The sequence below is a fragment of the Dipodomys spectabilis genome, unplaced genomic scaffold (assembly GCF_019054845.1).
Source record: "Dipodomys spectabilis isolate Male_0828 unplaced genomic scaffold, ASM1905484v1 ptg000051l, whole genome shotgun sequence".
In the NCBI taxonomy this organism is placed as follows: Eukaryota; Metazoa; Chordata; class Mammalia; order Rodentia; family Heteromyidae; genus Dipodomys; species Dipodomys spectabilis.
The window spans coordinates 16,657,413-16,945,770 of record NW_024870728.1 but is presented as its reverse complement, the minus strand read 5'-3'; the positions used below and the strand labels follow the sequence as shown (position 1 = coordinate 16,945,770).

At 35.7% G+C, this 288,358-nt stretch overlaps 1 protein-coding gene and 1 pseudogene across 3 annotated transcripts; one reads left to right on the top strand and one right to left on the bottom strand.

Annotated features, from left to right (window-relative positions):
* The first annotated feature begins 75,385 nt into the window (after window positions 1-75,385).
* On the top strand, window positions 75,386-76,152 carry LOC122107557 (annotated as a pseudogene).
* A 7,743-nt stretch (window positions 76,153-83,895) lies between these two features.
* On the bottom strand, window positions 83,896-240,071 carry Ikzf2 (IKAROS family zinc finger 2). 3 transcript variants are annotated; one of them, XR_006147354.1, is made up of 9 exons: window positions 240,052-240,071; window positions 238,924-238,972; window positions 238,004-238,108; window positions 144,161-144,427; window positions 137,129-137,296; window positions 107,473-107,610; window positions 100,594-100,737; window positions 90,396-95,406; window positions 83,896-83,909 (listed from the first exon to the last, which is right to left on the bottom strand). XR_006147354.1 is itself a non-coding variant. In XM_042679197.1 (8 exons), the coding sequence occupies exons 2-8, from the start codon at window positions 238,955-238,957 to the stop codon at window positions 94,682-94,684; spliced, it is 1,581 nt and encodes a 526-aa protein (XP_042535131.1). In that variant the 5' UTR covers window positions 238,958-238,972; window positions 240,052-240,071; the 3' UTR covers window positions 87,103-94,681. The 3 variants fall into 3 exon arrangements, 2 of the variants coding, with proteins under 2 accessions (XP_042535131.1, XP_042535132.1); XM_042679197.1 differs by lacking the exon at window positions 83,896-83,909 and having other exon boundaries at window positions 87,103-95,406; XM_042679198.1 differs by lacking the exon at window positions 83,896-83,909 and having other exon boundaries at window positions 87,103-95,406; window positions 144,239-144,427.
* Between the last annotated feature and the right edge of the window lie 48,287 nt (window positions 240,072-288,358).

Sequence of the window (288,358 nt, the reverse complement as noted above, 5' to 3'; positions counted from 1 at the left end):
TAAGTTTAGTCTCAAAAATCATCTTTGGTATATAAACTTCGTGATCAGGAATTGCTTATTCACTCTTTGTCTTGATATTCATTCATCTGGGACTGAGTATTTTTTTTATTTTTATTTTTTATTGGTCGTGGGGCCTGAACTCTGGGCCTGGGCGCTGTCCCTCAGCTCTTCAGCTCAAGGTTAGCACTCTACTGCTTGGGCCACAATGCCACTTCTGGCTTTTTCTGCTTATGTGGTGCTATGGAATTGAACCCAGGACCTCATGCATGCAAGAAAAGCACTCTACCACTGAGCCACCTTCCCAGCCTGACTGAGTATGTTTAAAATGGGTAGAATTACAAGTTCTCAGTCATTGCCATGTGCATAGGAAGTTAATACCAAGAGGATCACAGTGAGAGGTCAGCAAGGGTAGAAAAGTTCATGAAACTTCAACTCTACCCCTCACAGAGTGTGGTGGCACATACTTGTCCCCTAAGCTTCTAAAAGACTGAGATTGGAATGCTCATACTTTCATGCCATCCCAAGCAGAAAAGCCCTTGAGACTCCATTTGCAGTGACAGAAGCCAGTCATCATGGTGCCTGTTTGTCAACTCAGCTACAACAGATAGACTAAATCAGATGGATTAAGGTCCAGGCATATGCCTGGAGACCTTTCCTGAAGGAAAGGAGACCTTATTTCAGAAATAACAGCACCCTTAAAACATTACAGGAAGGAATTGGAGAAACTCTAGGGCTCCTTGGCTCAGGCTGCAACTTTCTTATTGGAGACCAAGAAACACAACAAATCAAAGAAAGGCTACACAAATGGGATTGCATGAAACTGCAGAGCTTCTGCATGGCAAAGGACATAACTAACAAGGTCAATAGAAAGCCCACGGATTAGGGGATGAGCTTCACTAGCCACACAACAGACAAGGGTCTCATATCTAAAATATACTTAGAATTCAAAAAATTAAATCCCCCAAAAACAAATTCTGAAAGAAACAACCATCCTATTAATAAGTGGGATAAAGATTTAAAGAGAGACTTATCTCAAGAGGAAATAAGAATTGTCAGTAGACACATGAAGAAATGCTCAACTTCTCTGGCCATAAAAGAAATGCAAATCAAAACAACATTGAAATTCCACTTCACTCCAGTTAGAATGGCTATAATCAAGAAATCTAACAACAGATGCTGGAGGGGATGTGGCCAAAAGGGAACCCTACTGCATTGTTGGTGGGAGTGTTCCATTCTGGAAAGCAGTATGGAGGTTCCTCAAAAGACTATACAACACGTAGAGCTCTCCTATGACCCAGCAATCCCACTTCTGGGCATTTACCCAAATGATCACAAACAAGGCCATATTAAAGCTACCAGCATAACTATGTGTATTGCAGCATTATTCTCCATAGCTAAGATATGAAACCAATGCAAATGCCCCTCAGTAAATGAATGGATCAAGAAAATGTGGGGTGTGTGTGTGTGTGTGTGTGTGTGTGTATATGTATGTGTGTACATATATATATATATATATATATATATATATATATATATATATTCCTAGCAAATGTAAGGCCCTGAATTCAAACTCCAATATTTCCTAAAGAAATAAATACCCTTAGGGGAAAAACAAAGGAGGGAAATGGACTCATTACCTTACTCATATGACCGTAACCCCTCTGTACAGTATCTTTACAATAAAATATGTGTATATTAAAAAAAGAAATACCACACAAGGTAAATATTCTTACTGTGTTTACTCTGTAAATAAGGAAACAGAAGACAGAAAAAGTAGCTCATCCAAGGTTAAAAAATTGTATCTCAGCAAATGTTCAAAGCAATATGGTCAGGTTCTAGAGTCTGAAATTGTAGAGGAAGAAGGGCCTGACCAATCAGAGCTCAGCATGCTCGCGCTCCAAGCTGCTAGGCCTCCATGCTTCCTATGGCTATTGTGTTCAGAACAACAGCCCTGGTTGGGTAGAATGAGAGCAAGCTTCTCGGATAGAATTTTGGAGACAATAGACAGTTGTCTCTACACAAGGCCTATGGAAATGCTTTGTACTGGGGACATCCATTTACTAAAAATATTCAGAAAAAGTATGGTATTTAACCGTGTTAATATAGAACTGGGAATTCTGGGAAACCAAGGACAAAAAGTCTGGGCTTTCCCTGACAGTTCTATTCAACTCAGAACCACAGTCTTTCAATTTAAGTGTTCACAATTGGGGATTCCCTAAGGACTGAACTACCTCTTGTTCCCAGCAGAAAGAAAACGTGCCAAAATTTTGACGGTCCTCTCCAGGTAGCAGAAACCAGTTGGTTTAAGTTTCTACCAAGAGATTTCATCCACAACACTGGATTTTAGGAATTACACTTCATGTCTCATTTCCCATGTTCCCTTTTGTGGGGCAATTAGAAAAGAATTTACGACGACTGTGAGCTCTTTTGATATCCTCCCCCCCATCCACTTTGGTGATATTTCCTGGGTGAATATAAGACAGACATTTTTCCTTAAAGTTGTTTGCATCTTCCCAGATCAATAATTCTTGATTTTAAAAAAAATCATTGATTGTCACTTGTTTTTCTTTCAGGAAAAAAAATCACAAAAGTAAGTAGGAGAGGGAGTTATTATAAGAGCATATACCATATTTGGGATTGCATGATGGTTGTTTTTAAGTAAAAACAAAAAATAACAAAAACAAAGAAGGAAAGAAAGAGATTTTCATTTTCTCAGACTCAGAGTCCCACCTGAGTCAGGGAGTATCAGGTTAGAGTAGTTCTGAAAGGATTACCTGGCCCTCAGCCCTTGGGAATTCTCAGCTCTCTGTTTATTTTTGTCTCCCAACAGAGGTGTGGTATGAAGGGGTCACAGAGAAGGTGAGCTAGAAGTTAAATGCACCACTTCCTTACTATGAAGCAACTCTCTGCAGTCAAACCAGGTGAGCTGAAATAACTGGATATGCTTCTCCATGAAGAGAATATATTTTTTTCAACACTTCCTCAACAAGTGTTATTTCTGAGCTACCCTAATGTGAAATATAGGAAGATAGGATTTTGCAAACAACTCCAAATAAAAGAAAATGGCAAATGTCTTAACATTGCCTCTCAAAGAGACAATTCATGCTACACTATACAGTACTCTGTGCTTTGGGGTCAACTCTTACTATTCCCATTAATTAGACTCTTGCAGTGTAGTTAAATAAAGGAATAATATAGAGGAGTTTTTTTTTTTTTCTAATTCGATTGGATCACTAAGTAATGGCAATAGACAGCCAACTACAATATAGGAATCCAGAGATGGTATTATATTAAATGTCTGAAAGCCAAAGTGAACTTCAATCTCTTAGCTACAAACAGAAGATGGTCCCAAAGAGTCATTCTTTCTCAAAACTTTTTGATTACCTGGACATACCTTATTTCATAAGCAGACCACAAACTTAATCCATGTGAACAAAAACACTTGAATGGAGGTGAAATAGTCAATTAAAAGCAGTCATGAGTATTTCTCCTTACAGAGACAGTAAACGAATCCGTAATTTCCAGCACCAATTGTATAAAGCTGAACCACAGCAATGAAAGTCATCTAAACTTTTGGTGATATTCTCCAACATTCCCTATCTGCTTTTTCTGTCTCTCTTAAATTAATTAATGATTATCTTTCAGGGAATCACACAATCGTTTCCCAACAGTTAAATACTATTTAAGCAAGATAAGCAAGGAACTGATATAAGGAATGAGTATCACTTGAGGTACAAACATCATCCAACTCTCCTTTGTAAAAGAAAACCTGTACATTCTGAAAGGATTTTTATATTATTTGATTGACATATATTCTAGCCAAAGAATCCACTTAGACCTAAAATAGAGTAGAATCTGCTGCTAAAAGTAATCAATTTGCTTACCCACCAACCAATCTTCCTAGCTAAGACATCTGAGCAACTATATACCACACATACATTCTTTTAGTTAGAAGAGATGCAGTGTCTTATCCTTCATCCACTAGACCTCCAAATTCAGTGTCTCAAGAACAATACATTCATTTCTCTTTGTGGAAAAAAAAAAAAAAAACAGGGTCAAGGATCCATAGCAGTACCAGCTCATCTCTCTGCTGCCACTCAATGGGAGAAGATGACAATGTCTCTACTGTCCTTTCGAGGTGGCTGTGGTCCAATACATCTCGGGAAGCATCAAGAGGAAGGGTAGGCAGGAGCACACCAGTGAAATAAGTCTAGCACCTGGACATACTAAACTGTGAAGAAGACTGGGAAATACAGCCTCGCTTCAGGAATGAAGGGCTCCTGATGAATACTTTGGAATGTTGGACAATGCATATAAATATATGCTACTTCTATCTCCACAAAATCAATGATGACTATGTAAGCATCAGTCACAGAACCCTTGGGTACGCAGAAATATTAAAAACTATTAACAATAAGGATTTATTCTGCCTAGACAATTATTTATGTTTAATCTTCAGTCAGGAAGAAAAATATAAATGATTTGTAATTATCCTATACACTAGCCTATACCATATTTCTCAAATGATAATCAAAGGGTTAACTTTTTATGTACAATGTATCATTATATATTATACAGCAAGTAGTTTTTCTGTCTTTATTTCTTAAATCAACTGAAGGAAGAAACAGGCAAAAGAAGTTACATTTCCTTTCTCATGGGCCTACTGTTGGCCCAGGCTGGGTTCCAAATGCTGCAAGAAGGAAAGAGAACTGCTGGGGTTTTCCTTTTGCTGAATGGAAAACAAAAGAAGAATTCCAAGTTTGTTTCCCAGACACAGGAAAGGCCAGAAAGCAAGGAAATCTCCAATTTTCAAGTCCACTGAGCAGAATACAAGAACAGAGTCCAAAACAGAGTCCTCCATTGAGAATCGACAAGATGTATCAAGCAAATCCTGCAGGCAGGATTTGAGCCTGGAACGATGCCCAGAGGTCACTGCACTCTTGAGGGGAAGTTTTCCTGGACCCTTAAGAAGCTGAAAGTTGAACATTCCATCCTTACTTTTAGCTTGAGGTATCTTCACCCACCCACCCCCATTTAGATAAGAAATGTTTGAAGCTAAATCATTTCTATTACAAGACTGACAATCTGTGACTTAGTTGTAAGGGGGAAATAGGACAAAACTTCACAAATGAAAAGAGCAGAATGATCTACAGGACTTAAGTTTGAAATTAGCTTTTATTTAGAGGAGGTGTAATAGAAGATAAGCAGACTGAGTTTGGATTTAATAGTAATTTATTCAGTTCTTGTTCCTACCACTTATGGTCTGTTTAGTGACAGAAAATGTTAAAACTTAGTTTACTTTGTGAAATGGAAGATTAAAATAAGATCTAACATAGTTTTAAAATATTTAAATAGAGATTACATATATTTAACATGGTATTAAATAGGCACATATGTACAAGTTCAAGTTTTTTTCTATATACTGAAGGCAAGTATTTTACCTCGTCAGCCATTTTGTTGCCCTAATTTTTTTAAAATAGTTTTTTCCCCTTCTTTTTAGCATAGCAACTGCCCTTATGCCTTAAAATGAATGAATGGATCAGTCAATCGAATCTTCCTCCTATGATACTTTAGATTCTGTTTAATATACAGAAGGAATTAAATCTTGACCACTAGGCTATATAGCAAAGTGAAATGTGACACTAAGAACTTATTTTTTTCAGATATTTACATTCCCTTACAAACTCATGCTTATTTATAAGGTCTTAAAGAAACGAATGCCATGAAAAGAGTTGTAGTTCAAATAATTTGAAAAATAATTCACAAAGATATCTTGATGTTTTCCTTTATTAAGAGGTATCAAATGATAAGAATCTAGGATTCTCTGCAATGTATGTATTATTTCCCAACCTGTCCATTTTTCCTATCATTCCTCTGTCCAGATATGTATGAATTTCATTTTTAAGGACTCTCAGTTCTTTCTATGGAATTCTTCATCATTGGGCAAGCCAGCACATTATCTGGCAAACTGTAAGAATGTGTTCATTGGCAGTTGTGAGAACAAAAGGCGTGTTTTCTAAGGTGATGAGGCAGAAAAGGAAAACAGATGCCTCTGAGGAACAGGGAGAAAAGTCAATGGAATTGATCCATCTTCTTGGCACCCAATCGCCCAACTATGAGTGGACTGTGCCAGTCTATTGCCTTATGCAAAGCTGAGTGGGAGGGATCCAGTCGATTGCGTACAAAAAACAACTTGGAAAAGGATCTCAATCATCTCAGGGAATAAGAATTGCAACACAAACTGGGAAGCAGATAGTATTTACTGACATGATAAAATGAAGGAGACTTTCAAAATCGGCAGAGAAATTAGTGAGCTATTTAAAAATCATGTCATATACGTTATATTTACTGTTTATTCTGCTTGTAGTAGGTGTCTAGTTCTAACGTGTTTGAGATGCATAAATATAATTATTTACTCACAAAGATATGGAGGGGGAAACACTAATAGTGTCCCATTATTCAGACTGAGAAACTGAAACTAGTAGAAGTTAAATCCTTAGTCTTATATAGCTTTATGAAATGTCAAGATTAGAGTAAAAAGCACCTACTTATAACCTAACCAGGAAGAGAAATCAGTCATAAATATACTCATCAGTGATAGGTAAATTCTAAGAAAACTTTCCTCCTATCTTCTTGGGTTAATTAATATGTCATTTGGTGTCTGGAAAATCATATTTCTCTGAGGTCACACTGTAGCATTTTTTAAAAGGGTTTCTCCAGAGATATTTTATCTATGAGTATCAGCAAATAGGTCTCACAGGATGACTAATTGTTAGTAATTGTGACTGGCAAGCCTTTGTTGAGTCATTCCCTTCAGAAAAAAAAAAACAGCCTAATTCATCAGGTCTACTTTTAACATTAATTGCATTTAACATCTGACATCTTTATGCTTTCTCTCCATCACTGAGTCCTAGGGAGAATATAAGACAAGCCAAACCCAGATTATGGTTAAAATGATAATTGAGCATTAGCGACTTAAAATGAAAATTGAACACTGAGTTCAACATCCCATAAAATGAAAAAAAAAAATAAGATCCAAAGATAACCATCCTTGTGATGGTTAAAACAACTCACAGCTTTTTAAAAATTTGGATGATATTTTCACCAGCAGGTTCTATAATATAAGTTATGTATTGCTGAGTATGAAATTGGGCACTAAGAGGATGATTGTAAAAATTATCAGGAAGACAGCATCTATTTAAAATTAGTTGTTTTTCTCAATTATTGTAAACTTTCAAAACTGTTTACAAAGAACAACTAATACTTCAAAACTTGTTAATAATATGTACATCATCAAGTGTTCTCTGGGCTGAAAAAGTTCCTGAAGAGGTTTTGAATTCCTGTTATACTTATTCAGAAAAATGCTAGCAACACTGGATCAGATAGACTAATTTGGAGATGTAATTTTATTTTCCACTTGGTTAAACAAAATTGTCCATCGTGAGCATCTTCTGATTTTGCTAGTGTGGTATTTCATGCCTTGCTTTGTGAACATCTGTCTGACTTTCTGGGTCAACACTTTCCACTATCATAAGCCATCTTGGTGGGAAGGTCAAATTATCTACTCAAATGCGAAGGGGAGAAATTGGCACTTTCTCTCCATCCCTGCTCTCACTTGTCAAGACCAATCAGATTTTAGTTCCTGGAATTTGGCCCAAGGACAGACATGGTTGGAGATGTCTTGATTTCTGTCTTTCTAAAGAGATTTTTCCTACTTTTCTATCCAGATCCCTGTTACTACTCTGCTTCTATTTCTCTAGAGGTCTGTTTTTTCTTCATTTTTTTTAATATTGAGAATTGCTCCTCATTCTTAGATTAATTTATCTTTCCTCTTAAGTTAATCTAATTTGGCTATTTGCAAACAAAAGCTTTTGTCAATGTTCCCTCCTTTTTTAAAAAATTAAAATCTTTTTCTGTATATGATGCATCCTTCTTAACTAATAAATTGGTGATCAGAATCTAAACTCTGTGTCATAAGAGATATAAGTAACTATATAATGAAAAAAAAGTTTTGTTTCACCATTCAATCATTTTCTTCTAAGTCCTTATTATTGAGTAGCAGCAGTAAAGCCAGAGTCACTAGTTGAAGAAGGCATAAAACTCAGGTGGAAAAAGAACTCTAGTAGTTTGAGTTGTTAGAAATTTGTCAGGGGTTGTTAATCTAGATTCTATAGAACCTGAAAGACTCCATGGATAGAATAACTAAAGAAATGAAAGACCTAACTTAAGTCAAAATGAAATAGCTTTATTTTACACATGAAGCCAACTCTTAAGTTGATATCTTGGCCTCTAATTGTGCTGCTCAGGTTGCTTGGTTAGAAGTTATACTTTGATAGAATGTCCACAGGCAATAATTGCAGTATTGCAAAGAAAACATGAAACAAAACTATTAAGAGCCAAATTTTTAACAAAAAAAATCATTTAAAACTAAGTATTTTCCATTCCTAGAGAACTTCAATAGACCCAAAGAGAACCAAGAAGATTTAAGTCAATTAAATAAACCCATAACAAGTACTGAAATTGAAATGGCAATAACCCCCTCCCCCCCAAGAAAAGCTCAGGACCAAATAGATTTACAGATTTACAGACAAATTCTATAAGGTTTTCAAAGGAGAACTGACCCCATATTCCTAAAATAGAAAGGGAAAGATCACTAGCAAATTTATACTATGAAGCCAGTATTATACTCATCTCAAAGCCAGATAAAGATCCATCAAAGTAAGAGAACCACAGATCCACCTCTTTTATAGAGATGCAAAACTTCTCAAAAAATTCTGGCTAATTGAACTTAACAACTAACCAAAAAAATCATAAAGATGTAAAGCTGGTTCAATATATGTAAATCAATAAACATAATATAACACATCAATAGAAGCAAAGACAAGAACCACATGAACAATACAATAGATGCAGAAAAAAAAACTTTTGACACGATCCAACAGACCTTTATGATAAAAGCTCAGCAGAAGCCAGGAATCCATGGTGAAAAATCTCAAACCATTTCCTCTAAAATCAGGAAGCAGACAAGGATATCCAGTCTCTCCATTCCTCCAATATAATACTGGAATACCTAGCAAAAGAAAAATATTAAGGTTATCCAAATAGGGAAAGAAGTTAAACTATAACTTTTTGCAGATGACATGATCCTTCATTTAAAGGACCCCATGTACATATGACCATATAAGATAATGATAAACGAAATGAACCCCAAGATATGGACACAAGAGGTTTTATCTTTGTTGGTGTTGTTTTTAATGTACTATGTGATTTTTGTTTCTTGTGTATGTTCTTCTCTGTGGTGTAACCCGTGTTGTCACTCTATTTGATGTCAGTACTCTGCATCTTGTATATACATTTTTCTAATTTGGGGCAGGGAAGGGCAATAACAAAATGCTGAAATAAGGATACAGGTTGACCCATTGTAACAATGAGACATACAAGACACTATGTTGAAAATGGAACTTTACAACTTTGGGGCAAGAGATGGGGGAGGGAGGAGTTGGGGAGGTGGGGTGGGAAAGGATGGTAAGGGAAAAACAAAGTAAGGAGCAACAATGCTTGATAGGAAATGTACTCATTACCTTATTCATGTAACTGTAACCCCTCTGTACAGTATCTTTATGATAAAAAGTTTTAATTTTAAAAAACCCTATGGACTCCTCTGCTAAGCTACTAGAGCTGATCCTAACCTTTGGCAAAGTAGCAGAGTATAAAATCAGCCCACAGAAAAGAGTAGTTTTTCTGTAAGTCAACAATGAGAAGAATGAGACTGAAATCAAGAAAGTAATCTCATTTGTTATAGCCTCAAAATTAAAAAAAAAAATGAAACCTAGGAATTAACCAAAGAGTGAAGAGTCTCTATTGGGAAAATTTCAAAAATTTGTAAAGGAAACTGAAGAAGTTTTAAGGAAATGGAAAAACTTTCCATGCTTCTGGATTGGAAGAATTAACATCATGAAATAGTAATATTGCCCAAAGCAATTTACAAATTTAATTCAAAACTCATCAAAATCCCAACAACATTCTTTAATAATGTATAGAAAACAACCCAAAATATCATATGGAATAACAAAACACCCCAAATAGCAAAAACAATCCTTAGCAGGAAGAGCAGTACAGAGGAAGAACGATACTAAACTTCAAACTTTATTACAAAGCCACAGTAATTTTTTGTTGTTGTTGTTTTTTGTCGGTTGTGGGGCTTGAACTCTGGGTTTGGGCGCTATCCCTCAGCTCTTCAGCTCAAGGCAAGCAATCTACTGCTTGAGCCACAATGCCACTTTCAGCTTTCTAGAGGTTTTTGGAGATAAGAGTCTCACAGACTTTCCTGCCTGGGCTGGCTTTGAACGGTGATCCTCAGATCTCAGCCTCCTGAGTAGCTAGGATTACAGGCGTGAGCCACAGGTGCCCGGCAAAACCACAGTAATTAAAACACCTTGATGCTGGCACAAGTATAGTCTGAGAACCAATAGAACAAAATAGAAGACCCAGAAATGCATCTAAAGATCTACAGACATCTAATATTTGATAAGGGAGCCCCAAAGAAAGCTTTTTCAACAAATGGTGCTGGCAAAATTGACTATGCACATGAAGGAACATCTCTGGCTATTAAGGAAATACAAATAAAAAACACTGAAATTCCATTTACTCGAGTTAGAATGGCCAAACACTGAAATTCCATTGACCCCAGTTAGAATGGCCAATAGTACGAAAATTAACAATAAGAAATGCCTGCACAGATATGGCAAAAAGGGAACTCTATTTCACTGTTGGTGGGAATGAAACCACAGTGGAAAGTAGTTTGGAGGTTCCTCAAAAAAACTAAATATAGAGTTACCTTATGATTCAGCAATTCCACTCTCGGGCATTTCTCCAATAGTGCACAGGCAAGGCCACACTAAAGCTACCAGCACAACTATGTTCATTGCAAAAGCTACCAGGACAACCATGTTCATTGCAGTATTTTTTTTTCCATAGCGAAGATATGATATCAGCTCAGATGTCCCTTAATGAATGAATGGATCAAGAAAATGGGGACTGAGTAGAAATGTGGGTGAGTAGAAATTCTACTCATCTAACAGAGAATGATACTGTACCATTTATAAGGAAATGTGAAGACTTGAGAAAAAAATATTAAGCAAAATAAGCCAGATCTAAAGAAACATAGATTGCATCATTTCTCTCATAGCTAAAATGTGCCTATAAATCTACTAGTAAACACAGTGAGTGGTGAGCAAGGAGTTACAAATGAATTAACTGAAGTGTAATACGTTCTATAAAAGATTAAGTCAATGCCCCATGAAACAAGTACTAGGAAATAGATGCTTGCAAGAGGGGAGGATGAGAACAAGTGGAAAGTGGTAGAAGAATTAGTGAAGCGGGGAGAATGCAGGCAAGAATTTCTTATATATACACCAGGAAACTGAGAAATATAAAGAAAAGAGTGGTTCAAAGGGGAGGGGATAAGATGTTGAAGTGATGACACCAGTCAAAATGCATTGTACACACAGATTGCTTTGTTAAAAGGCAAAAAGAGTCAATACATAACCTAAAATTAAAGTAAATAAGGGAAAGGATGGGTTGGGAGTGTGGGTGAGAATGTTGAAAGGGGCAACATTGATCAAGATTCGCTGTATTTGTTAACTGCTTTGGTACTTGGCAACTCCTTTGTTCAATTATGCAAAGATAATAAATAAGTATTCAAAAACATAAAAACCAAAACAAACCTAAGTTTGCTAGAGTCACTTTCCCTTAACTTAATTTAAAAGTTTAATACTCAGAAGAAAGACTAAAACTTCAAGTATAGAAGACTTAGAATAACCTTGGGATTTTGAAGAAAGTTTAGCAATTGACAAAACAGTAGTTATTTCCATTAAGTATAGACTATTAGATAATAATTGTGATTGCCAGAATTATATCAGCACTATCAAGCTCCCTGTATTATCTTCTAAATAATACCTTTAACTTTTTATTTCAACATAAAGAATGAACTCTTGAATGCTTGCAATTTACCTAAGCCTGACTGAGATAAGCATTATGAATAAATGGCTTTATAGAAGAGGGGAAGAAAAGGAGAGAAAAAGAAATAAAGGCAACTGCTCCTTTTCATTAACTCTATATATGCAATCCATGAATAATCATCTCAAAGAAGTTTACATATTTACATGTGTACACGTGAGCACACACTCGTTCGTGCTTGTGTACGTGCACACACAGTTTGAAATTACATATGTCAAGAACATTAAGAGCTCAAAAGATGAGCTAAAATAGTTTTGTTTTGCTTTGTTTTTGTTTTGGGGCTAATCCTAGAGAGAGTCCAGGCCCAGGTTCTGTCCCTGAGCCTCTTTGTGCTCACAGCTAGCACTCTACCACTTGTGCCATAGTGCCATATACAGGGTTTTTTTTTTTTTTTCTGAGTCATTTATTGGCAATAAGAATCTTACAGATTTTCCAGCCTGGCTGGCTTGAACTGTGATCCTCAGATTACAGCCTCCTGAGTAGCTAGGATTATAGGTGTGAATCACCAGCGCCCAGCTTAAAAGTGCCTTCCCCCAGCCCTGCCTTTTTTTTTTTTTTTTAAATGAAGTGGCCACAGATATGTTGATCAGAATTCTTTCTAGGGGACAAGATAGAGTTAGTACTTTATATTCTTAAACAAATTTTATATACTTTATACACCCTGATTTCTTTGCACATTGTCCATTCCTTCTAACGCCAAGTGAGAATTCAGATTTCCCTGTCAGACAAATACCAGAAACTCAAATTAGCTTAAATTAACTCAAATGGCTCAAACCTTCCAAGAACATGATATAGGAAGGCCAAGCAAGGCCTGAGGTACACCCATGAAGAGGACCTACCAAGGGTGAGACTTCAGAGTCTAAGAATTCCAAATATTAACAGCTCACTGAATGATTGTTAAAGTAAAACAACAACAACAACAAAACCACAGCCAATCCTGGCCCAAAAATTTAATGAGAAGTACCACAAAATAAATGTGATTGCTGCAGCTGCATACTTTCCTTGTTTGTTCCCTTTGTCCATGGGAGGAAGCCACTGGTGACTGCTGATGTCTTAGAGTAGAGATCTAATCCTGACTAAAGCCAGGATTCCAGTGTCAGGTCTGGGCACTCATCTCAATCACCAAATAAGGAGATGGGATGTGGTGAAGAGGAGGTAAGGGATGGTTAAGCATCTCTGCGACATAGAAGAAGAGGGAGAGTTAGCATTTCAGTCCATCTTCCAGTACTGACATGAGCATTAGGTTTAATTAGAGGAAGAATGTGGATAAGAAATCCATTTCACCTCATGGATACAAAAAAACCACACATGTTTCCATCAGAAGTTTGAGGGGCTTCCACATGCAGAAGTATTGAAGGGGTGGATATTAGAGAATGGCTAGAGTAGAAACTTTGTTTTGGCTTTATGGTCTATCCCTGGATTTATTATTTAAAAAAAACATGAATGCTTAGATATACTGGACCTGATCATTTCCTCAACTTTTAATAGAGTAGGTCCAATTATGGGACGATATTCTTATAAACCTCAATAAACCAGGGCACCCAATTCTCCAGTGTTTATTGTAGCTAAGTAATGTTAAAGAAAAAATATTCACTTTGGGATCAAATTGTTTCTAGCTGTGTGGTATACAACCTATGTGTCAATACTGAGGCGTGAAAGACTGGCTTCTCATCTTCAGCAGGGAGATGAAGAGGGCGCATAATTAAGGGATGCTTGAAATGCATCCCTTCAGCGGTTAATTCCATGTGTACCTCCTTATGGGAGAATGGTCCTTACCTTGAGTGGTGACCTTGGAGACGTCCCTTCTGTTGTGCCTCCAAGAAGAGGCCGTTCTGCCAAGGGCCTCACCCTGTGATCTAGTTTTCTTATATTTTGGGGTGGCGGGCGTGTTGGCTCTCCGTTTTGTGGCACACATTGTTTTCTGCCCAGCTGGATGCAAGCACTGCAACAGGGCCAACTTAGATATCCATTCCTTCCAGAAATCCCTTTAAACTTAACAATAATGGCTTACGGTATCGGTAGAGGGAGCCAGAACTTTCCATCTTGGAGATCTCACTTTCTAGAAGGAACTTCTAGACCTTCTTCTAATTGGAATTCAGTCCAGGTGGACCTGAAATTCATGATTTTCCCATGGATTCCCTTAGATTCTATTTGTGACAAGAGAGGAGATGACCAAAGAAGTAGAGAAATCGGGAGAATTTTGGTTGCGTGGGGTCCCAGGCCATAGTGGAAAAGGGGTCATCAGTTCACGAGGTTAGGCAAAAATGCAGCATGGAAAATGTCAACATGTGGAGCAGGGATGGTAGGTGAGGTCCAGACATTCCAGAAAGCTAAGAGATTTTCAGCATGGGGCTGCCACAGAAGCTAGGCAGGGATGGGGAAGTAACGTAATCAGAAGATAGTTCTGTAGCTCCCACAGGGGTCAAGAACAGAGCACGCCCCTTCAGCGAATCCAAGTCACCACACCAAAATATTACCAGAGGAGGGGTGTTCCTCCCCTCTTTATGTGAAACATAAAAAGCTGCCCACGTTGCAGCAGAAGAACCACAAAGAGTAAGAAAATAGCAAGGCATGATTTATTGACAGAGAAAAATCACACATTGAGATGTAAGGTGAGCAGTTCAAATAAGAGCAAACCCTCTGGAAGCTATTGGGGATGGGATTTTTAGTATTCCATAGAGAGGGGCTACTAGGTGGAATGAAATTCTCACCCTCCTCTTGTGTTCTTCCCAAACATTCTGGGAACTATACAGTGACTACACCAGTGTAGGATGTCCTACACCTATCCTTTTATAAAGTGCTACCAGTGGAAGGTCATATAGGGGTCATGATGCTCCTCCTGGCTGGTACTCCACCTTGTTATAGGGAGTGTGCTAATAAGGAATATATGGGCCATAATCTTCATTGCAGTTCCAGGAGGGTGAAGTCACCTGAGGTTTTATGATTCTATATCTACCAAAATGAAATTGAATCTCGTAGCTTAGGGCATTTCCTTATTCCCGCTAATGTCTGTCTAGATGCCTACAGAACAACTTAGGATCCCTTTCTAATATAAATCAAATAAAAACAAAAAGATGGAATACATACATACATACATACATACATACATACATACATACATGCACACATACATACACACACATACATAGATACATACATACACACATACATACATACATACATAGGTAGATAGATGAGAGATCACAAGCCTTTTTGTTTAGATGGCCATCTTATTTATTAGAACCTCATGTTCATCATACAATTCCTTGAATACTATTCGCTGCTTTTGTTACAATGAGCTGAGTAATTTAAATAATGTGACCCTACATTGGATTTTTGCCTCATTTTTTATTTATTCATGTATAACTTGTGCTTTGTATCTTTTAATTAATTTATCTCTGCAAATGATACTGGCAAATGACAAATTGATAACTATTTTTATTTCCAAGATAAATTTCCTATTTGTATGTATGTATATGTATATGTAATATGTATATATGCTTTCCTATCTAGTAGATTGCTTTGTACTACAAATCTTCCCTTTAGAAAGTTGCCACTTGAGTATCTCCAGCCATGCTGCTTTGCTTCTCTGAGAAAAGCAGGTTACAAGGTTCCAGTAAATTACCTAAATTCCATGATCCCTTCTTACTGGGCTTTTCTCTAGGCTGACTAAACTAATATGGTCATTTTTAAAATAATTACCTCAAACACATCTTAGAGGTAATTCAAAATGCCATCTCTTAGTATTAGCCAAAATGGCTGTATCATTTATTCTGACAAGCTCATACAAATGCCATAATCTGGATGAATACTGATTTTCTTCTAATTTTTGCAAATTCTTGATAAGCCATTCCCAAATACAATAATTTCAAGGTGATGGGTACCACAGACAGACAGACAGATAGACTAGACAGACAGACAGATTTATTAGAGTTACATATAACTATAACTTTTCTATACAGTACCTATATAGTTATACATAACTATAACTATACGTACATATATAGATATACATATGTATATCTATATACGTATATTCCCAGTATATATTCTCTTTTCCCCAAACCAGGCTTCAGTAGTTAGATCTTCAGGAGCAATCTGATTGCAACACATTCATTAGACCAGAGATGTTTATATCAACTGGGGATACAGGTAGAAGGTTTTACCCTGGGCATTCTAACTTGTAATCAATATTTTAAGTGTGTAATATGTACTATAGACACTATGTATTATCTATCCTCAGGGGATAGTTATCTAGCTAAATGATTAATAGTAAGCACCAGTCAAATTCAGGAGCAGAACGGACTAGAGAGTGACAGAAGCAGGCAGGTATGCTAAGTGTATCATTGGTGTGCATATGTCTCCTTCATCCTCTATATATCAAAGCAGCTCTATTTTTATTTTCCCATAACACATCCTTCCTAGTTTGGTCAGGATGAACTAGGAATTTTTCTACAATGTCTGTGTGTCTTTACTAATCCTATTTGTCAGAGTTCTCTATGAATATATCCAAAGATATATGGAAAAAATGTATTATAAAAATTGTCCCATGGAATTATAGAGGCAGGCAATTCTCAGGCTATGCAGGGTGCACTGGCAAATAGAGATATCCGAGTACTGACTGTCAAACTCTGAGACCCAGAAAATTAAGATACAACTTAGTATCAAGGCTGATAGATTCAAGACTCAGGAAGAGCTTTTGTTTCAATTTGAACCCCCAAACAGGAGGCTGATAACCAAGTTCCAAGGCCATCCAACAGGAAGGATACTTTCCTACTTAGGGAAGGGTCTGTCTACTGGGCCTGTTTGGGCTCTGACTGGATTGGGCAGGGCCCATCAGCAGTCCTGAGGGCAGTCACCTTACTCAGTGTGTTCATAAAAATGTTCATCTCTTCCAAAACTACTCTGACTGACACACTTAGAACAACCCCTGATTAAATATCTGGCCATTCAATAGTCCACTCATGCTGACAGGTTAAAATGGATGATAACGTTTCAAACTTTTGTGAACTTCTGCCTGTACCAATCATCTATCAAGAGCTATATTTTTCAATTATAGCTCCCTTTAAGGATTTCTTTGATGTCTCAACTGTCTACAGCATTCATAGACCCAGATGCCCCTCAAAAGATGAATGGATTAAAAAATGGTGTATATATATGTATGTATATATATATATATATATATATATGAATTTTATTTTTCCATCAGAAAGAATGATACCACTCCATTTGTTAGGAAATGGAAAGACTTCGAAAAAAAATCATATTAAATGAAGTAAACCAGACCCAAAGAAATATAGGTCCCCTGGTTTACTTTATTTGCAATAGTTAGTATACATCTAAGACAACCTTATAGATGAGCAGAAAACTCATGCACATATGGCCATATAAGATGATGCTAAGCAAAATGAACCTCAAGATAATGGACACAAGATTTTTTCTTTGTTGTCGTTTTTAATGTACTATGTGATTTTTTTGTTGTTGTTTCTCTTGTATGTTCTTCCCCCCATGGTATAACCCCTGTTGTCACTTTATTTGATTTTGGTACCCTGCATGTTGTATTTATCTAATTTGGGGAGGGGAAGGGGAATAACAAAATGTGAAACAAGGACACAGAATGACTCATTGCAACAAGGATACCCACAAGACTGTACACTGGAAATGAATTTCTTCAGCTCTGGGTGGAAGTGGGGGTGGGGGAGGTGGGGGAGGGAAGGGATAGTAGGAGAAAAACAAAGGAGGGGTAACAACGCTCAACAAGAAGTGTACTCATTACCTTCCTCATGTAACTGTCACCCCTCTGTATAGCACCTTTGCAATAAAATAAAATTTTGAACAAAAAAAAACAAAAAGCAAGCAAGCAAACAAACAAAAAACCATGTTCTGATCCAGGGTAATTCATTGTGTTTGTTATTGGTGTGTTTCTGGTAGTTCCCATTCAAAGGTATTATTCTTGTAATATTTGCACTTCAAACCTCATAAAACTCAGTAGCTTTCTAACTGCTAGCCAGTCAGTAATTTTATTGATTTTCTCAAAATTCAACTTAGAAAAATATTCATCTTAATATTTTTAATAGTTAAATAATATTAGGATATCTGTCTTGCATGAAGCTATTCTATGGAAAACTTGATTTTCTTTACTGAATGCATGAAAACTGAGACCTTCTTGGATTGGTGTTGAATTTTTACAACATGCTATGGTGAAGTTTGTAAAATGATATCCATCTACAGTTTGTCTTAACCTGGATTTCAATACAGATACAGAGTTTGCTGGGAAAGCCTCAGGGAATAGTTTGGTGGGAAAGTCTCATGAAGGTATTCAATACAATATTGAGTAGAAAACCATTCTATTATAGTGTTCTAGAGCCACTTCAGTTTGTAGTTGAGAGAAGTAAGTTAATGACAAGAAAAAGAAAAAAAAAGTGGTGATGCCAATGAGGTTGTTTTAAGCCCAAATCGAAAGGTTGGAGTTGGAGATGTGGCTCAAGTAGTACAGCACCAGCTTTGAATGGAAAAAACCAAGTTCAAGCCCCAGTACAGCACAAAAGGGAGAGAGAGAGAGAGAGAGAGAGAGAGAGAGAGAGAGAGAGAGAGAGAGAGAGAAGGAAGGAAGGAAGGAAGGAAGGAAGGAAGAAAGGAAGGAAGGAAGGAAGGAAGAGAGGGAGGGAGGGAGGGAAAGAGGGAAAGAAGGAAGGAAGGAAGGAAGGGAAGGAAGGAAGGAAAGAAAGAAAAAAAGTAACTATTGGTAAATGACTTTCTGACTATGGTAGAAAAGATGGAACTGAGTTGATACAGCAATTGCAGGAGAGGAGACTCCAGCATTCTGGCTCAGGACAGTTCTTGGTTCTCTTGATAAGAGTAATGCTGTGTTGAGGAGAGAAGGACGAAGAAGGACTCTGATCAGGGCAGTTTAATTCCCATCCATGAAAACATAGGATATCCTTTGACAGTCCTGCTTCTGGTCTGATGATCAAGGAATTTCCTCATAGCAACTGCTACAATAATAAGGCTGACTGTATTCTCGGTGGTAGAAACAATGATTCTTCTGCTCTCTATCCTTTGATAAACTTGTTCCTATGCCTCTTCTGAAATTTTCCAAATCTTCCACTTTATTTATCTTATATGCTTAAAGGAAATGAACAAGAATATTTCTTTTAACATGTGGTTTGTGAGGCTTCACATTTTAGGGTTTGAAGCAAGAATACAAAGTCAGTATGTTTTATATATATATACATATGCATTATTTATAAACATCTTTGCATACACACACATACACATATATACATGTAAATACATATACATATATAAGTACATATGCATGTATATATAATTTAGAAGTTTAAATTATATGTATACATGCATATATATAATTTAGAAGTTTAAATTAAGTTATCAAACTATTGCATTTAGAATGCTCTATCTTATTTTCTTCACTTAATATAATTTTTTTCCAAGTCTTTCCATCCTAACAAATGGGGAACAGTCATTCTTTCTGATGGAAGCATAGAATTCCCTTGTGTATGTATACCACATTTTCTTGATCCGTTCATCTACTGAGGGGCATCTGGGTTGGTTCCATATCTTAGCTATGGTAAATAATGCTGCAATAAATATAGTTGTGCTGGTAGCTTTAGTATGGTCTTATTTGTGATCATTTGGGTAAATGCTCAAAAGTGAGATTGCTGGGTCATAGGGGAGCTCTTTGTGGAGTCTTTTGAGGAACCTCCATACTACTTTCCAAAGTGGTTGAACAAGTTTACACTCCCACCAACAATGCAGTAAGGTTCCCTTCTGTCCACATCCCCTCCAGCATCTGTTGTTATTAGAGTTCTTGATTATAGCCATTCTAACTGGGGTGAGGTAGTATCTCAGTGTTGTTTTGATTTGCAGTGCTTTTATGGCTAGAGAGGTTGAGCATTTCTTCATGTGCTTTACTAAAAAGTCAGGTTTAGGTTTGACATAAGCATTGCCTTCAGAGGTTCACACTGGGAGATGGCCTAGCCCTTAATCTTAGACCTTCTATTTCTATTGAGTGCCTTAATATTCATTCTCCACATTGCTCTGTACAAGTGTTCACACTCATAGCTATCTATGGTAGCTGTATGTAAAGTTTGATACCCATCCTCTAGATTAATCCTCACAAAACACGAGCTCCTTTCCTTTCATCACAATCTTGGGGGAATAACAGTCCACTCAGAGTCCTCAGTCATAGTTAAGAGCAAACGGTTCAGGGAAATTCCAAACAAATAGGTTTGTTGGTTTTTTTCATCTGACAAGTGAAAGAATTCAAGTCCATCAGAGAGAATAATTTGATGCTGTTATAATTTGTGGAGGGGAAGGGAAAAAACAAATCGTTTAAATAGGGATACAGATGGACCCATTGCAACAATGAGACGTACAAGTCGCTATGTCGAAAATGAACTTTACAACTTTGGTGGGGGGCGGGGAGGAGGGTTGGGTGGGGGGTGGGGGAGGATGGGATAAGAAGGAGAAACAAAGGAGGAGGCTACAATGCTTGATAAGAAATGTACTCATTATCTTGCCCATGTAATTGTAACCCCTCTGTACAGTATTTTCACAAAAAAAAAAAAAAGCTTCCCTCTACTTGGTGTCAAATGTTTAAATGAGATTTTATATCTTCCTGTGATTTTTGTTTTTATTTGTTTGTCATGGGGCTTGAACTCTGGGTTTGGGTGCTATCCCTGCGTTCTTTAGCTCAAGGCTAGCATGCTACCACTTGAGCCACAGAACCACTCCCAGTTTTCTGGTGGTTAATTGGAGATAAGAGTCTCTCAGACTTTCCTTCCCTGGGCTGGCTTTGAACCATGATCCTCAAATCTCAGCCTCCTGAGTAGCTAGGATTACAGGTATGAGTCACTGACACCTAGCTTCCTGTGATTTTTTTTTAACTAAAACTTCAAAACAAAATGTTTAATCTCAACACTAGGAATTCACAAAGAGAAGAATTACCAGAATGCCAGAAAGAGATTCTAGACCAACTGAGATCAGATGAGTAGATGTTAGAGATTGGATGGTCAGCTATGTCTTATTTCATAAATAAATCTGCCCCAATTATTTTAGATTTTGTTTTCAAGGGTCATAAACCAAAATGTCAATATTTTAAAACTGTGAGTGCTATCCATTCCAATGTATTTTAAATGAATGATTGGTTGCTTTTCAGAAAGAAAAAAAAGTAGTGCTATATTTAGCAAAAAAGGGAATAACATTCTTTTACACCTAGCCAGAAAGTGCCACAAGCAGTTGAGAATAATTTTGAATGACACAAAGATGTTCTCTCATGTTGATGGTTTTACTCTGGGGTTTGTGTTTTGAAACTGCCTAGAGCACCACATTTAAAAAATAAAAACAAAATAAAAAAATCAAGCAAACCAGGTGTGTGTGCACTTCCTATGGGAATCTGTCATCCCTTTAGTTCCTCTATAAGAAATAGAAAAAAAATCAAATTTCCTTCTTGAAGTCATGCTTCGACACGCCAAGAGCAGACACCACACACCTGCTCCTCAGTCGGCACATGTCAGTTGTCATCAATGGAAAGAAGGCATTGAGAACAGCAGCAAAAGGGCCACCTACGACCCAGCATGGCCTCGGGTGCTTTCTACAACTGATGGCATAGAGTTACAAAATTTGAGAAACTCAGAGCTGTAGTTATGCAAACTAGCTGTGAAACTCCTTTCCTGGGAATAAGGATGGAAAACAATTTTTATGGTTTGTCAGCCTTCAGCACAGTTTGGAGAATACTAAACACATATGCTGTTTCTCTATTCTCCTCCTGATTTATTTGAACCATCTGTGGAGAAACCCATGAACTTGAAAGAAATTACCTTGACAACTTCTTTTACCCAAGGAGTTCTAGTCTAGGCTTGTTCCAAAAAACACATTTGTAGAGTTGAATTGGAAAGTTTCTCATTAGACTTTCCTTGAAGAGTTATGACATGGCTGGGTTATTCATTTAATGCAAAGTAAATATTTTGATTTCTAATAAAAATGTAAAGAATAACTACCTTCTTTACAGGACATATTATAATGTAGATACTCATTCACTCATTCATTGTGGTAAGCTTAAGAAATTTCTCCATCTTCGCCCACAACAGTCACCTCATCTCCAGAACCCATGATTACCCATTGCCAATGGGATTTTGTTAAGATTCTAGAGATGCGAAGTATAGTCTGGACGCAATGGAATCATATGAGAGAAGCAGAAGGTCAGAGGAAGAGAAGCAGAGAGATTGGAAAATGGTACTGTGTTGTATTGGAAGATGGAGCGATAGGTCTAAAGCCAAGGCACACAGATGGCCTCTGAAAGTGAGAAAAGGCAAAGAAATGGATTTGCCCCTGGAGCCCCGAGGGGAACACAGCCCTGCCAGCACCCTGATGGTAGCCTGGTGAGAAGCCATTGCAGACTTCTGACCTCCAGAAATATAAGCAAAAAAAAAAATCGTGTTGTTTAAAGCCCAAAACATGTTAGGACAACACTAAAAACTGGTATATTTACAAAGCAAGGCTTACAAATGTATTCAAATTTTTATGGGAGAAACTGTATCTGAGGCCTGCCAAATCAGAGATAATAGGATTATCTTTCACCACTACAAGTGGTCACTATTGGATGCAAATCACCATTCATGACTCCATACCCCTGACGCTGTTTCAACAATGGTGTTTTTGTTGAATGCTAAAAGAAAAAATTTAAACTAGGAAAACATATGATACCATCAGTAGATAAGGCATATTTAAAATAGTGACACAGATTTAGCACCCCTGAAACTGATAGTTTGTCAGTTCATTCTGATCATTTGACTTGTTGACAAGTAAAATCTCACATTCTGTGGGAATACAGTTTGTGTACTTGTGTGCTGTTCACTGGAAGAACTGCATAAGAAGCTAACAAACCTGCATTAAGAATGTTTTCTAGCTGGGCACAGGTGACTCATGCTTGTAAATCCAGCTACTCAGGAGGCTGAAAGTGGAAGGATAGTAGTTTGAGGCTCACCCAGCCAGCAAAATTTACTTGCCTCCATTTCTAAAATAAGCAGATATATTTCAGGTGGTAGAGCTTGTGGCTCTGAGTTCAAACCCCAGTAGGACCTATCCCATAAAGAATGTTTATAGGCCGGTTGCCAGTGGCTCCTGCCTGTAATCCTAGCTTCTCAGAAGGCTGAGATCTGAAGATCATAGTTTAAAGCCAGTGCCTTCAGGAAAGTCTGTGAAACTTTCATCTCTAATAAACCACCAGAAAACCAGAAGTGGCGCTGTGGCTCAAGGACAGTGCTAGCCTTGAGCTGCAAAGCTGAGGGACAGTGCCCAGGCCCAGAGTTCAGGTCCCACGACTGACAAAATTTAAAAAAGAATGTTTGCTAAGCTATCAAGGTCAATCAAAGTTGGACACCCCCCTTCTCCTTCCCACCCCTGTCTCTACAATACACACCTACAAACCAAAAGTAGGATTGGTGACAGGTGAGGAACCAAGACATGCAGGGAAGAGGCATAATACCATAGTCATTTTCCTATCAACTTCTGAGTGAGGTCGGAAGACAGTGGTGGGACACATTTCCTTAGGAGAAGTAGGTACATGAAACACAACGCTTCAAAGTAACCACAAGGCAAAAGTACGAGCTTTTAGCCAACTAGTTTCTGAACTTACAAGAAGCTGGACCCCACTAGGGTAAGTATAAGGTGGCAGAATCTTAGAACACAGGGGGTCATTTCAGAAGTCTGTACCACTCCTGCCTCACCTCACTTTCCCTTTATTTATCCAACAGAAGGAAGAAAGGGAGGCTTTGACTATCTCAATCCTGGGCAATGAACCCAGTGCAAAGGCAGCTGAACCATAGTCACCTAACACGGAAAAGAGTGAATGGGACCCTAAGGAAAGCAGGGTTTGCTGTTATTTTGTAAAGCGATCAACAGCGAGGACCTGTTGCCTGCATGAATAAGGTAAAGGATTCACCCTCCTTCCATGTTTGCCCACTCCATGCTCAGGCCTTGACAAAAATGATTAAGTCTGTCTTGGTGCCTCACACCTGCAATCCTAGCTACTCAGAGGCAGCTGAGATGAGTTCAAAACCAGCCCAGACAGGAAAGGCTGGGAGACTCTAATTTTCAGTTAACCACCAAAAAAGCCAAACGTGGAGCTGTGGCCCAAGTGGTAGAGCATTGACCTCAAACAACAACAAAAAAATTTCAGGAACAGTACCAAGGTACTAAGTTCAAACCCCAGGACCAGCACACACACAACACACACACTCACATACACACTCACACACAACACAAATTCTGAATGAGAGGGACACGTATCATGCCAGTATCTTCTTTCTTCCTTTACAGGGGCTTTTGTTTGTTTGTGTGTGTGTTTGGTTGGTTAGTTGAGACTTGGTCCCTCTTTTCTGGGATAGCCTCGAACTCCTTATTCTTCTGCCTTATCTCATGAGTGGACACACATTATTGTGTGCTCAGACATGCTAGAATTATTAAAGCAGATGAATTTAAACCCACAAGTGCTCTAGTTCTTTGGAAACTATTGCTTCACAGATTTTGTGGCAATAGAATAAAAGTTGTATACACATCCTTCTGTCCCAATCAGGAGATGGTATGTGTGTACGTAATTATAATGATACACTAAATACAACAATGGATTGCAAGAGTTCATGAACCCATTCCCTTTAAAACCTCCTTAAGGAAACCTGATTTTTTTTTTTATAGCTCTTACCTTACAGAATTGTTTTACCCTGTTTAGGGGTTGCCAAGAGTTTTAACCAGAGAGGAATTCAATGATGCATATGCTTTTCTTTCTTGTCTTCTTTCTTTCTTTTTTTTTTTTTTTGTCAAAGATGACTTGAATCTCCCCACAAAGCTGATGAAGAGTTGAAAAGCAAATAATAAACGTCAACAGTTCTGAATCCCAACATTGTTTAATGACAGCCTTCCCATGTTTGCCAACTTGCAGCTTAACAACAATCCTGTTGACACTGTGTGAAAAGCTTTCCAGGTCCTCCTAGGTAAATAACCCATTTCTCCTGATCACCTGGCTGCTCTGCTGAACTGAATACACCCAGAATCTAGGAAGATGAGTCATTCTTCTGGCCAAATGTACTTTGCTATATTGCAGATTTCACTTCTTCATGCTGTCTTTTCTTCTAGTACACTCAGCAAAGACATTTATACTAAAACATCAAGGTTAAGTGAAAATCTATGATTAAAAGGACATCATTCAATTTCTATATTTATAAAAATGATAAATGCCTAACTTTTAGAAATCATTCCAGTTTGTTTTTCTCCAATGCAGTTAGCATGTGTACATTATTTTGTATTTTTATTTTTACTTTTAGATAGATCAGAGATCTTGTTGGGCAGTTAGTTCACACCTGGAATTCTAGCTGTTCAAGAAGCTGAGATCTTTGAATCAATGCTCAAAGCCTGCCTAGGCTTATCTCCAATTGACCAGAAAAATAAGTGAAAGTATGGCTCAAGTGTTAGAGGGTTAGTTAGCTTGGAACATAAAGCTAAGGGATAGCTTAGGTCAGCTAAGAGACAACTCAGTCCCTGAGTTCTAGTCCCAGCACAAGAGACAGAGAGAGAGAGAGAGAGAGAGAGAGAGAGAGAGAGAGAGAGAGAGAGAGAGAGAGAGAGAGAGAGAGAGAGAGAAAAGAAAGAAAGAAAGGAAGAAAGGAAGGAAGGAAGAAAGAAAGAAAGAAAGAAAGAAAGAAAGAAAGAAAGAAAGAAAGGAAGGAAGGAAGGAAGGAAGGAAGAAAGAAAGAAAGAAAGAAAGAAAGAAAGAAAGAAAGAAAGAAAGAAAGAAAGAAAGAAAGAAAGAAAGAAAGAAAGAAAGAAAGAAAGAAAGAAAGGGACAGAGCAAGAGATAGAGACAGAAATAGAGACAAAGAGAGATGGGTACAGAGACAGAGAAAGACAGAGAGAGACAGAGAAAGATTTTTTGCTTCTGGAGATGAGAGGATGGAGAACATTTATTTTCATTTGCTTCTGAAATTAAATCTCACACATCAGGTGAAATGCAGTAATGTCTTACGGGAAGGAGGTCCATTGTTTAATTTCATTAGAAAATATAACAAGATCATGGATTTGTCTCAATCAAATGGGACAAGTGATAAGTATTCTTAGGAAGAAAAAGAATGACTAGGTGTTAAATGGAGCAGAACTTTTGATGAGGAGAGACAATTGAAGGGTGGAAGTAAACAGCATTGTGCTATGGTTGGCTTGGCTGTAAAGGTAATTTGATCATTCTCAGGGCAAGCTGGCAAGGAGCAGAGAACTAAGGTATGGAAGCAAGGGGTGTGGAGTAGAATTTGTTGGATTGACTAATTAGGCCCTTCCCTAACAGCCAAGAAGGAAATGGATTACCTGTGCCTGTGACTGAGACCAATGACTAAGAAGTCAAGCTGCCTGCACAAAATTCTACCAAGTTAGCAGGAAAACAATTCAAATTTTCTTGGTGGTTTTACTCAGGTTTGAAATGAGGTGGGACTACCTGGAAAAAAGTCAAGAGTGAGTTCTAATTTGAAGAGCAAATGAAAATAAGAACAACAACAAAAAAAGATATCCTAATGTCAGAAGTGATTTTAAATAGCTGTAACAAAGTTTAAACCAGAATCTGGAACTGGAGGTTGGTGAATCAAGTAAGATCGTGTTTGACATGAAGAGAAATGGGATGGGAATTGTTGCATAATGAGATTTCAGAGGAAAGAGTCATCTTCCTTTGTTTATGTGCTTTACGTATGAGGAAACTCAGGCTGACATAGATACCATTATATAAATTACCTAAAATCCTATAGTGAATGGAAAACCTGATAGATTTCCAAGTCTCTAGTTTGTGAAAATAAGAAAGATGGACACCTGAGACATTGCAATGAAAAAACTATAGATCAATGAAAAGGAGACCAAGGAGTAGTCTGATATTGATATTGAAAATAAATTTAGAACTTGCACTTCCCCTGATCCATGGTTCTTTTTAGCACTCACCTGGCGAGAATTCTTATTTTTAAAAAGTAAATCCTAATTACTCCGTAGTCACACCTACTAAAAACCCAAAGCACAAATAGGAAAAGAGTTTTACCACTACAAATACCAAGACAATACCACTTATGTTGTTAACTGAAGTAAAAAGTTCTTAGAAATGTTACCTAACTTAATATATAGTAATATATACACATGCATATGCATCTTGAATGATTTAAAATAGATACTTCTAATTACCTCTAACTATAAATGGAAAACAAGCTTTAAACTAGATAGTGTTATTAAAATATAATGTCCTCACAAAGTTTATCTAAGGAGCTAAAGGCCTAAAAACCTGTAGCTAAAAGAAAAGATATTTTGATTGTATTGTACATATAATAATATAAAAATTCATTGCAAATATAGTTGTTGCAAATGTTGTATTTATTGCAAATCTACTTATTAAATATATTTATTATATACATATTTACCACTCATATATATGCATATGTGTGTATATGTGTGTATATGTGTGTATACATATACATATACATATATATGAGTGGTAAATATATATACAATGTGTGTATATGTATATACACATATACATATAGATGATTAAACCTTTCTCAAAGTTTTAACATATTACACAAATGTGGCAAAATATCTCCTGAGATGTTTGCTGCTTGTTTAATAATAAATTTCATCTATTGAACTTGGTGATCAGTTACTACTGAATTAACAATAATTGACCATTCAGGGTAGCTAAAAAGTCTCTGTTCTGTATATTTAAAATTCTTGTAAGCCAGGTGTCAGTGGCTTATGCCTGTAATCCAAGCTACTCAGGAGGATGAGATCTTAGAACCAAGGTATGAAGCCAACTCAGCAGGAAAGTCCATAAGTCTCACCTCCAATTAATCACCAAAAAGCGTGAAATGAACCTGAGTCTGTGTCTCAAGTGGTAAAGTGACAGCCTTGAACAAAAATGCTAAAGGATATGGGCCAGGAACTGAGTTTGAGCTTGAGTACCAGCATCAAAATCAAACAAACCAGAAAACACAAGATATAAAACATGTTAGCTCATTATCAGATGCCACTCACTCAAAATTTGTGTTAATAAGTTACTCCTCAGCTATTATTATTAATGTTTAGTCTTTATAAACACAGAATGATTAAGATGTACTTTTTAAAAGCAACTACAAACTGAAAGGAAGTACAAAACTAGTTCTAAATCATACTAAGATGTGTTTATAATTGTGTGAGGATTTTTCCTATGAACTTTTTAGTTCATTTGTTGTGCAATAGTATTTTTTTCAATAGCTTTAAATTAAAACAAAAATTCCATTTATACATGTGATGTGATGATAAAAAGCCATGATAAACTTCAGTGGAGCCCCAAATTGAAGCACTGTGCCAAATGAGTACAACCAGGAGATCAGAAGTGAACCTAATCCCTTGTGTTTCTCTTTAAAAGAGAAATGACTTTACTTTTATAAGTAAAATTTTACTTAATTTTATATAAATGTACTGTTATTTCAATAAGAAAATAAACAAGTGGGAAATGAACTAGCAGCACCCCAAAGCATCTGGACAGAAAGGAAGAAAAAAAAATATGGATGTATTTTAGACACTGAAGAGAGAAGTTGTTTTGATGTTAATCAACAGTCTATAGGGTGATACCTAATCTAAACATTAACTTTGAAACAGATGGAAAATTTCAACTATTATGAACTATCAATTCAAACAAAGAGTCTAACTGGAACAAAAGCATGGCAGACCTTATGTCACTCATCTTTTGGAAGCATCCCCTTTGAGTGTTCTGTAGAGTTTTAAGTAGGATGCCTTGAAGAAGAAGAAGGAACATGGTGGTGATAACAACAACAGTGTGTGTATTGAATAGACTGGATGAGGCCTTACTTCCTGAACGGCCAGGGATGACACGATGATATTCCAAGCAGACAGTGTCAGTGTATCACTTCCAAGAAACAGCCTCAACAATGTTTCTCAGCTATTTTTCCAGCTGAATTACCAGAAAGCAAGTGTTACTCAGAGCACCAACTGTCCCTTCAGAGAACTTCCACATTACTCATGGTACTTCGGCAATTCTAATCCCAAAAATGCAAAGAAGCCAGGAAAGTCAGTTCACTTCAGCCGCTGACACTTGCTGCTGACTTGTGCCAACCTGCAAGTATCTAAACCTTTGCTTTTTGTTCTTTTTAAACTTTATGTTAATATGCACTCATCATTGGGTCATAAACAGATTGAATCTTAAAGTTATATGACAATATTTACAATTCTTATTTAAATTGATTTAAAAGATCCATATCCAGCCTCATGCTGTCACCGATTTTGGGCTTTTTGTATGTCATCTGCTCATGGGCCCAGCTGCATTTCTGCATGCCTCCACTGTTACATACCTGTCCTACACGACTACAAATGGTCTAATTGCAAACATTGTTCCAGCGGTGAAAGAAAAAGATAAATCCATGTTGCAACAGGAGTATAAACCTCAAAAAGAAAAACCAAACACCTTAGTAATCCCTTGGTATTAATTACCTTAACCTTTTATTCAGATATTACAGTGAAAATTACCCATTATAATTCCAGTCATTCTGTACATGGTATCTTTTTAATCATTAAACAAAAGATATCACAAATTCCCAGTGAATTGTATATTTAGATATAGTGCTGGGATTATTTAATCACAAACTGAGACCCATGAAGAAAGTCTGTTCAAAGAGAGGAAGGAAAAAGTGAGAGTCTCCATTTGATCTTGAATTAAGTTGTACACATGTGATGTTTGCTATCACTTTTGTGGAAAGCAACATCATTAAACACATTTCATATAAAATCCAAGATGTCTGTCTTATATCATTTGTAAAAACTCTTTGGGAAGGATAAGGAAACTCACATAAGAGTTAATAGCTTGCACTGAACATCAGAACTCACTGGAACAAGAGGTGAGTTCTAGAGACAGAGCTCCTTTTAGCTTCTCTTTCTCCCGACTGACCTTCAAAATTCTAAGTTAACCACTTCCTTAGCCCAACATTTATAGAAACACACAGGTGTAAGTGTGTGGGCCGTGGTTGGAGAGATTATTGGCAGGGAAGTCATACAAAAAGTCGACAAGCAGTGGCACTATTACTGTTATATCCCAAGAGCAGGTGGCCAATTCCTCGGAACATTGGCCAGCTCCAATTCGTTCTTTCACTCATTGGTTTATCTCATTTTTATTCCTCTTGAAGTATTTTCTCAAGAACCTGCACTATTCCAAGCATTCCCTGCCACACAGCTATTCTCTTGACAGTTAACTAGAAATCCGAAAGTGAATTACTGTAATTCTACAGAGGAAATAACTTGAACACACCTGAGTTTGTTTCACTAACATCAAAATGGTTGTGATTTTTAAGGGTATTCATCTTTGGGTCTATTTGTTTGAATCAAACTTGTAGGTAGGGTTTAAAAGAGCAAATTGAACAATGAATAAGGGTACTTACATTTATAGTTAAACTTTCTCTAAAAGCAAGCCTGTCTCCTTACATACCTTCAATGATGTCAAGAAATAAGACCATATAGACACTATGTTGAAAACGAACTTTACAATTTCTGGGGTTGAGGGAGAGGGAGGAGTTGGGGAGGTGGGGAAGGAAGGGATGGATGGTAGGTGAAAAACAATGGAGGAGGTAACAATACTCAATAGGAAATGTACTCATTAGCCTACTCATACAATAAAAAAAAATGTATAAAAAAAAGGAAATAAGACCAATCCTTTAATGAAGTGATGGATCTCTAGTCCTATCTAAACTGAAGCTTGAATATAAGCTACACATCTCAAAAGCTGACATATATGGAAAGAAATTTTTTAAGAATTTTTTTTTCTGGTATAGCAAGCTCCCATTAAGAAAATTGTTTGTTGAACTTCACAATTTAGGCAGGGGCGGGGGCGGAGGTGGGGGGCTGGAGTGGGGAGTGTATTTGTAGAGATGGGAGGGAAGGGATGGTAGGGGGAAACAAAGGAGGAGGCAACAATGCTTGATAAGAAATGTACTCATTACCTTGCTCATGTAATTGTAACCCCTCTCTACAGTATTTTCACAATAAAAAACTTATCTTTTAAAAAAGAAACTAATTGGTTTTACATGTAAGTATTCTCTCTCTCTCTCTCTCTCTCTCTCTCCAGAGATGGCCCGATTCTTCCTTTACAGGAAGTACACTGCACCATAGACTCCTGTTTTGCCTCCCCTGAGATTTTTGGGATTTTTCCTCACATTGGTCATGGGGCTTGAACTCTGGGGCCTGGGCACTGTCCCTCAGCTCTTCAGCTCAAGGTGAGCCCTCCCTCTGCCACTTGAGCCACAGAGCCACTTCCAGTTTTCTGGTGGTTAATTGGAGACAAGAGTCTCACTGGACTTTTCTGCCTAGGCTGGCTTTGAACCAAGATCCTCAGATCTCAGCCTCCTGAGTAGGTAGGGTTACAGGCATAAGCCACCAGTGCCCAGGTCCCCTGAGTAAAACTCAGGGGAACAGGATAGTGTCTGAGCTTGTGTGGCAGTCCATCCTACTTTTCTGCCCACTACCAGTGTATACCAAACGTCATCCTTTTCCCCTCCAACGGAATCGACTTGAAATTTATTGTACATACACTAGGAACCCTGAATTTTCCAGTCTTTCTAAAATTCTAGCCAAGGAAGGAAAGACAATGCTGGTGCATGTCTTTTCTTTGGTTCTCAATGATTTCTTCTAAGTCTGTGTATGGATTGTGCTGCTAACTCACAAAAGCTGACAAAGAATAGAGAAGCTCCCCTTCCATTTTGCCCCCTAAGAATTACTTACAGCAGTTATCTGAGAATGTCTCACTTTTCATTAAGGACTTGGGGAGTTAACAAGGAACTCCATGTATAAACTCTACCAGATATATAGAAATAGATATAGATATAGATATATAGATATGTAGATATATGTGCATAGTGCTTGTTCAAAGCTTTCCTCAAATATTTACTCTTTTCCATTTGTTCTGGAGGGCAATTATGCCATCTGTCTTCACAAAGACTCATGAATTTGGTAGCCCAAACAGTCAGCAGGCTTTACTCCTGCTTTACACCTAAATTAATAATACCAAAAGATCCGTCAAAATCCTAGCCATTGCTTAAATCACTCTCTCTCTTCTGTCTCTCTCAGTAGACTCTTTGGAGAAGGGAAGAATATTGATTAATGAGTTCTATTGATATGAGTTTGTCACTCCTCATATAAGGAAAAGTAGCAATAGTTCACTGGGTTTTAAATATCTGAATTTTCCTTATTATAGTAGGTGGTCCTCAGTGGAACTGATTTTACTTTTCTTAGTACGGAATTACAGGCAAAGCTCCATACAGAGAGGCCTGGAGATTAGTTATGGGTTCCCACACTTAAGTATCTTAAAATCCAAATTCCTTTTGGTCATGCTAGATATTTCTGGGAAATGAAGGAAGATCTACTTTGTGCCAATTGGTCAGTTGCATAGTTCAGGTAAACTTAAAAGTGAATTTGTGGATTGGTAACAGGTTTGGAGGAATTGGGAATTATTCGAAGATAAGCATGAAGACAGTAGATGTGTGCACACACACTTCCATCTAATAAGTGCATACAGGTCCTCCTGCTTTTGCTTCCTTGCCTTTAGAAAGCCATTTAAGAATAGGGAGCTGTAGCACTGTGGCTAGAGTTTGTGTTTGTTTATTGTGGTAAAATATAAGTAACATAAAATTAACCAATTACTGGTATCCAGTATTCACACTGTCATACAAGAATTGCATCCGTATGATGTGGTCAATTCTGGTGATATACACATTGCTAAAATGTTTCATCATTGCAAACACATCTATCTACCATCCCTCTAGACCCTAGTAGTCTACCATCATAGTCTACCATCTCTATTAATTTTTCCATTCTATACACGAAATCCTGCCATAGTTGTACTTTTCAAGGTTTCCCTTACTGTGTGTGATTAAGTGTTTACCTCTTTGTGGCTTAATTATCTTAATTATCACTTGGTAATCGTAACCATTTGTCTACAGTGGCACATTCAGTGAGGTCAAAGCCAGATATATCTGAGATGGAGAAATTTGAACAATATGCAGATTAACAAGTGAGGATAAAATGTTTCTTTTTACAGTAAATATTGACTCGAGCATAAAATACACTTTCAGCAAAAATTCAAGGTGACAAAAGGTGAGCTTTTCACATAACTTCTGCATATGTCTATGGTACAGTTTGATGCTAGCAATGGCTATTTGAAATGATTTTATTTAGTAAAGACTTGCAAAGCCCCTACTATATTAAAACTACCAAAAGAATAAGACGCTAGCTTTAATAAAGATGTGAAAAATATATTCATCTTATTCTCTATTTTTCACCTTTCTACTTTTCTCTCTACCCTTTTTCTTCTTTTCTCCTTCCTTCCTTCCTTCCATCAGTGAGGCTGGATTATTTTGCTTGCAAGTACAGTTTTCTAACGTGTTCAGTTATCAGTGAGTTTAGCAGACCAAATAAAAACTTCTATGGAGGGAAATTTATATATTATATACATATGTATAATTTGGGGCCACTCAAAATCTGAACCAAGCTAAAAATGGAAAGGCAGGGTCTGGAAAACTATTCTAAGAAGCCCTTCAACACAGGTTTGGTGGGCTGAGAGCGGGAGAAAGCAGAAAGTGTGTTTGGTACACCATGCCGGAGCAAGAAGTCATGGCTAGATGGACCAGCTCTGGCTCTGACAGTACATGCAGAAGTGATAGTGCACTTGGAACTGCACTTGTGAGTGACACCAGCATGGGCATGGGGGTGAAGGACAGACAGGGCATGGAGCAGTCCTGCATCCTATTCAGAGAGATGTCTGAGCAAGATACTCTTTCAACACAGGGCTTCTTGAAGGTGTGCTCAGAAGGATGGTCTCGAAGATCCTGCTGGAGTCTTGATAATGGCTCTTCAGGAATCTCCTGGGCAGAAAATTCCCTCAGACCTCGAATGGCCAGTTTGTTCACACAGGGTGCCTTTTGTAGTCAGTGGGTTTCCCGAAGGTCAGAGCCAGCAGACTCTACCTCTTCAGGTTGGTTTCATGATGTCGTTGGCCCCTGAGCTGGTGAGGCTCCAGCACTCCATGCTCTGGCTTGAGCCCTTACCATAGCGTGCAACTTCAGCCACTGCACATCTGAAACCATGTTTCGTAGTAGTGGGCTGTGTCCGGGCCAGGGACATATTCCTGGGTAAAAGCATTGTGCCCAGAGTTGGCCTTGCCATTTTCAATGTTGATGGAGTTTTTATCCAGAAGCCCATAGACTTTGAGCCAGGGGCTGGCTGCTGAGGGGTGATCAGTCTACACTTTGATCTTGATCGTGACAAACAGTTCTTTGCTTCCTACCTGCTAGCCACTCTTGTCCTTGAGGAGTTGCTGGTAAGTTTTCCACCCTTGGGGAAGTTCATCTGTGTCTGGAGCCATCAGCTCCTTGTACTTTTTGCCATCCTCACCTGTCAGGAAGTTGATTTGTGGATTGAACTTGAGAGCTTCTACAATGTTAAGAGTTGTGACAATCTCTGAAGACATGATAAAGTCATGGTGTGGGGATTACTAATGTCACTGGGGACTGTGAAGTTCCTTCTTTAAGAGGTAACAATTGTGTTCTCCCTCTTTATAGCCATTCTTTTCCCCTGACCAATCCAAGGCCCACAGGCATTGGCCAGGACCATGCCACCCACATCCTTCAGGGTTTATACACATCCCTCCTGCTTCGTGGTGGCATCCATCTGTTCAAAGCCTAGCTTGATGGGACCTGGGGCCTTGGACTCGAGTTCAAGGACCCATGCTTACTTGGTCATAGCAGCTTGGTGTTCCACATCTTTATAGTTCCAACTGGTGCAGCTGTTAATCTGATGCAATGAGGTGTCCTTTGTCCATCTTTTCTTTTCCAACACAACATCCACTTCTTCCAAACGATGAGCCAGGTCAGGAGTAAACAGCCACTGAGACACTGGTGTGGAGCTGAAGCTTGTTTAAGTTCCTTTTGATCAATAGGTCATATTGGCAGCCATGGTCAGATAGCAAGTGATGCTTGTATATTCTGTATTCCCTGATTGGCAATGCCTGCCTGTTTGCTCAGGTATTTCTCCTGTGGTTGTGAGCATACCATGAAGTAGTGGCCTTTATTTCTTTGCCCATATTTCAGGATTTTGCCATGCCACTGAAGGATATGGAGTCTATACCAGGCCCAGGGCATTCCACAATAAAACGGGAGCCATCTTATACTGCCAATACATCAGATATGGGAGGCTCAATAAGAGTAGGGGCCCATCAGCTTTGTAAGACCTGGGGGAATGGATATAAATTGCTTGTCGTTTTCCATAATGATGTAGTGAATGGTTTCAGATCTAGTCCTCCCAAAGCCTATGCCATACTTGGTCCCCACAGTTGCCAAGAAATGATAGTTTTGTCCTTGGCCTGGCACAGGTCTTTCTCACTCCCAAGCTAGGCTTCCATGCACAGATGGCTAGACCACTGCTGATGAGCTGCAGCATGGGCATCTGGGCTGTGGAACCATCCTGCTTGGCTATGCAACTTTGCCATGGATGGAAGTACATCCTACTCCTCTCAGTCTCCTGGATGGCCAGTTCATCGTGCCGGTGTCTGAACTGGATATTCTGTGTCTGAGAGGATCAGAGAGAGGCTGATGCTTCTCTAGCATATCATAGTAGAGAAGAACTTAGGTTATTGGGTTCAAAAGGACTCATGGTCCCCTGGGTCTGTTGGCACTACACACATAACCAGGTCTTTCTGCAGCAGATAACCAGCAGGCTATAAGGCTCCATTTGGGTCACCAGCAAAGATGAGGTCATGTTATCTGTGTTTTTTCTGCTTCTCCTCAGACCTCATTATGAACATTACTCTAAACTGCTGTGTACAAGGATGGTAATACAAGGGTTAAAAAGAAAGGTGCTCACAATGAATGTTATTCCTAGAAAAGAAGGTCATGCTTATTATAGATGAGCCATTGTGGTCTCTATATAATGGAAAGTATATTAAGAACAATGCATTCCTGGTGAATTAATGCTTAGAATCCAGTCAACAGAAACAAACCTGGCTTGTTTAAAATTGTATTTCATCAATTCTGAGACACGTGTTTTTCCTGAAAAAATACTTTTTGAAAAGCATCTTACAGTCCATAGATAAAGTTAGAAAGATAGAATAACATGATGTGTACCTTTGCTTCTTACCTTTCCTTTAAGGAAAAATGTGTATGTTTTTTGCATTTTGCTTTTAACAATTGTTTGTGAACCTTTTCTTCTGTTAATGATTGCAAAAACCTAGAATTTAAATGGCACAAAAAAAACTCTGACCTTTATTCCTTTTCTTTATTAAAATTTTTTAATTTTTTTTTATTTATTGTGAAAATAACGTACAGAGGAGTTACAAATCCATGGGCAAGGTAATGAGTACATTTCTTACCAAGCATGGTTGCCTCCTCCTTTGTTTCCCCTTCCCATCTCACATCCCCTCCTCCCCTCCCCCATCCTCACTCCACCCCCACCCACCACACCAAAGTTGTAAAGTTCATTTTCGACATAAAATCTTATGCATCTCACTTTTTCTTTTAACCTAACCATTGTTGTAGAATATGTAGGCAATGGAACAGAAAGGTCTGACAGTAACAGTGCAGAGCCTGGACCTTCCCTGTAGAAGACTCAAAGACTCAATACTTGCCAGTCTGGGTGTGATCTTGCCTCTTTCACTTTTTACAGTGTTTCAATCACAGATTGCTTGAACTTTCCTGTGCCTTAATTTGCCCAAATGCTAGATAACAAAATCTACCCTACAGTGTTGCCATTAAGCTTGAGTTAATACAATTCGTGCATCTAAACTAATGCCTGGTCTATACTAAAAAGTTCTCCACTGTGAGCTGGTTCATGTTCATGATGATCCCTCTAGGTCTGTATATTTAGGTCTTCCTGCCCCCCATCATTTGGGACAAATCCCCAATCTATATCACTCTCTGACCTTTCCCACCAACTCCAGACTTTGTATCCAATTGTCTACCCTGCTTGGTTATCTAAAGCTGAACTGTTTTATTTTTCTGGCTTCATCTAATGGTCTCATCTCTGATTTTTACCAACTCTATCAATGCCTCTATTTCATGTGTAAACCACCCATAGTCTTTCAGATCTGAGTAATCAGTAGAGCCTGGAAGATATCCTTTCAAAATACATCCAGATCTCATGACTTCTCAGGATAAGCAATTTTCTTTGGCTCCAACCATCAACTTTTGCGGAACAACCAGTGTAGCTTCCTAATGGTTTTTCAGTTTCTACCCTTGTTATTTTATTCATGGTAGTCCCTTTAAGCTGTGAACTGTCATCCTGTTACTCCTTCGCTCAAGATGACTCCCATCATATCACTTTCCTCTGCCCTCACATTAAAAGCCTGAAGCCCGCAAAGTGGTACCGAGCCCAGCCCCAGAGCCTGCAGGGGTACCTCATGGGACCGCATAGCCTGCAATGGCAGGAACCAGCTCAGCCCCCTTCTCTAATACAGCAAGGATTGGCCCTACCCAGGCTTTCCTTTGCTTACCTCTTCCCTATCTTCACTCTACTCTAGCCACCTGATTGGTTTTCTGGCTCATACACCATTTTTCTCTTGCTGTTCTCTTTTTCGCAAATATCTACCGGTTTCCTCTGATATTTCCTCAGCTCTCTTGTCAGATAGGCTTTCCTTCACTGACTACAGTATGCAATATTTGTCTTTCTTCTCTTTGTGAGATCAGGGACTTTTCATTCAGGCTGTATATTAAAGGATCAGTACATATTGAACAAATGAATGAGTAACTGGTGTTTTACTAAGGATGACTTTGTTGGAACCCTCATCTGAGTGCCTGATTCCACACCACAAATGCATTTGCATTGTTTTTTTATAGATATGTACATTTTTAAAATATTGGAAATAGAGGTAGTTGCTGTATGTGTGTATATATCAGCAGAATGCTTTTGTTCCTATCATATTTTCCCCCAGAGATTCAGATACTGATTCAGTTGCTCACTTACTCAAAGCCAATCAATGTCACCCTATTGTCTGCCAAAGTGGTTGCTGAATGATGAAGCTTTTCATCCCTCCGGGAACTTAAAGTGCTGCCTGCATAGCATATATGGTTGCTGCTGGCTACAAGCAAAAATCTGGGATAAATCAAGCCAGAATCCCATACTAGAAAGCACAGGCGGGAACATTCTGACTCTGGGTCAGCTTTGCGGGCCTTTCAATTCTTCTCTTCAATACTCAGATGGGTCTTTGGTACACTTGAAGTGAAGTACCAAAGGGAAACAGCCCAATCTACTGAAGGATTCCCATGGAGCTCCAATCACTACTCTGCAGCGGTCCAGATTTCTCTACTGATGGAGCTGTTCTTATACTTTTATGGTTTAATTCTAATAGAATATTATCTGAGCCCCAAATCCCCTGTGGATTTTAGCAGTACAGCTCCAAGCATAAAGAGCTCAACTTTCCCCTATGTAAGTGACAGCTATTCATACTTTCAAATCAATAAAATCACTTCCTCAAAGTGGTACAAGCTTAAAGTTAAGTGATGTGGATCCAAATCTTGGTTGAGAAGAATCCTACCTCAGTGAATGTAGGCAAGTTACTTTATTAACTTTATTTTTTCAATATGTAAGTTAGCTACCTCAGTGAAATACTGTTGATGTTTTTAATTGTTTACCTGGCTCAGGTAGTAGCTGGCATTTCACCTTTTAAATGCCTTGCTTTATCTTATACAATCACCACAAAATATTCAGTAGTCTCCTTCTAAAGAAACATCATCTTTTTTTTTAATTCCTGACTGATAATGTATTAGAATGTAAAATGCATTATGATCCATTGAAAAATAGCTGAGTAGGTTCCTGAATGATCTTACTTTGAGATGCCATGATCCACGTTACTTAGATGTATCAGTTATTATTTTATAAACATACCAGGACATAATTTTATCTCATATTTGCAAATTTTATCTCATATTTGAACATAATGATAAAGCTTATTTTTAAAATCACCTTGTGCGCATGCTCAAGCACAAAAACAATTCTAAAGATTGCCTGGAGAATTGAAGTTCCTCAGGAGATAGAATGGCCAGAATGAGGATCTTTTCTGTGCCCCAGTGATTGATTAGGAGTTGTCTGGTGGGGAGTCTGACCTTCTCTGAATGCTACGGTGGATCTCAGAGATGCTTGCATGGCTGAAAGCTTTCACCTAATTGCCCCTCCGTGTATCTGACCCGCAGGCCTTTGTTAAAGGGACATTTGAACGGCACCTTTCCTTGGCATAGCTGAGTGGCACCCTTCTCACTGATTGAGTTCTTTCACACAAACTAACATTTTTTAACCAAAGACAATTTTTCTAGTGTTCGCTTAAATGATAGCAACGGAAGTATTGTCTGAGAGGAAATGCTATTATCAAATCTAGAACCTCAATTCCTACAGTGAGAGATAAAAATTAATATAAAGTAAATCCAATTTTGAAATAGTCAATGGAATTGAATATATATTTCTCCAAAGAAGATATACAAATGGCCAGTAGGTATATGAAAGGTGCCCAACCAACATCATTAACAATTAGGGAACTGCAAACCTGTAAGGATGGCAAACACCTGTTGGCAAAATTTGGAGAAATCAGAAGACTTGTATACAATTAGGATAGTATAGGATTGTATACAATTAGGATTGTATACAATTAGGAATGTCAAATGGTCTTGCTTAAGAAAAACGATGGAGATTCCTCTCTCACACAAACAAATGGAACATGGTTTAACCTTTAAAAAAAGAAATGTTGCCATATATAAGAATACAGATGAACACTGAAGACATTACATAAGGGAACTAAACCAATAACAAAAAGGCAAAGGTTGTACAGCTCTACTCAGATGAAGAAACTAATAGACCAAAGCCCATAGAAGCAGAGTGTGATGGTAGTTGCCAGGGGCTAGGGTGAAGAACAAATGGGAAATCACTCAGTAGGGGTAAAGAGTGGTAGGCAAGTTGAACAAGCCCTAGCCATGTGCTTCATGACATGGCACCTACAGTTAACAGTGCAGTGCTGCACTCCCTAAAGGTTAAAAGGGCAAAACTCATGTTAAATGTTATTTTACATAAAGGGTGAAAGACAAAATCTGGACACCCAAATCTTAACAAAGTAAAGGTTCTTAAATCAAGATTTCTCGGCGTGTGGCTGTTTGAATGCACATAGCACCAAATAATCTTAACAAGCAATTCTTTTTTCTTAATTAGATTTTTTTATTATGAAACTACTGTACAGAGGGGTTACAATTACATGGGCAAGATAATGAGTACATTTCTTATCAAGCATTGTAGCCTCCTCCTTTGTTTACCCTTCCCATCCCTTCCCATCTCCCCTCACCACCCCCCACAGGTAGACCCATTGCAACAATGAGATGTATAAGTCCTTATGTCGAAAACGAACTTTACAACTTTAGTGGGGGGATGGGGAGGAGGATTGGGTTAACAAGCACTTCTGAGGTAGAGTACACCTACCAACTTGATTACAGCTCAAAAGTTTGGCCAACTTATATAATTTAACACCAATTAAAAATGCTTCCTGGGGGATATTTAATTTTATCTGTTGAACTCTAAACACTTGGTAAATAAGTAAATGTCATTAAAGCTATATTTTTTTCTTACTGTTTCCCCTGAGATGATGATATAAGTAAAATAACTGCAAAGATTGAGTGATAAGGCACACTTCCAAATTATGTAAGATTAAAGAGCTGAATTATTATTTTATAATATGGAAATCCTTTTGGTACTGAAATGACATTGACATAATTAATAAAAATAAGTAAAAATATAGAGACAATACTATATAAAACATTGGGCTTATAAATACCATGCTTATTACCTTCTTAATTGGATACAAGATCAATTATATCGCTTTCATAATAGTTTCAGGATCCATGTGTTTGTTTCACTTGGGTTAGGTTAAAAGTCTAACTGCCCTGCATTGATTGTTTTCCAAGAAAACAGAAATAGTCATATTACAAAAGAGCACAGAGATAATTATCTATACTATACTACATGTCTATATATGTATATGCTATATACATGTGTGTATAGACACACACACACACACATACACACACGTATTTCATTCATCTGTTTGGGGTGAGTAACAAGAAGCCCAGAAATGGAGAGACAACGGGAGAACAAATGCAGCAATGGTACTCAGTAGGCACTTCATAGAAAATGAACCATACAACCTGTGGGTGGGGAAAGGAGGAAAAACAAAAACTGTGGGAGAACACGGGAAGGAGGACATTGTCCAAAATGAAACGTTCTCATGACCTGACTTGCATAACTGCAACTCCTCTATACAACACGTTTCTGATAGAAAATAAAGTTGGATCTCTTTCTCTCAAATATATATAAAAGATATATATATATATGTACACATGTACACACAATATCTATAAAACAATAGAGTCTTCTCCAGAATTAATGATTGAACTAATTCCTGAGATGTCAACTGCTTGAGGGATTCTTTGTGAAAATGACTCCAGTAATCTGAGGCATCATTAAGACAATAATATTGAGGCATACAAAAATATTCACAGCTACTCTCTGTTCCCTGGGAATTTGGCCAGGTAATCCCACATGATTAACAGCACTTGTTATGTAGGGTAGAGAATGATTCCAAAACAAGAGAAACCACCAAGGGATAGTTGGAGAGAGATAAAAATGAAGGGAGTTTTGCTCTTCAGATGAAAATACAGCTGCTAGGAAAAGTTTGATCAGTGGTTACCGTTCTAAGTCCTCTTAAAAATGAATTCAGATGTGAACTGGGTTCCAAAAACCTGACTATGAAAGAATTTCATTATTCAGCTACTTGCTTCATAAAAACATGATAATGATCTCAGTATTGATGACTTTGCTACCAAGTTAGGCTATTTGAAGGTTAAATACATGGCAATGAAGAGTAGTTTAGTGGGAAAAGAGACTTTGAAAGACATTTGAGTGTCATGGATGCTGACACAAAATTCGTGCCTAGTGTCTATTGAAGATGAGGAGTGGGGACACTGGACACCCTGGGAAAAGCCACCAGCATCTCTTACTACATTGTATTTGCAAGATTTCCTTCCCGTTACAGTGCTGGGGATGTTGTGCCATGGGATAATGATGCCACAGGCACTTCGTTTTTCATGAAGTCCCAGGAAATGCGATAATACAGTTCTTATTAACTTGGAACAGTAGTTCTGCGGAGCCGAACTGATTTCACCCACTCAGGCAATGGGATTAAGTTAATGCCACAGGCTCTTTACTTGTGAAAGGTAAATTTCTCCTGGCTTCGGAATAACAATAATTATTCAAAATTCCTGAAGTAGACTAACCATTTGTCCAGAGGGCAAAGAAATCCTGCTTGACTGGCTTCCACTTGATACCAGTGTCAAGCTCCTGACCTCATGAACTCTCCAGAACAATATTCAATGGAAAAGAAGGGGCTCTTTGCTTTAGCTTTTCTTTTCTTTCTTTTTTAAAATTAAGAACAGGTGATGTGGTTATGTTTGTTTTGGCATTCAATATGACTTTGGAGCTAGAAATGCTATATTTGATAATGGATTTCCATTCTTTATGAGTTGGGTATTATTCCTCTTAGCTTCCTTTTTCTTAAAAAGACAGTGCTCATTAAGGAACTCTTCTTCCCTTAATATATATAGCATATACTATCACAAGCCAACTATTTTATGCATGCACTCTAATAATTTCCTTTTTTTTTGTATAGGTACTGAGGCATGAACTTAGGGCCTCATGCTTTTCTTTAGCTGTTTTGCTCAAGGCTGGCACTCTACGATTGGAGACACACTTCCACTTCCAGACTTTTCCTGATTAATTTGAGATAAGAGGCTCATGGATTTCCCTGCTTGTTTGAACTGCAATCTTCAGATCTCAGCCTCCAGGAGAACAGGCATGAGCCACTGGTACATAGCAATAACTTACTTTAATGAGTCTTCATGCTACACATTAAGTATGGTATACAAATACATTGTTTAAAAAAACGCCTCAAATTCAAAAATAAAAATTAATTCAGTAGATAAGAAGACAGCACACACAAGGAAAGAGTTGAACTCTTGAAAGTAACGAATCAACTTAAATGTTATTAATTTATGGATCTTCACTTCTGGTTTCTGAGTGGGACTGGTGGCATTGTTCCAGACCTGAAGAAGAGTGAAGAAAGGAATTGACTTCCTAACATAGAATCTATCAGAGTATGGGGTGCAACAGAGATGTCCTTTGAAAATTAGATAAACACTAGGAAAGTACACACTTAGGAGGGAAAAAAGTATTCATAAGCTCAGAACAAAATGTGTGTCGAATTTCAGAATCCCTCTGAAGTGGATCAACTTATTTCCCACTGCAAATATCAGATAAGTTCTGTATAGGAAAAGGGTTGGATTTTGGGTTGTATTTCACTAGGGTATGAAAGATTGTGGATGCATCACTATGACCCACTTACACTGGAGTCTTTAGCTCCTCTTAGTCTAGAAATATACGTGGGTCAGCATTAATAAGACGAGCACTTCATAAACAAGTGCTAGTTACAAAGCAAATGTTCTATCTTCAGCTAGAGGCTGAGTTTTTCAAATTTCAATCATACATAGTGCCTTGCAAAACTTAACGTGAAACTGTGGAGTTCGCTTAAGAATACACATGATTTCAAAACTGGCACTAGCTGGGTAGTTTGGAAGTTGCCTGTATGAAATGATCTGTCAACGGGAGCTTTGATCTGAAAGGAAACCTAGCCCACCTTGATAAAGTCTTCATAATTAGCATGGATAGTACCTCCTTATTCCCAAATTCAGTGATTAAAAGTAGTTGGAAAAAGTACTAACGTCTCTCTTCTTGAGACTTTCCCTTCAGGGCAGGCTGAAGGTATACTTGGAAAAACTAGGAGGGAATGCTTATCAGTTTTCTACCCATAGTTTCCCAGGCTGTCAACTCAGCAGCTTTCACAAGAACGAAACCCACTTTAAAAAAAGAAGAGCTTGAAAGGGTTGTACCATTAGGTATTCTGATTCTAGTCAAGGCCAGGAAGTAAAGGTCCTTATTATACCTTGTCCTATTTTTGATCTCCTCTGTATCAACAGCCTGAAGTCTCAGCATAGTAATGGAGGGGGAAATGCTTTGATGATAATTGGAAGCTGTACGGTTTTGCCCCTACCTGATACAATCTGACTGTCACTAAGAGTGACATTTGGACTGTAAAGAACCATGGGCAAGAAAAGTGGGCATCTGAAGTCTATCTGGAGGGTGCAGAAGCAAGCCAGAGCCCTTTTGTGAAGGTTCTTGTGGTCAGAGTGAGATACAGAGGGATAGATAGCTGTCCCTTTCCTGCTAGTCTCAAGTCTCAAGACACGCAGTATACCATTATGAGAAGAACAGTCATACTTTTTTGAAAGTCACCAGGCATTAGAAACCTGGTAACTTCTTGTCATGACAAAAGACTATAGCCAGAACAGGAAACGGCACAGCACAAATCTGTTTTTCATGATAATGATCTCATGAATGTAAAGGGCATAAGAAATAAAACAGATCTAACTAACCCCCTACCTTCAGACCATAATACACCTCCTCTCCCCACCCCCGCCCCACCACACCCCATCCTGAGCACATGCCCTACTTATGGTCCTGGTTAAAGGAAAGTACAAGGCCAACTGAGATACTGGGGTTATAAAGCTGCCCCCATTTCTCTGTGCACACCTGTAAATGCATATTTCTCCCCCTTTGGGCTCCACAACACTGGAGAATTCCTTACAGTTGATTCCGTAACTTTGGCCTGAATAAAGCAGGTCAGACTTGGGAGGAACAAAGAAAATGAAAAACCCAAGAGTCATCTGGGAATAGGTTCTATCTTCACCACCCTTTATCAGGATGAGGAGACTAAATAGAAGCAATGAAGAAAGAGGAAACGCTGAAGTTTCCCCCCGCCCCCCCTCCTGTGTAACCCTCAGAGCTCCTTGGTTTATTGGGGAAAACGGAGCTTCCATCTCATGTTCTGTCTCTCTGCTATCTAAAGAGGTTGCAACTTGATTCAGGCTCCTCTGAAGGTACAAAGGAAGAACTCAAGAACACAAGGATGCCAGAAATGATTGAGGTCAATCGGGCCCGGCCTGAGTTGGAACTGCCACACTAAATTCCGTTTTGACCTGGACATGTTTTCCAGGAGGTCTGTTTCATTTGGAAAGCTCTTTAAGTAACATTATGTGAAACGTATAATAAATCATCTCACCCCTAAGATGACTGCTTCAGTTATAAGGGGGAGTAGTGAGGAACGATGCCTGAGTTTGCCAACTACTAGGGAAGATGAAAGCCAGATTGCCTGGAGTACTGTGCCCACACCCTGCCTCAACCAAATGTCACTCGCTCTGCCCAGCTGGCTAATAGCTCCTTACATGGCATCTGAGTAGCTGCACTATACGTTTTTCTTCTCTTGGGGATTTGTCCAGACAAGCAAGCCTGAGTGTACTTTATATTTCAGGCATCTTGGATATCTATTCCTTCCAGATGATACCCTGGATACCAAATGACCCTGATTGGTTAATAAGGAATGCAATTGTGTTCCTTGTCCTGGTTATTTGTCACTTGCTAAGTGATGTTTGGAGACTCCCAGGTGATTTCACATCTTGAGATTGCAACTGGTGTCCTCCTTCTCAGATGTCATGCAACAACACTTTCTGTAGGGAACACCAGTCTCCTCAGCATCTCTTGTCTTGATCCTTGATACAAATTACACTGGATATATCTGTTTGGAAAGAGGAAGGAGCTCTATCAGACAGCTTCAAATCAAAACAGGGTATAAGACAGGAAAGTAAACATATGGAGACATTCCTACAAGGGGAAAAGAAGAACACTCATGAAAGCTGGCTTAGTCATTTCTCATTTTTAATGTCTTTTAGAGTGTGATGGATCAGAACAACAGGTTTTAGTTTATTTCAAAACATCCTATAATACTCTTTAAAGATTTCTTATTGGGATAACTAGAATCTGGGTCCAATTGTTATACACATCATCAACTTTTTTCTTTTTACTCTTTTCTCTTTTAGTTTCCAAATGACTGCTTTACATGTATGCATACCAATACTATATAATAGTTTCTTTTCATTCTTTTAGTATTCTAGGGGAGATACTGTTGCAGATTAGAAAGGGACCTAATTGAGAGCAGAAAGGAAGCAGAGCTCACTATCTGTGTAGCCTGGGATAGTCCTTGGGTGTTGTGACCCTGTATTTTCCTATTTGTAAAAGAATACCTTTGTTAACTTGATTATTGAAAGCCCCTTCCAGCTCTATCTAAAACCATGGATTTTTATGAACTATAAATTTGTAGCACAGACATCACCACATTTGTTGTTGTAGGTATCTGTTGAGTTTTAATGAACATCACATTTTTTTAAAAAAGGGAATTATTTATCTCTGGGAATAATAAAGCATTGTTTTTTTCTATTTCTTGCCTGTTGTTTTCAAATTTTACAAGCCAGGGAGTGACACTATTTTGCTTCAATGTTTGCTTAGTGCATAACTTTAAGAAATAGAGTCACTAGAATAGAGAAGTTATAGGGTGAACTATTTTGTACAAAATGAACCTATGGTAGAAACAAAGATAAAATTATTCCTACTTAGACACTGCCTACAAAATCTCCTATCTAAGGGAAGGACTAACTAAAATAAGAAATAGAAGTCTGTACAAACAAAGTTATGCATTAGACTTGATGAGGAGACTTGAACTCCTAAAGCCTTAAGAGTCCATTCCTTAGATAAATAAGCCATTCCTTAGATAAATAATTAGAAGAAAGAGTATTAGAAATAGGAGCCAGACCACAAGTCCTACCCTGGAGTAATACTATCTACACACAGTCCTGAAACACCCCAAGGAGGGTTGGTAGCTGTGGTGGCACAGGTGCCCCGTCCCTTGTGCTATCTCTCTGCTCAGCGCTCTTGGGTAATCCCAGTCTGTTTCAAAAGCTTCACACGGTGGGACCACAGATAAGAATTGTCTCACGCTTATGTAGACAGTGAACACTGACCACAGTTCGTGTCATTTCCCACCCCAGAAATGGTACAAACTGAAAAAGGGACTTTTTGTGATCTTATCCAGAGACTTCATGTTATTTTCAATTATTCTACTTTGACTTCCTGTTTCCCAATTCCATAGTCCTCTCGGTGTTTCATTTCAACACTTAAGACTGAAATTATTTCCCACCCAGAAAAGCTAAACCAGGACTCAAAGCACTCATTGTATCATGTGTGAAGGTTAGACATTGCATTCAAAGACAAATGAGTGACGACAATGCTGCTGTACTTATTAGGAACTGTGACTCTCATTCTTCTCCATAAATGATATCTTCTAATAATAAGACTTCAGTCACCATGTGGTTTTTTTCCAAGCTGGTCTCTGATGCCAAGATGCCTTTGGCTAAACTTATGAGTTGCTGATCGTGCTGTTGTAACTTTCTTACCAAAGATTAGGAAGACAATGGGAAAAATAAACCAAATACAAGATACAAAAAGTTGCAACAAAAACAGTTGCATATTTTTACAGTATTAGATGCCTACACACCTAGTAATTTGTACCATTTCTTTACACAATTACAGAGCTCATATGAGTTGTGGTGGTAAATTAGAAATTAGGATAAAGTAGGAGAAGCTTACTGTTTGCCATCTCAACTATCAATCCATATACTTGGTTATAGATCAAAATGGTATATGATAATTCACTTTAAATGTGTTTAAATGGGTACAGGTCACTTCTATGCATGTGTGAGCTGTTAAGGAAGAATATGTATTGCTGGGTAAACTCAACATTTGAGGTAATCTGATAAAACAAAAGCCAAGTAAATATACATGATCATATTCACATGCCTGTTAATAATAATTTAATCCATTTCCAGTAGGGAAAAGGGAACACTGGTTAAGTCAGATGCAAGTATGCAATGCCATCTCTGAAAAGACTCAAGGGTCTTCATTTATCTTCTCTGGGATGGAATGGTCTTTATAGCAAAGCTGGATTTATAGCTGACTACTGGGGGAAGTCAGGAAATGAATGTAGATGATAGTGTGACTCCTAGTCAGTTACAAGGCAGCAGGGAGAAATAGAGAAAGATCTAGAGATACAAGGGAATGTTAACACAGGACACAAAACCCAATTCAGGCACTTCTAGAATTTTCAGAAAAAAATTATATGATCTCAGCAATAGATACTAGTTTTAGATACTAGAATTTAGGTGAACTTATCTTTAAGGCAGAGTCTTAAATTGAATAATAAATAAAAAATTAATTAGTGGTAAATATTAATCTATAAGTAAACAAGTTAGGATGTATACAAGTGGCTACAAATGAATTAACTGAAGTGTAATAGGCTCTATGGAGAACTTAAATAGTATAATTTTTTTTAGAAAGACCTATGTCAAAGTACAACAAAATAAGCACCATGAAATATGCACGGGAGGAGGGAGTAAACTGAGGGGAAAGGAAAGGTGGGGAGAGAACATAGTCAGGAATCCACTGTATATATCACAAAATCAAGAAAAGTGAGGAAAACCTGGCACTGGTGACTCACATCTGTAATCCTAGCTACTCAGGAGGCTGAGATCTGAAGATATCGGTTCAAAGCCAGTCCTGTCAGGAAAGGCCATGAATCTCTTTATCTCCACTTAATCACCAGAAAACAGGAAGAGTAGCTGTGGCTCAAAGTGGTAGATTGCTAGCTTTGAGCAAAAGAGCTCAGGGACAGCACCCAGGCCCTAAGTTCAAGCCCCACGACTGACAGAAAAAAAGGAAAAGTAAGAAAGGGGTAGGTTAAATGGGGCTGAAAATGTTGAAGGGGCTGACATTGATCAAGATGCATTGTATTCATAAACTGCTTTGTTAAATAGCATCTACTTTGTACAACTACTTAAATATATAGATAAATAAATAAGTAGTGAAAACCAAAGAAGACAATGAGACTTAAATAAAGACTATAACAGAAATGAAGTACTTAACAATAACTCTGGTATTATTTGAGAATAAAATTTTCTGGGATCTGACTACCTTTAATTTCCTGAGAGACTGAAGATCTGTTGCTATGGTAGTAAAAGTTTAGCTCTTGCCCAATGTAAACTCAACGATGTGTTCTATCCCACTTTTCTCTTTCTACCTGTAGAAATGGATTTTTAGCATGATTTAAAAGTAATACGTACAATGAAATGATATAGTGTATAATCCCATTTTATGCAGACTAAAATGAATTTCAACTTCTTATTCTTTGAATTTACTATTAAAATCCTTGATAGAGTATAGTCAATAAGATTTAGCAATTACTGGCATCCTCTCTGATGCAACTATGCTAGGGGATTTACTTATGCATAAAGGTATTGTCATTCTCTATATTTATAAATAACCCAGTGTTCATCAGGTGGATTAAAAGAATGTGTTAGGATGACAGCCATATAAGAATGGAAGTGTTAAGAAAAATTAAAATTTTTAGAGAAGTTTTGACAAATTTAACCACAAGAAAAAACAATATATAACTAGAGTAATTTATTTATGAAAATAAAGAAAAATTAGTGAAGCCTCATATTATTAACACTAGGAAGTTCTATAGGTCTACTTGGTTGGATATTAGCAGATGTATACTAAGACAAGAAAACGAATATTAATGTCATTTCCTGCAGTTCTAAAGCATAGTAACGACTTTAATATTCTCCTTTTTCTATGTGGGAGAAGGGAAAATTTTGTAGAAGATTAAACATTTTGAGTAATATTATCATAGGGACAAGCTAATCTTGGGTAAGACTGATACTGCTGAATATGACTAATAAATATTTCTATTAAGACTGTCTTTTGGTAAATATGCTAGTTATAGCAGAATTTAACTTTGATTGGACAATTACTATTTACAGTGTGTAGATCACTATGTATATTCATAGAGGGGCATAAAATTAAAATCGATGAATATATATTCCTGAATGCTTTACTTAAAGTTTGAAGATAGATTTATAGAAGATAAATAGCAATGTACTGATTATATGTGTATGCTAACCCTTTTATATGTCTTTCTATGTAATGCATAGTATTAGATAAGAGTAATTTTAAGACAGGCTAAGGAATGTTTATCATCCTTCAAATTAAATAATTGGACTACAGCTGCCAATGATGATCAAGTAATATAGATGAAGAAAACATAAACTATCTCAATGCTTGTTCAATGTTATATTTAATTGTATCTGAAGTAATGGCTCAAACTGATCAGAATTTTAACAATTGATAGACATTTTTAAAGCCAGCTCTAGGTGCATGATATTTTGATATTTTTCTGCTATGTGATAATCCAGTTTTATATATTTTCCATTTTCCACAACAGAATAAGAAGATGAAATTTTATAAGTAGAAAAAAATTTAAGAGAAGACATTAAATGTTCTTCATTGGGTATTTGGGTCCAATGGTACCAAAGTACAAGGAAGTTTTGTAGCTTTTTATTTGAACCTGAAATGGTATGTTGTATATGATTTTATTTGCACTGTCTCCTATGTTCTGTTTAGGGACATGCAATGTGAGTTTACACCATTCTTCTTGAACCTCTTTCTACAACTATTTAAAGACAATTAAAAATAAATAAAACAAATGGAGGCATGACTCTGGTGGTAGAGCACCAGCAAATAAGCGAAAGTGTCAGATACCAAGTTTGAGTCTCAGTCAAAAGAATAAAGAAAAAGAAAATAAGCAAAATGGAGCTTTTTATTTGAATATGACCAGTTAAAGACTAGTAGGAACTTTTGAAAAAGTCCATGTCAATTTCTGTTTCTCTAGGGAGAAAAAAATGACCGGCATTTAAGAATTCTTTTAAATAATGAGGGAGTGGTTTATCTTAGCAATATTTTAGCTATGTGTTGCATCTTTTGATCTCAGTAAATAACTTTGTCTAGTAACTACCTATAATGTCAACTTGTAACATCACTTTCTCAACTCAGTGTTTGAAATTCTAGCAGTTACTGTTCCTTATACACTGGAGGAAAGAAATAACACTTTTCTTCACTGCTTACAGATTTACTAAAGTTTACCCACATTTGAAAATAATGCCATGGTAAACTCTATCCTAAATCAAAAATTAGCTTCATAGTTTGTTTGGGTTTTAAACTTCTTTTCAAAATTGCTTAACACACCAAGTTTGTAACTACTATAATGATCAGAGGTGGTTGGTTGCTTGTATTTCTGTCACCCTTCCAACATAATCTATGACAATTCCAGACAAATAGTAGATGTTCTACAAATGTCCATCTTTTTAACAAAAACTGCTTGTATCCTTGACCTCTCCTTTTAGGTCTTAATGATTTATTTTTGCCAAAACACACTGATGGGAAGTTATGTGAATGTCTGTCAATGAAAACATTTAACAATGAAATGTTGAGTTTAACAGGGAAGGAAGCAGCTAGTGGTGGCCAATAGGAACAAGTGATTAATTCTGAAATCAAGAAAAGGAGCAGCAGCAATAGCAGCAGCAACAGTCAGTTTCATGTTTGTAAGGAAATGATGAGTGAGAAATTTGTGACACTTGACTTAAAATCAATGCACTCAGAAGGTGATATAATAGCTCTTAGCTGGAAGAAAAAATAAGTACAGAGGAGAATCAAAGCTGACACAGTGAAACTGCACAGAAAGAAGTGGGTAGAGTAATGACAATGTCAAGCAACTAATGGAGCTAATGAGGTGTAGCAAGATGGCACAAAGATCCCTCCTGTCTTTTGGAGCAACCAGCTAATTTAGCTGAGTAATTTGCTTCTTCACCTTTCTTTAATGTCTTAGGGAGCCCCTGGTGGTCCCTTTATATTATAATTTCTATTACATCTGAGAAATCAAATTAATAATAGAAGGGTTCTCTTAGAAAAAAAGCAAATGTTAAAAATAATACCTTTAACTTATTTAATAAAAAAGAAATATCTAAGTCCAAACCATGACCCACTTATGTTTCTCAGTGAGAATAATATGGAACAAAAAAGGGGGGGGGGAGTTGGAGAAAATAAAATATATACCACATTTTTTTCTGGCTGAAATAGAAAAAAAAACCTAGTTTATACTTTGTTAAGATAAGCAAGCTTGTGCTTTGAGATCTAAAAAGTTTGTACTCATGCTGTATTTTCTTTATGTTAAATTATTCCTGAATTCTTATTTTGGTTGTAAGGAGACTTCTCACTGGTTTCCTTCATATTCTTCTAACCTAAAAAATAGTAGGACATGAGCTCTAAGTAGCTAAATGAGAACAGGAATTTTCAAAGGGCCCCCAAAGATGATAGGACCATCCCAAACTCCTTAAAGTTACAGCTGTGTGTTTCCAAGGTAAAAGCTAGCAACCTTCTCTGAAGTTGTTCTTATCATGGCTAGATGATAGATATCTCTTTCAGTGAGTTAAAAGTGGTCTAAAAGAAGTGATGTTTTTATCAGGAAAAAAGAAGAGAACACTCCCAAATCAACAAACTCAGAGATGAGAATGGAAACATCACCACAGAAACAACCAACATTCAAAACATAATAAGGGGATACTTCTCAAACCTTTATGCTAATAAGTTTGAGAAGCTGGAAGACATGGAGGGATTTCTAGCAAATATTGACAGTCCCAAACTAAATCAAGTGATTTAAATCAACTTAACAGACCCATATTAAGCATGAAATAGAAGCATCAATAAGAGCCCTCCCACCCAAGAAAAGCCCAGGACCGGATGGATTTACAGCTGAATTCTACAAGGCCTTCAAGGCAGAACTCACATGAAATTGAAAGTGAAAGTTCACTACCGAACTCTTTCTATGAAGCTATCATAATAACCTCATCCCAAAACCAGACAGGGACTCATCAAAGAAAAAGAACTATAGACCTACTTCTTTGATGAACATCAATGCAAAACTTCTCAACAGCTGATTGCTGGTGGCTCATGCCTGTAATCCTAGCTACTCAGGAGGCTAAGATCTGAGGATCAAGGTTCAAAGCCAGCCCAGACAGGAAAGTCTGAGAGACTCTTATCTCCAATAAACCACTCAGAAAACCAGAAGTGGCACTGTGGCTCTCCTTTTGTAATAGGCCCACAAAAAATAAAATACCTAGGAGTTAACTACAGAAGTGAAGGTAGCTCAGTGGTAGAGCGCTTGCCTTGCATGCATGAGGCCCTGAGTTCCATTCCTCAGCACCACATAAGCAAAAAGAAAAAAGCCGGAAGTGGCGCTGTGGCTCAAGTGGTAGAGTGCTAGCCTTGAACTGAAGAGCTGAGGGACAGTGCCCAGACCCAGAGTTCAGGCACCATGACTGGACCCAAAAAAAAAAAAAAAAGAAGTGAAGGACCTCTGACGAAAACTTCAAAAACTTGAAAAAAGGAAAGTAAAGCAGAACTAAACAAGTGGAAAAACCTCCTATAATCCTGGATTGGGAGGATTAACATTGTGAAAATGGCAATATTGCCAAAGGCTATCTACAAATTCAATGCCTATCAATATCCCAACCTCATTCTTGAATGAAATAGAGCAATCCAAAAATTTATATGGAACAATAAAAGACCCTGAACAGCAAAAACAATCCTTAGCAGAAAGAACAGTGCTGGAAGGATGTCAATACCAAATTTCAAACTCTACTACAAAGCCATAGTAATTAAAACAGCTTGGGCCTGGCACAAAAACAGACTTGAGAACCAATGGAATAGAACTGAAGACCCAGAAATGAACCCACAGACCTATAGACACCTAATCTTTGATAAGGGAGCCAATAAAATAGAATGGAAGAAAGACAGCCTCATCAGTAAATGGTGCTGGCAAAATTGGTTAATCACCTGTAGAAACCTAAAGCTAGACCCTTAGCTATCACCCTGCACAAGAAATCAACTCCAAATGGATCAAAGACCTCAAAGTAAAAGCAGACACCCTGAAAACATTACAAGAAGGAATAGGAGAAATTCTAGGGCTCCTTGGCACAGGCTGAAACTTTCTTAATAGAGATCCAGAACCACAACAAATCAAAGAAAGGATGGACAAATGGGATTGCATGAAACTGCAAAGCTTCTGCATGGTAAAGGACATAGCTAGCAAGATCAATAGAAAGCCCACAGATTATGAGAAGATCTTCACTAGTCATACAACAGACAAAGGCCTCATATCTAAAATATACTTAGAACTCAAAAAATTAACTCTCCTAATAACTAATCCTCAAAGAAACAACCACCCGATTATTAAATGGGCTAAAGACGTAAAGAAAAACTTCTCTGAAGAGGAAATAAGAATGGCCAATAGATATATTAAGAAATGCTCACCTTCTCTAGCCATAAAAGAAATGCAAATCAAAACAACCGTGAGATTCCACCTCACTCCAATTAGAATGAATATAATCAAGAAATCTAATAACAACAGATGCTGGAGGGGATGTGGCCAAAAGGGAACGCTACTGCACAGTTGGTAGGAATGTAAACTTGTTCAACCACTCTGGAAAGCAGTATGGAGTTTCCTCAAAAGACTCCACATAGAGCTCCCTTATGACCCAGGAATCGCACTTTTGGGTATTTATCCAAAGGATCACAAACAAGGCCATACTAAAGCTATAAGCACATCTACGTTTACCGCAGCATTATGCTCCATAGCTAAGATATGGAACCAAGCCAGATGCCCCTCAGAAAATGAATGGATCAAGAAAATTCTATGCCTCCATCAGGAAGAATGACACCGTCCCATTTGTTAGGAAATGGAAAGACTTGGAAAACATTATATTAAGTGAAGTAAGCCAGACCCAAAGAAACATAGGTCCCATGGTTTCCCTTATTTGCTATAAGTAGTATACATCTAGGATAACCTTATCACACAAGTAGAAAAAAGGTCAACAGCTATGCACATATGACCATATAACACGGTGCTAAATGAAATGAACCCTAAGATAGAGACACAAGAAGTTTTACCTTTGTTGCTTTTGTTTTAAATGTACTTATAATATACTATGTGATTTCTTTTGTTTCTTTTGAATGTTGTTGCCCCACAGTATAACCTCTGTTTTCTTCTATTTGATTCTGGTGCCCTGCATCTTGTATATACATTTTTCTAATTTGAGGAGAGGAAGGGAAAGAACAAAACATTAAAACAAGGATAAAGGTTGACCCATTGTAACAATGAAATGTACGAGACAGTATGTTGAAAACGAACTTGACAACTTGGCTGGGGGGAGGATAGAGTTGGGAGGTGAGGAGGGAAGAGATGGTAGAGAAAAACAAAGGAAGGGGTAACAATGCTCAAGAGGAAATGTACTCATTACCTTACTCAAGTAACTGCAACCTCTCTGTATAGTATCTTTACAAACAAACAAACAAACAAACCCAAACTGCCATCAGAGGAGGGGGACCATTCCTTGACAACAAATTCTGACCCCAAGCGGGGCTCCTTCTTAAAAAAAAGCAAAAGGGATGTTTTATCTTGGTTGACCTAATAATTAGTACTACATAAGCAAATAATGCAAACTTCCTTGCAAAGGTCATTAGCACATAATTAAGGCAATAACATCATAGAACCATAAAAACAAGTGTAGAGAGTAGAGAGTGTGCAGCACTGTGATCAAATTCTGATACCATGTGTCATTATTATAAATTCAGAAACCAGGAGGAAGGAGAAACAAAGGGGTATAAACATATGTTAACAGTCCAAATGAAAATGGAAACATTTTAAATGTTCCCTAATGTGAAGAATATTTATAGCTCTAAAAGATGTTTATGGGCTGGGCGCTGATGGCTCACGCCTGTAATCCTAGCTGCTTAAGAGGCTGAGATCTGAGGATCACAGTTCAAAGCCAACCCAGGCAGGTAAGACTGTGAGACTCTCATCTCCAATAAACCACTCAGAAAACTGGAAGTGGTGTTCTGGCTCAAGTGGTAGAACACTAGATTTGAGCTGAAGAGCTGAGGGACAGCACCCAGACCCAGAGTTCAAGCCCCAGGACCTCCCCAAAGTTTATAACATTGTTAGTCTTTATGATATATTATCATATAGACTTTTTATATGTGAACATGTGAGTCAGTACCTCCTATACTGCTGGGGGAAGTGGGAGCCTAGAAGTAATGGGCAATTACTTAGAATTCATACGTCAAAATATTCTGTCAAGAAGAGCCAGAGGAGAGCCATATAAAGGATAAAGCTTGCAGTCATTGCACTCTTGGCATGAATTATGGTGTGGTCAGGTACCTTGAGCTATTTTAGAGACTTGCCAGAGAACTTCAAGCTAAGGAGGAAACAAATAATTCTACTTTCTTTTTCTTTTGACACAAAATTAATTCCACCAAGTGTCCTTGTTTTCCTTTAAATACACCTTTCAATATGCTTGCAAATGGTTTACAATGGATTCACAGTAACATAGCAGTCTAAACTTATATCATAACAAGAAAACTCTGTTTCCTCTGTTTTCATCTATACTTTTCTACCAGTGTCAAATCATGTCTGCTACTTTCTTCAGTGGGATTTCTGCTTTAACCCCTGGATCAAATTTTAGAATGTAGGCTTTGTTACTGTGTTTATCTATGAGACAAATTATAAAGAGAAACACTCCTTTAAAGATGAAGGATGTGGTAGTGGAAGGTGATTGAGCAATCCTCCCTTCTTCTGATCTTTTGTGCAAGAAGTAGTGCAAGAGACAGCCCAGATGGCAGCTGATGTACTCTACTGTCCAGGAGACAGAGCCAATAACAAAGCATGGAGCTTATTTAAAGTTCTATGTATCAAAGTTTTGAGACACAGAGGTCAAAGTAAATAAGCAGGATTTAAATCCACCTCTAAATTAGGTCTCATCTCTCTTCTTTCCTTTTCATGGTCCCTTCTTCTCTTAAGTACTAAAACAGCTGGGAAAACCTCAAATATAATGTTGGTGATGTAAAGGTCATGACCTTGTGAAAGGTGAAGCACTTTTCTTTTTCATGTAAACTAATTTGGGAAAATAAAATCACTTACAGGCCACAATTTTTTAAAAAAACTTTCAACAAAGGAATAACTTCACTGGTCTTTTGGGAGTAGGTATAATCATTCAAAGTAGACTCATTAATGTCAGTGGGAAAAATTAGATCCACTTTTTAGTCACTAATGTGTTAAAGATTGTCACAATATAGGATGATTTTGTAATTGCACTCTGAAAACAGGTTCTGTATTTCATGGAACATTTAGAAAGATTGTAAATCTGAGACAGGAGTTGCTCATCGTTGACCTGGAATTTTATCCTCGTTAAGTTATTCAAAACCCAGAGCCTTTGGTGTCAGTTTCTGTGACAGGAGCATTCCTAAGGGAATTAGAATAGAGATCTTCATATTGGACTCCTGTAAAAGTAGGAATTGAGGAAGTGACTTCCACACCAAATTTTTACATGAGGGAAAATGTCAAGGTATATATGTGAAGGAGACCAGCTTCAGTGATTATTCAGGTCAATGTCTCAGATTTTACAGAACTGTCTTATAAATTCTCAAGACTTCCAGTAGCAAAAGCTTAGTCATTAGATTATTTCACATCAATCACCAGTCCTGCATTTACCATCCACAGGATGTAAGTATGTTACTTCCTCTTTCTTTACCAGCTTCAAGTCCTATGAAGTCAGGTGACTCTGTAGTCTTCCTTCATAGGGTCATTACAAAACATAAATTAATCTACTCATATATATATATATATATATATATATATATACATATATATATATATATACATAAATCCAATTAGCATTTGCAATTCAGATGCACTCAGTAAGTAAACTTAATGTCTACTATGGACATTTAATGTTTTCCTTATGACTTTTAGAATAATTTACAGAGCATATATCTTTCTATTTATATAGTTATTCCTGGAAGAGATGACAACCTTATGAATTCTGGAATTAAGCATATTCACTTTTAGTTCTTATCTGATATTTAATAAGCGTTCAGTGGAAGCTTAAAGCCAAACTTGCAAGAAATGCAGTACTTCAACATGTCCCACAAGCATTTCAGGTCTTACTGAGCCTTGAGGAATGGGAAAAAAGGAAGTGGAATGGCCTTTCTTGGCCTGAGATAACACCACCCCACCCAGCTTTGACTCAAATAGCTCTGCCCTGGAAAGAAAGTTGAGAGGAGCTTGCAAGGCAAGGCTATAAAACAAGATTCCTTACTCTTTTTAGATCAGTAGCCATTAAAGGTCATCAGGAATATTTCCCAAGGTCCCCAGCCTATAGCCACCTTTTAGACTCATGCACTTCTAGTACTTGCTATCTCTCTTGTTCATTTGGATATTAATCCGACGCAATATTCTAACTCTTTAGCTGCTTTAGTCTTCTGCTATTATTTTTCTGCATATATATGGTTTCCCAATTAGGTTGCAAGTAATTTCAAAGTTCCTGGAAGATATCTTTTTTATCCCTTTAATTGTTTGTCAAAGTATGCATCAAAAGAAAGTAAACACTGTAAATCAGAAGAATTACCCAGAACAGCCCAAATGCCAGGTTTACTCAAAGCCCCACCCTAAAACTAAGCAGGACTGAAATAGCCAAAGCAATGCCAGAACAAAGCCCAGTAAATATTGAGTTTGTCTTGGACTATTGTAATAGATTCCTAACTAAACTCTTTGCTTCTAGCCTCTTGTCCAATCCGTTCTCCACACAACCATCCAATGATCTTTCCATTTGGGCACTGAATAGTCCTATTTGTAAAAGAATTCATTAAACATGTGGGTTTTTTTTTTTTGCAAGGAAAAACAGTTACCTTGATGAATCAAATAATATATCAGACTATGCTATGAGTGAAAAGTCAAAATGTTGCTGATTTACAGAATTAGAAACTGAGAAAATGGTTGTACAGTGCAAGCAAGTGGCTTGTAAATTCATAAGGATGACTAAAAATTAGAGCATGTTCTGGAGCTCATTTCTTTATCAGCAATCACAACATAATAATCCCTGATCTATTATGTACACCATTTATGAGGTGGGTATCTTTTTGTCTCACTGGAATTCTACTGCTCTTACAAGCTGTAATCCTGGAAATAATGACTCTGAAAATAATGGAAATAATAGAAATCATATAGATTCATTAATTCAACAAGTCAATATTCAGTACCTACTGTCTTTTACAAAGACAGATAAAATACAACACAAGAAAAACAACAAAGGCTTGTAAGTAAAATCATATTTTTAGAATTCATCAGCATCCAAGCAGAGAAGAGCTGGTATATTCAAATTTGGAAATTATGACAAGAGTTGAATGTCCCTTTCAGGAAACTGGAGGCCAATATAATAATGCATTAGTGTGAGTCAGAGCTCCGCATGGTCCCCAGGTCTGGAGGAGCAATGGGAGAGGGTAGTTACTAGAACCTGGAGACAGAAAAGGGACTAGGACCTGGATTAAAGCTTTAAAAGCAGAGGGGTTTGATCTCCAAAGACATTTCCCATCCGTCTCCCTCTGCACCCTCTTCTCTGACTACCTGGACATCAAAGAAGGAAGAAACTCACCTATGGTATCCACACAGTTCTGCATCCTGGGGTGGATGGCCTATGGGAAAGAGCAGGGCAGAAATTTAGCCTTCTTAGTGATTTTATTCTGAATTCCTTTAAAACTTTGTGTTAAGTATTGATGAAGTCAACATGGGTTGGTTAAACAGCACAAGCCCATAGTTATGGTTATGATTGCAAGTATATTTAAAATCAGTTCTTAATTGACAACAGAAAATTTGTACACACATGCCAGGTAACTTGTGATATTTACTTCATGTATACATCATTTAATATTCAAATAAGGTTAAGTGCTCCTCTCCTCCAACATCAAATATATTTTAAGCATGGCAGGATAATTTTCTACTGGGTTTCCTTTAGAGAAAGGTGTCAGAAAAGTTGTCAACATTGAAGCTGTTTATAAGAAAATGGAAAATTAATGAAGCAAGAAGAAAAAGATCAATTCAAATTGGTTTTGCCTGTGTAAAAGTTCTAATTTCAGCCATATATATTAATTGCTTGCCATTTCTGCCTAATTACCATGTAGCACAATAATGTGTGTCATTAAACATGTGCCAAGTTAACTTTGAAGTACTAACTTTGCAGTGTTCACTTCACCTTAGTTCAGGGCAAGTTTGCACAGTTTTTCTAAGTTTTGACTCAGAGCACACTCTTCATTCATAACTTGGAAGGAAAGATTTACTTCCATGATACTCTGGATATGAGTGTGTGTGTGTGTGTGTGTGTTGTTCTAACAGAAATAATGCATAATTTAAGTTTTTAAGTTTTTGGTGCTTAGAGCCAAACCAAAGCCCAGGTTGGGGTATTAGGAAGAAGTTCACTCCACACCCATTGTAGATCCTAAGTCAAAGGACTCAGTAGATGAGCTAACACCAAAAGGATCAGATGGGTCAGAGGTATGTATCTTTAACAAATGTATTCTGGTCAGTGAGAGCACATTCCATTTGTTACTTGAGGTAGTTACTTCTAAATCCTTTAAAATTATCTTTAAGTAGCTGTACAAAGGGGTTGACATTCAAAACCACAGGTGATGAATACAGTGTAATCAATGTCATCCCTTTCTTCCTCCAGCATCCCTCCCAACCCATCCCTATCCTCAATTTTCTTATTTTTGTAAGCTATACATTGCATTTCATTACTGCATTCTCCCCTATTTCTTCTCTTCATTCATTTATCCTCCACCCCTTGATTCTACTCCCCCCTTTCAGTGTTTATTTTTCCTGGTGTTTATTTTGTTGGATTGTGAGATAGTCTTTCTAAGGAATTACACCATTTGTGTTTTCCCCTGAATCTACCATTTGGAGTGTTTATTTATATATTTATCAAGTAATTCTATGTTCCACATATGGGTATGAAAAACTTAGATCCTTTGTCTCTATGAGCTTAACTTTCACGTCACTTAATATAATCCTTCCATTCTTTTTAATATACAAGTAAAATTTCATTGTGTATATATTCTAAATGTTCTTGATTCATCTGTCCATTGAGGGGCATCTGGGCTGATTCTATAACTTGGCTATGATGAATAGTTGCTACAATGATCTGCTGGTGGCTTTACTGTATCCTAGTTTGTAATCCTGGATAAATACTGAGAGCTGAGTTGCTAGATTATAGGATTATAGGAGAGCTCTGTTTAGCTTTTTGAGGAACCTCCATACTGCTTTCCAGAGTGGCTGAACAACTTTATGTTTCCACTAACAGTGTACTAGGTTTCTTTTTTGTTCACATCCATGCCATTATCTGATATTGCTTGTTATTCTTGACTATAGTTGTAAAACTCAAAACAAACTTACCTTGCATCAAATCACCAATGGTTATCAGAATGTGTTCATGCTACACACTGGAATTTCCAGTCATGATTAAGAAATCTTATTTTTTATTGGGTTTGTGTGTTCAATTTGAGAACTTATCCCAAATATTTTTCTTTTACCTTACAAAATAGATGCAACCCAAATTTTAAATCCTATAAATTTCTTACACAGAGAATACCTAAAATGTATAATAAATTGTTTTTATAAAGCTCAGTTAGCCAGGTACTTGCATCTCTAATACTAGCTTTTCAGCAGGCTGAGATCTGAGGATCACAGTTCAAATGTCTTATCAAAGCTCTTATCTCTGGAGTTACGGCTCAAAGTGTAGAGCACAAAAGCTTAGTAAGAGTGGGAGGTCCTGAATTCAAGCATTAGTACCAGTGCATGTGTATGCATACACTAAGAAACAAAGCTTAGTTTAATTTTTATAAAAAAAAAAACATAATGTATCATGATGGGCCAATGTTATAAAAGTAAGATGAAGATCCTTTATGCATGGGAAGAAGTATTTTAAAAATACGTTTCCTTTAATACTGGAAACTGGTAAGGTTTTTTTTTTTTTTCTTGGAAATTTAAAGTATAAGCATATGCCAGAACATGGATTGTATTTTTATGGTCTTACCAAATAGCCAGCACAGCAGAGATTCCACTGAGAATTACACCATAGGGATTTATCTGCTTGGATCAGAGGGCTCTTCTCTGTTTCTGCAGAACTTCACGGTGACAAGAACAGAGCACGGTGGTATTAAGTTAGGAAGGAATTTTGGGGTACTTAATTATTTTGTACTTTTATTTCATCCTTTCATGATGATGCGTTATCTGACATTTTTGCCAGTTTGTCAGTGTCTGTAAGAAGAAAAAGCTGGATATGAGACCAAGTTTAATTCTAAGGCCATTATTGTTTACATTGTTCTAAAAGCCTTGCAATGCCTCCAAGCCTTCTACTTACAGCCTTTTGGGGCTTTGTTTGTTTGTTTGTTTGTTTGTTTTCTCCATGGAGATTTCTCCTGCCCTTTGTGCACACAAACTCACCGCTTATCCCTGAATCTTTTCCTGCCCTCTTTTTTTTTCGTTCTAAAACATCTGACTCAGGGTAATCTTCCTGAAGCAGTACCTAACTGACAGCAACGAAACGGAAGTACTGTTGTGTATTGGAGCTTGGGACAAAGACCTATGGGCTGTGGTCAGTAGATTACAGCTGGGAAGAGTCACATTTTGGAGGGTTAGAGATGATGATTAATGTGTCTTCTTTTATCAGAGATCAGTTTCTTTCCCAAAAGTTTCCACATGTTTACTACTGAGTTAATCTACTACTAGAATGCAGAGAAACCAGAAGAAAAATCAAATTCGAAATAAAATGCATCTCCCTGTCCAGATAGCGCTGACATCTTCTGTCTAAGAAGCATGAGTGTATCCCAGCTGTAATTCTTTATGTGCCTAACTTGGTCCTTCCAAGACATCTCCTCTTGGACAGATCTTATTAATTAAGTTTGTGTGATTAGCCTGAAAATTTATCATCAACATATTTTTTGCCTCACTAGATAGATGCAATCCACAAATTCTAGATCCTATAAATTGCTACACAGCGAATGTCTAAAATATATAACACATTGTTCATAAATTTATTTCTAAGTTTCATCTGATCCACTGGGAGACAGAACAATTTTTGCTATTGTTTCCTGGTCAGGAATCAGTTGGTCCTGGCAGACTGGTGAGATGATGCATTGAGAAACTGAGTCACGAGCATACACTGACAGTGGGGTTGGGGGAGGGAAAAGGACAGTTTTAAGAAATGTCAGTTTCTGTTTTTTTCAACAGTTCTGCTGGCAAGAGAATAGTGTGTTCATTTTGGTTTTCCTTAGAGTTTAAAAAAATCCACATAGGTGCTCTAGAACCCATCCTTTCAGGAAGAGGGCCAGGAATTAACAATTCAGGATTTCTCCTATCCAGTACCTTAAATCCTATTCCTTACAAATGCCTTACCATCAGTCTCTTTCCTCCACACTCGACTCTCATCTCTAGAATCTTTGGATTTTTCTTCATTTCTCTTAAAAGTTATTTTTCTGAGTTTGAAACAAATACACCAACCCACCAACCAGCCAACCAAACATAAACCTTCTCATTCTTTCACTATGCCCTCTAGCCATTCACAGTTTTTTTTAAAGCAAGTGGTTCACACTTTCTGCATCAACTCTCCTGCATGCATCTTCCCTTTAGCCTCTGACTTTCTGGCCTCCACCTCCGTACACTCTCCAGGTAGCTTAGCAGATTTCCTCTTGCCAAATCCATTGAAGGTCTCTAACTCCTTCTTCTGATAAGTCTGTATAATGGATTTTTAACTGCCCATTGTTTCCCTTTGTATATCTTCATTTTATGGCTTACGTGGGAGTAATGAATGGATGAGATTATTAAGATTTTCCTTAACTTTGTTGAGATCAGATTGGCATACAATAAACTAAACATATTTAAAGTATGCAGTTTAAGGTTTTGATATGCACCCTAAACTATAATTGTGAACATATCTCTCACCCTCAAAATTTCATGACCCTTTGTAATGACAATCTCTTCCCTCTCTCCATCTCCATAGAGTTCATCCTGAAGCAATCACTAAAGTTGTTTTTATCATTATTGTGCTGGTTTTTTGTAACAGTGACAAGTACCTGAGAGGGAAGCCATTTTGACTCATGGTCTGAGAGCTTTCAGTCACTAAGTCCTTGTCCCCATTGCTGTGGGCTGATGTTGCGGAAGAGAATCATGGCTGAGAGGACACGATAAAGCAGAGATAAACTCACTTAATGGCAGCTGATGTTGAAAGAGAAGGACACAGGTATACAACACCATTCAGAGACATGCTTAGGCAACCACTGCTTCTAAACAGGTCCCTTATTTACCACCTCCCAATAGTGCCACTAAGTTTAAGTCCATCAATGCATTATGAAGGTATAGCCATTATAATCCAAATAACTTCCTATGATTGGTTCTACCATCTAGTGGCCAACTTATATCAAAGTTATAAATACTGATTAGTTCTCATTTTCTAGAATTTCATAAGTGGAATAACATGACATTTATTATTTTTTGGTAAAGATCGTCTTCACGCAGCATAATGATGTTAAGATTTATGGTATTGTTTTCTGTTTAAGCAGTTCATCCTTTTATTAGTGATTATAAATTTGTTACAATTCAGCTAGATTTTCAATTTTATTTATTCTTAAGATATCTGAGCTATTTTCCATGTTTTTTGTTATACATAGAAAAGGCCTATAAATATGTAGGTGGAGATTTTCCTATGAATATATTTTATACATCTGTTGAATAGAATACATTGACAATAAAAAATCTATCTCTTTACAAAAATAGGAAAATTGATTTTCCAAGTAGTGTAAATTTTATATTCTCAACAGTGAACATATTTATTCTAAATCATTGTTAGCACTTGATAAATTCAGAATGTTAATTTTTACCATTTAATATATATAGTGGTATCTCCCTGTGGTACAATTTTGTATGCCTGTATAGGTTATTTTGAATATCATCTCTTGTACCAATTTGCCATCTATATTTTCTTTGGCAAAGTGTCCTCAAATTGTTTACTAATTTCATTTATTTACTTTTGCTTATATTTGCTTGAACATTCTTTATTCTAGATACAAACCCATTGTCAAAACATGATTTTAAGATATTTTCTCCCAATCTGCAGTTTCCTTCTCAATAGTATTCTAAAAGCAAGTTTTAATTTTGATGAAATCTAGTTCATTAAAAATTTCTCCTTTGGATCACAGTATTAGTTCTATGTCTAAGAAATCTTTATTTAAGTCAAGATTAAAAATGTTTCTTTTTAAAATTTTTAGTTTGATGCCTCACTTTTAGGTATCGGATTTAGCTTTAGTTAATTTTTATAATTTTTATATTTTAATTGTTATATGTCTTTATATTTTTTAATGACTCATTGAAAAGATGGTCATTTCTCTATAAATTGTTCTATACTTATGTCAAAACATAACATCTCTGTATGGACTTCTGTTTGATCAATTTACTTGTCTACCATCACAATAATATCACCCTGTCTTCATGGCTTAGCCTTGCAAATCTTGAAATCAGATACTATCAGCCCCCCAACTTTGTTCTTTTCTGCCTCTTCCTTTATTAATGTTTGTTCTGTGGTTATTTCTGTAGATAGTGCTACTGACTTGAGATTTTCTTGTCTAAGCATGACTGGTCTTAATGAACTCTGGAAACTTTCTCACCATTTCCATGAACATTTTCATATTAAAGCTCTAAAAAAAAAGCAGAACTTCTAGCCTCAGCTCTTCCTTGAGTATCAGGCCAGTAGTTTATCTCTTTAAGCTCTGAACAGTGCTGCATACTGTATCCCTTAGAAGATTCCCTATCAGCTTTTCCTCTCAGCTTCAGGATGCCTGTGCTTCTGGTGTTCTTTGCTGCTGTCCACCCTTGAAACAACTTTTTTTGATTTAACTATGTCCCTCTCTAAATCTAATCAATAGTCATATGCTAGCCATTTTCTTTTTTATGCACAGCATCTCTTATACATGATTTCTCCTAAAAGTGAGACAAAAACTAATTTTTTAAAAGAAACATTTTTAATCTTGACTTAAATAAAGATTTCTTAGATATCGTACTAACAGTGTGATCCAAGGAGAAATTTTTAATGAATTAGATTTCATCAAAATTAAAACTTGCTTTTAGAAGATACTATTGAGAAGAAAATTACAGATTGGGATTGAATTCTCACAATTACTAAATTCATATGATTATTTTCTCAAACCTGAAAAGCTGATTGAAATCCCAACTGACTACCTCACTTTCCAAGTTTTTTATCCATTCCAAGCCATTTCTCAAGTTTATCATACTAGAGTAAATTTATGCTTACATCAAACTCTGGCTCCAAAGTTAGCAATGTTTTCTATCAAAGTTTTCACCTCTCTCCATCCATTATAATTCACTTTAGTCAAGCTGGTTTATTTCTCTCTCATTTGTAGCTTCTTGAGCTATAGGCAAATGCTCTATCACTGAGCTATAACACCATCATAGTCTATTATTTAAAGTATTTTCATAGTACAGGGAGATTTTAAGAAACATTGATATAAAAATTTTATATGTGATATTTACAGACCATCACATAATTTGATTCCAAACTTAACTACTGTACTTAAATCATACTATCAGAGTTTCCAGGGGACTTTTAAAACATTCAGTCATTTGCCAGTGGATAATTTTATTTATTTAAATCTGTTTAAAAACAAATAAACCCAATGTCTAATGAACACTCTCCATGCTTCTTAAAAGAAAGGAAAATGTTGGACCACTGTCTTATAAAAAATACAGACAAACTCTCATGAGCACAAGCCATTGAAGGATAATATTCAGAAGTAACAAGTTACTAAAGATCTTCCTCACTTGACTAAAAGTACAAAAAGCTCAAAGACCCTATAGAATTACCAGACTTAGCTAAAAGTCATGGAAAAGTCATACTTATAAACCAAACAAGCTTTAAAGCTTAATTACAGACTGAGGGTACAGCTCAGTAGCACAGCACTTACTTGGTATGCTGGAGGCTTTCTGTTCCATCTTAAATTAGCAGAGGAAGGAGGAGGGAAGAAAAGTTACTTGCTTGTGAAACTTTGCAGCAGAGATTAGAAATAAAGTTTAAAAAATTGGCTAAGAAGGATGAGTCTCCTCTAAGGAAAATAATATTTGAAAATCAATTGTCTTTATAATAAAAAAAAATCTATGGGTATAGGGAAAAATGGATTGTTTTGTGGTTTTCAAGAATGTGGTATCCTGAACATGGAATAATTAGTACTATGAAAATGCCACAGTAAGAGAAAAATATACTTTACATATATTATAATCCTGGAATAAAATTATTTCTTTAAAGGAAGGTATTTATCTTTTTATCTCTATTAGTACCAAAGAAAGTACTTTCTATATGGCAAGATAAAATATGTATTTATGAACTCAATTCAGTATTACCATTTCCCCAATGGTGATAATACTTGCACAGTTTAACAACTGGTTGCCAATGGCCAATTAGATTCTTCATTCTTCATTTCTTAAAAATGAAAAGCAATCGTGTAATTTTAAGATTCAATCTTTTTTAAGCTAAGAAAATGAAATGGATTACCTAAGGCATATCGGGAAATCTATAATTTTCTTTGTGTTAAGTACAAATTTCAAATGCCAAAGCGTAAAAATTAAAAATCAAACAAACATTTTGTTTTATTAGAATGCTTTTCTTCTAAGGAGCTCCAGTTAGTTTGGAAAGACTCCCACGTTATCAGGGACAATCAGGTTCAGGTAGATATGTTTGTGTGGGGTAAAGGTGTCATAAACCAGAACACAGTGTTTACAACATTAGGTCATGTGTAATCTCACACAGTGTTCAAATTTAATCGTTGTTTCAAAATTTAGAATTGCACTCTCAAGATTCTTGAGAACAAAAGGAGAGTAATTTACTTTCTGCTTTCTACTTCATGCATAGAGGGCAAAGGTCAAAGGATTGTGAAGCTCATACAGCAAGCTAGGTCCAACCTACCAGTTATATTACCTGACTGCCTAAGATGTATTGAGCATTAACTTTCAACTGCTCAGGAGAAAAGTCTCAAGTGTGGTGCTTTGTTTGCCTGTGAGAACACAATATTTCAGGCAAGCCAAACCAAAAGGCTAATGAGAAAATGATTTACCTTATTAGGCTCAAGATAGACAAATGGCTGGGATGACGAGAATAATATTAGGAAACCTACATATTTTTTTTTCCCTCAGAAAACCTAACATACTGTCTCTGGGGGGGGCGGTAATCAACATGAAAAGTTGAAAATATTTATGAAAAGCTATACAGAGTTATATGGAGAGGAAAAAATGGAAAAGAATTCAAAATGTGTCAATTATCTGTCGTGCATACAATGAAATTTCTGATCATTTTAGAAACATTTTTGTGTGTATGAACGTGAAGAGGATTGATCGGACTTTAAAAGGAACATAGAGGAACATGAGAGTGAACTTGTCCATTTGACAGTCTTTTTTCCTCCAGTCCTTTCTGCTCATTGAAAACAAGAAGTAGAGCAGGTCAGGAAAGAGGTTATGGTTAACACTGCAAGATGAAAGATAAGCAGGCTGGCAGTTAGAAGCCCAGAGCATTTTATCTAGACGAGCAGGTCTGGCCTTGCTTCCATCTTGATAAGAATTAGATTGGAGAGCTTGTTTGTCTATAGACTAGGATAGAGAGGAGGGGTGACAGGCTGAAGAAAGAGGGCAGGGAAGCCAGGGTCTTAGTTATGGAGTTGTGGCAAACCACTAATGTAGCTATAATTCCTTCTTTTGTGCTCTTGAACTTTGAAAATGGCTAGACTTGTCTATTTAGACAACACAACTGTGTTTTTATCCTCTGAGGAGAGTTAAAAAAAATCTAGAAAGTTTTGGTGACCTTAGCAGGCTCATTATTTCAGTCTAAAATTTTAAGGAACTAGCTTGATTTATATGTGTATATACATACATATAATTATATATGTGCATAATTATATATGTCTATAGTGATATATAGACATATATAATTATAATATATAATTTATAAATATGTGAAAAGGAAAAAAATGATATAAGTGCATAATCCAACCAGTTAGGTTTTGGAAAATACCTTTCTAAATACTGTCATGCATATTCAGTATTTATAGGCACATTGTTTTACTTACTATGTTTATTATGGTTTGTACTTTTTTTTCTAATTTAAACTATTAATACTTTTCCATCTCACTAAATAGTGAACTATATAATATTTCCTAGTTGTGTGGCAACATAATACATCAATAAGTTCTTTTGTTTCCCAGTCCTGGGTCTTGAACTCTGGGCCTGGGCACTATTCCTGAGCTGCTTTTGCTCAAGACTAGCACTCTGCTGCTCAAAGTATTTACTTGGAGGTAAGAATTTCATGGACTTCTCTGCCTGGGCTGGCTTCCAACCACAATGCTCATATTTCAGCCTCCTGAGTAGCTAGGGTTATAGGTGTGAGCCATCAGTTCCTGGCAATACGTTCCTTTAAAACAATTGTATCACCGCTTATTTTGATGATCTTCATCTGTATTAATTTAGCCAACACTCAGTTTACTTCAGTATCTGATGGACATAAAGTATTATAAACATTTTATAGTACTTACCCATGTAATTTTTGTAAAAACTAACCCCATCAACTTTATTAATAATGTAATATTTTACTGATTCAAATAAAAAAATGTAGTAGAAGAAATGTTAAGCAACTTGCTCAGATTTACAGAGGTAGAAAGCAACAGAGTCAAGATTTCTATTCAGACTGTGAGGCTCTAGGGTGAGTGCTTTTAATTAATTCTGTCATTAACAATGCTGTCATGAAAGTCCAGAGTTATTGCTTTCTTAGAAAATGACACAGAAAGCAGGTATTGGTGGCTCACACCTGTAATCCTAGCTACTTAGGATGCTGTGATTCGAAGATCTTGGTTCAAAACCAGCCTGAACAGAAGAGGCCATGAGGCTCTTATCTCTACCAACAAAAAGCTAGAAGAAGAGTGATGGTTCAAGTGGTAGAGCATTAGCTCCAAAAAAGTGCCCAGACACTGAGTTTAAGCCCCAAGACCAGAACAAAAAGAATGACCTAGAATGAAATGGCTGGTCATATAAATGCAAAAGCAATTGCTCTATCAAAGGACTTCTTTTGTTCTTATTACTCAAGCTGATTCAAAACTTTGGCAAAGTAGCAGGGTATAAAATTAACCCTCAAAAATCAATGGCTTTTTTGTATGCCAACAATGAGAAAAACGTGGCTGAAATCAGGAAAGCAACTCCATTTGAATTAGCCCCACAAAAAATAAAATACCTAGGAATTAACCAAAGAAGTGAAGGACCTCTATGATGAAAACATTAAAAACCTGAAAAAAGAAATCAAAACAGAACTTAGAAAGTGGGAAAACCTCCCATGCTCCTGGATTGGAAAGATCAACATCGTGAAAATGGCAATTCCTTCCCAGGCTATCCACAAATTCAATGCAATACCTATGAATAGTCCAAGATCATTCTTCAAGGAAATAGAAGATGCAATCCAAAACTTCATATGGAACAATAAAAGACCCCAAGTAGCAAAAATGATCCTTAACAGAAAGAACAGTGCTGGAGGAATATCAATACCAAATTTCAAACTCTACTACAAATCCATAGTAATCAAAACAGCTTGGTACTGGCACAAGAACAGACCCCAGGACCAATGGAATAGAATTGAAAATCCAGAAATGAACCACAGACCTATAGCTATCTAATCTTCGATAAGGGAGCTAAAAAAATAGAATGGAAGAAAGACAGCCTCTTCAGTAAATGGTGCTGGCAAGATTGGTTAATCACTTGTAGAAAACTAAAGCTAGATCCTTATATATCACCCTGCACCAAAATCAACTCCAAATGGATCAAAGACCTCAGAGTCAAAGCAGACGCTCTGAAAACATCACAGGATGGAATAGGAGAAACCCTAGGTCTCCTTGGCACAGGCTGAAATTTTCTTAATAGAGATCCAGAAACACAACAAATCAAAGAAAGGTTGGACAAATAGGATTACATGAAATTGCTGAGCTTCTGCATGGCAATGTATACTGTATATTCTTAGACTGTGGACAATTGTTGGTATTAGAATTTGAAATATTTCATTCACAATGAATTGATGAGATATTTTTCAGTTCTCATCCTTCTTGGCCACTCTATTGTTGCTGATGATACTTCTCTTGGAATGCCTGTCTACTGTATCTGGTGTGAGATCACCTCTGCTACTTCCCTCTAATTTAGGTGAACACTTTTTCCCATTTATCTCACTTCTCTCTGGCTTCCTTCTAAATTTTAGTGTTTCTTGGCTCTCTGTTTGATTCTCTTCTCATGTTAAAGTTATCCCTGGGAAATCTCATCTATCTACATGACTTGTAAAATCTCTATCTCCTCCTAGATATTTCTCCTAAATTCTAGACTTACAGGTGTAACTGTCTACAGATATCTTCACCAGAGACATTCTCTAGACTATAAAAACACAATCTATTGAAACTTGAATCTTCATCTCCTATTTACAATCTGAATTTGATGTGATTATCATCCAAGCAAGTGCGAGAGGCTCATTCTCAACTTGAGTAATTAGTAACATTAACTTTTAACCTTAGCTATGCCATTGAAATCTGGATGAACACAGAAATAAATGCTTGAGTCTTGAAAATCTAGTTTTATGGTATTGAAAATGGAGATAAAGTATATACACTGTAAGGCATTTAAAAAAAGAAATAGTTTGATGTTTGTTTACTTTGCAATGCTAGATATATCAAAAGCATCCAATAAAAGGTTTTAATACATTATAGATGATACCACACATCTTACCTTTAATCAGTTCTTGAATACGGTTTTTCTAAACATGAATATCACATCAACAGTCCTTTCTCTGATGAGATTCCTGTCATTACCGTTTCAATGGCTGGCATGTTCTCTGCCACAATGGTTGTTCATCTTCTATCCTGATGACAACATAAAAAAATCAAGGATGATCATGGGCATGGATCTCTTCCACAGGTATATTTGGTGGTAAGTACAATGGCAGAAGTTTAGGCCATAAGTCTATTTCTTTGTTTCTCCTTCCATTGGACAATAAGCAAAAAAAGTAAAAGGAAAAGAAAGAATAAATTTGAATTTCCTTGAGCTTTCTAAGTCTTGTGTAAGTTTGGATACGGAGTTTTTGGTAGTAAATCACTGGCAGGTATATGCCATCACATTGCAGTTGAGCAGCTTTGTTTTCAGTAATTTTCTTTGCTGATTCTCTCATCATTACTAACTCCTTATACTCTACTAGAATTACAGTAAGCTATACTTTACCATTTAACAATGTATATATTATATATGATTAATAGTATAAATGATGCACTATAAACTCTATATTTATATACTGTATTATATATTAATATATTGTATACCTTATATTTTGTATAGGACAATATTAAGATCCCTAATATTAAATCCATGGCATCCCAGTCCCATTTTCTTTCAGCTGTTTCTCTTTCTATATCCACTTTGTATATGCCTCTTGAAATGGGAAAAATAGTGTCATTTTTCCCTCACCCCTCCTTCATGCTTGATCCCATTGTAGTCTGTAGTATCTAGTTTAGGCATTCTCTGAATTGTGACCCAAGTCCTGGACACATATGACCTAAAAACCCACTGGGCATATTTTAATTAAGCAGCAACAAAAATTTTTATCTATTTCCCTTTTGCTTAATTTAATGGATTCTGATTTATTAATTTCACTTTTGCTTGGTTCATTTCTAGGAATGCACCAATACTCTAACCACAGAACACTTTCTAAACTAGTTATCTTTTCTTCTCTTTGTTCTACTTACTTTCTTCAGAAGATCTGTTGTACTCTTTATGGTTCAATTGCTGTACATATTTTGAGACCAAACAGTCTTCTATTTCAGTACCTACTTTCCCGAATCTACTTTCCTGTGTGCAATTGCTCACAGGATTATTTTTCTATTTAGTTGATCTTGTGACACAGCACAGTGCTCTCAGATAGGAATTCATTATCCCTATGCTATCCAACCAATTTCTTTTGCATTAAAGTACAAATGGCATTGCCCTCTACTTCATCTTTCCCTCCTTCCCTTTCCTTCCCTTCCCTTTCTTTCCTTCCCTTCCCATCTCTGCCTCTCTCTCTCTCTCTCTCTCTCTTTTCTTTACTTTCTGTTCTCTTTCCTTCTTTTTGATAATGGTGACTAAAGTCAGGGCCACATGCTTCTTGGGTAAGCACGCTACCATTTGATTCATGCCTCCAGTCATTTTAAATTTAGTTTGCTTTTCAGATGGAGTCTTATTTGCTTGGGCTAGCCTCTCAGATTATGATCCTCCTACCCAAGAGTTACTACAGTACCAAGGGTTACATATCACCAGAAACAAATTACTACTTATAGATACTTTGAACTAGAAACTATTATAAATGACCTCACCTACTACTTTTGACTCCCTAGATTTCAACTATAGGAATATCATGTGTGTTCTTGTCACAGAAGTCATTGTGACTATCTCTAATGCCTATTAAATGTCTTCAATTCTATTGCTGCCACCTTAATCAAGTCTACCAACATCTCTTTCCCAAATTTGTTTTCCCAAATCTGTTTTCAAATTTGCTCCCAATTCTGTAGCCACTTACCTTACTTCAAACCTTATATTATGACCTATTAACTAAAAATCTTTCAAGATAAAACCTGAAAATCATGGATCATCGGTATTTGTAAGATCAGAATTGGGCCTCAACATCCCAATGACTTGTCCTGTGTACCCTTATACTCTATAACTCAGCTGAATAGAATTTCCCTTAGTCTCTTGTATCTCTTTTAGTTCTCATTTCCTCTGTATTTGTATTTCAACTGTTGTTGAAAATACTTGTTTTCAGTGGATTTTTTGTTCTTTATATATATATATATATATATTTGTTGTTTTTATTGTAAAGATACTGTACAGAGGGCTTATTGTTACATCCTATCAAGCATTGTTATATCCTCCTTTATTTTTCCCCACCATCCCTTTCCTCCCCACCTCCCTCAGTGGTTTTCTTTGCTGATTCTCTCACCATGGCTAACTCCATGCACCCTACTAGAATTAAAGTAAGCTAATAATTCTATACTCTTTTTAAATATTTTTTTCTCTTTCTTTATCCACTGGCAATGCAAAAATGGTGGTATTCTTATCGTCGTTGTCGTCGTCATCATTATCATCATCATCATCATCATCATCATCATCATCATCATCATCTCTGCAACCCCCGTCACACCTGTTCCCATTGTAGTCTGACTGCTTCCTTCCTCTGCTTGGCTCATTCTCATTTCACAGAAATGACCATGCCTCCCCTCTCTGGATTTCTCAGATCCTAATTACCTTCTGTGTCTTAACAGAATACATTTCTTGGATTCAAATCAGAGAACCACAAAATGTCTCCATTTTTAAAACATTTACTTTGATCTAATACATTTAAGCACAGAGTCACTCAACAATTTTTTGATGTAGGACAATGGGCCTTAACTTGGACATAAACCCACTGATGACCCATGTTGCCTTTCTGAAGCATAGTATAGATACAATCTGTAACTTCTAGTTTTATCTTCTTTAAAGTGTATTGTAAACTTAAGGCATTTGGAAACCAATCTGAATGGAGAAATGTTCTGAGTCTTTTCCCTATGTGCCCTCTACCTATTTTATTGAGCCTTTCCAAAATAGTTAACTTTCAAAGAAACAATTCTTGCATTTTATATTCTATTTCACAGCAATGTTTAATCATGTTACATGGTTACAATAATAAGTCAACTGGCATAAATAGTTTGAAAATAAACACAAGTATTTCTTGGCAGGCATGCAGCTGAATCAATGAGAGAAGTCTGTAGGCTTACTGGAGTGTAGCCTACTGGTTATGAGCTTTCACTGAGTCCTGAATATTAATCAGGTTGTTGCAAAACAAATTGACAGCATTGGCTACTATATCAAGTCAGTTAAATGGAGTTCTGTTAAGAGCATTTCTGCAAACATAGTTTCCTCTCTTCCACATTGACTGTAGGTACTGTGAAGACAAGGAAATATGCATATCTTAGGAATGAAAATATTAACAAATATCTAGGGTAACTCTCATCCTTTGTCCTTGCTTAAGTATTATTAAGCTCTTAGAAGAACTTGATTTTTCTGGATAATTTTCTCATGCTACAAATAATTCTGCTTTTCTACCTTTAGTGTGTTCTGTACTTTCTCCTACCATTAAAATGTTCTTAATATTAACACTTGATTTTGCTTATTTTCCTTTAGGTTAATATGTATCACTTGAAGAAAAGAAACATTTTACTTTATATATTATATTTAATATATAAATGGCATTCTTTTTGCTTCTCAAATTAATTGATAAAAATGAATACTGCCACATTGTGCTTAGGAATAAAGTATAACTATGTATGCTAAAATAAGTGCTGATTAAAAGTTTAAAATAAAACAAATATATACAACGACTCTGCCAGAGGTGGGGAGGGGCTGGGTGGAGCAACAATGGAGGGTCAGCACTGGCTGCCGCTGGAGGCCAATCCTGACGTCACTAACCAGCTTCTCAAATATTAGGTCTACATCCTAACTGGCAATTTGTCAATGTTTATGGGATGGATCTTGAACTTCTTAGCATGGTACCAAGACCAGTGTGTGCAGTGTTACTTCTCCTCCCTCCTACAGAAAAGTATGGGGTATTCAGAACAGGTGAGAAAGAAAGAGTAAAATCTCAGGGACAGGATGTTACCTCATCAGTGTATTTCATGAAGCAAACTATCAGCAATGACTGTGGAACAATTTCGAACAACAAAGACAAGATGAACTTTGAATCTTTATCAATGTTGAAAGAGTTCCTGGAGGAGTCTGTGTCTATGAGCCCTGAAGAACAAGCCAGGTACCTGGAGAACTATGATGCTATTCTAGTTACTCATGAGACTGGTGCCCATGAGGCCAAAGGCACCAAGCCTAGATGAGAAAGTAGACTTCTTTTTATTGCATTAGTTCATGTAGACAGACATCTCTATGAATTAGATGGGCAGAACCCATTTCCAATTGACCATGGGAAAATTAGTGATGAAATGTTATTAGAGGATGACGTAGAAGTTTGCAAGAAGTTTATGGAGCATGACTCTGATGAACTACAGTTTAATGTAATTGCTCTTTTTGCAGCACAGCTGGACAATAATGGAAACACCAAATACTGTATTATTTGCAACAGAAGTTACATTCTCACTTTCATAGACTCAAAATGTTTGATATTTTCAGTACTTTGATTAAACTTTATGTGAATTGAAAAACAAACAACTCTGCCTTAAAAATAACATTACTTTGGATGATGAGGAAACAGAGGTGAAAAGGTTAAATACTATAACTTCATAAACAGTATCTCCTTCAATCAGCTAATTAGGGAAGACCTCTTCTAGGAATGGAAATAAAGTACTTCCTTGGGCCCTATCAATTGTTTTACTTGCCAGCTGCTTGAAGTTTTATTTTCAGACTCACAAGTAAAGAGTAACACAAGAGAAACAATGGGGGAATGCTTAAGAGAAAAGATGCAAACTTGAGTAATATGGAAGCTGTTTTGTGGAGTTTCAGGTGGAAAAGAGGCTGGAAAATTAACCAGACCCAAGTTATAGACTTACCTATGCATTACTTAATCCATGGAATGAAAACATTTGTATAAGTTATCCATGTCATTTTCCTTCTCCACAGAAGATACTATGCTTCCTATATTGTTTTGGGAAACTTCTGGGATTTGATTAGAGCTATATAAAATTGTGAATGAGAAAAAAAATTCCCACTTGGTGTTTAGAAAAAGAGATCTAAGCTGCAGGCTGCAAAGATGATGAGATTAGCAAATGGAGGCAAATAAAAACTCGGCAAATATTGGTGTGTGAGGGAAGGAAAGAAGGAAATTGTAGAGGTAGAATGCTCAGTACAGAATTCCACTGAATCACTAGAAGTATATCATGTCTTTATTGGTGAATTTCCTAAACTTCCAATCCTCTTTTATTGTATCCAAGTCAGAGATTCAACATTTTGTGTTTCATAGCAAGTTATTCTCTTTCATATCACTTCATTAAAAGACATTTAAGGTATACTGTTCTTCCTATCACTACTCAATTTTGGTTTTTGTGTTTTTCAGTTTTATTTGGTAAAGATATAAAGTGTGAGGCTACTTTCAATATAATTAAATTGTAATATATTTTAATTTTCCTTCCTTCTTTCTTCCTTCCTCCTTTCTTTTCTTCCTTTTTTACTTTTTCTTCCCTCATCCTTCCCAATCTTTCTTTACTTGCTTTTTAGCTTGCTTGTGTGCTTGCTTCCTTCCTCCCTTCCTCTCTCTCCCTCATCTTCCTTCTTTTTCTTCTTTCTCTTTCTTTCTCTTTTTTCTACAAATTCTCTTATTATACCCAAGTAAGAAGAGTTTCAATTTTCCAACTTTCAAATCATGTCAATCACTTTCCTAAAAATGTGGTTTCCCCTACAGTGAAATTGGTTACCTTTACTGAAAATTATAAATGCAAAGTCATACAAAATCAAAGAAATAATTGCTAACCCCATTTCAATATAATTGTGTAGCTTTCTGTTTCCATTTCTGGTCTATTATTTGTTAAGACTGTAGCTTTAGGCAAGCCACAAAATCCCTTCAAGTCTCTTGCTACTCCATGTAGAATGTAGGATTGACAATGGCATCTAGGGTTGATTTGAAACTGAAATAAGAAAAACATGGAAATCAGCATAGGGATTGCCACATAGATAAAGATTTGGTAGGTGTAGCTTTGACTGCTATAACACAGAAGTATTTTTATATTTGAGACCTATTATTAGGGTAGATTATAGATATGCTATGAAACTGTTGAAATATTGCCCCAAATGAGTTACACTATCAATATAAAATACAGGATATATTTCTAAGACCCTCCATCACATGAAAAAGGAAGATGGCAAACTATCTCACCAGTAAATTTTTCTATACTTACATGTTGAAATGATAATTCATACTATTTTAACTTGCTTTTGACATTTTTAATCTAACTTCTAAAAATTTGTGGAGCACATTACATATCTATAGATAATGATTATTACCAACCAATGAGTAAGTTTTATTTAGAAGCCTCATTCTAATATTTAACATAAGAAATGTTCCCCATAATGAATTTTTGTTATATGAATTAATGTCTTCTATAAATATTTTAAATATTTTGAAATTTTTTATTACAGGTGATAGAGGATATGCTCTCTTTGAAGATTATATAGGATTTGTTTGGAGATACTGGGAAATATCATTTACTTTTAAATGATTTGTCAATATACTTAGATAATAAAAGATTATATTGTATTTACAAGTTGTACATTTTGTGTAGGATGTAAAAATGATAGTGAAGATTTACTTAAAAATTATACACTTATGTGCCCAGTTAATTAAATATATATGGTTAACTGAAAACCGAGTAAGTAGGAGGACTTAATTTTTTCTTAATAAAGCATTCAAGTTATTAAAAGATCATTCTTTGATTGTAGTTAAAAAGTTGTTACAGTATTGGGAATGTGGCTTAGTGGTAGAGTGCTTGCCTAGCATGCATGAAACCCTGGGTTCAATTCCTCAGTAACACATACACAGAAAAAGATGGAAGTGGTGCTGTGGCTCAAGTGGTAGAGTGCCAGCCTTGAGCACAGTGAGGCTCAGGGATAGCCCAGACCCTGCGTTCAAGCCCCAGGACTGGCCAAAAAACAAAAGTAGTCACAGAGAAGCCTATGCAAGGAAAATACTGTCTAAAAAGTTGTTGGAAATATAACATCCTCTATAGTGGTAATTATCCTTTTTAGAGTGACTTTAACCTTTAGTACCATTTGACTCTGATGAAGCTTCAAGTCACTAGGCATGTAAAAAAGGGGGAGGGGCTTGTAAATTCACCAGAAGCCTCATGATAAAGGCCTTGGTTTCCATCATTGTACTGAGATGATCTCTAATACCAGCTTAGAGGATGATCATGTCTGGCAAATTCAAATAAGCAAGTACACACATACACCTTCTTAAGTATGCTGCACTCCCAAAGAGAACAGTGCTAAGTACTCACCGACTATTATAACAAAGAAAAACAACATACTGCTGAAATAATCTGAAGAAAAGGAATGCATATTGCTAGACTTTCCCCTGGGGAGGATTGTTTGTCTGAATCAAGCTGTGCTCCGTAGTTGTGGAGCTTTGGGCTCTATGGTTCTACTCTGTGTTTGGCTTCAAGGAACAGAAAATCAAGCAACATGATTTTGATTTAACTTTTTTCAACACCCTCCTCTCCATGGGGCCCTTTCCCACTAGGATCCCTCACGTAACTTGTGCCTCTGATTGGTCCCTTGGCTATCTCTGCTCCACATTTTCCTTTCAATTGTCATACATTTTTTTGATAGAACTCTCCTCCTACTTTAAGAGCCATGTGTTCATTCTTTACTGCATTCTCTCCCTAGCTTCATCAAATCTGTGACTTTAATTACTTTAATCTGTATCACGCATAAAATGATACAGAAACACCATTCCAGTGCTGATCTCTGCTGATAATAACCCAGTATCTCCTGCTACCTATCTCTTATTTGGATGTCAAACCAGCATTTCACACTCAACATGTTCAACGAGTTCATTGCTTTTGTTCCCTTTAGGTCAGTTTCTCCCTTGTGTTAGCACTACAATATCTCTACACTTACCAGTCAGAAATTAGAGTGTTATCCTCAACTAACCCCATTCTCTCAACTTTCTACATTCAACCCAGCACAAACCAGTCTGGCACATTCTCCCTTGTAAATATCTTCACAATCTAACCATGACTCTCCATTTCCATACCACTCCCATAGAAGAAATCATCATTATCTTTCCCAGGACTTATTGCGGCAGCTTTGACTTCCAATCTGGCAACCCCTTCCAATCTGATCTCATCTGGAAGCTCAAGCAATTTTGGAAATCGAATTATGTCACTCCCAAATGAAGTCTTTCTTGCCCCTTGTTTTCCCTGTTATAAACTCAAGTTCTTAAATCCCTAATATCATACTCCATGTTTTTATTGTCCCTCTGTTTCTGTGTTTGTCTCTGATCCTCCTTTGCCATGTCCCTATGTCTTTCTTTCCTTCAGAAATTTGCAATTATTTTTCTGTTTTCCATTTTTGTCTTTCAACTTTCTCTTCCTTGTCTCACAAACTCTAATTTATCTTTGGGATTCAACCTAGATGTCACATTTATCAAGATGTATTTTTTTATTCCAAGGAAAAATGAGGTTACACATTCATTAGCTTTTGTAGTATAATATTTCCGCATTTATAGTAATGGCTACCTTGTTTTATTATTATTTATTTGTGAGCCTCCTCAATGTAAGATTCAATTTCTTTAAAAACAACAATTACACTGTATTCGATATTATGTCTGTAGCACCTAGAGTGATATATGGATATACTGAAGGAACAGCACGCAGTACTTAGCCAAATGGCTGGCACACAGTAGCCACTGTAATCCTTTAAATTTTAGATTTTCTCAGTGGATACTAGAAAGGAAGAGATTCTACAGAAAAGAGAGTGTATGATCTTTTCAACTTTCCAAATGGAGTCAAACTTTATTGTTAAGAATATTCTGTTCCTTCCTCCCAACCCCAGTAGTGGGGTTTGAATCCTAGGTAAGTACTCTACTACTGGAGCTTAGCCCCATATCATCTGTTTGTACTTTGTTTTTGAGTCCCAAGCTGGCCTCAATCTCCTTCCCGCCTCTGCCTCCCTAGTAGCTGTGAATTACTGGCATTTACTAACATATCTGGTACATTCTATTTTCTTAAATTCTCATCCTACATGCTAATTCTTTGGCCATTTATTTCAATTTTTCTAAGGACACACAGAGATCTTATTCTAAATTTCGGGTTAAACAAACAGGGTCAAGCCAAGTGTCAGTGGCTCATGCCTGTAATCCTAGCTACTCAAGGCTAAGATTTGAGGACCGTGGTTGAAAGTCAGCCAGGGCAGGAAAGTCTCTGAGACACTTATTTCCAATTAACCACCAGAAAACTGGAAGTGGTGCTGTAGCTCAAGTGGCAGAGTACTGGCCTTGACCTGAAGAGCTGAGGAACTGTGCCCAGGTCCAGAGGTCAAGACCCATGACCAACAAAAAAATATTTGTTTAAAAAAAACAGGATCAGAATCCTAGAATGAAAATTTAAAGTGTTGTTGCCTCCTCATTGTTAGTCCATTATAATAATTTACCAAATATATTGCTCAGGGTTCTCAAAAGACCAAAAGCAAAAATCTCACATTAAAAACAAAACAAAACAAAATCAAAACATTTTATTCCCTTACCTTTAATTCAGTATAAATTTGAGTTTATAACTTCAAGATACTCCATATTTAATATCAATCAATCAAATGATCAAGGATGTTTTTCACACTTAGACCCATGATGGCATTGCATTAAGCATAGGAAAATATCAAAAGACCTTGCTGTGTCATGAGTTAGGTGCTGCTACATATAACCCAAGCCTGCTTTGTACATACGATAAATGAGGTGGGATGTATCATTCATTCTTACTGTCATACAGACAGCCAATAATGTAGCTGTCCTTGTTTCTACAAATTAGTTTTATTATGGAGTTCTGCCATAATACTCTGGCCAAATGGGATGAATTCAGATCTCCTAGACTGGAACAATTTTAGATGAGCAAAAAAAGTACTGAATCAATCCTCTGAAACTATTCCATTTGTAATTTATATGTGTCTGAAAGAATTAAAATAAATCTTAATTAAAAATAAGAAAAAAAATCTAAAGGCTTTTGCTTCTGAGAAATACAAGGGCTATTTATAATTCATATTTCCAGCTTTCAGGACTAAAGAACACATAGCATATAAAAAGAAATCAGTCTACATATTTAGAATGTAATAAGAAGTAAATAAATTATAGTAGCTGTGCCTCCACCCTGTGTTAGTGCATCAAAAGGTTGGTAGTGACTGTTCAGTAACAAACTGATGGACTGCCATTGCTGATGCATGATGCTGAAGGTACTAAGATATTATGGGATATGAGGATTGCCTGAAGCTTCTTATACACTTCTATGTACTGACTAATAACTTTATTTTGGCATACATACCTTGGAACTAGGGCTAGAAAGCCATAGTGATGTTGATATGAACCACATGATCTCAGAAAGGAAGACCTGAATTCATCATTATCTTATTCATTTATGGGAGTTCTGAAATGCTTAAAAAACACCTGGGATAATGTGTCATTTTTTTAAATGAGTAATATATAGGAATATAACTAACCCAAGCTTAGAGTACCTAACAAATCTATAACAGACTGGACATTTTCAAAGGGTAAAATAAATCATCTTAAAATAATCCATATTATTAAGAAGATATATCGGTGATTTTCTACTAGCCCCCAAAGTCCTTTTTTCTTTTTTCTTTTTTTTGGGTCCGGTCATGGGGCCTGAACTCTGGGCCTGGGCGCTGTCCCTCAGCTCTTTAGCTCAAGGCTAGCGCTCTATCACTTGAGCCACACAGCGCCACTTCCGGCTTTTTTCTTAAGTGGTGCTGAGGAATCGAACCCAGGGCCTCGAGCATGCAAGGCAAATGCTCTACCACTGAGCCACCTTCCCAGCCCCAAAGTCCTTTTTTCTATCAGTCTCTTTATTGATAGGTTTTGTATACATTTGAAATTACAAACCAGGGTAAATTTCTCTAAGAGAAATTTGTCATCACGACTAAGCATTTATCAATGCTGAGAGATATTATACAGAATATGATGGTTGTTTGATACGTTTTTAAAAGTCAAAAATACATTTTTATAATTAAGGGAGACATTATTTTCCAGAATACTAAAGTTTAAATTGATGATATGGTGTGCATATTTTAGAGTTTCAGCTAAACTAATAGAAAACACAATGAAGAATTGGGCAATAACCCACTTTCTATCATAGAGATGTATGAAAGATGACTTGTATTTGAAGAACAGAAAATATTTTCTTATTTTTCTATGAAGTAGATTTTTTTCTTGTTTTTTTATAGGATCAAGAGATCACATTTGTAGTTATAATCAAAATCTTCAAAATATGAATCAAGGAAATAGGAGAGAATATGAGCTTATACTTGTAGTTTGGAAAAGATATCCATGTTATGATATAGCCAAACTAACATTGGTTAGGATAATGCAAAAGGAATTTGGCTTAGAATATGGAAAACCATGAGTCATTTGCTGTCCCAGTTTTTTCCTCTTCCCATTGAGTGTTATCAAATGATAGTAATACATATGTTACAATCTGATATAAATAAATAAGTAAACAAATACAAACAGTGAAGGTAGGTGAGGTAGGGTGGAGACAAAAAGAAGAAACTAGTTGAAGGCCAAAAATTAGGTTACTTACATATATTGTAGAGCTAATGGCTAGAAGAACATGACTATAGGCCTAAGTATAGAAATCACCCCTGAAGACTTGGGAAAATTCACATCAGAACCAAGAAATTCCAGGTAGTTGTAGGTTTCTCATTCCTAAGGGTAGGCAAAATGAGACTAAAATTTACCATAAATATATTACTTACTTCACAATGGATAAAGCTGGGATTGTGAGTGAATCACGATATTGCTTTATACTGTAACATTACGTTTACAGAGATAAATTTGCCCACAGATTTTGAGGAATAAGCACAATAACTAGGCTGCTCACTCATTAACTTTGAAGAGTATAACAAAATGCCAACCATGAGAGAACTATTGGCTACCATGGCTAGAGCCATGTGCCACTTTTACAATGGAACCAGATCAGAATTTAGAAAATGAAGAGGATTAAGGGAGTCAGATACAAATACTGAAAATTAATTTTTACAGTTAAAGTAGAAAATGAGTTAAGGAGATGAATATAGTGTGATATAGGAAAGAATAAAGAATTCCAACACGGAATAAAATTTAGTAAACAGTGACCCCCCTCCCCCCGCTCCCACCCACCCATCCTCCAACCCCCGGAAACTAATTTCAGTTAAATATAAAGGCCTACTTAGGATATTATTTCTTGTCCATTAAAACTTTTTCTGCAGCAAAATTTTAATTTCAGGTTATTTATGTTACTTAATACTATGCTTCTCAACACCTCTGACCATATCAATGGTTTTGTTTGGAATCATTGTTGAAAAATTAGAATCAGCAAAACATTAAAAGCTATCTTCTGAATTATACCTTGATATTCAGTATTTTGTCCTAATTGCTCTCTCACCTTATTGGTGGGTTTTTATCAATCAGCTACTGAATAAACTGGGTAGAAAATAAAATACTAGACCAAGTATATATGAAATTAGAGCCCAACTTTAGTCTTTTCACCTCAAATGTTTATGAACAAAATTATGACCAATCTGAGCCAGTTTCCTTGCTACTAAAAGTATCTAATAATCACTGGTTTCTGTGATATTGTAGGAATTAGGCAAAGCTAGTAACAATTGCTGATATTTGGCAAATGCTCATAAGGAGTTAAAACTCATAATGATTTTTCTGGCTACATCAAATTGTTCAGAATAAAAGTTTGTTTAAAGTATGTAAGTAGAATTGAGAGGATGTGAAGTGGCAGCAAAGAGTGAAATAGAACAGGTTATCTAGGGAAAGACTAATGAAGAGAAATAAGGATGAGGAGGACAGGGAAAAGAACTGAAAGGAAATAAAGAGGAATTACAAGACATGAAGAAAACTCATGGAAGAAGGAAAAATAGGAAAAAGAAGACAATCACTCATTCTCTTCCCTGAGATGGTGTGCCCCAGTATTACTACACTAGCCAAATCCTCTGAGTTATTTTAGCCTTGCTTTTTAATGAGAATATAAGAGACTCCTTTATCACTTACAAAACCTTATTGATCTGATTCCTTTAATCTTCAATGTCTCTAAAGCAGACTCAATACTTGGGTTACTATACATTCTGTGGCCATTCCTTCCTAGTTAATTCTACTTCCAAACTGAGAGATTTCACAAAGCATTCCAGGTCGACATAGCTGATTCTGATCCCAACTCCATTTGTTAAGTTAAAGTAAACACAAAGTGACTCCTCCCTTTTAGTCATAGGCTTACCTAAGTAGAGCCCAACCCAAAGACCTTACCTTATTTCCTTTTACCTTTGCTTCTTCCTGGAGTTCTCAAAAAAAAAAATCCAACTTCTTTACAAGACATTCCAGTTGGTTTGAAGGTCATGTCCATACAGCTCTGATAAGGGTTTTCAGGATAAACAAGTCAGCACCTGTATTGAGGCAGTATCTGTTTTTGCTATTTGAGGGACTTGCCTTTTGTCTGAGATAATCAAATTAGAAGTAGGTGTGAACTGAGACAGTCTAGAATTATAGAGCAAGAAAGGATAAATAGTAAGAAAAAGGCCAACATATTTTTCTCAGATTGAGATCTTTGGATTTCTCCCTACTTTTATCATTTGTCCAATCTTCCATGGGATTGTGGATATATAATTACTTTCAACTATATTTGGTCAGTTTCTCTCATTTTTCCCCCTTGGTAGTTCATGAAAGCACCTACCTTATGCACTGTTTAAAATAGGAAAAACAAAACCAAATCACCACCACCACCAAAACATAGTCCCTAAACAGGACCAATTCAAACTCCCAGTTGTTATTATTGTTGGTTCAATGGAGAAAGGGAAGAGGAGATAAGAGGAAAAGGAAGGAAGGAAGGTAAGAAGGAAGAAAAGGAAGGAAGGAACGAAGGAAGGAAGGAAGGAAGGAAAGTAGGAAGGAAGGAAAGAAGGAAGGAAGGAAGGAAGGAAGGAAAGAAGGAAGGAAGGAAAGAAGGGAAGAAGGGAGGGAGGAAGGGAAGGAGAGAGAAAGGAGTAAGGAAAAAACTAGGTATTTTGTTGGAATTAGGACCCCTTAATAAAAAGGGTTTTTCTTTCTTATTTTTTTGTTGTTGTTGGTCATCGGGCTTGAACTCTGCTTCAGCTCAAGGCGAGCCCTCTACCACTTGAGCCAAGCGCCACTTCCAGTTTTCTGGTGGTTAACTGGAGATAAGGGTCTCATGAACTTTCCTTCCCGGGATGGCTTTGAACCGTGATCCTCAGATCTTGCCTCTTGAGTAGATAGGATTACAAGCATGAGCCACCGGCACCCCACTAATAACAAGGGTGTTTCTAATAGGCACTACCGTTGCTAAGATGCTAAATGAAATTCCTCTAGCATGTAATTCACATCTCAAGTCTTTTGGATTGAACACAATGATAAACACCAAGTTTTAACAGTTGTTATCAAGAATTCATTATTTCATTTCTGACTATTATTATGGAACTCAGGAGCAAATAGCATCTTTTTCAAGAAAATCTTTTTTGTTTCTTTCTTTACTGGTACCAGAGTTTGAACAACAAGAACTGTTTAAATTGGCATTTGTTCATACCGTTAACTATAATCTCCCTTACTGATTGTGAGGGGAACCTTTATAAACTTAGTACTAGAGAGCAAATTGGTTGGTAAATTCATCCTCTTTTTGCTTTCCTGTTTCCCTCTTTGGATGCCCAAATTTCATTTGAATTTGTAGTAATTTTTATTCTTTGTGACATTTGGAAATTTGAGAATACATCCATAAATTCTGTAAATATGAATTGATGAAAAACTCTTTAATAACAATCTCAAATGTGTACTAGACTTTCAATCAAGTATTTGTAATAGAACATATCTTGCATAGCAAAAATTACTTTCATAATCTGAGAAACGAGCAGTTTGAACTTACATCATGACACAGAATTGAAAACCAAACTTAAACCAATGAAACTCAATCTTTGTGACTTACGTGTTTCCTGATCTGAGTTTTAAGAAATTATTTCTAGTGTGACTATTGACTATTTCTTAGACCACTTGTGTTAACTGATTCACCGTGTACTTTGGAGCAAGCTGGTTTTCTTTTCTCAGGTCTGACATCATTCTTCAATAGAAAGGGGTTCGGCTCTGTCATTGAGTCCTCTTTGATTTATTTTAAAACAAGGGTTATATGAAAATTGTTTGAAAGGCCATCCTTAAAAACTATGGAATACTCCTTTGTCTACCCTGAAAGACTCCATATGATGGAGAATTGTGACTAAGATGAGGCTGTAAGCATCAAATCGCCGGGTAAGAAAAATGTGATACCTACCATGGCCATGATGCTAAGCCTGGTAATATTCAGCTCTCTAGTCTCCTGTGTTTGGAAGATGTGTTTGTGTACAGAATTTTCACCAGAAAGCTTTTTTTTATAGCAAACATTTTCTGTCAGAAGTTTATTTTATTGGTAAAATATTAAATAATATACAGAATTAAAAACTGCACTTACACTTCTGAGAAGAAATAAATCTTGGACAAATTATATGCTTGTTCCTGAGATTCCCTAAATTTATTCCAGTAGCTGTGCACTCAGACAGTACAAACCTTTATAATATAATCCTTTTCACAAAGTATTACAAAGTTTCTGCAGCTTCTTTTAGTTGTACACACATACAGACACACACTCACACATGCATATACAACACTCATACACTTATACACAATACCCACAGACATGCACAGGGCATGTGTGAGTGTGCATTAAAAACAAAGAAGATACAAGTCCCACATTTTAGTCTGCAGTGATAAAACTGTATAGCGGAGGTCTCCAGATCAGTAGACAGCAGTGACTTGTTACACAGCTGCATAGACTGTTGCAGTATTTCCATAGTTCACCCCATTTTCTGAGGTATGCTATTTGAGCCTTAAAAAAATTACATTACACTGAGCAAACCTGACATACAAGGTCTGGTATTTTAATTTTACATATATTTATATATATTTTCTTTTTTAAACAATAGTTTTTTATTTCCCCAAATTATTAGTTTGAAAAAAATGAGGTTTACTGGTTTGACCTTTTTTTTTTTGTTTTCCTTTTTTGCTTCTAAAACACAAAATATCCTAGAAACTGTCAAGCAATTAGTCTTTAAAATAGTCTAATTACCTTTGGTATTGTTAAAGAAAAAAAGAATTAAGTACCCAAGACACATACTGTACAAATGCAGTAAATGCCTTCAAACAAAATGTCAACATTATTTTTATAACAAAACATGTATTTACATTACAGCAGGAACACAGGTATATAAAAAAAGAAAAACCAGAGCACTATATATATATATAAATATGCATGATACGAAAAATACTCCTTAAATTTTGTAAGAAAACAGGGCTGTTCCAAATATTTTTTAAAAATGTGTTACTCCAATAGGTTGATACCAGTTTAAAATTGACCTAAGTGCTTTAATATTAAAGTTTATTTTCAAACATAGAGAAATGAAATAAAATATTAAATATTAGTTTCTTAACTTCAAGCATGAGGCAAGAGTCTAAGGAAAGAAATGCAGTCTCTAAGAATTCCAACTTTAGGACACATTTCTCAGAAAGGATCAGTAGATTCATTCAAAATTTAGCCTAAGTAAAGATTCCATAAAAGCAGAGCAGTAGTTGCTACATGCTCTAATCTTTTGATTGTGGTGTGTTTTTCTCTTTGTGTCTGTGTCCTTTGACACACCATAATTTTCAAGAGTTTCTTTTTGACATTAGCTAAAGAAATAGGTCAAGAAAGTAAAAATAAAATCACTATAGTTTTTAAGACTTCAAGGGGGGTATTGCACTTGTACAGAAAGAAGAGTATCTTTTTAACTAAAGAGCAGAAGTAATCATTCTGGAATTGTAAATAACACATGGTCTAAAAGGTCCAACTATTAAGAGCAATTATGAGGCCTGGATACCCTGGCTGTCCCTGGAATATAGGTATAGTAATGGTAAAGCACTCTTCTCCTAAGAGAGAGAAAGTTAAGACTTTTTGCTTTACATTTTGAATATATTTCTAAAGAACTGTCTAGTCAGTCTGCCATGATTTCTATTTTCAAGAAAAGCCAAGTAAGAATATAAAAATCTAACCCAAAAGAAAACAAAAAAGCAAGTAGATAATCTGGTCACATAATCTCTGAAGTCATTTTAGTTACCTAATATTTGAAAGTTAAATTAACATAAAGTTTATACAGTGTACCATTTTTAATCCAATCACATTTCTTTTAATATAACACTTTACTTAAGTACAAAAATGGGCAGGCAGATTATTCAGCCAACAAAAATAATGAACAAAAAGTAAGACTTAAAGAAACCAATGAATTGGAAGTTAAGAGTTGACCTAATCTTCAAAAGCAGTAGTAGCAGGAGAGCAGCAGACTTCCATAGATATTGGGGGAAAGCAGATAAAAAGATGGGTGAGGAAAAAGTGGAGGGAGTGCACACAGTTGGAAGTAAAAGTAACGAAGAAGAGTTTTTACTTACACAAAAAACGAGGAAGAAAAAGGTTCAAAATCTGAGAGTGCTTGATAGACAAAAACAAACAAACAAAAACAAAAACAAAACCCAAACGTATCAGTTTCAGAACTTGAACCACTAAAAAAATAAGAGTCAAACAACAACAGAAAACAAAGCCTAGATTCCTTTTCTGGTTACAGTATATTGGATTAAAAAAATCAATTTCCAACAAATTAAATTAAGCAAAATCCTGATAAGTGCATAGTAGGGGATTCAGTGGCCTCTACCTGTTCTTAGAAGCATTTCTTACTATGTGTCACTTGAGGTAATACAAGGGCCCAACTTACTGTTAATTGAGTTATCAGTACCTAAATGAAGTTATGTAGGGTACTGTATGTAGCTTAGTAGAGGGCCTCTACATTTTCTATTTTTATTCACAATAAAAATGACATCGTAGAAAATGACATCATTCATGTACCATTCTCTGTATGGGGTAATTCACAATTTCTTTTCCTTTTACAGAAAATGTACAAATGCAATGTTATGGGGGAATAACAACAGCAACAGAATTATGAACTTATTTCTAGGAGGGCATGTGAAAAACATTCACAAACTTACAGTACAGCAAGATCAAACTAAAAAGCTGAACAGAGGACATTACATTAAAAAAGTCTTGTGGAAATTCCAAAATTTTAAGTTACTAGAATAAATGTAAAAATATTCCAGGTGTCATTATTTGGCCTAGCAATACACGATAGGATAAAAAGAAACACTAGCACATCACAGCTTCTTGGTCATAGGACATTTGCTTTATAAAATCAGCTCACTTTTTAAAAAGCTGTCATATTCTAACACAGCCACAGCAGGTAATATACAACCATGGTATGAAACCATTTGAGATTATGCTTTGGAGAATAGCAATGTGATATGACTGCTCAGTTTTATTTTGCTAAAGGAAAATTAATTACTTGTTTTCTTTTCAATGTTATTTTATAAAGCATTCTCACATTAGAAGATAGACTAGAATAACACTAGATTGGGGATAAAAAACTAAAAGCAATACTGCATTTTATTGACACCAAATTTCAGTAATAAAGCCTGTGTGACACAAATCTTATTCGTCCTTAAAGACAAACAAAAGAAATATGAAAACAAAGAGCAATATTGAATTCATAGCTAAAATCTCATTCTACTTTATATTTTTACCTGCATAATCTGGTAATAGTATTTAGAAACAGGATCAAACTAAAAAGGTATTAAAATCTGATTTCAGAGGTTCCTTTTACTTTTAACAGCTAAGGTTATAGTTTCTGTATTGGAAAATGCTTTAGCAGTTTTTTGCCCTAAGAACACAAAGAGGAATTCTATTGTACTCAATTTTAAGTGATTTTTTTTTTTTTTAGAAAATATACAGTAAAAGTGTGGTAAAGCTAAAACAGCTAGCCAACACTCTCAATGCATTTTAAAAGGCACCAATAACATTTTTATAAGTATTTAATACATTAAGTTCAGGACCTTTAAGAGACCAGTTACTGTATATTTTAATTATTTTGCAGAAACTGGAAGATTAAAATATTTATAAAATAATTTTTACATATACAAACTTTAATTTCATCAGGTTTTTTCATTTCTTTTGAACTTGGAGAATTGGATCTGGTGTAATCATACAGGTAGTACTTATTAAAGTAATATATAAAATATAATTAAGAATGACCACAAGTCTTCACATTATATTTCTCTAAAACGAATAATCCAAATTAAAACGAATCTAGGATTTTTACAGGCTAAGTTCTGTCTTGAATCTATGGGCATATATATTTTTATTTGCATTTTTGCAGCTTGTTCTGCTCTATCTCTGAAAATAGGGTAAAATAAGATTTTGAAAATATTAAAAAAGATTTTCCTCTAACTGCATTCTCAAATGGAAGTTTTGGTAAACATTTATACCATGCAAAGACTTTGTGGTTTTGTGAGATGTAAAACTGTAGCACAAACATTATAATAAATAAAAAAAATTTAAAAGCTGCTCTTAAAAATATTTTTGCCTGTCTTTATATCTCAACAAGTAAAAGTTGCTAACTTGAAAGCATTTTTCTTCCTATCCAAAAAGAAATCTACATTTCTTTAAGTTTTTCATTGATGCGTTTCACATCCTTTTCCCCCGTACTGTTTGTTTCATTTTGTCCCAAGGCCTAAGCTACAAAACTGCCATGAGTCCTAAAGACACAATGATAACTTCTTTAGTATTTCTTAATACAATCACTTTGGAAAAGTAAACTTCATTGCTCAGGTACTGAATATAATTTTAACTGAACACATCTAGTAACTCTGCTTCTTTTCATACATTTTAAGAGATGTGTGTGGCACACAGATGCACTCATAACATGATCCACATATATTGATGACTTGCATGCATGTAGGACTGAGACTTCCTAATACAATACTCTGAACTCCAGGCTCTCATCCTTCCATTCTATTCCTCCAAAATATTCCTAAGGGAATGTTTTGACAACTTCTCATCTTTCTTTCAGTCGGTCTCCTGGCCACTATCTCTGTTTTCAAATGCCCTTAGAATGAATGATTCTTCACTACAGAGAAATAAACCACTTCTCCAAAAAGGCTGATGACTAAAAAGTCTGGGCAAAATTAGGGCAAAGCAATAGGATGAATTTCTGAACTTTCGCCAAAGTGGAAAATACAGAGGCTAACCCATTTTCAATGTCCCTCAAATACTTCCTGCAATGTGAAGTCTCACCTAAATAAACTGGGCATGCTAGTGTTATGTAAAATTTGATTTATTTGGTATCTGGTCCTCATATTTATTTTTAGGTGCTACTGAACTGCACATTTTCTTTTGTGTAGAAGAGTCATGAAAATATAGCCATCCAGAGTTTTTAGAAAGCTTGATCTCCACAAAAATTCTTTCTAACCTAAAAATTCGAATTGACCTTGTCCTCACTCGTCCCCACCATTCCTTCAGTCTTCTTCAGCTCTCTTTTGTCCCTCATGTCATACAACTAGGAAAATACACTTGTTGCAGATGTACCTTCACACCTACTAGCGCTCTTCAAGGAATTAAATTTTCAGATAAGATAAAATCAAAAGAGGTGAGTGCATCATTATTGTCTTCACAGTGGAACCACGTAACTTTTAGGTCCATCTGAATTCAGTTTCAACCCAAGGTAGCAGGTACATAAATGTTTTCATTGGGGGAGGGACCCAGGAAAAAGATTCATAGATTATGTAATGTCAGTAAAAATTCATGTGCCTAAAATTGTGGACATATTGACTGGCATGCAAGTATTTCTTTAAAACGTGACAAAACACAAGATCATGAACTTCGATATTTTTTACCTCACCCAAAAAAAGGAAAAAAAGGCATTTCAATTATGATTTGGGGGTGGTTAGGTTAAATAAAGGTAAAAAAAAAATCTCAACGACGTGTTATCTTTGAATAAGTTATATTTACCATATACCTATGGATGTAGGAAGAAAGAAAAAAAAAAGAAATTAATGGTTGGTATTCTTTAGATCTGTTTTGGTACATTCTCATAGATTTAAAGGGACTATTTAAAAAATTCTCCAAAACTAATTGAAGACAGGGTTACTTAAAGAGAGGCAAATCAAAACCATTTTCTAGTCTCAGCTGTGTTAATTCTTAGAATTTGCTTAAACAAGCAAATGGCAAAGGAGAACATGAGTTAAGACATATCTGACCATCCATAGTTCTCTGTTCTTGACACTTCTAATCCCACATTATAGGCAAACCACTTCAGCATCCTATTTAATTGATTTTTAGAGCAATTATTAGTTACTTCATAACAGAAACTAATTATTCACAAATAATACAGCTATGGTTAGGCCTGCTCTTTGCAAACAAAACAAACAGCAGACTCTACCTCCAAACTGTGTTCCCCAAATGACTTGGGCGCCAATGTTACTCTGTTTCTCTGTTAATGCCATTGAACTGAAAAGACAAAACAAAGCACCCACACAAATGAAACTAAAATGTGCACATGAAACATAAAATATGCCACAAATGAATGAAAAGATGGGAAATGCTGTACTACCAGGTTGAGATTCATTTCTGACATGGATTCATAGAGCTGAATATTTTTAAAACAGAAAAAAAGATAACATGCCTGAAGATTCTGTCATATTCTAGGCTCTACAAGGGTAAGAGAAAAGTGAAAAGTTGGTTGTTTCTTTGTTAGATCTGTATAGTCCAATGTATAGTTCCTTTTTCTCTGCAGTAAAAGAAGTAAATATTATTACTGAAGATATACTAGAATAAATAGCCCTACTTCAATAAATCTTATAGGGTTCAAGTTACCATATGCAGGCTAAACTAGCAGTTGCTCTGAGACCATTTTGAAAGAGGCAGCCTATCACAAGACTTTTAAGAACTTCTACTCCAAGAGTAAAAGAGGAATGGAAAATGAACGGAACACTGAGTGGTCACAGTTTGAGAAAATGAGGGAAGAGAAATATCAAAGGATCACTCGGTGGGTTTTCTCTCTATTGTTAGCCTCATTATATTTTTCTGCTGACTGGTTAACACTGATTAAATGCCAATAAAGTGACAAATGTAAGCATAATGTTAGAAGGAAATATGTAAAAGTATCCTGCTATCATGTTAAAACTTCAAACAAAAATCTCACAGAAATTTACGAAAAGTGGAAGTCCCTCCTGAAATTACTGCTTGTCATCCACTCTTAGACCATATGTTATTCTGAAAACTACATAAAAATACTATTTGTTACAGGTGTTAAAAGTAAGGCTGCAAGGTTGTCTATAAAATGCCAGTCATCAAAACTATGGAAAAACAGTGCTTAAGTTTAGAAAAATAAGATCAAAGGACCTCAGATGTCTTGTAGTTGTCCTCAACTACTTGTAGTTTAAAAGTTTTGCTCTATGGTACAGTGTAAAACATACTGAGTTATAAATTCCATAGGGGAAGTAAACATAGAACCCACAACAACTCAACTTGTCCTAGCAGTTATCATTGAAAGTAATAAGGAATTTGTGTTCCATGATTTCTAAAGAACCAGACTGGTTTACATTTCGAAACAAGATCTTCTTTGAAGAGTAAAATTACTTATACCATTTGAAATTGCCAAAGTTCTACCCAGAAAACTTCAAATTTTCCTGCCTTCAATCATAATCCTGAACATCAATGGCAAATTAGAATCACTTAGGTGAATCCATATGAATCAACTATTTTTTTTCCAAAGCATGACATGCCTTAATAACGACTCATGGCAGAACTTGTTTAAATTTCCACAAAATAAAACAAGCCAAGTTATCAGGAAACAATATACCCATCCCATTACTCTTCCATTTTCTTCCTTTTTGTAATTAGGCAGAGCGAATGACACTGTGTCCACAAAATAAGAATTATTGACAGAAATAATATTTTTTAAAAGGTGTGTCAATATCTGAGGGAAGGTGGGATTGTAAGTGCAGTATTTCTTCATGTGCAGTTTTTTACTTCATGGGGGTCCCCTTTGGAATGAAAAGGCCTAGTGGAATGTGTGCTCCCCTCGAACAATGTGTGATGAAAACTCGTAACGGTCCTGGCTTCTGTAGCCACAGATGTTGCATTCCAGTGGGTCCCGGTAGCCATGGCAACCCATGTGAATGGTGTACATGACATGGTCTAGGAAAAGGACTCGGCAGTGCTCACACTTGAAGGCCCTTATCTGTTCTCCTTCTCCATTGAAAACCTTATAGATGTCCTTCAGAGAGCCCTTAGGAGCCTTGGCGGCATCCAAAGCCTTGACATCCTCCTTCATGTAAGCTGGGCTTTGTTTCCTCTTAGGATTTAAGGCAGGGTTTCCTTGGTAGGACTGGTGGTCATCGTGGCTACTTTCTGAGTCAGTAGAATCCAGGCAGCTATTGCTGGGGGAGGCCTCTCTTTCCTGGGGTCGACTCTTTGGTCTAATGAGAGAGATAGGGCCATCCATGTTGTTTTCATGACTATCAGAGGTTTCCCTGCTAATGGGTCTTTCTATCCTATTGGGATGATAGACCTGAGAATAAGCTGAGCTTATGACTGGGGCCACCTCAGCGATTGTGCTTGGCGGGTGCTGCATCAGAGGGTGAAGGGCCTCAGTTCCAAGGTAGGTGATTGCATTGTTGATGGCTTGGTCCATCATATGAGACTGCATCAGCTCAGCCTCCTTCTCATAGGTTAAGTTCATATCAAAGTGAATATCTGGGTAGCTGAATCGCATGAGCTTTTCCCCTAAAAGGAAGAGGTAGGGGAAACAAAAAAGAGTAAGAAAAGGAAAAGACATTACAACAGAAATGGACTGGATTAAAAACTATAAAAAAGGCAAAGTTAACTAGTGACTTCCATTCTCCATATGAATCTCTCAATAAGCCATTTGCACTTGCTCTAATGTCATTATAAGAATGCATCCAAATTATTATTTTCCTTTTCGATTAAAATTCCTACTTTCATGAGACTCATAGACTATAGGAAAAAGAATCAATTCAAAAGGAAGAAATAGCTTGTTGTGGCCTATGTTAACTCACTCGAGTAAGATTTATTTGGTTGATTTAATTGTTATTTTTTTAACGAGTTACAGAATGTTTGTCATTTTGGAGAATTGAAATGTCATTATTATAATACTTATAAATGTTATGTCACCCAATAAAATGAATGCAATTAAGGGCTATTTAAAAGTAAATTAGGGATTAATTCTAAAAGTACTTTCTCATGGACTTAGAAAAATTGTCTATCCCTTTGCTTCTGGAAACAGACAATTATTCCTCTTATTTCATCACTTTCTTATTGACATGTGATTTGGTAGGTGCACACATTGTTAGTTTTTCCATACTTTTTCCTGTTTAAAGCAGTTTAGTTTTTCTTTAAGCATTTACATAAGTAAATATAATTTTTACTCCAGTGGTTTACTTCAACATACTACATGAACATAAAATCTAAAGAATTTCGGTGCTTAAAAAAGAAGTAATTTTTTTTCAGAACATTTCCAGATGTCAGAGTAGCTCATATTTAAAAAATTTTGCCACTAAGACAATATGCTAGTTTCCTACTTTTTTTGATAAGTAGAGTTTATATGTAAGTCCTTCCTAAAAATATATGTAGACTTCTTATTGTGATATGTTTAGTATGTAGTGGGTGGAAGCTTAAAGTGTAATGTTGATAAGAGGTATAGACTCACCAGGAAGAAATAAGAGTGTTTCCTAGTATTTAATTCATACTAGGAAATTAAAGAAAATTTCCTGAAGCAAGTGCCTTTAGGAATAAGAATGTGGCAGGAAACATTAGAAATATGGAGGAAGAAAAAAATTAAAAGAAAGAAAAAAAGAAATATGGAGGAAGAAATATGGAGATAGATTTGCTGGTAGGAAGGCAGAGACAGGAGGGAATTACTTGTAAGTCAGCAATTACTTATATTTCAACATGACTGAGAGTGAACACAGATGAGTAAGATAAATAAAATAATTCTGCATTCATTGAACATCAGTCGACTCTGAGGGGTTATATAGCAGCCTAATTTATTTAACAAACCGACTCAGAAAGTTGCTATAGTAATCACGGTGTCCTGAACTAGTTTAATGTGATACAAATAGAGGAAAATATGGAAAGAAATTTACAAAATACTGCTACAGCTTGAGAGATTAACTATATGAAGATGGTGGGAGAGAAAAGGAAGTATGAAAGTGAGTTTTCTGGCCTAGGAAATTTAATGGATGACAGTGAGATAGAGAAGATACAATCTGTTTGGGGAGCACTAGGAGTAATACTTATGTCTCCAAGGAGAGAGAAATAGATAGATACAGATGTGACAGTTATCAGCTGTCAGAAGACAACTTCTGAGACCTGAGTATACATAATACCACTCAGAAGAAATAGGTCAAATATAGAAAAGAGGATCAAAACAGAACCTGAAACATATTTATGTACCAACCCATAGTCAAATTTCACTTGGATTATTGTATTTGGCAGTATGTTTTGAAAGCTCTTTGTCTTGATCATTCTCCATGGAGAAAGGACTTTGCAGGGCCAGAGAACCTTGCCTCTCTAACTCATTGTCCAGAGCAGGGTAAACAGACACCAGAATTCCTTCACCAATAGACAGTATGTTTCCAGGGTCTGTACAATCCACCCATTCTTCGGTGCTAAGTGTATGGTACTGATGAATATACAAGACACTACTATTTATTTGCTATGTGTGTGGTACGATATAAAAGAAACACAGATATGATGAAGAGAAAAATGTGTACAATTCTTCTGGTAATGGGTAGGACTAGAAGACATTGGGCAGGGGTACTTATGTCCATGCTGTTTATGTCTAGTGTGGGGTATCAAGGAATCTGTGTCTATATATTTTTAAAACTTGACAGAACATACATTTTTCAGCTTAATGTATGTCAGTAAGATATTCAGGCATATGAAAAAGAGGGATATTTCTTTCATTGAAATAAGGGAAAAATCAAATACTTATGTGGATACACATATCTGAGAGAGTTGGTAATATTATACTAAAATGATTCCAAATCATTTTACTCCCTGTGACTGTAGATATATGATTACCAAGAACACAGAGCAGAGGCCATTTGCAGAGAGCATAGAAAGTTTGAAAATGTCTGTGACAAAGGCTTAGATGGTTCATGAATAGATTAAATTAAGGTCACTTTATATCTTCATAGAAAACTTGATATTTAAGATCAATGTTTCATAAGGCTGTGGGATTTCCTCCAAAATCTTAGTGAATGAGATATAAATACAGAAGAGATGCTCACTCAGGGGCATGAGACATTGAGATTTCATCAGGAGAAGGTGGAAAGATACTAAGGCAAAAGTGTCGAAATTATTGGCAAGAGAGTGGCAAAGTGATAAACCATGAAATCTAAAATGCCACAAAAAGGGAGGAAGAGGCAGACAGATATGTACCCAGTCCTGAGATTCTTGGCCTAGAGAGCCTGATAGGACAAAGAACAGTATAAAATGGAAGGCCATGAATAAAAGGATTTATAGTACATATGCAATGATGAAAATGTTCAAGAGCAAAAACAATATTGTAGCTATAGTTTGCTATATAACACTAGGACAGAATCTAAATAAAAAGTCTCAAATTCTTAATAAAAATTTAGTGTTATTATTAGTATAACTTCCTACATATTACAGAAGAGGAGGAAGAAAAAGAAAAATTGTGTGTGTGTGTGTGTGTGTGTGTGTGTGTGTGTGTGTGTGTGTGTGTGTGTGTGTGTGTGTGTGTGTGTGTGTCCATCCTGAAGCTTGAGCTCAGATCCTGCGCAATTTTCCTGAGCTTTTTTGCCCAAGGCTGGCACTCTACCACTTGAGCTATAGCTCTACTTCTGGCTTTTTGGTAGTTAATTGGAGATAACTGTCTCAAGAACTTTCCAGCCTAGGCTGGCTTTAAGCCATGATCCTCGGATTGCAGCCTCCTGAGTAGCTAGGTATAAGCCACTGGTGCATAGATCAAGGGTGAATGATTTTGAGATGTACTGCAACTATATATTTAAACAACAACAACAAATAACTGTAATGAAAGCTGTTAATCAATAAGGTGCTGTGTTGAGGGGAAACAGAAATAGCCCCTGATTGGGGGGGTATTAGCAAGAGGGAGTAGGCTAATGAGGGTGAAGGAGAATGAACATGGTTGAAATAGATTGTTGGCAAGTATGAAAATAGAACAATGAAGCATGTTGAGATTGTATTAGGAAGAAGAGAGGAGGGTAAAGGAGAGTGAGAGGTGGGAGACTGACAGGAATACATTGTACGCACGTGTGGAAATGTCAAAATGAAATCCCTCCTTGTATCGTTAATGAATGCTAATAAAGAAGAAAAAAGAGTCATACTATAATTTTGTAAAACTCTGATCCTCTTTTGTAAGTAATGTAATTAAGTCAAATTGAGAGTGGCAAGCCTAAGTCATAGAAAATGTGACAAAAACTGTTACAAAGAACAGACTATAAAAATTTGCAATATAAAGTGCAATAATAATTTTCCTGTTTTTCCAACTGTACTACTATCTAGTTAGATATAATTATCTAATTATTTTCATAAACTAATCAATTTTAAAAAAATGATCTGTGTTCTCCCTACCTTAAAAAAAAACCATTAAAGGCAAGCCTTTTGGTAAAATCTCAGATCCTGAACTGCTGTAATTAAACTCTGACCTGTGGGATTACATGTTAGCCTTCTTCTATGAGTGCTCACTAAATTCCCAGCTAGTTTTTTTAGAGTCGTGGGAATTGAACTCAAGAGCCTGGGTGCTGCTTCTATGCTTTATTGCTCAGGTCTAGCACTCTACTTTGAGCCATAGCACCCATACCAGTTTTCTGGGCATTAATTGGAGATAAGAGTCTTACAAAATTTCCTGCTCAGGCTAGCTTTGAACCATGGTACTCAGATGTCAGAGTTGAGTCATGAGTGCCTGGCCTGCCAGCTGGTCTTTATGTGATATTTTGGTTTGTTTAGTTCTTCACTCAATATGTTTATTGGACTAACAGATTTTTATTACTCTTTCCTTCTTGAAATAACCAAAGAAAAGCTTTTCTCCAATCTCTAATCAGGATGTCTTACAATGCTCTCTAACATTAGAATCTGAGAATTCATTTCACTATTTTATTTCCATATTTTATCCTCCATAAAGTCTGCAAAACAACCATAATACATACAAAAATGATATTAAACAATTTTCTTCTACTAAATCTTAAATATTCTATAAAAACAGAGATACTTTTTTCATTCTTAGACAAACTCTGACTTGCCAACAAGGAGAGTTTCAAAAATCATCTCATGGCTTGGAAATAAAACACTGTGTAAAATTTAATATACATATATAATATTTAATATTAATCTTTTCAAAATCATAGGCTGGGACAAAAAGGGACTGAAGTGTAAAATACAGATAGACCCACAAAGCATCTTGAATGTAAGTTATCACATTATTTTCTAATGCAGAATTTTGAAAAAATTAGTTTCTATGTATTTTAGATGAAATGCTTAAAGAATTTATATTCTGTAAAGAAATCAGTAAAAACCCTGCTACTAATATAAATTTAACACAAATTACAAAAGTGGCCAATAGTCTAAGGCTTTCTTATTTTGTGTGATTATTTTAAAATAACATTTTATTTCTATATGTGTTTAACTCCATGTAGCATTATATTTTTGAGATGGTGATCTACTTCTATCAGTCTTTTGATTATTTCTTTTTCTCATGCTCATGCGTAAGGGGGTGTGTGTGTGTGTGTGTGTGTGTGTGTGTGTGTGTGTGTGATGCACATAGGAGGTAACAGAGTAGAAAAGAATAATGTGGAAAATAGGAATGTCATTCATGATATGAAACACCATATGCATTTCTAATATATGGATTAGCCTTTTCAAATTAAAATCATCTGATAAAAAAATGAAAACATTTGTGCTGCTTACCCACAAACTTTTGTGGAGTGGAGCTTTTACGTTTTCCCATATTTCCCGCAAGTTTCTCTATGACAGCAGGTCTCTCAAAAGGCACCAGAGAAATATTGTTGTCCATAATAGGCTCTTGTTCCTTACAATCTTCCATAGGAGGTACTATATGAAACCATATAAAAAGGAATCTGATAATTTCTTCCACATTTGGAAAGATACACAGATGACATCTCAATATGTGTTAAAGAAAACACACTCATACACTTTAATAAAAGCAGGTAAGACAAACCTCTGTCAAAGAAAATTTAATTCTATTCCTGTCTCTCTCTCTCTCTTTCTCTCTCTCTCATACACACACACACACACACACACACACACACACACACACACACACACACACACACACACAAGCATGCATGTAGGTGATTTGTTTCTAAGTCTGTTTCTTTCAGATCAATGACATAAACTGTTGCAACTATTGGTGGCCAACATGTTCATTTGCTTTCTCATCTTATTTCTCTGAAAGTGTTTTTAACATTGATTAAAATCAATAGCACTTTAAGACTACTCTATTTTAAGGCTTTGGGAGTTTATTTTTCTCAGACAATGTAAGCAATTCAACTTGTTTTGGAGAAAAGCTTAGCTACACACTCAGAATAACAGTACAATATTTGACCACTTTCTCCATCTGTTTTCATGCTGCACATTTTCTATCTGATGAGCTGCTAGCCATATTGGCAGTAGCTTAAATACCTGCACAACACAGGCTTCATGAAGGAGATCCAATTCTGAACATGTCTATGCATAGTAAATTGTGACAGCCTTATGATTATAATTTATTTTCAAAAGAGTTCTCTAGTAGGATAAAAAAATCTATTTCTAAATTGGTACGTGGTCACTCAAAACTGCTAACCTTAATTCACCTGACATAAGCTCTCTAACTCATTCTATTCATCTAAGTTGCTGTGGGTTAATATTGGTCCTGAGATACTGACATTCATGTTGTAGAATAAATTCAAGAAACTTACAGAAAGTGTTTATGAGTTGGAATTTTGTCCAACGAAGTTAAATTTAGCATAGGGCAACTTCTCAGACAGATTGTATCAGTTGATTAAAACTATTATTCATAATAAATACCTGAAATTTCCATTTACTAGGTACTCTAATTTGAAGGTATGCAAGTAAAATGATTTACTTGGATCCTTTTTGTTTGTACAACAAAGTCCCCTGGTGCGGAACATAATCCATTCTCATTTATAAGGAGGCCCTACTGGCTGACAATAAAATCAGAAAGCAAAGATGAAAGTGAACAAAACTCAGCGCACAATTCAAGTGACCTATTTAATAACCAATACAGGGTGCTGACATGGAAGGAAAAAACCAGTATCAAAATGTTTTCCTAATTTAGACATCTTTAAAGAAATCGGCATCCACTCTATGATTTGGTTAGCCTAGTTGCTGGTCCAGAAAAAGTTAATCATTAACCTACATTTTAATAAGAGATTCTCTGATTCCAAATAGCAAGGAATTCTGCAACAATTGCATGTTGACTTGGACAAATAAATTTCAAGATGAGATTTAGTAATAAGGAAGTGTTTATTACACTGATGTTATTAATATGATCAAGTGGGAAACATATCCAAAAACACTACATAAAGTATTATATAATATAAAAATGGCCAAACAAATCAAATATCATGGCTGATCATAGAATTCAGACAAAAATATATGGAGGAAAAGTGGTGATAATAATTTCCTAGCAAAGCAGGTTATGAGATGGAGATTATGGTCAATATCTTAACTTTTTCTTTGGTAAGATTCATAGGCACACATCTCATTAGTGCAATAACCACAAAGTAGTTTATGCATGAAGCAAAGTTGAAAATATCACAAACCTAAATCTAAAATGAAAAAAATTAGAAAGAAAAAAAATTGCTGTTAATTTTTGCTAAAAACCAGCAAAACTGGTTAACAGGGTTTCCCCCCAATATTGAATGTTAATTAGTTTTGAAATGAGTAACCTAAAACTTGGCAGTTCTGCTGTAAGTCTCACCCTGAATTTTCTTATTTGCACACACTTAACACTCAAAACGAAACCTGCATGTGGGAACCGTTCCACACCACATCCACCTCAATTCAGATGATCTGTCCCAAGTTCAATGAGGCTCATATACACTGAAAACAATGATTCTGGCAAGCTTTGGTCTAAATTCTATTTTGCAACTGCCCTCTGTGTCAAAAGTCAATCTTGTTTTTAACCATGTTGGCAATAATAACCACTAAGTGCTTTTTTGAGGCTTTACATTTAATAGCCTATGCAATCCTCATGATATAGATGCTATTACATCTTTATGTTTACAGATGGGAAAACAAAGACTTGGAAATTTTAATAACATTTCTCAGTGTTTATGTCTACTTAGTAGAGAATGTTACAACAATTCAGAGCCAGAGCTACACTATACTATTATAGATATCAATGATATTATAGATATGTTTTGAGTATTTGCATGTTTTACACCGGGTTGATATATGTGTAAGGAATGTCATGGATAAAAGACAAAACACACTTTTCCTAAAGATCTAATATTTATTTTTTTGCTCTCCTGAACCAGGGAATAGCTCAACAAAATGTTTTTGGATATATCCTCCAAACACAAAAAGGTTCTCTAGATACTTCATATCTCAATTGCATTAACAATAAGAAAATCATCAAGGCTACAGGTAAACCAATGTGCTGATATCTTCATTTGTTTGGAGAAAGCACTAAAACCAACCATCTCTTTTCTGACATTATCTGAAGTTGTAACTAGAACAAAAATGTATTTATTCTTGTATTATGCCATTATTTCATTATATCAGTAAAGATAAAGGTAAAACCAAAAGGGCAACATTAGGCTGAGTATGATGGTATATACCTATAACCCCAGAACTCAGGAATTTGAGGCAGGAGAATCTCGAGTTCAAGATCAACCTACTATATATAACAAAACTCTTACTTAAAAAACAACAACAAATCAATAAGATGACATAGCTTTATTTATTGTTAGCCAAACCATCCACTCAAAATTCAAATTCCAAGAATAAATAAACTGAAGAATCAAGATCCTGTCACATGTTTTTACCCTAATCCCCTTGACCCTGAACAGGAGAGGTCAGGTTAACTGACAGTTCCAAAGAATTGCATACGATGGAGAAAGTTCTCGTAAAGGAAAAGGCAAATCTTGTTAAAAAAAGACATGGGAGAAGGAAGAGAAAGACAGATAATCTTTCCTATCATTGAAACTTTTCTTTCTATGCTGTTGAATCTTAAATCTTTCAAGTTATATGTTATTTTCTGGACAGGCTACGATGTTGCAATACTGGCGCCAGCTTCTATGAAGTAAGTTTCTATACTCCTGGTCCTGCCCTTCTCATCTTCATAGCTTCTTTCCCCCCATATTGCCTTATGCTACAGTTTGGATATGAAATGTTCTCTCGACCAATCATGTGCTAGGAGCATGGTCCTTAGTGCAACAGTAATGGAACATGCCAGGACCTTCAAAAGATGAGACCTAGTGTAGTAAGGTCACTGGGGACATAGTTGCCAAGGGATTTGGGCTGGTGTCTCAAAAATAGGTCTCCTAGGAGTAGATTAGTTTGTAGAAAGCCCACTATTGTAGAAGAGGAAGACTAGGCCTTCCATGCTTGCTTCCTGTTATAAAGTACCTCGTCTTTGGTATTTGTTACAGTAACAGAATGATGTCTATGAAGTTTTCACTTTTTTCTTTTCTTTTTCTTTTAACTGAGATCTCTTTCAATATCAAAGTCCAAGACAATTTTACTTGGCGCTTATCGGTACCTAAAAGATATGTTCAAAAACTGAAATCTTCCTTTTCCTCACACAGGCTTTCTCTAATTGCCACCCCCAATGAATGGCTCTATCATTTACTGTATCACCTACCCCATCATCCATGCTAGATATTGGCAGATACTAGATTTCTTTATCTTGACTTTTCTACTCCCTACCACATGAAAAAATGTGGAGGTACAAAGTATTTTAGACTCTACATCTGTAGTTGCTCTCAATTCCCTAATGTTTCTATTCAAGGCTACCCAGCCCATCTTGACCCCTGCAATAATCTCCTAACAAGTCCAATTGTTTCTTGACTCTTCTAACCTTTCTTTTATATTCCAGTAAAATGTTAATATAATTATGTGTTTTAAAGTACAAAAATTATTTGCCTAACTATATAGCAGGCAGTTGATGTTCTGTCTAGAACTTTTCCTCTAATCCTCTCACCTTCTTGCTCCAGTTGTACATAGCTACAAGGTCCTTAACCTTCCAGGCTCTTTGAGACTACTACTTCTTGGCATATGCTGTTATTTCTAAATGAAACATTGACTTATTAGCTTGTCAGTTTAACCTTTCCAAATTCAGTTCTAATATAACTTTTCTTGAAGTTTTCTTTGAACACCCAGTCTGATTTAGGTATCTGTTCCTTACCTCTACCCAGTGTACTTAACAGAAGATACTCCAATAATTGTTGGTTTACTGTTCGATTTCTTTCACTAGAAATTGCATTTTATTTAACTGTGCCTCTCCTGCTTATTAGATGAGAAGTATTACATTCAGTGGGTGGTTATTATATGACTTAATCAAGGAAATAATGTCACTGATGAAAATGAATGAAAAAAGCAAACATAAAATTTTGCAGATTCCCAATTATATCACCTCCTTGCTTGCACATAAAGAACCCTCTCTCCTGAAATAATTGAAAGTAAACCTAAGAATATATAGCTTTAAAGTTGTTATCTTCCTGGTTACACAATTTCAATTTTGAGTTCAGGCTTTAAGGGAAAAGGTAATTATACAGTTTGCTTTTTAAAGCTTGTTTCTCAAGCTGAACAGACTTGAAAAATGAGCATAAAGATAACATTCAAATAAGATAAATAATCTGCCATAAAACCCAATTTATTGTTATCTTTATCTCCAACACCAGAAGTCATAAAACTGGTCCCTTTGCTCAAACTCAGTCAACATTTATAACAACTTTTTCCTCTACATGCGAATAGCTGTTCAGTGTCCACTGTTCTCTCATCCTACCCACCCTTTCATCCTTTCTTTTACATTATCACTTGCTGTCTCTCTTCACTCAAACCCCTTGCTCCTGGCAGATGTCAACTCTATATTCTATGGTGGTCATATTTTCCTTTAGAAGATACACAATTGATTATCAATTGGCTCCTATTGAACCAACTGCAAAATCCAATCACTGGATTAAAAGAACTACGTACTCTTTTAGCCTTATTTCATATCACTCCTTTAACTTGATATATATATATATATATATATATATATATATATATATATATATATACACACACACACATATAGAGAGAGAGAGAGATAAATAAATCTGTCAATGAACCTTTATTAGTCCATGTCTCTTCTCTGCATGGAATATATATGCTGTATCCCATCAGATACATGCAATTTTCTTTCACCCTCATGCTCAGATCAAACACTGAGAAATGGAAGACATTTTCTTTGACTTTTCCACTAGGTTATCCCAATCCTTAGATTAATGGAGAACTATAGACACATCTTTATTACAGTTTTTGCATCAGTTCATTTTCCTATGTTTATAATGAATGCATTTCCTAGCAGAATATAGGTGTATAAATGAAATTATGTTCATTTATCTTTGTATCCCCAGAATGTTCATTAGACACTAGATGTAATCTCAACAACTGGGAGTGTGAGGCAGGAGGATTGAAAGTTCAAGGCTAACTTGCTACACAATGAGTTAGACGCTGGCCTGTTAGTTAATAACAGTAATATAAAGATACATGGAATCAATTACAAAAATGGAACTAAATCAGATTATTTTATATTATAGAAGCTATTATTAACATAAAAATATGCTTATTTAGAATAACAGATATTTTGAATTTAAAATTCACAACCCACTAACATATCAACACTATCTAGTAAGCAGTTTCATACTTCATACTATATTAAAATAATCACAGTTACACAAATCATCCTTGGAACTATGTCTACATTTTCAAAGTGTACAGAAAACTATATCATTTGGCACTGGCCATTTAACTTTTAAAGTAAAAGATATAAATATATCAATAATTTAAGACTTTTGTGTATATTTATATGAATAAAATAAATCAGTATACAAACACAATTAGAAAAAGACAGACACAACAAATGTAAAGGACTGAAATCTATTACTTTCCTTTGTAAGTCCAATCTACAAAAATTAACATTTTAGGAATTAAGAACTATTAATTCAAATTCAAGAGACTACCTAAGTAGGGATTACCATCCTAACTGTGTCATGAGTTGTGAGAACCAGGATCGTTTGTTTAGAGAATGATTTTTTTAATGGAGGAAGATGGTATCTACTTTAGATCTCTTACACATGAGAAAGCAAAATTATTTCCCAGACAAATTATAATACAGTCTGGAAGAATTTCAAATTATATCACAGATCATTTACCTAACAGAAAATAAATACTGGACACAATTAATTCACTCTTTTAGGAAACATGCAGACATCTATGATAAGCTATCATATCCCAACTAACATTGGGATATAGAAATGCAAGAGAAAAGTAAGCATATCCAAATACATGGGACCATTATTACACTAATTCAAACACTTTATCAGAAATAATTTGGGAGGAAGACTACTCAAGATAGCTTGTAATATATTCCAAAGCTTAGCTCATTTCAAGTATCTGAGACGATAATCCCATACAATGTTAATATGGTCTCAACTTGTTTAAAGCAGAGCAAGATTTTATCATCATGCTCACTGGTGGAGGGAACTACTTAACCCATAAGAAAAGATAAAAGCAGTATAGTCAGGAAGGAAAAATCACAAATGTCTTTCTACCCACCATGGTGACTCATGACCTGCCCGGCAGCCTCCATGCTGACATTCTGGAGATAGTTGTGGCAGCGTTCCTTGTGCTCCTCCAGTGAACTGCGCTGCTTGTAGCTTCGTCCACAGTAGTTGCACTTGTGAGGTTTACCCACTGTAAGGAGAGCTCAGGGTTAGTGTCTTGTCCACAGCCACATCCAAAGAGATTTGTGAATTAGCTTTTGGTAGGATGGAGGAAGGACTTACATGCTATTTAGATTTAGGTCCCTTCCTCCTCCACAGTCTAATTTGGATGAGAAAAGAGAATAAATTTCTACTAAGAGGAAAATACAGTGAGAACATAGGCAGATTGTACTTCTAGTTTCAGGGGAAATACTGAATCAAACTTGTGCTCTGACTATATTCCTGATCATGATAGCGTGATGATCAATTCTCAAGTTATCTGACTCTTTACACATTTTCCCTTTTAGGTATGTTCGCCTTGACTCACTCAAAAGATACCTCGGGGGTATCCTACACACATGATGAATTGTTTTTATGGAGGAGTACATATGTTTTGGGGAAAATGGGAACTTTTTCTGAAGAAAAATAAAAATGCAACCATCTGAAATGTATTGCTTAAATAAAATAAGATTATTTATGTGTAGCAAGAAGGTTAGAAAAAAATTCATGTGGTGAGAAAAACTACAGATGATATGGTGAGAAAAACTACAGATGAAAGTTGAGTGTTTCTCTTCTTTTTCTACGGTGGTGATACCTGTTCACATATGCAAAGCTTTTCAGTAAATGAAGTATATTCTCCTCATCGGAACTCTTTGTATAATACTAAGAATAAACCTACTAGGTACTTCAAGTCAGAATTCTTAACAATAACCACTAAAACTTTAATATATTTAGTTATGACAGTGATTTTTTTCAAAATACTTCTCATTCAGAAAATGAATTTTTCCTTAGTAGCCAAGGAGCCATTATCTCAGTACATCTATTAAAATATACACTGTGATGCTTATGTAGACAACTTTGAAAACAAATCATTGACAAGATAAAAAGGCACCTTTGTAAAAAAAAAAAAAGGCATGTTTCAATATAGCACTTCAATTCTTGGTGGTAAATTGATATAAAACAACAAAAAGTATCAAGAATATATATGCTGATGCCCCAAGATATAAAGGACAGTGTGTGAAAAGAGTTGGTGTTTTTCATTTGACTCCCATAGGAATAATTTAGCTTTGAACAGAGAATAGACTTTTTTTTCATGACTAAAGATAGCATCCTAAACTCCAGCCCCTTAACATATATATGTGATAATACACACACACACACACACACACACACACACACACACACACACACAAATACATATATAACACAGCGAAGAGAAACTAGAATACCATAACAAGAAGTGAAGTACTCAAGATTGCCTAAGATTCACTGTAATCACTCAGAAAACTGCTAAACACACAAAAAAGGCCAAACCAATCCTTATATTATATTTGAAGTATACCCAACTTAAAGTCAACTATTTTATAACCATACTTTATACATCATCTTTAAAAAATAGCTATCTAAAGCATGATCTATCATTTAAAAATAAGCAGAGTACTATATTTTGGAACCAAGTATTTTTAGGCAGTATCTATGAATACTGTGCACTATTTATACCACTTACATTAAAAAATGTTAGAAGCATTTTCAGTTGAAACAGTGCATATAGTATAAATATATTTACATGTAATGACACTGAGAGACATGGATAATTATACTGTGAGACATGGGAACTTCATAACAAAAAGCCCTTGTTGCTTTTAGCATTATTTTTTAAAATAATTTATACTAAATAAATCCACATGACCATGTCAGTCTACAGACTAAGTCTACTAATTAATACTTAGTAAGCACTCACAAGGACTTTAATCCACTATAAAGTCCTAGCTCACCTTATAAGAGAAAATTTTTTTTTACTGCTATCTACTAACTTTTAACTATTCTTATTTTGAAGCCTATCTTATCTGTGTCACTTGAGCCTCTCCTATCTAGTCAGATTTATTTTAAAACACCTTTCCACTTTACATTATCCTGTTGTTAGTGAGTTTATTGGGAATCTGAGTAGTTGTTTAAAAAGCATATCTTCAGTTTTCCCTCTTCTTCATCTCTACTCATATCAATCAAACAAGGCTTCCATATTGGATTTTGACATGTCTTAAGAGCATTCAATCTCTAAGAAATTTGCTCTTGAAATGCTCTATCCTATCCTTCTAGCTTTCTCATTTATTCACTAGCGTGGCTAGAAATGGTGAGACCCACTTTTGATTCCAGCATGAGGGAGGCTGTGACAGCATGATCATAAGTTCTAGCCCAGTCTAGGAGTTCCAGGCCAACCTGGACCACACAATAAGACCCTGTCTCAAAGCAAACAAACAAAACAATAGCAAACCCTTCTCCCCAACCTCAAACAAAGAAAACAAAAAACCCAGAAGACTGCTATGTACCAACATAGTGAGATTATGGTGTAGCTAAAACTCATAAAGCAGAGGACATGTTCTCATTGTGTTTATCCTTCTCCAAGCGAGTCTTATAGGAATACAGATGGTAAATATACAAGCAATGTGCCATAGATTATGGGAGGTTCTACTGGGCAAACAAATGGTGTGTTAATATAGCTTGGGAAATCTACTTTAATTTTGAGTGGATGGACAGGAAGGTTGGTCTAAGATAGCACCACTTAGGGTAATACATGAAGAAAATGTGGCAGTCTGAGGATTATAGTGAGAAGGAAAGAGGCAGAATTTAATGATTTTATGAGAACTGATGTAATTTCTTTTTTCTCAAAGTTGTTTTCAAGCATCAGTAACAATTCTTGCTAAATTCATGAATGATTCAACTGTCCCTGTAAGAACATTTCCTATTAGTTCTTTGATGTCATTTTTTTAAACTTAAGTTTAGGAAATATTGTTTCTATTTCTTTTATCTTGAATCTCTTGCTGTAGTTCCTGGGATCAGATTCTGTATTCACCGTCACTGGCTTTATTTCTCAAATCTCCTCCCATAGCAACAAATATCTACATGCTGCCAGTCTTTGCTTTGACTTCATTTCTATGAACCAGCCAAGGTGCCTGGAATACTTACTTATTTGAAGTTTTTACTGGACATTTAAACCTTCATTCTTATACTTCCTTCCAAGTAATCCAAACATTCTTCTCTGTTCGTACAACACTCTGTTTATGCTCTATTGATCCATGAATATGACAAATGCATTGTATTTATCAATCTGATACCTATTTCCTTAGCAGAAAGAGCTCTGTAAGGACAGAGATCATGCTTTACTCAATTTTAAACTGATAATGTTCATGGTAGTTATTAAATATTGGAGACCCTCAATATTCATTTTCTGAATATCTAAATTTCTAAGCCATATTCCCAACTTACAGATACTCCCATTAAAAAAAATAAACACCTCAGATATCCAAATCCATTTCATTTCACAAAACTCCAACCTTGTTCTGATTGCCCTTGTATGCTAGTGAATTACTATTCGAATAATTCAGGAGGTGCAGCAATTCTTGTCATCTATTTCTCTTCATGCTTCTAAATAATATTTAGAGCCTATGTATGTTTTCACTGCTTCTCAAGTTTGATGCTGCCTTCCATCTCCTATATCAATATCCTAGTTCAAGCCTTTATTACAACTAACCTGAGCAAGTATAATAGATTTCAAGTGAGGTTTTTCTTACTGGGTATAATTATTTCACAGCCTCTTGAAAAGAAACCTTCAATGACTGCTAACTTGTACTGCATACATCTTTTCACCTGGCTTTCAGTACCCCTCACAATTCAATCCAATCTCAAAGCATATTCTTATCTTCTACCACAGACTTGAGATTTGTTTTCCCCAAGAATGACTTCCATAATTTCTGCCTCTTAAAATCTTCTGCATCCTCTACTTCCAACTTCCTCAATACCCTTCCATCTACAAGTGCTTTTTTCTCATCAGAGAAGTGTAATTGTGTTGGCCTTCATGTTTAGGAACCCTAACATCCTGCTTTGTGTTCTTTTAGGCTTCTATTCATGGTATTTATAAAGTCACTTAGATCTGATGTGTTAGAAGTTATCTTCTTGAGAAATTAGAACAACAACTTGTATATCTTCGTAAACTCAAAAGAGATTTATCATGGTACCTTGTTTAATTGAAAAATAATAAATGGCATGAATTGCATCATTTTCTAACTCATTAAATAGTCGTCTGACTCTTTAAATAGGTTTTTTTAAAGCTCAGTTTTTCTTATATCATTTCTAATTCCAGTACATTCATATAAAACTGTAAAAATATTCATCAAAAATTCATAATTATACCATTTAGAAATAAATTCTTTGGTATTTCTGTCTCATCCTCTTACATTTTTTCCTATGTGCATAAATACAAATTTTGTTATAACTAATTATTTTATATACTGTATTTTATAATCTGTTTATTTTACTGAGCAATATATCTTGACTATTTCTCTGTCATGAAATGGTACTTTTGTTCTGGCTATTACATACTAATATGTCTGTCAGGTTCTAAAATTATGGTAGCATGAAACCATTTAGTTAGCTCCATGCTTTTATTTTTTATCAACATCCAAGGACTATTTTAATTATGACAAACACTATCTATGTTCCATATCTAAAGGAAAAACAGTGCAATGCTTTCAATGATTCTAGTACCCCAATAATATCATGGGGTTGGAGGTCGGTGGTATAGGTTGAATTCAAGTACTAATGATTGTATCAAAGCCGTAAATTTATTTTATCATTTTCTTTTAATTTGGTGATCATTTCTCTCTTTCTTTTTTTTAAACTGCAGTTACATATGCCCTTACTTAAAAGCTACTAACAGGCATAATGCTAACAGGCATTTAATGTGTAGTCTAGTCCGTATCTGGTCCCCAACATTTTAATTATAATCTATATAAACAGCCATTTTCACAACTTGTTCCTTTAGTGATTATATCTATGTTTCTAAATAGTATACAATCTTTTCTTCATTCATGAGGCTTAGAGATTATATTGACTGTCTCTAAGGATTTTGTGCTCATAAATATCTTCAACCCTTCTTTCAACAATTATTAGAAAATTCTAATTAATTGGATAAATGAAACTCTGCATTATAAATATAAATATTAATCATTCTGTATTACTACATTGGTTCAATAGTGATTATGCTTCATTTTATGAGCAAAGTGCAATTTTCCTTATAGCAATTGTTTTACTTTTTTTTCCATTGATCGGTGTTTCTGTTCAGCAAACTACTTATTTTGCCCTCCAAATATTCTCATACCAAATAATAATTGTTCTAAATATTAAGAGTCTCAAACAATGTCTCAAGTGTTATCTACCTCCACTTCCATCCTGCCCTTGAGATCCAGGTACATTTCCTGCTCCTACTAGAATGGATGATCCTTTGGATTATCATACAAGTGTTATCCTGAGATTCCTTTGTCTATCTCATGACTGGCTCCCTTCAATGCCTAGATCCCATGTTTTCCTTATTCATCCTTGGTATAGAGGTCATTTTCCCTTAACATTTTAAAGGCGTTGTTCCACTGAACTAGTAGTAATCTTACAGCTTCTTTTAAAGTGTTTGTTGCAAATTTAAGTTTTGTGTGGCTTACTTATCAGAAACTTTTAAGTATCTTCTATTTGTCCTTGGTGTTCAGACATTTCTAAAATATGAGCTGTATGACTTTGGTCTAGCAGCTATGATTATTATTATACAATCTGGCTCTCAAGAAATGTGCATTATAACCAAATATAATATTTATAAAATATTATAAAATATATTGAGACAAAGGTAACATGTGTATATGTGTATAATATATAAGTGTGTGACACAAGGTTATTGTAATTGCAAATAATCTGTAATTATTTTAATTAAGTTTTATGTACAGTATGAGATTTATGTCATTCATTTTAATAACAGGAGTATCCAGTTTTCATGTAATTTGTTGAAAATAATATCCTTTCAGACAAAAATAATAGTACATTGATAAAAACCAATTGACTATATATTTCCTGGCTTTTTTTTTTTTTACTTTCTTTTACTCCATTAATCCCTAGATGTCTTTTTTTTTTTTCTCGGTTGTGGAGCTTGAACTCTGGGACTGGGCACTGTTCCTCAGCTCTTTAGCTCAAGGCTAGTGCTTTACCACTTGAGTCACAGTGCCACTACTGGTTTTCTGAGTAGTTTATTAGAGATAAGAGTCTCACAGGCTTTCCTGCCTGCGCTAGCTTTGAACTATGATCCTCAGATCTCAATCTCCTTAGTATCTAGGATTACAGGCGTGAGCCACCAGCCACCGGCTTAAGTGTCGTTCTTTCTTTCTTTCTTTCTTAGATGTCTTTCTTTCTTTCTTCCTTCCTTCCTTTCTTCCTTCTTTTCTTTCTCTCTCTCTCTTTCTCTCTCTTTCTTTCTTTCTCTCTCTTTCTTTCTTTCTCTCTCTTTCTTCCTTTCTTCTTATAAAATTGAACTCAGGGCCTTGTACTTGATAGGTAGTACTCCAAAATTTAAGCCATGCGGTCAGCTTATTTGGCTGTAGTTACTTTTCAAATAAGGTCTCAGTTTACTTTGTCTGGGTTGGCCTAGATAATAATTTCACTACTTACACTCCTTGCAGAGCACATTTGGTCATATTGTTTTATTTTTTTTTAATTTGTTGAGATGAGGTTCTAGGGGACTTTTTGTCTGAGCTGGTCTTGAACTGAGATCCTGCCAAGTAGTTAGGATTACATGATCATGTCTTACTTTCTTGGTAAGCCTTAAGCATCAAGTCTTCCTAAGAGATTAGTTTTAAATTAGGGAATACAAGTCATCCAACTTTGCTTTTTTTCTTTTCCCTTTTTCTTTTTTGAAATTGTAGGTCTTTTTCCACTTCCAAATGAATTTTGCTCTATTTTTACCAGTTTCCACAGGAGAAGACAAACCTGCTGGAACATGTTAACTAAGATTATGTTGAAATGAGAGGCTCAGTTTCAGGAGAATTAGCAGTGGTAACTCTTTTACGATGTAGGTTGAGGTTTTACAAACATGACTTTTGTCATGTTGAAAAATTCCCTTCTTCTCTACTGCTGAGAATTTTTTCTTTTTTTAAAAATAAGTTTTTTATTATGAGAATACCGTACAAAGGGGTTACAGTTACATGATCAAGGTAATGAATACATTTCTTATCAAGCATTGTTGCCTCTTTGCTTTTCCCCTACCATCCCTTCCCTTCCACCTCCTCAACTACATTCCTCCCCTCCTCTCTCCTCTTCCCCTTAAATTGTAAAGTTCATTTTTCAACATAACGTCTTGTACATCTCATTGTTGCGATGGGTCAACCTGACCTGTATCCCTATTTAAACAATTTGTTTTTTCCCTTCCCCTCCACAAATTATACCAACATCAAATACAGTGAAAACAGGGGTTACAACGTGGGGGAGGGACATACAAAGCAACAACAACAAAAAAATCACATGGTACCTTATATAAATACATTAGAAACAATAGTAAGAAAGAAAAAAACACTTGTGTCCCTATCTTGGAGTTCACTTCGCTTAACATCATCTTATCTGACCTTTTCTGCTTGTCCCAGACATATACTAGTTATTGCAAATAAGGGAAACCATGGGACCTATGTTTCTTTGGGCCTGGCTTACTTCACTTACTATAATTTTTTCCATTTCCTAACAAATGGGCGATGTCATTCTTTCTGATAGAGGCACAGAATTCCATTATATATATATATATATATATATATATATATATATATATACACACACACACATATATATATTATATTGCATTATATATAATATATCACATCACATTTTCTTTTTTTGGGAGGGGGGTCTAGTCGTGGGGCCTGAACTCTGGGCCTGGGTGCTGTCCCTCAGCTCTTCAGTTCAAGGCCAGCACTCTACCACTTGAGCCACAGCACCACTTTCAGCTTTTTTCTTTTTGCTTATGTGGTGCTGAGGAATCGAACCCAGGGCCTCATGCATGCAAGGCAAGTGCTCTACCACTGAGCCACCTTCCCAGCCCCCTCACATCATATTTTCTTGATCCATTCATCTACTGAGTTGAGTGCTGAATTATTTTAAATGATCTTTCTATAACTATGAAGATGACTACATGGCTTTTCCTTTTTCTCTGTTAATATGGAGAGCTATATTGATTGATTGTTGTCAGAGTTGATTCAACTTAAATTCCTGGAATAAATCTTACTTGGTTTAAGATATTACCCCTTCCAAACATTTCTAGACTCCATTTGTTAAAATTGAATTAAGTATTTCTACATCTCTGTTCACTGTATAGTTACCGTCATGCAGTTGTCTTTCATTCTGGCATCAGAGAAATGCTGAACTAATATATTCATTTGGAAATAATTTCCCCTTCTTTTTTCTCTAGAAGAATTTGCTACCTGTGTTTTCTCTAAGTTGTACTTATCTTTAAATGTTTAAAAGAATTTACTAATGAAGTTCTTTGGACTTTTCTGTTTGGGAAGTTTTTTTTTTTAAGGTATTTGCTAACTACATTATTCTGATAATTCCTGGATCTGTTCTATCAAATGACTAATCTTTTAACTGTAGATATTTTCTCCTTTTTCAAGTCTGTTAGATTTTAATGGGATATTGGATTTTATGAATTTTGCATTAGTGGGTTTTAGATTTTACTGCATATCTTTAAACTGTGATTTCTTCCAGTATGCTTCTATATTACTACCTGGAATCAGTTTGATCCTTTTGATATTTGCCTTTATATTTTCAGTAAGGTCCAGAGAATGTTTAAGGGGCTATGTTAGCGTCTCTGAGGTTTTTTACTGACTTCTCAACGTCTTTCCATTTTGGTAAGAAACTATTCATGAACTTACATTAGCTCCAGGAAACATTTGACTTTCTGTTTTCCCAGGTTCAGGTAGTTTTGCCTCACTCATACTCAAGTAGCACAATACTTAAGCCAGAGTTGAGGGGACCATTTGCAATATTCACACCTCTTTCCACATGGATTCTATCTACTATGGTTTAACCACATTTGTCTTCCGGGTCTGTCATATCTGCCTCAATTCAGTTACTGAGTGCCTGTCTCTGTTTTGGTTTGCTTCCGTTGAGCTATATCTGAAAACTGCCTTCAGGAATTGAGCTGGGGCAATCAGAGGACTCATCATTTTTTTTTTCCATTTCTTAGGTATACAGCCCCTTGTTGGCTGTATTTTCATTACCTAAAAATTATTTCATATACTTTGTTCAGTAGTTGTTTAAGAAAGGAAGATAATTCTGGTCCCTAAAGTTATAACCAAGAAGTTGTGCTAAGCCAGGTACCAGTTATTAAAAAAAAAAGTCTATAATCCTAGCCTCTCAGGTGGCTGAGATCTGAGGATCTGTTCAAAGCCAGCTGAAGCATGAAAGTCCATAGAAACTTATCTTCAATTAGCTATTCTTCCCAGCACCCCCCACCTCAAAAAAAACAACTGGAAGTGGAACTGTGTTTCAAGTGGTAGAAGGCTATCGTTGAGCAAAAAGATCAAGAACAGCACCCAGGCTGTTTAAGCCCCAGAACCAGAACACACACACACACACACACAATTATATAACCTTTAGAAAAAAAATACAACTCAGGTAAATTAGAAGATGAATTATGATACCAAAGATTCTAAGACAAAGAATATAGCAGGTATTTCCAACAACTTCTCAAAAGCTAAAATTTAAGTCTTTTCTTTAGCAATCGTTCTCGTTGTGATACATTTCTCTTTAAAATCTAATTCCATTCTTATCATGCTGATATTTCCTTCACAAAAGACTCCCACTAACAAAAGTAGAAGATTTATAACCCGAATCTGTCAGAGATGTAGCTTCAGACTACTGACCTGAGGAATTAATTATAAAAAGAAGAATTTGAACACAATATAAAACAAAAATACTGATGATTCTGCCACAACTATTCAATCAGAAAATAACAATAAAGTGATTGGCATCTACTACAGTTTTCCCTATGTTTTTCTATGGAATTGAACATTTTAAACTGCTGTCTCTGTACTCCTAGAATCCACACATGCCTATGTAAAAAAGAAAACTAAAAGAGCCATAAAGAATTTGAAACAGGAATGTTTACCATAAGTTCATAAGGAGTTATGAAGATATATAGCACAAGCAAGTCTTGGTCACTTATAATTTCATGAAATAGGTCACTTCAAGAATTTTCCTAGTGAACCTATAAAACAAATTACAATAGCTCTAATGAATTTGCTAAATTTTCCATATCATGTTCATATATTTTAATAGAATTAAACATACTTAGTTCTTATAAATACTTCTAGGACTAAAACTAGAATTTTTAATATTTGATTTTACCTGGTAATTGCCTATAAAATCATAAATCAATCTAAAGAAATATTACCACTAACATATGATAAAATATTTACATTTTTTTCTGTTTCCACAGTTAGTCTATCTGTCTTAGTGATTTGTTTATCATATGGACTCTGTTACAGAAAAATTTTAAAGTACTTGATCTCTACTGCTATACTGCTCAATCAAAAGTTTTTGCAACTTTATATGCACACTAACAGTATTGGAGATGGCTGCTTTAGTATATTGCTAATAACAAAGAATACTAAGAAAAAATGTATACTAAAGTCTATGACTCAGAATTGTACAAGGTACCGAATCAAACTCTTGAAGAACTATAAGACAGTTTCTATTTCTGAAGGAAATAATAACGCCTCTCAGGTACCATGCAAACTATTTGCTCACAACATTTAACGACATAATAACTTGGTAAAGATGAGTTTCAATTCTGGTATACTGTGAGTGTTCAATACAGGTATGGAAATGAAGGAGATATGGTCTAAGTTGATGCTAGGGTTTGGAAGGTTAAAGAGGAAGCAATGAGGCACAGAGGCTCACATAACTGTGACTAAGAATGAAATAAAAATATTTTTGTTTCTCAATCTGCAATTATAATAATGTCTTCAAATGGCTGTTAAGATGTAAATAGTTACTATTTGGACTTGATTACTTAATAAGCGAAACTGTTAGGTATTTCTAAGATTGATACTGTGAAAAAGTTAGACATTAATAAAACAGTGAACCAATAAAGCCTGGGAATGTCTGTTCTAGGCAATATGATATAATATATATTTCTTTTTAATTTGCATTAGAGAAACAATGTTATTAAAAATATTGGCCATTTAGTACCTTAACATATTTTTTCAAATATAATTGCAATACTTTTGACTTTATTACCATTTTATTCAATCTGTATACACAATAGTGCTAATAACACCTAGCCAAATCAAACACAACTATTTATTAAGGTTTAAAGGATCTTTCCTTCCCCTCTCCCTCCCTCCTCCTTAGCACCCCCTCCCTCCTTTCCTTCCTTCCTTCCTTCTTTCCTTCCTTCCTTCCTTCCTTCCTTCCTTCCTTCCTTCCTTCCTTCCTTCCTTCCTTCCTTCCTTCCTTCCTTCCTTCCTTCCTTCCTTCCTTCCTTCCTTCTCCTTCCTTCTCTTTTTGCCAGCTTTAACTCTTGAACTCAGCCTGGAAGCTGTCTCTGAGTTTCTTTTGCCCAAAGCTAGTACTCTACCACTTTTCTGTGATTTAATTGGAGATAAGAGTTTCAGGAATTTCCTGCCCAGGCTGGATTTAAACTACATTCCTCAGATCTCAGCCTCCTCAGTAGCTCGGGGCACTAGTGCCTGGGTGGTTTAAATGTTCTGAATTATCATGTGGTCAAAACTTGTGATCTATTTTACTGTTACACATTTCAAAATATACTCTGAGACAGAATTTTTGAGCAATATCCACATCTACTTTTTTTCTAAGTTTTTAGAAGTCATAAAAACTTCAGATTAAAAAAAAATGATGATTGAGTAGGAAGAGAACATTTGAGAAAGTGAAGTGAGGAGTACCTGAAACATCATCTATTTTTCAAAATAAATGTCTATTATATTAATTGTATCAATATAATTAGATGTCAGTCTGGAAATGATCATAGTCAAACAACTTTGATCTGTCTAAGAGTATATTAATGAAATGAGGGGTTGGAAAAATGATGTAAAATGTTTCATCAGATCTGTGAAAAGGCAGATCTAAAGAATTCTTAGAGATTTACAATGCACTTGAGTAGAATAAAGGTTCTTTTGGATATTTTGATTTCTTAAAACAAGATAAGAAGGCAAACAATCAAAATTTGTTTAACCCAATGTTTCTCCAAATTATTATAATTGTAAAGATTTTTTTATTTTAGCAACTATTAATTTTCCAAGTTAGCAATTTTTCTGTGAATGCTCTTTGAGAAGATGTATGCTACTACTAACAAAAAGTCACATAAGGCTGTCATCAATAGAGTTCATGTTCTTTTATAATATCTGCCAAGAGCTGAGCAAGAATGAGATTCCTTGAATATTCTCTGAATATACATTTACTGAGAACCCTCAGTGCATCACTGCCATGTTCCACTGCTCTGGATACAGCAGAGAACAAGAAAGACATCATCATTCTTATGCCCCAACACTGACTCTTCTGTCTTCCCTTTCGTAATGCAATGTATTAATACCCTCTTCAAATTAAATTAAAATTCTTAGACATTGGCAGTTAAGAGAAGTAAGTCAAGCATAGAGAGACAATAGGCCCATGTTTTCTCTCATATGTAGAAGCTGTATCTAATTTATACATACATAATTAATATATATAGGGTCATACACGTGTGTACAAGTGTATTAACAAAATATGGTATATTCGGGGAGAATTCAAATGGTGTAAATTCTTAGGACAACTAATTCACAGTCTAACAAAATGAATACCAAGAAGCTGGTGTGTGGGAGGTGTGTGGGAGGGAGATCAATGAGAGAAACTTCAGATGAACGGAGAAGCAGTCATAATGTTTAATGTCTATCCTATGGAACTAAGAAAACTGATGTTATGGATTGGATGGGAGGAGATGGGAGAAATGATGAAAGGAATGACACTGATCAAGATTCACTGTACTCACAAACTGAGATGTTGGATTGTAACCCCTTCATAAGAATACTTAAAGATCATAAAACATAGTTAAAAATTGATCTGTCAGAAAGAAATTAAAACCCTTACAAATGTATAAATAAGAAGGGAAACTGAATGCAAAATCACAGGTGAGCTTTTTCAATGAAAAACAATAGCACAAAACAAAAAATAAAAACATCCTAAAATTAAAAAAAAAATCTTTTTATTTCCAGCTCACAAAATAGTCACGGTCCAAAAGAGTTCTCATGTAAGATTATTTTTGTAAGAGTGGAAATTGATAGCATTACTTCCATATCACTTTGTTTAAAGTGATTTAAATGATTTCCCCAGAATTCCTCAACTGAATGCCTAAGTATATAAAATGCAATTAAACAAAACATGCAATGTAAAATACCTTGGTAATATAAGAGGCAGGCTTCTTTTTTTGGGGGTAGGGATGTCCGGTCATGGGGCCTGAACTCTGGGCCTGGGCGCTGTCCCTCAGCTCTTCAGCTCAAGGCTAGCGCTCTACCACTTGAGCCACAGTGCCGCTTCCAGCTTTTTTCTTTTTGCTTATGTGGTACTGAGGAATCGAACCCAGGGCCTCATGCATGCAAGGCAAGCGCTCTACCACTAAGCCACCTTCCCAGCCCAGCAGGCTCTTTTTTAACACATAAAATGTTTATATATTTTGTTGTCTATGTATTACCTAATAAAAATTACTTAAATAGTAAACTGAAAAATTCTTAAATATCTCAAAATATTTACAGCTTGGTTTAAATCATATGTTGTCATTTCTTTATTTATGCGACTAGTATATGTATCAACTAGCTACAATGTGCTATGTATTATCATAATAATAAACAACAGCCTAAACCACCGAACTCACTGCAACTATAATATACATTATTTGGCTAATTGAAGAATTCAGGGAAAAGAACTAGAAGTGCAAAAAGTTACAACGTGGCAAGGGGAAAGAAAAGACAGAAAAAGACAGCTTATGTTACTGGTGAAAAATGTGCAATGCATTCTTTAGGGTGATAAAAAGAAACAGAAAGTAAAGCAAGAACTGTCTAGGAATTAAAAATAAATGAACAAACTGAACAAATGATCCAATCATGAAGTGTTTCCTTTTTGATGTAATTTCTATTTTTAAACTGTTTTTCTTCATCTGACTTTGCAATATTATAACTCACACCACAACTGAGAAAGACACTGGGATAACTCATAGGTCCAAAAATAATTCATTTGGAAGCAGATACATTGTACAAATTTATGATCTATTCATAGATTAAGGGCTATATGTGTATATATCCAGAATATGGTTTCTTTCTTGGATTTTGGATTACAGCCTTCATGCCAGCTGCGTGTGAATCCTAGATTAAGTTAAATGAGGAAATATTGGTACCAACTACAAACGATTCCATAAGAAATTGTTTAAATATTCATATGGGAATGCTACAGAACATGTCACGTAGTCAAGTACTCAATAAATGGTGTCAGTACATAATAAATGGTGACCTTCACCTTCTAATATACTGAATAATTTACTTACTGTTTTAACTAATTATTGCTTATGGTTTCTCATTAGTATTCAATGCTTGATAAGAAATGTACTCATTACCTTGCTCATGTAATTGTATGGTATTTTTCACAATAAAAAAACTTATTTTAAAAAAAAGAACAAGTGGGTAAACAAAGGAGGAGGCTGCAATGCTTGGTAAGAAATGTATGCATTATCTTGCCCATGTAATTGTAACCCCTCTGTACAGTATGTTCTCAAACAAAATAAAATAAAATTAAAAAAAAAAAGAACAAGTAGATATCACACTTTCTATTCAATACCCAACCACTTTTTTTTTGTTGGCACTAGGCTTTGAACTCAGGTTCTCATGGTTATGAAGCAGGTGCTTTGACATTTAAACCATGTGCCCAGCCTTTTTTATTTAGTTATTATACGAGTTAGGGCCTCATGTATTTCTTGCCTAGAGCTGACCATGGAATATGACCTTATTACTTATACCTTTCCACATAACTGAGATGACAGGTATGTGCTACTAGACCTGCCTTTTTAATGGTTGAGAGAGGGTTTGCTAGCATTGTGCCTGGGCTGGCTTGGAACCATGATCCACCCAGATCTCCATCCCATAAGTAGCTAGAAATACAGGCATGAGCCACTGCACCCACTAACAAACACTTCTTATCATGTCCCAAATGCAACTATCAGAGCTTTGAATACATAGATAGATGACACAGAAGAGGCCCATGTCCTCACGTAGCTTACATATGAGAAGGGAGAGATGGACAACATGTGGAGATAAACAAAAGCCTTAGATAATGAGAGGTACCCATTCAAACTTAAGACACTGAAATAGACAAGAGGTAGAAAATAACTAGGAGGGGATTTCAGGTAGAACGGTCATAGAAGCCGGTATTTTCAAATAGATGAATGTTTAAACTGATAACCTGGAGGATGATAAGATAACTCTGCCAAGAACCAGGGGACTAACTGTACATAGTGACTTTTTACTTAGCCATCACTGCAAAATTCCATGGTTGGAAGAGCCAAAAGGTATCTAGGGTGGTAAAGAACTGAGATGAGGGGAAAGGTGGTGAAAGATGAGACAGAAATCTGGGCAGAAGTTCCAATAGCCATTATAAGTAGTTTGGTTTTTATTTGAAGAGCAATGAAAAGGTGCCACGATTTAAATTTTTTTTTAAATAAGATTGCAGCTGTTGTTTGGAGGATAGATAACAATACAGGTATATAGGGGCCACGTGGATGGGCCTTGGAGTTTCAAAGATAAGAGTTCAAGGCTCAGTTTTTCATAAATATGTTGGATTTGTATAAAATGTATAGCTTGTATAAAATGACAGACATTTTGTCATATCAGAGTATATGTTAAAAGTACTTTCACAAAGGCACTTTATACTATTCTAAATTTATTTTGTTCTTCCCTGCTTTATATCCTTGTATGAATACCTTTATGAATTATTTCTTTGTAAAGAGCATGACATAATTCTTTAGCCTTATCATCACCCTATGTGTATGTATACAAAATCTAATAAATTGTTGGCACACCAGGGAAAAAAAGCAATACAATTACAGAATTAAAGAATACAATGAAAGAATACATATGTAATATATTAAATCTGGCTGTATACAGTGGCACATATCTGTCATCCCTGCTACACAGAGAAGCACAAACAGGATTGTGGCTGAAGCTAGCCCAGGTATAAAATGAGATATTATCTCAAAAATAAATAGCAAAAGCAGGTTTGGCAGAGAGGGTTGCTGACATGGTTGAGATAATATTAGGCAAATATCTAGCAAGTACAAGGTCCTGACTTTAAACTCTAGTACTGCCAAAAAGAAAAAAAAAGTAAAATAATAGATCATGGGTAGATTATATAATCTTCCTCTTAAAACTTGGCTTTCCTGTAAAATAAAAAATGCTTATCACAAAATAACAATACTTTAATCCATAATCTAAAAATTAAACACTAATATTTGTTATGTATTAGAAAGTATGCCCCAATCACTACTGACCTCCACTAATCCTAAACTTTCTAATCCATGTCAGAATATTCAGATGAAAGTGTTTACTCATTCAATCAGTCAGTACATTAGGAAAAGGATAAAGATAGATGAGAAAATATAAAATAAGATATCTTGTTTTGAGATGCCAGATATAGGTTCTTTCAATTTTAATCTATTTGTTTGTCATCACCATAGCTCTGTAAAATTTAATGGGATACTACTAACAGATGATTGATGATAGCTTAAGTACAATTTTAAATATATTCTAAATATATTTTATATGTTGATAATGAGTGATACTTAGTTTATAATTTTTATTTGATTTTCTATTATTTGAGCAACTTTATAAAAGATTAGTCAGAATAGTACAGGCTATGGATGAACAAGTTTGTTTCATTCACATAAACAATCAAGTGGAGGTTAGTTTATTAAACATAACAAAAGCAAACAAAACAAAAATTTAAATTATCTTTTCCATCAAAGGTGCTGCTATATGCTCTTTTGGACACTACAAGAGCAATGTATTTGGCATGCAGCCTCTCCAATTCTACCACAGTGTTCCAAACACATCAGGTTGAAGAATTGGTGCAGAAGGGAAAATGTGAAATGGTAACAAGTTAAGATTGTCCACACTTATGGCCAACAAGGATGCAAAGCTACTAGCAAACTCTGCAGTCAGGAAAATATCTAGAGAACATTTAGAACAATGAGAACGAGAATCGTGATTCTTACCCATTTATTTAGAACTTCAGAGAATAGAGAAAGATAGAGAGGAAAGGATTCTACATTGATTCAACAAATGACTTTATACTAGAATGAAAAGAGGTACACCAAATGAATGTACATTACAAAGTAGAGACTTACCAATAATTCATTTTAGAAATTAAAGGAAGCATGGCTAGTGACTTTTGTAAAAGATGATGTTATACATGCTATTAACTTTTTTTTTTTTGGTCAGTCGTGGGACTTGAACTCTGGGTTGGATGCTGTCTCTCAGCTCTTTAGCTCAAGGCTAGCACTCTACCACTTGAGCCAAGCACCACTTCCAGAATTTTCTGCAGATGTGGTGCTGAGGAATCAAATCCAGGGCCTCATGCATGAAAGACAAGCACTCTACTGAGCCACCTTCCCAGGCCCACTATTAAAATTTTTATATGCTTTGTAAAGAACTTGTAAGCTATATAGGTAACAATTACTGGTCTTGAGGGAAAAAAAAGATTTGTTCTATAAGGTAGAAATCCCTGTGATTGTCTATTAGTTTGTCTGACTGACCTAATTATCATATTTCTATGAGCCGGGCCTCATATGTGTGTTTAAGAGTTGGAAATTGAAGATACTGGTCCTATCCCCTCTGGTCAGTGCAAAGGCTCAGTACTTAATGGGCAAAATGAGCCCTGGGCAGCTATGCAAGTCATTTTCACCAGTGACACTGCATGGGTAATTACCAATGTAGTTCATTGCTATCAACTAACTCCAGGAAGGGAAGGAGGGGTGAGGGTGGGGAAAGTTTACACTTGGGAGCTCACCCAGAAAATGGGCCAAGAGCCAGGTCTAAGAGCAACTTAAAACAATTCCTTCTTATGGGAAGCCTGCAGGACAAATTACACTTAATTACACAAACTACACTTAATGTGCCAACATTATTATGAATGGGCCACACTACATCCAGTTTTTGAGCCTGAATAAGATTTTTGCTTTAAGATCTCTTTAACAAATCTTCTACAAAAGTCATGGTGTCATGTAAACATGAAAACTACTGATTATAATAACCTTGTACTCAAGTACCTAATTTTCAAATTTTTTCCCACACTCATTTAATAATGCAGACTTTAATATCCAAAGGTCTATAACCTGCAGCCAACACCTGTTACAAAACACTTTGCATATTAAATAAACCAATTATGCCATTTATGTACTTTCATGTGGCAGTCATCACAAAAATAAGATGAAGGAATTCTGAGATAAATGGTTGTTGGGTTAGGGACAGGACTTACAAAAAAAAAAGTACAGAAGAAACCTTGAAACAATAAAAGAGGAAAATATAATAAGCCAAATGTGAGTAACCACAAATGCCATGTATCCTTTAGAAAAGGCTTAAACTGGGGCAGGGGGAGGATGGGAAGGGATGGGAAGGGGAAACAAAAGAGGAGGCTACAAAGTTTGATAAGACATGTACTCATTATCTTGTCCATGTAATTGTAACCCCTCTGTACAGTATTTTCACAATAAAAAATACTATAGTAATAAAATTATAGAATGCATGTTCTCAGCAAAAAAAAAAAGAAAAGAAAAAGCTTAAACTTACAGAACTGCTGACCAATGAGTGGCTTAAAAAATAATATGGTAACAGGCATTACTTAGTAAAAAATGATAATATTTTTGAGGGTATATCTTCCTTATGACCAATAAGCAGCCTGTCTTATATCAGATTTAAAACTAGAGCAATTGATGTTAGATCATAGAACTGTAGTTCTATCTCAAAACCAAGCCAGATAGTAATTCTGAGTTTTATTTCTAAGAACTTTCAAGAAGCAAAAGAAGCTATCCTATCAGATTAGATTCTCCAAGGGCATGTATAATTTAAAAACTGTACTAAAGGTAGCTATGCAAATATACCTAGAAGCAGCGTAGGTCATAATACCTAATTTTATGAGAGTTTTCTCATGATAGGTAAAGGCACAACTGAAGATAAAAATATAAATAGAAATATTTTTTAACTTTTTTTATTGTGAAAATACTGTACAGAGGGGTTACAATTACATGGTGAAGATAATGAGTACATTTCTTATCATTGTAGCCTCCTCCTTTGTTTCCTCTTCCCATCATAAATAGAAATATTTAAAATGGCAAACTCAAGTGAGTTTTAAGAAATCAGTGTACTATTTTACTGGCAAGGTTTTGAAAACTATTAGGAACTAATATTAATATTCCATAATTCTGATCTATTTGGTAGATAAAATATAGTCATTGGGATTATAGAGAAATAAAGATATCTAAAAATGTACAATAGAGAGGAAGTTGTTGTTATTTTAACAGATGGACATTTATGTAGAACATCTGTTCCAGTTCCTTTTATAGGACAAAATAGCTTTAAACTGACAATTAGACATAAACAACCAACTGCTTAAACTGAAATCTGTCAAACACTGAATAGGTTGCAAAGTATTGTCGTAGAAAAATCAAGATTTTCACTATTAGAAATAAGTTAGATACTTATTAAACCCCATCTATCTCCATTTTTTGGTGTTTTTAAATGTTAATTTTAATGTTTTAATCTTGTGTATGCTCAAGCCAGCTTGGAATGCGATAGATATAAATACAAAATGATATACTAAATATTTAGTTGAAAGCTACTTAGAAACTAATAGCTAGTATTATGAAAAATATGAAGTAATTCTGTTTGCAAATGAGCAAAAACAAATTAAAACAGTTCCTACACTGAGCTGTATACTTAATATTTTCTTTCCATATTTTTGAATAATACCTCAGAATCAGAAATAAGCATGTTTCCAGGTGCCAGTGCATGCATCAGTAATCCTAGCCTCTCATGAGGCTGAGACCAGGAGGGCTATAATTCAAAGTCAGATTGGGCACAAAAGTCTCCAAAACTCCATTTCTAATTAATTAGCAAAATGCTGGGCTGGAGGACTGGTTTATTTGGTACCAGCCATATAAAAGCAAGTCAAGGGAGAACACAAGGCCTTGAGGTCAAATCCCATTAAAAAAGAAGTAATATACATGTTAAAAATATGGTACAGATAAATGTTGACTTTCTTGAATATAAAGGAAAATGCATGACCTTAGAATAATAAGATTTTTTCCTTTCACGTGTTTTAAAATGATTGCATTTTTGTAAATGATTCCATCTTTAAGTAATAATTATTCACAGTAATCTGAATTCAGTAAAATTCCATAGTCAAATTTAAATTTTGGGTGTAGCATAAGTATTTTTATTTCATGATAGAAAGTCTTACTCATTTTTCTCTATTTAATTTTTAAAAAGGTACTATATAAGTTTTCTAGACATTAAAAACATGCTTCTCCTTTACATCTTTATATACTTTATCAAAGTATATGAGAAATATTTCTGAACTGCTAACTAGACAAAACATGCAATTGTAGTTTATCTCATAATTTTAAAAACAACATGTATGCTAAGTATTATTTGGATTAATAATGGTACAGGGTTTAAAATATTATTTCCTTCAAATATTGGATATAATAAATACACTTACGTGGAATAAAATATAATGGACAAACACATTAATTAAGACAGACATGTTTATAACCTCAGCTACTAAGAAGGCAGAGGCAGAAGAATCTCAGTTCAAAGTCAACCTTGAGAAAAATGTGAAACCTTATCTCAAAAACAAAGTACAAATCAAAATGTTTGGGGATATAACTCAATTGATAGAAGACTTGTCTAATAAACACAAGGCCATGAGTCTACTCTCAGCCCTGCTCAAAAGTAAAGCAACAAAACCCATACTAGTCTATTCCTTTCAAATGAAAGGATTGTAATTGCTTATTAAACTTAAAATAAAAAAGACAAGGGTAATAAAAAAACAGGGATTCATTGATTTATCACCAAATCACATTAATGCACAATGTGAATTTACATAAAGTAAGCTATATAAACTTATATAAACAGAATTTATATGGTTGTATGGCATATCACAAGATTATGGAATAGCAAGAGTTTAAACATAGAATAGTAACTTTTATTTTGCCCACAACTTTAAATAAAACATATCTGGAACATGTTTTGAAAACAATAGCTCATTTGCTCATTCAGCTGAAAACTTGATTGTGATCTTTAGGTTACACATTATTGAGAGTACATCTCAATTATTTCTCTTTTTTTCTTTTCCTCCTTCCTACTGTTAATAAGTTATAGAAATTTCATGTCGTATACATGAGGTGGCAGAGAACAGTAGGGAAGAAAAACCTGTGCTGTGCAGACTCAAACTCTTTATGATGTTAAATGTTTCATATAAAACTATTTTACAAGTGAAAATGAATTATATAAAGTTTATATAAAAAGTTTTTTATAAAAAGTTTTATGAAAGTTTAGAGGGAATGATCACTACTCCTTAAAGTTTATTGTGATGACTGACTAGGGGTAACATTCACGTGGAAAAAAAATCATTAATATTAGTGGCAAAGAGAGACTTAAAGAGCTAATCAAATAACTAGACAAATGCTACAGCTAATTCATAGCAAGACTAATCTTAATCATGTATGTTTTGACTTTTGCCTTCTTTTTCTTCTCATTTGGAATTACTTCATAAGAGTTAATGTTTTATAGACTAAATCCATGGAACAGTTTTATGAATAACAAGACAAAATCTGCAAAGGATAGATTTTGCAGTTGTAGTGCCTTGGTTGGAATCCAGGCTCTGTGTGACTTCTTTCTGCCTGTCTACTCATTTGTTTAACATGAATAGGATGAAACTAACTCAACTGATTTCCCATTGATTGTCTATTCCTTTTCTTTTTTCCAGTTGTGGGGCCTGAACTCTGAGCCTGGGCACTGACCCTCAGCTCTTCAGCTCAAGGCAGCACTCAACTACTCAAGCCACAGTGCCACTTCTGGCTTTTTCTCCTTGTGTGGTACTGAGGAATCAAACCTAGGGCCTCATGCATGCAAGGCAAGTACTCTACCATTGAGCCACCTTCCCAGCCTGTCCATTCCTTTTTTAGACACATGAGTAACCAGAAACACTAAATTCTTGGAGCTTCAGTAGGTCCAAGTTGAACTCCAGGGGATAAACTGTATAGTCATTAAAGTCAAGTATGATTATAGCCAGACCTATACCTTTAATTATAATTACATAACTACCACATATTCGATTTCTAATGAAGAAAATTATAAAAAGGTAATTATTAATTAAATGTTTTTTTTTCACTTAAAAATATTCAATAGGCTGGATGACTTCACCTCAATCAATAGCTAGGTATGGTTGTGTGCACCTGTTATCCCAACGATGCAGGAGGATGATATCAGAGGAATCATGGTTCCAGGCTAGAAGGGCAGAAAAGTTCATAAAACCCCAATAGGGGTTTGCAATAGGCAAAGCTAGGTGTGTGGCAGAGGCTTTTCATACCAGGTATAATGAAAAGTATAAATAGAAGGGCTGCAGTCTGGGTGTCCCCAGTAATAAAAGAGGATATGTATATATATACATATATATGTATACATATACGTATATACATACATACACATACATATAATATAGAGCAACCAGAGTTAGAGGTATGGCTCAAGTGGTAGAGTACTTGCAAGTACAAAGCTGAGTTACAACCCTGGTACTGAAAAAAAAAAGTTCAATGAAGATGAGCTGCTGATAAAATTAATTTATGAATTGGATTGTGTACAGTGATAATCACAAAAAAAATTACTGAAATTATATCTCAAAATGGGGGTTTTTAAGTTCTTAAAGAAACTGAAAATATAATTACAGATCATATATCATGGCAGTGGTTTAGGCCAGACAAACTGTATAGTGCCCAAAAACTAAATTCCTCTCTGAATAAGAAGAGCTGGGCTTATATTAAAAGATAAATTACTAAATGCACATATGATAAAAAGGTAATATTTACTTTTTTGGGAGGGGGTCAGTCCTGGGCCTTGAGCTTAGGACCTGAGTGCTGACACAGAACTTTTTGTGCTTAAGTCTAGTACTCTGTGGTTTGAGCCACAGCCCAATTCTGGCTTTTTTTGTAGCTAATGGGATAAGAGTCTCAAGAGCTTTTCTGCTCGAGCTGGCTTTGAACATTGATGCTCAGATCTCAGCCTCCTGAGTCCTAGGATTGCAGATAGGAACAACTGGCACTTGACCAATATTTACTTTTTTAATGTAAGGAATTTTCTTCTTTTCTTTTTTGGGGGGGAAAGGGGCACAGATGGTACTAGAGTTTGAACTTGGGACCTCAAGCAGAACTTGGGACTAAGCACAGGCTGCTCCTCTGAGCCCTACCTCTAGCCCTGTCTATTGTTGGTTATTAAGAGAAACAGTCTCAGTCCCTGCCCAGTTATGTACCAGAGTGTGATAGGCCTATGTATCTGGGATGTCAACTACACACCACCATATTCAGCTCCTCCTTGAGAGAGGTTTCACAAATTTTTATGCCCAAACTGGCCTAGAAGTGTAATTCCCTCAGCTGTAGCCTCCCAAGTAGCTAGGATTACAGGTGTGGAGCCACAGGTGCCTGACTGTAAGCATTTTCATTAAAAGCACTTTCCTTGCTTTAAGGCTTACTGTTACTAATCTATAAATGTTTCCTTTTGCTTAGGCTTTATAAAGGGTTTTTTATTAAACAATCCATAGAAAGTATTTGATATATTGTTTACTGTATGTAGAAGGCTCACAAATGCAAGCCAGTATCTAAAAATGACACAACTATTGTGCCTATACAATCAAAAACCAAGACACTACCTCATGTCTTCTAGGGGATGAAAATATAGTTACAAATAAAAACTATTAGATTTACAGGAATTATACAAACACAGAGTACTGAGGGGGAATGATGAAAAGGTGACATTGATTAAAAATAAAACTACTAAAGATAAAATAAAAATACATACTATATACCAAATATTTTTCTTAAGAGTTTCCCACATAATTTGTATATATAAATGCACTCACTAGAGCTGGATTCAGTAGGAAAATACCATAGAAAAAATTTAATATATCATGTCAGAAGTCAAAATATGGTATTGATAGCCAACCTAATACAATAGAACAGTAGGCAGTCATCACCCAGAGGTTAGGTTTGGGAAGCTATGATACTTACATGCTAATGCAGCAGCAGTGTGTGTGTAGAGAGAAGCTTATAGTATGACAGGGCTAGTTCTGATGAGCCCCAAGGGCTACAAAAAGGTGAAATAACCAAAGAAATGCACTGAATGTTCAAGTCAGAACATAGATGAAACATGACAATGTTTATCTGTTAGCCTTAAACATCCCTTATTTACCTATGCCTGGGAACAAATAGAGCTAAAAACCTACTCCAAAATCCGATTCAGAGTGTTAGGGAATTGTACTGGCATATAAAATGAACAATACAAAAAACTAGTAGTTCTAGGTTATGGGGCAATGGTAGAGGTGAGGTAATGCATCTCTGGATGAATTACAGATATGAGTGAGGTTGTCAGAAACTGAAAGATCTGGAGTGTACATTCATATTATATACCTAGATGATCTGTGGATGAATGCAGACTTAGTCATATCATAAAGCCAACTATAAATGCAGTTCTACCAGAAGAATTCATTGGAGCATATTTTATCATAGACCTTGACTTCAGACACAACACCACTAACTCAATTCCTTTTAAAACAATTTCTGTCAACAAAGATTCTGAAGGAGTTTGCCTTGATACTATAGGGAGAGCATATTTTCACTATGTTACCTTAAGACTAGACAACTTTCTTTTTGCCATAATAAAGCTAGAGAAAACTTGCTCATCCTAATGTACCACAAAACATCAAGCCAGTCTATTACATTCATAACATTAAACTGATTGGGTTAGGTGAGAAGGAAGTAGTGAATATCCATGATCCTACATAAGATAAATGCTGGAGCATAGTGAATAAACTCCAGGAAAGTTCAGTGACTTCCAACATTTATGAGATGGGAAATGTTCAGTAGTATAGGCATAAAACAGGCCTTCTATAGTAAGTGATATATTGCTCTCCCTTATTTTAAATGATGTAAAACAAGGCACAAGTCATGGTGACATCTTTTGATTTTGGAAGCAGCATAAGCCACACTTTGGTATGCTGCACTGCTATGTGCATTACATAAACGACAGAACTTCCAGTTCTGAGAGGAACCTGGGACATAAAGGATTTGCAATATTATTCTGTCTTAAGGAAAGCTACCCTTCACTCGTTACTAAGGGCAGAACATACAATGATTGAGATGGCAAATGGAGGTGTGTGAAATCTCTGTCAGTGGAAGGCTCTGCGTGCAGATTCCTAATAGTTTTGCAGTAAAGAACTTCAATTTAAAATAATTCTCCATTTAAAAAAGCAGCTCCAAAATTGCTGGATGTTCTTTAAGACTTAGTAACAGATACAGAATTCCAAACAATTAAGCGGACCAAACTATTCATCATGAAGTATGATCTGATTCAACATATCTGAAAATAAGAGGTACAATATTTTATTATTAACGTAAGACCGAGTAGTTTGGGACAGCCATATGTAGTGATAAGCAAATAACTTGTGTCCACAGTAACTGCTAATACTATGTCTACATCTGTTCCCTTAATACATATAATCATGTTCTGGGTTGTTCCCTAGAACAATTAACAGAGAAAGAAATAAAGTGGGCCTAATTTGTAAATGACTTGCATGGTGTTTGGCACTAGCTGTGATCTCTGTACTTTCAACTCCACTTCAAGGGACTAACATTGAGGTAGCTGTGAGAGGTTATCTCCCAGCAGCTAGGATTTCAGCTCCTACATCTGATTGCACACTTTATGTGGAAGAAGAGATAGCTGAGGTAATGATACATCACATGACCATGTGGTCAATGAGTTCAAAGAACTAAGTGGAAGACTGGAAGTAGAAGGTGTAGGGGGGATTATGTGGATGCCTTTTTTTAAGAATTGGTACAAAATCTGGTAATATGTCACACTAATTCCTTTTCAGAATATCCACTGTGTAGAAAATTCTTAATAATCTAGAAAAAGTAAAGCCAAATGTTTACTTTCTGCCCTAGTTTTGCTCGACGGGCCATGTACATGGAAATACTAGGAGAAAGGATAGCAATTATATATGAATTCAACTATAAGGACATGTAACACATTTAATTGTTTCTAGTTCTGAGCTAAAATATTCAAATGCTGAGATCCTGATATGGAACCAATTGCCAAGTATTTTACATTGGACTCCTTTCAACATAGAAGAGACAGAATTTTATTACCAGAGGAATCTCTAGACATTTAGGATAAAGATTTGCCTTCTCCTTCAATGTATTTTTGCACACTTCATGCATGGATTTAACAGAATCTCCCATGTGATATTCCTTAAGCATTGCTTTCTACCAGGAAACTGATTTTAGTGGCAAAAAACAACAACAACAAAGATTAGCACCCTATAGAATTCTCTTGTCTCCCCTCCAGCTCCATCATCAGAACCAGCTGGCTAATGGAGGGTAAAATGGCCTACAAGTGGAATGCTTCTTATAGGAATGCCAGCTTGGAGTTTTTGGATGTTCTATAGGATGGAGTATATGCCCAAAGTCATTCTTCTATAGCCAGAATGACTAAATCTGAGAATAGAGATGTTAAAGGAGTGGTTACTCTAACACATTTCTCTATCCCAAACCCTTGGGATTAGAGCTTTGGAGATCTCAGTCCTTAAAGAAGTGTGCTTCTTTAAGTTCTGGCATGGCTGCATTAAGATCTATGAACACTCATTGGTTATTTTAGGCATCTCAAGTTGTTGAACTTATAGGGAAAGAAATGGGCTGATAATATTTCCAGATTACCAAATTGACTTTAAGCAGAGCCAAGAGAGAAATAGTTGAAATTCTTGAGATTCATTGTCATATTTTTCAAACTTATAATTCTGGTTACTGAAGAACTGGAGTAAACCAAGAAATACAGTACTATCAAAAACTGGCTAAGAATTAAGACTTGGGTTACCAGATAATGAATCTTATTTTGTCCAGGAGGATGGTCTAGGCTAAACAAAGAGGATTAGAAGAAGATGTAAATGAGTAGAGGAAGGAACTTAAATTAAAAGATCAATTTTGAAAGCTGGGCACTGGTGGTTCACGCCTGTAATCCAAGCTACTCAGGAGGCTAAGATCTGAGGGTCATGGTTCAAAGCCAGCCTGGGCAGGAAAGTCCATGAGACTCTTATCTCCATTAAACCACCAGAAAACCAGAAGTGCTGCTGTATCTCAAGCTGTAGAGCCTTCACCTTGAGCTGAAGAGCACAGAGACAGCGCCCAAGCCCAGAGTTCAAGCCCCACGACTGACAAAAATAAAAAAATATCAATTTTGAGATTTTTGACTAATTAGAGAAAAATAGGCTTCAGTAGCTAAGTCTTACATTCTAGTCATTATGAAGAGCATTGCTGATGGTTAATATAAATTCTTTTGTAAGTAAAATAAATTAATATTACTCAATGATGCAGTAGCTGAGAACCTTCTCTATAATCAGCCCCGATTCTCTTATTCATATTTATTTGACACTGCTGTTTATATACAGAAATCATGGTGTGGTATTCTATATTTCAAAACAGCACAAAGCAGTTATCAGGATCATATCTTTATGAAAATAGATAAAATAACATGCATATAATAAGCTGTAATATTAAAAACAAAACAGAATTCTGTAAAGAATGAAGCACTATAGTTAACTATTATATGAAGTTGAAGCAAAGCTTATATTCATAAAATCCTAATCATTGTGTATATTTTTGTCAACTCAGTAATATTTCATAAATCAAAATATATAGCTATCTAAAGGAAATATATGGCCCATCTTAAAATATCTTTCAACATAAGGTATATTTCAATAATCAAAAGAGATAATTTTAAGAGAATTTTCCTAGCATAATTTTGAAATAACAAAATGGAATAACTTTTGAGTGAGGAAAGAAAGTAAAATGCATACTTAGAATATTTTGTCTTAATGTTTTCATTAAATTTATTTTAAAAAAATAACCCCAGATGGGCTGAGAAGGTGGCTCAGTGGTAGAGTGCTTGCCTTGCATGCATGAGGCCCTTGGGTTCAATTCCTTAGCACCTCATAAGCAGAAAAACCTGGTAGTGGCGCTGTGGCTCACGTGGTAGAGCGCTTGCCTTGAGCTGAAGAGCTGAGGGACAGTGCCCAAGCTCAAAGTTCAGACCTCACAACTGACAAAAAAATAAAAAATAAAAATAAATAAACATAGCCGGGCGCTGGTGGCTCACGCCTGTAATCCTAGCTACTCAGGAGGCTGAGATCTGAGGATCGTGGTTCAAAGCCAGCCCGGGCAGGAGAGACTGTGAGACTCTTATCTCCAATAAACCACCAGAAAACCGGAAGTGGTGCTGTAGCTCAAGTGGTAGAGCACTCGCCTTGAGCTGAAGAGCTGAGGGACAGCGCCCAGGCCCAGAGTTCAAGCCCCACGACCAACCAAAAAAATAAAAAAAAAAAAATAGAAAATGACCCCAGATTTACTATTTAATGTGTGAATCATTTTAAATAATTTACATTCATGTTAAAAATTCTGTTCAGTCTTAAAGACAGGAAAAAGTGTAAAGAAAGATAACATTGTCTTTACTACCTTCAGAATATTTAATACAAACTCTCATAGTTGAAAATTTATGCTTTCCTCATATTTATATTAAAATTAAAGTTTAATGTGTCATTATAGACAGAAAAGGCATATAAAACTAGTTTGAGAGTATTCTATATTAATTCCCTACCTTTAACTTCTTAGTTATCGCAATTTATGCAAACAGTGAAATGGGATTTATTCAGATTTCTTATCCTTATTTTCTCTTTTATATATTTATTCTGGCATTAAAAAGCCAAATGCTCTAGATTATTAAATCATGTATAAAGCAGAGAAAAGTTTCAGATAGTGTATAACAAATATAATTTGAGAAACAAAGAAACAAAAGGAGAGTTAAAATATAATTAGTCTTAACAGCCAAATTTTAATGAGTATAGTATTATTTGGTTTAAAAATAGTATTTTCTCTGCCATTGAAGTCTGAACCTGATTACTGTATCAGGGGAAAAAAATCACAGTTTTCATTTCCTTTGTGGTAACTGTAGAATTTTATTCTGGCATTTCATTACATCTTCAATCATCCTAGGTTAACCATTTTACTATGGTCATTACTATTACTAATTATAAGGTTAAAAATCATAGAAAATGTATATAACAGCTGTTTTTCTTCCAACATCAAGAAATAAGAATAAGGCACTCATCAGTTGACGATGGTTTATAACTCAAAACAAGAAGGGCCTTTGGCACTCTGCAAATTATTGGTTATTTAACATACACAAACTCACTAGGTAGTTCTTTGCTCCAAACCAAACTGTATTACTTAGTAAAATTACGTAGCAATTTCTTGCATTCTCATATTTTAGCATTCTTCTCAAAAACTAGATGCCACTTACCAGAATGGGTCCTGAGGTGTCCTGTGAGGGCGTCCCTTCTTCTACATGCGTAGCTACAGAAAGGACATTTGAACGGCTTCTCTCCAGAGTGTAACTTTATGTGTCTCAGAAGGTTGCCCTTCTGAGTAAAAGAAGCTCCACACTGGTTACAGTGGAAGGGGCGTTCACCTGCAGAGAGAAGTGGGAAAGATGTGTACTTTACTTACCAGTGACTGATTCGGCAACCACTTAATCAAAGCCCTTCTCTATGTTCAGGATGTTCATCAGAACTCCTTCATAAGTCTTCTGATCACTGATCTTCTAGATTGTACATTGCTAACAGCAATGTCTCTAGTTTTAGGTCAAGCTGTCATTTCTCCATTTCATATTAACTGGACAAAGTATTTACCAGTAGTTGAGTACCTAGGTACAATCACTTTACTACCTTGAGGTTGCATTATACACAGCATTAAACTCTTGTGATGACATTAATAAATTGATATTATGAATTTCCATTTCTAAGTGAAAACAATTTGAATTCACGTATCACAGAAACTGATAAGAATCACAGAGCTAATGAGTGCTCATGCTGTGTTGAACTTGGTCAGTTTGAATACAAATCTTGTTCCTTTTATTTTGCCATGCTATCTCTTTAAAATTCATAGAAATCTTACACTGAATGGAATAATTTGTCTAACTTTCTCACTCAGCTTTTAAGGAAAAGGAGCCTACACAGGCATATTATATGAAGGAGCGTTGATGCTCATCACAAGATCCCCAAATACTGCACAAGTATCTTGATTCTCCTGGTAAACAGTGAAACTTTTTGCAAAATTTCCTGATAGAGTAGGATAAAAATTCAAAGAAAAATTTCATCCATACATTCCCCCAATATTCTTTACAATGATCTTCTGTTTAATGGGAATATCCTCTCATTTTTCTCTTATTGCTAATATTGCTATAATTGTATAAGTCTGAATTAACAGTTTAGTCTATGGTGATAGTCTCCTTAATAGTGTATTTCCACTAACTAATGTCATCAAACATAAAAACATGTGTGTAATGAAGCAGTAAAATAGTCAACTAAGCTCAAACTGATAGTATTATTAAACCATAGAGAAAATATTCTTACATTAACTTTGCCTTTCACTAAGGACAGAGTTAGGCAATAAATGAATAAATAACTGAATAAGTGAAATAAAGTACAAACTAATATATAAGGAAATAGTAAAGCTATATTGTCCTAAAGCTCAAAGTTTAGAATAAAAAAATATAATGACAACAACTCTTTTGATTGAACTGAGTATTTTCTTTACTTGAGACTAGATGATGTCTATAATATCAACAGTGTTTTAAGCAATTGAAACTGATTTGTTCTTAGCTGAAACATTCATAATAATACTGAATAATTGAAACTCAATATATTGTTTGGCCCTTGATATAATTCAAACACATTGACTCTTATGAAAGAAAGCTAGGCCTCACCATAAAGAAGACAGACCATTTACAGTCACTTTCTAGCAGACAGCTACTGAAAGTTCTGTTCTATAGTTTTGTTAAAAAGCTTAGAGAAATTTGAAAAAAAATCGATAGGACATGTGTATCTCAAATTGTGTAGTGCTCCATTTGGAAGTTAATGACATATACTAAAAGAATATAATCTTTCTGGGTGGTAGGAATTAACGTTTCCCCCCCTTAAAATGTTGAAAATCCTACAGTGAAGTTTACAAGAGGCTCTATAATAATATAAGGAGTTAAAAATATTCATCATTGTTAATGTTACCTTAAATTTATCTTATTTAACTAGTTTGATTCATTTGGCAAAATCTAAAACCTGTTCTATGAAGTCTTATTGAACAGGTGAAAGTGGATGGTTGAGCCAGGTGCTGGGGGGCTCACATCTGTAATCCTAGTTTCTCAGGAGGATCAAACTTTGGAGCCAGCCCGAGCAGACAAACTCAAAGGACGCTAATCTCCAATTACCCAGCAAAAAAGCTGAAACTGGAGATGTGATTCAAGTGGCAGAGCACCAGCTATGAGAGAAAAAGCCAAATGAGATCATGAGGCTCTGAGTTCAAGCCCTAGTATTGGGACACACACACACTAAAAATCTGATGATTGTAGTTTACTTATTTTTCCCATTTCACTTATATAAATAAAAGCTTAATTTGATTCTCTGAATTTGCATTTTTTCCTCCAATAAAATAGCAGCATAACATGCTTTTGAGAAGTGAGACTGAGGTTTGAATTCGTGACTTTCATACTTGCTAGGCAGGAGCTTTACCACTTGAAGCAAGACTCAAGCTACTTTTTCACAACATAACTTTCAAGAATTACAATTATCTCCGTCCCACCCCTGCCATGGAATTGGAAGTAAAAAGAAAGAGGTACTTCCTTCACAAATTAACTTAAGTGAAAAGGAAGAAAGCAACAAATAAAAATTATAGTGTTCATTTAAAGTTTTCATTTTTACTTTTGGAACCAGTATATGTAAATTTTCCCAGTCAAGTAACAAGTTATTCTGCAATAACTTTTAAGGAATGAAGCCGTTGGTGGTTGCCTTTAGGACATAAAGCCATCTATAATATTTGAATTGAAATACTGAAAAAAATCTCTCACTTAGATTAGTTAATTTATCACTCAAAATTAATGCTAGTCTATGGGCTGGGAAGATGGCTCAGTGGTAGAGCGCTTGCCTTGCATGCATGAGGCCCTGCGTTCGATTCCTCAGTACCACATAAGCAAAAAAGAAAAAAGCCGGAAGTGGCGCTGTGGCTCAAGTGGTAGAGTGCTAACCTTGAACTGAAGAGCTGAGGGACAGTGCCCAGGCCCAGAGTTCAGGCCCCACGACTGGACCCTCCCCCACAAAAAAAAATAATAATGCTAGGCTAAACAAATTAATAATACCAGAAGAACCTTTTTGTTACAATAAGTTTTAAGTTCACCTACTTCAGTTTATGGGATTAATGATGAGGTAATTGAGCTTTTATATTTACAAATCCTCTAAATAGAGACTTTTTTTTTAGTGGCAGAGAAAGTGTTTCTGAATTTATATAATTACCCTAAAAGAAGGGTGGAGAAATGAAAGGAATATAGAAACACCTGGAAATGTTGTCAGACTGCTGAGCATGCAAATCATGGTATGGAAGTCTGGAGGTCTTTGTACACTGCTGTGACCATGAGAAATGAAGAAAAGGTATTATTCAGGTCACCACTCAGTCTCTTCCATTGGTGAGAGAGAAAGCTCTGAGAGCAATGCACCTTGGTCAACCAGATAAGGCTTTGAGAAACACTGATGGGAATTATGATGTTCTTTTAGATAGCAACTCTATAGTGTCCCTGATTTTATGGTAAAATCTATTTCACTATTAATGCCTTGATTGTATGAAATGATAATGACCATTTCAATAATACAGTTTTAAAAAATTATATTCAACAATAAAGCAGTTGAATTACAGTGACATTCTCAATACTGCCAATTACTGGAACAAGAATGAAAGCAGAAAATGATCTAAAACTTTTTTGAAGTATACATGTATTTCAGAAATACTCCAAATACAATAAACACATCATGTCTGCTTAATAACAAAAAGAAGTAAATTAATTAACTCACATTTTGAAAGAAAATTCTGTAAGACATTAGGAATCCTTTTATTTGAAGTATGGGATATTCCATGACTTGGACATTACAGAGGTATATGTAAATCTACCTGATATTTAAGTAAAAAGTTAACTCCCTTTATAAAAAAGTATATATACAAAAATCTGTATATTGTCCATGGAAAGTTAAACAACACAACTTAACTATTTGGTGTTTAAATGGGCCAAATACATACATATATATATATATATATATATATTGTAAACCCCACATCATTATAAGCTACACTAATAATATTATGAAATAATCAATGTAAAAATCTATGAAGCTGCTCTACATGTGGCAGTTAGTCTTCCTATTGATGGGCAGAAAAGTCTGGCCTAACAACTCTAGGAGAACAAATAAGACAGTCATGCCTGCTTCATATCCTGTCTCAACTGTGCTTTCTACACCCCAGTCTTCCAATCTACTCATCCATGTATATTCACTGGATGAATTTATATGTCATGTTTATTATGGAATACTATGGAATGCATTATATTTCAATAGCTTACACATTTTCATAAGTATATATTTTTAAATATATATTTAAAAATTTTACATATTCCAATGAAATGCAAATACATCTGCATAAATTTGCCTTTGTAAATAAAAGGCAGATGGTGTTCCTGTGATAGATGGGACAATTACCTAGACATATACAAAATCCAAGCACCTTTGTAGAGATCCCAGGCAAGAAAATGGCTATGGCAATACATGGTGCTCAAAATTTAGTCACAAAAAGGGGACTACTTCATTCCAAAGAAGAGCAAAATTAAGCATTTTCTATACTTGCAGTGGTCTCATCCATTCCTTCTCATGTCTGAATGGATTTATTACCCCTATGTGTTTCCTTCACCCTATATTCCCAGTGAAGAGTGCCTGGAGTATCCGATGACAATATTACCTGATTTCTTACTCTAGAAGCAATGCCAAAGAAATAACACCCAGCCATTAATAAGATTCTGCTATTGGCACTTTAGCAGAGTATGAAAGAGAAAGAAGAACAGTTGAATCAGATCTGATTCTCCATATCATTTTAATCAGTAGTTTTGCACCTGCTTTCTCATTGCCAGTTTAATTTAAATATTCCATGACCTAAAAACACTCCAAAATGTTTCTCAAAGGCTCCATAAGGATTCAAGTCAAAAGTGGGAAAATAAAGAAAGTAGTTCATGGTCTTACAGAAAAACATTTTGTTAATGACTAGATTCTAACTATATACTTCTTGACCTAGTTTAAAGAAACACAAATAACCCTATGTTCTCAAGCAGTACTAAAATGAAGTTCAAAAAGTCAAAACTCATTCAGACCTGCAAAATGGGTTGTCAAAAATATAACATCTAAATTTTCAAATTCAACAGTGCTTGACAGGTATCTCTTGTTTCTCCATGAAGAGTTATTAACTTTAAAAAATTTCTTAGATATGAAGAATGTGCAATAATTTGCTTAACAGACCAGTAAACACATTAATGAAGTCATAGTATTGCAAGCGTATTTAAATGGTTGTTTTGCCCATGTCTTCGCCTTTCTTAGTTGCCTAAGCTTTATATTCTTTGGAAATTTCTGTAACTATTTATAAAAATGTACCATGCCAATTAGGTCATTTTTAGTATTAAAATATTCAACTCTAGTAATAAAAATATCAAGCAGAGAGTAGAGCAGGAACATAATTATTGTATTTGCAAACTAACAATTCTCATGAAGGTTACTACAGGCAGTGAAATACTGATTAACCTAATTTTTCATGAAAGTGTACTGTGCTTCTTTGAATTTTCTTAACTAAAACACAAAAGGTTTATTAAAACCATTCCCAAAATAGCATTTAGTATACACTTCAGCCTTGACATTAACACTGTACAATTCAACTGGAACGTAATTACATGGATTTTGAGTAATTTACTGGAAAGTTACACATGTGAATGAGTGTTTCTTATCTTCCTCAACACTGACCTAGCAAAATTCTGTGAAACAAATTTAATGACTCATAGCATTATTTTATGAGCATCGGCAAAAATTAAGATTTGTAATTTGAAAATTTTTCCTGTTTTTTCATTATAAGGTAAATAACTTAAACTTTATCTTCTCCTAATACATAAGTAGTAGGTTTCTAATTACAGTCTTTTCTTCTTTTATATGACATACATACCAAGCTTGATCATTCAACTTTTCCCTAAGATATTTAATAACATTTAAAGGGAAAGAAAAAAACACAAGTGATATATATGTTTTATAAATATGGTGTTGTTTAAAAAAGAAAGTCAAAATAAAACTAAAACAAAAATATTTTTGGCTGGATGGTTACAATGTGAGTCTGTATATATATATATATATATATATATATATATATATATATATATATATATATATATATTACAGTTATATCAGGGTGAGTCTTTTTCTTTGGAATGAAGTAATCCCCGTTTTGTGACTAAATTTTGAGCACCATGTATTGCCATAGCCATTTTCTTGCCTGGGATCTCTACAAAGGTGCTTGGATTTTGTGTATTTCTAGGTAATTGTCCCATCTATCACAGTAACATATCAGTGATTAACATTTTGGTATACGATACTACTTTACATTATAGTGAAAGCTGTATTACCTTCAAATTACTATTTCACATAAAGTTGAAACTTTTTAAAGAATCAGTTATCTTCCTATAATCTCATCTATAATGTTTAAAAACAATTGGCCAGGAATTTGAAGCTATTTAAGTAAGGCCTTCTTGTCTGTCTGATTTTCATGTGTAAAAAACCTACAAGGATAAATTAAATATATCTGAGGGCTTTTCCCTTAAACAAATCCACATTACACAAGCTACCTACATACCTTCCATTCTTTGTCACATCTGACCCTACACATCTGAACAGAGCTTAAAACTGAAAATTCGAGGAAGAGGGCAACATCCCTGACTAGGGAGAGGATCTGCCTACTGCAGAAAACTGGAGCAGTCAAGGACTGATTGGAAATCCCATTTCAAGGAGTTAATGAGATAAACTGAAAATGACTCACCCCTATATAAATGTGTGAGTGCCATTTTGTAGTATAAAATCTTAGGTAGTAAACTAAATTACCTGCCCATGGGTATGGTAAAATATGTATGGAAATAAAAAAAAGATCAAATTACCTAATGAAATTCTCCTCTACCTTTTGAACCCTTATCGTATTATTGCTATATTAAGAACTGTGGAAACTGAATCCCAAACTTCTCTTCTGATATGCTATTCAGATTTGAAGGCTGGAAGTCAGGACCCAGGCTAACTCTGCTTTTCAGCAATCCAATACTAGCAGAATTCTGAAAAGGGAGTTTCACCATTGCTACCCCTGAATAAAAAGGAAAGAGAATAGATGTCAGGTAATATCAACATCAGATGTCACAGGCAGTCATCAGGTTATTCTTTCAGCTGCTTACCAGTGTGACTCCTTTTATGTACCATAAGCACATTGGGCCCAATGCAAACCATGCCACAGACGTCACATTTCAGTTTACCATTCGGAAGCCGGATTCCTCCCTCGCCTTGAAGCTCCTGGACTTTTCTGTTGTCAGCCACCTCGCTGCTCTCAATTAGGGGCTCTTCTAGGCTGCTACCCTCATCATGGCCCCTGATCTCATCTTCGCGGCTCAGGGGTTTCCTGTCACACTCTTCATCACTCTGCATTTCTAGCTTTACTGAATTTGCTGTAATTAAAAAAAGGAAATATTAAGTATATGCTATGTACTCTTACCTACATCTCTCCTACTACCTGTCATTAGACAAGATGGATGCAAATGATACATAAAGTAGAATAGTGTCCATCATCAAGACCATGCTGATACATACCTTGCCTTATGGTTTTTCATTGAAGCTTTGCTAATTAGAGCTCTAGGCAAACAGAGAGACTCTACTTCTGCATAGACACATTCATTTGCTTAACTCAATTATTTTTGTTTTTTGAATAAGTATACTTTTCACCCTGGCTTTTGGGTTAGTTATTAAGGCCACTAGTGTGAGACACATTTATGGAAGACACAAGGTTAAATATTGCTTAACACACAGAGCCATGCCTCTTCTTAAACAACCATCACTATTTAGTTCATATTCTCTGCTTCACATCATAGAACTTGTATAAACCTGCTTTCAAACAGAGCAAGAGAAACAAATCATGATCTTAATCCCCCTAATGTCTTCCACATATAAAGGCACACAATCAAGGCAAATGTCTTAAAATCAGACTAAATACAAATATTTGTTTAAGACCTGCATAAATTCAGGGCAAAGTGAACAGACCTCATGTACCCTAAAATTAACTCTCCCCTTTTTCTTGTATGAAAAAAGAAGAAAAAAAGAATTCTCTATGGAACACATGAGTCTGCAAATCAAGTATATCTAACTAATCTCTGGACACCAAAAAGGAGTTAGTGACAGAAATGGCAGAGCATGCATGTAGACACTTGTGACTATTGAGAAATTTAATGCCTTCTGTTTGCTGTTTTTGGATCATCCCACAGAAAAGTTGGAATTCTGTTAGTACAGCCCTCATTCTGGATTGCTGACAAGTCTTTTCACAAAGCAAAAGCAAACTTTAAGTTAATATCAGTTTTTAAATTTGGTGACCTTGAACATTTCTGAAGAAGTCATATCTAAGTTGCAGAACAAAACAAATTATTTAGTAGTACTTGAGTAGAGGAAACATTTTCATGGAAAGGAAGTATTTTTCACTGCATGTATTTTGTTACTTATACTTCTCAGGACAAGCAGTGCTATCAAAATGGCTCTTTTCCTGTCCTCCTCAAAGTCCCCTTAACAAGACACAATGAGTACTAGCAGTATAAACCTGAACTAATTATTTAACCTTGACTTCTTACATCTTTCACTTGCAAAGTGGAGATGAATTCAGATGAGTGAATTAAGTTAGAGCAGAAGAATTTACTGAGTAAGGGTGACAGTCCTTAACTTCCTAAGCATTTTAATGAACTTAAGATCTCTATGTCCTCCATAAAGTACAGATGATAACAGTACCTACCTCCTAGAGTTAATGAAAACATGAAATGGGTAAAAATAGAAACCTTGCTCACCTATCACTTTTCTCTAGAAATGCAGTGCTCTCTCTCTCTCTCTCTCTCTCTATATATATATATATACATAAATATAAATCTGATTTTATATATATATATATATATATATAATCAGATTTTTTGTGAAGATCCCTTAACATAGAGTATACTCCATAGTCTACAAAAGGACACAAGTTCTTGCTGAACCCAACACCGACACAACATGTATTGTTTGAGGTTTTACTTTAGTTAGAAACTGCTATGACCTTACAGGGATTATAGAAATCTATGAACAAAATTTTCTCCAATGTGATATCCGTAGCATGCTCAAGAAACTAGGATACATAGCAGATGTTAAATTGATATTCACTGATTAACAAGGCAATTAATACATTTGTTACTAAGTTTATATATCCTTCTAAACTTGTTTAATACATTTAAAGAATGTATTCTAAACAAGGTTCACAGTACTTCAGACACAATCTCAAAGAGACATCATGACCATAGTTTTCATACTCAGAAGTATGTCTGAATCCATTTTTAAATATAACTTTTTCATTTGACAATCATTAGAACTCTAAGATTATTCTTCTTTGTTGCCATATTAGAGTACTGTCAATGTGAAAATTGTCACTTATGTACAATTTTTAACATGCATTTAAAAACTATAAGTAAAATTGGCCACTTTTTTGTACAATTAAATATCAAAATCAAAATTATTTACCAAGGTTTTTTGCTAGACTGCATGTCTTTTCTCATTGGATTTAAATGTTCTTTATATGCAAGTCGAATATCCCTTATCTAAAATTCTGAAAATACAGTATCTAAAGTGTTTTGAGCAATGATTTCATTTGACAGGTTATAGTTAAAATGTAGGCACAAAAGAGAAATGTACACATTACCTGAATTGTGAAATGGTAAACCCTCAGTACAACACCATAATAATAATACAATCATATTTTTTAAAATGCAGGCACAATAAAAATGTGTAAAATTACCTTCAGGCTATATGTGTTAGGTTTTATATGGATCAAAATTTCTTCTGTCAACTTCAGTTCCATCCCCCAAAATAACTTATGATGTACATAAGAGTATTCTAAAAATCCAAATAAACTTAGGAATACCTCTCATCCAAGGAATTTCTGGCAGAAGATATTTAACCTATACTAATGAAGTTAGTCTTATATTGCTCTGGTTTACAAATACTTTGGGTTTACCATTTTACTCAAGGGTATTCTCTGGCATATATGCTAGTTTCATATACATTTTTAAAGTTTTCCACTATAAATTTTAGGTTCAATATCTTTCTTCAAGAAAGTTTCTACCCTCAAGATATTTTGTGTGTGTGTGTGTGTGTGTGTGTGTGTGTGTGTGTGTGTGTGTGTGTGTGTGTGTGTGTGTGTGCGCGTGTATAGCTATTGGTTGCCCAATGTAATCTAACATATTATTAATAATTGTTATTCAAAAGGGAAATTAAGCTGAAATAAGCACATGAAAACATGACTTTATAAAGCATGATTTAACCCAGCCCATGAATATAGATATAAAAACCTAACAATAGGCATGGAAAATATTATTTACAACTGATCACATATAAACATAGTTATCAGAAGCTTGTACTCCTAAAAGAATATATTGGAAGCCAATATAAAGAAAAGATGTTTTTGTTAGCACTGAGACAAAAAAAATGACTGTCATAGTATGATGAATTATTTCTATTAATTTATAAAGAATAATATGTTCATCATTTATGAATATGAATCCTAGTGCTGTCCTAATACAGTAAATTAGTAGTATAATGTATTTTAATAATGTTATAAATTAAATTTTATAAAAATGGTCTAATGTATAAACAATACCACAGTAATTAATTTTAAGGAAAATCTCTAAAATGTAGCTGAAATTCCATATGTAAGAAAACTGGACTTGAGATATGGCTGAAATGGTAGAATGTCAGCCCAGCATTGAGTGAAAAGGAGAATACAAGACTGAGCTCAAGCCCAGTTATTGAATATACATACATACAAACAGACACACATCTTACTATTACAAATCTCAAGAATAATTTTTCAGGCTTGTTTTTCCAATATGAATTGAGGTTTACACACATTAATGTACACTTACAAGCAAGAATGACTTAACAAAAATACTATTTTGGCTAAGGGTGTGGCTATAGTGGTAGAGTATCTGCCTTGCAAGCACAAGGACCATTCAAGCCATGGAACTGTCAAAAAAAAAAAAAAAAAGGAAAAGAAAAGAAATCTTCAGGAAAATGGATTTTTGTTAGGCAAGAAGCAAGTTTGTGTGTGTGTGTGTGTGTGTGTGTGTGTGTGTGTGTGTGTGTGTGTGTGTGTGTGTGTAGTAAAGGCTGCTTGACTTGAACCTATAGCTTTCTGCATGTACAGCTTTCATGAAATTTTCAGTGTTCTGTTTTAGTATAATAGTGGTTGAAAGAAAATTGTCACTATAATATAATTGAATTTATTTAACAGTTTCATAAAATATTATAATTTTTCCAAACTTTGTTTTAGATTCTAGCTATGAACTATAATTATTGAAGGATACAGTTTTGCATAGAAAAAGAATAAACTGATGAAGTAACTAAAATCATATTTCATCGCCCCTTGTTATGACTCTAAGAACAGCAGTGTAAGTTTCTCTGCACCTAAAGGAGAGAAGTCTCTTCCTCTCTGCCACTTAACTAGTTGATGGACCTAGGGAACTTGGTTTATAAGGACTCAGCCAACCTACATCATCTAAAATAAGAAAGGAAAAGAAACAACTGAATAACAACAAAAAACTACTTGATATCCTGAGAACAACTGGCTAGGTAATTCAGTTTCTTGTAGCAATGATAATGATAATATCAAAATAGCGTAATTTTTTTGTTTCATAAAAATACATATTCTGTCTCATTTGACATCCTGAACAAGTAAATTCTAAAGCATCACTTACTAGTGGTAGTTAGCAATTTGAGGACTATGTTAGTTATTATCCATTTTAACCTGTAAAACAACAGTTGGTGGAGAAATGCCATATTATCAAGACTTCTTTGGGGGACATGTTCTGACTGTTGCATAAATTATTGGTGTAGAGATAAATCACACCTTCATCTTCTCAATTGAAGTAAATACATAGTGTCCCCCAACTTTTCTTGAGGAAATAAATATGTAAAACAAAAGAGGGCAAAACATTAAGCTCCTGGAGATTTCCTACAATTCATAAAACCTTATATATTACCCAAACTGGTGGCACCACTGTAGCTCAAGAATGGAGTTTCTATTTTTTGGCTAACAACTAGAGAATGTAGAGCAAATCAGCCTAATTTAAAAAGAAATGCCATAAACAATGCCCTATCCCTTTATCCAGCCTTTAAATGAATGATTAAGTTCTAACGATTCCATATTTACCATGCCTGATTATTAACTCCATTTTTACACCTCCTTTTGGGCAATATAATTACTTTGAAATCCTTATGACCTCTCAGACGAAAGTATTTCAACAGCTTTCTGAAACTGTTCTCTTTTCTTTTTTAAAATTTTTTATCAGTTTTTTTAATTGTGAAAATACCATACAAAGGGGTTACAATTACATGAGCAAGGTAATGAATACATTTCTTATCAAGCATTGTTGCCTCCTCCTTTGTTTCCCCTTCCCATCCCTCCCCCTCCCCCCTCCCCCCACTCATCCTCCCTCCACCCCCAGTCAAAGTTGTAAATTCATTTTTCAACATAACATCTTGTACATCTCATTGTTGCAATGGGTCCACCAGCATCCCTATTTAAACAATTTGTTTTTTCCCTTCCCCTCCCCAACATCAAATACAGTGAAAACAGGGGCTATACCGTGGGGGAGGGACATACAAAGCAACAAAGAAATCATCTTATAAACATGTGAGAAACAATAGCAAGAAAGAAAAAACATTTGAGACCTTATCTTGGGGTTCATTTAGCCTAACATCAACTTAAATGACTGTTTCTGCTTGTCTCAGACATATACTAGTTATTGCAAATAAGGGAAACTATGGGACCTATGTTTCTTTGGGCCTGGCTTACTTTCACTTAGTATAATTTTTTCCAAGTCTTTCCATTTCCTAACAAATGGGGCAATGTCATTCGTTGTTCAACCACTTCGTTCAACCACTTGTTCAACCACTTTGGAAAGCAGTATGGAGGTTCCTCAAAAGACTCCATACAGAGCTCCCCTATGACCCAGCAATCCCACTTTTAGGCATTTACCCAAATGATCACAAACAAGACCATACTAAAGCTACCAGCACAACTGTTTATTGCAGCATTATTTACCATAGCTAAGATATGGAACCAACCCAGATGCCCCTCAGTAGATGAATGGATCAAGAAAATGTGGTATATATACACAATGGAACTGTTCTCTTTTCTTGTCATTGGCTACATCCTACTCCCTAAATTCATCCTATATTCGGTTCCTAGAACAATCTCCTTAGAGCAGAGTTCATTTTAGCATTCTCAACATCCTCACAGCACCCATAGTATTCCTCAGGTCGATTTACTATTGGCCCTTTATTTATTCATATATTTTCTGGTCAAACTGTTTTCGTCATCTTCCCAGAACACGGCCTATGCATCTCTATTTACTACTTTTTCTTGGCTCCCATAATTACTTTCTGGATTTTTTTCCGATATGCTGCTACCAAAATAGGCACACCAGCCAAGGCTCATTTATCTGTTACCATTTTTCAAAATGTCTTCAGGTTGCAAATTTCTCTTTCTATGAAACATTACAGTATAGTGATTTCCTTAATATACTTTTGAGAACTCTGCATGGCCTACACAGTAAGGCATTGAAAATAAATGCATTCTTGATTCAGTAGTATAACGATTCTGTCCTTACATAAAATTAGGCACCTGGTAACTGGTTAAACTCCTGTTGATGATTTTCATATACAAGTTACCTACACCTTGTGACAATGAATCACTAAAACAAGTAAACAAAAAAGCACAGAGTTAGTTGTTCAAACTCAAAACACCATCAGTAGAATATTAAAAGATGACTACATGGCAGGAAATTGTCTACGTACTAATGTATTAACTGATTTAGTTATGACAGCCACTCTAAAGTATTTAATTTTATTTTCAATTTGTAGGTGAGAAAAGTGAAGCCCAGAATGGGTGAAGTAACATGAAATCACACAGCTATTTAGAATTAGCTGAGTGTGGGGACCAGAATTAACTGGGGACTAAATTCTTGGTATATCCACTTGTCATCAAAAGCAAGACAGCTATTAGTTAGTAGTTAAGGAAACAAACAGAAAAGATGTTAATATGTTAAAGACTAGTAACTTAGCACCAATATGTATCATCTGATTTATAGTTTTTATTTCATGTCTAATTCAGGTATTATTACATTGCCAATTTGGGGTAAAGAGAAATTTGCCTGAGCATCTATTTTGGAAAAAGATCAGTTGATACTGCCAACTTTTCTGAGTAGGGATTTTTATCTCATATAAAGAGCAATCCACTTTGAACCGGTGTTTGGCAACCATCTGTTTAACATAACTGTGGGAGGCTTGTGAAGCAAATTACATTGTGAAATTATCTCTTTAATAAGGGAGTACAAATTTCTTAACCTAACTTCTGAAAGAAGTAAAATCATTACTATAGAATCCAGCTGAGCGGGAATGTTCCCGAAGGGAACCACAACACAGAATTGCCTGAGGTCACTAAGGACACATAAACCAGGTCAGAAGGTAGTGCTGTGAGCTAAAGAGACAAAGATCAAGAATGGGGCAGGCTTCTATTACGGGGCAACAACAAGGGAGAGGATCCAAAGCCTGGAGACTCACTTTAGCAGCTCTATGGAGTCTGAGGGGTGAAATGACAAGGTGACAGGAGAGCACAGCAGCTCTCCATCCCCTGGCTTCAAACATGTTTGGGTCATATACACAGAGACCAAAGCTACTGGGGTTCTTTCCCTAGTGTGTGTTTATACACATATCACTATTTGTCTAAGAAAAATAGTCTATATACCTAGCCCTGAGATGTAAGGCATATCAATTAAAAATGTATAGACAATAAAATGTACTAAACAGTGACAAACAGAACATGTGGTAATTAGGAAAACTAATCTGGACAATTGCCAGATTTTAACAGATCTATGCCAAGTATTTATTTTCCACCATGTAGCAGCAGCATTTTTGTTTTTACAATGCTCATACCTAGTTTCCAGCCATTAATGAGTGAATATCTTATATAAGCATATACAACATATATATTAAAAGATAAAAATAATTACAAAGTGACATATGAAGTACTAGCTCATATTAAGAATGTTGGATTACAATACCTACGTTTAAACTCTTAACATGTGTAGATGTTAAATCACTGAGTACTCCCCAATTTCTACTGTTGTCAAGTACAGCAAGCAAGATAGTACTGTGGTTATGAACACTGAATTTAAATCCAGTTCCCTCGAATTTGGCCAGGATTTTTCATGTATTAGCCTCATGACCTTAGGAAACATAACTCTCAATTTTCTCATCTATAAAACCAAGATAATGAGTTCTGAGTATTACATATAATTGCATATATGAAACACTAAAAGCTATTTTGCTTCTTCTTAATAGATCCACATGAGCCATTTCATAAATGCACAGCATTGTACAAGTGTAATTCAGGAAAAAGGAAAAGGCTTCATGAAGGAGGTAACCTTAAATAACAGTTTACAGGTTGTTATACAATAAGGGACATATATAATAAGCCAAGAGCTATAATACTGGCCAGGGAATGTGGACAGTTTATTCTCTAAATCTGCAACAAGCCAAGGATGTCCACTTTCAACAATTTTATTCAATATAACACTAGAAGTCCTAATCATAGTGGTCAGGTTAGACAAAAAAATAAAGAACACTCAAATTGAAAAAGAGGAAACTAAATGTCCCTGTTGGCATGATCTTATTATACATAGAAAAAAATCTCAAAGATTATATCAGATAGTTTTAGGACTAATAAACTTAGCAAAGACACAAGATACAACATCAACATATTTATTTACTTACTGACATTTTCTTTATTGAGTTATAATTAGCATATAATAAATGGCACATATTAAAAATAAAAAATTCAAAATATTGCTATCTGGCAATGACCAATTATTTTCCTACATTAGTCAAGGAGTCAATCCCATGTGTAATAGCTATGGAAAAAATGTAATAAGGAAAGAAAATATTTCTATCACGAAAACTATAAAACACTGATAAAAGAAACTGGGGAGAACGTAAAAACCAGAACATTTAAAAAATCCAAATTGCAGGAAGTAGCCAGAAAGAATCCACGCCCTATTTCATGATTTTTAAAAGGCTGGAATGTAAGGTCTGCTCCTGGATGGGGAACAGACTCCAACTTCCTCCCAGCAAAGTCTCCACCCAATACCTGCGTTACTTAGGCAACTGGCACACCTGGAAGAGGTCACATCTGCATCCACTGAGGTCACATCTGAATTTGATGTGGCCAAACCTTTCTCCACCCATACCCTAGATAAGGCCTAGCCCAGGCCCAGAGGCCTTCTCTCGCTGCTCTTTTCTAGCTCTTTTCTAGCTCTTTTCTCTCTCTTTCCTCTCTCTTTCCCAGCTCTCTCTCTTTCCCAGGCCTTTCCCAGCCACGTGGAGTGCCAACCTTGCCTGGTCCAGCAGGTCTACTGAATAAACCTACCCCTTACCTGAAAAAAAAAAATCCAAATTGCCAAAATAATTTTGAGCAAAAATAGAAAAAAAGTCATTAAATACCTGACTTCAAAATACACTACAAACCTGAAATAATCAAAAAAGCATGGTACAACTGACACATAGACCAATGGAACAGGATGCAGAGCTAGGAGTAACCCCAAGCACCTATGGCCATCTGATTTTCAACACAGCGTTCTTTATTGTTTTCAGTAAGTTGAAATGACTGGGAAATGCTGGGAAATTGGGTATCACATACAGCATAATAAAATGGCATCCCTATCACTTAAAAAATTGCCCAAAATGTATTAAAGATTTAAATATAAGACCAATAAAATTACTAAGAGAAAAAATAAGGAAATGAGTATTTTAGGGCATTAGAATAAGAACTTTTGGGGCAAGACTGCAAAACACCTTAAACAAAAATAAAAATAAACAAATGGGATTCTATCAAATTAAAAATGATTCACAGCAAAGCAAACACTCAAGAGAGCAAAGAAATAACCTACAGTGAAGAAATATTTTTAAGACTATACCTCTGACAAGGAGTTAATATCCAGAACATGTAAGGAATTCAAAGAAATCAACAGAAAAAAAAATAATTAAAATGAGCAATGATCTAAATAGATATTTTTCAAAAGACCTACAAAGGGCCAATAGGTATAGGAAAAAAATCAACTAATTGCTAATCTACAAGTAAATGTAATCAAAACTATAATGAGGTATCACCAATAAGAATGGCTATAACAAGGGTCAGTGAATATGTGGACAAAAGGAAACCCATGAATATTGTTGGTGAGAATGCAACTTAGAACAGCCTTATGAAAAACAGTAAGGTGGTGCCTCAGAAAGTTAAACAGAACTATTGTATGATCTAGGAATGTCATTATGACCATACGTTTAAAGGCAAGAAAACAAAGATGCTGGAAGAGACATCTGAAAGCTCACATATACTGCAGTATTGTTCATGCTAGCTAAGTATGAAAACTAAAGAATCCATAGATGCATAGAAAAAGTAAATGTGAGATAAATACGGGTTTGGAATACTATTCAGCTATAAAAAGAATGATACTCTGCCACCTAAGACAACATAGATATAATTAAAGACCACTACAGTAAATGAGGTAAACCAGGGGATAGAAAGATAAGTGCTGTATGATCTCACTCATAAGTTAAATCTAAAACAGCTGATCTCACAGAAGTGGAGAGAAGCAAGGGGGTTAGCAGAGGCTGGGAGAATAGGAGGAGGCGGGGATGGGGGAAGTTGATCAATGGGGACTAAGTTATAGTTAGATAAGTGTGAGAAGTTCTGGTAAGCTATTACACAGGAAGATGACTAGAGGTAATGATTATATACTGAATATTTCAAACAGCTTAAAAGAAGAGATTTTCAATGTTTTTTAACAAGAATGATAAATACTTGAGGTGATAGGTAAGTTTACCCTGATTTGAATATTATATAATGTATATGGTACCTCATAAATATGTGCAATGTTTACATATAGGTTAAAAATCTTTTTAAAGATAGCATTTACATGTTGAATAAAATTAATGTGAAGAGAGATGGCAGATGGTAGTTAGGACAGGAAATGAGCATGAAGGCAGAAATGAAGTGACACTGTTTACTGGATATGTGCATGCAATGGGTAACACACACATAGAATATATACTTAAACCAAACAGGGTTTAAATAGAGTAAAACATAAGGCAACAAGTGAATGGCAGCAATTTCAAAAGACAAATACTGTCAATTTATTAGAAGACTTGTGTCTCAACATCCAAAGTATGAAAAGAGGAACTTCTTAAAAATCATTCAACTCAAAATTATTCACCGAGCAATCTGCTCTGTAGCAGGCAGTTACCCAGCCGAACAAGACAGACAATGCTGTGGCACTATGAGATATATCTGTGTGTTGTGTATATGCATATCCTTTTCTCTTTCTGTACGTGGCCACCTAAGCACTGTAAAATATTCAGATGAAAAATATGATTCAGAACATCTTCACCTCCACAATATTAAAATATTAGGCAAAATGTAAGGGGCCACCAATTTAATAAAGTAGCTTCCCCATGCTACTCCTAACATGTCATCCTTACTTTGCAAATGTAAGTTCTGGTTACCCAATGAATTGTGCATCCCTTTTTATATCACTCTTAAGTTTACTTTTCAAAGCTCATGACTTAGTACATGAAATTGTAAAGCAATGATTTAGTTTTATGCATCACAGAGAGCAAAGTAGACCATCTACAGTTAAAACTACACATAAATGGCTTTGTTGAAGTCTATCATGTTCATTTAAAGGTTGCTTCTTATTAAAATGCTTGATTTTTATTTCATCAAATAATATAACTAAAATTTATACATATTGTTGGGTTTTATTTGGGAGGATTGCACTAGGATTTGAACACAGGACCTTGTGCTTGCTTTACTGGTGGCTCTACCACTTGAGCCATAATGCCAAGTCTAGAGTTTTGCTGATTATTTTGGAAATAAAGTCTCCCAGACTTTTCTTCCCAAGCTTGCCTAACTGTGATCCTTCAGATCTCAGCCTCCTGAGTAGCTACCAGAGTGAGTTACCATCTTCCAGCCACAATGGGTTTTATTATTTATTATATTAACTTGTGACATAGCACCTATTATAATTGTACAAGTTGCATTCTAAGAGGCTTAGCTTCTTTATCTATGAAATGGAGATAATGCTATTTATTTATGCAGGTAAAATCATTAAGTCTACCTGTTAGAGGTCAAGGATCTTGAGGTCCATCTACTCTGTAGTATAAGCAATTCCAGGATACAATTAGACTGTGCTTAAAATATTATAAAAACAATAATTTGTGTAACTGGTCATTACTACAGTCATTTAGTACCCACAATATAAATATATTTATACAGAATGTGTTCCTAGATGGAGGGAGGGCACTTGGATGAAGATCTAATTTTCAGATAATGTATTTAAAACAACAGATTTCCTAGTTTATGTTCTACTGTGCTTCTGGAGGTCATAGGAAGAATTTGTTTATGTGTCTATTGGCCATCCTTCTTTCCTCTTCAGAGAAGTTTCTCTTTAAGTCTTTAGCCCACTTATTTATTGGACAGTTGTTTCTTTGAGGATTTGTTGTTGGAGGATTTAATTTTTTGAGTTCCAAGTATATATTAGAGATATGAGACCCTTGTCCGTTGTATGGCTAGTGAAGATCTTCTCCCAATCTGCTGGCTTTCTATTGATCTTGCTAGCTATGTCCTTTGCCATGCAGAGGCTCTGCAGCTTCATGCAATCCCATTTGTCCAAACTTTCTTTGATTGTTATGTTTCTAGGTCTCTATTAAGAAAATTTCGGCCTGTGCCAAGGAGACCTAGGGTTTCTCTATTCCTTCCTGTAATGTTTTCAGGGTGTCTTCTCAACCTCTCTAGCCATAAAAGAAACGCAAATCAAAACAACATTGAGATTCCACCTCACCCCAGTTAGAATGGCTATAATCAAGAAATCTAATAACAACAGATGGTAGAAGGGATGTGGCCAAAAGGGAACCCTACTTCATTGTTGATGGGAGGTAAATTTGTTCAACCACTTTGGAAAGTAGTATGGAGGTTCCTCAAAAGACTCCACATAGAGCTCCCCTATGACCCTGGAATCCCACTTTTGGGCATTTACCCAAATGATCACAAACAAAGCCATACTAAGGCTACCAACACAACTATGTTTGTCACAGCATTATTTACCATAGTTAAGATATGGAACCAACCCAGATGCCCCTCAGTTGATGGATGGATCAAGAAAATGTGATATATATATATATATATGTATATATAAGTATATATATGTATATATATACTTATATATATACATATATATATATATATATATGTCATTCTTTCTGATGGAGGCATAGCATTCCATTATATATATATATATGTATATATATATATGTATATATATATATACATATATATATACATATATATATATATATATATATATATATAATGGAATGCTATGCCTCCATCAGAAAGAATGACATTGCCCCATTTGTTAGGAAATGGAAAGACTTGGAAAAAATAATATTAAGTGAAGTAAGCCAGGCCCAAAGAAACATAGGTCCCATGGTTTCCCTTCTTTGCAATAACTAGTACATATGTAGGACAAGCAGAAAGGGCCAAAAGCTATGTACATATGACCATATAAGATCATGTTAAGTGAAATGAACCCCAAGACAGACACAAATATCTTTTTTTCTTTCTTGCTATTGTTTCTAATGTATTTATAATGTACCATGTGATTATTTTGTTTCTCTGTATGTTCCTCCCCCACAGTATAATCCCTGTTTTCACTGTATTTGATGTTGGTGCCCTGCATCTTGGATATACACTTCTCTAATTAGGGGAGGGGTAGGGAAAAACAAAATGCTTAAATAAGGATATAGGATGACCCACTATAACAATGAGATGTACAAAACACTATGTTGAAAAAGAACTTTACAACTTTGGGAGGGGGGTAGTTGTAGAGGTGGGAGGTAAGGGATGGTAGGGGGAAAACAAAGGAGCAGGCAACAATGCTCGATAGGAAATGTTCTCATTACCTTACTCATGCAACTCTAACCCCTCTACACAGCATTTTTACAATAAAAAACATACAAAAAAGAGTATGTTTAGATGTGAGTATACACTGATATATATGCATGGTACATACACAGGAAAGCTAGCTGGAATGTGCACAGGATGCTCTATACTAAGCAGAACACATTCCCTACTTAAAGGCAGTGCAGTGTGCCATCCCATGTGTTTCCTCCAGTTCAATATTGGCTGGCATACAAAAGAGGAGAAAAAAGGCAAAAACAGAACATATCCAACTTAACAAAAGAAAAAAAAAGGGCTACCTTCACAAAATGCATCAAATCTTATATTCTAGTGATATTTCTTTTTGTCCTTTCTTCTACTTTGTCCCTGTCAGGATGTGAACCCTGCCATTATGTTTGGCTTGCGGCTGTTTGTGAGCTTCCTCCCCATCTGGGACTAAGCGGCAAATTGCAGGTTTCCAGGGAAGAGAATGCTGGTACAGCAGGGATCACTGCCTAGGCATTTCACATGGATAGGGCCAAGCCCAGTGACACCAGCTACCTTGCTCCCTGTCACAACCTGGCCACCCTACTTTGTATTTTTAGTTACTGAAAATAGATAGGCATTAGTTAGAGAAGCCCAGAGTCTTTCTTTGCTTGAAGACCATATACACAGGAACAACCATTAAAAGCGATTTTACTTCCTTTCCACCTTTAAAATGAATGCCATTATTTCAGGGGCACAGAAATGTCCAAATCTGCATTTTTGTCACTCTCTTCTTCCAAAGCCCACTGTTCTCTTTCACATTCCTAGTAGGTTGCCTTTTTGAAAGGCGGCACGTGCTTACTAAAAGCACCTCTCATTCCGTGGAAGCTGTCAGCAATTACTGCAATGAACTTTAAATCTTGTTCCTCTAACTACAGTGGTAGTCTAGAAATAATGACACAACTTCGCACCACTTTAAAATGTCAAGCTGACCACTCAGAAATTCAAGCTAGGTTTCTCCAGGAAAGCCCAAATGATAAGACATTTTATGAGCCTTGCAGCTTATCTCTGCTTTCATTACTACACTGTCCAACACCTTCACAATACAGCATCATGTTCTGGGACAAGTTGAAACCTAAACAAATCACAAAAGCTGACACCTGAGCATAAATAACACTATAGACTTGGCAAGAATAAGGATGTTTTTGTAATTTTTTTCCTTGATATGACCCTATTGTCAGAATTAATTTCATTTTCCCCTCATTGTGCTATTTCTAAGTATTTTAGACCCGCTGCATGATTAATTTAGAAAAAAATAGTGCTTTACATATATTTACCTGGAATATTACTTTCATGCATTTCAGAACTATATTTATTTTCAAATGACTGGCTGGACTTCTAAATTCAAAAGAAAATTACCTCTAAAATTTGAACTACCTCCCTTAAATTCAAGGTATACAGTTTCAAGTGATACCAGAGTTAGTCATGATGCTAATGAAAATACAATAAAATCTTAATGCAGTTTTTCAAATCATATGGAAAGTCCTAAACTTATTATATTATTGCCATGTTTAATATTCTGAAAGGCAAGTATGTTATTAAAAAGAAATCAGGTAAGGTTTAAACATCCTGTCTTTAATCACAGAGGGGGGAAAATCTAAAGCACAGGCTCTGAATACCTTTAATAGAGAGAAAACTTAGCTTCTTTTTCTTTAAATACTAAAGTTATTACTAAGACAAACATCAAACCAGCAGTAGTAATGAAAAGTTATTCTGGAAAAGAGGAATTCACTAGCTTCCACAATGCTACACATCATAAAAGGTGATAAATAAAAAAGCCAATTGATTCATCCATTCAATACTCACTCATAGAACACAATCACACCTTAGACATTATAGTGTCCAGTTACTGCAGTTAAGGATAGAGACAATCACCAAAATGCAACGAGTTCTATGAAAGATACTGTATAGGATGACAGAGGACTAACAGTCTCAGTGCCAAAACATACCAAGTCTGAAAAGAGAAAAAGATACGAGAGTCAATCTCAGTATCCATGCCCACCCTCTTAAAACTGTGCTACTAGAAATAAGGTAAACTTCTTCAAGGTTAAATCCAGAATCAATGAGGCCACCAGTGTTTACTCAAGGACCAGATGTGTAAAATACTAGCAACAGATAGAACAAATGAACAGAAATGGAAAAACATGATCATTTAGTAAAAGCTCAACTGAGAATTATTAACATTAGCCATTTTAATCTCCAAAAAAATGTTGCTGGCAGGTATTAGTTTCATGTAGAAATCAAGGAAGCTGGAGATCAGAATCACATCACAATTCTGAATACCAGTGAGTCTCTGAACCAGCCAAACCCCATCCTATGGATATCACTATCTACGAAGAAAACCATAAAGGGGGAGGGAATCTATAACTATATGAATTCAAAGTTCATTTTCCATTGATGATGTCATTACCATTTTAATAGGAACTATATGAGTAAATATTTTTAGTAACTGACGAAAGAATGTTATGGAATAAATTAAGACATTCAGAGCTACACAAAACACAGCTCATTACTAAGTAGCAAGCAAGTAAGTGAAAAGCAACATAATAAGAATAATCTACAAAGAATCTGTAGAGAAAAGAGGTTGGATGAGATGAGTGGGTCTAAGAACTGGACTTCACACCTAGCTTGAAGCCAGAAAGTGAGTTTCAGGTAACAAATATTTATGGAATAAAATTTTTGTATTAGACAAAAGCGCCAGAGATCTTGTGACAATTAAGCCAGATAGTGTTTCCTTGATCATTTGACTCTATAAAACAGAGACAAGGAAGACCAAAGTTCTATAAAAGTCCATATCTATGGACAGAGGAGACGTACAGAAAGGCACAGAATTTAGAACAGGAAGGACTCAGAGCAATTTACTTAAAATTCCTGGAACTCAGAACTGGTGACTTGTTCATTTTGTTACTTTTTACTGATGTGGGTTACTTATATAATGCAAAGTAGAGTACTTCCTGTTGAAAATATACATGACATTATCAATTGGCAATTCTCACCCACATGCCTAGATGGCTCCTATCCCAAATATAAATGAAATTATCTAATTTGTTTTCTTTTTCATCATGAAAATAGCCCTATAATGTTGAGTAAAATCCTAGAAAAAAAAAGAAGAATCACATACACACACAGAGTTAAAATGACAAACTAAATGAAATCTCTTCAGCCCATTATACTCATCATCATTAAATACAAGACTGTATGACAAGCAATAGAATACTGGTAAAAAAAATAACAGCTTGGTTAAACTTTCTAGGCACTGATGATGATAGTGGCAAAATTTCACTGTGCTGCCATATTATCAGTCTTAATGAAATTCACTTGTCAATTCAATTTTGAAACAGTGAGTTCACTCACTGCATGACAAGGGTAAAATTAAAATCTCTTTTTTCTTTCCAATCAAATCATCTAATGATGAAAAATAAGAAAGAAAGAACTTAGAAATTTCTGTCACTAAATGGTCAAGAAAGATTCATATTCAAATTTTTTTCTTTGCATTTTTCTTCCATCCAGTGGTGCTTTTCCCATGTTACCAGTCAGCTACTTCTTTTCTATTTCTTTTTTTTAACTCACTTTGTCTCCAACAGGCATATTGAGTAAAACTAGCTGAAAACACTTAAAATTACCATAGTAGGAAAAAAATGCAGTAGATAGACTCTAATGCTCAGATTTCATTGTCATTATTATTCATTGAGTATTGGGCCTGTCTCACAGTTGAACACATCACCAAACACCTTATTCTAAAATAGAGAAGGGAGCAACCTGTCTACACAGCCTGTATTTTACTATATATTTTTAGAAGTCTAGTGAATTTCAACACTCTTGATAAAGTAAGCTTGAGAAGAACTGTATTTCTTTACCATTGTTTCCTCATTAATAAGATTTCTTTGGAAGCCTACACATATTGTACTTTAGACTTACTAGTGTTTGCATTTCTTTTACAATTGTTTAAAAAGACAGTAATTCAATAAAAGTTAATAATGATCTAGAAGAAATAAAAATTAAACTAAGATGATACATAAGCATGAAGTTTAAGGTGTTCATTCACTTGGAGCCTCAACTGATTCTCTGTTCTATATTTTTTAATCTGTTTAACACTACTGTGCTATACGTTCAATTTATGTTCCATTTTTTCATTTTAATTTATTTAATATTTTAGAATTTGATAAGTATTAAGCCATAATATTTATTATTCAATATAAGCACAATATTGTCCTGGGTATAAAAAGACAGGAAATTTGAAGAAATAGATACTTTAAAAGTTTAAAATCTTCTTAAATGGTATTATAACATAAATGTAAACACTTCATGAAAGAAAATACTGAAGCCTTTTGTAAAAAAATGTTTCTTTAAGATAAAAACATCTTTAAAAAAGAAACAGAGCTAAAAAAATAAAAAAATCTTTTTTTTTTTTAATATGGGATCCAGCTATATGGCCCAGGCTGGGCATAAACTCACTATCCTCTACCTCAGCCTTCTGAGTGGTAGGTAGGACTACAGGCATATACTCCACACCTGACAATAAGGAAATTATTCCAGCCAGGCACCAATGCCTCATGCCTTTAGTCTGAGTTACTCAAAAGGCTGAGATCTGATAACTGTGGTTCTAAGCTAGCCCAAAAGTCCATGAGATACTTATCTCTAATCAATGACCCAAAAGCCATAGATTAAGTTTGGCTCAAGTGACAAAGAGCTAGCCTTGTGCACAAAAGCTTAAGGACTATGTCCAAGCCCTGAGTTCAAGCCTCTGAACTGTTGCACACAACACACATGCACACAGACACATACAGACACACACAGAAACACAATTATTCCAGATCAAGGCTTTATTTTTTTTTGCAGGGCTGGCCATCATCAAAAGTCTTTTGCAGAGTTAGACAGGTACTAAGAATCTCCAACCCTTTGAAGTCTTTATTACATTCCTTTTTTCAGTTTTATTATTTTTGTTTTTGTCTGTTACGGGGTTTGAACTCTGGGCCTGGGTGCTGTCCCTGAGCTCTTCAGCTCAAGCCTACTGTTCTACCACTTGAGCCACAGAAGCACTTCCAGTTTTCTGAGTAGCTTATTGGAGATAAAAGTCTCATGGACTTTCCTGCCCGGGCTGGCTTTGAATCCTGATCCCCAAGTCTCAGCCTCCTGAGTAACTAGGATTACAGGCATAAGCCACCAGCACCTTGCTACAGGAAACATTTTTCTAAGCAAGCAAAACCAATACTGAATTAAACCTCACAGAGTACCATTATAATTCTGATAATTTTTCCAGACACAAAACTGTCAGGCCATGTAGTTTTTGACTCTTATAGATTTCTATTTATAGCTATTACAAAACATTGACAGTGTCCCAGTGAGAAATGCAATACTAAAAAATACAGATTAGATTATATAATTTCATTTTCTAAAATAATAACAAGATTTCTAAGGATATGATATAAACAAGATAGGAATGATATAGATGTCTGGAGACAATGGGAATTAGGCACATAACCTTAATACTAAAGTTAAATACAGTATTTTGACATGTCTTTCAATCTACCTCCAGCACTTACAGTTTATATTTTAAATTTCAATTGCTTAGAAAAAACATTACATATGCTCTTTTAAATTAGGAGAATCTTTTAAATTAGGAGAAGGCTAGTAAATGTCCTCTAGTCTACAAAAATTGTATCATTTACTATTAAGAAATCAATGTACCTAACCCTAGAAAATTAACAAGTATATAATTAGTGTAAAACTTAGTTTCCTCAGGACAAAAGATCATAAGATAATAGCACAAATTACGTGGAACATCTTTAGGCAGGCTGCTGAAAACAGAAAGATCCATCTTACGTGCGAAAGACTCAACAAACCTAGTGCAGAGAGGCTTATTTTCATATTTTCTAGGGGTAGATTCTATGTCCAAAATTCTAACAACAAATGAATATCTTAAGGTGGACAAAAAGTGTATCAGTTTATCTTAAACTAAGAGTCTGGGCACCTGCCTCTGAGCTTATTTTGCTCAAGGCTAGCACTCTATTGCTTGAGCCACAGCTCTATTTCCAGCTTTTTAGTAGTTAATTGGTGATAAGAGTCTTAAACTTTTTAAATTTAGATTGTTCTCTAAGAATTTGTATTGAGCCAGTCTTTAAATCCTTATCTATGGTGAATGCCAACAAACATGGAAGGAAAAGAAAAAAAAAAAAGAATGAGCTTAGTGAGCTACCATTATCTCAGAACTTGGGAGGCTGAACTATGACCATAAATTCAAAGCTGCTAGGTCACCTTAAAAAGTAGGGGCAAGGAAAGGTGGCACACAGGTGCCGGTGGCTCACTCTTGTAATACTAGATACTCAGGTGGCTGAGATCTGAGGATCATGGTTTGAAGCCAGCCCAAACACAAAACTCCATAAGACTCTTATCTCCAAATAAGCAGCAAAAAAACATAAAGTGTAAGTCTGGCTCAAGTGGCAGAACACCAGCTTTGAGGGAAAAAAAAAAGCTAAAGGACAGTGCACTGGCTCTGTGTAAAAAAATAAAAAAAGTAAAGAAGAAAAAAAGAAAAAGAAAATAAGGGCTTTTGAGGTGGGGGGGGGCATCAGGGTAAAAGATACATGGTTATGGTCAATGCATGCTATTTTCATGTCTGAAAATATTACAGTGATTTCCATGAATATTAATTAATATGCTAGTAAAGATAGATATTACTTTAATAGAACTGTAACCCTTACCTATCTGATATTTTGAATATGTGACATCCTTCATAGATTCATGTGTTGAACTCTTGGTTCCCAGCTGGTAGTGCTGTTTTGAGAAGTGGTGAAAAATCTGAGGTAAGGCCTTGCTGAGGAAATAAGTCACTGGAAGCATTGCCTTAGAAGGCTAAACCTGCTCCTCAGTCCTTTTCCCTTTCTCTACTTCCTGGCTGTCCTGAGGTGAACAAACTCTGACACATGCTCAATTACCCTTAAATACTGCCTCATTGTAGTCCCAGAAACTTGAAACCAACTGATCATGAAAAGAACTCTCTGAAATCATGAGTCAAAATAAATTTCCTCTCCTAAGTTGTTCATTTTTTGCATACAATGCATAGTTAAATTCTTTCTATAAACAAAACCTATGGTATATAGAAGTCATACTGTAACCAATAGTTGTAGAGAGTTCAGAGTTTCAAATAGTCTATTTCTTAACACTGTAATCCGAGGTAGGTGATGTTATTAACACTAAACATGTAAGAGAAGTGAATCCCAACAACCTGAGTTGACTTGGGCAAAGTCACATAGCCAGTAGTAGTTGAAGAACCAAGGAGTTCTATATTTTCTGTTTTTCCTACAAACACTGTGATTTTTTTCAACATTTTGAAAGGTGAGTGCAGAAAGATATTTTATGTACAATGAAATAAAATGTATTTTGAACATTTACCTGTTCCATATATATGGACCAAATGGACCAAATCATCTTTTACTTCCTGCCATATTATTTCCTACCATGCCAACATCTTTCTTCTCTTCCATTTTAATTCTGATTATAAATACCTATGATCCAAAGTATTCTCTGAGTTTCTGTTTCCAGCTTTCTAAAAGACAAACCTGCATGGCAAGTACTAGCTTCTGATAAAATAGGTTCATATGGCAGAACTAAATCATCATCTTGAGGGTAAATTCTATCAACAAAATTCAAATGCAATGCCTTCCCCAATCACAGAGGATATGATCCAAGGTTTCCAGGGGGAAACTCAAGCCAGATAGCATCAAACACTACAGAAATTATGTTTTTGTTTGTTTGTTTGTTTTTCTTATAAAAGAGACAGCTGTCAGTAATGGTCATATAACTTATTCAGCAAAAAATATATTAAACAAGGGAATTATTCTGAAGTGGGACAGAACAGGAAGTTGTAGATTTTATCATGCTACTACTCAGAATGGTACACAATGTCAAACTGATGAATTGTTTATTTCTGGAATTTTTCCACTTAATATTTTCAGAATTTCGACAGGTTAGGTAATAGAAACCACAAAAAGCAAAGGCATGAGTAAGAGGGACTGTACTGTTTCTATTGTTGCTGGTTTGTTTGTTTTCTTGTTGTTGTTGTTTTTTAATGGTACTAGGATTATGAACTACGTAGGACCTTGAATTTATGAGGTAGTAGCTCCATGATTTGAGCCATTCCTCCAGGCCTTTTTACTTCCAGTTACTTTAAGAATAGGTTTTAGGTTTATGCCCAAACAAGCCTGGACAATAATCCTATGTATGCTTCCCACATAAGCCAGGATGACAGGTATATGCCACCATGCCCAGTTTCAAAAATGTTTTGCCTGAACCATGAAATTCCTTACCTCCATCTTCTGAGTATCTAGGAATATAGGCATGAATCGCCACACCTATTTACTCTACAGTTTTTCTTTCTATTTCTTTTTTCTTTCCTTACTCTTTTTTTTTGGGGGGGGGAGGGATTGTTTTCATTTATTTGAGGGAAAAGAGGAAGGAAGTTTTATTAAAAACAGACTCTGTCAATTAAATCACCACCCTATCCATCTGAAATACCACTAAGATACGGGCTGGCACTGTCCTATTATAGCTGGGCAGAATTTACTAGTTTAAATAAACAGAAACAAAATTTCTTATATCTTTCTTGTTCCTGTTTTTGCCTTTTTGACAACTGCTTCCATTTTTCTAAAGTGCTACATTCCATGAGGACTATTAGTTAGTGTCTATTTGTTTTTTAGCCTTCCATTTTTACATCCAGCTAGTCCTTTCTAACATATACCTCAATAAATAATAATTTGTATTGCTTTCCTATCAATTACTTCAATCAAAATTTACTTATAATTTTGCCAAGTACTGGAATCCTGCCAACAGCTTTCCAAGAAACCAATTACTTAATATGATAAGCAATTTCTAGCAAAAAAGAAAATTCTGAACCCTTTAAAAACTATGTATACCCCACTGCCACATCATATAATGAAACCAAGAAATTGGACAGAACAAAATAAATACTCTCTTAATATCACAAAATATAAGCACTAACCCTAAATTTTCATGAACTTTAAAGTAGTTATAAAAACTAATAGATAAGCTGACATGAATAGATAGAAAGACAGACAGACAGGGATGGAAAGTCAGATGAAGGATGTATGTATGTATGTATGTATGTATATATGGATGAATGGATGGATGGATGGATTGATTTCTCAGGAAGTCATGGATTTATTTTAAAATAATCTGAGAGAAGAAAGGTTTGGGATATAGCAAAATAGAATTTCTTATTAAGTGGTAACCACTGAAGCTGAATGATGGATACATGAGGGTTTATGAAAGTCTATTTGTCTATATACTCAAAGTTTGCACACTAAAACCAAAGAAACAAGGAAAAGGAAAGTAAGTGAATTGACCAATCAATCAGCAAATTCATGAAATAAATACAGTAATTATAGTTTAGAAAAAAGTGGCAATGGTTTGAATAGAAATTTATTTAATTTGACTCTGCCAAACAAAATGTTGGACACCTAAATAAAATTCTATAATCATTTTTCATCAGTTTTGCTAAAAATAAAAGTCTAAGCCAAACACTAAAAAATTAAGTCTCTAGAAAGGGACAGTGGTTAGCATTAATTTAAAAATAAGTCAGAACCCAATGCAGGATGCAAAATTGGGATGATTATAATTCAAAGCCAGACCCAGAGTACCTATGTTTCAAAACAGGTATGGTGGTACATATCTGTTATCTGGGCCAGTTAAGACTGTCCCCATCCAAATTTGGACAAAATGTGAGACCTTGTCTGAAAAATAAACTAAAGTCCAATGTGCTGGAGATGTTTAATTTATTTAATAGAAATATTAAAACAATGCTTGACAATAGGAAACATGGATAAAGTTCAAGTGATGAAGATTTAAAAAGAAATAAATGTTTCAAAAGTACTTTCAAATGATTTCTTACATCTAGTTAATTATCATCCATCTGGTAAATATTTTCTAAAGGACTATATTAATTTTCTAAAGTGTGGCAAATCATAGATAGAAATATTTCTATGGTGTTAACCCATAGGTACCAACTATCAGTGACTCAAATTCTTAATTCTAATAGCCTTGATGACAAATACAACACACATTGGAAGGGGGGGGGAGTTTTTTGTAAGTTTTTTTTTATTGTAAAAATACTGTACAGAGGGGTTACAGTTACATGAGCAAGGTAATGAGTACATTTCCTATCGAGCATTGTTGCCTGCTCCTTTGTTTTTCCCGTACCCTCCTCTCTATCCAATTTGTAAAATTCGTTTTCAACATAGTGTCTTGTACATCTCATTGTTACTAATGGGTTTTGATATTTCTTTCTTTCTTTTCTTGTTCTTTTCCATTTGGTGGTATCATATTGGGGTTTGAACTCATGGTCTTGCACTTTCCAAGCAAGTGCTCTATTACTTAAGCCAACATCTCCAGCACATTGGACTTTAGTTTATTTTTCAGACAAGGTCTCACATTTTGTCCAAATTTGGATGGGGACAGTCTTAACTGACCCAGATAACAGATATGTACCACCATACTTGTTTTGAAACATAGGTACTCTGGGTCTGGCTTTGAATTATAATCATCCCAATTTTGCATCCTGCATTGGGTTCTGACTTATTTTTAAATTAATGCTAATCACTGTCCCTTTCTAGAGACTTAATTTTTTAGTGTTTGGCTTAGACTTTTATTTTTAGCAAAACTGATGAAAAATGATTATAGAATTTTATTTAGGTGTCCAACATTTTGTTTGGCAGAGTCACAAGCCCTGAGGATAAGTATGAGGATAAGTAGAGACATAGAAGGTAGTTCAAGAACAACTTCAGAAGCACGTGAACTACCTCATGAAGTAGTTCAGGATAACTGAAACCATAGAGAACTGTCCAGTGCTTATCTTAGCAAGCAATAAACTAAAAGCATGGCCCCAAAGGTACATGAAAATCAAGATATTAGCTATTATAGTATTTTCAAAAAAGGTATGTTAGTCCTATCTAAGTAGATCCAAGGTTTAACTGAAATCTAGTATCTACCATATCTTCAGACTAGATCTAGGACAGGTACTTTGCTGTGAGGCAAAGTAGCAGAAAACATTCACACTTTCAGATATTTATTGAACTTAAAGAGCTCAAAGTCCAACAGAGAGGAAAAAGTCAACAAATTATGAGAATAGGGCATAAATATATTAGTAGATTTGAGGACTTATAGGCAAAGGAGAAGATGGCCAAAGAATTTCAGGATGGGTTGAGAAAAGCTTCTCAAAGAAGATAACTAAATTCTGAACCATGAAAAAGAATTTACCAGTCATATTATGCAGGTGGAATCCAGACAGAGGGAATAACAGAGTATGAAAAATGGATGGTGAACAGTCGGTGGTCAGCACTAGCAATGGAGAAAGTGAACTTTAAAGCCAAAAAACTCAAAATCATGGAAGCAGTCCACAACTCAGGCCCCGAGGAAGTGAAGTACCAAGGTGAAACCTAGAATGACATCAAATATAACACTATACTAAACTAGGGAGCTATGAGGATACTAATTTCTTCTCTGAGTTTAGATCCTAGATCTAATTGTGTTAAAGATCCTAAGTTGTGAAAGTTCATAGGTCAGGCTGCAGAGTCAGGCTTATCATTAAATATATAAAAATTAAATGTTATATTTTAATAAGAATTTTATAGTCCTCATAAAGATCTAGAGAGAACTTGCAAAACATATGACCAAACTAAAGACAAGTAAAGTTGACTAAAAACTACCCAAAGTATAAATCTCAAACTTTTTATAACATGTCAAATGAGGATTGTTCTACATGGTATGATTATGAACTTCAGATTGAAACAACTGATGAAATCTAGTAGGAATTAATGTATATTGAAGGCCTGTTATATAAAATTATTGTGATTTTACTATATGTTAAGAATGATAAAAATGCTTCACATGTGGGAAGTTTACAGCAAAATTAAGGAAATGAAAAGGCTACCTAAAATATGAACACATACAAAGTAAAGCAAGTATCAATAATTATTTACCAATGTGCAAATTATTATGCTGTAATTGGCTATCTATGCCAGTAGAGAAGATATTTATGATTAGAGAATAGGAGTAAATGGAAAAAAACTTTCTAGATGGTGGCAATGACATCATTAAATCAAGGTGATTCTTTTTTTTTTTTTTTGCGGGGTGGGGGGATCCAGTTGTGGGGCCTGAACTCTGGGCCTGGGCGCTGTCCCTCAGCTCTTCAGCTCAAGGCTAGTGCTCTACCACTTGAGCCACAGCGCCAGTTCTGGCTTTTTTTTTTTTTGCTTCTGTGGTGCTGAGGAATCGAACCCAGGGTCTCATGCATGCAAGGCAAGCACTCTACCGCTGAGCCACCTTCCTAGCCCCCAAACCAAGGTGATTCTAAAACTATTTGCATAGAGTTTAGATATAACCCACATGCACTCCATACCTAGGACTTTACTATTACTCAATTTTTTGGTATAGGGGATCTTAAAGAATATTTTCTTCACTGATTATAAAGTAATAGTTACAAATACCTTTCTTCAAAGACTATTAAGTATGCAAATTAGAAAGTATGCAGTCAACTCTATACCAAAATGACTCATAAATTTTAGTAACAATTCTCAGGATAGGATTTTTAGTGAACTAACTTATTATATCTATAAAAACGGGTGACTCTTCCACCACATTTGATAGTTCAAGTTTTCCTTCTTTTCATTTTGAAATATAACTGTACAATATAATCTCAAAGAAAAAAATTTGCATCAATAATTCATTTATAGTCCAGAAGAAACTTTTATGTTTATTTTTCTTCATGTGGTGGTAATTTTACACCTCTGATATAAGAAAATGTAGTGACTTTTCAAAACCTTTAATGAAAATGAGCCAAATAAGTGAAAACTACTAAAACCTATGCTAAGAAGTAAGTCACAATAAAACCAAGCACTGTCTTCAGTAATTAATTCTTAAAAATACTGGAATTCCACTTTGTAAGTAGGAGAGAAAGGAACAAAGGTTTTGGAGTGAGTTAGGCCTTGTTTTATAATTAAACTGACAATTACCATACACTCATAATATCTTAGGGGACACTACACAAAATGGTTTTGGAACAACCACAAAATGATAAAACATAATATAAAACAACATCTTTGCCATGCTAACATAGGAATTACACTTGAGAAAAATCATGAATTTTTCCTAAACTTAATGTTCCTCAACATCAGTGATTGTGTCTATCTCAATGACATGGTGTCTTCCTCGAAGAAACACAACATAGATAATGGTTAATTAATATTGTATGCAAAGATGGATGTGTAAAGAATAAAATCATTCTTTTCTACCAAAAAATAGCACTTTGGTTTTAGGAAATCCTTTTTTATCTGAAAACCTCTTACTTTATGTTATTTAAAGAAAACCAAGTGGGCACCAGTGGCTTGTGTCTGTAATCATAACGACTCAGAATGCTGATGTCTGAGGATTATGGTTCAAAGCCAGTCAGGGCAGGTAAGTCCATGAGATTCTTATCTCCAATTAACCATCAATAAGCTGGAAATGGAACTGTAGTAGCTCAAGTGACAGTGCACCAACCTTAAGCAAAAAAACTAAGAAACTACATTCAGTCGCTCAGTTTAAGTCTCAGAACTGACATTTTAAAAAAAACGAGAGGAAGAGAAAGAATGAAGAGATAGAAAACCAAGTTACTGTATCATCCTTAAAAATCTTTTAAGTCCTTACAAAGTCCCAATATCTTCATATAGTTAAAGACTTCTCTGACCAGAAGAATTGGAGTAACAACCTTTGCAGACTTTGCATTTCCCACCAGATTCTGCTCTGTTTATGTGTTATTTGTTTCATTACATAATCTTGCTTGTCTTTATTTTCCAGCTTTCATCATTCAAGGTCCAGTACCAATGTGATTTCCTGGGAAAATGTCTCTTTCTGACCACTTTGGGAAAAATGTGTGGTTTCTCATAGAACAGCAACTGTAATATTCAGTTGTAAAGAGAGTGTAATGACTCAACTGTCTGTTATGTGCCACTGTACGGTGTGACCTGGAACAGGCTGGGTCAGGCACTTAGCATAGTGACTTATAGATAGAAATGTTCAGAAAACGTTTACTGAATCAACTTGAATCCCTTCCCAGGTCATCTTTCTTTTTGGTCAGAAAAACACTTCGAAACAGATGTTGGTAAACGACTGTTTTTTTTTTGTTGTTTTTTTTTTAGTAAGCATTTTGAAAATCAAATGGTGAGCACCTTCTTCAAATAAATACTTTTCAGATTACTTGTGTTATCAAATAGACTGGATAGAAGCTCTTATTGACCAGTAAGGTGACATGATTAACAGCTCAGAATATGGACAATATGTCTATTGATATATAAATATAGTAAACATAAACATAATTTAAATAGTAAATTTGGACATAATTCCATTTAAGTAAGGCTTTGTTTAAAAATTTGACTTAGAATTTTAGGTACCTGATTCATATTTCAGAAACTGTTTTTAAAGTTTTATTTAGAAAAGCAGTCAAATTGAAGTTTATTCACCAGTCCCAGAGAGGCAGCAGTGCTGGTTACATGGTAGTGTAATAAAAGAATGAGAGCGTAGATATCTACCCAGCAAAGGTGTTGCAGCATTAATGATAGGGAAACTGACCTGAGAAAAACATTTGAAACCTACAACATAATCTAGAATGAAGGAGGCAACATGATGTTGGGTCAGCCTGGCAGACAATACAATGCACTCTATTTAAGGATGATCGTTTTCAGGTGTGACACCTCTTTATGCTTTCTACACAGCAGGATGAGTTTCTTCCCTCCACCATCTTTAAAGAGATTGGTACTTTGTTGATAATAGGTGTCAAGATCTCTAACAGAGATGGTCTTTTTCTCACTGGAAAATGTTGAGACTTTCCGGGATCAGTCTGGCCAAGTTCTTAAACTTGAGAAGATGGTGATTAGAAGTCAGCAAGTAGCTTAGCATTGGTAAGATGCAGAGTAAAGAATGATTGCTAGCCTAATCTAAGGGCAATGCTGTATGTTAAATTTGTTAAACTCACCAAATTACAGAACACAAGATTGCTTTGTGTTAGTATCATTCCTCTCACTAAGAAAAGAAGTTACTTGCACATAGAAAAACACTTTTGAATTTTCACCAAAACATTATACTAATGAATCTGCACCCCCAAAATCAGCAATAATTTTTTTTTAGTATTTAAATATAACTCCAAATGTAAGCTATGAAGAATCCAGGGAGAGAATTTCTGGAATGTTGTGACTGTTTGAATAGTTCATATCCTGCAAATACCTGCATCCAAAAAAAAAAGGCTGGGAGCTCCAAGTGTTACTAATTTACTAGAAGTAAGCTTCCCAAAAATACAGTTTTCACATTGCAAAGTAATAAAAGACACAAGATATGACACATTAAAATAACATTTCCGTGGAGGTTATTACATTGGCTAAAAGGAGGCAGAAGTGATCCCAATTACCCAGTACTAACTTAAAGTTAGGTGACTGATATGAGTTTGGTGATTTTTCACACATAAACATTATCAAGAGAAGTTCATGTTTCTCCCAAATGCCTAAAGATGTTTGGAGATTGCTGGTTTTACCAGCAGTACCTACATGAGTCACTAACTTTCAGAGGGACCCCTCAACCTCCTCCATATAGTGAAGTCCAACAGCCCCTGGCTGTACTCAAGCAAAGAATTTTAGGAATGGGGAAAGGAATGGCACATTCCCTAGAGAGGTTAGTGTGGAATGGGAGTGGAGGAGGGAAGAAAAGAGGGCACCCTTCACATCCCTGTCAATCAACTATTATTAACTATTATGCTGATGGAATGGAATCTAACTTTATACTGGCAACATCTGGCTTTCCTCCAGATTCAACACTATTGCCAAAGAAGAGACTGTGGTTTTCTTAAGTGATGTGGCCTTTGCTTCTTAAAGTTCTCTGTTAATGCAATAGTCTTAATATACGCATTGACTGTATTCTAAAAAAGAAAAACAAAGAAGCTTCCTTGATACCAGTATACTTGAAGAAATAATCAGGCTTAAGATAAATCATATTTAATCAGTGGAAAACCTGAGCAAATCATATATCTTAAACCCAATTCATGATAAAGTTAACCCCAGTAGAGGACAGATAAAGAGGATGATCTAAAGATGGCCTATTGCTGCCTTTTGACTTATTTCTATAGATATTCTGATCTTATGAGACAGCAAATACTAACATCATTAGTCATATGTAATTTAGAAAACTCCCATATATTTTAATCATTAACTGTTAAACTACTGATGTTACTAGAATTCCTTTGTAATTCTATGATGTATATAATACGACTCATTTAAGAAAAACAGTTTGCATAGCTATTGTGTATATATGCATATGTAAATAGATTCACCATTGTCACCTACTGGTCTATATCCTATCCCAACCCAAAATACTTAAAATCAAATTTAAAAATAAAATTCCTGGGCTGAGAATGTGGCTTAGTGGTAGAGTGCTTGCTTCGCATGCATGAAGCACTAGGTTCGATTCCTCAGTACTACATAATCAGGAAAAGGCGGAAGTGAGGCTGTGGCTTAAGTGGTAGAGTGCTAGCCTTGAGCAAAAAAAGCTCAAAGGACAGTGAGCAGGACCTGAGTTCAAGTCCCAGGATTGGCAATATATAAATAAGAAAAAATATAATATTCCTGCCAGATACGTAAGCACACAACTGTAAGGCCAGCACTGGAGATGTGGAAACAGGAGTCTGCATGTTTATAGTAGCTTATATAGTGAATCTGAGATCAGCCTGGTAGTCATAATGAGACTGTCTTAAAAACAAATATAATGATGATGATGGTGATAATGGAAGTAGTAATGATTATTATAATAATAATATATTCCTTTTACTAAAATAGCAACAATAACTAGATAGTCCTTGGGTATTAATTGTATGTGAGGCACACAAATGTTATTTAATGTATCACAAATATTATTTAATGTAATCTTCAGAACAACCTAATGAAAGAAATAATATACGTTTACTTATAGATAAGGGTCCAAACATTAAAAATGCTTTGCAGCTTTGGTCCTCTGTACTCTTAAGTGTTTTCATAACTTCAGTATCCAGCAAGAATATTCTGATGACAATCCTCTTGTTAAGACACCCTGATTAAGATTTATTTACCTGAATTCTTCCAGAAATCAGTCTCAAGGTTCATCAATTCAAGATAGATCTCTTCTTTTCAATCCCCAAGTCCAATTTTCCCATATCAGAAAATAACATCATTACTATTCTCTGGACCACACAGGCAAAAACAGCCATTGACACTAATAACTGATTTCCTCTCAAAGCTGCAGACCATCCTCACCCTTCCACTTCCCTCTAATTGGACCACACAGGTGGTCATGCAGGCTGCTCATGCAGCCTTTCTTACAAGTCACCTTTGCTGACAGTACTATTCCTCTGCTTACTATCCATAGAGCCCAGGAGGCCTTTATGAAGCACAAAGCACCCTCTCCTACTATTCTTCTCACTAGTATCATTACAATCAACCACACTAACCTAGTAGTCTTGCTATCCCTCCAATAGACCAAATATGCAGTGTTTCACAATTACTGGGAATGACTCTTATTGGTAAATCTATTGCATTACAAAATAGAACATGTTTATGACTAGTAGATCGAGTTCCCGCAAAATTAATCTCCACCGTCTAGCTTCAATTTTGTTAGCAGCTATTTAAGTACATGATAATCCTTATTCTGCAAAGGAAAAAAGGTGGAGGAAAAATAGGAAAATACAGGCTCCCATCTGTTCTTCATTGGACTCTTCACTTAAGTGCTTATAGTGGAGGAATGATGGCCAAAAACATGAAATCCTAGAATAGAGATTATGGTCAAAGGCATGTCCTGGTACTGTGGGCAGTGGAAGGAGTTTTTAAAGGTCCACATGACATTGTCTGATAGAGCTAGGCAACTGGGTTTCCATAAGAAAATCCAGAACCACATATGGAATTCTTGGCTTGAGCACTGTCTTTATTCTGATGGGTAGTAAAAAAATAACAAACCTTGGTCAATGGATTTCCTGAGCTACAGATGCAGACACTTAGGAGTCAGGGAGACAATCCGGCTATGTGTGGTGGTAAGAGCTAAGGGAATGGTTTCTGGACATATGGAAAGGGTTATGGGTTTCCAGAGATAACTAGGCATATATGAGGAAGGTGGCTGTCTATGAATCAGGTCAATGAGCAGATGATGACGGGGAGTAAAACTCCCACAATCATCTTACTAAGGTGTAATATCTTATGTGGAAATGACAGGTTGGTGAGAGCTCTATGACAGTCACTCTTTTAGCTGGTGCTCTTGCCATACATATACAGCAACTGCAGATGCTATTAAATAAAGTAAGATGAGACCATTCTGGAGTAGGGGGGGGCTAAATTTATCCCTTTATAAAAAAAAAGAAGATGTTTTGATCTTTTTTTTTCATATGGGGATTTGAACTAAATGCTTAGACTTGCCAGGCAGATGTTGTACTGCCTGAAGCACGGTTCTGAACCATGCCACTAAGCCCTTTTTTGCTCATTATTTTTGAATAGGGTTTTACTCTTTGTTTCAGCCATCCTGGCCTGCCCCCTCCTCCTACTTACACATTCATCTGTAGTTGGGATGACAGAAGCATCACCACACTCAACTTCTTCCACTGAGATGGGATCTCCCAGACTTCTTTCCCTGGAATCACAATCATTCCAATCTCAGCCTCCCAAAGAGCTGGGATATCAGACATGTTCCACAACACCTAGGTATTAGATGTGATGTATCAGTGATAAATCTACAAGCCAAGAGCACATCAAGGATCACTAGCAGACTATCAGAAGCTAAGAAACACACTCTGATGCTTTCATATAGACTTCTAGCATCCAGACTTGTGATAGTACATTTCTACTGTTTAGATTCCCCAGTCTTTAGTATTTTGTTACTAATATAGGGTCAGATGAGATATATTTGATGAACTTCAAATCGCTTGATGAGGTGATGGAGAAACTACAAGAGCCTTTTGAACAATGCTACAGAAAAAAGTTGCCAGAAAACAAAAAATAGGCTTACTTTACAACTTCAAAGGCAAAACATAAGAATTTTCCAAGTCTGTGATAAATAAGCATGTGATAACTCCATTAAAATCAGGAGAGAACAATTTGTGTCACAACTTAATGGTTTCATTAATATTTTTATTATTGATGGGATTATAAGGCTACTAGTTAAAAATGAGGACTTGGTTCATCTTGAACTTAATTATCCATCTGTAAAAATATGTTAAGATTATTAGATCAAAATAGAGAAATATGCAGGAAATGGTATCATAAGGACATTCATAACAGGTTGAACAGCCGCACCCAAAAGGTTGACTAATAAAAACATGTTAACTGGAAAGAGGTCTCTAGTCATACACCACAAGGCTACTTTAACCAGAATAAAGAGACACATCAAGGCATGTTTAGTAATTTGTGGATGAAGCATAGCTGACAACTATACCTGATCTTCTGAACGACTGAGTTTGGACTTTAGAAATCATCTATCTGAGGAATCATTGAAGGAAATAGAGTTATGCAAACAAAAGGAAAAGAGAGATGTGAAAGATCTTTGAACATATGGAAGATGTCAAAGTAGCTTGAGCGATCAAAGAGCTGAGATTTTTCTAAAAGAAAATAAAAGAATATTTCACTATATCACTCTACCACTCTATATCACTCTACCACTAACATTATTCACTTAACTACTGCTGGCCTCCTCCTATCTGCATTGCCCCATTTCATTTCTCACATTTTCCAATATATTTTCTGAAAAACATCATAAACCCATCTTTTAGAACTGTAACCATAATGACCTCTTCTCCTTTCAATGGTAATTATGGTCATAGTTAAATTTTTACTTTAAATATAGCTGCCCAGCATTCTTACTTGCCCCAGAAGTACAATGCAACATACCATACTATAAGGAGGGGTGGTGTAAGCACAGCTTAGTTACTCCCAAAGTCATTGGCCTTTTATTTCCCGTGACACTAGTCCCCACTGGGATGGTGCCTTCCTGGTTCTCTGTTCAAGCCACAGTGGTTTGATGACCCATTTTCCCTTCATATCCCATCAATTAAAGGTCCACTATCTCCAAGTTAACAAAACTATTATCTGCTGCTTTTACTTAACGGATAGCCTTACACTGATGACAGAGTCATCTACACAGTTTTCTAGCATCAAGCCCAGGAACTCTAAAGCTCTTCTCTGGAATGCTCACTCCCAGCCTAGCATTCCCCAATAAAATCTCATTGCCCTTTCCTTGCTTTAGGAATCTCCTTGCTCATTCTTGAGGCTGGGCTTAGTCATTGCCACACAGTATGTCCTAACAGAAACAAAGCATTACTTTCTTCTCTCTCAGGAAGCCCTGGGCATCTTATGCAAACCCATCTTCCCACGATCAGCTTTACATACAGAATAAAGTACATTCCCAAGGAGTGGCAGGTCTTATTAATGAAGTCAGAAAACTTTCTGCTCTAAGAAATGTCTGTTATATATTTGCCCAGTTAGGAATGTTAAGGAGGTAATGGAGAGGGAAAAAGAAAACAGATCCCCCTTCCTCTCTTCCTTTCTCCCTCTCTCCTTCTCTCTCTCTCTCTCTCTCTCTCTCTCTCTCTCTCTCTCTCTCTCTCTCTCTCTCCATAAAAAAAATGCTCTCTAAAAAAAATGCTCTCTCCTCCCCACTGTTCCAAAATTTAACTCAAGTCATTGTATTTAGGATAAAAATGCAGTTCTTCTTTCTGATGAAGGCATAGAATTCCATTGTGTATATATGCCACATTTTTTGGGGGAGTCCAGTCGTGGGCCCTGAACTCTGGGCCTGGGCGCTGTCCCTCAGCTCTTCAGCTCAAGGCTAGCGCTCTACTACTTGAGCCACAGTGCCACTTCTGGCTTTTTTCTTTTTGCTTATGTGGTGCTGAGGAATCGAACCCAGGGCCTCAGGCATGCAAAGCAAGCGCTCTACCACTGAGCCACCTTCCCAGCCCTTATATACCACATTTTCTTGATCCATTCATCTACTGAGGGGTATCTGGGTTGGTTCCATATCTTAGCTATGGTAAATAATCTGCAATTGTAACTCCTCTGTATGGTATTTTCACAATAAAAAAAAGAGAAAAAAATAACAAGAGGAGAGTTTCAATATCAAGAAATACAATCATACACACAAAAAATGCAGTTCTTCCCCCTTTCTCCAAGGAGATGTTTCATATGATCCCTTCTTACCTCCTTAGACACGTGTCACCTTTCTCCTGACTCACCCTTAAGGTCCATCTGCCTTCTTTCACCCTGACGAACACATAATGAGAGACCAACTTTCCCCTACTTTGCACACATGTCTCCCTACTCTACTGCTGAGCGCCCCTCCTTACCACTCTTCAGCTTAAGCTTCATCTCCTTCAAATATTCAAGGGAAACTTAGGACTAGGTGTTAATACTATATTTTTTATTTGATAGTCCCTATCATAAATTATTGTATTTGCATTTTGAATGTTTACTCCCACTCTAGTTTTTAAGCTCTATAAGGACAGTGTTCTTCATTGTTACAGAGCAAGTTTAGCCCTAATACATACTTTTCCTCAAGAAACATTTTATTAAATAATTGAAGAATTCACTAGAAGTATCCAACAACTTAACTACTGGCTTAATGTTCTTAAAATAAATCATCATTGTGTATCATATACTTTCAGAAAGGAGCTCAAATTAATCTTGAACTTTCTAGATCTGGAACTAATACTTAAACAGTCCTTTTTTATGGACTCTTAGAAAAAAAAGCTCTTATAATCTGAAAAGCTAGTAAATGTTTTGAGAAAATGTGATCTGAAGTAGTACTGGGATAAAACTTAAAATGATTAAACTGGAGTATCACTGAAGACACTGAATCATTAAAATGTAAAAATGTGCATAAGATAGAGTAAATGAATGAATATGAGGAAGCATAAACATGCCTGGGGGGGGTCAATGAAGGGGAGACAGGAATGGAAGGAAGAGCAGTGAGCATATGCAGACATTGTGTTCAATACACATTATGTAAAAGTTGAATTCTGTAATTTGAAGGTAGGGCTGGAAGGGGACAGATAAGGGAGAACAAAAGAAGAGGTGACACTGATCAAGATGCATTGTATCAGAACCTGACTTATGAAGCTACAACTTTCTTCTACTTAATGAAAATAAAAGTAAATAAGCACTTTTTGTGTGGGAAATTCACCCAGGGATAGCTATGGATGACTAGGTTCAACAGATAAGTAAGGTCAGTTGACAAAAGGTTTGAGCTGGGTTCTAATTTCAATCTCTCTGTGGAGTAAGAAACTTTGGGAAATTCATTTGCCCATGCAGAGTGCCAGAGTTGGAAGTAACTAGAGGTAACCAGCCAACAAACTTAACACAACAATAATGAAGCTGATATTCTGAATACTTAACGATTATACAAATTGGCCTCCTGCAGCAAGGAGCTGCATTTCTCAAAATAGCAGGAAACAGGGACTCAGACCATTATTGAGTATTTGATGAATGCCCCTGCTGCTCCCAGGACATCACCTTTTCTCTGGGAGACTCTGGGCCCTTCCCTGAGAGACATGCTCCATGGGAAGATGGGAGCTGAGATGAATGAACTGAAACAGGCTGCCTAGCTGAGAAACAAGGTGTCCATAAAGCTATGGGATAAAGGAGCATACATACACTTCAATATGTTAGTGACCAACATGGTTATATCTGTAGGTGTTGAATTCATCAGCAATCAGTAAAAAAAGTTAGAGGAAACAAAGGCTAGGAGAGCAGTAGACAAGACAAAATCAAGGAAAATCATAAAGGAACCAAAAGAAATTTGCGGAGGACAGTTTAAGAATGACAATCAATTCCAAGGTTTTGAGCCTAAAAGGCTTATATAGAGAGGACAGAGTTAGGATAATGACAGACTCAAGATGTTTTGAAAAAAAAGGAATAAATTTGAGCAAAATGACACGAGTATTATGAATTCTATTGAGAACTATTGACTTTTAAATATTAGTTATGTGTAAGTATCCTACATGCAAATATAAACATAAATCTTAAAAGTTGATCTGACCTTAAAAGCTATAGCTTTTAGGAAACACTAGGTAAATATTTTATCATATGATAACTATGGATAAATTCTTCTAGTTGGGAAATATTAAACTGAATGCAAGATGAATGGACAGATAGATAAATACAGCTTTCTCCTGGGTAAATTAAAATTGATCAAAATATAACATTAACTTGAAAATCAGGATGTTTATAATATTGTACTACTAAATCACTTAAAGTAAAACCCAAGATACATTTATAAGAGGATCTAATATGTGTACTAGCCTTACTTGGGTAAATTTTTTAAACATATTTGCTCAATTAAGTGAGATATGCTGAATTAAAACATGTTAAGAAATTATATTAAAATGGATGTAAATAATGTAATTGAAATATAAAAGTATAAAGTTAAAACAAGTCATATATCCTCTTAATTATTCAATTAACTGTTTTCATTGGCATTCCAGAAACATTTTAAAGATTTTGAAAATTAAAATTTAGAAGATTAACATTTTGAAGATTAACTTCAAAAAAATGTTTATATAAAAATGAACCTATCTTGTGGTAGAAAGAAGTGTTAGTGAAAGGTTGAAAAGTAAACTTCTATGCTGAGAGAAACCTGTAGATATGTTATTAGCTCTAAAGAAAAACAGCTATTGCATGTATTTCAGAAAAAGCAAAACTCTTTCCTACTTTTGTATTCTAGCTCATCTATAGATATCATTTCTCTTTAAAAGATAACTAAGTAATTTGAAATAAAATTATAATATAACTTAGAATTTCAAAGGGATGGGAAGGGGAAACAAAATGCTTGATAAGAAATGTACTCATTATCTTGCCCATGTAATTGTAACCCCTCTGTACAGTTTTTCATAATAAAAAAAAAAAGAATTATCTAGTATTTGTTAAACTGGGCATGGTAGCTGACTGATATTTATCATCCCAACTATTCAGGAGATCGAGATCAGAAGGATCACAAGCAAAAAATTTATAGCAAAAGTACACAGATAAGTTCAATAACATACCCTGTCCCTTAACTTTCCATTCCTCAGCTGTGTGAGTATATATTTATTGACAAATCAAGTATTTACTTGTAATTAAATATGACATAATAACATAGTTACATTACCAATCATCAAACATTTCTTTTTTTCTTTGGAAGTACTAGGGTTTGGACTCAGGATCTAATTAGTGTTTTACCACTTAAGCTACACCAAACTCTTTTTGGCTTTCGTTATTTTTCAGAGTAGATCAGGACTAATCTCTCAGATCATCTTTTTTATATTTATCCTCCCTCATAGCTGTGATCACCAATGTGCATCACTATGCTCAACTTGTTGACATGGGTTCTCTGTAATTTTTTTTTTTTTTTGCCCAGGCTAATTTGGAATTGTGATCCTCCTAATTTGTGACTTCTGAGTAGCTGAAATTAGACATAAGAGACCATTGTTGGTTTCATTAAGCATCATTATTATCAATCAATGGCTGAATGTAATCTAAACACAAGATCATACCAAAGGGTTTTTTAATTGCAATATTCAAAAGACCCTATGAATTATAATTATTTTGAAAGGGTGATTGATAGTTAATATATACTAACAAATGGCAGAAAGTCACAGAAATTAAATCAGCTATACTGTTCCATATCTGCAACTTTAGAGCATCAATGTACAAAAAAATTTATTCAGGAAAATTACAAAATTATTATAAAGGTTCAAGCCCAACCCTCAAAGATATTTATTAAATTAATATGAGGTGGAACAATTTCAAACATCCCAAAATTAATGTAGTAAGCAGCCACAGCTGAAAATCCCTGTATATTAATAAGAAACAACCTATATAGAAGTAGAATAGAAGTAGCCTCTCAGGAGGCTGAGATCTCAAGGCTGTATGAGGTTCCACAAGAATTATATTTTCAATTAATCAACAAAAAATTAGTAATGAAACTGTGGCTCAAGTAGTAGAGCACTAGTCTTGAGTAAAAAAAAAGAAAAGAAAAGATCAGAAACAGAGCATAAGCTTTGAGTTCAAGCCCCAGTACCAGAACCGAACAAAACAACAAAAAAACAGTTTGAGTATCTTATGTTATATAATCTGGAAACCCACACATTCTTAAGAAACTAGCATGCTTTGTTTACATTTGACTTTGATAAAATGCTGACAGTGAACAAATGGACCACCTATTGCCATGAAAGATATCTTATACTACCTCTATTTCTAAACTAACAATTTCACTATATCCTACTTTGTAGAAAACAAAATCCCTCCAAGTACAGCACACAAAAAAGCAATTAGCATTTGCTTTAGACAAGATAGATAAATCTTCCCAACTAATCTATTCTTTGCTAAAAAAAAAAAAAAAAAAAAAAAAAGGAGGGGTAGGAGGAGGAGGAGGAGACCACAACGGATAAATAAATACAAATAGATTCATTGCCTTGGGTGATGGGCAATGTGTTTCCAAAGCAAAGCACTCTCTCACTCTTGTCCTGGTTAAAACCTGTTTGTCTGGGGATTGGCTTAGTTGCTCTAGTTCCAGCTTCCCAGCCTTCCAAGGTGCTGACGTGACCTTGGTTGTCTCTTTGCTGGAGCTGGATCCAACTAACAAAATCCAACACGTGCAGGCACTTGTTTCGCCATTATTCAGTATCTCCAAGGGCAGCAGAGTCCCAAGGTGTCAGTTCCCATTTCCAGGCTTGTCCTTGATGGTCTTAAGCACTCCTTAAGCACACCCAAAGTTAATCAGGCAGATGGATATCAATAATCAGCAACCAAATTGACCAAAAGCCAAATAGTATAAATCCAATGAAAGATTTCCTAGTTAAAGGATTTTACAAGAGCAAAGCCTGTAGTAAATATAGTTTACCCATGTATTAATGAAGAGCTGTAGGCTTATGTAAGATGGAGACTCACCACGAAGAAAGAAATCAACTTCCTTCTTTCCTTCCTTCCTTCCTCTCTTTCTTTCCTTCTTTGCTTCCTTCTGTTCTTCCTTACTCCTTCCTTCTTTCTTTCCTTCCTCCCATCTCCTTTTGTTCCTCCCCTTTCTCTCTCTCTTTTTCCTCTCCCCTCTTCCCTCCTTTCTCTCCCTTCCTTTTACTCATTTCCAAACCTAACTAAGGATGTTAGGGGAGAAAAATGCTTTACATTAATATTTAATGTAAATACTATTTGAGTGCACCTGAAAGTTAAGTATCAATGTCCCTAGTAAAATCAGGAAAAAACAACTCATAAAATTACATTTCATCTGCCTTTTGAGAAAATGGATGTTATTTTATAAGCTGTATGATCTATAATTTGAATACATCATCTTTTAAATTTTTCATTTATCATTAATTTGTAAGGACTGTTTAGTCCAGATCAATATTTGTAATGAAGCCTCTCTTGTACCAATCTAATACTGTAAATGCGTAAGATCTGTAAAGATTTGTAAATGCGTAAGCTTTCTTCTACCTTTAACTAGTTCCTGAACTTGTAGCATAATACATATAAAAATATAAAATCCAGACACTGAAGCATTACACAATCTCCTTAGTAATAGAATAAAATGAATAATAATTTTAAAAGATCATCCTAATCTACAAAATGAACAACCTACTTCATAAAGGAAATGTGTGAAAGTATACCATTCTGATACTCGTGAATTATTTGAGATGTTTAATTCCTGGCTTGGCCATTTAAATGGGACAAATTACTTCATCTCTAAATCTCCATCTCCCTTCTGGAAAAAGGAAATGTTATTTATCACAGAATGATGGTCACAATATAAAAGGGAATGACATATGTTCACACTAGGCACATACACTTGATTGGTCTCTTCTTAGAATCTAAAAACAAAGTAACCACCTTGACATTCTCCATTTCATAGGTATGTTCTTATAAAACTTTAAATCATCACAGAATATTTTAAATTTAAATTCACATAATTTCTAAGATCCTGTATTATGATTAAGAAAAAAAAAGTGTGGGATATATATTCTAAGATATTCACAGAGAGATTAGAAATTGGTATATACAATCTAATGGACAATTTTGAAATCTTAAAATCTTTAAATTACTAGAGTGAATTGCTGAATTGACCAAGAAGAAGAATTGGATTAGGACATAAGAATATTCATAATGGTAAATACCTGGGAATCATCTAAAGGCATACTAAAAAAAAACACTGTTAACTAAAATACAGAATGAACATTTTTCGCTGGAAAGTTACACATAGCAGAGGACTTAAGAACACAGGCTGTAATTCAACCTGCACAGGTTTATATTTTGCTTTATCATACATTACTTGTATTTATCTGTTTTAACCTAACACCCAACCAAAAACTCAGTGATGGTAATGTAATTCTTCTCTATAATGCAGTGACAGTGCAGAAATTACTGAGAGCCTGATGCAAGCACATGGTATTGGCAAGTTTACTATTGATATGTAGCCAATATACTAAGATCCATTATTTTATGGATATACATGTACTGGAATGCTGTGATTTGGAAACAAAAGATTGTGAAAGTAGGTATGTTTCTTTCCATCTGGGCAAAAGTCTACAAATAGATGTTTGGCTGAAGGTCATTACCTATGAGGTAGGATATCTGGTACTTTTCTCTAATAAACTATCTTTTTCTAACAAACTATTTTTAATGAGTAAGTATTTCTTTATAACCAGAAAAATGTATTTTAAAGTGAGAAGGTTTGTAACTTTTGATATTTTATTTAGAAATACTATTTTACCTTCTGAAAAAACTAAATGCTCATTTGAAACTTTTGAGGTTAATCTATAAAATGCCTAATAGGATTTATTACTGCTAACTGCATTATCAATTTACAAATTTAATTTATTAATATTAATCTAACTCAACTTACCTATGTAAAATAAGGTAAAATGTATTCTAAAAATAAATTATGAAGAGCTAGGCGCCAGTGGCTCTCGCTTGTAATCCTAGCTACTCAGGAGGCTGAGATCTGAGATTCACGGTTCAAAGCCAGCCCGGGCAGAAAAGTCCGTGAGACTCTGATCTCCAATAAACCACTAGAAAACCAGAAGTGGTGCTGTGGCTCAAGGGGTAGAGCACTCGCCTTGAGCAGAAGATCGCAGGGACAGCACCCAGGCCCAGAGTTCAAGCCCCACAACCGACAACAAATAAATAAATAAATAAATAAATAAATAAATAAATAAATAAATAATGAAGAATATGTACTCTGATAATTGTTCAGGATAGTTAAATTATATTTTAGAAGCTAAAGAATATTTTTTCTTTCAATTAAAACAAAAGTTTCACCCACAAGCATCAAATGACATTTTTCACCTAGTTCATGTTATTACTTCTTTGCACAGCAGCAAATTGTTAATACAGAGGCCTAATGATACCAAGAAGAAAAGTATGTGTTAATATCAGGTTTGCTAGTGAGCTAAGTAATTATCTGGATGTTGTTGTAACCTTTCTGACTCTTATATCGACATCTTTAATATTAGGGGAATATAGAGACCACCCTAATGTGCTTTTATAGGATTCACTGAGTTTTTCTTAAAAAAAGAAATTACAAACTATGGAAAGACAATGTGGCTCAGGCCTCAAATACCAGCCACTCAGGAGGTAAGGATCAGCAGCATAGAATTAGAGACCAGCCTGGGGAAAGAGTTAACAAAGACCTTATATCAAAAAAGAACAAAAAACAAAAACAAAAAATATCTGCATGGTAATACAAAACTGTAAGCCCAGCAACATAAGAGGCGTAAGTAGAAAGACTGAGAGCTGAGGCTGACTCTGGTGAAACCCTTGAAACCCTATTTGAAAGACAATGTAAAACGAAAAAAAAAAGATACGGCTCAAGGGGTAGAGCACTTGTAGGCAAGCATTAGGCCCTCATTTCAGAAATAATTGATGCTGAGCCTAGATAATACTTCTTACACTGTGTACACAAACACTTTGAAATGGGGGTACTTGGCTCATGCCTGAAATCCTAACATTTCAGGAGGTAGAGATCAGAGGTATGGCTAAAAGCCAACCTGCATAAACATTTCCACAAGACTCCATCTCCAATTACCTACCATCAAAAATGTCAGAGTGGAGACATGGCTCAAGTGGTAGAGCAGCAGTCAAAAGCAAACAAGCAGAGTGGAAGCAAGAGGCACTGAGTTCAAGACCTAGAACCAGCAATGTAGAAATCGATCAAACAGTACTCTTCAAATGATGTGTGGGAAGGATGATTTTTTTTTCTTTTAATCTCTAATTCATCACATACAAATGCACATATATATTATAAAAAGTGAAATTTGACAAATATGAACCACAAACCTCCAATTTCAATGACTGCCCAAGTTTGGTAAAAGTTTCAGGCAACTTCTATATTATCAAATTTTAACTTTTGGACTTTTGTAGTTGGACTTTTGTCCATGGGTTGTATAGTAAACAGAACTGATGAATACTTGCTTGCTTTTAGGAGTGATAGACATCAACTGTTCTACAACATCCCATCACCGTTGCTGATTTGGTATGTGCTTTAAAGAGCTATATAACCAAGCAACAACTGTGTTGTAACTTAGTACAAAAGAGTAGAGAAGGGGCTGGGAAGGTGGCTCAGTGGTAGAGCACTTGCCTTGCATACATGAGGCCTTGGGTTCGATTCCTCAGCACCACATAAGCAAAAAGAAAAAAGCCAGAGGAGGCTGGGAAGGTGGCTCAGTGGTAGAGCATTTGCCTTGCATGCATGAGGCCCTGGGTTCGATTCCTCAGCACCACATAAGCAAAAAGAAAAAAGCCGGAAGTGGCGCTGTGGCTCAAGTGGTAGAGCGCTAGCCTTGAGCTGAAGAGCTGAGGGACAGCGCCCAGGCCCAGAGTTCAGGCCCCAAGACCGGACCCAAAAAAAAATTAAAAAAAAAAAAAAAGAAAAAAGCCAGAAGTGGCGCTGTGGCTCAAGTGGTAGAGCGCTAGCCTTGAGCTGAAGAGCTGAGGGACAGCGCCCAGGCCCAGAGTTCAGGCCCCACGACCAGACCCAAAAAAAAAAAGGAGTAGAGAAGGACTTCCATACTGCAGAATGTAACAACAAAAGTAAGCTCACAGGTTTGTAGTTAAATGATTAAGGAAGGTCCTCATACCATCTACCTACATAAATTTAGGAACAAATTAGCCACTACAGTATTTTCACTAAGCACCATGGATTGACTGGGATTGGGAAGGATGGTGAGAGGTGGTCTCTACACAAATAGTTCTCATTATCTGTATACCTTTAAAGATTTTTTTTTCTTCGTAAGCTTTCCCTATGGTAGCACAGAAAGACCTCATAACCTACCATAACTCCAATCTGCTTTCAAAAGGCACCAGGAAAAGAACTAAGGCTTTTCTGACAAGTGATGGTACCTACTTTTACAGTGGTTCTGTGATTACAAAAATGAAATTAGTTCAAATGGAGAAAAATCTTTCTTTTGGCTCCAAATATATATTTCATTTTAAAAAGCAATTATTAAAAAATATCATTTAACCACCAAAAATGAAACTGCCTTCACTGGTTTAAGACCATAAGTAGCTATCAGATGAATAATCAGGCATGTTTCAGAGTATTTTGAGTCAGGCTCTGAATTCCATCTTACATGGAATACAGTACAGCTTGTTCCACGCTTCGTCCAAGATGCTAATGATAGTAGCTGTGGCAATCAAATCAGTAGCACAAACGATCACACATTCACACTTCAAGTGCAAAGGCACATTCTTTCTTATCACTTTATTCTCACTATAAATCTGTCTAAAGGACAAGGAATAATGTCATTCCTCCTTTAACAAATAAGCCTGCCATTTCAGATAACTGATCCATGACGGGCTACGAGTATACAAAACTGGCACAGTGCAGTATCACACGGACGCCAACCGGAAGCAATTTACAGGCTACAGACCTGAATCTGCTGCCTAAATTACTTTACACTTTCTTTGGAAAGCAGCACACACAATACATAGTCTTAAAGTCGCAGTAACTTTCATTTTTAAAATCATACTCTAATTGGTTCCTGTCAGTGGAGGTTTTCATATAAGACAGATGTATATTTCCAGAAATACTGAATACTTTCTGTACCCAGGAAGGCCAAGGTGTGGTACTGTTGGCAGTTGTCAAGGTATCTGTTTGCCCAACTTTCATCCAGCTGGAGCAAAGGGAATAAGCTCTTGAAGCATAAAGAGAAAGGAGAGAATCTTAAAAAAAAAACAACAGCATAGTTTTTGTAAAAAAAAAAAATATTTATGTATAAATATGTATATATATTTATATATGTACATTTATGTATTTATACATATATATGTGTATAGTACTTTTCTTGACCACTAACACTCTGTCAAACAAAATAAATCCAAGCAGTTTACAGTCCACTAAGTGAAGTGTGCATGTTTTTGAACTCTTCCTTGTTTGTTCCCATTGTAAAATCAAAATCAAATTTTGAAGGAAATAAGATGCCAATTTTACAAGGGTTCAATAGCTTACTTCAGAAACTTAAAGTTACATAAAGTTCACAATCAGTAAAATGAGTTTTAAGATTGAATTTAGTATTTAAAAGAAGGGTTCTCAATCATATATACTGAATATACATTGAATCTATAGAAAGATACACCATTGATTATGAGAACGATCAAGTATTTTAGTCTTCCACAACATTCCTAGCTGTACCAGAGAAAGGGAAAGGTTGAAAGTGAACTTCCCCAACAGCTGCTCTGCAACCCAAGCAAAACCCACCTGCACAACTGCATCCAGATGGAAGCAGAGTTGAAAAAAGACCCGCCAAAAGCTATTCTTGTGCATTCCATAATACTGCAGAATAAACAGTAATAGAAAATACCAGAAGTAGCATGGCATGGGGTCAAGAAACAAGTGGAGACTGAATTCCAAATAGCAGTGATAATATAAATGACAAATAACAGAGCCTGTATTATGATCCAATTATTATGTAGAGGCTTATATAACTTTGCAAATGTAAGTATTCACACTTTATATAAATAAGTCACTTAAGGCTCTGAGATACAAATGTATTCACAAAGTCAGTCAGGAACTAGGTATTCCTTTGGGCAAAAATGAGGGGCTTTGGAGCTGGTCACGAGTGGCTATAATCCTCAGCTCTGTAGGCTAAGATCAGAAGATCACAGTTTGAAGCCAGCCCAGCTAGGAAAGTCTGTGAAACTCTTTTCTCCAATTAACTACCCAAAATCCAGAAGTAGACACACACACACACACACACACACACACACACACACACACACACACACACACACAAGATCTGTGGGAAAAGACAACAAATAGACATCTAGACCTATCAAGCACAGTTAATCCCAATACTAGATCTGGGCCTAGGGCTGTCTCTTGAGCATACATTAGTAAACAATTACAAAAGGCTAACCAAAAATATTTTGTTAATGCTTATAAAATAACTTTCCGGTTTATCAAATCAATAGGTCAAAGAGAAGTTAATAAATGTTTAGTGGGTCCATAACAAATATACACTGAGTAACAGAAAATAAAAGTTAAGGTGACAAGTAAACAATTAATAGGCTTATATTTTTTAAAGAAATGAATGAGAAATTTAGCCTTATCTTTTTCTTCTATTCTCTGAAATAAAATGTCTTCTAGCTAGGCATGATGCATCATAACTGTTAATCCCAAAATATTCAGAAGGCTGAGATTATGAGAATTACAGGCTAGCCTAAGCATATACGTGATACCCCTTCTCAACAAACAGTTGAGTGCAGGTGAATACCTGTCATCCCAGTAATCTCAGGAAGGTAAAATAAAAGGAGAGTGGTCAAGGCATGTAACCAGACAAAGAGTGAGACCCTGTCTCCAAATAACCAGTTTAAAAGGCCAGGATACATGGCTTATCAGTAGAGGTCCTGCCTAAGCAGCATGAGACTTTGAGTTCAAACCCCATACCCCCAAAATAAATCTTGCTTGCTTTTTTTTTTTTCTTTTGCTGGTACTGGGGCTTGAACTCAGGGCCTGGGCACTTCTTTTGCTCAAGGCTAGCACTCTCCCAGTTGAGCCACAGCACCATTTCCCCAAAATAAACCTTATAAAAAGATTAATACAAGGCTGGTAGGCTGGTATTTGTAAATTCTGAGTAATTAGGAAAATTAAGATAGTAATATAACATTTTGGGGGCTGGGAAGGTGGCTCAGTGGTAGAGTGCTTGCCTTGCATGCATGAGGCCTGGGTTCGATTCCTGAGTACCACATAAGCAGAAAAAGGCAGAAGTGGCACTGTGTGGCTCAACTGGTAGCGCACTAGCCTTGAGCTGTAGAACTGAGGGACAGCACCAGGCCCAGAATTCAGGCCCCATGACCAACATTAAAATAATAATAATAATATATGAGTGTAGTTTGCATTAAAAATGAGCTATTTAAGGTATGACAAATATTGTTATAACAGAGATAACAGAGTAATTGTTAGAGAAATAAGCTAAAAATTATCAGTGTAAATTCTTTCTTAGTTATAAATCAGATTTGTAAGGAAATGGTTAAATCTGAATTTCTTAATGACAGTATCTTAAAATATACCAAAAGTGATGCTAATCATCTATCAATAAGCATATTTGAAAAATGTTTAGTATTCAAAAGTACATATTTTCTGGATACAACTGTATTTTATTTCATCTATTTTAATGCTAACATATCTCAGATTCTGTTTACTGTACAGATAAATGTAATGCACTCATACTGTACTTGTAATATAGATAAAATAATAATAATATATATATAAAATGACTATGTAAGAGGTATTGGAAACTCTGGGAAACATATTACCTGGTAAAGTTAAATCAGAACCTTTCTTAACCTTTTTTGTTAGACTATTCAAGAGTGTTTTAAAAGTTTTGCTTTGTTTCTGGTTTTAATGCTTAAGGTAATCTCTACATCACTGCTTCTCACTGACAAAAAAGAAAGTTAGAACACAAATACATCTGTAAAGCACAAGACACCCTCAGTCCATTCCTCAACAAACCTGTTGCTGGTCCTGTCTGCAACCATCCTAATTCCCCTATGTTTTCTTGGCCTTTTGCCAGAAGTATCATTTTACTGAGTGAAGAAAAAGTTTCATTCTTCCCATCTTGTACACTTTCACCCTGACCTTGTAATCTTGTTTTTCCACATTTTCTACCTATTGAACAAACATCTTCCCCTCACCCAAATATTCATAAAGGTTGACAAAGAAATGCAAAGCATGGGAAGAGGGTGTACTTCTGTTAGCATTATGTGATACACGGATAGGTCATGGATTGAAACAAGGATTGTGATTGCACCCAGTGAATTTAGGTAATGCATCCATTGTTCCACATTGCTATGGTCTGGTGACAAGGAACCCCAACTAGAACAAGCTTGTCCTGCATTTTCCTTTGCATTTAGATGTCAGCCTTGATAAGGTCACACCTTAGAAGAGCAACATAGCATGGAACACAGAGATAGCAAAAAAAGCCTTCAGCCATTCCCATACTCAGATAAGACTAAAAAGAAGAGGAAGTCAGAACCACATTCACAAACACAAATGGATTTATACAGTCAAGGAATTTATAATTACACCTACATAGATCTTGTCACATAGGGGTCCGGAAATGAAGACTAATACACTAGTAAAGAGAGAACCCTCTCCATCTGCTCCAGGAAACTCATTGCTTTCCTTCGTTGACTTCCTTTGAAGAACATCCAAGACTTCCTTCATTGTTCTGACTGCTTCTTTCAATTCTAGTAACTCCTTGAAATGTCCAACTCCTGACCCTCTATTCCCCCAAACCTCCCAAAAGATTTCTCCTCTCTTCTACTGCAAAGCTTTCTCCCATGAGCTACCCATAGAAACCAATTCCCCAACTGCCTTCCCTCCCATTGACTCCCTCAAGATCCAATCCTCTTCTCCCTCACTGTTTTCCTTCCCAACTGCTCCCAAAAGAACCAAATCTGACATCACTGTGAGAGAAAATACACCAGAGGTTTTGAGAGAAGGAAGGAATACCACTAGAAAACACACTGCACCACACAAAGGTACTATGAAGGAGTGATAATGCAATTCCTCAGCTGTTTATGGTGTATATATGTATCACCTCTGATACCCTGAAGCATTCCAAAAAAAGCCTGCTTAAACTATGTTTATCTGGAACCTTCAAACAAGTTTAGGATATGTGTGCATATGTATGTATGTATATGTATGTTTCGATATTTTTTCCTAATAAAAGTTGTAAAATTTACTAATAAAAGTGTGACCAAAATCAAAATATATGTGCAAAGATTACTTTATACTCACCTATTACACTTGCTGTAACTATCGTAACTATTTACAGGTTGGCACCCTACTCATACTTTCTCCATTGAGAAGCTGTACTATCATTTACTCTTCTAGAAAACTGTATTTTTTCACTCTAATGTTTGCATCAAGACTTAAAAGTATCAGTAACTCTGTATGCACTAATTTATTTGTTTGCCTACTTCAAATACCAATACTATCCCTGGGACAAAATGTAAAAACAATCCATTTGAAAATATTTCCTCCAATCAGTATATTTTTATAACCAGAATCACAAAGACAAGAATTAAGTGATTCCACTTTCCCTCTAAAACATAACTTTATCTGAACTGTTTTTATCTGAACTGTTTTTATTATTAGATTGTTCAACTTCATAAGTGACTACTTATCTTCAAAAATTGGCTCTACCATAATGAGTAAAATATAAACCAAATAATCATTTAAGTGCTTTTTTAAAAATCAATCACTTCTTCACAGTAAAAATGTTATTAATTTATTCCATGGTTAAAAAAATAATAATTATGGGAAGGACCAAACTAATTTAGGAGAATCTTATTTTATATTGTCTTTTTACTAAAAAATAAAAGTCTAATTACTTTTAAGGTAAAATATTAGTTTTTAGTAGATATTTCTCTTTGGGGGAAAGGAAGGCAGGAATGGAACACTAAGCATAATATCTCTTCCACTGAGAAGCCTCCAACTCCAATTTGACATTTCTAACATCAAAAAATCTAACAGTAAACTATTCCAAGTCTTACTCTCATAGAGTCTCAGCACAAGAAGCAAATTAAAGCAACCATGTGGTAAGACATAATATTTGGACATAGTAATTAAAACTATCTTTCCAATTTAGAGATAACAGGCAAAAAGTGAATGTAATTCTTATTCAAATTATAAACATATGTGACATATGTATGTCACATATAACACACATATTTCCCATTCAAATCATATGACATATGTGTCACAAATAACACATACATATACAAGTGCATGCATACATGTGCACATAGTGCACACAGGCACACACACATACACACATCGATAGAGATAGAGGAAGAGCTAGAGATATCTTATAAAGCAAGTCATGATACAGTAAAGAACAGACATACCATGCTATGACTAACTAATAAACAGATGTACATGTATCTAATAAACAGATTTACATGTATCACTGAGATAAACTTCTAAAACACCCTTTGTATGGCACACAATTTCAGAGAAGTGAACTACTTGAAGGAGAACTGAATGGAGAAAACCATACATTTCACAATTCTCTCCATCGCATACAGGAGGGTGGGCTGAGAAGAATTATGCTACTGATCCCACCTGTTCACTATGGCCAAATTCAGTTGCTCTGGTTCAGAAACAAGATTATGGATTCCCTCAAACGAATATTGCAAAAGCACAAAACACTTGGAGCTCAATAATAGTCCTCAGATGGTACTTTCTAATCAATTTCTTGCCCGTAAGAATTTTAAGGCTTAATGAGAAATATAATACTACTTATATGTGTAAGAATTACTACATTTATGTCAAGCCAGATATAATTCTAAAGTCTCATGTCTTTACAGTTGTAGTTTTTGAAGTAGTGTGTCTGTGAAACCCTGCCAAATATATTCTTCCACTTTCCATTAGAATCCCAGAATTGCAATTGTAAAATTCTTGTCAAATGTTTCTCTAATCGTGGATATTTGCCACTCTGTAGTGAGACCCACTGAATGGAACTTAACAGGTAAAGTATGTAAAATAGGATTCAAGTTTAGTCATTGCTAGAATTGTATAACAACTGTCATGTATTAGTGTTTGGAGTGACAAACCAAGTTAATTTTCCCCCAAAATCAAATGAACAGAAAATATCCATATGGCCACATAAGGTTGTATACACTTGTAATCCCAGGTATTTAAAGGAAGAGAGCAGGAAAAAAATGTAAAATCCCATCTCAAAAATAACTAAAAGCAGCGAGGTGCCAGTGGCTCATGCCTGTAAAACAGCTTAGCTACTCAAGAGGCTGAGATCTGAGGGTGGTGGTTCGAAGCCAGGCTGGACAGGAAAGTCCAGGAGGCTATTATCTCCAATAAAAATAAATAAAATAAAATAAAATAAATAAAAGCAGAAAAACTACCAAAAAAAATACCAGAGGTGGAGCTGTGGTTCAAGTGGGAGAGCACTAACCTTGAGCAAAAAGAACAACAACAAAACCCCAAAACACAGGGATAGCACCTAGACTCTGACTTCAAGCCCCAGGACAAGCACAAAACAAACAAACAAGAATCCTAAAAGCTACAAGCAAAAAAGGGTTGGGGAATGACTCAAGTGATACAGCACTTTCCTAGCAAGCATAACTTGAGGACCTTTATACAAAACACATCACCAACCAAAACAAAGCAAAACTCCTTGAAAGATACCACAAAAAATTAGAACCTTGTTGATAATATCTTCAATTTAACTATAACATTGATAACACTTTAAAATATTAAGTAAAAATTAACTAAAAATACTGCTGAATTGAAAGTAAAAATACCTGATCTGTGTATTAGCACTTTGTTCTATGTAGCACTGGACAATTCATTAACTGTTTTGGGTATCGGTTCTTCTATCTCTTAGAAGAAGGGAGATAGTAATACATTTTGAAATCTATGGTTAAATTAAATATGGATAAGCATTGATATGGTGAATGAGTTAGACAAAAATTAACATAAAAACAACAGTGACACCATATTGAATTATCAGAAAGACAAACTGAAGTTACTATCTAGCTCCCAAAAGGCATTATCTTACTAAGCATTCAGTGAGATTCCCCACAGCATTCAAATGGGTAATTTCTCTAATTTTAGCTATATAATACCAACTAGTAAAATGAAATAGTAAGAACTATATAAGAAGTAGAATCATTTGTTAGAAAATAGGTGATTTTTACTGAACATAGTATGGCACAACTTCACAATTTTTTTCTTTAAAAGCATCTTCTGCACTTACGTAGAACGAAACAACTTTGCTTGTTGTGCTAGTTTTGCCATCCTCAATCTCCTGCCGTCACAATAAGCAGATTTACATGTATCAAAAGGCACTGGGATAAACTTCTAAAACACCCTTCTTGTGGCCCACAATTTCAGAGAACTGAGCTACGTGCTGAGCTACTGAACTGATGTGACCTGAGATCTGATCCCACTGCAGAGCCATCGAGCTACATGCTAGTGTTACTTTACCAAAATAAACCCCTCCTCAATAGGACAGCCGCCCAAGAGTGCTTCTAGTGCCAACTTCTACCCTCTGGAATAAGATTCCAGTAAGTTAATGCAGCTTCGGCACTTTTTCTTTAGAAGCAAGTACATGTATTTAGAACCTATTCACCCTGAAATTCAGTTTCAAAGAATATATAGGAGTACATGGCTTTTCTTCCCTGATATAAACCCAATATATACTCATTTTATATAAAAACAAGCAAGATCTCAAGAAGACTTTAGATAATAAAATTAGTAAGAATCCTGGCATTCAAAAATTACTATTAATCCACAGTGGTCTATGTCCTTCTCAACTTGTCTCTATCAAATATATACATATATGTATATATATATATATTTACCCATGGTGAGGATTTATTTAGGATCTTGAGGTCCTACTATATAAACTTGTGCAATTTTAAAAATTTTGTATTTTTAAATTCCTACACTATAATTTTATTTATAATGTTTTTTATAATATATGTTTTAAATACCTATATCCTACTTTATGCAATAGATTTACCATTAAAAAAGTTAAATACTATTGAACATATTTGAAAGTAATAGTCATTGTAATAAAGAACTCTGGGTAGAATATTTTCAGGGATTTTAACAAATGAACTCACCAACTTTTCAGTGAGCGACAATGTAAGCAGACAGAAAACAGTGGAAATTATATAATGAACATTATCACTATTTTCTTCACACAAATAAAAACTAGGTAGTGGAAACTTCGTATGTTGTCTTGTAAATATATTGTACAATTTCATGCTACCATATCATGTTTGACTACCAAAATATGTTCGCTTTCAATTTCTATGCTTAAGACACTATCCTAAGTATTTTAAACACGTTCACTCTAACCTTGTATTAGTACTACTTAAAAAAAAAACAAGCAGAAAAGTTCAAAAGCTATGTATATATGACCATATAAGATGATGCTAAGTGAAATAAACCCCAAGATAGGGACACAAATATTTTTTTCTTGCTTGCTATTGTTTCTAATGTATTTATAATGTACTATGTGATTTTTTTTTGTTTCTTTGTATGTTCCTCCCCCATGGTATAACCCTTGTTTTCACTCTATTTGATTCCGGTGCTCTGCATCTTGTATATACACTTCTCTAATTTGGGGAGGGGGAGGGAAAATGCTTAAATAGGGATACAGGTTGACCCATTGTATCAATGAGATGTACTAAACACTATTTTGAAGATGAACTTGGGGGGAGTTGGAGAAGTGAGGAGGGAAAAGGAGGAGGCAACAATGCTAGATAGGAAATGTACTCATTTCCTTGCTCATGTAACTGTAATCCTTCTGTACAATATTTTTACAATAAAAAACATACAAAAAAAAAAGAGTCTCACGGACTTTCTTGCCCGGGCTGGCTTTGAACGGCAATCTTCAGTTCTCAGCCTCCCGAGTAGCTAGTATTACAGGTGTGAGCCATTGGTTCCCGGCTTGTTGTTATTATTTTTAATGTACTATGAGAACTTACTTCTTTTGTCTTTCATTTTTTTCTTTTTTTCCCTATGGTTTATCCCTTGTTGTCACTGTATTTGATTTTGGCATTCTGTGTATTGTATATACATTTATCTGAATTAGGAAGGGAAGGGGAATAAGAAAAGGAGGAGACAAAGGACAAAGGGTGAACCAATGCAACAGCAATACAACACCACATGTTGAAAATGACCTTGACAGCTTGGTTGTGAGGGGGGAGAGGATTGTGGAGAAGAAACATGAAAGGAAAATGAGGGAGGGGGGTAACAACGTTCAACAAGAAATGTACTCATTACCTTATGTATGTAATTGTAACCCCTCTGGTACATCAACTTGGCATTAAAATCAAATAGAACATAATAAAAATAATAAAACTACCACAGACTAAACATTTTTCAAATGCAAAAAACAAAAACACATTATCAGAATGGTTCAATAATGCACACACCAAACAAATGAATCCTAACAAAACTTAAGGTATGGCTCTTGAATCCCATATCTGATTATTCAACATTCTCATTGATACACTATTTAATTCCAAGCTGTATGATATCACTAATGAAGATAAACTATTATCATCACACTAAAACATCTTTATTTGACAATGTTCTCTCTTTCAAAGATGGAAACATAAGCAAGGTAAATTATCTACAAATCCTAATATAATTTCCAAAGTTGTATCTTGCCCTAAAACACCCAACAATTTCAAAATGAATATCAGTCTTTGTTTTTTTGTCCAGTGTTTGGTATTTTAAAAGAACTACTTATACACAGATAAAGCATTACACTTTAATACTTAATTGCATTTAAGTGTAAAAAAACAAAATGTAATAAAATTAAAATTTTCAAATGCAAACAAGAAATAAAACTATCGATTAATGGTTGGGAGAGAAACCTAAATTTAAGCTGGGCAGGGAGGAGGTTGGCAAATAAATGGAATATGCCCAGTTACTTCCAGTTCCACTGATAAGGAAATAAGGGGTTGACACTTTAAGCTTCTAGTTTATAGGAATAAGTTCTCAACTAATTCACACTTAATGTGGTTACTTTGTCACTTATAGTTTTTCTTTTTCTATGTTGAATAATAGGGGTATGTGTGTGTGTTTGTATATACATATATATATCCATACATATATACATATATATATATATATATATATATATATATATACACATGCATGGTTACTTTCTTCTATATAATTCCAAATACCATATATAATATTTCCAGCAAATGTGTGTTTAATTTTTGCAAAATTTAACTTTTTTTTATTCTGTCCCTTCTTTTCTGGTGTTTGGACTTGGCAAATATTTTCAAAATCTATCCAGAATTCATGGAATTCTTCATTTTGTGTAACATTCTATTACTAAATTACTTAATCTGTTAATCAGTCACCTACTAGTGAAGATTGCTGGTAAATATAGTTCTTATCTTTTAACATTAAAAAACTGTAGTGAAAAAAATTTGTGGTCAATATTCAATAAAAAGATTATTAAGATAAACTTACAGAAATAGGAATATTCAAAGCTTGTGTTCAATTATTTTCATTGACACGAATATCTATTTACACTCCCATCAAAAATGTATGAAAGTCTGTTTGCAAATATAGCCTGGCCAAAAAAATATACCATATAATTAGCTGTTTTTCCCCCTAACAAAATGGATTAAATGTTACACATTTCTATTTTGGGAAGAGGTTACAATACTGGGCTTTGAACTCAGGGGTTAGGAACTGTCTTTTAGCTTTCTTTTTTTTTTTTTTTTTTTTTGTAACTATGTTTTTGTTTTTGTCTTTTCTTCTTTGGTACTGGGCATTGAACCCAGGTCGTCATTGTACTTGCTAGGCAAGTACTTTGCCACTGAGCTACATCCAGCCCTCCCTTAGTCTTTCATTAAGAAGAATGCTGGAACTAGACAATCTAGGTTTTTATCATTTCTTTTCCTTTTAAGGTATTTAATTATAAGTTTACTGTCTTTTCTTAATCTATAACACAAAGGCAAGCCCAATGAAGTGGCACACATCTGAACTCCCAATACTTGGTGGGCTGTGGCAAGATTATTAAATTTAAAGGCAGCCCACGCTACCTGGTGAGACCGCCTCCAAAAACTTAAATCATCAAACCCAAAAATTCAATAAATTAACACTTATAAGTATATATTTTAAAACATATATGTGACTAGATTGATAAACATTTCCCTGATTCTACAATTGCTATAAGAAAATCAGTATCTCCCTTCCCCCCTGCAATGTAGAAACTGAGTAGAAAAAGTTATTAGATATTGTATCATCTAATGAAAATAATTTTGTGTACAAACATAATCTAAATGTACATTTTTAAAAGTGCATAGTAATATATATGCTATTCATCCCAACACCTTTGCAGACAGCCAGTAGATATCTATTCTACCTCCTTCCTGTCCTACTACCCTTCCTCCCCCTCTTCCTCCTCCACCTCCTCCACTGAGGTTTGAACTAAAGGCATACACTAGCTGGGAGGGTCTCTGCCTATACCTCCATCCCTTTTTACGCTATGGTTATTTTTCATATTGGACACAGTTTGGCTTTGTGCCAGACTGGACTGAGATGTCCCTTTGTACACTTCCCACCATAACTTGGATGACAGGCTTATACCACTGTGTCCAAATTTTATTGTTTGAAATGGGGGTCTCACTAACATTTTGCCCAGGCTGGCTTTGAATCACCATGCTCCCCACCTCCAACTACCAAGTAACCAGATTATAGATGTAATCCACCAAAACCCAGTCCCCCCACCTTTTTTCCTCTGTTCTTAACTCCTTGTTAAGGCCCTCAAGAAACCATTACACATGCTAATAATTTATTATTCTAACAAACTTATCATGTGTTATGACTCTAAATTATATACTAACTAGCCCACAGTAACACAGAGATTTTTTTGAACAGTCTTATAATCTAGATTCTCAACTCTGTAAACTTGGTAAAACAACAATTTTCTACTATGCTTTTTGATTATACTTCATAAAATTCTACAAGTTCATTGCCCTACTCTTTCCAGCTTCAGTAGTGAAAAAGGTTTGATACCATTAATATAACCACAGATGTGTCATTAGAAACTCAGTATCCAGTTCCTGAAATCTATGAGGTTAATGTCCCTCCTCTGAACTTCTATTGGAGAAGTTTTTCAAATATCTTTCTATGAAGTAGAAGCCAACTTTCCTTTTCCAAATTCACAAGTCAATACAATACACAGGGATTCAAAATGAAAAGGTGGTAAATATATGGTAAAGACTTATGTAAAAGGGGACAAATATTCCTGGTGATTGCCACAGTAAATGAAAAACAAAAGTTTTTCTATTATAGCTACCAAGACTAATATACAGCCATGAATTTTGTTGGCCCAGAAGTAGAAAGGACTCTGCAAAAGAACTGAAACATAGAGCAAATTTTTACTTATTAATTAATTAATTATTTTTGTGCCAGTCTTGGGGCTTGAACTTAGGGACCTGGGAACTATCCCTGAGCTTTTGTGCTTAAGATTAGCATGCTGCCACTTGATCCACAGCTCTACTTCCAGCTTTTTGGTGGTTAATTGGAGATAAGGTCTCACGGGCTTTCTTGCCTGAGCTGGCTTCAAACCATGGTCCTCAGATCTCATTCTCCTGAACAGCTAGGATTACAGGCATGAGCCAAGATCACCCAGCTTTGTGGCCCTAATCTTTATGGCATTTAGCAATATAACATCTTAAATCCAGCCTGGGGGGAAAAGTAATCTTATTTCCTTTCTAGCTCCCACTATTCCAGGATCATTCTAAAGTGCACCTTAATGCCAATGATGAATATGATCTTATTAGACATCATTTCACAATTACATCAGCTTACTGGGATTTATCCATCATATATATCAAATGGCATTAACATGTAGGTAATTCCAGTGGGTATACTTACTACCTTAATTTTAGGTCCAATCTCAAGAATGCTTGTAACTATGCAAATGACTTTCTCTCTTTCTAACTGTAAAGCCATATTTAAAAGCTCATTTACTTCGAAAGTGAGAGAGTTGTTTCCTTACTCTCTTTTTTCTCATTTATATATATTGATATTTGGAATATTTGCCCCCTAATCATGGTAGGGCTGGAATGGAGGGAGGAGTTTGTTTGGTTTTGTTGTAGCATGTCCTTCCCTAAACCTGAGTTGGATTATATTCATAAAGTTGGCATGTATTCACCAAGGAAGGGTGAAGTTTGACAGAAAGAAAGGTAAATGGATATTTTTATACTTTTCACAAGGACATCAAGTGCTAACCATCTGGCAGAACACCTCTCTCCTCCTGCAGCTGATGCCACCTTCTTCCTAATGCCTGGAACAATCAGTCCTGGTCCTTCTCCATGAACTTGTTCCCCGCCCGTAAGAGTGTTCCTCAATTTCCCGACACTGATACCATTTTTTTTTAGTTTCAAATAACTAACAGTTTTCATTGTATATGATATGTTTACAGTACTCATTTTTCCTAATGATAACCATAGGGTTTCGTGGTGGAAAAAAATCTGTTTTCTTCCTCAGAGAAATCTCATTTTAATCTTCCTCATATTTAAAAAGTGTATGCATGTGTGTTTGTTTGCAAATACACAAGTGTGCATTATAGAGGTAAGTCTTTTTTTAATTTTGACAAGTATTCTGACGGTTTTACTTGCATGGATTCTACACGAAAATCATTACAGAAAAATAAAAGACACCATCTGAATTAAACAAAATTATGGACGGACAGGTGTTTTATTCCCCCTTTCATATTTCATCCACAATTAGCTGTGGGATAGACTAGAGAAATACAATTAATGGAGATCACATCAATTGACTATGTACAATACAACATTGTATAAGCCAAATCCTTCCTAAATTAAAGTACATGAAAAAAAATGCAAAGAATCTCTCAGGTGAAGAGATTCTTCTGAAAGTTCCCTCACAGCTGTGAAAATATAGTAATACATAGCATCTGATTAGTATGACTTGTGTAAATACATACACCCATTTAAAAAGTGAGTCAGAAAGGGAAGACTGTGTTTTGAAACAAGCTTGGGCAAAAAAGTTAATAAAACACTATGTCAAAGAACAAGCCATATGAGTGGCACACATATGGAATCCCAGCCACTCACCGGGCAGAAATAGAAGAATCAAGGTCTCTGGCCAGCCAAGACAAAAGCAGACTAACTGAAAAATAACTTAACCACTTATGCTCACTTACTTGGGCATGACTCAAAAAGGCATAAACAAACAAACAAATACATGAAACCCAAAACATAAATGTATTTACAGAAAGCACTGTCTACTTGCAGGCAAGCCCTCTATCATTTGAGACATACCTTCAGTCCGTGGGAAACTTTTATTTTTTTAATTAAAGGCAAAGCATGGTGACCCTTAAGTTTCAAGAGAGTATTGCTACAGCAAATGTGGAACAGCTGGATAATCTGATATTATATAATAATCAGACACTAAACGGTATTTCATGTTGATTCAATGACTATTCAATACTCTTACTGAACCTGCAGCCAATGCAAGGCCAAGGAATTGGCCTAGGAAGTTTAAAGTATACATTCTATGCCTTAACTATGAAATGGTTCTAGACCAAGAAACAAGGAAGCAGTGAGTAGTAACTTGAGAGGCACAGAGTAAACATGTTACACTCTCAGACCAAGTCCTATAGACTTGAAACAACAGCCTCACAGGGGATATTTCCTTTCATTTCTCTGCCACCCTGAGAAAACACCTTCTTTCATAGCAAGGTCTCTCAAAATGATAGCAAACTAATCAGCACAGGTTCTTGCGATAATGGAACCTTGCTTGGTTAAGCAGGCAGCCTGCCCATCAACAGCCTGCCATCAACTTCAGATCCACATATCTGCTCAATGATAATCAGGGACAGGTGTTCACACCCTGAAACCAATTCATCACTGTGATCTGCCTTGAAAATACATAAAAGGAATATAGGTAAAAGTATGTTACGACTCAAACCACGTGGATCTCAACATATTCACTCCACTTACTGTCATGGAAGAGTTGTTATTGATCCTGGACCAAGTTTTCCCATGAAAACCTAGATTAAATATATATATATATATATATATATATATATACACATATATATGTATATATATAATTGATTTTCTTTGAGAGATATATGTATATCTCTCAAAGAAAATCAAATTATTTCCATTGTAGAAATAAATATATTTTGTTTTACTTTAAAACATCGTAACTATTTATGGCAAAATAAAATAGATGTATACATCAGAGCTTTGCTTATGTTGTATGTAAAATAATGTAAATATCAAGACTGCCTAAACCTCATTTAACATGAATGGAATAATAGAGTATACTTAGTGACTTTGTCATTAATAGTACTATTTGAAAAGAAGCAAAATCATATTGTCAACATCTTCAGGGTAAAACTCTCCCTTAGTTCCTTTTTCTTTTTCTTTTTGTCAGTCATGGGGCCTGAACTCTGGGTCTAGGCACTGTCCCTTAGCTGTCCAGCTCAAGGTTAGCGCTCTACCATGTGAGCCACAGCACCTCTTCTGGCTTTTTGTGCTTATGTGGTATTGAGGAATCGAACCCTGGGCCTCATGCATGCAAGGCAAGCACTCTACCACTGAGCTACCTTCCCAGCCCTCTCCTTTAGTTTCTAGGACACACAAATTGTTGATTCCTCAGAATAAAATATTTTTAGCAGTTGAAATCACAATGTTATATATGTACTTCGTAACATGAAACAGTTTTTGAAAATTTAATGTTAAGGAAAATTAATTATATTACTATTTCACACTTCCAACGATGCCTAGGTCTGCATGGAATAGGAAATAAACTAAACAGACATATTTTGTTAGGTGATGTATATGCAAACTATAATTAGTAATCATAGTTATTATATATTAAGACAGTATATTTGTAGCTATAGCACAGTAAATTCTATATGCAAATTTCTGTTATTATCATTTTGCAAGGTAATTGACTAGGATTCTGAGTGCCTTGTCTATAACTTTAAAATTATTTTCTTAGCCCCTTAATTAACCTGCATTCATTCTATTAAAATGCCTATAATAAAATCTATATAATTACAGTATGTTGACAAAAAATTTATGTTTCACACTGAACCATCACAATCCAGGAAAATTGACCTATGTTAAAAAGTTCTCATATCATTGATAACCCTAATAATTTTTATTCACTAGCACTTATGGTAAAATTTCACAGGAAAAGGGCTCAGAATTAGAGGTATACGTGAAAAAGAAGAAATAAATAAGAATTTTAGACATCTGGTGCTCTGAGCTATACTATGAAAGAAATTAATTTCACAGAATTCTCCACCCCAGTAAACAAGCCAAGCTGTAAACAAGCAGTTGCCATTCACCAGCATCCCTCCCGCCCCCAATACACACAGTCAGTGAGCCATCAGAGCATGCACACAGCCAACTGTCAGTGAGTAATTGCCTCTGACATTTACTGAAACACTTACATGTGAAACTACTGTGTGCCCTGCACTCTACTAGTGACTTTCCATGCTTAATTTCATTGAATTCTCACAACTAGTCTTACAAAAGAGATGCTTTTGCACACTTTAGGGATGAGGAAAATGAAGCATAGAAAGTTTAGCAACCTACTTAGGATCACACAGCTGGGTAAGTTGAGCCAGGAATGGAACACAGGCAGAACTATTCTAGTCTATTGAGCACATGCAAGGGGCAAAGGCATAACGTATCAAGGACCTATGACTACTGCTACTAATTGCATGGGACTTATCCTCAGAGTTTGTGTGTGAAAAGTGTAACATTCAATGCAGCAATGTGAATGGTGATAGAACCTTTAAGAAGTGAGAAAAAAATTAGGTCATTTAAGTGACACCCTTAACTGGAATTAAGTAGTTGTCATGGGACCCTAGTTAGTTCTCGAGACAAGGCTGATATAAAAGAACAACACTGGCTCCTCCCTGGTCTCTCTGGTTTCATATCTCTCTATGTGATCTCTCCCTCTCACCCACACTCCCACCATGATACCATCCACCAAGAGATGTATATAGCCAAGGAGGCCATCACCATAGCTGAGTTGATGCTAATTGCTATGTGGCTCAAACTCTAGAACTATGAGCTAAATAAATGTCTTTTCTTCATATATTACCTAGCCTTAAGTATTTAATTACAGCAATAGAAAATGGACTAATACAAAAACACAACAGTCAAGACTGAAGCCAGAGTCTCTGTAACAATGACTCTTGTTATCTTTGTGTTGTTCATGGGGCTTGAACTCTGGGCCTGAGCGCTGGTAGTTTACTGGAGATAAGAGTTTCACAGACTTTCCTGCCCAGGCTAGCTTTGAACCATGTTCCTCAGATCTCAGCCTTCTGAGCAGTTAGGATTACAGGTGTGAGCCACTGGCTATTTAATCAATTTTAACTGATGTAAAAACAACTACAAAAATGGAGTAACATAAACAACTACAAAAATGGAGTAACATAAATCAAGAAGAACATCCATTTCCTCAAATGTTTATTATTTCTTAGCTGGGCATAGTAATGTATAGCTGTACTACCAGCACACTCAGGAATTCAAGGCAAGAAGACTGTGAGCTTGAAGCTGGGCTATACCATGAGTTCCAGGTCAGCCTGAGCAACATAGCTATACCTTGTCTCCAAATAAATAAATAAATCATTTATTCACAGTGAAAAACTTTCAAAACCTTTTCTGATAACTTTTTGGAATGTACAGTATTCTTTCCATGGTCACCATACTGAAAAATGTACCCAAGAATTTTGTGCTTCTAACTGTAACTTACCACCTTTTATCAAGTTTTTTCTATCTCTCCACTTACCCTACTCTCTGCATCTTCTAACTCTTAACGTTCTGATTCTTAGCCTCTACGTCGATCAATGCCATTACTGTAATTGCATTTATCACCACTGTGACTGGAATCCTAATGACCATGGTGTTTCTTCATGTCTGACTATGAATGGAAAAAAATGTACACCTTAAATTCTGATCTGAGATTTGAAAGATATTTCCTCAGCCTGCACAAGATTCATACCTGAAATCCTAGCCACTTTTGAGGCAGAAATTAGGAACTAAACTATGGTTCATGACCAGCGAAGGTAAAAAGTTCACAAGACCTCCACATGTCTATGTAGTGGTGTAAACCTATCATCCCAACCACAATGGAAACTGAGATCGAAAGGACCACAATTCCTGGGCAGCTTAAGCAAAGGAGTCCATGAGAACTGGCTTCCCTACTCATTGCAAGAGAAAAAGCTGTTATGGTGATGCCCCTTACTCTCATCCCAGCTACAGCAGGAAGCATAAATAGGAGGAATACAATCCAGGTTGGCCTAAGCAATAGAGGGCTAGAATTGTAAATGGAGCAGTAGAGTACTGTCCAGGACACCTGAAACCCTGCGTTCAAATTCCAGATCTGCCAGAATAAGAAATCATGTTTCTATACTAATTTGCATGTAACTATGAATACTACCAATTAGATAAATATCAAATTCCAGATGTGCCAGAATAAGAAATATACTTTTTCTATGCTAATTTGCATAGTACTATGAATACTACCAACTAGATAAATATCACATAAATAAATAAGGTGTTTCATTGGTTATTCTGAACATTTAAACAACATTTTTACTTTTTAAGTGAAAAATTCATCTTTTTTGTTTTGTGCCAATACCAAGGTTTAAACTTATACACTTGAAAGCTTACTTGCTCACAGCTGACTTTCTACCACTTGAGACACATCTCCAGTCCAACTTTTTGCTGGTTATTTTGAAGACAATATTTGTAGTCCTTCTTGATAACGCTGGCTTTGAACCATGATCTTCCTGGTCTCAGCCTCCTGAATAGTTACGATAACAGTTTATTACTGTATTTGTAAAAATTACCCTATAGAGAAACTGAACTTTCATGTTTTTGGTAAAGCTAAAAGAGAATATTTGAAATTGGCAATATAGAAAGAAACATATTCCTCATAGTCAAAAATGCTAGCTAGCATCAGGTGAGAGCTTCATTGTAACATGGAGAAAGACACAACTTGGCCAAAAGTGGAGTGTACAAACTCAGAGCTCTGTTCCTTTTCTTATATAGCAACCAATTTTATCATTGGGTCCTACCCTCATGACTTCATCTAACCCTAGTAACCTCTTAGGAGGTTCCACCTCCAAATATCACCACCATATAAATTCAGGGATTAAGAACTCTGAGGAGTCATTCAAACCACAGCACAGTCATACAACATGTAGATTTGTGTACCTACCCCCATAATCAGGATACAGAAAAAATAGAAAACCAACCTATAAAATACACTTAAAAGACAACTTGTATTACCTTAAGGACTACATTTAACTCCACGTCTTTTAACCAACTAGATTTTCCCTCTTTCTTAGGACAACTACACTAGATTCAAACACAAAAAGGATTGGTATATTTTTACAAAATACATTTTTTTTAATACTTGTGGCATTTCAACTTTAAGGACAACTTTGAAGTTATGGTTTTGTGGGGGCCTTATGAAAACAGCTGAAATTCTTTTCCACAGTAGAACTGTGGCAATTATTAAAGGAACATACTTTAATATTATGCATAACTAAGCAATGCATATCCAGAAGAGAAGGCCTGAGTGGAGGCCACCTGACTCAGATTTTCAAGGACATATTTATACAATATTTGAAGATATAGTTAGGCAGTATTTGGAAAAATTTGTTCTGTATTCATAAGTATTTAACTAGAAGGTCCTTTTAGTAAAACAAACCACATGTGAAAAACACTGACTACAACAGAGAAATGCAGCTGCTAATCTATTAGCTCAAAGTTCTTATTTAATTTTACACATGCTACTTGAAAAATTTTATTTTTCTTTCACCTAAACATTACTTGATACAAAAATTCATGAGTGACCAAAGTCACCTTAAGCCCCTAGTATATACTTCAATACTTTTGTAACCACAGTCATAAATGCTAATACGTTGCACTCATGAAAATAGCACCAACTTAGGTCTGGTACTACTTTGGGGCTGAGAAGACAGGCATTAATTCCATAGACAACAGAATTCAATATTCACTGACACAAACTCCTTCAAGTCTTCCAACCTGATCTGGTTCATGAAGTTCCCACCAGGATTAGAGATTTACTGTGACTTGAACTAGAACTTCTAGATACCTCTGCTGAAGAACACACAGTACATAAAACAACAGTAATCTATGAAACTATGTCATCCTCTGAAAATCTCAGGATGGATTTGTTTATTTGAATTGCGTCAGGACAAGACAGAAAGCTGAGGAAAGAGTTCCTAGTGTCTACAGAAAGGTTTAGGTTTAGAGGAAGGACTGGGAAGACATATCTGAGTTGTGACACTCAGAGGAAAGCAGGGCTGAGCAGAACAGAGAAGAAGCAAACAAGTTCCATAAAGGAAGTGGGTTTGCAAAGGCAAGTGCTAGGAAAGAAGAAAGAATGGTAAAAGAGACCTAAAGACAGTTCATATACTTCTCTAAAGTCAGCCCTATCTACATAACCTTTGCTAGAGGAATACTGGCATGCCCCTTCCTACTTTCTAAGTATTCATCCAGCCCCAACTTTGTTTTAATATATATGTGTGTGTGTTTATATATATATATATATATATATATATATATATATAGACATAGACATAGATATATATACGTGTGTGTGTGTGTGTGTGTGTGTGTGTGTGTGTGTGTGTGTGTGTGAAATAGGTCAGCTTGACAAAGGGCAAATGACTAAGCTGAAACAAATTTCCCTAGGTTTTGCCAGAGGAAGTTTCACTAGAAGTCTAAAGTCATGAGCTAGCACAAACAGGATACTTGAAAAGTGTGGGAGAGAAGAAACATGAGAAGGACAACGAAGAGAGGGTGTACCATTATTATTCAGTTACAGATGACACATATAAGGAAGTCCATAAAGAATGTGGCTTCTTAATATTCTATCCTACTCTGAGACACAGCTACAAATTTATCCAACCTGGTCAGCTCTAAATCAGAAGAAGCAAGATCCACTACTGATCTGGGCTCAAGGTCACCAATCCTATCTACCTCATCCTGCTCCTATTAGGCCTACAATTCACCTTTACTAACAGTCCTGAAGTAGAAAAAATAAGAAGATTAATCATTAAATTCTAGGCACAGGAATAGACATGGCAAAGAAGGAGTGGTCTCACCTGTCTGAATGGAGCAAGAAGGTAGCTGTAGCTATTTGTTTGGAGAAAAGATTTGTTGTTGAAGGTAGACTCTGTATTTGTTATATGAGGCTGGATCTCATAACTTCTTTTTTTCCCCATTCCCTAGCTAACGATACCATCTCCATTTCTCTTTCTTCAAGGGCATTTCCTACTCCAGTCAACTTCACGAAAATGATCTCATTCAGTCATTTGTTCATATAGCACTGGGAAAGGGTGCACTTATTCTGTGCCAGCTATCAAGGCAAGAAGATTACAGGTACAGAGATGAACATGACATCATCTCTGCCCTGCAAAATCTCAGTCTTATAAGGGAGGCAAAGACATAAAACAATAACAATACAATGTGGCTAACAATACAACAGATCTATCTACACAGGGAATGCAATGAATCTATGGAGAATGACTAAAGTTTCATAGAATGATTGGAAGCTTGCCTGGATAAGAAAAAGGGCAGAAATTCAAGGAAAGGGGAAGGGTTTATGCAATGATAAAAGCAATATGAAAGACTATATTATATTCCTAGTATGGCAAGTGTCATGGCTATAAAAGCAGTGCAAGGCAATGTCAGGAGATGAAGAAAGAAAAATACACTGGGTTGTTTAATAAGCAAGTCATAAAAGTTTCCAAGAATGAGAATAGCAAACAGATTTTATTATAGAAAAAGGTGAAAATATTACAGAGAAAACATGATTGATTCTATGAATACAAATAGAAAATACAGTTCTTCTAAACTGCGGGAGGGAGGGGGGGCAGGGAGAGAAGAAGCGGGGAGAGTCAGTGAATTCCATGCCTTAATTATAAGGATAGCATTTGGAAACTTTTCTTATATTTACCTAAATTCTCAAACTTATGTCTAAAATAATCATTTCATTTTCTTAACATACGATTTCACTCTGCTAAATGTCCTTCTCTTTTAAGGAGGAATTCATTCTTGTGCTCTAGCTAATACACAGTATTTTTCATAAAAGATTCAAAAAGTACTTGCTAGTTGAGTAAGATACGTAACAATTACCCTATGGGATCATTTTTGATAAGTTTGATGCTTTCTGAGTTGATTTCTACTCTACCAATTTTATTAAGTTGCCTGATGCCATTTCTAATTTATTTCTACAGCCTGTTGGAGAACTGTAAGGTCAACTAGGTAAATGTCTGCACAAGTGTATTTAAAACGTACAGCTCTTCTTTCCTTCTGGCTCCAGGTCATGGGGATACAGCTTCCTATCTTAGGCAAATCAGTACTTGGGTGCCATCCTGATACCATTAGCTATATTTCTTACATTCAGTAGTAATTCAATGTAGAAGCTGGAGTCACTGAAACTGTTCAGAAGATCACATAGGATATTTAAGGAATTTTACCAATATTCTTTCAAACACTATTAGGTAACAATTCCATGAAAGTTATTGTGTAAATGAAAAAGACCTTAACAAAATGACTATGATTATTCGTGGAATATGACTTCCGGAATACAGGTCACTAAATGTTTTGAAAGCTTCTCTAAGGTCCCATAAAAAACAAAACAAAAATTTAGCAAAGACCTTTTATAACTAAAGAATGGATAAAAAGTTGCCATCATTACATTTCATACAGAAAACTAAGATGCATAATATGTTAAGAGTTCTTAAGAGTACTTTCTCAGTTTGGTTAGAGCAGAGCACTAATCAGTTGTTGAAATCTAAACTGATTATTTCTGAAGTGTCAACACATGCACAAGCTCCCTGGCTGAAACAGGAACATGAGTCTATTTTCTATCAACAGGCTGAAGGAATAAACTGAGAGAGAAGTACACAGTGCTGTAAAATACAGTGGAAAAATAGTGCACAAGATTTTAGAAAATATCACAAACAAAACCATTTGGCAAGTCAAAAACAAAGAAAAAAAGAAAGGGGCAAATGAAAGTAACAAAGAAAAAAGAAACAAAACCTTTTGCACAGTACAATAAGTTCATATGTAATATGTCTTTACATTTTTTGTTGTTGTTGAGAAGAGCTACCACCCTCATACCAAACCTTTTAAAGATATAGTTTAGTTATATTCTTGTATCATCCATTGCAAAGTCAGGGACATTTGTGTGTCTGATGGTAACATTTTGACCTTCTAGCTCTGGAAGCAATTGTCATTCCCAGTGCACTCTTTTCCCATTCCTGGCACCTTTGATAACGTTTCTTAAGCTGGCCTGATGATCAGGAAGCTCCTCCCTGGAGGATTCTGATTCAGTATACCTAGGGGTGAGGTCTGGGAAGCTTTATTTTTACAAGCTTCCTGGATAAGTCCTATGATCAAGTAAGTTTGGCAAACAGGTCTCTGTGACATAACTACTTTCAAAACAGTTTGGTTGTAAGGACTAATCTTTCCTGAGAATTTAATAATTTCCTTATGGGAAACTACAGAATATTATTTGACCTTGCTCATGAACCTTTACCAAATCTTTAGTGACATACTTAACTGGACTAACCCATCCCTTAAACTTGCCTCTAATCATTTCTCAACCAGTGAATCTCCTAATAAGATAATTCTCCAAACTAAAGCAAAGCCATGTTTGACCCAATCCAGCCTGGCTAATCAAGAGAGACCCCCAAGCCTGCATGCAGGTAGGTTTTGCCACAGGTGACCTGGGCCACTGATCATATCTCCGAAGCTAGGATCAGCTCCTTCCTGAATGTTCAGAGAGAGGAAGCCAGCTAATTTCACTGTTAAATGTGAGTGAGTCACCATGTTAACAAGTTAAATTGCTAAGGTGCACATACTGAAATATGTGCTTCCCAACACAATTCCATATCCAATTACAATAGTAAACCCAATAAAGGCACAGTAAAACTTCCACTCAGGCAAGGGAGAAATACAAAGTTGTATGCCAATTTAGATAATGCTAATATTCTCAAAGAAACAAACTGAGTGCCTAGAACCACTTTTAAAGACCTTCCTATTATTTTTTTTTCAACCCAAGAATCTTGCATAGGAAATGTCAGCTAGAAAATTGTGGTAAATTTCCACATCCTTGTTACATGAAACCCTAAAAGATGATTACATTTCCTTTATATGAGATTTTGCAACATGACTTTATAACTCTCTTCAATTTAAAAATCCCACTTTTAACTCACAAAACATTGATTTTAAGTAGGATAATACCTACTAACGCTTCTATGTATTGTCAAAGCTTTGTTTTATATTTGAAGTAAAAAAGGCAACCAGTTGTTATATCTTCATAACACAGTTTTCAAGAAAAATGACATTTGAATAGTAATTTAATATGAATTTCCAAATAAAAGAACTTTAAAGATGTTTAAGGATAAATGCCTAAGACTAATGTTAACAACAAAATTACAGAAGATATATGCTTAGATTATTGTCTTGTTTTGCTGTTTACCATACTAACATGCTTTCTTTAAGCTATGTGGGCACAAACAGAAAGAAACAACACACACACATACACACACACACACACACATACACATGCTAAGCATTTTACCAGTGGTGTAATTTTTCAGAAGACATTAAGATAGTCTTCCAAACACCAAGGCCAAGAAAACCCTCTAAAAACCTATGGAAATTTTCAACTACTGAATGAAGTGCTGAAAACTCCACTAAATATAGGGGGAAATGTAGAAGTAACAAACAAAAACCAATAGCTTAGCATTCCAGGGAGTCTGATAAGGGCTCAATATGAGGAAGAACTTTCTAAGAATTACAGCTGATCAACAATGCAACAGAGTTCTTCCTTCTTCTAGTACTAGAAGCAGGCAAAATCCCAGTGACCACCTGTCACACATGCTGTCAAGGATATTCTTGCTTTGTTTAGGAAGTTGCTCTAAATGACCTAAAGGTCATTTAGTGTTTAACTCAAGGGTTATTTTCAGATAAATGACATATGTACGTATGTGTGCATATGTACACACAGACACATAGAAGAGGAGGGCTTGAAAGTCTGATCATTTTAAAGGCGGCAAAAAGCAAAAGAGGATCACTCAAACTGCCATGGGAAAGTGACACAGGGTTTTCCTATTTTAGGGTTTTCTTTGGGTTAAAGAACAAACTTAGGTCCTCAGTGACCTCTAGCATATTCTTTAACAGCCTGCTAATAATCTATTTCTTGAAACCGAAGAGGTGCTACAAAACTGCACAGCACACTTGGATGCATAATTGCTCATGTAAAAACATGTCATGCAATGAAACTTCTCCATTCTCAGCTATGTTTATTTCCCATATGAAGAAAACACAGGTGAGTCCAACCTCAGTAGTTTCTTGAACGAGTGTAGAGGAAAACACCTGATTTTAGCTTTCTCAGTAGTCAGCTCAGCCTGTGAGTTGCTAGCTTATCACTGAGACTCAGATCTACAGCAGTCTTAAAACAGTTTTGAAAGAAATCATGGTTTTACCTCCTTAAACCATATGCATGGTATCAATTCCTGTATACTTCACTTAGCAACTTTAATGTTAACTGATGAACTTTTGTTTTCTGGAATTTTTTGTTGTTGCCTACCTCCACCTTTCAGATGCATACACTTTGCTCCAAAACATTGTTACATGAATGTCTACATTTCTTATATCAATTAAAATTTCAATAAGCTCTAAACTTTATGGAAGTGCTATGCTAAATATGGTGAAAAGGTCACTTATGTAAACTACAGGAACCACTGAAGCAAAAACAGAAGTATGAGTAACAAGTGCACCTTCTGTTGTAGCATGATAATATTTGAAAGCTTTTACTTAATATTCATAGCCTGCACTCTTCTATTATTCTTTATTACCTGTGCCTAAAAACATGGCTCCCAAATAAAATCATTTTCTCCTTTCTCCTAGTTCTTAATTATGTTTTTCTTAGACAATGAAGCACAAATGTTCTTGAGAAGCAAAATTTCAACCCAGACTTTTCAGTCAACATATGAAATGATGTTTGAGTATCTATAATTAAAGATTGTCAAATTTTCCCAGGAAATATTTTCTTCCTCTAAGATTAGTAAAAATTTGCAAAATGTATTGATTTCAAGGTGAAAAATGAGGTCTCACACACTTTTAGTTATGGTGTGATTTTTTTTTTTATCCTTTCTAAGGAGGATCTAGCCTACTTCATCAAAATGGTCACTGCACAAACTTCCTGACAGATAATCTACAACTAAAATGTTACCTAAAATATGCATGTGCAAAGGTAAATAGATACACCAGGCCAGCAACTATAACACCGTCTACATGATAGCAAAAATCCTAGAAATAACCCAAATGTTCAAGTAACTAATAAATTACCAGTAAAATCACTGTGTATCTTCACTATGTAATGGAATTATATGCTAACAAGAATAAAGTATAATATTAGAAAACAAATTCTTCAATGAAAAATCAAGCTACAGGTCAGTATGCACAATCCTGTTCTTATTATTACAAAGAGGTAGAATATTCAGAGACAAATGAATGTGATAATATATACTTAAGTTTGCAGAAATAATTAGGAAACTGTAATGAGGTTTTGACTTTTCATTTTATACCTCCCTCTATAGCTTTACATTTTTATTCTTTGTTTCAGTGTCCTTTTTATTTACAATCTCTTTGGATGTTCTTTAGCCCCACACTATGCAAAATTTGGTAACATTGCCCACATCCTCTGTGGTACGAAGTATATCTCATATGCTCTTGTCCGCAGCACAATGGTGCCATATTGCCAAAGTTCCAGCGTGGAACTTACACAATGGATCATTTCAAAGCTGCCATTTCCTCCACCACTTTCCCCTTTCTTCACATCCTCATGTTATCTGTGATGATGTCTGCCTTCTTCTCACTCCTTTGACAAGCTCTTTTGACAGAAGGATCAGTACTGTCTTGAGCCTGGCTTCGACCAGTGGTATCTAGCAGAATGCTTGTAATGTCTGGTAATAAATAAATACTAGATTTGGGTTCTTTACGAGCTCATAGCTTTAACGTTAACTTTTTATTATGAAAATGAAGAATCTTTCCTGACCATAAAGATCTGGCAGTAAATCACTTCCAGATAAGAAATATTTGAATTTGTTTGAACTCATGTTTTTTTTATTATTAAACAAAAAGTAAAAAATAAATAAAAGACTAAAGCATAAAATAATGGATCTAATTAAATTTTCTAAAAGGTTAGTTAACATGAAAGATGTTCAGAAGGTATGTAACAAATATGTAGTCATATGTGGCAAGAAAACCCAAGCCAAAAAAAATAGACTTTGAAAAGAAACACTAAGAAGGATTTCTCTCTCAGAGTGGTGACTGATTTCAAACACACACACACACATACACACACACACACACACATACACACACACACACACACACACACACACACACACACACACCAAACACTGGTTTCAGCTTCTAATACACATTTATAACAGTGAATAGGAACTACACATCAGAATGGAATGATTATTGATTTCTTAATGGATTACTGCTGCACAATTTTACACTCGTAGAAAACCCATCCATCTTTGGGTAATAATTATAAACCTTTCATACTACATGCAGCATTCTGACTGAATTGAAAGTTACTGCTATCTGCCGGGAAATGACCAATTTTCTATTTCTCCAGCTCCAACCACAATATAGAGTGATAAACAGCAACTCACATCAAATTCTATTAAAGGACATGGTTTGTGGCAACCACAGCACTCGCCATCTGTAAATTATTATTAGTGAAGTAAACAATCAGGTCCTTGTGGACATTTTCTTCTAATTCATTAGTTGTAACAACTGTAAATAAAATGAGTATAAGCCCATTATACTCCAAGACCTTTCAGTACAAGCACTGTAAGATATTGGCAGAAGTCATGGCTGTTTTTACTTCATATCTGGTCTGTAAACCACTCCCCATGTCTGAAGCTTTGTAGCAATGAAGTTACAGGGCTAAGTCTCTTTTTAAACCCTAAATTGTTCTCAGTATATAGCATTTTAACTAAATGCCCACTGGGACACCATTACAACTATGATGCTACTTTCCAAAAGAAAATCCTATTTTGTTGGTTACACATAGCAGTCTCTAGTAAATGAATAATGATGTGAAAAAACCAATTAATTAGGTTTTTAATTCTCATATTTTCCAGCTGTTGTGGTTAGATAACACCACTTCCTTCTAGACAGTTAATTCCATTCTCAACACCTTAGTTATTCTATATTACCTGTAACTAGTCATATAATGAAAACAGTTAATCCAACCCAAATAAAGGTGATTTGGAATCAATAGCATACTTGTTTGCATTTTCTCTTTAGGTCCTAAATTGCCATCAAAATTTGGATTAGATATATCCATTTTCTCTTATAAAGAATTATAAAATGCAATTTTTCCACCTAATTAGCTAACTTAAAAATTTGTATTTCATAAACACTCTAGAAATTAAAGAAATAAGATTTGATTGTTTTTATAAAACATTCCTTTCCTAAGTACTAAGAGACCATTAAATTACCATGATAATCAACCACAATAATTAAAACACTATTAACGATAATATAAAATCAAATAGAAAAGCTTAATAGTTACCACTATAAAATTAACAAAACAGATTTGCAAAATATCAAATAGATTTGTAAAGACAGTAAAGTCAGAAGATGGTAAACTTAGTTTTTGTTTGTTTAATGCATATGGACATTCTAGCCTTATAGCAATCAATTCAGAAAAAAATGTATTCTATAGAATACAACTGGTAACTTCAGGCTGAGTTGACACTTAATTTTTAAACTTTAAGATGCAATAAGTGTAAAGATCATTCAAATGAGGACTGGGACTGTGGCTCAGTGGTAGAGTGCTTGTCTAGCATATATGAAACCCTGGGTTCAACTCCTTAGTACCACATAAACAGAAAAAGCTGAAAGTAGTACCATGACTCAAGTGGTAGAGTGCTAGTCTTGAGCAAAAAAAAAAAAAAGATCAGGGACCGTGGTCAGGCCCTGAGTTCAAGCCCTAGGACTGGCAAAAACAACAAACAAACAAACAAAAAAACCATGCAAATGTTTATAGTACCTAATGAGTAACAGCAAATCATGACAGAAAATGAGCTCAGCACTCTATGAAAGTTTGTACATTTATTTCCTATATGTAAAACAGCCTTAAAGTACTTCTCATTGTACATACTTACACCTGAGGGAGTTGAACTTAGAAAATTCAAGGGATACTTTCATTGTCATTCAGGTATAAGAATGAAAACCCATGGAATACATCAGCCAATTTCCTATGGCTTAGGAAAGGTAAAGATGTAGCCTGAGTTGTACATAACTTTCAACTTGGTATTTTTAGCCATTTCCCCAGGAATCTACCTGACAGCATAAAAAAGAACAGGTACACCCACAGGGACTGAGCATTCAAACATCCAGTATCTGTCAAAAATGTAGTAAATAGACAAATAAGCATGTGTGAAATAAACAAGAGTGAACATGTCATGTAAAAGAAGGAATAGACCGAGAGCCTGAGGCAAGGTTTTAATCAGTGTGTACTCTCTCCCCATGTGATCCTGGACTTTAGTACACAGATTTCTACAGGATCATAGATACTATAGTATAAAAATACTGTGTATGATTTTCAGACCCAGATGCAGAGAATTCTATTTACAGAAGGGGAAAGATAGCCAGCCAATTAGTTCCCGAAACCACATTTATTATCTTCTATGTGTCCTATTCCTGGTGTTGAGGCTAAAACAAGTGAACAAGATAAATAATGTTCTTCAAGTATGTATTGGGAGGAAAGATAAATAAATAAAACAACATCAAGCTCTATTAAGGGTCATAAAGACAAAGAATAGGGGGTACTATCCTAGAATGCTTAGGACTTATTTTCCTGTGATGCTCAGGTAAAACTTCTCAAAAAAAGCAACAGATACATTAGCATAGAAGAAGGATGTATTTGATTCAAGTTATCATGCAGGAAGGGTGATGCAAACAGAAAGAACAGTGGGTACAGAAGCTCAGAGAGTGGGAATGTGCGACATTAGAGCATGTCAAGGAAAAGAAAGGAGGAAAAGACAGTAAAAGACACAGGAAAGGGGGGGGAAGAGCAAGAGCTAGAGGCAGGAAGAAAACAATTATAGGATTTTATTGACAATTACAAGTTTATTCTATTTCAATAGAAATATTTTATATTTACTCAAGTGGATTGCTATAATCTAATTTAAGGTTTAATAAATCTAGGTCTTATAGACTGTGTGGATTGTAGGCAATTCTAGAACAAGAGTGAAGGTAGAAAGAGCAGTAGTAAATTGTTCCAACATCTCAGGCTTTAATGATAGTAGACCAGGGTTATAGGAAAAGATACGATAAAGATTGCTTATACTCAGAAAGTATTTTAAAATTGAAAACAACAGTTTCTGAAGGACTGGATACAGGAAAAGTGCTAGATACAGAATTTAAAGTAATATAAAGTATGTGAAGAAAGCAGCTAAGAAACCAAAAAGGAACTGTGATGGAGACAAAGGCTGCTGATAGATAAAAGCAGAATCTAGCAGTTTTCAATTTGCAGAGTAACTGGCAGTCACTGTTATTATTTCTAATAAAGCCACTCCCCAATTTCATTCCCTTACATTGAGGCAATAGATCTTGCTCTTCTTTGTTTTCTCTTTATCTTTCTCATTGGTACTGGAGTCTGAATTTAGAGCCTCACACTTGATAGGCAAGCACTCTACATGTGAGCCATGCTTGCCCATTCTCTTCACTTTGGGCATTTGTTTTAATAGGGTTTCACTTTTTGCCCAAGCCAACCTGGATTGCAGTCCTCATATTTATACTTCCCATGCAGCTGGAATGACTGGCATACATCAACAGGCCTAATTTTTTATTGGCTAATACGCAGTTCTTACAACCTTTTTGCCTGGACTGGCCTGGAACCTTGTTCTTAGCCTCAGTAACTTAAAAATCAAAACACAGTGGTAAAAACAAAAACTCTGAAACAAACAATCACAAAGCTCAGGGCTCCAGAAGCAGCAAAAAGATGAAAACTCCAAATTCAAAGCAATAAGTACTTTGTTGCAAGGTGATACACACAATTAATAGCTATCAATAATCCAAATTGTGACTATCCAGACATGTGATCCTGATAACACATTTAAATTCAAAATATCCATAAAGTTCACACTTGAAGCATCTGGGGGCCTGGTGAAGTTAGAAACCATCCTTAAAAGCCACTTAACGATGTAAAAATACATTTTAATTGTGACCTAAAACAAACCTCACCTGCACTTGAAAGTATTTTACAGTAATTCAAGTCCAATCACATACAAAACATGAAAGCAAAATCAAACAGAAAATTACAAACTGATTACTACACAGGGTTATTTATCAGCATAAAAATGTATATGATCTATCATACTTTAATTGCTATTAGAGATATACAGACATAAGTTTGCACTTCAGTTTAGTTAGGATTAAATTCATTTCTTTCCTAAATATTATGGGTTTAAGTCATAGAACCTCCTGCCAAGCAAATAACATTTCATTTGTTTCGGAATAACATCAATTTTTGTTGGACGATTGGGGGGGAAATAAAGCACAACTAGAGTAGAGGAGCAATAAAAACAGTACTCGTTAAGATCATGTTCTGTTGGGTGCTGGTGGCTCAGATCTTCTCGGGAGACTGAGATCTGAGGATTGAGATAGAAGCCATCTGGGGCTCTTTAGTCTCTTTATTTCTAGTTAAGAAGTAAAATTGCAAAAAAAAAATTGAGAGGTATGCCTCATGCAGAGAAGCACCAGACTTGAGCAAAAAAGTCAAAGGACAGCAACCAATTCAAACCCTTGTACTAGCACAAATGGGGAAGAAGAGGAGGAAGAAGAAAGAAGGCACTTTGGCTCCTATCTATAATCCTGGCTACTCAGAAAACTGAGATCTAAAGATCACATTATTGGATCACATTATTCAGAGCTACTTTGGATAGAAAAATCTGAGAGGCTCTTTATCTCAAAGTCACAACAAAAGACTCATAGAAGTGTGGCTCCAGTGGTAAAGTGTCACCTATGAGCCAAAATAGCCAAAACTCAAGGCCCTCAGTTCAAATCCCAGTACTGGCAAAACAAACAAATGAACAACAAATGGGGTGCTGGTGGCTCACACCTGTAAATCTAGCTATACAAGAGGCTGAGATCAAAGGATCCCAGTTCAAAGTCAGCCTGACAGAGAAGACTGTAATACTCTAATCTGAAATTAACCTTTAAAAACCCAGTAGAGCTGTGGTTCAAGTAGCAGAGGAATAGCCTTGAATAAAAAAAGCTCAGAGACAGTGCTCAGGCCCTACATTCAAGTCGGAAGGAAGGAAGGAAGGAAGGAAGGCAGGAAGGCAGGAAGGCAGGAAGGCAGGTAGGCAGGCAGGCAGGCAGGCAGGCAGGCAGGCAGGAAGGAAGGAGGGAGGGAGAGGGGAGGAGGGAGGGAAGGAGGGAAGATGGAGGAAGAAAAAGAGGAAGGGAGTTAAGGAGGGAGGGAAGAAAACAAAATGAGAGAACTTAGAATTGTCCAAAGTATTAAATACACCAATGACTTACTTCTTGAAACTACAGGAATAATTATAAACAAATATTTGCAATGCTAGCTAATGATTGCACACCTAACAAATGGTCTGGATATTCATTATATACACTTAAGAAAAGAAAGGCTTAAACTCAATGGGGGCAGTCTCTTTTATAAACATTGTGTATCTCCAAAGTACTATGATAATAATTAAATCACGGATAAAGGTGATAATCACCACAAATACTCTATAAAAATTGAGGTCTAGCCTCCTAATCTGGCATAAATAGAACTGTCTTTCAAGGATGAGCCATTTGACTCTCAGGTTTCTAAATAATCTTACAGATTTAAATACTGGCTAAGAGTTTACTGAAAGCAACAATACTATTACACACCACATTCATATGCAACCTAAACGTTTCTACCTTTTATGTCCTACTTCTTAGCCATATATAACAAAATTGTCTGATGTTAATTTCAATCCTTTCATGCAAAGGAATACATTTATATAATGCATCAAAACTTTTCGTATGTCCTTAAAAGTTCTTTTTTTCTGTAAAATCCATCTCTATATTCTAGAATGATACTGAAAATGAAAGGTGTATTTTTCTGAAGCCCTGTAAAGTTTCCAAGTACATTAAATTTTTAGCCCAACATAGTATTCTGCTTGAATGAGTAAGTTGAAAGTAGAAAACTACAGCTAAGCACAATGTTTATGTTAACGCTACCTTGTGGGCAAGAATAAGTAGATGATTTGGTCTCTGGCATCCTCAACACCAATGGCATAACTCACACAACCACACTGGTGAGTAATCTGAATAAATAACTTCTAGAATAACTGTGATAGGTTTCTAATGGATTCAGTCAGATAATCAATATATATTTACTCATATGTATTACTAACATAATAGACAACATCCTTAACTGGGAGACAATTATGAATAAGACTACCTACATAGGTTCTAAGTAAATGAGAAACTAGTTTTATTTTGTTTTTGCATCATTTCTTGAAAGGTATCAGTTCCTGTGAGAAAAGCTTTATTAAAGTCACTTTATTGATTCTCTGAACTCCATAAGACAGGCACTTCTGTTTACTTCTCTGTGTGTGTGTGTGTGTGTGTGTGTGTGTGTGTGTGTGTGTGTGTGTGTGCTTTATCTCTTGCAAATGAAGGGAGACTAACCATAGCTGAAACTCAAAGCCAATGAGTTTGGTGACATCCCAATTCCATCTGCTACCTTTAGGCTACAGAGATTAGAAAGTCATTTTCTCTACCCTCAAGCAGTGTCCAATTTATAGGAATGATAAGCTGCAAGAAAAAAAAATAGGTAATGAGGAAAAGAGATGGGAAGTGGTTTAAAAAAATTTTTTTGGAACAAAAAACTACTAGAAGAAACTGTTAGACCCATGAAAACTTCAAGCTATGATTGACAATGTGCTCTATGTCAAAGTCTTCTGAAAAGATTGTTTTCTCCTTGATTTTTAAAAGGATAAGAGAAAAATAATAGGACACTACTGATATCTGTTAAAAGTTTGACCTAGAAGACATACAACAGCAATGAGTATTGATATTTATAAAATTTCAGAGGCTATCAGGAATTCACTTACCAACATGTCTAGCATACAACAGAACAAGTTCATGCTAAACAGAAGCCACTCTGAGAAAGGAGGCACATATACTACGCACCCATGACCTGACACCAAATGCATCTCCAGTTGACATCTTCAAAAGAAATGCACTAGTACTCCATTGTAGTTCTCCTCAAATAGAGCAGGTTTAGTTGTGATTTGCTTTAATTAGGTAATATTACTTTCATTTCTCTGGTAATTATTTCAAATACAACAGCATTAATAAATTCCTTATATCTTGCACACATACTTCTTTTCAAACAAAATTATTAATACATCTACCTGATAGCAACCAGAGAAATAGATATATCCAACAAGTGATCAGAATACCATGTCAAGGTTGTAGACAAAACTTCAGACTACTTTGTAAAATGGCTGTTAATGAAAAGCAGACTAAAGCTATGTCCCCCCAGAAGACTATTTGACATGTACATATTTGTACACATATCTGATTTAATGTGTTTGTAGGATTTGCTCTCTATTATTTTTTTCAACTTTTAAAATCTAACAATAACTGTCGTTTGGTTATTCTGAACGTGCTAGTCACCATTCTGGAAGTTTTGCCTGTAGTGCCACTCATGTTCATCATCTCTTTGACAAGCAGATATTAATGTCCCTGTGTTACAAATAGAGCTAAGATTCCAAGAGATGAATCATCTATCTTGCTGAGTATGAGTTGTTTTATATAAAAGAAAGAGAAAACCACATTCAATACCATCACTTTTAAACCTATATATTATTGTCCAATAGAAAATAAAATGCTAAGTATTATCAGAAATTGCAGATTATTCTGCAGTTGCTTAAATAAATATTAAGCTTAAGACATCTGCATTCAGCTCTTTTGTTTTTTAGTTTGTCTTTCAAATAGTGTCTCATTCATTTGTGCAGGCTGCCCTCCTTCCTCCCAAGAAGTGGGGATTATAAGTGTGTACTACACTAACCTAACAAGCTCAAGTTTTATTCTTTATATTTTCTATACAGGATGTAAAAGTATTCTGTGTAATGAATCTTACAAATAAAGTGTTACTTTCAATGGGCTTAAAAACAGTTTGTTCTCTTGAGTAAATTATACATATACCTTCATCTTGTTTCTTCAACAAACAATAATACATATGAACTTCATCTGTCTGATAAATTTTTGCTGAAGTATTATCACAAAGTTTTAATTTCAGAAAATAAAATAACCCAATCCAGGCACTCTAAATCTCCGAGAGTATGATGAGAAAATCTTTTAAATACTCAGCGACCATGTGGTAGACTCTTCCAGAAGAAAGTAAAAAAGCAACAGATCAGAAAACATCTCTTCTGCTCCATATCAAGTTCCTCTTTCATTGACACCTCCACAAGAGGGGGCTGGGAAAAAGTGGATAATGTTCTTTGTTTCCTTCAGAGCCATGCTCTCCCTAATCTCTCCAAGCCTTCTTCTGACTGAAGTAAAGTAAAATGACAGCTGAGGGGCAAGACCAGCATTTCAGGAATCATGACAATTTCACAATACAACCACTTAGTATAACTCACATAAAACACAGAACATATTACAGTATTGTACAAAAGATAAATGTATGGGGTTGGGAATTTAGCTCAGTAGACAAATATTTGTTTAGCAAGTGCAAGGCCCCAAGTTTCAGACCTCAGATCTGCAAAAACAAAGAAGAAAAAAAAAAGACAAAGAAACAATAGACCAATCTAGGGTGGCCACTGGTAACTACACTGGTTTATTAAAACTAACTATTTTAGGCTGGGTGCAGTAGTCTAAATGCAAATGCCTGTAACCTCAGCTATTTAAAAAACAAGAAAATGAAAAAACAAAAAAAGCCACACAAGTAAGAGAATCTCAGCCTAAGGATAGCCCTTGGCCCAAAAGCAAAAAGCAGGAGGGAACTTAAAGCAAAAATTGCTGGGGTGTGGCTCAGGTGGTAGAGCAACTGGACAAGCACATGGCCCTGAGTTTGGAGTTCAAATCCCAGTACAGAAGGGGAAAAAATCCAGTAGTACAGACATTCATTTGGCTTTAAACACATTTTTTCTAGGCTCAGTCCTTAGAACCCCAATTTTTCAATTTAATCTACCTTCATCTCCTACTACCTAGCTTTCAAGTAACTCAAGAACTATACTTCTCTTCACTGGAGCCCACTGCTCATTCATTTGCTTTCTACTAGAAATCACATTTATCTTCTTGCCACAGTCATCATTCAGGCAGGAAGCTTCCATGGTTGGCTTAAAAATTCTGATTTCTCTCTATTCACATTGTGTGTGTTTGTGTGTGTGTAAGCCTGAGAACCTGTATACTTGTCTTGGGACTTGAATTTAGGACCTAGGTGCCGTCCTTGAACTTTTTGTTAAGCTTAGTTCAGTACCACTTGAGCCACAGCTCTTCTTTTTTTTTTTTTTTTTTTAATTTTTTTTTTATTGTAAAGATACTGTACAGAGGGATTACAGTTACATGGGTAGGGTAATGAGTGCATTTCCTACCGAGCATTGTTACCTCCTCCTTTGTTTTTCCCCACCATCACTTCTCTCCCCAACACAGCTCTTCTTTTATTAGAGATTAAAGAGTCTCAAAGGCTGAGCATTATTGGCCTACGCCTATAATCCTAGCTACTCAGGAGGCTGAGATCTGAGGACCAAGGTTCAAAGCCAGCCAGGGAAGGAAAGTCTATGAGACTCTTAACTCCAATTAACCATCAGAAGACAGTACCCAGGCCCTGAATTCAAGCCTTATGGAGAAAACAAAAAACAAAACAAAAACAAAAAAAACTGACAAATGGTCATGCCTGGATGGCTTCAAACCACAATCCTCAGATTTCAGCCTCTGAGAAGCTAGGATTACATATATATTTTGAAAAAATGATAAAAGGGAGCACAAGAGCCTTATTTTCTTTTGCCTTTTGCTGTTCTCCACTAGATCTCCAGTCACAGTCAACAGTTTTCTCCATCACTGCCATCGTCTGTTCTGATGGTTTTTTGAGCTACTCTGATGGGTATTTTCTATTCTTCATACCTCTGTTCATCCTTTTCAAATGTCTCAAATCATTTTTACAGGTCCTACTCCATTAACAAAGTACAGTAGACTATATATACTAAATATAGCTGATTTCCTACAAAGTTCTTTTTTAATTTTTTTTTCTTTTCTCTTTTTGGTGGTATTGGGGCTTGAACTCAACATGTCATACTCATTCAGCTTGCTAGCTTTGCTATTGCTTCACAACTTGAGTCAAGCCTCCACCCCTCCTTTTAGCTGGTCTTTATAGGAGGTGGCATCTCTCAGCTTCTTTTTAAGAGTTTAACATTAAAAAACATTAGCAATACGATGAAATCTTAAATTAATGGAAATGAACATAGACTAATGATTTTTTAAGTAAACTTGATTATCCCCTAGAAGATAGAGCAGAGAATCTAAGTGTAAGTTTTAACTCTTTCTACTCAAATTTCTTTTCCTATCATAATGATACAATTTCTTCACTGCCACTGTTAAATGTGATCATAACGTTTATTAACTTTAGGGCATCTCAAGCTACAAATGAATATCACCTATATTCATTTAGAATATATAACATTTTCTAGAAATGCTTATGTGTTATTGTGATTAAGAAAACATCCTACATTGTAAATAAATATAAAATAATATTTAATGAGTAAACATTTATATATGGAAATACCTCAGATTTAGGTGTTTATCCTCAATATCAGTTGTTCATTTTCATGCCTACAATAGCACTGTGTTGTCAAAGGTAGATTCACAGGAACAAAACTATGTTTAGTTCCCTTGCAAACCAGAGTTCCGTAATTATTCGAAACTATGGCTAACTATATTCATTTTTATTAGTTGTGCAAGCAATAAGAAATCTTTAAATTCAGAAGTATTTAGAATAACAGATTAACTCTTATTTCTTTCACAGATCACAGAACTGTATCAAAAGCACATGCTTTTAAAATGTAAGTAGCATTATCTTGCAGGTAGATGTAAGAAATCAATTGTCTAGTTAACTAGGTTCTCTTGATTTGATTTTTGGGGTTTTTAAAAAAGACTTCAGGGGCCGGGAAGGTGGCTCAGCCTTGCATGCATGAGGCCCTGGGTTCGATTCCTCAGCACCACATAAATAAAAAGAAAAAAGCTGAAAGTGGCGCTGTGGCTCAAGTGGTAGAGCACTAGCCTTGAGCTGAAGAGCTGAGGGACAGCGCCCAGGCCCAGAGTTCAGCCCCATGACTGGACACAAAAATAAATAAATAAATAATAAAATAAAATAAAAAAGACTTCAGAATTGTAACTAGCCACTATAAAACAATGAGACCAACGAAAACCACTCAAATTCATCAAAACTTTCATAGTAACAACTTTACTATGAAATTATACATCATGTGATATATTATTTAATATATATCAATATATATATAGTTTGTTTAAAAATTTGATTTTCCTGGGAGTACGTGGTCCTTATTTAATTTCCAAACTCCCAAGTACAAAAATTGTCATTAGGCTATTACTTTGTCAGTGTTTCAGACAGGGGAACAGGGTACAAATCCTGTATTGACAGTTTGAAAAGAGAAGACTTACAGACAATATTTGTTTCTTTTTTCTCCTAGTTCTTTCTCAGTTATATCTAAGAAGAATCAATTGCAGCTTTCAAATATTTCGTCAATATTTCACATCATAACATTAGAATCAGTGTTTAATGTGTTTATAATTTTTAAGACAGTATCCCAAGATGATCAAGTACTGCTATCTACCTACTACAGAACACATATCTTTGACACTACAAATTCTTATTTAAGCAGCCAGATTGCCAAGCTTTAAATAATAAGTGAATTATCTCAGCAAATTGTTGTTCCTTATTCTTTTTCCCCCTTTCATTTTTGTAGAACCAGAGTTCCAGGGTTTGAATTACTGGTCTCAAACTTAATGGGCAGGTGCTCTAAAACCTGAGACATGACTCCAAACTGGCTTTTGCTGGCTATTTTGGAGATGGATTTTAGTTACCTTTTCTTCCCTGGGCTGGCCTTAAACCTAACTCCTCTATATCTCTACTTCCTGAGTAGCTAGGATTACACATATGAGACTCCATGCCCAACCCATCAATTATTGCTAATACAGATCAATGGATTTTTCACAATCAGGAATATAAACCCTCAAACCTAAAAATTATAGATACATACTTTTTATCTAAATAGTAACAAGTGTATTAAAACTAAAACAGTCTACATAAGACCAGCTAAATAATGAAAACATTGACATGTCTAATTAAAAGATTAAATCCTTTTTAAGAGAAATATGTAAATAAATAGTACTTATATATATAAATAGTACTTACTTAAATACATAATGTCTTAAAACAACAGAAGGATCTTTATGAAAATGTTCATGTTTTATATAGTAGATATGATAACTCTTTACAACTCAACCAGAAATTCCCAGTGTTAGTTCAACTAAAATTACAACTTCAAAACATCACCAAGCCCTACATCTGATGTCTCGATGATAAGATGTAGGTTGAGATGATATCGTCAGGTGTAACAGCTTTGATGATAATAAGAGAGCAATGACAAAATGTCAAAGGTGTAGACACCCAGAATGTTAATGTATTAAAACGTGACTTTACGCTGATTAATTATATGCTCCTTGAAATATCTGGAGTGCACATGAAAAGTTAATTGAAGCATTTCATCATGTGCCTGCTACTAAAAACAATTTTAAGTAACTAATAGAGAATTTGCTTAAAATTATAAGTAGATAGAATTCAATCGGTAAATTCTCCATGTACCACATATAGTAGTATCATGCAGATGACAATAGTGGCTGCAAGAAAATCACTACAATAATATTACCTTGGATTTACTGAATATGATGGCATAGGATCAGAAAACTTAAGGGCTTTAAAAAAAAAAAATCTTATAGATCCCTGGGGAATAACTTCTTAAACTGCTGATGACCTGAATCACCTGGCAAACAGGTCTGTGAATGGATGAACATATGGTAAAAATGGTTAAGGTAGTCATTAAAAGAATTATAAGACTGTTAGAGTTAAGCTATTAAAAAATCAACATTTAACAAATTTGTAACATAAATATAAATCACATTAAAGAAAAGGAATGTATTCCAGGCCAGCAAAAACAGTTGCAAACTGATTCTCTGTTTTAATGTAGGTTAAAGACTGAATCCAGAAATTAGCCAAGGAAAGTAAAAAATAAATGAAAAGCTCAAGCAGACTAGACTTAGGGAGTCTAAATCTATCCCATTCAAGGGGAAAAAAGGAACTGGACTTCAAACCAATGAAAACTGTAGCTTCTGTTATAATGCTGCATATATTGATTGGGACATTAAACATGTGAATTAGATAACTTTTTAATTGCTCAGATTCTGCTCACCAAATGATCTTCACTAATTACCTACATAAATTTTCTCAAGAGCAAAGGAATCTGGTTATGCCAACTATAGTGACCCAGACCCTAAGTTTGTTGCTTAAAGTTTTTAGTTTGTTTCCATTTTAACCAAAGTATAAACATAAATTGTCATTCTGACTTTAAATGTCAGTTTTGTAAACTCATTAATTTGAGTCATCTCCAATAAAAGGATTCACTTGAACTGTACCACAAATCAGGTACTGAAACTTGGAAAGATAAGGACTAAATCTGGTATTAAATGCGAATTCATTGTAAGATATCCTATGGGAACCTACCTGGATAGCTAGTTGCCCTTTTACCTATGTCATTATGCATTTGCATCTTTAGATTTATAAATGTGAAAAACACTTGAGAGGTAAACCATGAGAAGAAAAAAATGTACCTATAATGGACATATAACATAGTGTTCACAACATACCTATTTACTCCTAAATGCTATAAGCAGCATTATGAACTCACATAAAATATCAATTCATTTGGATCTTTGAAGATAACATCCTTCTTTTCAAAATACCCCAAACATATGTTTGCACTCAAACACCAGCAGTGCATCACACAAAGTAAGTGCTCAATAAATATTTGCTGGATCAGTGATGCAAAGATGAAAAATAGCTCTTTAGAGAGTTCTGAATCTCCACATACAGAAAAGCTCAGAAATATGTTCATCATTAACATTCAGTTGGCATTTGATGATGTCTTAGGTAATTAGAGCTTACTTTTAAAATGAAATTCTATAATAGATATTCTAAGACAGCGGGTATGTTAATTAAGGTGTTTACTATAATACTTTCCTCAATACATAATTTTGCCAATGTGCACAATACTAACATTTTTCAAAATTAAGATTTTTCCCAAATCATCTTAATATTATATGTATTTATGTGTATGTGTGTGTATATTCATATAGACATATATTTAAATGTCTGCATATTTATCTCAAAATTTTCAAAAAGGCTCCAAACTACATTACTAATTTTTTTTACTATTTAAGTGGCAGAAGAGGCTGGTATTTAGCTAACAAACTATTTATGAATATAACATCTTTATTTATAAAGAATGGGTTATATAATAAAAACAAATCATTAAGAGTAGAACAACAGAAATATACAGTATATATTAGACCTATTACATTTTTAAAACAAAACCATAAAATTATATTAAAAATACTACAGCAATTTTAAGGAGAAGTGGTAGCTAGAATAATTTATTTAAAAAACAGAGAGTCAATCTTACAAATTACTCAACTTTTGAAACTAGCATAAAGAGAATCCATTAAGCAAAGGGTTTATTAAAGCATGTGCATATCTATTTTGATATCGAATTTGATTTAATGGGGATAATTGAGGAAATAGGCCACCAATAAAATGCTAATAATTACTAAGGGTTGAATTTTTAAGAAGTACTAAGTTATTTTAAAAGCAATACAGGAGCAATGCAATGGAACAGAAGCTATATACTAGTTTTCACTTATTAGGAAAATTCACAACTTCAATTTAGTTTTTCTACATACTGTTGCTATCTCTTTCAAAAGCCTACCTTACAATGCTACATAGTATCATAAATTAAACCAAGTTTTTTCCTGGAAACTTGTTCCATTATTTCCTTTCTTTGCTGATGAAGCCTAGCACCATGTAGCCACTAATTTAGGGCTGAACATCCTCAACTTCCTCTAGTCCTTAACTCTAAGTCCTGTCCATTGTAAAATGTTACCCAAATCCTTCTCTTCCTTTTTATCCCCACTATAGTTAGCTCTCATTACAAACCCTGATGTAGGTAATTCAGAGTTTAGCCTGCTTTCTATCCCATCCACAATCTTCATCATGACTGTGCAATTAATGTAATCCATATCAATCAAAAAATTGAAGTTACCTGCTCTGTGGTCACTCTCAGCTCTCCTGACAATGAAAGCCAAGTTCTCTTTTATACAGTAGAGTCTACCATCCTGCCCTCATAAACTCTTCAGAATCATCTTTAGCTTCTAATTCCTACAGGACAACCTGCTTAAATTTCCCAGAATACGGTGTTATTTTAAAATTCTCATTTTGAGTATACCATTTACAAAAGACGTATTCAACTTTTCTTCTAAATCCTTGAGGATTACTACTTCTCAGATGAAGCATTCTCTCCCTCTAGAAAATATCCCCAAACTGGTACCACCTCTCAGCCTCAAAATATCATGATAATGAGCTTATTACAACTGTTCAGATATCTGTCTGTCCTGCCAAAGCATGAGCTCCTAGAAGACAAGCATGGCCTCCCATTAGATTCCCTTCCATGTACCTGGCACAAAAACATTTGTTGAATTAATCAACAAGAATGATAAAACAAAATATCAAAGGCCTACAATGAATAATCATATTTTAAAATCACTTCAAATTTAAAACACTTAAACTAGTACTCCCTGCCCCCACCGGCCCGCAATGCACAAGTAATAACAATGAGGCCTACAATTTAATTACATAAGGACTTGAGGTACTCTCAAAAGCATCAAGTGAGATTAAATTTTAAATGGGAACTCCCTGGGAATGAACTGATTCTCCATATACCCAGGCTACTCCATCTTAATGACTGGTGTCCTGGGAATACCAAGGATAAGCAATGATTTTCTTTGCATGGATTCAAAACTTTATTCAGGACTACTGAGATCCAATTTTTAAAAACCCAATATATACAGACAGACTCCTAATATATGTTTTAACTCCTGATAGACACTTTAAATAATAGCAGATTTATTTTCTTCAACTTTACCCTAAATTATCAGAAATCCCTATCCCTATTCTATGGATCTATGCAGTAAAAAAAATCAAGAACAAAAGAACTATATTTCAAGCAAATCTGGATCTGAAAACAAATTGTTTTCTTATGAGTCACAGGTATATAGAAAAGGACGATTCTGAGTGATAGCAGTAGTAATTATTTTATCAGGTTTTGGATGGCAGGAGTTTGTGCTGGGCATTTTCCATGTACTGTCTCATTTAAACTTCACAAAAGCCAACTGGGGCCAGTATTGGTTACTTGCAAATTACTGATGAGGAAATTGGAGCTAAGAAATTTTTATTTTATTTTATTTTATTTGAGAACATACTGTACAGAGGGGTTACAATTACATGGGCAGGATAATGCATACATTTCTTACCAAGCATTGCAGCCTCCTCCTTTGTTTACCCTTCACCTACCTTCCCAGCCTCCCCCCTCCCCCCCACCCAATCCTTCCTCCCTCCCCCCCCACACCGACATTGTAAATGGAGCTAAGAAATTTATGTGAAGCAAAATGTCAAAGTTCCACACAAGTTAGTAGCAAATCAAGAATTCTAATGCAGGTTGGTGTAAATCCCAAGTCCTTTATGACCCTCAGTGTTCCGTTACAAAATGAAGAAATTATCTACCTCCCTCAAACAACACAGAAAGCATTTGACATACTTCACAGTATTCTAGGCTCCCTAAATAAATTATGCTTGCTCCTTGAAATTGAGTGGTGATTAAAATGTTTATAGTTAAGGGGGAAAATTTTCCTAAATGCTCCTTACCTATTTAAAAGCAGAGATATTCTTAATCTCAATTAATCCAAAAAAGGAAAGTAGTACCAAATTCCAAATTATATGCATTACATAAGTACATATATAAGTACTACTAAATACACACACATGCACATATGTGTATATACACATATATGTGTATGTATACATATATATTTATGTACATATCAATGTATCCTAAGCTAGAAGAGAGAAGAATATTGCATATAGAGATCTTAATTCATTATAGCTTACTGAAAGAATACCAATAGAATCTAATCTATTATGTTACAGAAGTACTTATATCAGGAAAGACAGATTTTGACAAATACAGATGAGAATAACTTATAGTACATTGCTTGTTTTGTTTTTGTTTGTTTTTTTAAGACAGACCTCACTTCTAAGCACCCTAAAAAGACAGTGGTCATTTCTGGAAGGAGGATCAAAAAAATGTAGCATTATGCTGTTGATTACTTACATAAATGTAGACTTCCATTAAGTTTCCTTTTTTCCTTTCTTTTTCTTTTGATACACAATCATCATGACATATTCTGATAGCTGTGAAGGAGACTAATCAAACTTCGCTGTTGTTTTAATTTTTCAATAAGAACTAAATGTAAAGTACAAATCAAATCACTATGATTCCAAACAGAGCCAGATCTTACATCAACTCCATCTGGTGTTATATTAGGGTGTGTCCATGGAAATCCAACCAAGAGTGACTGCCAAACTAAGCTATAGAAGACAACTCAGAAAGCCAGTGAGTCCTATAATATAAGCTGTATTTTGAAAAGAGCATTAGAACAAGGCTTGACAAGATTATCTGATATCACTCCACCCTCCTAACAACACTGCAATTTCTTTAATACTATTTTTTGTCAATAAAACATCGGTCTGTGTTCAACACAGCAGATGCCTTCAGAGGATGGCATTGTTGAGACACCAGTTATCTAATCCACAAGAGAATATCCCAGCTTTTTGTCCCAACCCTGTGAACATGGTCTTTCTGCTAAGACACCAGTGAAGTCAATTGGTTTCTTTAATCCTCCATTTCCACCTATGAGAAACAGAAATCATAATACATTTTGGCTTCTCAAGGCTCTAAAAATGGAAAGTAGGAAAGAAAAAAAAATGAAGGTGAAGTACTATGAAAAGAATACACTAAGATTCTCTGACCTGATTACTGGTCAGAGTCTTGCAAAACTAGAATTACTGCTTTTCCAATTCCCTACATGCCACCTGGCCATCAAACAACTGATAAATAATAGTGACTGCACAGTTGATCCACATAAGAATTTTAAAGCAATGGAAACAAATTCTGTGTCAGGATATACTTTTTAAATACTATTGAAATAACTATACCTACAAAGAATAGTGACTTATTGGCACTATAAAAGTAGGTGTAAGACAATTATGATTATTTACAAATTTTAAACTTTAAAACATTTTCAAAATAGTGATCTCCAGATGAAGAACAGCTTCAAACTGATATTGAAGCATCTATACAAGAACTGAAAATAAGCTAACTCACAAACACAAGGAATCACAGAGTAAGCTTCATCTTATGACCCGAAACACAATATGAATTATTTTTATATTGTTCTGTCTGAGCTGTCTATCTCAGATTCTTAACCTCCAGAATTCTATTTTTAAAATCACTTAACACTGTGTATTTCCAGTAGCCATCAAGGCATATGCTGTCATCTCTGACACGGAACATTGTCAGCAAACTCAATATGGACACTAATGATCTCTGGCAATAGTGCCCAACCTCTTCTCAAAGAGCTCTTCATTCAAGAAGAAAAAGTCAAAAGTTCTATAAGAAAACATGTTCTAAAACTTAAGAAGTAGTCATTATACAATGTTAAGACCACTAATACCTCTTCTTTGAAGGTTAGTTATCTAACACACTGAATTTTAAAACCCCAAACTGTCAGGCATTATAACATTTTCAGCTCTCTTCCAAGTCACCAATACTCTATTCTAGCAATGTCAAATAATGATAGCTGCTGTCATTTTTTTTTTTACACAATAGCTGGGAGCAAGTTGTACAGATGTCCTTCATCTTAGACTAGTCAAAAAAATACCCAAAACAAATGTTTGGGACCTGATAGTAATACTGTCCACTTTCCTAAAGCCAAAATAAATGGGCTATTATACATTGCTCATTCTATCCATAAAAATCTTATGGCCAGAATATCAGCTTAAAAAGTCAAAGGTTTTTACTCATTTTATTTTCTTCTGAACTAGTTTCAAATAACTCTTTTCCCTCCACACATAGACCTCTCCTTCCTGCTACGAGAAACTACCTTATTCTATTCACATTTACTTTTGGCTTTAATCACAATTCCCTTTTGCAAGCAGTATATACCTCCAGGAGGTATATTTGAAGATATTGTTGAAGTGTAGAAAATACATTATTTTCACTTAATAAAGGCAACTGTGTGAGTGTGAAAAGGAGTAAGCAAAACCAGTAATCTCAGACACAAGTGATTTTTCAGGTCCTATAAACCCCAACATAATTCCAAGTCACAACAACAATAAAAAATCTGCCTAACTAATTCTAGATCCCTGTTCTAGTTAACAGACAAGAGCCCCTCTAACTCTATTTGCTTAGCCAATCTAAAATGCTGATATTCGCCTAGATCTAACAGAGAGGAAAAATGGGTATCTTCTCCATCTAACACCTAAGTGGGTAACCTAGATACTGTAAATAGAGGCTACATAAAGGATGCAATAGACAGCTCTAAAGTAAGAGCCAAAATATTTAACCTGCAACTCCTTGAAAAAGAACTTGAAAACACTTGCAGTTTAGCCAAAAATGGTACTAATATGGAACTGCTACAAGCTAGTAACTCAAAACAACAACAACAACAACAAACTCTTTACCAAACCTAAGTTCGCTGTTGTTGGGTGAAAAAAGCTTTGCTGTCCAAATGTTCTTATTTGTTCCCATTAATTATGCCTATACTTTTCATTATTTATTATCAGAAGATGATTGACCTGCCTTTCTGAAGCAAGTACTTAGAAAAGCAGAATCAAATTCACAAATACAAGAGGAAACTAATTAACAAGCATTTTTCTGATGGCGTTCTAGTGCTGGCAGGAATTGAGAATCAAGTCTCTAAATTACACACTACTGTATGTTTCTAAAGCCAATAACTAAATATTTAACCAATAGAAACCGCACAAAAATCAATCTTAACTCATTATGACATTATATGGAAAAGTCTCTGAGATATAAAAACATATTCTATTAATGTCTCAGTATCAAATGCAACTATTGTGTACAGTACAATAGTATAACTTATCAAATCAAGAAAAATGATAAATTAATGCTAAAAGATCCACAAGATTAATGGCACGATCTATTCGCTCTTAAGAGATTATCTGTATACTGCGGCATATATTCACTCAATAATTATATAAGCTTGTCCTTTCTACATGATAAAGGAATTTAAAGGACTGCATCTAGGATGAAATTTTCAGGTTTCCCATTCATAAAAAGAAAGGTTTTAAATAAAGTAAGTTCAATGAGTTCAATCATGATTTCAAGGAAATAGCTAAAATTACTGAAAGTTAATGAATTGCAAAATGAGTTCAAGAGTAGTTTTTATACTTTGCTTGTAGTTCAGTCTTTATTAATTACACAGCTTGTGCATTTACAGTTACTTAGGTTGGGCTGTAAGAGAGGTAAATGGAAAGGAAAAGTTCTCTAGGAAAATCAAAGTATTCTCCTAACCAAGTACATAATTCAGTTTTTTTAATTGTTAAAGCTCCAAAAAATAGGAAAAAATATATTTATTTCACATATAACCTCAAATAGAAAAGTTTCAAACTTAAAAAATCTGCATATAAATCAGACATCTTTTCTATATAAGAATATAATCCATACCAAAGTATGAAGTAAATTGCTTTGAGTAGGAATAAGAAAGCACTTGTGCTTGTTAACTAGTTTGATAAAAACATTTTAATTAAGAGAAGACAAACTATAGTCTTAATAAATAAGAGTATTTTATCTTCTGTCACAGAATATACATTTTTCTTTTTATTTCACAAACATGTTATACTACTACACCAATGAATGACCCTTTATCAAAAATAGCAGCCCAAACTATCTATTCCTGCAAGCCAAAATCAGGCTTCTAAATTTTTTCAGTCCTTTCTGGACAATCTTAAACAAAAGGCTCTCAACACTGTTAAAGAAATGGATATAAATGAGTTCCATAAATAGTCAATTATGCTTTACTTCCAATGCTTTAGAGGAAAAAAATCATGTCTTTTTTTTAAAGGAGGAAGTGCCACTAAATTTTACCACTGATTGTTTAGTTTTGTATAAAGACAATACAAAATTCATTTTTTTCTAACATACTAATAGTCATGTGCAAGTGACATGTTTCCATATTTTTCACCCAACAACAGAAACAAATTCAGACAAAAACCTGACAAAACAACCATCAGCAAAGCCTGACATTTCTTACCTGATACAGGTAAGCACCAGCTCCCAAATGCCACCTTGGGATAGTTCACACTAGTAAGCAGACTCATGTTTTATCTCACTTTGAAAGAACAGGAATAAATTGGTATTGTTCTTTCTTTAGCAAAATCTATAGCAGTAGCTATAACACAATGTGAGCAGACCCCACAGATCTAACCAAATTCAAATCTGTCTCTAGAGATATAGGGAAAAAATCATAAAATGCAGACTTACTGCTTGTCATGTGACTTGGAGAGGCATGCTGTCCATTGGGTGTGCTTGAGGTGAGGTCAATTGCCATGTTGGAGTGCTCCCTTTCAGGTGAAAGCTCATTGTCACCTGTTTTCACAAAAGAATACCTTTTGGTTTCTACTCATCATAACATAAAATCTAATTACTACATTTTCTGCATTCACACAGTGGCATGCATTGACCAGGTTTTTTAGTAAAACAATTTTCTCCCTCACAGAAGCCATAAAGAAATACTTCTTACAAATACATAGTAAATGAATGAAATGACAGAAAGTCACAACTAAAAAACAAACAAAAAACACACAAAAGCACATGAATTTACTGCCTAACACACTCTTACATTGTCAAAGAGAAGGAAATTAATACATAAAGTATCTTTTAGTTAAAAAAGGTAAGTTTTAACATGTGCTTTAAATATTTAATATAAAGTTTCTATAATGAGAATTTTCCAAAACGCTATTAGAAAGCTAGAGGTTTGAAGAAGAGAGTATGGTAGTGTACACATACACACACACACACACACACACACACATACACACATGTTTGAAGCTAATTCTTTCACATTATGCATCCAGAAAAATTAGGTTACAGAGTAGCAAAAATGTCATACACACCACACCAGTAGATATACACATAGCCTAACATATTTTAAATTTAAAGTAACTGGAAAAAACAGTCAAGTAGAAAAGTGTTTCTATGCTAAGCCACGAGTGATTTCAATACTCCCCTTAATTTTACAATTTCTTATTTTGCTTCTGTGCAGTTGTTCCCTCAAACTCATTTAAAGTAAAATTATGAATAAGAGTACGAAATGCTTAGTAAAATCTTTTGATTCAGACATTAAAATATAAGTGATATGAAGCTAACATTACAATAACAAATTAATAAAAATGAATACTTACATGTTAGGTAGCCATCAATAGTCTCTGTTTCCATAGTCAAAGTGCAGTACTGCAAGACAAAAGATTAAACCCTTCACACAATGATTCCTTTCCCGATACGCCATTAAATTCTTAACTTATTTGAAACTCCAAGCAGTTAGTGAAGGTTGTTACTGCAACCTGTGCCCAAGAACCATACCACTAGTGTACTGTATGTGCTCATTTGCAAGTCACTGAACTCTTTCTGCAAATGATCTGATTCCTGCTGAGATAGGATAGGGAAGGTAAGTGTGCTGTGAGATGGGCTGGGGCAAGAAAGGAAGGGCTCTGCTCATCAAAATGTACTTGTTTTAGAGGAAAAATTAAAAATATGGGAAGGGTAGACCTGAAATTTGCCACCTTCCACCAGGATTTAAGTAGTTTTTAACCATTCACCACTTCCTACAATCACACTACAGTTTGAGGACTTCCCAGTATACAGATAGCTCTATTCACAATTGTTGCAAGTTGGTTCATCATGTTCTAACGGGGAGGGGGAGAACAAACAAATATAAGAAAACAAAACAAAACAAAAAACTTAGTGCCCAACTCTGTCTTGAAGACTCGGAAGCAGTTGGCCAAGTCTGACTTGAAAAAAAATTGACCTTTTTTTTTCCCCTTCCTACCCCAAGTTCTGTGTAAGCACCTGTCTAGTGTAAGTTTAATTTCCTGCCAGACCCTGGTTGGACAGGAATGCCAAATCTACTTAATGCATTCCGATTTTGAGAATTTCAGAAACTTTTGGCTGTGTAGGAAGGAATCACTTTTTCCCCCTCCAAGTTGGGGAGATGATTTTCATGCATGAGTGACACAAAACAGAACTTAATTCTCAGAAACAAAAGTAAATTGCATGAGATGACACCCCCCTAGCTTTGATTCACATGATGAAAAGATCAATAATCTAACTGTATTCTGTGAAGGAAAAAGTTTAAGAACTGACAAGTCTTGAAGAGAATTTTTACTTATTTTCCCCCCTTTGGCCCCGGTCCTTTTTGCCTTTAGTTGCAAAACTCTCACTGCCCCAGCAGCTAAATTATTCACAATGAGCCATTTCTGTATTGATCGCCAAGTATATTTAGCCCTGGCTCCTGGAATTTCTCCATTACTTACTGGAAAACAGGCAGCTTCACTTCTTGTCTCCAAAACCACTTCCCTTCTCCCTCCCCTCCCCTTCTTCACCACCACTCTCCCTAACACCCCCCCCCCAAAAAAAACTTTCTTCCTTCATGGAATAATCAGATCAAATTCCTAACTCAGTCACTACATAACACTTAAATTTCAACCTGCTGTATGGTTATCAAATTCTTTCAATTATGATTACATAAGGCATTCAAGAAAGGGATCCGTAAAGTTTCCAAAGGGGAGCAGTTTCTTTATAGAGATTTTTTTTTAAAAACCACGCACAATTGAGCTTATCTCTTTAAAAATGTACACATTTAACACACACAGATCAAAAAGAAAGAAACGTCAGGGAGAAGCGAAAGAAGTCTGCCCCATCAATGAAATGGTTATTAACCCTCGGAGAAGGAAAGAAAGGAAAAAGGAGAAAGAGAAACAAATGTACATACAAAAGAAATTGTCCTGTGATTAAAAAAGATTCATCACCATTTCCAGCTCTGTCGGGAGATCTCAGCTTCTTCTAACCCCTCCAAGAGGGAGGTGACAATGTCGTGCTGAAGATACGCGGAGAGGGAAAGAAAGAAGTTTCTTGGGTTCCCCCTTTCTCTCTTTCCCTCCTTTGCCCCCTCCAAGCCAAGCCCCCTGCAGAGTTCAAGGCGAGGAGGAAGGAAAAAGCACTTTACAGGTGGGTCATTCCGAGCCCCAACCCAGCAAACAGATCGGCTGATAAACAAAACCAAGGAATCAGGGAGAAGAAACACACCCCCCCTTCTTCTTCTACTTCTTCTTGTTCTTCTTCTCTTCTTCCTCCTCCTCCTCCTCCTCCTCCTCCTCCTCCTCCTCCTCCTCCTCCTCCTCCTCTTACTCCTCCTCCCCCTCCCCCTCGTCCCTTGGGGATGGTCTAGTAGGAAAAGTCACTCAGGAATGGCACCACGTACTTTCAGGAAAGAGGAAAAAAGAGAGACAGAGAAAGGGAGGGAGAGGGAGAGAGAGAGAGGTCAGTCAGTGCCACAGCAATGCGATTAACAAGAAGAGAAAAAACTTGATCCACCGGTTCCTTAAGAATCGACCAAAAGCTAAGACAAGAAAACTGAAAGGAAAAAAAAAGGGGGGGGGGGGGTAGGAGGGGAGGGACAGTCAGGCAGAACCCAGCCAGGGAACCCAGGCCAACTTCACAGGACTGCTTTTGGCCTCTGGCAAAAAAAAAAAAGAAGAAGAAGAAAGAAAGAAAAAGAAAAAAATTAAAGAAATAAAATTAAATCTTAATTCCATCGCTCTCGCCCATACCAGAGCCTGTCAAAGTGATTTAACTGCTGCCTTTTTACATGTGTCATACCAGGTTTTTTTAGTGTGTGTATGTGTGTGTGTGTTAATCCCAATAGGATCTGCATTTCTACCTTCTATCTAGACAGCTGCAATTTATGCCAGGTTATCCGATCTTTCTTCTTGGAATTCAAGTTAAAACAAAGCAAAAACAAGTCTAAATCCATGACAGCTACACCGATGAGAACTGACTAATCGATTCACATCCCAGAAACAGATGACCAGGAGAGGCGGAGGATGATACACACGAAGGAAGAGGACATCATCTTCAACCCGATTTCCCTGAGCGTCCTTTAACCAGAAATCATGATCCTAATCAGAATCACAACCCATCCCTCCCAAAGGAAAAAAAAAGCAAAAGCAAAAAAAAAAAAAAAAAACACCCACCCTCTGTCATTACTACTACTATTATTATTCTTCCTACTGGTTAACAGCAACAAGTCATTTGATCACATCACAGAGCAAAATCGCGATGCCACATTAATTACACTTAACTTTGAAAACACTGCCCCCCCCCCCCCCGCCCCAGCCTCCCGCTCGCAAACCCATCCACAAATGCACAGAATCGGCCGGGAATCCGAAGCCAACGCCACCGAGCTGTCCTTCCCCACGCCAGGAACAGGAGAGAAAAAGAAGAGAAAGAAAGAAAAAAGAAGGGGGAGCCAAGCGGAGATTTACCTCAGCAGTGCATGCAGTAAAACAATCCCATCACCCTTTTGTTTGTGTTTACTGTTAGTGTGTCCTCTGTCTGTCTGTCTCTCTCTGTTCCTTCTGTCTTTCCTGTGCCTAGCGTGTGTTTGTGCACTGCAGTGGGTGGTGGAAACTAAGGCAGTGGATCTGTAGCTAAGGGTAATCCTGTTTTTACTTCCTCCATCTTCAGCGAGGAGCAGGGTTAGCCCGGGACAGCTGGTCAAACCCCGAGAAACCGATCCGGCGGAGCCCGAGCACATCTCTCCCCCGCCGGCCGGGCTCGCGCAGACGCCCGCGGGCGGAGGGCGGGTGGGAGGCGGCGGCGGGGGCTGAGGGCGCCGGGCTCACCCCCGCCTCCCTACCCCCACCCTCACCTCACACAGACTCACACACTCGGGCACGAGCGAGAGAGCCGGCGGGCGCGAACGTGCGCGCGCGTGCGCGTGCGAGGAAAGGCGAGGGACGGGGGAGGAGGGGGCGGCCGAGGCGCCGGTGCGAGTGAGTGAGGTGGGTGCGCGCGTACGCGCGGGGGCGGGGGGGGGCGGTGTATGTATGTATGTATAGATGTGAGGGGGTGTGTGCGCGCGCGCGCGCGGGCGGGAGGGAAAGCTCGGCGAGCGCGTGGGCGCGTGTCTGCGCGCTCAGCCGCTCGGCGCGCTCGGCAATCGATTACAGGACAAGTGCCGCCGCCGCCGCGGCTGCCCGGCAGCTCCGCGACGCGCGCCCGCCTTCGCGCCCAGCGCGCTCTCCCTCTGGCTCTCGGCGCTCGCGCTCTCTCCCTCCCTCTCTCTTTCTCTGCGGGCCGCGGCGCCCCCGCCCCGCCCCCCCCCCCCGAGCCCGCCGCCCCTCCCCCACCTCCCGGACCCCGCCCCCGCGGCCGAGGCCAGGTAACCCGCTCCCCTCCGCGAACCCCGCCGCACACACGCACACACACGCACACTCCACAGAAGTCACCGTCCACCTCACGTTTTCTGCCGGCGGGAGAGGAGCGGTTGGAGCCGGGAAGGGAGGTTCATTTCGGCCGCGGGAAGTTTTCTTTGGAACTGAGGGGGGGGTGTGTGTGTGTGCGTCCGTGTGCGCGCGCGTGTGTCCGTGCGTGCGAGGCCGAGCGGGGCGCGCGGAGCTGCGGGCGCTGCGGCGCGGCGTCCGGGCCGGGCCGGCTCGCCAGGCGCCCCAGACCCCTCCCCACGCCACCCCGGCCGGCTGCGGCCCGCCGCGCACCCCGGACCCCCCCCCCCCGGCCGGCTGCGGCCCGCCGCGCACCCCTCCCCACGCCACCCCGGCCGGCTGCGGCCCGCCGCGCACCCCGGACCCCCCCCCCGGCCGGCTGCGGCCCGCCGCGCACCCCGGACCCCCCCCCCCGGCCGGCTGCGGCCCGCCGCACACCCCGGACCCCCCACCCCCACCCCCGGCCGGCTGCGGCCCGCCGCGCACCCCGGACCCCCCCCCCGGCCGGCTGCGGCCCGCCGCGCACCCCGGACCCCCCACCCCCGGCCGGCTGCGGCCCGCCGCTCACCCCGGACACCCCCCCACCCCCGGCCGGCTGCGGCCCGCCTTGCACCCCGGACACCCAGCGGGGCTGCAGCCCTCCCCTCCCCCCGGGACTGGACTCGAGAGGGAAAGAAACGCCGGTGTGAAGCTCGACTCTTCCTATTTTGAAAGTGCTTCACGGTGCAAGTTTAAAATTAGAGTGTTTACTCGCTTTTCTTTTTCTTCTTCCTCCCCGATCGCCTGGCTTGTGCCACCTGCCCCGAGTCAAAGGCAAGCAGCAGGGTTCAGGGAGATGTAACTAGCCTTCGAGGGGTCGCCCCTCGTACACCCAGTGTCATCGATCACACCGGGGTGACAGGTGTAAGAATGGGAATGCTGAAACAACAACAAACACATGTGTGTCCTTGCTACAAATAGGAGCCCTTTGGTGTGTTTCTTGACCACATTTGCAAGAAGAGGGAAGAGAGACTTCTATAATTAAAGGGAAAAGGAAAATGAAAGGAGCTGAAAATACTGAACTGTGTAGTCTGGGTGGGTTAAGTTTGAAAACACATGGAATTATCAGGACTGCCAAGCCTCATTTCTGAGAAGCCATATCACAGATTGTGAAGAAAATCGATGCTGAAAGAGTAAGAGCCGGCACCGTCCTCCTACTCCTTTTAAGAATCCCAGAAATAGTTGCTGAGGGTTTCTTAGTGGGTTTTTTTTTCCTCTCTCTCTCCTGAGGAAAGAGAAGTGACACGTTGAAAATAAAATCATCAGCCGTATCTTAGGCATCACTTTACGTCTGGGAAAATTTATCTTTTCTTTAGATTGTTGCTGTAGAGAAAGAATTCATTTTTACAGTATACACTAAGTACTAGCTAATCTACAACTTTCATACTCTATTGGAATTCCATAATGAATTGCCTTTCAAAGTGTGTGTCATACATTGCACCATCTATTATTATTATTAATTATTATTGCCAATAGTAGTGCCCTACAGGAAATAAGATTAACCAATTTTCACTTGAGAGAAATCATTTCCGCTCAGCCTTAAAACTTTCTGATGATTTTCAGAAAAGTCGCAGTAGTCGTGGTATGTGTTGATAATTCAGGTGTTTAACCTGTCTCCCAGTTATCTACATAGAATTAATTCTCCTAAGATTATATCTGAGGAAGATTGAACCAAGAACTCACAAGTTGTTCTAATCATCTCAAAACACAGCAAAGATTTTTTTATCACCTCAGAAATTGGAATGTTGTTAATAATAAATAGCTATTGTTTAAAAGGAAACATAACATCCCTGAATTGTCTGAAGTCCCTCCTAAAAGATAAATTTAAATATTGAAGAATCTGCACAGTTAGAGAGATCCTTAGAAAAGAGGCATTAAAAGCATATTCAAATCAAGATAATTTAAGCTTTTAAATTCTTTGCTGGAAGAGGATCCATTGTTAAGTCTTAAGGATTCATACTCAAGTTACCAAAGCTATCATAGTTGAGACATAGTCTTTGCCCCTGGCTGAGAAGAGATTAATTTAACTCCCATGAAGACTGTCTTTTTAATGAGTTGCTTTCATTGGCTCCCAGTAACTGGAGGCACACTTTCTCCCTCTAGTGGTTAAGCCTTCAGATAGTTTACCATGTGTCAGACACTGGCAGGGGGTGGTGGAATCCAGATCTTAATGGCAGAGATCTTCAGCGAGAGAGTGGTGCATATTCTTTTAACATCCCATTTTCCTTTCAAAATTGTAGATTTTGATGTGTTGGACTCATCCAGAGAAGTCTTTAAAAAAAAAAAGGCATTCTGAGTTTAGCAGTTTATTTCATGACTCTGGAATCTGTAGTCCTGGCACTCAGTAAGACTCACTGAAATCCACTTAGGAAAATGAACACTTGTATAAACCATAGTGATTCAGGACTTCTCTGCACAGTATTTTGATGGCAGTGAAAGGCTATGTTTATTTGTGTCTTTTCTCATAACTACACTGTACAAGTTTATACCATGTCTGAAAATATACCCAGAAGAAAGTAGAGTGCCATATTTTTTGACCAGTTGGGGACTTTACTTTGCATGTATGGAGTGACAAAGTGGAGAGAAGGCATACCTGAACTCTGCCATTTTGCACATGACTAGTGCTGTCTCATTCTTCCTATCCCAACTCTGCTCCTTCCCAGTACCAACTCCTCAGCATCTCAAATATTTGTTTCATAGCGCATTTATCAATGTTTTATTCATATGGCCAGTTTTAAAATGAAATTGAGTTCCCTGCAAGAATATGTTCTTTTTAAGGGAAGCATTTATGTCTTTCCTATTCACCATGTTTTCTCCAAACTACAGCAGTATTTGGCACATTTTTTAAAATTTTACTGTAAAGGGGATGTACAGAGGGGTTACAGTAACATAAGTCAGGTAATGAGTACATTTCTTTATGAAGTGTCACCTCTTCCCTTGTTTTCTCCCAGCTTTTTTACCTCCCAGTGCCCTTCCTCCACAAGTTGTATAGTTCATTTTCAGTAGTGTCTAGTGAGTATCACTGCTGAATTAGTTCTCCTTTGCCCCATCATTTTTGTGATTTCCCCTTACCCTCCCAAAATCTGATAAACTTACACATAAGACAAAAGGTACAGAAATAAAAAAATAGCAACAAAAGGGGGGGGACAAGAAAAAACGCAAAAAGTAAAATGAAAAGCCTCTCGTTTCCATTTCTTGGAGTTCATTTCAATAAGCATCATTTTGTATGATCTTTGCATATAGCTATTGAGCCCTTGTGATCTTCTCCTATTAGTATCCTGTGTAAATGTTTAGAGTCCTATTTAATTTATCATGTCTAAGTGTAATTTTTTCTCTTTTACTATTGAGTTTACTTGTAGATTTATAGGCACATTCTAATCATTACAAATGAGGAAAAACATGCAACCTGTTTCTTTCAGTCTTGCTTACATGGCTTAATACAATTTTCTCAAAAAACATTCACTGATTGAAAGAATTCTAAGGAAATCATATACTCACCCAAATTCCCTATTTTTTAAGCAATTTTCAAGGAAGAGAAATTTCAGAAACACATTCTGATTTCATCAAGAATCTTGGCATATAAATCAAGTCACATATACTCTTTCCTAGATATTATCAAATAAATTATACAAATATCAATTATTAATGGAGTTAATATCATTGAGCATAAGAAAATTTTGATTAAATTATAGTTATATGACTCCTTTGTTTCATAAACAATTCAAGAACCAGGGTAAACATCAAAGAATTCAGAGTCTTAATTTTATAGCCATAAAGTGTAAATAGCAAAAGAAAAATTTTACAAGGCAGTATAGCTAAAAGATACATTATTACATATAGATCATGGATTTTGTTTCCTTTGGATGGTTTTGTTATCTGTTTTAAATTTAAAAGCTATTCCCTTTAAAGAAACATGAAGTTTTTATTGATTTTACTCAAGGAATTAGTTTCATGTTTTTAAATTTTAGTTTTGCTTTCAGCAGAATAGGCAGGAGGAGGGGAGGAAGTTAGAGAATTGTGGTTCTTTCATAATATCAATTTTTAGAAACTAATTATATGCTAATTACTAATTTCAATAGTTGTTATTTGTTTGACATAGTCACATGAAGTAGATGTTCCAAAATGAATTAAATCCCTGGAAAAGTTGAGTTAATCTCAGCATAAGCATACATGGGCACCTTCTCCATTTCACCCCCCTCCCCTGAAGTTGTACAGTTTATCTCCAACATAGTCTTGGGAGTCTCATTGTTGCAATGGGTCATCCTGTGTCCTTATTTCACCATATGCCCCTTCCCCTCCCCAAATTGGATAAATGTATATATAAGATTCAGGGTACCAAAATTAAATATATTGACAATGGGGGATATACCTTTGGGGGAAAAACATACAAAAGAAAATCCCATAGCATATTAAAAACAACAACAAAGAAAAACCTCTTGTGTCCATATCTTGGGGTTCATTTCACTTAGCATCATCTTATATGGTCATATGTACATAGCTTTTGTGCTTTTCTGCTCATCTGATAAGATTATCCTAGACATATACTAATTACTACATTATAAGGGAAAACCATGGGACCTATATTGCTTTGGATCTGGCTTACTTCACTTAATATGATTTTTTCCAAGTGTTTCCATTTTCCATTTCCTAACAAATGGGGCAGTGTCATGCTTTCTGAAGGACACATAGAATTCCATTGTGTGTGTGTGTGTGTGTATATATATATATATATATAGTATGTACATATATGAATATATACATGTATATCCACATTTTCTTGATCTATAATCTAGAGATGTAATATCAACAGATGCTAGAGGGGGTGTGGCGAAAAGGAAACCCTACTGCACTGTTGGTGGGAGTGTAAACTTGTTCAACCACTTTGGAAAGCAGTATGGAGGTTCCTAAAGGACTACACATAGAGCTTAGACCCAGCAATCCCACTTTTGGGCATTTACCCAAATAATCACAAACAAGGCCATACTAAACCTACAAGCACAACTATGTTTATCACAGAATTATTCATCATAGCTAAGATATGGAACCAACTCAGATGCCCCTCAGTAGATGAGTGGATCAAAATCCAATTCTTAAGTAAGCATTTTAGTACCTTTGCTTCCCTTACTACATTGATAGCCTAGGGTCTGTCTTTCTGGCTGGTGAGTTTTACATGATAAGGATCTTATTCCTTTTACCTTGATTAGTTTCTTTTAACAACTCTTAAAGTATCATTTTGCAATTAGAGATAAGGCTCTTGTACAAAAACACTAATGTTTCTAGAAAATGTAATATAGCCTGGACAGGAAAAGTCTGTGAGACTCTTACCTCCAGTTAACCACCAGAAAACTGGAAGTGGCACTGTGACTCAAGTGGTAGAGAGCTCACCTTGAGCTGAAGAGCTGAGGAACAGTGCCCATGACCAAGTAAAAGTGTGTGTGTGTTTGTGTATGTGTGTGTGTGTAAGAGAGAGAGAGAGAGAGAGAAGCATTAATAGTAATATGATCTCGTCTTTTCAGTCCTCTGAAAAGCTTGTGGAAGTACAGTCTAATTTGTGAGACTCTTCAAGTCTTTGTAAACCAGTATTCTTTGAACAGTATGGCAGTCTCCTAACTTGCTTGAACAATCCTATAGCTGGGCATCTGTAACCCTATCTACTTGGGAGACTGAGATTTGAGGATTGCTGTTTGAGTCTAGTCCAGGCAGAAAAATCTGTGTCTCATCACCATTTAACAAGCAAAAATCTGGAAGTGAGCAGAGCTCACATCTGTAATCCTAGCTACTCAGGAGGTTGAGATCTGAGGATCACTGTTGGAAGCCATCCCAGGCAGGAAACTGTAGACTTATCTACAGTTAATCACAGAAAAAGACAAGTGGCCCTGTGGCTTAAGTGATAGAACACTAGCCTTGAAAAAAAGGAGCTCAGGGACAACACCTAGACTGAGTTCAAGCCCAGGATTGACAAAAAAAAAAAAAAAAAGACAAAAGTAAAAAATAAAAGAAAAGACCTGGAAGTGGAAGTGGAGGTATGATTCAAGTGGTAGAGCACCCTAGAGCACCAGTTTTGAGAGAAGAGGAGAGAGAGACCAAATGAGAGAGCAAAGTCATGAATTCAGTTTCCAGTACCTGCACACAAACACATAAACATAGACACTTCTACAAAGGTCTGAAAAAAGAGAGGAAATGCAAGGGTTCCATCTTCCCCTTCTTCATGGCCAGATGGTTACAACCTAGGAAATTAACAGCTCTAAGGGTATAGTACTAGGGTGCCATTTTGTGCTTGGTAACTAAAAGAGAGTATAAGCTATAGAAAGGGTTTTGAATGAAAGAAAGGTCATTTACAAACAGTAAAGTCAAATTATACTTCCTCTGAATTCTCAAGATGTGTGGTTTAGAGAAAGGTTGGCTTAATATAGAAGTTAGGATGACATTCTGAACTGTATAAAGACAATATATGAAGAAAGTATAACACCATCACTACCTTTCCCCCTTCAGTGGTATTCAAGCTTCAAAAGGTATTTAAACTTGACATCATGGGTGAGATGCTAGACATCTACGAAAGTCCCACTCAGTAGACAGAGAATATCACTAAAAGTCAAACTGTATTTCAGAAGCTGTTGCATTCGGTGGATTGTGCTTTTGAAATACACTATTATTGAGAGGGAAGTTTGTATTCAGAATCTATACAGTATTAAATTGATGATGTACTGGATTCACTGAAGCTAGAGTGGAACTAAGGTGGCCATGTTTGTCATCATTATTACCATTAAACTCATTTATTTTTTTCTAGGCATAAGAGTATGCATGTTAGATGTATTTTATCATTTAACACCAACTGCAATTTTTAAGAGTATAGTTACTTAACTGTCCTGATTCTTACACTATCAAATATGGTATCAAATACATTTAGAAAATACATTCACAGCCATCATAATATACTGAGTCCCATTTGGCCAATTATTTTCATCAGTGATAGAGAGCTGTTGCTATAGTTAAATCCCACACTTTGAGTAACATATTGCCCACTGTTAAATCTCTTGAAAGAAAACCCAAAATCTAGTGTATTCTTAGAAGTCCAATCAAATGGAGACTCCAAGTACATAACGTTCATCTGTGAAAGATGATCTATCTGCTATGCAGTACCATTATATCAGATATTCATTAGCACCTATCTTCTGTTCTTCTGAACAACTGCGTAATCTGAGAATCTATGGGAATAAATTAAAAGATAATTGTCCTATAAACAAATAACTTGGCAGCAATGGTAACAATGAGATGCAGTTTAGAAATGTTCTAATCTATATATATTCTGGGTTACCAAGCATATTTAAACATTTTGCTTTTTTGTTTTGAAGGAGAAAATTTCGAATTTAATTTTCCTAGAAACATGGATCATAACCTTCTCTCTTTAAGACTTACTTAACCTACCATGTGCAAAGAATGAATAGATGATTTTCTAGGGTAAATGTCCTAATTTTGAATGGCTAGAGCATTGACTGATACTTTAAATTCTCAGGAAACAATATTTTTTCTAGTAAATAGTAAAAGTCATTTTGCTAGGATCTATTAAATTCATCTAGTCAGATTAGGACTTGTAACCAAATAAAAAGAATACAAGGGCAGAGAAACATATTTATATTATTTTACGTTTTTAATTCACAGTTTACATAGACATGGAATTTGTATATTGACTTGCTCATAACAGGGTTTTAGACAAAAATATATCATACTTTTATTGAATAACAAAGGCATTATTTACAAAAGGAGCTTATAAGTGTTATTAGGGTAGTTTTGCATTAGAGCCTTTGTTTGTTTGCTGTTTGTAAACACATCTTGCTATCTACTTTGGCCTTAAAATCTCAATCCCCCTGCTTCAGCCTCCCCATTGCTGGAATTATGGATGTGTGCCACCACCTGTATTTAGGACTTTCTTTTTCCTTTTCCTTTTTTTTTTTTGTCAGTCATTGGGTCTTGAACTCTGGGTGTGGGCACTGTCCCTCAGCTCGTCAGCTCAAGGCTAGCACTTTACCACTTGAGCTACAGTGTCACTTCTGGTTTTTTGGTGGTTTATTGGAGCCTTTCCTGCCTGGACTGGCTTTGAACCATGATCCTCAGATCTCAGTCTCCTGAACAGGATTTTTAAAAAAAATTAACTGTTCTAATCTAAAAGAGTCTCCCAAAACACCAATAAGTAACCAAGAAAATAAAATGAACATTGTATCTGATATGTTTCTGAGAGATTTTTACATTTTAATTTCCCAATAGTTTTGATAGAGAATGTTTGACATCAGACTAAATAGGAATTATATTTCTTCACCATATAATATGGATGACAGAGAGGTACCTGCTTCTTGAAGGTCTTTGGAAATATGACTTTAAGAAGGAATTCTTGATGTGGAGCTAGATACTAGATAGCTTTGGCAAGCTATCATACATAAAACCCCTAGTTCTAAACCTGGGCCACTATCTGATCATTTTAAGTTTTTATATGCTTCTCCTATGAAGAAATAATATACTTGCAATCATAATTTTTAATAGTAAAGACATTATTTATAACCATTTCTTTATGAGTTTAAAATGTATAGCTGTGAAGGGAAATTTCTGAAGTTAGGAAAGAAAAGGATCTATTGCACAGGTATCATGATGAACTTCAGAAAGGGGAAAACCTCATGGACTTTAGATGAAAAGGTGGGTACAGATGCAAATAAACTTGTCACTTGTCATGATGAGAAGATGAGGAAGGCTTGAAGAAGATATTAATGTTATTACTAAGGGACAGTGGAAGAGACATATCAAGTACAATAAGTTTGAAACAGTCCCTATGAAGAATATGAGAGAGGCTTGCTTACTAAAAAGATATAGAAATATTGATAATGAAAATATACAACTCATTTGAGATTGGTGAGCAGAAAATAAGGTGTTGGTATGCTGAGTGCTGTAGTGACAGCTTAGCTCACTACCCAAGTTGAAAACATTGAGCCACAGACTGATCCAGTGTCAATATTTTGCAAGGAAGAAAGCTAGAAGTCACCAAATTAAATAAATTGAGCTTATTTTAAAGAAGTATATCATAGTAATGTACAATTAAAAATAACTCTGTACAAGGTATGAATAGAAAGAGAACTGATTATATATAGTAGTAAGTAGAGAGATGTAGAGACCGTGTTTATCAGTGAGGTTGAGAAGCGTTGTATGTGGGAATGCCAAGTGAGAAGTAGTATAAAAGACTGTGAAGAGAAAGTTGATGTTTTTTTATGAAGTACAAAATGCCAGGATCTAGAATGGAAGTTTAAAATTCATGACCAATAAGGGTTGGGTTATCTAACAAAAAAAAAAGATAGGACAATCAAGAGATCTAGTTCTGATAATTCTTAGAGTAATAAAGCAAATGTTGAAGTAGGAGCAGAAGTCTATAAAGGTAGAGTCATTGAAAGGTTGACAGAGAACAGTGGGAGTGAAGAGTCATGAAGAGGTGACAAGAAATAAAATCTGGGTTTTATATGGAAGTATAAATTTTCTAAAAGTGTCTTTGGATTTTTGTAGGGAAAGCTGATCCCCCCACCCCCACCCCCAGTCTTAACACTGAGTAGGGTGAATAATCTACTCTTCAATTGAGAAGACTATATAAATGGTGACCTTAAAGCTAATTTACCAAGAACAGCCCAATTTAGAGCTGTGGTCCTAACATAATTATTAATAGTGCCCCATTTACTGTTTAAAAGTGCCCTCGTTTCCAAGTCAAATTACACAGTCACTCAAGCTTAAAGGGAAGTAGTAGTCTCAATGAAGAGTTCTTTACTAAACAAATATGTTTTTTAAACATTGGGAGATTGTAAGATGGATTTGCTTACTTGTTTACTTTGTTTTGCTTGGGAGAAGACCTTCAGACTCCATACTAAGAACTTGAGAGGGTGGTGAGTAGTGGAATGTTACTTGGGAAGAGGAGATACCAGGCACTGTCAGAATTGAGAGTGCTGAAGAGTGAATTGGCCTCTGCAGGAGCTCCCATATTGTGTTTCACTCTTCATATCAGCTTTCTTATTCCTTCAAGTTGGAGCCAGATGGACAACCAAACCTTAGAGGTTATATGTGTCCAATATTTATTTGTGTCTTTACACCAAGGCCAATGATTATACCAGGTCATTGTACAAATGAGAAGCAAGGTTCAGGTCAGAGACCTTTATGACCGTGTACCAGAATTTAAGTTCCTCTGGAAGTAGATCATTGCTTTTAGATACAATGTCTTCTAATTAGTATGACAGCCTTTTACTCTCATTATCCCTATCACTTACTTATTGACTGTTTTTCATTTGGAGCTTTGGAATATCTTCCTTTCTCTGCCAACTGAACTCCAAGTACTTCCTTCAAAACCAGGGTAAGAAAACAAGGTAGCTTAAGGCCTCTGGATCGTATGAAGACTAAGTTATTCATTGAAGTTACTAGCTTTTGCCAACCATTGTGTACTGTGAGCTGATGTCAAAAGATTATCATACTTACATCTGATGACAATATAAAAAGTGAGCAGAAATTACCACTATATTTAAAGGCAACATATCCTTATACCTTTAGTCTCAGACATAGACTAAAATGAAACTTCAAAATCAATTAACATATACTCAAATGAAGATTCTTTAAAAATAAGAACAAGAATGATCCCTTCCCACCAAAGAGGAATTGCCATTACACCATCATTTAGGAGATCTTTGAGTCAATAATGTCATAATTTGGCCATGAATTCAGTGTGATATAACTGAAACTAAAACTCATATGAATAATAGAATTGTAGAGAAAGTCATTTTTATGAGCATTGGGTATTTTTTTTTTTTTTATTTCAAGTGATCTTTAATATGGTAAATTATAGATTATCTTTTTTTTTTTTTTTTTTGTTTTCCCCCTACCATCCCCTCCCTCCCTCCCTTCCCCGAAGTTCTTTTTTTTTTTGATTGTGATTAAATGATTACATAATTTCAAAGTCACAAGTTCATTCTAACTTCCCTGGAGCAAATTGTCTACCACAGTCTGTAATATATAACAGTGTTCACATGTTATATACCATATTTGTGATCAGCAGCATGAGGATATTTAGTAGTGGTTCAACCAGATGAGTGGGAGTTCTTTGTTTCTTAAGTCCTGTTAGTTTTGTCGTATCACCTAACCTTTTGGATTTAGCATCCACTTATGAGGGAGACCATGTACCGTTTGTCTCTTCGTTCTTGGCTTACCTCGCTCAACATGATTCCTTCTAGCTCCATCCATTTCCCTGGGTATTTTTAAGCAACATAACAAATAAATACATAAGCTAAAACAGAGTCTATCTTTTCATTTTTTAAATATTGTAATTTACAAATGAACTGCCCATAGGAATCCTTTAAAAGAGTAATCTTGCTGTATCAATACAAATGTGACTTGTACTTAAAATTTCATAAGAAATTTTTAGAATTAACTAATGGTAAGAAATCATCAAAGAAACCAGAGTTCACAAGCATGGTTTCAGTACCTGAGTTAAGCACGTTTAGTTTATTAGCATACATATAAGGTTGGGGCTGCGTCTACTATTGTTTGAAATATTCTTAGCAGGACTCACCCTCTCTACTCTAGTTTTCCACTCCATTGGACAGGAATATCAGCATAGCTGAAATGTTTAAATATAGCCTTCTAGAATAATGTTTTCAAGTGCCTAGTCATAACCCATCAATAGGCTGTGCATTTAGTGACTCACAACTGTTATCTTCAAATATTGACATACCAGGCACTGATGTCTCATGCTTATAATCCTAGCTACTCAGGAGGCTGAATTCTGAAGATCACAGTTCAAAGCCAGCCTGGGCAGGAAAGTATGTGAGACTTATCTCTGATTAACTACCAAAAAGCCAGAAGTGGCTCAAGTGGAGATCAAAAAAGCTGTGAGACAGCTTCTAAGCCCTGAGTTCAAGCTCTAGGAATGGCACAAAAAGTACAAGTTAAAAAAAATAACATAGAATGAAATAGAGTACTTCACACACAGGATAATTTAATATGTAGCCATAATACATATATGTACCTATATATACAAATACATATATATATATATATATATATATATATATACACACACACATACATATTGTCATTTTTGTTGTTGGTCATGGGGAATGAACTCTGGGCCTGGGTGCTGTCTCTCAGCTCTTCAGCTCAAGGCTAGCGCTCTACCACTTGAGCCACGGTGCCACTTCTGGCTTTTTTCTACTTATGTGGTACTGAGGAATGGAATTCAGGGCCTTATGCATACAAGGCAAGCACTCTACCACTGAGCCACCTTCCCAGCCCCCGTATTTTCATTTTTAAACATATTTGCTGCCTCTGGGTGAGAGTAGCCATTTCTAATGCTTGCTTTTCTAAATGCATTATTCCTAATAAAATATACCGTATTTAGATTTCTGTACCCAAACCTCAGCCAGCTATAGCTTGAGCATATGTATCCTTTCCCAGAAAACCCTCACATGGCAATAATCATTTTATCTAATCTATGCTCAGGATAATTTGACAATGAAATTGTCACCCTCCCAAAGTAAAAACTGTTCTTTGCTCTTGTTGGGTATTTTTAAACTAGCAAATTTGATTATTAATATTTTTAATGCCATCAAACCACAGATACAGAAAATCTATGGGCAAAAGCTGTATATGAAAAGCCATCACAGTCTATCATATCTTAGTTACATGTGGCTTCAATCTTTTAAGTCATTACATCATATTTTTACTTCTGTCCCACAACTATGCTGATACCTTGTATTATGAATGTATGGTTTATAACATTTAAGATACCTTGTATTATGAATGTATGGTTTATAACATTTAAGATACCTTGTATTATGAATGTATGGTTTATAACATTTAACTTATTTAATACCTATAGTCTATATCAATAATGCTATTATTGGGGCTGGGAAGGTGGTTTGTCTTGCATGCATGAGGCCCTGGGTTTGATTCCTTAGCACCACATAAGCAGAAAAAGCCGGAAATGGTGCTGTGGCTCAAATGGTAGAGCACTAACCTTGAGCTGAAGAGCTGAGAGACAGTGCCCAGGCCCAGAGTTCAGATCCATGACCAAAAAAAAATAAAAATAACAATAAATAATACAGCTATTATTGAGCTCATAATAAGATACAGATTTTCATGCACTATGTGTCTTTTCTGCTATTTTGTATTAGAGCAATTTTAGCAAAAGACTGAATCATCTTTTAAAAATAATGTTCTTGCCAGGCACTAGTGGCTCATGCCTGTAATCTTAGCTACTCAACAGGCTGAGATTGAAGCTAGCTGGGACAGAATTGTCCCTGTGAGACTCTTATCTCCAATTAACGGCTCAGAAACTGGAAGTGGAGTTGTGGCTCAAAGTGGTAGAGCACTATCCTTGAGCCAAAGAGCTCAAGGACAGTGCATGGGCTCTGAATTCAAGTTCCACAACCTCCAATAATAATAATAATCTTGATTTTAAAACAGTGCCTTAGACAGATTATGCCCTGTCTTTGTTAATAAAATTTTCCTAGAGATGAAATTCTTCATCAATACAATAAAATATTCCAATGTTGTCCATTCAGTCATTCAATAAATACAATGTTAGCTAGGCAGCAGGGGCTCATGCCTGTTATCTAGCTACTCAGATCTGAGGATCCTGGTTTAAAGCAAACCTGGGCAAGAAAGTCTGTGAGATTCTTATCTCCAGTTAACCACCAAAAACCTGGAAGTGCAGCTATGGCTCAAGTAATAGAGCACTAACGAGCACAAAAGCTCGGAGACAATGCCCAGATCCTGAGTTCAAGCCCAAGGAGTGGCAAAAAGTAAAAAGAAGTAATTTGAATGCAGTTTCTTTTTACATTTTTGTAAATTCAAATACTTACATTTTTCTTAGGCCTTTGTACTTTGCCAAAATTACTTCCTTTGCAGTTCTTACACAATATCTGTTTGGTTTCTCCTAGGTTTTTCAGTGCTTATAAAAATCTTGTCAACTATTTTTACCTCCCCATTTTCAGAATTATATGATCATAGTTTTAGTTCTCTATATACAGCTCAAACTCTAGTGTCCATCAAAGTACTGTATTCCTATCATGTACTTTCGAAAGTGAGCTAGTGTCTTAAAATAGTGCATGACTCCAATATGACCACAGAACTAAAACTGGGGTTAAAGTCAAGCTTTCAGAAACACCTGTTAACTTAGTTTCCCTTTCTTTGAGCTCAGGCTAGAAAACATAGTGAGTTGGTATTTTTTATTCTTTGCTTATTTTTTACTTGTTTTCTTTTTATGTAATCCTTCTAGTATTTTCATTTCCCTCTGAAAAAATAATTTGGATATTAAATTGAAATTAAATTGTATATAAGAATTCTAAAAAAGAATTCTAATTGTATATATAAATATAGTAGTATTTTATGCTTGTTTATAATAGAATATTCTCTATTTTCTGGTAGACTTCTTAAGACAAGAGCATCTTAGGACTTATTTAAAACACATAGTTTATCTCATTTTTACTATTTATATCTCATTTGGTTATATAAAGACCCAATTTTTTTGGCATAATCCCATTGCAAGTTAGTTGGAGAAAGTTTTTATTGTAATGAACAAAACTGGAGTATCATTATTGACTTGTTTTTATTGTGTAAACTCTGATTAATTCTAAGAAATATTCTGGGTTACTCAGAAGCTTGAGAAACTGAATTAATTTAAAAGAATATAAATTGCTATCAAGATATGTAGGAATAAAATCAAAGTTAGGTATTGAAACATTTAAATGAATTTTGATCTAACTCATTTGTTTGATATATTATCACTTCCATTGTATTTCCAGTGGCCATAATTATAAACTTTGAGTTTCCTTTTTTAAAACCTCTAATAATTTGTGATGTGAATAAATAATAATAATAATAAATAATTATTTTAGCTTGCATATATGTTACTGAGCTTTGATTCTTTATAAAAAGTAGATATGTTGCTATCTACTCCTATGGACAGATAGGTGATTCTGAAAAAATATCCAATGTATTTTATAATGCAAGCCAAAAGACTTTTTCAACAGAGTTAATAAATTATTGCTGAGATTTATTTTTTAACAAAGCAATTTTTATTAAGACTTATCGGGCTAAGTACAATACTAACAATGGGAAAATCAGAACCTCTCTCATTACCTGCCTCTCTAATTGTGCATGCATAAAGTATGCATGAAGCCTTTGAAAGGAGAGATTCTGCAAGCTGAATACTAATTTTGTGAATACTGTAATTTCACGTCTGCTATCCATGTTCAAGCTGGTTGTGCTTTGAAGAGCAGCTGAGGCTTTATGGAAAACTTTGTAAAACATTCTATTTAGAAGCAATTCTTTTTCTTTGCATTATGTGCTCTGGGTATTTTTCTTCTTTTGTGTTTTATTTTGAGAACATTTGTATGGAAACAAGATCTTTGTTTCTCACAAGCACATCTGCTCTTGCTGCTTATAGATTACGAGAAGCCATCATCCTCTGTGACATCATGATCATTTCTATAGCAACCAGAATGGCTTGTTTTTTTGGAAAATTAAATAGAAAGTTACAGAATTTTAACAGCATCAAAATGTTTATCTCAAAACAGATACATAACAAATTCCCAGAGATCTATATCACAGCATGTAGCCTAAGCCTTTGAAACACTATAGCTTTAGGTTATTGCATTTAATTCCTTTCCAAGCTATGTTATTGTCAGTTCTAATCATCCACAGTTTAGAGGGGAAAGAAAAAAAGAAAAATCAAAAGCAGAATGTTTGGGGAAACAAATTTGGAGGTTACTGACTTTATTGTGCTTCGGTTTCCTGTCACATAAATGGATGGTATTAGCTCAAAAAGGGGAAAAAATACATGAGACCTTGATATTTTTTGTTCTACACTAAATATACAGATTGGAATGACAGTTCTAAGGATCTTGAACTCTTTTACTTAAAATGATTTTATGAGCAGGCACTAACATTCCCTCAGCCTATCCTGCTTCACTGCTGTGATGCAATGTGGCTATGAGAACATAATCATTTGCATAGAGAACCAAGGTTGACTTGGTCAGTTTTGTTAACTTCCAGTTAGAACTGGAAGTAGGGGAGGGCAGATTTTGTGGCACATGTTATTATATTGATATTTGTCAAAAATATAACAAACACACAGAATTGTGATTTGCAAGATAGGTTGAGTTTGAAAGGATGGGCAAAATGACCAAAAAGAGTCAGAACCAAGAGAAGAAAGTCCAGGGAAATCTACCTTGAGCAGAAGTGAGGCAAATTTTGAATGAAGGTCAACATGTAAGGCAAAGACAGGTGCTTACATCCCAAATCTGTAATCTGAGCTACTTGAGACAGTGATGGGCAGGGGTGGGGAATTGTGGTGTGAGACCAGCCCCAACCAAGAGAAGTTTTCAAGATTCCATCACAATCAATAGCTGGGCACAGGGTTGAGTGCCTATTGATTGCCAGCTATATGGGTAAACACGAATGGAAGAAATACAACCAAGGCTTGCCAGACATAATAAAGTGAGAATCTGCCTTGAAAGGACAATGGAGATGTGGCTTAAGTGGTTGAATACCTGCCTAGTAAGCTTAAGTCTCTGAGTTATCCTAAGTACTGCCTAAAGAAGTGAAAGGCAAATTATAGAGGCCTATGCAGTGTGGATAGGAGTGTGCATGAAATGGAGATACTGTCAAAAAAGACCGAGCTTAGCTACAAGAGATTCATTAAATGTGTACTAAGGGACAAAACAGGAACCAAATGTCTAATATATTAAATATCCTAATAAGTGAATGTAGTTTACATCTTAATTGCTTTCATTTATTCAGTCATATAAGTACTATGTACTGTACTAGACAGCAGTTAACAAAACTGACCAAGTCAACCTTAGGAAAGTCATACTGCATGAAACAGACAAGAAAGAATTAGTGTAGCAAAAAATATGTGATTACAGTGTGCCTTATGTATCATAGGGGAAACAGAGTGTCACAATTAAGAATAAAGCAGTGGATGTCACTGACACCCTCTAAGAAATGACAACGCTAACTGAAGAAAAAATTGTTACTCTAGCCACCATGGCCCACCAAATTAAAACAGTGGCTCCATCTCAAGATTTGTAATTAACCAGTGAACTCCCTATATCCAACTATCCCTACAACCAGTGTATTTTTCATAGCCCCGAACAATTCCATGTCTCCTGTGTACCAGTGTCAGCTGCTTGACTTGACCTGATTTGTCTTGTCATTGAATACCGCTCCTTATAAGTTCCTGACTTAAAAGTAGCTTATTTTGCTGTTAAAACTTCTATTCAAAAGAAGTTAACATTTATTGAAAGCATGCCCCAAATCTCAGTAGCTTAACATATTGCACAAAGCATCTGATGAGCTCCAGGACCCCTCTGAACTGCTGCTCAGTCATTCCTTTGGAGAATATGAGTCCTCAACTGGACCTTCTGTATTTTCCTTTCAGACAAGTAAACAAAGACAGCAGCAGATTATGCAGGAAGTTTCTATTAGGCAGATAACTACTGTGTATTACTTTTGTCCAGATTCCATTGTTTTAGACTTAGTTATGTTATATATACCTAACAAAAAGAGTGGATAATTTCATCTGTGTGTCCTGAAGGAAAAGGAAAGATTTTAAGTGAATTCATAGTCTTTTATTCACCAAAACTTTTTCATCTTATTCTTTTTCTCATAAAAGAATTCTCCCATCCTCATCTCAAATGAGATCATCCAACGGTACACACACAGACCCTGAATCTATCCAAAGTCTAAGATCTTCAGATCATATTTCCTGTGGTTCTTTCAGATCCAGCTGGTCTTATGCATGTTTGACCTGATTGGTTGTGAGGGCCCTATACTCACAAGTCTTTCATTGGATGTTTGTTACTATTTTGAAATTATTGATAATCTTATTTTTGAATCTGTGCTTTTAGAGTCAAGAACATGAGTGTGAGGACAGGAATGTACAATGTGTGTATTCTCGGTTCCCTGCTACCCATTCATATACAGCATTTATGTTGTGTCCTTGAAAACAGATATTTCAGGAGACCTCTGATACCTGGGAATTTAGGACTATGAAAAGTGAGTGCACAATAACATTATTATGTCTATGACTGAATAAAGTAAGGCACTGACTGCCCCAGAAGCCACATTTTCCCTGTGAACTAGAAAATGTTCAGAGCAGTACAAAATGGAAAAAATAACTTTATTATATTATTTTTCAATCTTTTATTTCCTTCCCTTGTATTTATCAGCAACTTATACTAAAATGATATCAAAATGAAAGAGACAGATACAGCAACTGCAACTCATTCTTTAATTCTTCCTTTTCTCATCAGTATGCCAAAGATAATGAACATTACTAGAATTTGCACAGATTGCAAATAAAAATATATAAACAGTTCAATTAGATTTGTGTAGTGTTTCTAGGTTCTGCAAAGAACAAAACACATACATGCCCAAGCCATAGAATACAAATTATGCCATTTTTGTAATTCTGCATGCACATTTAACACTCATATTTACATTTAAAACTGGCATCACACAATATAAAGATGAATCATAAAATTAAAAATGTTTATGTAGAATGGCAATGAGTAGTGAACATAAAACCTCATTATTAGTCGAAGCTTATTACAAGATAAGGAAAAACCGGGGCTGGGAAGGTGGCTCAGTGGTAGAGCGCTTGCCTTGCATGCATGAGGCCCTGGGTCAATTCCTCAGCACCACATAAGCAAAAGAAAAAAACCGGAAGTGACGCTATGGCTCAAGTGGTAGAGCGCTAGCCTTGAGCTGAAGAGCTGAGGGACAGAGCCCATGCCCAGAGTTCAGGCCCCACGACTGGACCCCCCCCCCCCCATAAAAGGAAAAAGCCATTTTATATTTGAAATTATACTTTTGTTCTGCTTTTTAGAACACATGGAACTGCATTTTCATTTGATCTTGGGGCCTGCAAATTAAGAAGGAAGCCCTAGGCCTGGTGATCTAGGTTATCTGAGCTGCTGTAAAAGCTGTAACTCGGGCTGGGAATGTGCCTCTGTGGTAGAGTGCTCGCCTTGCATGCATGAAGCCCTGGGTTCAATTCTACAGCACTACATAAGGAGAAAAAGCCAGAAATGGCACTGTGGCTCAAGTGGTAGAGCGCTAGCCTTGAGCTGAATGGTTCAAGGGGGCCCAGAGTTCAGGCCCCACCACTGGGAAAAAAAAAAAAAAAGCTGTTACTTAGAAAAGAGGAAGATAGGAAATACATATTCCTGAATGACCACAGAAAAGATTGAATCTTTCTGAGCAGACATTCTGACTACTGAAGATTTGAGCTAATGTACTGTCTGAGTTGTTTGAGAAATCTCACTGGTCCTTGATAGTTGGATATTTCATTCCACAGTTACGTCTCCAATATTGTCTATGGTATCTGACATGGTTGTTGAGGAAATCCTCTCCTGGGAAGTTGGCAGCTTTTGTAGTTCTTTTCTTTCTCAAGAGTGATCTTTTTTCTGCTCCTTTTTGTCCTAGATTACACAATTCCTTCAATTTTTTTCTTAGCACAAGACTTTGGTCTATTTGCTTCCATGTGCCAAGTTTTATACTAGACAGAGTCATTAAAGTTTTCTTACTCTTTGTTGCCTCGATCTCATATATTTCCTTCAATTTATAGACAGGTACCTTGAAGCTACCTGAAACAATACTCTGTTATAGAAAAGGATTTCTCTTAATCTGATGTTTACCGAAGGACTGCATTTGGAGAAATTGCAATGGTCTTTTGTCACCGTTTTTATTCAGGTCCCCAAGCTACTAACTTTACAACAGTGTAAGGGATAGAGGCATCCCTGAACTGTCGCTCCTCTGCTCTCCACTTGGAAGCTATTCTAAATTCAACTGAAAATGTCTTTTTATTACTTAACTTGTGGTCAACACACGACTGTTCTGTCAGTTCCAACTACTTCCTTCAGTCATAGACTCCGTAGCTGCGTGGCCTGCCTTTCACTCCTCCCATGGCAGCTCTACTGAAACTTGCTAAGGCTAAGTCGAACTTTCCAGACATCAGCTTATTTTAGTCTCACTAAATCAATGCCACTTACTTTGGTATTCAGACATAATAGGAGCAGTGTCCAATTACCAATTCCAGTACTGATCAAGGTGGAACAGCTACTGTTCTTCGAGCTACTGAAAGTTTATTTTATTTTATTTTTCAAAATGTTTTTGTCAGTGCCTGGGCACTGTCCCTGAGAAATCTTTGCTTGAGGCGAGCACTCTACCACTGTGAGCTATGGTGCCACTTCCAGTATTCTGGTGGTTAATTAGAGATAGTCTCATAGGCTTGCCAGGGGCTGACTTTGAACCAAGATCCTCAGATCTCAGCCCCCTGAGTAGTTAGGATAAAAGGTGTGAGCCACCAGTGCTTGGCTTGAAAGTTTATTTTTTATAATTGTGTATTTATGGATACATAAGATGTCATTCAGTGATTAATACAACCTTATCTTTTTTGTGGGGGGGAGGAGGGGTAGGTCATGGGGCTTGAACTCTGGGCCTGAATGCTGTCTCTCAGCTTTCCAGCTCAAGGCTAACACTCTACCACTTGAGCCACAGTGCCACTTCCAGTTTTCTGAGTGGTTTATTGGAGATAAGAATCTTATGGACTTTCCTACCTGGGCTGGCTTTGACTCTGATCCTCAGATCTTAGCCTCCTGAGTAGTTAAAATTACAGGCGTAAGCCACTAGGTGCCCGGCTTTAGTATCTTATTTTATATTGCCAAACCTTTTTTCTTTTAATATTGATTTTAAAACTTTCTATTGAAGCAGCAAAGATCTGTTTAGCAGTTCAATTTATTTTAACATCTAGATTTGTAGTTTTTACAGTTAAAAGACCCTTAATAATCAGAGTTACAGTCAAATACTTTAAAAAATATCCACACTGAATATGTTTTCAAAGCTTTGCATTGTTGTACATACATTTTGTTGAAATTTAACTGGTAAATAAAAACTTCCATAGTCCCTGATGTCAATTAATGGTTTTCACGAAGTAATCCAAGGATTGACTCCTCTGTTTTTGACAAAGGCCCTTCCACATACATACATTTTGTTGAAATTTAACTGGTAAATAAAAACTTCCATAGTCCCTAATATCAATTAACGGTTTTCACGAAGTAATCCAAGGATTGACTCCTCTGTTTTTGACAAAGGCCCTTCCACGTCCCACAGGCATAAAGCATTATAGAGAGTTCTATTTTTAAGTTGTTTACCTACCAGTAAATAAAATTTTTTTGAAGATGTTAATATTCACTTATATTGATTCAGCTACAAAAGTATAGTAGGATAACTGGATGCACAGGTACACACCTAAAAGGTGTGTACTAATTGTACACACTTCATCCCAGCATTTGTGAAGCCAATGCAGAAGGATTGTAGCCTGGGCTACACAGTAAGAATCTGTCTTTAAAAATAAAAGGTATAGCCAGGCATTGGTGGCTCGTGCCTGTAATCCTAGCTAGTCAGGAGGCTGAGATCTGAGGATCTCTGTTTCAAAGCCAGCCTGGGCAAGAAAGTCTGTGAGACTCTTATCTCCAATAAACAACTAGAAAACTGAGTGGCAGTGTGGCTCAAGTGGTAGAGCGCTGGCCATGAGCTGAAGAGTGCAGGGACAGTGCCCAAGCCCAGAGTTCAAGCCCCATGAGCGACAAAAAATAAAAAAATAAAAGTAAAAGGTATAATATAATGCAACTATTTAAAAAAATCTGCTTTCAAAGCACATCCTCGATGAGATGCTCTTTAGAAAGTAATTACTGGCTAGGCACTGGAGGCTTATGCCTATAATGCTAGCTATTTGGGAAACTGAGATCAGAAGGATCACAATTCCAGGCTAGCCTCAGCAAAAATAGTTTACAAAGCACATCTCAACAGAAAGAACATGGTATGCTAGTGCACATTGCCACCCTAGCTAGGGCAAGATAGGTAAATAGGAAGATCATGGTCCATGCCAGTCCTAACCAAAAGCACAATTTTGTCTCACTAATTAACCAGAGTAAAAAGTGCTGAGGGTGCGGTTAAAGAAGCAGAGCAAGTATAAAGCCCTGAGTTCAATCCCTAGTATTGGCAGAAAAAGGAAAAGTAGTAAATATATCACTCATTATTAACATATTTTTTACCATAAAGGAATGGACTGTTTTTCTTTATGCAAGTATTTCTTTGGCAGTGTAGTCCTGGTTACCATAAAAAAAGGTCACCAACCAGAAGCTAACACTCAACAGCCCTGGATGTAACCCACTGAAGTCTGAAAGGGGGTGAAGAATAGGTTTTGAAGGGCTGGTTAATGATACCTGGATACCCATAGAATTATTTAATCATACATACACATGAGAAGTAGAAATGTAAGAGAAGTGGAAATGAGCAAATGAATGAGGGAACCACTCACTGGCAGGCCTTCCAATTATACAACTGCTCTCAGAAACTTCAGTGGTGTCTCCTCTTCACCAACTGGAATTAAACATCACTTGGCATATGGACTTATATTAGCATTTTTGTTACTAAGAAGTCTATTTTAAAATATGTGAGAGTCAGGAAGTTCTTGTGGTAGTCATCTATCACTAACAAAAAATACCTGAGATAATATGCAAAGACAAAAAGTTTATTTTGGTTCACAGTTTGGAAGGTTCCAGCCCATGATCAGTAAGCCCCTGAGCTTTGGGTCAGTTGTAAGATGCACATAAGAAAGGGAACATGTATTGGCACTAAATTTCTCACATCATGATGGCTACTATAAGATGCAGAAGAGAAAGATCCTCAATCCCACAATTTCCTTAAGGGAACACTATCAAAGGCCTAAAAATCTCCCACTGTGACTTACCTTTTTAAAGGTTCGATCTCCTTAAAAAAACTTTAAGATATTCATATAGGATGTTTATTCAAATCATAGCAGCATGATAACTAATGCCAGAAATACCAGACTTACTTATCCCAAGTGTTGCTAGTAAGGATAGGCCCCACCCAATAAAAAATGCTAAAAGTATTAGGTTGGAGAGTAGAAAGGCTAAGAGTTTGCCTAGAAAAATCTCTTCTTAGAAACAAGGTATATGAAAACCAATGTTTCCTCAAAAATCACTTAACAAGCAGACCTAGTGAGGGCCAATTCACATATGAAGTATTATAAACATCAATGCATTTCTTTTCAGCTATAAATAAATGGGTCGGTTCTAAATCTTCACTCCTTCAAACTTGAGATTTTTTTTTTCTTTTCTGAGGAAGTCTTCTTTGGGCATTAACACACACCACTTTTGAAGCCATAGCAACCAAGAAGTCAATTATTTAATTACTATTACTTTAGTCCATTGTAGTCCACATTCAAATTCTCAGTAACCATCTTGACTAAAGGCAGGAAGAATTGTATATCCTGGGCAAAATTTGCCTTTAACATAATTTTGACTTTTACTCAAGTCTACCAAAATCAGGTTTAATTCCAGTGTTGCTTCCATTCAAGTTTAAGCCATCTTGTACTAGAATATTCTCTGGTTCTCTGTGAATAGCTTAACCTCAACCTGTCATTACTGTTCATTTTAAAGCTGACTGCTATTGAAAGAATGTCAACCTTATGATTATATACGAAGGACAGACAACGTATTATGTCAATGCATTTAAGTCTTCTCTTTATCTGATATGAAGGTTTGAATAACTTATTTTTTTATATCGGATCGACTTCTGACAAATCAAGCAAACAGTTGTGAAAAATAAAAGGAGATACATCTTAATTTCAATTTATACAATGAGTAAGATTTTATGTTCCTATCCAAAAGATTTATAATAAAAAAGAGAATATAAAGCAATAGAAAGACAAGTTGGGAGACAAATGGCATCTATGTTCTTTTATTCCGTGTTTATATAAAAAATAATTTTAAAAATAAACAATTTTGCAATAGTTTTAAATTTGTAGAAAAATGTTGCAAAGATTGTATAAAAAGTAAACTGTGATTGAAAGTCAAATTCAAAACTATTTCTCAAATTTTTGTTTGGGGTTTGCATTGGTTTAATTTTTTTATTCCATTGTTCACATTTAATGTTATTTAAATTGGTCAGAGCATTGATTCCAAGATTTGTGCAAGGAGATATTGCTGCCAAATCCAGGGATTTCATAAAATAGAAATACTGCTTAGTTAGAATAAGAATTTAGAGTCTTGACCTCTATTCTCCTTAAGTAAATATAAGAGAGTTTTAAGCTGCGCTCTGGGCAAATATTTTAGGGGCTGATGAACATTAGGCTTCATTTAACATAAAGCTTCATCATCCATCTACCCTACCCCGTCTATTTCTATTTACTGTTTAATGAGAGTGAATATAGAGTCTACTGAAGTTCCTTGTCAAACCTAAGACATCTTTTGAGTAGATCCATAGTTGACAGTCTAGGAAAGTAGCCAGTCTTTGATGAGCTTATAGTAGTTTAGAAACTTGTTTAGCCCAAAGAAGAGAATACATGAATTCAAAATGAGGAAGTGTGACATTCTCTCTCTCTCTCTCTCTCTCTCTCTCTTTCTCTCTCATTTTAACTCTTCTATTCCTTTGTAATATAAGTCTTTTGGGAGCAGAGGTCTTTATCTATATGTAGAATACTGTATTAATACATTTAGCATGTAATTAATACATACTTAGCACTTATGAATATTTGTTGACCAACTGACTCAGAAAAAAAAAAAAACAACTTGGAGATCCCTTCTCTATATAAAGTATGAAAAGACCATTCATTTGCTGAGAGAAATGAGAAGTCTTAGGGAGAAGAAATTTATGATCGACCTAGCAGTATGTACAGGATCCTCCAGAGAAACAAAGCCAATAGAATATATGTGTATATATGCACACATAATATATACATGTACATACATATGTGTGTGCATATTTATTTACTATGGGAATTGGCAGATGTGATTATGGAGATCAAGAATCCCTCCATCTGTTGTCTGCAAGCTGGAGCTCTAAGAACACCAGTGATACAATTCAGTCTGAGATCAATTCATTCTGAGTGTGAAAGCCTGAAAAGGAGGGAGGGTACAGAGACCATGTGTTGGCATAAATTCCAAGTGTAAAAGCCAAGGGATGTAAGAGTGTAAATGTGTAAAATCATTGACATCCTAGGGCTGAAGGACATTCATTCATCTTTTCTCTATCTTTTTGTTCTATTCTGGAACTCAAAGCATTGGTGAAGACCATTTTCCTTGCTTTACATGCTAATATTTTCTGAAAACAAGCTCACAAATACACTAAAAACAATGTTTTGCCAAATGGACGTCTTTTACCCTAGTAAGGTGACATAATTTTTATCATCTCAAGCACCTTACTTTTAAACTTGTGAATCTGTAAGGAAAATACTTACATCATCCAGGAAGCAAACAAATAATCTTTCCATAAACACAGGAAAACACTACTGAATGGATTCGATAGCATCCACATGATGGAGAATACTGTGTAGTTGCCATAGGTGCTGGCTAAGGGGAGATTCAAGACTGAATGAGTTGTCACTAGAGGCAATGGTGCTGCTCACACACAGGGATAGTAGAAAGCAATTGCCTCCATACAGAACTTCCATTACCTATTATTACTCTAGGAGCAAATTACGATGGGTGATAGACCTTGAAGTAAAAGACCACGTCTTTTTGGAGAATTACCATTGTTAGACATACTGGGCTATTAGATGTTTGCAATCTATCTCTTATGAAATGGAAGTTGGCCGGTAGTATAATAACAATTAGTGTTTTGGGCAGGCAATGGACATGAATTGTATTTTTTTTTTTTAGTTTCTCAGTAGGCATCCAGCCTCCTAATAGCCCCTTAAAATATTGTTTTCTTTGTATTGTGGATATTTGAAAAGAATAATATTTAATATTTTTTATTTTTGTGATGGTACTGGTGTTTGTACTCAGAGCCTTGTGCTTGCTGGGGAAGCCCTCTGACACTAGTCATCTCTCTAACCATTTTTGCTTTAGTTATTTTTCAGATAAGATCTTTCACTTTTCCCCAGGCCAGCAATAGCCTGATCCTCCTACTTACATAGCTGAAATTAGAGTATGTACTATCATGTTTAGTTTGGTTTTTGAAACAGGGTCTCAGTGACATTTTTGCTCTGATTGGTAGCAAACCATGACCCTTCTATCTCTATCCTCCAAGTAACTGAAATTATAGGTATAAGCTACCATTCCTGGCCTATTTTACATGTCAGGTATTTACTAGCTTCTCAGCATAGTGCTAAGTACTTTACTCTTTAAAACAATCCTATGTGGTAAGTAACCTTATAATCTTCACCCTAAAGGCTGAGTTTTAGCGAGAAGAAACTTACGCATTGTTATACATCTATTAAAACTAGATTCAAACCTAGGTTTTGTTGATATCAGAGCTTGCAAGTTTGACCACTTCATGGAATTCTTACAAAACTGAACATTTACTTATATCCTTTCTTTCCTCACTCTTTCATTATTCAGTCAATGAACAATTTAGGCAAAATGTTGTATATCAATGGAACAGGAGGCCTGAGTTAGTAGCCTGCTTACCTTACAACCATGTTATTCTTCATTTGTCATTCAACAATTATATAATGTGCATGTCTCATATACTTAGCATTGTGAGGAGAGGGAGGGTACAAAGTAGCATAAGACTTAGACTTTGTTCTCAAAGATCTTATGTTCAATGTTATATTGTGCATGTCAGTCCTGGAGCTTAAACTCAGGGCCTGGGTACGATCCCTATGCTTTTATGATCAAGGCTAGTGCTCTAACTGAACCAGGGCTCCACTTCTGGCTTTTTGGTAGTTAGTTGAAGGTGAGTTTGGCATTGGTTTCGCTGTCTGGGCTGGCTTTGAACTCTGATCCTCAGATCTCTGCTTCCCGAGTAGCTAGGATTACAGATGTGACATGTCAGTGCCCAGCAAGATCTTAAAGTCTTAAGAATGAAACTCAACATTAGAGAAAAACAAAGGAGGGGGTAACAATGATCGACAAGAAATGTACTCATTACCTTACTCATGTAACTGTAACCCCTCTTACAGCATCTTTACAATAAAATAAAAAATTTAAAATATGACAAATCAAATATATTAAAATGTGTGTATTAAGTTTCAAGTAAGTCATATGGACAAGTGCCATGAGGATTCAGAAGTGAGAGGAGCCATTGTGAGGAAAAGTCCAAAAGAGTTGGAAATTCAATGATTCTTGGAAATTCAAAAGGATTTGGGGCTAGAGGTGTTTTTATAGTGATAGAATGACTGTCTAGCAAGTGAGAAGCCAAAGGCACAAATCTCATTACTGGAAAGGAAGGAAGGGATGAAGGAACAAAGGAAGGAAGGACATAGAGAAAGAAAGGAAAGAAGGAAGGAAGGGTGTATAAAGTATTAATTCAAGCAAAGCTGCCTATGTAACAGTGTTGAAAGTCAAAGGATATATGTCAAGAAACAGGAGATGGGAAAGAATGTGAGAGAAATAAATGAAATGAGGACTGACCATGTGAAAACCTAGTCTCTTAGACAACTCTATAGAGAAGTAACTTTTAACATCAGAAGATTGTGATGGAAATGGAAAAGATCAAATGATTGAAGTTTGGGATGGAGAGGCAGAACAAGTTCAATAAGACAGAGACAATGGAAGGTAAATTTCCAGTTCAAAATGGGAAGGATCAAGACTTGTGATTCTTAGATTTGTTTGTGAAATCTTAGCAAATTTGAACATTATGAGAATGCTATCTCTACAGCAGGTCATGGTGGAAATCCATAATGGACATATTAGTAATGGATCTCAAAAAGGTCAATAACTTTAAAGTCAAGATATCCTACCAATTTCAGAATTTGGAAATGTTTGGGATAGCCTCAAATTTTAAGTACTAGGACTAAACATATGAATCAGATTCTGAAAATTTGAAAAATAATTTTAAAAGGCCAGTAGAGGCTGGTAGAGTCAGAATGAAGAGAACGCAGAAATAATTAAAAGTGGTATATCTGATTGTGTAAACATCAAAGGAAGAAGATAGAACATTAATGATAAGTTAAAGGTCTGGAGACTCAAAAATCCCACCAATTTTTGTTTTCTCATCAGTGATAAAAGATGTAGTCTTTGCTAAAGACTAAATACATGTTGTGATATTTTCTCAAGGAATTCAGTCTCCGAGAGTGAGAAATGAAATAGGGTCGAAAATTGAGGGCTCTACTTAAGATATATTTCCTGACACAAAAAATATGTGAGAGCAGTTTACATAAATGACAGAAGTTCTACAATATATAGCAGGAAAAAGCTGGGCACCAGTGGCTCACACCTATAATCCTAGATAATCAGGAGGCTGAGATCTGAGGATCACGATTCAAAGCCAGCCTGGGCAGGAAAGTCCATGAGACTCTTATCTCCACTAAAAACCACTAGAAAACCGGAAGTGGTGCTGTGGCTCAAGCAGTAGAGTACTCACCTTGAGCTGAAGAGCGCAGGGACAGCACCCAAGCCCAGAGTTCAAGCCCCACGACCAACCAAAAAAAATTATATATATATATATATATATATAATATATCTGTGTATATATGTATCTATATGTATATATAGATATATAGATATATAGATATATATATCAGGAAAAAAATGGAGTCACTGTGAGAATGGAAACATAAAAGAATAGAATCAAATTAGAAAGTTGAGAAACAGTAGCAAGGATCTCAAGACCTCAGATAGTATAAGTAACAAACATGGGTATGCAGCATTTGATTAATATGTAGAATATTGCATTCATATTGAATAATCAAACTCATGTTACATTAAGCATCCATCCTCACCCATAGAATTGATCAGAGTTCAATTCTGCAAATTTTGCTTAGGAGAGATAAGAGGAAGACAAGATATTTATCATAGGATGTCTTGGTCAAAACAACTGCATCTAAAACAGCCTTTATTGGTCTGTAACTGAATACCTATCCATGGGGACTTGAATAACTAAGCTTTTGTAGTTTCTTCACTTTAATAGTTTGAATATTAACATTTCTATAGCTTGCTAAAAGAACTTCAAGTGCCTCCTGAAATTATCAAGAAAGGGGTTGTTTCTTATATTTATTTCCTGTTCTTTAAGAGCCACCATAACATGTCACCTCTTCTAAAAAGGCTTTCATAATAAGAAGGCATGTGTAGATTCATAGAGTGGACTGCATGGACCTACTTTTACTCTGTGCTACATTTATTGTCCAACAGCTACGTTTATTCAGTTAAGCCAATCCAACTTCCCTAAGAATGGATTCTGATTAGCGGTTACCAATCCTACTAACCCAGTCATAAGTTTACTGCAGAGATACTTCATGTTGTCTTCCATTGGCTGTATCTTTTGTCAGAGTTTGATCTCCTTAAGGGCAAAGAATTTAAATACTTCCATGTTTCATTCAGATTTTAGAATACTACTTTTCTGATAGCACAATTCCTAATACATTTAAATGAATAAATCTAACACATGATCTTCAACATTTGATCTCATTAGTATCAAGCTGTACTTAACACATTTAATAATTATAAAGCTGTGGAAGAAACACATTTGAAAGTGTCATTTTATCCTTTCTTTTCTTGAATTATAGGAAATACTTGAAATGATAATTTTCATTTTCTCCTCCTTTTACTACAGACCACAGAAATTACAAACATGTCCTGATAGTTCATCTAAAGATCTAAAGATTAGCAAAAATAATCAGTATTATCACTTTTGTAGGTCTAATTCTAACCAAATCTGAGTATTTTGACACTTTTGTTAGCTAATATGGTCTTATCTTGGGTAAAAGAGAGAATTACAATAGAATTTGAAAACATTGAAAGTACCCATAGGCCAAAAGTAATCTTCCTTGCCTGTATTTCAAATTTTGAAAAAAGCAATATTTAATCTTGACATACCTTATTATTACCTTTTATGCCATATATGTGTATATATTATATATAATCTTATGATATTTGATATTTGGTCTTGACAGAATGATTTCATTTCCTTTGGTTTCAATTTTCTCATCCATAAAATAGTAATCATTATACTATCAATCTTTTAATGTTGACATAAGTTTTAATTGAGTTAATGAAGTCAAGACACTTAGATTATTAATTCCATATATAAAGATACTTAAGAAGTCTTGGAGCTAATTTTCTTGTGTTTATCATTATACTATTGTTTTGATATTATTATAATTTTGTGTAAAAATTACTCATTTAAAATCTTTGTGGTAAAATAAAATATAATTACTTTTTCACAGTTTGAGACTACTCTTTCTATGTGCTTGCTATAGATGTAATCTGACTATTCTCTTCAATCACATGCCCTTGAAATAAATATCTAAACATCAAAAATTTAAAAATAAAACTAATCCTAGAAGTGAACTTATTAGAAACTTATCACAAATAGATAATTATATGAATAAAAGTACTTTAATTTGTAGCCCAGGATGACCTTGAACACCTGATCCTCCTACCTCAATTTCCTGAGTGTTAGAATTTCAAGCATGTTCCACTTTATCTGACTCTAATGTTTCTAAATAAGGAAGAAACATTGGCCTTAAATGAATTTAATATATGAAAACTATATGGGTTTGAAAATTAATTTGATTTTTACTTTAATTCACTGTTTAACAAAGTTAATTGAAAATTATACATAATTATATTATATTGAAATTTTCATTGAAGTAATTGTATTCTGACATCCTAGTGTGAGAAAGCCTTCAGAAAATTATCTCATGTGTTGTTCACTTTCTCCCAAAGGTAAAACCCTGCAACATAATATTCCAGCCAGGCAATTGATGTTGATACAGTCCAATCTTTTGCATATGCTTCAGTTTTATTTGTATTTATTTGTGAGTTACATGCATGTGTATGTATATGCACATCCATGCATGACTTTCTTTACAGTTCTATCATCGGTTATCTTTTCTGTTCTTATTACCACAGTTAAGATACTGGAGAGTTCCAGTGTCATACCCACATCCTCTCACCTCTCCTTCCAGAAATTACTTTCTTTATCAAAACTTGGGTGTATTATTTTAAAAAGAATAAATCAATCTTCCAAAAGCCTTACAAAAACTAATTCTACTACTAAAAAACTAATTCTACTACTAGGAACCAGTACCTCAATGTGTATTTATTTATCTCTCTGTCTAGAATGAAACTGAGAATACAAGGTCTTTCTTCATATACTTAACTAATGTTACTTAGTTGTGTTTCAGTTATCTACTTATTATTACCAAAATCAAACCAGTGAGTTTACCATCTAACCTTTACTTTCATCTTTTTATATATAGTCTTTTGCTGCCTTATATCAAATATAATCTCTTTTTAAGAAAAATTAAAATACAATGCATGCAGTATTTTATTTAGAGTTTAAATATAAAAGACAGTTAGATATTATTTGAAGTTTAAAATGTCAAAATAAAATATAAAATATTGCAAATAAAAATCGTATCTGAAACCTTAAAGTCTTCTAAGAGTAAAATTATAGGAAAAAATGTCTATCACCAAATAAATACATTTAGCAAAGTATAGGAAATTACAACAAACTCAAAATTCGTAACAATGTAAGGGAAATACAGCAAGCTGAACTCAAAGTACTTGCTGTGCATGTTTTAAATAATCTCAGTTCAGAGAGAGCAGGCATTCAGGAAATAGTTTGGAGATACTTGACCCAGCTGTGGTCCCTTTCCAGTCTTCAGCTCTGTTAGCTGATTGGGTCTCAAGAGGCTTTCTCACCAGGAAATGGAAATAAGCCCATTATTTGTAAGAGATTAAATATTGATCACAATTTTATATTTATTTCATATTAAAATCTATATGTAAGTGCTTCATTATTGAGTTTAGTTTCTGTATGATTGTTCAGTTCAGAAAGCAACACAATAGAATTTGCTTCTATTGTAAACATAAAAAAGTTAATACTGAATCATATAAGATTATAGAGATGACTCTTCTTATGAGATTTAGTTCTACCCTCCTCCCCAAAAAAATGATTGGCAAATGAATGTCCAACATGAGAAAAGACCAGAGGCAAAACAACTCTAAGAAAAATGACTGGGTGTTAGAATCACACTGAAATAATTTCAGGCTCTGTATCTAAACAAGCAAAACAGTCAAAAGCTCCATGTCTCAGCTTCTCTAGTTGCAAAATAACAAGAACAATAGAATCTCTCTTTAGGGCTATTGCAGAAATAAATGATATGTCACATACACCATCACACATGGCTACTATTCCCAAAATACTGAGATCTGAGGATCCAGTTCAAATCCCACCTAAAAGGTTAGTCTGTGAGATTTTTACCTCCAATTAACCACCAAAAGCCAGATGTGTAGTTGTGACTAAAGTGGTAGAGCAATAACCTTGAGCAAAAATGCTCAGGCACAATTCCTAGGACCTAAATTCAAGCCTTAGGAGCAGCATACACACACACACACACACACACACGCACACACACACACACACACACACACACACACACACACACACTATCTTGCAATAATATCCTCAAACAACCACTGATAACCTGATTTTTGTAATTAGAGTTAGTATCTCTTTATCATAAGCATTAATGGCAAAAGGATTGATGTGTACAATAGAATTACTGTGAAACCCATATAAAAGTGAGCTAGCTAAAGTATTTTCTATGTGTTGACAATGAGACATAGAGATTTCCGTGTTACAAAATTATACAAGACTATGTTGATTGAAGGTAGAGGGAAATTTGATATAAATTGTATATAAGCTATTAGCTTTGTAAGATATTTCACTTCCCTTTCTTTAATTTTTTTCTGTCATCATTCTACTACTTGACATTTCCCAGCACCTTGCTATCCATTATTGCTTATTTATCATATACCATATTTAATACCAAGCATGACGTTATATTGATCAACCCATTATGTCTTCCCAGCTTGTCTATCTACTCTATTCTGATGGCTTTACACATTAGCTCTTTTGAATGATGCTGTAATTTGATTCAGAGTCTCCCAACCTACAGGTCTAGGCAAATCAGTAAGTTGCTTTAGTTCTTTCTGGGCAAACAACAGTAGATTTTGCTTATACCTAGAAACCATTCCTTCTTCCTTTGCAAACTTTTGATTCTACCTTGGATGTTTTGGATTTTCATGTTCTGATTAGAGGATCTCTTTCTCTATAGCTCTAATGATAAACTGTTTACTAAATAACTACAAAGTTTAAGACTCCACATTATATCTCTATATTGAGTATATCTAACTGCTCTTATGATACCTCTGCATGTATCTCCTTTGAACATCCAAACTCAACATGTTCACATTGAATTCATCACCATTCTATATAAGCGATGTTCTTAGAAATAATTTTCTAGTTTTTCCTCTTCTTTCCACTTCTATTCCTTGCCATTGGCATCCATCCAAAATATTCTTGAGGATGTTGTTAAAACAATGTTTCTTAAATGCAAATCTAACTGTGCCATTCAGTAACTTCTTACCCTGACAATACAACTGAAGAATACAGCCTGCCCTCTGAAATGTTCATTCTAGAGGCACAAGATGACCAATTGATGAGACAGCAAGTATAGCAAGTTAGATGAGAATGAGGTGCTCCAGAAATTGTGTGATAACAATGATGTACATACTTATTGGTATGCAAGAGATGGAAACTGAGGGTAAATGGCCAAAGTAGAATAGTATCAAAGAACTTTGCTTTTCGTTAGAACTGTCTGGCTCTGAGGTTTTTTGGGCACTTGTGCTTACAAATTTTGTCATCTAAAATAATATCTTGCTACTGTAAAGAGAAAAGACTGTAGAGAAAATAAGAACAGAAGTAAGGAGATAGTTCAAAGGTTATCAGTAATCATCCAGGGCAGACATAGAAATAGAATCATAATAGTGAGTCTGCTGAAGAGTCATCTCACTCAAAGCTTATTGTGAATATACAGTCCACAGGTCTTCCTGATAGATTTGAGGGCAGAAAACTGAGATATGTCAAGGTTTTGTCTTGAGAAACTGTAAGTGATGAAACCATCCATGGGGATAGGAAAAAATGATGTGCTCTTTGGATTTTATAAGGGAACCACAAAAATGATACTTGATTTAAAGGGAAGCATCAAGAATTTATTTCTGATATGTACTATATATATGTATATATACATATTTGTCAAATAGGAAACTGATATGACAGCATGGAGTTCAGATGAGCAGTTTAGACTAAAATATAACATCTTCTGTTCTGTGTGAAGAATGGTTTTTTGTGGGGGGGTGTTGTTGGTCATGGGGCTTGAACTCTGGGCCTGGGTGCTGTCCCCCAGCTCTTCAGCTCAAGGCTAGCACTCTACCACTTGAGCCACAGTGCCACTGCCAGTTTTCTGAGTGATTTATTGGAGATATGAGCCTTTCCTTCCTGGGCTGGCTTTGAACTGTGATCCTCAGAGCTCAGCCTCTGAAGTGGCTAGGATTATAGACGTGAGCCACTGGTGCTCAGCTTCATGTAGAATGTTTTTAAAGCTGTTATAACTGAATCTTCACTTGAGTATGAGTATAGATGAGGGTATGCTATGAAATAATTACAAATAATTTTATTTTAAAATGTATGCAGAAATATGTATCCGCAATTAGTCTATCCCTTTCTGACATTGAGGTTGTTTATCAACAGCAGACTTTTTTCACCTGGGTCATTCATATATAGTTGACTTCCCCATGCTGTATTACATGCTGTTTGTCTCACCCACACCACTGATGAAATAATTTGTCATTAAGTTCAGCTTCTTTAGATCATAGCCAGTGTCAATTATGTTAGCAAAAGGATGAGTTAGAATAGTCTTTTGTAAATCTCTTTCAATGCACATAAGATTATTCTGCATCAACTTGATATTCTTCAACTTCTTCTTGCTCAACAGGGAAAGTGGCACAGCGCATGCAGCTTCTGAGATGTACCTGTGTCAGGAGTTGTGTTTTGAAAGAAATTACCAGGTTGCCTTGAAAAACAAAATACATGTTTAGGGCATTTTCTCTGAGAAGGCATTCTCAGTATAGAAGAAATACCAATACTTTAGTTCTGATCACTTGAGACAAATGGGTCAAAAGAAAAATTTTAAAGTCCTTTACAGTAGTAAAGAAGATTCATGCTTCCTTCATGTTTTAGAAAAGCAATCACTTCAGATATAATAAAAGGAGTCACAAAAATAATTTATTATGGAAATGATTTAGTATAGAGAAATTATACACTGAGTAGCCATGTGCCAGATTTGTCGGTAAGTGATTGTAAGGATCATGGGATTATGACTGCATACTCAGTGATGTTTGAATTAATAACCCCTCCACTGAGGATGTATCATTACCTTTCTACCATATATTGTAGTTTTAAATGATACTTTCTTCTTCTCTAAAAGGTATCTAAAGTAAAACTGAAGTAATGAAAATTATTTACATTAAATCCAGAATGGTTCTTTTCTAGCTAAGTAGCAGTCATAATTTTTACTCTTTATGTATTTTCCCCCTGTCTCTGTTCTCTCTGACCTGTTATCCTCCCCTACTTCCCTTCCTTTTCATGGTATTGTAAGTCTTGTGATTTTTTCCCCCCACAGACCATAGGTACAATTTCCTGCATGGAACTCAATATGTCCAAGTCCTAGAATGTTCCTTGAGAGGCATGGTACTATTTTGAGGTAAGTTAGAGCATAAAATTGCATTAGCTGTCTCATTTGTGAAAATTATACTAAATTCCCAGATATGTGGTAAGCAGCTGCTGGTAAAAACATAATCCTAATGGTTTTCATAATTGATGTTTTCAAAACCAGAAATAATTCTGAAAATGTTGCATCCCCTCCTTATAGGCTGCTCATGGTGAGATTCTGTACTTTATGAGGTTTAGTACATATTTTTTAAACTTTTAAGCTACTATTTCTGTAGCAGAAAGAAGATAATCATTTTTCTTACACTGTTTTGTGAAATATTAAAGAAACAGATACATGCATATGCACACACACACACATATACACAGTTCTATATTCATTAGTAGAATTCCAAGAATCATGTGGCAGATGATTCCACAGTGGTATGAGCATTTTTCAGCCAGCATATAAAATATCTTCAAAAGAAGACATAATTGGATCTTTGTATTTACTTTTATTAAAATAGGAGATTTAATGAGCCCCCCTCCCCCACAAGCCTTACTGCCTTTCAGTTAGTTTTAAAATTATTGTGTCCTACTTTGGCATAACTTCTAGAACTAAACTTTATACAGTGCTCATAGTGCTACACATTAATTATAAACTGCTTGACCTTAATCAATTTCTTTTTTATCTATTAGTCCAAATTCATACTTAGTGTTTAAATAACTTAAGGAACATGACCTGACGCAGGCAAAACTTCCATTGACTTTTACTGGAGTCAGTGAAATTTTGTCAGACATCCAGAATCTAAGTCATTGCTACATCCCAGAATATAAACTATAAACGAGAAACTATAGAACTTGTGCCATATAGCATGGTAATGTTCTTTTAATGTTTTTCCTGCTCCCAATGGGATGTTTTGATAAATACATACTAAATATACTAATAGCATTTAGATTCCTGGCATATAAATATTAATTTACAATGTACACATATAATTCATGGTTTTAATGTATAAAATATTAACATAGATTATTTTCCTTTAATTTTACTTTTAGACACACTGATTAATTGGAGTCTGTGTACAAAAACAGTAAAGCTTTGTTGGTTATTCATGCACAGATAAATTAAACACAGGATTTTTTGGTTATTGTTTATTTGTTTTCGGTTCTAGTACCTGGACTTGAATAATCTGGCCAATAGTTCTTGCTCTGCCTTTTCATTCACAGCTGGTACTCTCTGACTTGAGACATGCCTCCACTTCTAGTTTTTTGCTGGTTAATTGGAGATAAGAGTCTTAGATTTGTCTGCTGACTTCAAACCATGATTCCCCGAATTTTTGCATTTTGAATAATTAGAATTAAAAGTGTGCACCACCAATGCCTGGCTAAACTATGTGACATAAATACAAGACCCTATTGAAAATTAATCAATATGAAAAAGACTGGAGGTATGCTAAAGTAGTAGAGTGCCTGCCCAGCAAGTACAAGGCCCTGAGTTTGAATATCAGATGTTTTGTTGTTGGTAGTGTGTATAAATGTGTGTATGTGTGTGTGTATTTGTTTAAAAGATAGGATGGTATCCAAACTAGCCTCAAATTTTCAATCTTCCTGCCTCAGCCTCCTGAGTGTGTCACTACAGCTGGCCATGCAGATGTTTAAAATGAAGATGTATGAAATGTTATCTACTACTCTCTATGACTGCAAAGTACAGGTAACAAAACATTCTGTACAGCATTGAAAAAAATAGTGATAAACAATAACCAAAATATTTTCCTCATATAGATGGAACAAATTAAAGATTGCCTAAGGCAGGATGAATCAAAAAGAATGATGGTTGCGTAAGAGCACATGTTCTATCCCAACCAAAAAAATAAACAAATAAAAACCCACCAAATTTATCCAAGAAAAGCAAGGACAGTAGGGCAAATAAGGTTTAGTAGGCTATGCTGGCTTAGAAGTAATGTTGCCTTTGGGTATGATATCCACAGATCACAAAACGTAAGGGATTTCTTCAAATTTAGTAGTGTTTAAAGCCAAGTTAAGAGAAGATGCCATTATTTTAGAGGATGTATCAATGTCGTCATAAGTACAGGAAATTCTGCAAACTCTTACAGTATTGGAAGAACAAAGGTAAACTATACAGCAGGTTGAGGAAGGATGGCCTTTGAGTCTTTTTCCCACTAGAGTTCAATAACATTCCAAGGCTGCACTGGCATCTCTGGAATGTAAAGTGAGCACACAGCTCCTGCTTACTCTGTTTCTCTGATCTGGTGTCTTGATAGTTACTGATTTCCTCAGGTGAAGGAAGAGATCCCCTAAAATGAAGAGGGGGAACCTGAAGTTAGAGGAATAGAAATCAGAATGCCAGAAGAGGTAGAGAAAAGGATATCAATTATAGGACAAGAAAATAAAAATTGAGGAGACACATAACTCATGAAAATGACATGAGAGAAAAAAGAAGCTTGTTCTCTGTAATTGGTCTGAGTTTTGTTCCTCATCTTTAAATAACTTACAAGTGAGGTCAAGGGATGAGCCCATTTATATACAAAAGGCAAAGGATAGCACCAAGCATAACGTGAATTTCATATAAAGGTTAATTACTTTTATTAAAGTAAATATTTTCATATATCCAGCTAAATGGTTAGATTAAATATTACTATTACTGAATATTAATAAATTGGGACTAAACAACTCATTGATTTGACAGATAAGCCTTCTAAGTCAAAAAGCAATCTCTTTAGTATATAAAAGAGACAAATGAAACTAGTAGCTCCCAAGTCCAAAGCAAAGGACAGCAAATTAGAAAAGCTCACCAGTCACATTTACTGATTTCAATAGTATCCTAACCACAGGTTTCAAGGCTAGTCTTTATCACCCGACTCTAGCCCATCCTTGGTTATCCTTGGCTTGTTCAAAGACAGACATCTATCTAGCCAGAAGAGATTTAGCTTTCTGTTGGGATTAAATAAAGGTGTGAGATGTTTATTTTTTAGTGTTTGGGTAATGAAATAATGGAACAGAATGGAAAGGAGTGAACTAGTAACTTCTGATGTCCTTGCTTAAAAAGCGAAAGGAAAAGGGACACATCAATCGACCTCTGCTAAAACTTGCAGAGGCAGGAAGTAGATAGGGAAATGCAAGACAAAAATGCAACTAGGAAGCAGTTCCTGATGCTCATCCCTCCTTTTAGTGCTGGTTGACATCCAGAGTTTCCTACGAAGCAGTGTTTCTCTGGGAAGGTTAGAATCCTCACAGAGGTCATAGAGGATGGAGAAGTTGGGAATTTTTGACACCCTGACCCCTCTGCGACATTTCTCAGCGCAAGCCACTTCCCAAGTGTGGTGAGGCTTCCTTTTATACGTCTGTCCTGTGACCAAAGCTTGGAATGCAGCACTCTGGGAGGAGGAGCCCTTGGCAATAAGCAAAGGAAGATTAAGGAAGAAAGGTTCAAACTGATGCTTTCCTTCACAGCCCTGAGGCTTAAGCCTTTATTTCTAGAAGAATGGGGAGGGGAGGAGCGAGTCCCATTTGTTGCTAAGCGACCAAAGCATTCCCAGGTCACATTTGCTGCTATTGAGAGTCAGTGACAAGGTGGATGTTGTGAAGCAGGGAGAAGCCTCTCAGTTCAAGATTTCTCGTTCTGCATTTTAAACTCTAGGGTTCTCAAGAAAAAAATGGACAGGAAGCTCATCAACGTTCTTTAACAGTGGCATTTTTAGAAACAAGCCAGGTCTAAGAAAGAAGATGAGTTTCAGACTCAAACCAACACAGCAAGGCATCTTATCTTTCTCTATAACATCCAGGCCTACTACAAGGATGCAAAAATAAATGAATAAATAAATAACAAATAAATAAGAGGAAAAATATAGAACATGTATAAAATATCACAAACCAGTTAACCAAATGAATCAACTAGAGGTACATGAGAAGGGACAGACCTCTCATGTTTTTGCTGGGAGAAGAAATTTTGTAAACATATAAATTCACTTTTAAAGGAAACGCAGAGAAACATTGTTTTGATAGGACAATATAATCTTCATTTATATCAAAGATTAAATATTTAGCAGATCCTAACACACTTTGAGAATTAAGAATAATGAGTAGGTACTATGATGTATTAAGCAATAGTCCTAACAAGAACAAAGGTGACAGTGTAATTCCAGTCTTGGAATAAACCAACAGGCCATTGGAAAAGATTACATAGTCTGAAGCAAAACCAAACGTTTAAAACAGTACAGGTGACATTTCCAGTCAATGGATTGAATGAATTTTCCAAAAAAAGTTTTGTACCAAATGGCTAGTGTTTTCAAAAATACTTAACTGTAGTTTGAAATTCAAAATTAGAGATGGAAGCGGAAAGAATAAAATCATAAGTAATAGAAGACAATTTCAATTAATATTATAATCTTGATGTTTATTGGTTGGCTAGAGCTGGTATAACAAAATTCCTATGGCTTTAAACAACTGAAATTTATCTTCTCAGCCAAGGATTCTGAAAGTTCAAGATCAAGGTGGGAGCAGATGTTGAGGCTCTATTGTGACTGTGGTCTCAGTAGACTTCTTAGTAATCAGAATAATCCTCAGTATTTTTTTTCTCTTTCCCTAAAGATACTGGTCATATTTAATAAGTGCTCTTACCCTCTGATCTCATTTAACATTTTAAAAGGTCTGATAGCCAAATATAGCCACATTAGGACTTGTTCCTCAACACACGGAGGATGCCATTCAAATTCATAAAAGGAAGTTTCTTCAAAGCTTTATTTCAAAGGCAAAAAATTATGAATTTTATAAATTAAAGAAATTCAATAAAACAACAAAAGTATCACTTGTCAATTATTTGTTTTACCAAAAAGTAGGTGAGAGAGTGTATGGATATGAAAGCTATACAGTAAATTTTTTCTGTTTATGGCATATTAAAATAGAAGAAATTTCTTATATTTTTATTGCAAATAAATTTTTTCAATAGGCTCACAAAAATGTAGGTGAAAAAACTAAAGCTGAGCCAGGTGCCAGAGGCTCACTCCTGTTATCCTAGCTAGTCAGGATGTTGAGATCTGAGGATCTTAGTTCAAAGGTATGCTGGGCAAGAAAGTCTATGAGACTCTTATTTCCAATTAAGTATGAAAACAGCTAGAAATGGAGCTGTGACTCGAGTGGCAGAACACTGGTCTTGAGCTCAAAAGTTCAGGGACAGTGCCAGGGTCCTGAGTTCAAGCCCCAGGACCAGCACAACAACAACAAAAATGAAAGCTGTTTCGGTTAGTAGAAATATGTTAGCAAATGAAATAGTAAACAAGCATTCTGGATATGGACATAGACTATCTAAGATATAACTTAAATGAGCAATGTAGGTTTCTATTTATGTACAAAGTATAAATAGAAGTACATATGATGAATGTGGTTATATTTGGTTTGAATTATTTACACTGAATATACAATATTTTACTAATTAGAAAGCAAGCTGTTTTCATTTTTTTAAATTGTTTAATTTGTGCCTGTCTCGAACCTGTAATCTTAGCTAGTCAGGAGGCTTCGATCTGAGGATTATGATTCAAAGCCAGCCTGGGCAGGAACGTATTGAGATTCCTGTCTCCACTAAAAACCAAAAAAAAAAAAAAGGCAGAAAGTGGAGAAGCGGTAGAGCATTAGTCTAGAGCACAAAAAAGCTCAGGGACAGCTCCCTAGCCCCAGAACGGCAACAACAGTAAATAAATAAATAAACATCAATCAACAAAATTTTAAAAATTTGGACATAAAAAATTTGGAATTTGGACAACATAGTCTATCTGTGGAAAGGCATCATTTAAAAAATAACAAAAAGATCAGAAAATGACAATCAGTAAAATAATTTTGCTTGCTTAGGAACCTCTGGAAATGGTGGGGAAATTTTTATTATGTCCATGAGTTCAAAATGCAGGAAACAGACAAAGGAACTTTCCTGTGAAAGTTCTGTGCTATCTGAAAGTGAAATATAACTCAGAAGGGCCTCTTGACACTTGAGAACATGTTTGAAAAAACTTAGCTTAACAGAACAGAAGCACCTGAACCAAACAAGAGTTTGTCTCTGAGGGATATCTCTTAATGTAGAGGTCTGTCTGTCATGTGGAACAATATACATAAGATAATACTGATAATGCATCTCTTAAATTAGAGTAAGTTACAAACGATTTCTTTCTTTCTTAGCATATTGTTTGCATACAATATGGAGAATTGCTGTTGTTTGTTCAGTTTATTAAATAGTCATAAGAGTTTAATGGGAATAGTTTAAAAGATGACATCTGTCCATACCATGTATGATGGAGGAAGTTTTATGCTGACAATCTGTTACATCTGAAATCACAAAGTTCTGTCCATTTTATTTTTTATCTTTTTACTTGCTAGCAAGTAAAATGTATATTTTAAAGTTTGCTTTTTATGGACTCAACACTCAGTCTGTTGTGTTGATCCCACAACATATCCATGATGCTAAAAATTCCTTGCTGGCATTTCAAACGGGAGTGAAGCAACATACTGAACCACTTTCAACAAACCGAGTGCCAAATAATGAAAAATGCATTTTTATTTATCATGAGTCCATATAAGTACCAGCATTCAGTGCTGGTGTAGCCACATGATAAGAATGATGATTAAGTTTTACTAGAATGATGATTAAGTTTTACTACACCTTAAATTCCCCGACATCCCAACTGTTTCTTTTCAAATACAGGTATATGTAGTGATGTAGCCCTAATTTCAAGTTTTCTTTCATATCTGTTACAAGAGTATGTTTTGACTGTAAGGGCACAGGTGAGAGGATTGGAAACTTCCTGAGTGAGAGAAGTAAATGTGACAGAGAGTACAGGTTCTTGGAAAGGAGAATGGTGTGGAGCCGGTAAATGCAATTGGAAATTTAGGATCTGGAAGTTTCTTAAGATAGCACTGACCAAGCTTTCCCTCAACACATGTACTACCAAAGTGCCTCTTTCTGAGGAATATATTATCTTAACTCATTACATTTTTAGTCAAACTCTGTACTCTATATATACATATATATACTTATATATGTATATATATACATTTATATGTGTATATATATATATATATTTCCAACAACATGGTTTGAACACTCAGGTCCTCACACTTGCTCAGCTTGCTTGACTGACACAGTATCAATTGAACTACTAGCTCTGCTTTTTTTGCTGGTTAGGTTGGAGATGGAGTCTTTTGGACTGCCCCCCACCCCCACTTCTGGGCTAGCCTCAAATTTTAGTCCTCCAGATGTCAGCCTCCTGAGTAGCTATGATTACAGATATGAGCCATCAGAGCCTGGCTTAAATGTAATTTGAAAAAAATCTTTCTGAGGCTTGAACTCAGGGTATGGAGTTTTTATGCTCAAGGCTAGTGTTTTCCCACTTGAACCACAGCTCTATTTCTGACTTTGTGTGTGTGTGTGTGTGTGTGTGTGTGTGTGTGTGTGGGTGTGTGTGTTTAATTGGAGATAAGAGTCTCACAGACTTTCCTGCCACGGCTAGCTTTAAACTGCAATCCTGTAGCTAGTATTACAGATAGGAGCCACCAGTGACCAGCTCTCTCTTCTTTTACTATAAACATTTAATAAATACAACTTGTCATTAGGATATATACTTGTTATTTAGAAGCATTCTCAAAAGACTATAAATATCCACTGTTTTTAGGTTGAAAAAAGTTATCATTTCCTCTTCTGAGACAGTTGATGAAACTACCTTGTAAAGAAAGAAAGTGGCCAAATATAACCTTCTAACAAAAGGAAAGTTTCTAAATGTGAGAATGTCACAAAATATAAAGGTTAGCTAGAAATAACTATGGTTATGTATCATAAGCACATTTTTAAAACACTATTGAAAAATATCTCAAATGAAATATTTAAAAACTTCAAATTCTTCCTGGGAGTGACTGGATTAAACTGAATTCAATATTTAGTTATTTACATATTCTTCTTTAATCTGCTAAAGAACAGCTCTATCACTTTTGTCACTCAGGAACATAACTTTTGTTTTAAAATTTAATAACTAGTACATAATATCCAATTGAAATATGATATGCGAATTGACCTTTACATAGCAGACAATATATTCAACTTTGAGACTACAGAATAACTGGGCATCATCCTTAATTCTAAAGACTGGTTAAGAGAGACCACCTAGTATGGTCAATGTAAAGAAAAGTGTGTTTATGATATGCTGGGAATTAAGGCATTTAAGAAGATGTGACAGGCTGGGAAGGTGGCTCAGTGGTAGAGCGCTTGCCTTGCATGCATGAGGCCCTGGGTTCGATTCCTCAGCACCACATAAGAAGAAAAAGCCAGAAGTGCCACTGTGGCTCAAGTGGTAGAGTGCTAGCCTTGAAGAGCTCAGGGACAGAGCCCAAGCCCAGAATTCAGGCCCAAGACTGACAAAAGAAGGAGGAGGAGGAGGAGGAGGAGAAGGAGGAGGAGGAGGAGGAGGAGGGGGGGGGGAGGAGGAGGAGGAGGAGGAGGATGAGGAGGAGGAGGAGGAGGAGGAGGAGGAGGAGGAGGAGGAGGAGGAGGAGAAGCAGAAGCAGAAGCAGAAGCAGAAGAAGAAGAGGAGGAGGAGGAGGAGGAGGAGGAGAAGAGGAAGAAGAAGAGGAAGAAGAAGAAGGAGAAGAAGAAGGAGGAGAAGAAGAAGAGACATTAGCTAAGATCACAAATAAATATTAGGTAGGAAGAGGCAAATGGTAGAAGGATAACATTTTTTTGTAAAGCACGCTGGGCAGAGGTACAAAGGATGGAGTACTTTGCCCATTATGGTAAAAGCTATTAGAGGCCTCAGAGGCCCACTCTGGGTTGGAGTGGGAAAGGAAAAGAAAGTGGCCAAGGATGAGATAGGAAAAATATCCAAAGGATACATGAAGAACTTTGTATTTCATGTTAAGTGGGCTTCAGTGACAGATACGGACCAGGAAAACTAATACAATTTAAGTATTTGAATAAATCCTCTTAGAATAGTTTGAAAAGGAGATCATATTATAGATGGGAGTCTTTTAATGAATCTGTTACAGTAACCCAGAGACAAAATGACAAAGGTCCAAATTAAGAGAGTAGCAAGGGGAACACGAAGAAGGAGATCCTATTGTATTTATTCAAGGGATTAAAAATTGTTTAATTTGAGAGTATATTGCTAGCATGCACAATGCAAACAAATCAAAATGGACAGATGAATTCCTAAATCAGATATCTTGGGTCATTTGGTAAAATTTAACAAAATACCAATAGGTGAATGACTATAAAAGAATAGCCAAGAACAGTTTTAAATTTTAATAGAGAAAATTGAAAATTTGTATTGCATTAAAACAGCATAAAATTGTCACAATAGAACAATGTGATGGTGACTAGAAAAAGGCAACTTAATGGATTCTAAAACAACAAAACAATAAGCTTGTGTTTCTCCAAAGAGATCATAAGCAAAATTGAAATTCAAACAAGAAATTGGCAAGATGTATTCAACAAGTGGGAAAGAAATGAGTTTAATCATAATTCTGAGGAAAAAATACCTCCTGAAATTACAAATATATGTATCACAATTATAAAGCATTCATAGGTCTACAATTGTTAAGTGGACAATAAGTACTTGCTCATTAAAGTTCAAATTTATTCTTATTCAGAAAAAAGCTTTAAACTTGATACAATGTTTTACTCATTGCAGCATAAGATAATTTAAAAATGCTTCTAGTCATTAATGAAGATGTAGGAAACTGGCTATTATATATATATTTC

What these genes read in the sequence shown, in the direction of transcription:
- Ikzf2 (XM_042679197.1), bottom strand. Translation starts at nt 238,957, where the DNA reads ATGGAAACAGAGACTATTGATGGCTACCTAACAT. An exon ending in TATTGATGGCTACCTAACAT is followed by an intron (nt 238,109 to 238,923) that starts GTAAGTATTCAT and finishes TTGTGAAAACAG; the next exon opens with GTGACAATGAGCTTTCACCT. An exon ending in TCCAAGTCACATGACAAGCA is followed by an intron (nt 144,428 to 238,003) that starts GTAAGTCTGCAT and finishes TTTTAATTACAG; the next exon opens with CAAATTCAGTAAAGCTAGAA.